Below are 239,980 nucleotides of genomic sequence, written 5' to 3' on the forward strand. Positions count from 1 at the left end.
AATTATGGCTACACAGAGATACCATCAATCAGTAACCCCAGTTTACAGACAGGCTGCATTTCTGCTTGACACCATGGTGCAACAGGCTGGAGGAGGCAGACCTGATACAGGGAAGAGCAGTTTTTGTAAAGCATACAGTGAAGCTGCTAAAGGATCCTGTTTCACCCAATCTGAAACAGTTGGGTTGCACTCATTGAGTACTCTTACATGCACAAATAGTTTCAGGGCATTTGGCAACTTTCACAGATTGAGAGGCACAGCTGATGTCTCTTCTGTTGCAGCATCTCAGGCATTAATCTCAGTTCAAATCCCATCCCAGTTGAATTCAAGGTCTTTCTCCTCCAAAAATAGCCTAACCATCCAGCTATAGGGCATATCCGGGGCGAGCACAGCGGGGTATCCCCACATACTATGATCTGTGCTTCCCTTCTGAGCTTGGCCTCACTAGACTGAGAAGAGAGACACTGCCTCTTCTCCCCTTTGCGAGTTCATGTTCCACATAAACAGCAGAAGAACTGGAAAGCAGCCCATATCCAATGCACCCTCCTGGAAGGTCAATGATTGAGAACCTGAGCCCTTATCCAAGGAAATGTTCTTATAACAGACAGTAGAGGGTCATGGCAGGTATTTGTATCTGTTCTGTAGGTCCAACCTTTCTCTTTTATTTATAGGACTCATTTTGGTCAAATAAAGGACTCATTTAACCCTTAATCGTCTTTTGACTTTCGCTTTACAAATCAAAACCGGCCAACTCTAGGCCAGTCTAAGTAATTGCAACAATTGCTTTAAGGTGGAGCTATTCGTTTAACCTAGCGAATGTATTCATTCAGCCTATCCCTATCGCCCCAGAGTCTGTGTTTTATACCACCCAGCCTAGAGTGCCTCCACAGTGTCCCACCATCCCAGAGGATGGTTCCCCCTGACAGGAACACTGCAGCCTTGCTCTGTGTCAGGTGCTTTCAAAGTATCCGAAGAAAAATTCAAAACCAGCATCCTCAGATCCTGCTTTATTCTGTCTGCAGCAGAGATGTGCTAGTTACCTAAGGGCATCAAATTAACAAATGAACAGGTCTGGCAGACCAATTAACAGAGTGCAAGCAATTTTCAAACAGGCTGCAGTTGTCAGCAAATGAACTTGGAAGGAGGTTTTTTGGGGTTCTCCCTCAGAAAATTCCATAATAAAATTGTTGATAGCAGCTGGGTGTCACTGAGTGTCACTTACTGGACTTTCATGTGATGGAAGTGCACTGGGGGGGGGGGGGGGGGGGCGGAGGGTGTGGAGGAAAAGAAAAGAAGGCAAAACTGGGAAGCCAAGTTGGTGTAATTCAAGCAGCACCTCACTGCTTTACCAGTCGTTTAAGAGCACAGCCGCTTTGCTCAGCAGACATATCAGCTTCTCTCCGGACCCACCAGCTTCTTAACACCAAGCAGTGCACTACACACATGCTGTAGCAACCACAGGATGTCCTGCAAGTTTTCACACATGTCATCATGGGCCCAGGCCATCTCAGCTGCAACCGTGCTCTTTCCAAGCTTAACTAGGGCTTTCGTTAGTGCAAGACAGCAGGTGCCTTACGCTGCTCCAGGAACAGCCCAGGACTGTGAGTCTGCCCAAGAGACTTTTTTTGCTGCTCCTCCCATTTTTAAAACAAAACCAAACCACTCTGTGATCCACAAGCAATTGTCTATCCCCATCCAGGAGTGAATAACCTTCATGTGCCAAGGGTTAGCTGTACTTCAGTGTCTCACAGGAAAGAATGTTGCTGAAAGTAAGGTGGGACAAGAGATATTTGCAAACCAGAGCATCTCATTTGGGACCTTGACTCCTTGTAGAGGTGTGTGTGTCAGGTTTGCTCACTTCACCAGCTGGCCCCTTCACAGGAGATGCAATCAGTCCTGGACAAGCAAATGAATTAACAGCCAGTATCCCGGCAGAAGATGGAAGGCCTCCTCACCCAGAGCAAGCTAGCACGGCTCTATTGAAGCCAGCAAAGTCCAAGTGATTTGCATCATGGAAGAGACATGACATCACTGAGAAAGAAAATTGTGAGTGCCTAGAGCATTCAGTTTTTTATCCTCATCCACATCCCTCCAAGATAGCAAAGCCTCAGTAAGAGAGAAAGAAGCGTCAAGTAGACTTCGGAGGGTTTTTTTCACATTCCCAAACCCCTTCCTCAGACAATTGGATTAAATGATTCCTAATGAGGTTTTCAGGAGAGTTTAGAGAGGGAACAAAGTAGTGCAAGAGAGCAGAACTACTGGTGGCTAGTTTTCTCATGCACCCTGGATTTTGGTATGGAATAGAATCATAGAATAGTTAGGGTTGGAAAGGACCTTAAGATCACCTAGTTCCACGCCCCCTGCCATGGGCAGAGGCACCTCACACTAAACCATGTCACTCAAGGGTTTGTCCAGCCTGGCCTTGACCACTGCCAGGGATGGAGCATTCACAACTTCCCTGGGCAACCCATTCTAGTGCCTCACCACCCTTACACTAAAGAACTTCTTCCTTATATCCAATCTAAACTTCCCCTGTTTAAGTTTGAACCCGTTACCTCTTGTCCTACCACTACAGTACCTAATGAAGAGTCCCTCCCCAGCATTCTTATAGGCCCCCTTCAGATACTGGAAGGCTGCTATGACGTCTCCACGCAGCCTTCTCTTCTCAGGCTGAACAGCCCCAACTTCCTCAGCCTGTCTTCATATGGGAGGTGCTCCAGTCCCCTGATCATCCTCGTGGCCCTCCTCTGCACTTGTTCCAAGTCCTTTTTATGTTGAGGACACCAGAACTGCACACAATACTCCAGGTGAGGTCTCACGAGAGCAGAGTAGAGGGGCAGGATCACCTCCTTTGACCTGCTGGTCATGCTCCTTTTGGTGCAGCCCAGGATACAGTTGGCTTTCTGGGCTGCAAGCCCACACTGAAGCCAGCTCATGTTCATTTTCTCATCAACCAGCACCCCCAAGTCCTTCTCTGCAGGGCTGCTCTGAATCTCTTCTCTGCCCAACCTGTAGCTGTGCCTGGCATTGCTCTGACCCAGGTGTAGGACCTTGCACTTGGCATGGTTAAACATCATGAGGTTGGCATCAGCCCACCTCACAAGCGTATCAAGGTCCCTCTGGATGGCATTCCTTCCCTCCAGGGTATCAACCGAACCACACAGCTTGGTGTCATCGGCAAACTTGCTGAGGGCGCACTCAATCCCACTGTCCATGTCAGTGACAAAGATGTTGAACAAGATCGGTCCCAACACCGATCCCTGAGGGACACCACTCCTTACTGGTCTCCAGCTGGACATTGAGCCATTGACCACAACTCTTTGCGTGCAGCCATCCAGCCAGTTCTTTATCCACCGAGTGGTCCATCCATCAAATTGATGTCTCTCCAATTTAGAGACAAGGATGTCGTGTGGGACAGTGTTGAACGCTTTACACAAGTCCAGGTAGATAGTCAACTGCTCTACCCCTGTCCATCAGTTCTGTAGCCCCATCATAGAAGGCCACCAAACTGGTCAGGCAGGATTTCCCCTTAGTGAAGCCATGCTGGCTGTCACCAAGCACCTTGTTGATTTTCATGTGCCTTAGCATGCCTTCCAGGAGAATCTGCTCCAACATTTTGCCAGGCACAGAGGTGAGACTGACTGGTCTGTAATTCCCCGGGTCATCCATTTTCCCCTTCTTGAAAATGGGGGTTATATTTCCCTTTTTCCAGTCATCAGGAACTTCACCTGACTGCCATGATTTCTCAAATATGATGGCCAGTGGCTTAGCAACTTCATTCACCAGCTACTTCGGGACCCACAAATGGATTTCATCAGGTCCCGACTGTATGCAGTCGGCCTTGGGTCTTCATTTTCACAGTCCCTGCATCTGCCTTCCAAGACTTGGGTGGTGTGGTCAGAGCCTTTCCCAGTGAAGACTGAGGCAAAGAAGTCATTCAGAACCTCAGCCTTCTCCAAATCCTGGGTAGCCAGTTCTCCTGATAGCTTCCTGAGGGGGCCCATGTTGTCCCTGGTCTGTCTTTTATTTGCAATTTAGCTATAGAATCCCTTCCTGCTATCTTTCACATTCCTGGCCAAGTTTAATTCTAACTGGGCCTTAGCTTTCCTAACCTGGCCCCTAGCTTCCCGGACAACATCCCTGTATTCTTCCCAGGCTGCCTGTCCCTGCTTCCACCTTTTACAAGCCTCTTTTTTTACCTTCAAATTTTCCCCAGCAGCTCCTTATCCATCCAAGGAGGTCTCCTGGCCCTCCTGATGCACTTCCTTCTAGCTGGGATGCGACACTCCTGAGCTTGTAGCAGGTGATGCTTGAATATCAGCCAAGAGCCTTGGGCCCCCCCCTGCCCTCTAGGGCTATATCCCATGGAACCTTACTAAGCAGGTTCCTGAAGAGGCCAAAGTCTGCTCTCTTGAAGCCCAGGGCAGTGAGCTTGCTGCACGCTCTTCTCACTGTCCTGAGGATCTCGAACTCGACCATCTCGTGATCGCTGCATCCAAGGCTGCCCTGGAGTGTCACATTTCCAACGAGCCCGTCCCTGTTGGCGAGCATGAGGTCAAGCATGGCACCTCTCCTTGTCAGCTCCTCTATCACTTGCAGAAGGAAGTTGTCTTCCACACAATCGAGGAACCTCCTGGATTGCTTGTGCCGGGCCGTACCGTCCCTCCAAAAGATAGCAGGGTGGTTGAAGTCCCTCATGAGAACAAGGGCCTGTGAGCGTGAGGCTTTTCCTATCTGTCTATAGAGTGCTTCATCCGCAGGTTCTCCTTGATCAGGCGGTCTGTAACAGATCCCCACAGTAATGTCTCCCATCGCTGTTTTCCCTTTAACCCTGACCCACAAACTCTCTGTTAACTGATCACCTGTCCCCAGACAGAGTTCCATACTCTCCAGCCTATCCCTAACATGAAGAGCAACTCCCCCTAGCTGTTTGCTGGACCTGTCTTTCCTAAAGAACCTGTAACTTTCCATTCCAACACTCCAGTCATAGGAGCCATCCCATCGTATACCTCTTTACCCCCTATACCCCACCCACATACACATCCACAGTACTTCAGGTGCTTTCCTATCTACCATCCAACTCTTCCCACACCCAGGAAGGTCATGCTGCAGTTTCTGATGAAGGTCCCTCAAGGCTTCCTCCTGCTTCCAGTTTTGCAACACTCACAAGAACAGAGTACCTTTGAGATCTCTATCGCTCTGACAACTGCACTTGTAATCAAGTGGGGGGCTCACCCTTATTAAAGGTCAAGGGTGGATAGCTCCTGCAACTGTATATGCCTTATTCCATTAGGAAAGCAGGTTAAAGATGGGGGGAAGGGATTAAATTACTTGAAAATGCTTTAGAACAGCTTTTTTAGGTGATATACTGAACATCCACAACTCCTCATAGGAAAAAACAAGATGAAAAGATTTTAATGGTGATTTGTTTAGGAGGAACAAATTATTGATTATGTCTGGCTTGGATACTCCCAAGTACGGGTTCAGACCAAAATGAACCTGAGAAAGCCTTTGCAATTAATAGCTCTTTACTATGAGGTAGTGATAGCATCATCTGTCCTAAAGCACCAGGGTTACAGGTAATCATGTAGACCAAAGAATCGGAATAAGCTATTCTGTACGCTGTTTATTTGGTACCACACTGACTCAGAAAACTTAATTCTAATCCTGTTATTGGACCTGACCCAAAACCTCAGCAAGCTCTCGTGCCTCAGTTTCCCCACTACAAAATAGGGATATTAGCATCAACTTCAGAAAGGGCTTCAAAACAGAAACTGATACTAAAAGGTTACTGTGAGATACATAAATTCTGCTCTCCCACGGTCTTCAGTGTTTGCACTTTCTTGACTCGCTATTGCAACATAAAAAAGTAACACTTCAGTACATCTCCATGTACAGGTGTAGACAAGCTGCCCTTCAGGCACCCTGGGCACTACCAGAAGCAAGGAGAGACCAAAATAAAGAGCAAAAATAAAAACGGATTGCTATCCACTCTTTAACCCTGCTGTCTTGCAGTTGCAGGTACAGATGTGCTTGCTGCCCTGGGCTTGCTGTTGTCCTGCTCCCACCTCGGGCTGGTGGGATGCATCCTCGCTAGCTCTGCTCTTCTCCTCTTGTGGAAATTCCATTACTACCCTGACAACTGCTCCATAAGTACAACACAGATGTTGCCAGTCCTTGTTTATAGCCAGGGAATCAACAACATAACTTTACTAAGATACTCCCAGACTTGCTTTTTGTGATCTGTCTTATGCCGAGCATTTTTGTACAAGCTCTATCCCCACATCACATCTGGGAAGCTAAAGGCGCAGAATCGCTCGTCTAAATAAGAAGCATGAGCCAAGAAGGTTCTGTAAGAGAGAAGACATTTTCTGCTGAGATAGGAAGTGAGATAATGAGCTGATAAGGAGAGATTTTATGTGGTTATGAATACATTGTTATTATATGGCCTTATACCATAAGTATGAGTTAATAAACAAGATGTACTTATATGGTTATCTATCACATCCAGCTGGTGATAAATACATTGAATGACATAACTATACAGCCCATATAGCCAGATATAAATGCAGTGCTTCTTTTGGCAATACACTATACTGCTTCTGGACATAAACATGTTTACTTGGTATGTATTGGGCATACACTTTGTGTGTGTGTGTGTGTGTGACAATGGTTGATCTCAGCCCCTTTGCTCTGGTTTTATGCCTGTATTTGTACCCCTGTACCCCTGTACCCCTTAGGCTCCTGCTGCCTAAAATCTCACCTGCATGCTTCTCAAACTGAGTTGAGTTCAGAGCACTGCCAGACTGGATTCATGCACAGCATGAGAGCTCACCACACCATAGAAATGAATACCCAGCTTTTAGGCCATCACTTTGAAATCACACTTAACACAAGCTAGGTTTAACTAAGACCTAACACAATAAAAACCCAAATCATTCCAAAGTGGACCATAACATTTCAAAGGCTTATAAGGACATCCATCACAGAAAGGAAATAAAAGGGCATTTCATATGGTTGTTGCAAGGTCAAAACCAATAGGAAACTTCCTCCACCGTGGCAAATCAACAGTCTGAGATACTTACCTCACCAGGGGATTACTCAGAGAATGCCCTTTCTGCATTCTCAGTTTGCATTCACAAGGGGGTGGGAAGGAACTGGGATTTGTATAGCCTGTTGCTTCTCCTCCTTAAATTCAAGGCTCCCTTTACTTTTGAGTCAAGGGTACATTGATGGCCCTCCAACAGGAGGCAATTTCACCCTTTTTCCCTCTGGGCTAAGGAGAGCTCTCCTCTCCTTGGAAATGCAAATACACAGGTGCAATTAGCTCCTGTGCTTGCAAGCCGTTAGCAAATCATTCACCTACTAAACGATAAGCTGACCTTTCCTACCTGGGCAGGTGCTATACAGCTCTCAGCATGAAGTGTTTCTGCATACTTAGTCATTTCAGCGTGCTAACTACCTGCTCAACTCTGTCTCAAATCTTGCACATATGCTAATGCCCACAAATGCCTCTCGACTGAGACCAGACCCAGCTGAAACCAGTCACTTTAGAATGCAAATGACCTTTGTGGGGAGTGACCTACCCCCATCCGAAAGAAGTACTGTGTCATTCTTCTGCTCTGCTGGAGATTAATCACTTGAACACCAGTGAGAAACCTGCTGCAGGTGTGAACACCTGCAAAGGGCCTCCACCTATAATTTCTTTAGCTATCTACCATAAACAGCATTTGTTGTTCATTTACAGTGAAACAATGGGTTTAAACTTTTAAAACCTGAAACACCACTTGGAGTGCTCAGAAATACACAGATTATAATGTTTCCGTTCCTCCCATCAGATGAAGGGGGTCAGTTTGAAAAATGTGTTCATTTACAACTTTAATTCCTGGAAATCTCAACATCTCACGCACATGCTCACATGCTCCTTAGCTCTGATTCTGAAATTAGAGTTTGGGTTTAGATTTCAATAATTTAAGTTCTATTTTGCTTTGCTTTAAGAGCATTATCCATGGGTTAAAATTACTGCCTTCAATTAAGCAAGAGCCCTCAAATTTCTTTTTTGCAAAGAAGTATACCTAAATCACCCCGTATCTGATGATGGAATGTTCTAAGTGACGGAGGGAAACTGTGTAAACTTGGGTATGTACATGAAAACAGTGGGTCGCCCCAAGGGCACCACTGCCAAAGCCCTTCTTTTATACTGCCTTTGGCAGGAGGAGAATATGTTTAAACACATTAATCGATTTAAATAGGCAAAAGGAAATTATTTCCTTTAGAATAAGTAATGACTGCAAATCAAAGAAACTTTCTGGAAAATGCAGTAGATGTGATAAAAGACAAAGAGAAACTAATTGCTATAGAAAACAAACAGAAAAAAATGTTCAAACTGTGGTGTGTTAGATCCCTGTTCCCTGGGTGCAGGATTTTCCTTCAAAAAGAGAAAATAAAGAAGCAGTTGGAGCTGGTTTCTGTATGCCTCAGTTCATCCAATGTGTGCCTGAAAGATAACCAAGAGAGTCTGGTCTATGCTGTCATCTGCCTTTAATATCTCAACTCGATAAAGTGATGCTGAAGATATTAGGCAAAAGAGCAGCCCTATTAGCCAACCTTTGATCTTTCATACATGAGCTATGAAAATAAAACACTGCACATTAAAATTAGCTTGGTCTTTGATAAAGGGGCAGTATTGAAGCATAGAGATGACTGAAGAGGAGAGTGGGTGCTGGGTCAGAACTTGACTGTTGACCTTCCAAAACCATTTTATGAACCAGACCCCACCTGAGGATCACAGACCAATTTCATTGTAGTGGTGGAGGTATGCGTAACTACTTGTGCTGTCCATTCAGCCACAGTTAGCAGGACTCCTGCATGGGCTCATCTGCCAGTTTACATTCCATGATAGCCTTGAAAACTGCTTGTTGTCTTTGTTAATGCTTTTAAGTATCAAAATAATCCCTGGGAAGTGTGGCTGCTCAGGGACTACCACCACGCTGTTCCGCCAGCCCTACACCAGGCAGAGAAGCGCTGTGGATGTCTGCTATGGGCAGAACCTGGTTTATCTTCCTCAGCCCACCCTGCTAGATAGCATGTGTCACAGCTTAGTTTTGCCTGTCTTCACCTGGTTTTATCTACACCATAAGACAAGAATCTGTTATTTAAATGTCTGAAACCATCACATCAAATCACATATTCCTGTTGAGAGCCTGAGACAGATGCCAAGGATGCCATTTGACAGTCAGCAGCATCAAGGCTGACTCAGATTGTAAGAGAAACCCATCCTCTGCTGAAATCAATGATATTCCTCAAAGTACACTCTTCTTTGGTTTGTGAAGCATGATACCCTGGAAAGTCACTTGGTATATATATATTTTTGTTGGCATGTTTCATTACGTAGCCACTTGACATTTCTTCCACAACAGGAACCATAATGAATGTGCATGAGGTGTGAGTCAATGCCAGGCAGCAAAGGAGAGCATTTACTGCCTTATCTGTCTGCAAGATTAGAAAGGTGCATAAAGGCTGGGAAGAGAAGAGGAATCCATTTGTTTTGTCTGTGAATCACAGTGTGATCCACCCACTTTCCTCTCCCACCACTTACAACAGGCTCAGCATGGCTCAGTTCTCCGAGGTCTGTTGGTGATGAGGGCTGAACCCTCCTTGGTGCCACAGGACCTGTCCAGTGCTGTAAGAGGTGAGGCACTCTGACAAATCAGATACACTGCAGGCAGGTACTCAGCCTTCTTGCAAACCTTTGTTCTTAATATCACTTCAGCCCTGCAGTCACTTACCTGTCATCAATGGGCACAAAGAAAACCCGAGAGAACTTAAAGAGAACACAATAGCTCATGCCTGGGGCTGTGCGTTGAACAATAAGAAGCAAAGTGTCTCCAATAGCTGTTCAGTAAGTGAGGACCATCACTTCACCGCATTAGCTGAGACAGGCTTTAGTGGAAAAAATAGACTGTGACAGGGTAAGTGAAGGTAAGATCATGGTGAATTAGGGTTGTACGAGCAACCCTGAACAATGTTCTGTGAGCAGCAGTGGTATTTCTGGGGAAGCAGCATGTAACAGCCCACACTGAACAGGACAGTAATCAAAGTGACGTGGATAAGGCAACTAAAAATACTCCAGGGTTTCTGAGGTTTTTTGGTTTGTTTTTGGTTGGGTTTTGTTTGGTTTTTTTTTAATCTTGTTTTCCTGAAGAACAGACAAAAATGATATAGGACCTTCATAGCACCATGTTCCCACAGATGCTACACAATCCCTCCACACTAATATTGCATTACAGCAGTTCACACAGTCCTACGTCATGGAAGACAACAGCTAAGCCATGGGGCAAGCTGGGCATCTCTGCTTCTTGGAACAAAAATTACGCATTCACTGTGACCTCATGGCTTTCTCATCTGCTTCATTTTCCTATTTGTGTTGCTGACCATGGTTTTCCAAAAAAGTAAAGTTTTCTGCTTATAAGACAGTTGGAAGTGTCATGTCCTGGTCTTCATGCCCCCTGGGGGAAATAATTAAGAGAGTGGATGAAGGCTATCAAATGATGGGTTTAGACCTAACAGTATGAAACTCTAATGACAGCGGCCACTAATGAGAGCCCTTGGAGAGATGGTCCTGATTTCTCAGGATAGAGAGATACATCTGCCAGGAACGAGTTAGGCTGAAGTGACACTGCCAAGGGCCAAGAGAGTTGACAGATGAGCTCCTGCAGTTCCTTCTAGTCTGCTCCTATGATTTGTGGCCAGCATTAAGGCCTTGGGGTCAGGGAGGAATCACAGAAGTGGGGACATGGGTAGCTTTAACCTAGCTGAAAACATAACAACAAGATTATAATAATAACCTTCTGGGTTATACTATGAGTCTATTACACCTGATGGCCTGTCTCCAAAGTCAGCCAACCAACAGCAGAATATAGGGAAGAGCAGGAGGATAGGACAAGTGTATAGTAAAACCTCATCAGAAAGCTTTCCCAGCTCCCAAGTTTTTCAATTTGAAAACTTTCTGAGCCAAAACTGGAGGTTTTGATGTTAAGAAACTGCAGTAGATTCTATTCCAAGTTTTTATTCATCCTTTTTGGAAATGCCTAGTGATGAGTTACAGTGAAGTTATGAGCCCATATGACAAACTACTTCCCGTGTTTTACTTTGAACCTGCACTCATCTAGTAAAGTCCCATAGTGTTTTCTACAGAATTAGAGAGAAAAGAGTGGCCGAATGATTAATTATTCTTTATTCATCTGCTCTTGATGTTTTAAGTACTCTATGCTTGGAAAACAGCTGATGCCTCTGTCGCTCAAACCCTCACTCAGGCTGAAGACCCCTTTCTAGTCAGAGGCATGTCACAAGGAAGCCACTCCAAACCTCCCCTTATCTCTGCAGCATTTCTAGGTCTGTGTATCTTTTCTGAGGTGCGTCCTATCATAGCTGCATGTGTTGATACCACTGCAGAATGGTGCTGGTGGTCTCTATTCTCATCTCTATTGGCAACAACATGGCAGGCTAGGCCACGAAACAGAGCAGGTCCACCAAAACATGCAGCCAGATTGTCAGCTTGATTTAAAACTTCTGCCACTGCATCTTTACTGTTGGCATTTCCAGTTGTAACTAGATTGAATGGTCATAGCAAGAGCACGGAAATGCTCTCTGTTTGTTTACAGCTGGGGTCTAAGGCAATGGGGGTCTAACCCTGGGATGACCACACTGTAATGTAGTTCACAGCCCTTCCCAAGCACATACAGCTCATTCAGTCAGTGGGATTAAGACACACAGATGCCTGCTGGCAACAGGACTTGTGACTCCAAGTTTCAGCTCTGGACAATTACCCAGGACTAGCAGGGTCAGTTGGCCCTCAACTTTAGCTTGCCTCAAGGATTCAAGTCAACTCAAATTTACTCTCTGAACCCCCCCCCCAGAGGGTCTTCCTCTAGCACGATGCACCTGAAAAAAAGAAATCAGTGAAATGGCTGAGACAAACCTAAATACAATGTTATTCTCCATATAAATATAAATATATTTTTGATAGCAGTCAAATAGTCTAGTTTTGCAAGTCCAAATTGTTGACTACTACTCCCTGCTCTCCAGACTGCTAGGGCAATGCCTGTGCTAAGTTGGGTTTTACTTTGTTAACAGTATTTCTTTCTTTTTTTCCAGACCACTGCTCCTCTTCTTCTCAGGGACATTTGCCATCTGTTTTATAATTTCACCATTATCTGATGGTAGGACTCAATGACCTTTCTAGATTTTAATTAAAGTTTCTTTCTTTTTAAATCATCTTCATCAAATTCATGTTTCCAAGCCACCTCTCTTTGAATATTTTATCGTTCTGACTGCAAGGAGATACATGATGGAAACGTATTAGTTACTTTTTATTTTATCAAGCTGATGAATTAATCTATGATTGGGTATGAAAAGGGTAGAAAATGTCTTCTGAAGTCTATATAGATGTCATGTTAGTCATTTTATGAGTCACTTTACAGTTTTTACACTATTTGAATTTTCAATCGTGAATGCAGGCCTTAGCAGTTCAAACTCAACATGTAACCACCCAGTTAAGCCTAGTTAAGCATTTATAGAATCTGTACTTCAGCATGTCATGCACAGAGCAGTGGGATCACTTTCCTCTGCAGCATGTGCTTAAGATGATAGAAATGAGGTAATGAGGTCATTATCTATCCCAGATGGAGGAACCAGGATGGGAGCAATGGGGATATGAACTCCAGGTTTGGGCCGGGGGAAACCTCCCTGCCTCAGGAGCATGGGGCTGCCCAGGCATGGAGATGCTCTCCCCAGACCCAGCCGGAGCCTCCCTGGTGCCCAGGTGGCCCCATTGGCCAATGTCACCCAGCTCCTCTTCATGGAAGGGAAATATCTGGTGACATTTTCTTTCCTGTACTGGCTTTTTTTGATGGCTGTGGTAAGACAGTCAGGTTGAGCTTTAGCATCTCTACTCCACTCCTCAGGTGTAAAACAGAGGGAGAAGAGGGGAACACACTGCTTTGTATTCCAGGGAGCTGAGGATAAATACATCAAGCTCTGCCATGCTGTCAGGTGCTGTGTTTGTGCAGGGACATGCAAAAAACACAAGCTTAGAAAGTCAGCCTCTGCTTTTGAGTAAACAGCAGGACAAGAGTGATTATGTTTCCCCCTTTGCTAGCTTTAGAAATGGACTCCTCCAGGCTGGGAAGGAAGGGAGGAAACACCATAGCTCCCTTTTCTCTGCTGAAAGCAACAGAGCCCCAGCGATGAACTGCAAGTGCAGACTGAGCTGGATCTGTTCACCTGCAATTGCTGTTAGGACTGCTGCAATGGTGCATCCCAGAGCACAAGCCTGTAAGTGCAAATTTCTACAAGGGCTGAAAGATGTTATTAAAAGTAGGAACCACATTTCTCATTTAACCATCTGTGGTGCAATGATCTCTTTCTTGAGTTTCCAGTATTGTATTACACATAAATATCACAAAAGTATTACACATAAATATCATTTTTTGGTAATACGATGTACAAGGTTTTACAAGAGTATGTCCAGAATGGAATTAGAGAAACAAGCAGCCTAATTTTCAGACTGACACAGAAATATTACTGAAAACAACTCTGGAGAAAGCACAAGTGGGTAAATGCACAACATGGCATGAAAATTATCATAACAGTGTTCAGAAAGAAAGAAGTGTCTTTCATTGTCCAGCCTGATCAGGAAAACTGTCTGGCATGGAGTACAGCAGGGAGGTGCATACCTGAACCCCAAGGAGCCCCAGGGAGTTTGTGAAGGCCACTACTCCTAACAACCAAAAAAATACACTACTATTATACCCATAGTAGACCAAAGTTTAGGTTGTCCTAAGCCCCACCACTGTACTCCTCTGTCTCTATATTTGGAGAAATCTGTCTTCTGTTCAGATGCCTGGTACAACTGTGCAAAGGATACCTCAATTATGCATGAAATATGCATAAATTGACACTTGAATTGGGCGTTTCAGCACAGAAGCAGGACCCTAGCTTTACGAGAGGGTAAGAAAGGAAAGGGCACAGACCATAGGCTGCCTCTTTTCAAAGGCAGTGGGCCTATCAAGGTGTTTGAGAGCACCAGCAGTGCAGTGAGTACCTGAGTTATGGATGGTGGGAGCATGTGTGAAGGCTTTCTGTGTCATCTGGAAGCCAGACTGACACTAACTTCCAGTACAACAACCCTCAGAGACACTTCATGCCTTGAAAAATGTAGAAATTATATGTACTTTTAAATTGAGGAAGCAATGAGAAACTCTTTTTTAAAGCAGGACAGGGAGCAAGAATACCTCTGCTCTGTCCTTTGGTTTACTGCAAACTATTTGTGCTAATTGCTGAAGTGTTTTGTGCCTCAGTTTCCCAATCTTAGTGATGGCGATGATGCTGCTCTGCCCTGAGAAGCGTTCTAGGAGTACACAGACCCCTCTTTAGGGATGCAGAGTATTTTTTTACTACTTGGTCATTCTGACTGGACCATGCTGTGCCTATCCATCTTTCCATCCATCCCTCCATCTTCAGGAAGCATTACACTCAGCCTGCTAGGAGAGCCTACCTGCTCTTGCACACTATAGCTGTTCATAAACCCTGCAGCACAGCTGTGCCTCTGTTTTCCCATTGCTCTGCCTGTACTGCAGAGCAAAGTGATGCACAGGGCCTCAGGACCCTTTGGGACTTTTAGCTGCTCTGAAAACAAACCTTTCCCCTCCCACACTGGAGGGGCACCTCAGGGAAATAACTCAGCTCCATTGCCTGCCTTTCAGCTCCCCAACCAATGATCCCACTGATGATTTCCTCCCACCAAGCAGCTCTCTGCTGGTTTTATGACACAATCCAAACAAGCATGTTGCACTTGTTTTTTTTGCCCCCTCCAGTTGGAGAAGGAAGAGTAATTGCATTTGTCACCTCTGATCGTACACCCACAACCCACTGAAAGTGAGCCATTATTCTCATTTACAAACAGGTAGGCAATCTCTTCTCACATGCCCTTAAAAATCATTGTGCTGTCGGAGCAGACGGTGCAGATTAACCGATACTGGGAGATTGTCTTCAGCAAAGCAGTAAAAGCTTTAAGTGCACTAGATTGGCTTTTGATTGACTTTTGGAGGAATAGTATATCAGAAGAATCCCAATAAGCTCTCCCTGTGGTATTTTAAGTGGATATAATGGTCAGAACTGACAGACAGTAATGAGCCTTTTAGACAGGGGCAACTGTATGTTATTTAATTTCCACGAAAGAAGGTATCTCAGCAAGGAAGTTCAGGTTTAAGACAACACACAAATACTCAAAAGCCAGATATTGTTTCTGTCAATGCTGAAGCACAGGGTGGTCCAGTCCTTCTACAGCTTAAAATTTGGAAGCAAACATCTTAAATGTCACCAGTCAAGGAATGCAAATACAAAATGACTTTCTCTTTGGAAAGACTGAGAACATCTCTCATGCACCCTGCTTCCTAGCAACTTATGGCTTCCACACAAATCACTTCAAGCTGAAAATGTGAAACTGCTGATTAGTACCTGGGGAATTTCAGCTTGGTTGTGGGAGAATCACAGAATCATAGAATAGTTAGGGTTGGAAAGGACGTTAAGATCATCTAGTTCCAGGCCCCCTGCCATGGGGAGTGATGACTCACCCTAGACCATGCTGCCCAAGACTCTGTCCAACCTGGTCCTCAACACTGCCAGGGATGGAAATGAATTAATCCGCTTTGTATCAAATGTCAGACAGCAAGACATGGACACCCTGCAGCCAGAGGTACCGTGGGTTATTTTCTTTGAAGTGTTGCGATTGAGACTTGAAGGAGAGTTTCTTAGAGAGCTTGGAATAATTACCCCGTCAGACACTCCACACCAGGTCTTGGGAAGGTCTCCCTGACTTTGCACTCTCCCCTGATGCAGAGGGACAAGAACAAAAATTAAAAATAACCCTTTCATGGAAATTCCTCACAATCCATAAAATGTTTGCTAAAATAAACAGAGTCAGTTGGATGCTTTCATCCACTCTACCGAAGATGTAAACAGGCTCTTCTCTGACTAGCAATGTTGCTGTTTTCTCATGGTTTCTGTCCATGAGATGGACATCCAGAGAACAGATTTTGGCTCTCCCAGCTGGGTCAAACAAGGCTGTAGGCAGAGCAGGCAGGTGCCAGCCCTGCAGGGAGGAACCACCACCCCATCCATACCTTGCTGAAATCTCTGCCAGGAAAGGAGTCAGTGCCAGCTCACACTGCTTTTGCTGCCCCACTGCCCAGCCCATCACAGGCAGCCGGGTGTGCTGCTGCTCCCACTGACAATGGAGTGATCAGCAATCATGTTTTAATCAGGAGCCAGGCCAGCAAACCTACCTCTCCTGGACGCCCTCCCAGCATCTCATCCTATTGTGTGGCAGAAGCTGTTCACCATCCAGATCCTTTCCTCTTACAGGGGTCTGAGGTGGTGCTAAAAACATTGAAGTGCCTTTTTGCCTCTGTTTTTATACAGTTGGAAATAGTTTTAATGGATTAAGACCTTCCCTGCAGGAGTATCATGTCCTTCAGTTTCTAAGAGCTTGCAGAGGAACCTGTGGATCCTAAAATTGGAGCTATTTTTAGTACTGTTTCTTATTTTCATCTTGATTGTCTCAGCAGTCACCCTGTTGATCTCTGCTGCTGCCTATCTGTTTATTTGCTTGTCCTCTCCTGTGGCTTTTTAATTACATGCAGCCCGAGACCTTAAGTCCCTAGAAGATCTGGATAAAATGAGCCTAAGACCTGAAGCCTTTATGGTGAGAAAATGGTTGCTACGACTCAGTCCCTCACTTACTGTTGAAGGCAGCAGTTGGTGGCAAGCGGTTCGCGTGCACCAGCCCAAGCAGCCGGCATTGTGCCGAGTAATCTGCTTTAAGTCTGCTGCTATTTGCCACCCGGATGGGGAGCAGACAGGGTGGGAGGCACAGCAGATAAGAGGCAAAAGCAAAATCTATAGGAAAGTAGAAGGCAGTAATTCTGCTTGTTTAATGAGAGATTGAGGCACTGTGGCTTTTAAGAAAAAAGGAATTAGTCACCGCTCAATCTGTATACTGCTGAAGCAGAAAGACCAATACAGGGAATCGTTGCTTGCGTGCTGCAAGATGTGTATTCAGAGGGTCCTGAGTAAAATTCATGGAGCCCCATGCATGTGAGTACCCTGACAGCCTGTGCCTGGAGCCACACACATGTACACTCTCTCTCACAGCGATCCTTAGCCCCTGCAGTAGCAGGAGTGGATGGATGCTTTTATGGGTCCCCAAGGGAAGGGAAAACGTCATGTCGAGGAATTCCAATGGAGTTCAGAGCATGTCTCAACACAGCTCTGCAAAACTTCTTTTTAGTGAGTTGTGTTTTCAGTGCACGGGCAAGAAGAAACCAAGCTGTGGCCAGGGCTGGCCACCACTGCAGGGAATGGCTGAAAACTGTGCTCAGCTACAGCTGCTCTGAGGGGCTGATGGTGACATTCCTGTGTTTCAGTTCAGTCCTATGGGCAGGAAGGGACCAGAAGGCACCCCTTTGTGCTCTGTGTCTCAAAGCCCTGTTATCGGCTCACACTCAAGTCTGATGTCTGAGAGCGCTGGCAGTGAATTAAGGGCTAAAGGCTGCCTAAAAAGTGTTTCTAATCCCACAAAACCATCACAAACTATTATTTTTCCTTCTTTAAGTGTCTTGCTTAATTTCTTTGATTTTTTTCAGCTTTTGCAGCATTCTGTGCCCTTCAGAGATGGTCTAAGACACATTGCCTGAGTGTGCAGGTGCTGCACTGGACACCCATGACACCCACCTCCCCCATTTTGCCCCTGTCCTCCAATCTACAGGAAACCCCAAATCACATTCTCTGAACTCAGTCCCAGAGGTGGTAGAGGGGGCTTTTCCAATTCTCTTTTAGCAGGGGGCTGTGACAGCTGGGAGACTCAACTCAGTCTCCATGATTTAAATGGGTTTCACCAGGGTTAGACATGAGCTGGGCAGCCAGCATAGCTCAGGAACTTGCTTTGACTATATATAGAAGATTTAAATAACAAAAGATACTTACATAAAGCCCCTGGTTGTCCTGCCTCCTAATTACAGTCCAAATACACTAATACCTGCCACAGCATTCAGAAACAAAAATTCACACAGGAGCAGGAATTCAACGCACTGAGCTAGAGACAAAAGTCTCCATTCTAAGCCGATCTCCTGATGCCTCTCCTTCTCTTTCCAGCATGATAAGAGCTTTCCCCTTCCCAGAGGCACTGCAGAAAAATTCACAGTTTTTAACTTCATTTTACCAAGATCTCCATCCCTTGGCATTGGCTCAATGGGCCTTGTCCTTGGAGGAATGTTCAGGAAAATTAACCCATACAAGAAACAGCTAAACAGGCTTTGCCCTGCTTCTCACATTGGGAGAGAAATGACAGGGGAGATGTGATAAAGGTCTGTAAACTGTAATATGGAGAGGGTGAGCAGGGGATGATGTCTTACTGCCTTCCACAGCACAAAACCAAGGTGGCATGAAACTAGTGGATGGCATGTTAAAAACAAACAAAAAAAAAGAGGGTTTTCCAGAAACAAAAAAACAAACCCTCTGAAAGCTTCTTGCAGCATAACCCAGGGATACTGAGGGTTTATCCAGCTTCAAAGGAGGCATGAACAGGTCTACAGGAAATAAATCCTTTGGGGATGGTTAAACACACAGAAACCACATCAGGCTTGTAAGGTCCCTGAGATGGACATTGGTATGGAGTGGGGGTTGTTGCAGGGAAACATTAGCTCATGGTTACTCTGCTCTTACCCTCTTCCCTTTGTGGCCAGGATCCAGGTGCACCAGCAGCCTGTGGGGTCTTTGGGCTGTTCCCATACTCAGCCAAACCAAGTGACCCCATGGGCTTATCATGGAGAAGACACTCCATCACCATGCTCATCTGGGGATGCCTGCAACACAGCCAGAGGCTCAAGGCATGAACTGAATTCACTAAAAGTATTCACATCTAAGCAGTCTAAGTAAGCTATTTCACAAATTCAATCAGATAAACTGTACAGAGCACACCCATGCGGACACCTTCTGCTGCCTGTCTCAGCCCAGACCATGAGCAGTGCAAAGATATCCCACAACACCATCTCTGACTGGCTTCATTTTCAGCTGCGGATTCAAAGGAAAACCAGTATTGAGTGATTAGATGGTGGTTTTCATTTCCCACTGCTTTCTAATCAGCAACTAATTAATTCTCAATGCCCCAGTGAGGTAAATGTATCTGTTTCTTGCATTAATACATATATATATGTATTATGTTTGATCTTTCCTTAACAAGTCCCCATAGTCCTGGAAATCTACACTGAAAACAGAGCAGGGGGAGAGGAGGGAGAAACAGCACCAGCTTTGAAATCCAGAAGATCTTCATTTGTATGTCAGATTGAAAGTAAAAAGAAAATAGTTATTTGGCAGGTCTGTTCCCACTGAGGGATTAGTTTGCCTCAATTTGTATTTAATAAGTGTACCACTGAAAAGTATTTAATGCATAATGTATAATATAACTAGCACTACACTAAATAATAACCTGTGACTTTAAACATTAATGACTGTTTGTGACTATTTCTTTTGAATTTCAAACAACACAGAAAATATTTGTCAGCAGTAAAAATAAGCTTGCGATAAATAAATAAAATATTGGTGCAATAAACCCAAGTCATGATGTGCCTATTTAAATGCATATATGCCTCTGTTTAATGAAGAACAGTGAACACTGTTTTTGTATAATATTCTACTAATGCGTACACTACAATATAGTAATATTCAACATCTTTTCACTTCAGCTGCAGAAGAATTGGCAATTCAGTACAACACTCGCAGCTGAAGGATATGTTTATACCTTCTCACTTTTTTAGTTTCTTGGGTTTTATGCAAAGATGAAAGAAATCCTTTCACCCACATACAGACGGGAGATTTCACACCAAAGAATATTTAGATGAGATAAATCCAATTACTGCAATTGCATTTAATGATAGTTTTTATATTTCTGGAAACTGTACTAGGCTCATTCTCTCTACCCAAGGAGGCAACAGGTTCCAGGGACCTTTTGGATAACAATGAATTGAGCTCTGGACAGCATATAAGCATTTTCAAGGGCATGCTTATGTCCACTTCAAGTGAGTTTCAGTACACGCTTAAGGCTGGGAACACATTTAAGTGCTGTCCTAGCTAAGGCTGAGTTGAATCAACTTCATAACTGTTTTCTGAGCCAGGGTTTAAGTTCTTTTAGTTATTTATTTTAAATTGGACTTGAATCAACACTTGGCTGGCACAATGAAATGCCCTGCTACAGCTTGGATGGCATGCAACACACAGGCTTTCCACTGGGATGGCTATGCAGATCAGAGCCTAAAAGTTTGTCCCTCACAACAGTCTTTAGTCCTTCTATTGCTCAGAAAACTGCTGGTCTCTGGGAAGCTGCCCTGAGTTGTCTCTGGAGACCATCCTGAAGGACGGGCTGCTCTTCAAGCCAAAGTCACGCTTGACAACACATATGTCAGTTCACCCAGAGCTTTCACATGGGGCACAGTGCCAGAGACAAGATTGGGGTCATCAGGTTGGGTGCTCCCTGTAGGAAAACCAGCCAGAAGTATTAAGGTGAAACATTTTACTAAAAATGAAATTTTCAAGATGGCCAGATTTTATTAGCTTGGAATGGACTTCTTGAGTATGTTCCAAATTAAAAAAAAAAAAAAAAAATGAAAAAAGAGGGAAGTGGAATTCTTGGAAATTCAGGCATGAAATACATGGCTTTGTTTCAAACGTCATGATGAAAAAATAACAAAGTTAAGTATCCAAGCAGTTAGACCTTATGTTCTCAGTAAAACAAAACATTTTGCTTAATATTTCACCTTGCAAAAATATTTAAAAAAGAAAAAAAAAATCTAGTTTGAATTGACCTAACCTGAGCTCTCTTTCCACTTTGGTCAATTAACAAAAAAAGGAATCCAGCATTTGCATGGTTCCCTTGTGTTCAAATGGACATCCTATTTTATTATGACCCAAAAAAGATCTTTCACTCCTCTGATATCTGGTGAAAAGGAACACTGGTACTTCCTGGCTTGCTCAGCTCCTCTCAGGATCACAGAACGGTTTGGGTTGGAAGTGACCTTAAAAACTCATCCAGTTCCAACCTCTTGCCATGGGCAGGGATCTTCCACTAGACCAGGTTGCTCCAAGACCCATCCAACCTGGCTTTGAAACCTGCCAGGGATGGGACAGTCACAGCTTCTCTGGGCAACCAGTGCCAGCACTTCATCAGTCCTAAAGAATTTCTTCATGCCTGATCTAAACCTACTGAGATGCAGAAGCTGGGCACAGGGGAGTGCCTCAAATGTTTTAAAAAGAGTTAGAAATTTTGTTTCCAAATTAAAGCTACGAAGTGTGGAACAAATGCAGCTGATGCAGAGATATTTTCCTGAGTTTCCTGAGAGCCTGGAGCAAAGAGCTCTAAGGTGACTCACTTAGCTGATCAAGAGATGGCTCACAGGGCAGACGGACTGTTTTAAAGGACTTCAATGCAACACAGGAAAAAATAATTAAATATATAAGCTGGTAACCTACCTAAATAGCAATAGGTCAAGGACATACTCATTTTGGTACACAGAGGCCTTTACAAACCACTCAAATTACAAACGCTACGAAAGTGCTGAGTTAACATCTATGTTGGTAAATGCAATTTTAATCCATGGCACAGGCATTCTTGAAGCATGCAGTTGTCAGGGTGGGGTCATAGTCAGGAAAAGATGGTTTCTGAGGCATTCAGATCTGCGCCACTGCTTTATTACTCAAGAACCACTGATAGCTCTGAAGTATGGGCCACATGCTGCTCTCTGTTATACTGGATTAAATCTGTAACCCATAGGGTGCTAAATCTGGATTTACACTTGCTTTGAAAATGCAGAGTCTGGCTTTTGTCCCTGCAAAGTGTCAAAAGGCCCAAACACTTGAGAGAGTCTTTGCAGCATCTCTGGATCTCACTGAATGCAGCATCCTGCATGACCCAGCACTCATTTGCAAGCACTCGACCAGTTTTCCAGCCAGTCTATCAGAAAAAAAAACCAACATGACAGAAGAGCGGAAGTATTCCCAAAACATTCCCTAAACCACACAGTGTTTTAGTATGCTGCTCTATTGATTTTAATGAGATCACTTCAAAGAGGTACAGAGGACACTCTGTGCTTTTACAAAGAGCTGTACAACCTCCATCACCTGAACTTCAATTATCCAATTTCCCCGGCACCTGGAAAGGCAGTGCATGTTAATTACAATGAAAGTTATTTTAGTAACTCAATCATTCAAATTTTGCCAAGCTTCTCATAAATTCAGAGAAGCCAAGGTTATGCTACAGACATGGATGTGTTCACATCAGCTTTATGTATCTAAAAAATTACAGACTTAACTGCAATTTATAAACTGAGCTGCTGGGTTTTTTTTATACACCAAACAGATCAAAGGGTTGATGCAATTTGGGGATATGCTGTACTTAACTACTTTAGAAGGGATCTCCTAGACAGGCATTCAGTTTGAGCAATTGTTTGCAAAGGTATAGGATCACTCTGTATCTTCCAGCCTCAGAACTAGCACGGAAATATGCATGTGATTTACTGCAGCAGGGGAAAAAAACCCTCCTCATTTGGAGCTGGGCTAATCTCAGAGCAAGACAGCTGAGGCAGGAAAAGCCATTTAAGTAATGTAGTGTTTAAAAGGCCTGGGCTGACCTTCATTTCTGTCTATCTGCTTTCTTGCAGTGCTGCCTCTCAAGTGCTGTACAACATAAATAGCATCTGTCCTGGGATTTTTTAGCCTGAGCTTAGCAGAAATGGCTCTGGTGACTGTGATGCACCTTTTTGCAGTGATTAGTCACCAAAGTTTTTCAGTTCTCCTACAATTTGGGTCCTATGTTACGTTTCTATTTAGCCAGACACGATTGGGGAGGCAGCTGATTAGGAGTGACTGAGGGCACTCTTGCTCAGCAAACCTGTGTACAAGGTAAAAATAGAAAGCAGAAAGCACACGAAATAGGAGGGCAAGAGCCAGCCCAGCAGAGAAGGCAGCTTTAGGACATAAAGATTTCCTTTAGCCTCCAAGTATGTTGGACTTAAACCTGTCACCAGAGTCAAGTGATCAGACTGGCAGGGACTGCATGGGCTTTCTTGCCCTCTCTGCAGTGTGGGAGCACAGACAGATTTCCAGGGTAAGTTATGCAAGAAGCTGTTATTGCAGTGGCTTGGTATTGCTGATCTTCTCAGCCTCCTCTGTACCTTTCCTCCTGCATTTTGGTCTTCAGTGCTATAGAAAGCCAAGAAGCATCTGTAACCTATGGAAGGATAACCTATGGATTTCATGATTCCTCCTCAACATAAAACCTCTCATTTGTGACTGCAGCAGCTCATCTCCAGAGCTGCGGTGGTCCCTGGCATCCCATATGCCTTGGTATGGTTTGGTGGTGTCCAAGAGCCAGTCCCAGTCCTGTGAAGTGTCATCCTTCAAGCACAAATAGCACACAGCTGGCTCACATGCCCTGCTCCGAGGTTGGCAGCCATCCTCATCACACAGGTGACCGCTGCTCTGCACTCACCTGGGAACATGCATCCCCATGCAGCCCAGCACAGGGGCCTCTCCCCCATCTGACAGCACTGTATAAGGTGCTGTGGAAGTACCAGGAGCTCTTGAGGTCTGCAGATTTTGGCTTACACAGAGATCCTGATGAGAGACCGCAATGCACAAGCATGACAAGCATAATCCAAGGCAGAGACAGTGCAGGCCACACTCTGCTCTTTCTCCCAGGAAGAAAGGAAGAGACATGGTGGAGCTGTGTCTCAGTAGGTCTTTGCAGCACCACAGAAGTGGTGGAAGCCTTTTAGGCGGAAGAGCTGCCATCATGATTTCACACCCCTCCCAGCACAGCCATGGGGCAGAAAAGGTCCGTCTGAATTCACTGCTGAGCACCAAGAAGGGGACTGCAGTGATGGGTACTGGGTACCGTCTGCTGTGCATTTGCATGCAAAACACAGGGCTGTTGCCAGTTTCAGGAGGCTAGAAGCAGGACGGCAGCAAGCTCCTATGCACAGCTCAATTCGCAGCTGCTGCAGCTTTCATAACCCTTCTCTTCAGTTCATCCCCTCCCGCCTGATTCCATCTGCACTATCATCCATTTTCCGGCCTCTGAATTATGTGGCCTCTGACTGGAGCTGGGGAACAACAGGGGTAATGCTCACCCTTCCCAAGTGCTGCACAAAACACTCCTGCAGCAATGCCAGTGTAGGGGATCATGATGATACCAGGGAGTGACACAGGGAGGGATGTCCAGCTGGCCAGAGGGATGTCCACACAGAGGATGGGGTCTTGGAGCAGCCACAGGAACAGAGACAACTTTGCAAGCACAAAGCGAGCCTGATAAAACATCAGAACCCAACTGAAAGCAGAGCATAAAACAAACCAAATGCCAAGCGAGTGATTGTACTTACTGCCTGTGACAATGTTATTCGCTCACTTGAAAACAAGCACACATCTATGCACTTTGCAGCTGAGGACCTCAGAGGAGCTGCCGGGCTGGTGCATTGCTTCCTTGCACAGGACAGTGAAACCAGAAGGGCAGCCCTTACTCCAGCAACATTTTGGGACAAATATTTTGGAATATTTGGAAATTTTTGGAATATTTGGAAATAATTGGAAATTTTCTCAGAGCACTGCCAAGGGCAGACAATGTATTAAAGGCCTTTTAAAGGAAGCCCAGCAATTCTGAACACATCCACCAAGCTGCCAGCGCCTGAAGGAGCAGAATCAACAGTCCTGACCGGGCGGTGAAATCATTCAGAAACGTTCAGCCTTAGGTGCTAACTTGTACCAGCAACCTGGGCACAAAGCAATTTGAGCATCTCCTCTCACCACACCTCAGATGTTACACAGATAAAAGAAACAAACCACCAAACCATGAGACACCTTCCTAGTGAAAATCTACCTTGGTGGGCTCTTAATCCAGAGCTCTGGAAAACAGGAGACATAATTTCTCCATAGGGCTACCTCACACACCAGGGGGTGGAATCCTCCCACAGCTCTGCTCCTGGAAAGCTTGGGATCCCTGTTAGTTATCTGCCAGTCTGCACTTGAGGTTTCTCTTGTAGTTCCTGCCTGGACATAACAGAGTTCCTAGATGCTTAACGCAAGTCCATAAGCACATTGTGGGATACCACACACTCGAAACATGGATAGATGAAGGATGGGCAAGGAGAATAGCAGCATCCTCAGGTTGCAGACCAAAGTGTGTCCCCAAGACAAGGTGTGTTTTGGGCCCCCTGTGCCTCCTTTGCTGAGGAGGCAGCTCTGCTACAGCTCTGGGTGTAAGGAGTCAGGAGCCCCTAGTTTTGGTGGCAAATCTAGTTTCCAAAGTTCCTCTTTCCCAGCTGACCCCACAGCCCTGGTTGCAAACAGGACCACTGAAATAATCCCAGGATTGGTTTGGTTTTAACCTGTGGTTAAAAGGGCATATAACAAAGAAGGGTATTTTTAACGTGGATCACTTCAGGGACTCAAAAAACCCTCAGCTGTTGCCAGGGCAGAGAAGGACATGGTGATCTGACCCTGATACATCCATGTTTCTGTCACATCTAGATGTGACCCAGCAGAGCTGTTGAGCCCCAGAGACCCCAGTTAGACCACTGGTCCCATGAGGTAAACAGGAAGGGGATGCAGCATAGTAGAGGCACCGAAGAGTGCACAAACATTTTGAATTTCCCTAAAATGTGAAAGGGTGGCTCTCTGGTGGGAGTGGAGGCCTGGCTCTTCCTCCTGCCAAGATGGAAGTTCCCATCCCCCTCTGAAAAGACTTGGAGCAATATGTGCCTCATCCAAAATCAACTGTCATGAATGGGAGCCTGGTATTGACTTCCAAGGCTGAAACTTCCAGTCCTTATACAAATAGAATATGACAGTAATACAAACAGAAAGTGCTCACCATTTCCAGCACATTTCCAAGGAGTGGTGTTTGCACCCCAAGATTGAGGAGAAGTCCCAAGAAGGCAGGAGGAAGAAGTTAATAAAGTTTTTCCATGTGGTGTCAAGCTTCAGCCAGTTTGCCCATCTGGGATATCAATAATGCAAATAGTGCTAAAGGTTGCTTTGCTCCGAATAAGCCACGGGAACTTACAGAGCTCATTAGACTCACATATTTTCTCTCCTCCCACTTAAATAAAGAGAGAGAATGCCGTGCCATTTCCTTTCACACAAAACTGTTGGGCTTTGGCAAGGTTTTTACATTGTTTAATTAGCCCACTCGAATTTCACTGAATCAGGAATATTCTAGTGACAATAATGTCCCTCTCCTGCTGAGTATCAGAAGGTGGAAAATAAAAAGCTCTGTCATGCAAATGCAGCCTCAGCAAAACCCCTAAGGTGGTTGGAAAGATCATTTAGTCAAATTATTCTTCCTGCATTTGGTTGCGAATTTTAGAGAATGAGAACGAGACAGAGTTTTCCCCTCTCTAAAACCTGTTTCTACCTCACCCTATGGAAAAAAACCACCACTCCACAGCTCAGCCTTACTCGCTGTTGGTGCAGTATCCCATAAACCCCTGCAAAAACATCTTGCAATCACCAGAAAGAAAAACAACCAACACAACACAACCCAAAATATGATAAGCAGCCAAAAGCCTGATTCAGAACCTAATGTAAAATACCCTTCTACCATTCACTGAAGTTAGCAAGCAGACATATTACTCACTGATTGATATATTATCCTCCCCTGCCAAAGCATCTGGGCACATCGCAAAGTGGAAAACAGTACATTAATCTCTGTCAGAGGGAAATCAATGGGAATCAGGCACCTAATTCCCTTAGCTGCTTTGGGAAGTCCCACCCTTTCTCCACTTATCATAAATCAAATTTAAAAGAAAATCTTTCTGTGTGTTCTGGGAACACACTGTATCTGCCCAGCTGTGATCTCTTCTCTCTCAGATTCATCCTTTAGCAGCTGGTCCTGGGTCCAAGGACCATGTGCCATTGTGGTGCTTCCTGAGGTCCACAGATGATGCTACAAGAGGCTGTTATGGTTTTGTGTGCTGAATGAGAGTCAGGTCCTCTGTACCCAAGCATCCCTTAGAAGGTGAAAGCAAAATGAAGGTGATGCCTCAAAATAAATATGGAATCAAGAATCAAACATTAATTTTGCAGTTGGATACCTGCTGGCTGAGTTATTCTGCTCCTCAAAGCATTGTGGCTTCTGCCTGCGGTAGGAACATTTGTCAAATTCACATTTGTTATTTGGTTGGTACCAGTTCAGCAATTTAGATACATATCTATGAGCAATCACTTTCTCATTCCTGGCTTGAAATGTTCTGGGTAGGTTTTTCATAGGAAAAGCTGATAAATCACAGGCTTCTGAAGGTAACATCAGAAGGGCTGAGCAAGATGGACACCTGGTGGATTTGCCCATTGAACATTATGGAACTGGGTCCATAATGACCCAATTGTGTTGCAAAACGTTGCTCCTGCCTCTAAACTTCACTCCCAGATCCATGCCTAATGGTGAGATGCACCTCTGTACATTTTTCTGAGGTGCCACAGAGAAAAGATTTACACATGGGACAAGCACCAAGAAGCTGATTCTTCCTCTTTCATTTCAGACAAAGAGGAAACAGATGACCACCTACCCCCAGTCCCCCCTTACCACATTTCTGTGGCAGCTAGTGCTCTAGAAAGCATCTCAAACCAAATGACACAAGTACAGGGCAGGTTCTCTGGGTCCAAGTGGGCCTTACACCTACCTCAGCCATGTCTGCCGAAGTCCTGTTAATCTTGTTCCTGCTCAGATACCTCCACCAACAAGGGTGTGAGTTATTTACAGCCCTGCCATCCTTGCTGGGCTGGAAATAATGTCTGGGCAAAGATGACGACCATCTCTAGCATCCACTACCAAGCAGCACAATCACCACAGTGCTAAAAGCAAACACATTTTCTTTTTGCTCCTCACGAGGTGTTGTGTTGTTTTGGGTTTTTTAAAATCTTCAAGAGAAATTGATTCATGTTAAATTGTATAGAAATAATTTTCCTTTCACAGCACCATGAAAGTCCCTTTCTGTCATGAAGTCCCACCTCTATAAAGCTGTTGGCTTCATGCCTATTAATTTTCTCCTTTAGAAATCAGCAGCAGGAAAGGCAGAAACTATCCCTGCAGAGATAGGAACACAACCAGGAACAGGGAGCTCCGTAAGGCCCCGGCCCTAAAACACCAAGTGTATCAATACAGAATGGTGCTTTCTTATTCTACTCTCTGAAATTGCCACTGGACAATGAGGAGTGATGCAGACACTTCTCAGCCAAGAAAAGGAGCAGGAGAGGAGCAGGGGCAGGTGATTGTGTTGGGGGCAGAGCAAGCAGAGCAGCTTTCTCAAATGCAGTGAGGAGATCTCTTTGTTCAGCGCTAATGCAATTGAAAATGCAGATTTAGATGGACCCAAAGAGTTTACAAATCCATGTCAGGCTGGTCAAAGCAAAAAGAGCCCAAAGGATTGTCTAACAGGGGGAAGCTTGATTACAACATTATTTTCTTTTATTATACATTAACTTTTCCTGTCGAAGCAGTATTTTAAAAGTTTATATACAGCCCCTAACTATAAATGTTAGAGCAAATGTACATTAAATGTGAGTTACATTTAAGTGTATGTGAAGAATAAATATTACAAAATACAGTTTATCTGAAGTGAAATTAGATATCTGGATTTAAATCAAGCAAAATGTTTAGAGATGCATTTTTTTTTCCCTTCAGTGTTTTAGCTCAGCTGGCAAATCTAAACATCCATCATTGCCCTGCTTATTCTTCCATCCTGTCTGAGCTCAGACAATGCATCTCCACGTGAGGATCAGAGGCAGTGGCTTTCCATAAAGCCCACCTTCCAAACAGCGCAAGTAAATCAGCCTCAACAAGTCCTACAAGAGCTGCCAAGGAAAAGAAAAAAACACATGAAAATGAACTAGATCAAATCAGGGTCTGTGCATGCATTTGACAGGTTCTGTCCTATGTAGTTAAAATAAACCTACTGTACCAGAGATGTTTTCATTGTAGTGCACAAACATCAAGTGATAAGAGCATTTCAGTTTATTGCAAAGAATCTGTTTCCCAGCAGATGCTCTGAATCCAATCTCATTTTTCTCTGATCTTGCTGGTTTTACATCTATCAGAGACTTTAGTCTCCTGCTACTTGTATAGCATTTCAAACCCCAACTCTGACAGGCTTTGGGAAGCAGGGCGGCCCCGAGAAACCCCTGGCAGAGCAGGGCCTCCTCTCAGGAGCTGCCTTCCAGCAAAGCAGCTTATCATGGTATTGCTAAGGGAGGGTTTGTTCACATACCCACACCAGCACAGTTCAGCAAAGACCAGGAGAGTAAGACGGAGACCAAGGTTTCCAGCTTTGCCTGTTCTTCTCCTCCCCACAGCACAGAGTTAGCACTCCTCCATGCACCCCCTATGCTCAAAAGCTGATGTGGTATCAACGGTACCCCTACTGTACTGCTGTCTAGGGCTTGAGCATTGAGGAACAAGATGCTTTCACCTGCTTCTGTTCAAAACTGCACAAAAAAAACCCAAACAACTCCTTGAGCTTTGTGGGAACCTTGACCTACAGCCCCAGGGAGCCCCACAGCCCTGTAGCATTTTGCTCCTCCCACAAGGTGTTTATTTTGCATTACATACACAGAAGCATTGCCCAGCAGCTCTGTCAGCACTTTGCCTCACTGTACTCTCAGGTGTGCTGCAAACCACCCCACAGCATAGTATCCTGCAGTGACCCCAGCTCATTCACAGCCCTGGAGCTGCAGCTCATCTATACAGTGGAGCTGATCACACTCCCAGCCTGTTGGCCTGTCCTCTGTATGCAGTTAGCCAATACAGAAGGGAAATATCAAACCTGCCACTGTTTTGCTTCCTTTAGCTTCTGTGCTGGCCCACCCTGAGGTCAGTACGTCCCACTTGCTGGCAGAACAGCATCATAGCAAAAGAAGGATAAAAGGCATCCCCTGGCTATCTGAGCTTCTGCTGGCTGCTTTCCTGGGGAGCGAAGGGATGAGCTGCATCAGGATATCAGTGCTGCCTGCATAATCCTACAGCAACAGTTAACGTTCACACTTAACAGTTCTGTGAGCACAGACTGAACCAGCACAGTGGGAAGATGCTACCCCAGCGCCTCAAGGCTGGGGATGGGAGGGCTTATCCCCAAGAACCTGCAGATGTGAGTTCCTGGGGAAGGCAGACAACCCCACTAAGGGTGGAGGCCCTTAGTGCAAGTTGGAAAACTCCTGCTTTCTTCAGGGTAAGCAAACTGCCTTTGCCCTAGTCCCTCACAGAGCCTGCAGCAGCATGGGGTGGGAGAGCACTGGCTGGGACATAGCTGCTGGCAGGGTTTGAGCTGAAGCTGGGGACATGTCTACAAAACCAGATGGTGGCTTGGCAAACAGAATTAACTAAATGTTATCACCTTCCCCAGCCACCAAGTGGCTTTCGCAGCACATCAGCACTCTTGACTGTCTGGCCACAACATCTCTTACCTTTGCTTGCCAGCTCTGCTGCCACCGCATCCAGCATGAACCATGCTGGGAATGCAGTGATAGGTAGGTAAGCAAGGGAGATTTTTTTTACTTCAAAACCAAACAAATCCAAAACCGGCAAAGTTCTTTTTAAGGAGACTTTTGCCCAGACCCCATCATTGGGTCTATTCACCAGGTGATTGGTGTGACACTGCAATATGATGTGTGCTCAGAAGTGGTAGCTGGGAACAGAGCTGTCAGGGGAAAAGCCAAGAGCTATAAAGGTGCAGGGGAAAAAACCTGAGGTGAGATTTCAGCTGTTAACACATAGCTTCATGTGTGCAAGAGGCAGTTGGCACCTATGGAACCAGGGGAGGGAGACATGCTTATTGCATTCACAGATCACCTCGCCAGCCCTGGCCCCTCCATCAGGCTGGCATCCAAAGTAAAGCTAACGTATAACCTATGGGGTAGTTGCAGTAAGAGATCTGTGTGCCAGAAACCTTCCACTCCCAGAGGGCTGGAGGCATCTCAGGTCCACTCGCCTGGTGAGGCAGGTCCCATGGTGGCCAGATGCTGCTGCACATGAGGGAAGCTGGCTGAGAAACCTGCACCCGCCAGAGATTGAAAACCATTTTATTCAATTAAATGCCAAGAGTGATCATGCAAATCAGCACAACCCCATCCCTGTTCCCATGACATTTTCCTGTTCAGTTTAATTGACTTTTATATTGGCCTAATGCCTCTTGGTTTCTTACCAGGAGAGATTTTTCATCACCAGTCCTTGAATCTACTCAAGGCACTGCCAGGAGCCAGCCACAGACAGTCCTGGAGGTGGGATGGGAAGGAGGATGCTGCCCATCATGGGGACAGGGCAGGGCTCAGGAACATTCATAAGCACATTCATTTTACATTGCTGCCAGAAGCAATTGCCAGCAGGACAGTCAGCAATGTTGGTGGGGACCTAGTTGGTCATTACATTTCACACTCAATCTCTGGGATGAAAGGATCAGCCTTTATCTCCCTTTCCCAAATAAACAGAACAGAAACCCAGGAGAAACTCCCCAGAATACCAACAAATCTCAGAGTTTTTAGCCTAGATTACTTCATGGTTAATTTATTCTTGTACAACCTTGTTCCCTTTGCTTTTTCCTTTTCCTGGTGCTTGCCCCTTTGAGGTATTTATAGATTCAACTCAGATCCCCTCTTTGCTTTTCCTGGGTGAGACAAGCCACACACTTCCAAGTCTCTCCAAAGATAAATTCTCTATTTTCCTATCCATCTGCTCATATTTCCATCCACATTATAGGATTGACCAGGACATGAGATCTGGTAGCCACATGCACCAAGCCAGGGACAGCTTCACACAACCAGCTCCTTCCCCTTTAGGGCCGTACCTCATGGTGACCTCTCTCTTGGGGCCAGACATCCCTTCTGTAAATGTGAGGACAAGGATGTGATTTCCGTGGTGCAAGGTGGCACTGTCCCCACAGCCCAGTGCATGACTGGAAGCATCCAAACCTACATCAAGGAAAGGAAAACGCACAGATACAGTGGTGCACATAGGAGCACACTCAGCCCTTTCTGCCAGCTGCAACGTCTCTTTCTGCTGCGTGGAAATTGGTGCTGGATACCGCAAAATGTCCTGCTGCTGCTGCGCAGGGTTCCCACCTCTTGGGAAGCCCTGTGGGTTTGCACAAAGCTCCCAGACTCACTGCCTGTCCGTGGCTGCTCTGCTCACACTCCACCAGCACGCAGCCCTGTGGTTCTCCCCCACACATTTCTTCTTCTCCTCTCCGTCAGCAGCACTTAGGGGAATTTCACAGTGATGAAGCTACACAGTGATCAGTGGTGTTCGCCTGGGAAACAGAGAGCAGCAGAAATGGTCTAAATACTTTCAGACTTCTGGCAGTTCACAGAGCAATACCCCAGGCAAAGAAAAAGATATCTTGATTAGAATAATTATAATTGTCTTTTCCTTTGCTCTTTCTACAGAAATTCCAGGCTAAATTATCATCTAATTTCAGAGAGCTCCATGACCAAGATTATCTATGAGTCATTTGTAATTACGTGCCAGATTGTATTAAAGCATGAAAATACAAAGGTCTCTCATCAAATACTAAGTGGGGGAAGAGAGAGAATCAAATTACATCAGAGGAAGGTAACTGTTCCAGCCACTTTCTGATTCATGACATCCAGCAAATGGAAAGGGAGGGGAAGAAAAAATAAAAAAAAGAGAAATTTCTCATTTTAATAATTGTAGAATTGTGAAAACTGACAAATTACAGGAAATTCCAGTTTAAGGCTGACATACCAACCTTTTCCAGTGCTCTGGAAAACAGTGAAAGGAGCTTTAAGACACTCCCATTCTGATGCTGCACTAATTCTCATGGGAATTTCTACCACAGCTTCGCCACAGTCCTGAGTTTAGTATTAAGAAGCATATAAAACCTGCCCATTCAGAAATGCAGCCTATATCAACCCAAGTTTAGCTGGGAGCAGCAGACATGCCAGCTGCCATGCTGCACACCCTCATACCCAGCAGCAGGCAGTGTTCCTGGACTCCTGCATCCCTGCCTGGCCACCTCCCGAGCCCGGCTTTCCTGGCAGATTGGGGCTCTTCTCCCATAGCAGGATATCCACAGCCCCAGATTTGTAGCACCAGTGGTGAGCCCCAGGATCAATCCTGGCATGCTGCATATTGTATTTAAAATAGCCAGAGGGAAGCAAAGGCAAAAATGTTCCCCACATGAAGATGTGGAGAGAAAAGGAGTGAGGACACGGGGTGCTGGAAGTAGTCATTGGTTGTATGCACAAAGTGCAGGGCTGCATGTCAAGGGAGACCCGCATGACAGTCTTGACAAGGCTGTAACATGTGTTCATGAACAAATGCACATATGAACTTTAAATTAAATATTAACACACTGTACAACTTGGATGGGGCCATTTGTCTGTCCTCAGAAAACAGAGTCCTGTTTTTTCCCTACAAAAATGAGCAGTATTGAGCAGTCATAGACAACAGGGAAATATCTGAAACCTCAGCAGCCATGTGCAAGCAAAGCACAAGATGATGATAGCTCCTGTATGAATCAAAGGTCTGGGATACATCCCTGCAGACTTCCATGCCTCTGGTTAACTTGGATGCTATCCCTGCAGCCACAGCCAGGGCTCCTCCAGGTGCACCCACCTACCTCATCCCAGGACATCACTCCTACCTCTGCTTTCCACAGACACAGCAGCTCAAACTACTCACCATCAGATATACAGCTCTTCCAGAGAGCTGTTTTGTGAGAAATTGAACTCCTTTCATTCGGTTTCCTTACTAAAGGAAAACATTTGTTTTGCTTACTAAAACAAGGAGAGTTTCAGATGCCAGTGTCTCCTACAGCTTCATGCATCTGCCTAGCTCCTTAATGACTCCCTGCCACAGGGAAGGGCACAAATTCACCCTTCCCTTCTCCATCTCACTGGAGTGTCTGGAAACAATGAGATCCTTTAGGTGAAACTTTATTTACACGACCTTCCCCATGCAGCATTTCTCCAACACATGTGGTTGGCACAAACATCTAGATGGATGCCCATGTGCATCTATTGAGTGGGGTTTGAGGGCAGCCAGCCCTGGGCCCTAATGAGCTCCTGCCTTCCCATTTCTACCCTTCAAGTCCTGATCTTCAGTGAAACATCAGGGACCAGTGCTGGTGATCCCTATAGTGGATGCCAGTGCTGCAGAGCACAGACAGATTTCAGTAGTGGGCAGGAATTTCATCTCCAGGTCCATATGACACTGTAACCCAGGTGCTTTCCTGGGAAGAGACTTGTACTTTAGCTTTAGGGGGTAGAGAAAGTTCACAGTCACCATGACTCTGGATCAAAAGAGATCCAGAAGCAGATAGAGCACTCACTTCTGGAGGGATCAGAGCACTCTGGGGTTGTTCTGATGAATCCATGCCACAACACAGACACAGGCACCACAGCAGTGGGTCAGGGACAGGAGAATGTCCATAGCATTTAAGATGTGGCCTACACGAACTTCAGATTTCATTGATGGAGTCCAAATTAAACATGCTCATGCACCAGGACATGACACAACTTAAGTAATAGAAGTGCAGTGTGGGAAATGAGAGAAGGAAGCTAGCAGCAGCAGCAATTAATGTGCAGGGCAAACAGGCCAGCTGCAGTTAATCCTACACGTGCTTCAGACATTCTGAATTCTCTTCATTCCGTGAAGTTTTTGTGATGCCTGTCGCATAAGCATGTTTTAAATGCCAAATTTAGCTGCAATAAGCACTGCTTAGCAGCCTCATAAATGCTCCTCCTGCCTCTTGCAAAGTGGCAAATAAACAAATTATTAATCTAAGATATTTATGGTGCAACTTAAAAAGAGCTCTTTTGTTTTGTGGCAAGCGGTAGCTGGTTAATAGCAGATGGGAGGTACTCAAGCATCTTGCTCTTTAGAAGGATCAGGACTTTAAACTAAGGCTGGAAGAGGTGAGAATGGGATTTCCGCACCTCACTCCTGGTGACTACAAGGCAGACACTCTGTCCCAACAACTCACCAGGAGCTCCTTTATGTTCAGCGGAGAGAAACAGGCAGCCCAGTGTGTCACCAAGTGAAGATCATAGAATCATAGACAAAATTACAACAGATGCCCCCTATTTGCTAATTAATATTAGTATTGCAAAGCAGAGGAGAAAATGAAGAGCTGGTACTTCCCTTGATACAGAGGTACCTTTGTTGTGGGGATCCTGAAGGGCAGTTGATCACAATCTCCTTCCTAAGCTCCCCCTGAGCAGTGGGGCAGGGAAATGCACTGCTGTTAGAAGAAGGAAACTTCATGTCAACTCTTGGGAGCTCACAGAGCTTTTCCAAGCAACTGTTAGGGTTCTCAGGGCTCACAAGTAGAGAAATTCTCCTCTGCTGAGTGCGAATGTCCTAGCAAAATTCCTTATTTTCCCTCCTATACATTGGTGAGGTCATTGTTAACAAGTCCATCACTATAGGTCCCAGGTATCTTACAGCATGTTACTTCTCACTGGTGTTTAGGTGATCCTACGTGTTCAATCCGGAAAGAAAGGGGAAGGCTTTTCTTAATGACCTGTATAGCACACATAGCTGCAAGGCTTTTCCAAATCTGAAAGAATAGCTTCTGAGATTAGATCAGCTAGGTCTAGAAAAACTAGAAGGACAAAGGTCTCCAATAGTGCAAAAAGCTGACTCTGAAGCTTGGCCAGGTGTGACAGGGTCAGCAGTCCAGCCACGGGAGGAACAAAGGGCTGGACAGACAAAGAAGGTAGCCAGGCAATTACTCATTTAGTAAGCATCTTTTATTGCTTTTGTGAAGCATGATTCATCTCTTAATATGTGCAGGGACAGTCAATCCTCTGGCTGTGCAGATGAATCACTACACACTCCCCACTCCCTGCTCCCACGAGGCCAAGACCCTGCACAGCCAAAACAAACCCTCAGAGGAAGCAGGTCTGAAAGTCAGCAAACCACTCACATAAAAAAAAAACCCACAAACAAAAGCTCACATTTTTAAAGGGACAGAAACCCCCTGTCATGGATTGGGTGTTCCAGATATGAGTATACTCCTTATGAGACAGCTCACACCTCCAAACAACATGGCAGTGGTTGCTCAAGAGAGAAATAAAGGCATGGAAGAACCACTGAGACCTGAAAAGGTTTTTTTGACAATCATGTTCGTACCTGCTTTCAACACAAGCATTTTGTACCTCAGGAGATTTAGCAAAGGTGGAAGAAGGAAGCCAAGATTCATAAGGCTGTCCTGCACTAACAGGGTCTCTCCCATCTCCTTTTTCTTATCCTCACATGCTGCTGATGCGGATATCCATAAAGGATGTCCACAAGGAGTTGGCACACTGCTGTCCTGCCTGCAAGGACTGCCTGTAAGCTTCCCAAAAAATTTTACTGCAGCAATGGAATGAGGCACGTACACAACAAATGCAGTATTTCTCCTGAACTGCAGCAAGTTAATGACATTTCCCTCTCCCTTTGCACCTCTGTAAATCACGGCGTGACTGTGGAACTTGACAATGTTACACTGATGTAAAACCACCCTTGAGAGGAACCAGTCGGCATAAATCACCCTCTTCTATTTCCTAGTACGTAATCTGGTGCCAAGCTCCACCAAAAACAAGGAGAAAACATTCCCAAGATTTTTTCAAAGGCAATAGTCTGTCTAAGCACAAGTTTAAATGTCTGCCATTAAAGTTTTCTTTATCTCATTAAAATGACTTGCAAAACCATCTGCTAGCTAATAAAGACTTTTTAAAGCTTTAATATTGTATTTTATAATGAAATACACTAAGGGGAAAACAGGACATGTATTTAAAAAGACAGAACAGCAACAATCTGCTGCTCTTGAATGGAAAGCCAATAATGTTCACCTCCTTGACTAACTAAAGAGACTGAAGACCTCAGCCCTTTGAATATTTCTCGTACAAATACCGTAATTCCTAAATGCCTCTACATTTTTCGTCAGACTGCTCCCAGACACTGCGTCCTTGCTCATATCACTGTCAGGTTTAAAAAGGCAGATTTCACTTTCATGTCTGACTCCATTCCATTTTGTTAGCTTTTCACACCTTAAATATTCATTACAGACTGCAGAGATTCCAGCAGGTAACTTTGCTTCCTCTAGAGACATTTTCTGGTTTTGCTGGCAGATGGGGTGACCACGAGTTTGACTTCCACCCACCCATAAGGGTGACTCTGGCATGGGACTGAGTCTCACAAAGCACTGATGGCTGCACCATCCAAGGATGCAACCCAAGGTTTTGATGAGCTGCCATCCAGAAGCAAAACCCACTCCTGTCCCTAAAGCTCTCCTCCAGCATCGGTTGGGAAGTAGTTGTTACTCCTGCTTTCCAATTAGACCAGACTGTGCCATGCTCCCAGCTCCGTCCTTTCTCACATGTTGCACCCTCAGATACAAGGACTCTCTTCATTACTTCCTTCTTGCTGGTCCTGGATGCTGCTGTGGCTGCGACATTGGTGCTTTCTGCACTGATCTCACAATATCTGCAACAGTGCCTGACATAAGTGAGAGCAGCGCTTCCAGAAACTATTTCACAACACCCATCTCTTCCAAAAATACCAATGATTGCAGGTTACAGAGAAGGGCAGACAACATACGCAGTAAGGGTCTACGTGTAAGGGGGACTTAGCAGCCCCATGCCAGTTTGCCAAAAGTCCTTGGTGGTTCTAGATTCCCTCAGCTTCCATATTCATTTCCTTCAGCTACCCATAAGAAATTGTACAAGACATGAGATCATCAGAGACAGCAAAGCAGACTCAGAGCAAAGGCATGGGTGAAACCTCCAAGTACCAGAACTGCTTGCTCTCTTTCCAGGAACAGGAGCTACTGTGTCCCAGTCCTTTTGCCTGCTGAGTCATCGCTGGGCAGGATCTGGCAGTGAGTGAGCTATAGTCACTAGCTGGAGAGCAAGTCAGGCACCATGCCCATGTGAGCAGTTAAGAGTGAAGAGTAAGGGATGTCATGGGGAGCCATGTGATACAGTTTCACACACACACAAACACATACCTTCCTTTGCAGTATTAGGAAACACAGAGACTTGTCTCACAGTGAAATGAGGAGGAATTTCAGATCACAGCTTACCAGCCCAGGTCTCCTCCACTGTGCTCGCTACTTGCTTCTCCACCTCTGGTGAGGGACATCCCTGTCTCTGACATCTGGAGCAACCGATGCTTGCACGCTCCAAGTTTCACCACAATTCCCTGCCTGTGCTGCTTTCCTCCTCTTTTTGTCTCACTTAACATCTCTGCTCTTCAGTAGTGATTGCTTACTCCTGCTGAGCACTGAGCACTCTGCACTCTGAGCTCAGCGCTCGCTTCCTTGCAGAAGGAAAGCTGCAATCACCAGCAAGGTCCTTGCAATTTATTGCAGTAGAGGGAGTAACTTAAAAGTAGACGCACACATCCCAAGCCTCTCAAAACATTTCCTTGGATGGCAAGGTAGCCTATGCTCCAAGCAATCTAAGATCTACCCAAGAATTTAATGATAGCTAAGCTTGGCTGGGAAAGTAGGCTTGCAATGACACTGGAAGAGCCATAGCCTTCCTTCCAAACCTGATCTAAGTCCTGTAATAGCTGTGTCTTTATCCTGCCTATTTCTGACCTTGACTTGAGGTGTCACAGATGGCCTCAATTGCTTATCTCCTTCTGAGCATCATACATGCTGTAGTAGTCAAGGTGGATTAATGGATGGGACTGATCCATGGGCTGAACACAGCCCTTGGGACCCCCAAACTACCTCTCTGCATAGCGGTATCAATACAGCTGCTTGTCCCCACTGATGTGGGCAGCAGACTGGGACAGATGTAATCTCCTAATTGATGGACTATCATCTGTCATCTAAGATGTAGCCCCTTTCAAACTGGTATTATATCCACAAGCAGTGACAACACTTAGGGTCTAAGCTGGGCAGCTCTACAAGGGTTGATAGAGACCTTTTGCTTGCCAAGTGGCTAGGGGAGCCTACACTTGCATGAGTGCCAAGAACATTGGCCGAAAGTGTTTTAGATGGCATTTTATTAATGTAGTGCAGCCAGCTCCTCTGAAAAAGGATAAAATGTACAGGGAAGATGAACAACTGGAAAGATCCTTCATCTTACTGCAGGCAGCAAAATCTTTTCAGTCTTTCTTGTAGTGCCTGGTGGTCCAAAAAGAAAACACAATGATTCACATCGCACTGATTTGCTGTTGGAAACCTCAGAGCTTACGGTAGACCTTACTGATTTAATGCAGCACACAGCAGTATCAAGCAGTATTTCCCAGTGGCCTGGTGTTAGTTTGCTTGAAAATCATGGCTAAAGTTCTGAAGCCATCTGCTTTAGCTATATTCTACCCTGTGTCAACCCATGAATCCTACTTCGATTGTACTGGTATGTGTGTGGACTCTCCCCTGGTGAGCTCCCAGTGCATGTGCAGGAATCAAAGCAGGTACAAAGAGCAAACACTCATGTGCACAAATGGCAGATGTGGATTTTGGCCTCCAAACTGTGTCGACCAGATGCTGATAAAGTAACATGATTTTTAACTCGGCACACACCTTATTTATCAAGATATCACAACTTTCAGAAACAAGCACTGGAAGAGTTCCACTAAACACACACACTATATATTGTTCCCACAGTTAGTTAATTATATAGCTCAGTGGAAAAGACTTGTTAATGTTATGCAGTTTACAGAAAGTATCTACATTTATCAGTGGAACAATATCTTGTAAAAAACACTTGCCTGATTAGACATGTCTTCCATTTTACAGATGAAAGAAACCTCCAAATTATAAATTCTGGCCACTATAAGCCAACCATGCAGCAATCAAAAACAAATGTTCATAACAATGAAGATAGAAAAATCAGAACTTAGAAGGAGAGCATCATAAAAGATGGATTCTGCAGGGGTTTATTTGTTTACTTACAGCAAATATATTACAGTAAAAAAGCTTAACATGGCTCATATTGTGGTTGTGTAAGGACAATACAGATGTTTACATCAAACAGGTTTAATTTCCTTGGCACTACCTGAACCAAATGCAAGAATGCAACGTAAAATTAAGAAACAGAATATTTATTAGGCAAATTCTACATTAACTGTACACATCTGCGGCTGGAGTTTCAATGCAATCCAAAGAATACAAATAAGCCATCAGGATGGCAAGAACTTTTTCAACAAACATGTTTAATCCTCAAGACAAGGCTGTCTGGCAACATTTAAAAGTTGCTGTACCGAACACAGTGATTTTAAGGAAATGTCATAGATGATTAAGACACTGAAAATGCACTCACCACACTGAAGAATCCCATTATTTTCCTTATTTTTGTCATTTTTTTTGACTCCCACCATGCAAGAATGTGAAAAGATTGCATGGCAGACAAGCTGAATGCAACTGCTGGAAGGCTTTGCCTGTCAAAAACAAAGTGACTTGCAGCAACAGACATGCTTTATGCAACAAACCCAATGATATATAGCTTGTGTGAGTTCAAATACAAAGATCTAGGAACAACAGATGTTGAAGCCTTATAAGCTCTCTTCATTATAATCAGAATCCTGAGAAAAGCAGGGTTCAAATTACTCCAAGTGAATTTAGGCTTACTTATATGCAACAAAATTGTCCAGATACCTCAACAGTAGTAAACAGAGTTAATGCAGTGTTAATCTTTTTACATTTTAATGACTAGTTATAAAAACAGAAACTAGTGTGTTCTAATCTGTTTACATTTCCTGAGCTTAGTTAAATCAAGAAGGAATGAACATTATAAAAATCCTGGTAAGTCACCAATAAATTAAAAATGTACATAACCACTGTCGCTTAAGAAGCTTTACAATACTCGGAGTGAAGTCTGCCTGTGTGATTACCATAGCTTTTCCTTTAGAACTCCTGTACAGAAACCATGCCAGCAATATTGAGATGCTATGGAATTGTAGGTCTTTTTTTTTCTGCTCTCCAAGTGGCTTCTAGCAGACCATATGATAGCCATTCTTAATCAAATCAGATGAGACCATTCAAAACCTGCAATCCTCTACTTCCAGTGCAAGAAACAATGTTCTTAGAAACACAGCGTGCTACTGCAATTATAATCTCCTAGCAGCAGCTATTTGGGTGGACTCTGGGCTCCCGCACATAACATCACCACACTGGCAGCAGGGTTAGCATCCTTTAGAGGGAACAAACCGATGAAAATCTACACGGAAGACTGGAGGAAAGACCCTCAGCAATAAAGAATTTATCGTGGTGGTTTCTTTAAGAGCCAACATCTTGCATTTGAGAATAGCACTGGACCTCCATGAGTCATACACGTGTTTATTTATGCATGTTTATTTCCTGCATAGAGAATAATGTGTACCTTGGAATAAAACCCAGCTTTGAGAATATACTGAGACTATGGGTATTTGTTGTAATGCTATTGGCAGAATAATCCAAACCCAAATGCTCAAAGTCAACTGTTCCGAAGACTTGCAGAGCACAAACTTTGACAAAACAAACTACTTTTAAAAATCTGCTTATAGCATGATTTTTAATTTGTGGTGTAGATAAAAGAGAGGTAGAAAGGTTTATACCCTCAATATTACTTTTTGTGCAGTATTTATAAAGTATCAGAAAAAAATCTATAGGCTTTTGGGAAAATACCAGCTTTTCCTCTAAGAGTTATATGGAATATCTTCTTTCCACTGAAGTGCTGCAAACTAAGCAACTGGAATCTGGTTCAGAAAAGCTCTTCTTCCCATTAGCTTCATTATATCATTTGTGTTACTGAATTCTGCTTTTAAGAAGTTATTCTGGAAATACTCCTGTACAGGGCTCAAAAATACCTAGCAGATACAACCTACCCAAAAAACTACATTTACCAGGCAAATAATATCAAGTCCGCTCCTAAAAAGAGCACTCGCTCTACTTACATGATCCCTCTTATGCATGCTACTGAGATGGAGAAGTATGGAAGGCCTTTTGGCCCTTGCCCCCTCTTTGCTGATGACCACAGGTATGAGCAGCATCATCACTCTGGCTGATAATAGCTACAGAGCTTCTTCCTAAGGCAGCTTCTCTTCCTCCCATGATTCACCCTCTGCAGCATGAGAATGGATGGTGCTTTAGTGATGAACACTCCTCAAAAAGGGTAGGAAAGACGACTTGACCAGGAGAGACAGCTTAAGAGAAACCACATTGGTAAGACAAATATCCATCTTTACCTGGTGTAAGACCAGCCTGCAGTGCTAAAGTTTTTTATGACTGTCACTAGACAAGGGAAAGAGATGAAAACATTTTGGGTACCGCAGCTGCAGTCATCAATACTGTGATCCAGAGTGCAGTGCAACCCCCACTGAGCCAAGAGCCTCGGACCGAGCAGTGCCAGGAAAGGGCAAGTCAGAGACAACAGGGTGGGATCTGGCAATAAGGGCTCCGTCCCTGATCCCCAGTCTAACTGCACTGGGAGAGCTGATGGATCTGAAAGAGAAGGACCTGCCTGTTGCCATTTTGGGGAGCACAGGGCTGGAGCATTACTGCTCCATTACTGCATTACTCAAGTAGCAGCGACTGTTCCAGGGTGGGATTTGAGCCATGAAAGTCAGATTGCTGCATGGTGACCTTTAATTTACCCAGAGAAAGTTAAATAAATTAATTAAATTAAATTTGGCCAAAGCAGATGCTAGCTTATTTATTAAAAAGATCAGCTTTCTCTTTTCTTCAGCCAATTTTAGAGACAGACAGCTCCGGGGAGCAGACCGCCATTCCAACTCAGTTGGACAAGAATAGCTACATAGAGATGGTCAGAGTGACTGTCCTGCAGCAATACCAGCCACAAGAAGACCTGGCTGTTGCTAGGAATGCCCAGCAAAGGCATGTGAGCATAGCATTGTTGCCTGCTTGCCCTCTACACTTCCTGCCTCACGCAGGTCTTCTCCCTCCTCCCACACGGGACAGTGGAAAATGATTCTTCACTACCAACATTGTCTCCTATTGTCGTCCTTTTAAGAAATCTATTACTTGATTAGTACAAAGAAGTATTTACTTAATTTCAAAGAAACCAATACTGCATCGCAAACATATAACTTGTCATTACTTTCTGATAGACTTGGGTAAGGAAGCTTGTATACAATAACAGGGTCATGTTCACAATACACGCTGGAAATGTTTTCTTTCTTTCAGTTGTAGCATTATGAAACAACTAATGCTACTGTACTGAAATAATCAACAGGCACACTTCTCCTTTTTACCCGTCCTATCTGTCCTTCAATCTGCTCCCCTTCAACAGCATGCCTAAAAGCACAGTCACATAAATAAGAGATGTGTTGCTTTCAGCCACACATGCTTTATACACAGTCTATTTTGGCTTTTTTCTTTTGTTCTCTGGAAACATTATTCCCTTCATTCTGAAACGATGATCCACCACATAAAGAAAAATTCAAGTACAAACCCAAACACTGTTGCTGGGTTACAGGTCAATGTAAACTGACCAGAGTCAATGGCAACCTAAAATTCACTTACAAAAGTAAGGATTGTTCGATTACATTTGCTGACCATAGAAAGCTTCTTTCATATAAAGAAACCTAATTAAACTCATACAGTTTGAAGACTGAAGATTTGCTGGGAACAAGACATAGTCCATGTCCTTTGGAAGTAAATGGAACTAATAGCCATCATCATCATCCACATCACAGCCATAATCTGAAATATACAAAGACAAAGGCATATAAAAGATACAATATTCCAGCTAGATACAACAGAAGTATTGCTACTTTCAGGTTGTTTTTCCACTGTTTAACTAGATGGTAAGTTTTGTCTTAAGCAAGCATTTTAAAAAAATTATGTTATTTTCTTAGGGCTAAATAAAGTTTGTGCATGTACTTCCCTCAATGAAATAAAGTTATTTGTAAGCATGTATGTACAAATATCTCTTCTGACTTGTCACTGGGGCCTCATTTAGGAATACTTGACACATGGACAAATGAAATATTTGGTTTAATTTGGAGGTTAAGCTGATCAAGCCTGATTGTCACAAGTAATTTGGAACACGGTGGCTGATAAGCAGCAGCATACATTTACAAGTAGGCACGGTCCTCACTAGACATAGCCACCAAGAAAAAAGCTGACTTGTTTACATTATTCATGAATTCATAAGCTGAAACTGCAAGGGTTCAGAGATAGCTCAGAGTTCCCATCAACACCAAAGGAGGCGTGCCACAAATCCTGACCAACACATCTGACTCAGATCTCCAGTATCTACTTACTCCTAGAGGAGCAGCTTAAAATTTTGCCTAGATGTTTTTTATCCAGTTTTGTTTTCTTAAACAATGCTGAGTGCAGAGACTGTGTGATGTGTGTGTCAGAAGGTAAGACTGTGTGTTTCTAACGCACCAATTTGCCTTCTGTGTGCTATGATTCTGAAGGCAGTGAATCAGGTATTTTCTGTTGCACAGTCTAACCTGTGGATAGCCATTACATACAAGTATTCATTAAAGTTAACCTTTATATTCCAAAATCAATACAGTGCAACCAACATCTCATCCAAAGAGGGAAGCAAATGCTCAGAAGCAGAGTTAAATGTAATTTGTAATAATTTGAGTAGAATGGGTGAAGTTCACCGTCTGTAAATCCTGCAGTTATTCCAGGCAGACAGGTCTAAAATCTATGATGAAAGCAGTTAGAAAGGAGCTATTTGTTTTGCTGATAGCTCTGCACACCTGTGTCTCAATGTTGGGAATATTCCTTTCTTTTTCTTTTCATTTTTATTGGTTTTTAACTCTGACTTTTCAGCTGTTGTCCAGACCAGACAGGGAGCAGTGGAATGTTCTCAGAATGGTTTAAAGATAGTAACATTTACAAAGAAAAAAAAGCTCAGTGACCTTTATTCTATTTTTGTGGGGGGGTTATTAATAAACATGGACCCACCCTCCCCCACATGGGTGCCTTTTCTTGGGAACATTATTCTAATAATAAATGCAGGCAACAAACTGTTTTTCCTACAGTTCAGCAACTATTTTCCAGTAGAGAAATCAATCTAAAAGCAACAGACACTCTTGTGAAATGTATACATATTGTCCATGAACACTAAATTTATAGCACTGGAAAGATTTTTGCAATAAATAACATTTCAGTAGGAAACTTACTCTCATCTTGTTTTTCACAACCCGTAATTGGCAGCTCTCACTTAAAAAAATATTTTTGTGTATTTTCAAAGCTTAAGTTCCTATAGGGAAGTTTTTAATAAAGTATAAATGTGGATGTGTCCGGTTAGGAAAAAACCCTGCTTTTTCCTGCCACCAAAGAAACCTAAATTAAATGAGTGGCTTTTCTGGGTAACCCAAAGAAATTAGCACACATCTGTGTACCATACAGCATGTCATATGCTATCAATGTGACTTCTGTACTTGGTGAAGAACTACTTCCTCCTAACCTTTCCCCAGAAGTGGAGTGGGACCATTCATTCTGTTTTGAGCTGGACAGCCATGTACCCAGGGCTCAGGGACGACTGGATGTTGCTGCAGCCTTAGCTGAGGAAGGAGGCAGGAGCATGACAGCATCGCTTGGGAGGCAACAAGCCCCAAGCACTGCTAATGGAAGGGTCACTGATCCCATAATTCCTCAGATCCATGTTAATAAACCTACTTCAGAAAAATGTGTATAACATCAGTTTGTTTCTGAGAAATCCTCTTAGCTTAAAGCTCAAGAAGCAAAGTTTTCTCAGGAACAGTCTCTAAGAAGGTCAGGTTTTGGACAAAGGTGACTCCAGGCTTTCCCACAGGAATGGGCAATGCTGGAAATGTGTCCATAGCTCTGCACAGGATGAGATGCCAGAGAACAGGGACAAGCAGGGAAAACCTGTCTGTCCTCAGCTCTGAAACAACAAACCCCACAACATCAGTAGATGATAATTTAGGCAGCAGTTTACCATTTCCTCCCATTAACTGCAAGGCACTCATGCAGTGATCATCATCATCTTCTATTTCTTCCTCTTCCACCTCTTCATCAGGGTTGTAAGCTACTGGGCCACTCTCCACTAGCACAGCTGCTGCTTTTTCTAATCCAGGGGCTTCTGCTTGTGCACTTGGAAAAGTCACCTGCAAAAAAGGGAAAGGGACAGTAGAGCAGCCCTTCCTTTTGTTCAGTATTTGTATAAAACTTTAGCAGCTTCCAAACGATAGGACAGGAGACCTGGAAGCCCATGTACAGTGCTAGAGGCTTAGCTGTTCTAGCAGACATGGAACTTGCTCAAAGAAACGTTGCCTAAATGAAAGTCAGGCACAAAAATCCAGTTTTCACAGAATTCATAGCCAGGTAACCGAAATATTCAGAGACAGTAACAGCAGAACTAGGATCCTCTTGCAAGCACAAGGTAAGGAGAAATCTGGGAGTGAAGGCTCCTCAGTAGAGCTCTAGGTAAAAACTTACAACCTTTTCCTCATTGTGCTTGACTCACATCAGGCCTATTACACAATAACAATATTATTGATACTTTAATGATAGCAAAAATGTACCCTTCAAATCAGAAAAAAAACAACGGTATGTATTGGTTTTGACAGCTCTTGGGTTGGTTTTATTTCGAGTCACAATGAGATATGGAACAAACAGCACTTAACATCATGGCAGAGCACTAGGTTGATAATACACACCAGCACCAGTAACATTACCTATGAAATTCATCAGAATAATGATCTCCAAAGACTAACTTGGGAATCGATTATTAACGGGACCCATTTGATATGTGTACCTGCCCAGTCAGCTGTTCCAAGGTTAGGCAGGACACAGCAGGGAGGGTGAAAAGAGGCAAGACTGCAAGGAATCAGAGGTGAACTAGAAGAAAGTAATATTGGCTCTGGTTCATTAATGACAGATCTGGGAATGGGCACGAAGCAGCAACACAGTATGCCCCAGGCTCTGGTCTCTGAAGTTCTCACTTCTACAGTGTGCTCACTCTAGGGCTGTACCTCCCTCTCTCATTCAGGGAAGAATTACCCCAGGAGCTTTGGTCCCTGCTATACAAAAAAAATTGTAGACAGAGAAGGACCACAAAGATGATCAAAGGACTGGGAAGCCATGTCAGGAAAGGATAAAGGAGCTAAGCTTGTTCAGCCTTGAGAAAAGGCTCAAGGGTGACCTTATCACCATGTTCCAGTATTTAAAGGGTGGCTACAAAGGAGATGGAGACTCCCTTTTTACAAGGAGTCACATAGAAAAGACGAGGGGTAATGGGCACAAGACTCCCAGGAAGATTCCTGTTGAACACGAGGAAAATTTTTCACGATGAGAACAATCAGCCACTGCAATAATCTCCCCTGGGAAGTGCTGGATTCCTCAGTGTTGGACACTTTCAAGACCCAACTGGACAGGGTGCTGGGAGATTTAGCCTAGGGCATGCTTTTTCAAGAAAAGTTGAACCAGATCATCCTTGAGGTCCCTTCCAAGCTGGTATTCTATGATTCTGTGATTCTTCATCTCCATCAGCTTTGTAACACTGTACTTTTCACAACTGTTCTGTACTTGGACACTACACTACAGCCTGTGACCCAAAAGAACACCCCATTAATGGCAACTTGAAGAACACTGAAGATTAACCATTAACACTGTTTCATCATGTACGTAATTTTGAGAAGAGAATACTGAACAGTACCTGTCACTACTCAGCAGTTACCAGCACTGAGAGTCATCTCCTCTACTAGGAAGGAAGGAGATGACCAGGACTGCTTCCTTGGGAAGAACAGTGGTGAGGTGCTCCTCAGGATCAGTGGTCCAAAGGAGATCAGGAAACCCCAACTCCTCTGGTCCCCACCACAAGAATAGTCCTACAGTACTTTAGGCTTTAAATTACAGTATGGAACTGTGTACTGCTGCATCTTCTGCAGTTCCATTAGCAGTAAGCTCTGATTTGGTGTTGTTAATGTATTTTTATTTATTTATTTATAAATGTATTTACTTAGGATGCAGTAACTCCCAGAATCTCTATAACTCCAGGCACTTCAGAGGCACACCACAAGAGAAAATCCCTGTACCAGAAATTTGATAGTCTAATTATTCAAACATCAAAGCAGTACCTGAATGTGTCGTATACCATGACAGTCAACCTAAAGAATCTGCCTGAGTTTTTCAAAGTCACCTAAGGGCTTGTTCCAATAACTCATTAATAAAGACACCCATTAATTTTAATAGAAAATCAAGTATTTAGACATTCAGACCACTCAAAGACAGGTTTTCATGATTTTTTAATGCTCAAATTAATATTATTTAGAGGCACTTCCCTCCAGTTTATTTTATATTTCCTACCACTGCTTTTGTCTCTAGAGTGATCAAATTGAGTCTATCTAGGTTTTCAGTATAAACAAAAATAGACACAACAGTTTGAGACGAATCAGCATCATAATATGTATCAATTTATATGCTTAAAAGTATCCATCTGCTCTGAAAAAGTGGGTGAATATAAAGGAGCTACAATTGAGTCATTATTTTTTAAAATTACACCATGCTAATTAAAATGTGACCTTCTTCTAATTATCATGTCCACTTCCAGACAGCTATACTTCTGAAAATGTGCAGAGTTTTCTAATGAGCATAGCATAAGAAGTGAAAATGTATTTCCCCAGGCAGGATATGAAACTGCTTCTGAAAATCAATGGGTTTTAGTAATTTCAAAAATAAGGCAGTCAAATAATGCCTTTAAATAGAACTTCCTGAATTCACTTCCAGACATCCTGGACTTGAGGTTTGCACATATATTTACGGATGGATGGACCACTGGCAAAGCACGTTAAACTCCCCAGGGTAACTGGTTCACTTTCAAAAGGGTGTCAGTGTCACATGTTCATGGGGAAAAAGTAGGAGAAATATCTTTGTTTTATTAGGAGCAGAATTTTAGATACAGAGTAGACAGTTATTTTATCATACACAAAATGCTTATGTCTACTCTGTACACTGTCAAAATAATAGTGAAAGAAAGCAGTTACCACTATGACTGATAATAATCAAGATCTCTTCAGGAGAAAATGCAAGTGCACAAAGCCATCCATAGAGGGTTTCTGGTGGTGGCCAGTTACTAGCTCTAACTTTTCTATGGCACTATTATATTTTCAAACTAAACAAACAAACCAGCCAAGGAGTAAGCCATGCTATAAGCTGTCACTTTGTGTTTCCTCACTGGCCTCCTACAGAAGCCCAGCCCTTCCCTTGGGCCGTCGCTGGCTGAACAGAAGCGATGTTTTGCATCATCCCCCTTCTCTGCGGGGACCATCTAAGTGCTGAGAAACGGGCATGAGCTCTGCCTGTTCCTACTCGCCAGTTTGATATATACGTTTTTAGATGCTTGCAGTGAGGTTTTTTCACTGTCTAACCAGGTATTATGAGGCTGTGCTAATGTTACTGACGGGTAAGAAAGGGCATATCTTGGTTAGAAAACAGGCAACCTTAGCTTGCAGTGTTTGCAGTAACCAGCTCCCAGTCTGATCAGAGAAGCAAGACTCACTTCTTTTGCCCTTATGTAGCACATAACCAGAGCTAGGTTGTGAGAATTTCCAGACTCAAACTGCTATACCAGAAGTGCTGGACTCTACTTACCTCTTCAGTGGCAGCCTTTTTAGCGAGCTGTGTTGAAATCAAGGGTCTTAATCTGCAAACAAGGAAATACAAAATGGTGAACATCAGAAAAGTTATAACATGCACAAGAGTTTGACAGAGTATTCACTCTCCAGACAGTGAAAGCACTTTGCCAGTTTTATGTTGTGCAATTACTTTTTTAAAGATATAAAGAGTGGATAGCCACAGATTCCACAATAATTAATACACACATTCCCTTGTAAGCATCTGCCCCAGTTCCAGATAATAAGAAAAGATGCCAGTCAACAAGCACAGTAGCAAAATCTCATCTCAAACTGTAGCCTGAGCCCATCCTGAAGGTCTTTGAAATAGATGTCATGTTACAAAAGTCAAAAGACAACTGATTTTTTTGGAAGAACACAGCCATGGTAAAAGCAAGCTACATTCTGAAATGCCTGGCACCACTCTGCAACTGTTTCCCTGTGATTGATGATATATACAGGATACCCAATAAGATTATACATGCAGGGTATCAAAATAATCACAGGCAAAATTATACTTCCGGCTACAGAAATCACCATCAAAATAAAGGGCAACCTGCATACTTTGTATGAGAAATGAGAAAACCTCAACATAAACATTTTGAAAAATGTTGCATATGAAAAAAACCTGCATATACGGGGAGGAAAGACAGATCAGTATTACTTTACAGCTAAGTGTTAAATATTGTTCTTTCTGAAAAACATTTCATAACCTGTTGTCTCCTTACTGCCATGAAGGCTGCTCTCAATCCATCATTTAGTGCTGCTTTCTGGTCTTTTCATCTATATGTATCTAGTCACGAAGAGAATGACTTGCTTTCTACTGAAACACTGTTCAGACAGCTTTTCAAGTATGTCTTTTAACTAAGTCTAGGCAAACAACTTAATGAATATCAATTTATGTCTCCAGAGGTAGAGTCTTTTATGATAAACAGTATCTTTCCTCTCATTTTTCTATTAGTCATTCCTCCCTGTTCACACACAGTTACTGGTTGTCTTCCTTCTTATCTACTTCAAATAATCAGCAGGAGGAAACAAAACCCCAAAGAATAAGCAGGGGAGACTCACATCATTATCTCTGATGGAGAAGACAGTATTAAAACACAAAATATTGTCTAAGCTCCCAAAAAGTTCAGAAATTGGTCATCTCTGAAATGCTTTGCAAGACCCAAAAGGCATTTCAGCAAACAAAGTAGTCCAAGATAACTCCTTACAGTAGATCTAAACAAAAAGAATCCACAGGAATGCTTCAGGAGCTGTACGTCTGAATGACACAGAGCACATTTTTCTGCTACAGATACTTCTTGTCATATTTCATAATTATAAAAAATTTAAAGAAAGAAATACTCTTGACCCACATAAACTATCTCTTACTTACAAATCCTGGTGGAATTCTGAGCTTAAGAGAGAATGCATCTGAGGGCATGGACACAGTGCTCCCTATGTGCCTGGCCTCTTTCCTTTATTTAACCCGCATTGTAGTGTTTTCACAGAATCACAAAACAACTTGGGTGGAAGGAACCTTTAAAGGTCATCTAGTTCCAACCCTGCTGCAATAAGCAGGGACATATTCAACTCGATCAGGTTGCTCACAGCCCTGTTCAACCTGATCTTGAATGTTCCCAGGATAAAGGACATCTGCCACCTCTCTGGGCAACCTGTTCCAGTGTTTCACCACCCTCACAATGCAAAATACTTCCTTATAAAAATTTCCTAAAATTCGAGCCATCCTATCTATAGTCAATCACTGTTTTCCAAAAGTCACCCTGTTCGGATGCTTACAAGCACTCAGATGCAGCAATGTCAAAAGGTTATGTAGCTGAGGGATGCTAATTACCAAACAGGTTGGATTTTATTGACCTGACTGAAAAAAATCCACCCTACCAGGGGTAAGTAATGAAGGACTTTTATTTTAAACCAGTAGTAGTGATTATTGCAATTAACACTGTACCAAAGATAGCACCTATTTCCTCCTACTACCAAAAGACATCAGACCTCCCTGGAGCACCCTGAAATCCTTCCTCCCCCCAATTAAAATCAAGCTGTTGAGTAAGACTCACAAGGTAATCAGAAACTGCTGACATTTTTTTTAGAGCAAATTATACACGTGCTCACAGAGTGAAGAAAACAATCACAGCTATAGGAAGCAAAGAGTAAACATTCCAGTTTTGTTTTAATTAAAACCGTGCCCTAATGAAAATAAAAAGATTCATGCTTATGAAAAGCCTATTTGCACACTTTAGTGCTAAATCCAAGAGTGCTTTTCTATACCATTTTTCAGCAGCAACTGACTCTCACAGCCAAACTGAAACTAAACCTGTATTTCTGTTCCATGATAATTACAAAACACACATCTCTACCACTAGAAATATAGTGCTGCCATTTCATTTGGGCAATACAATTTCCCTCTCAGCATAGTATCGAACGCATCCTGAAGCAGTGGGTTGGATTCTCCTCTTTCTCTGGCTGTTCAACATCTGCTGCATGGTAGATCCAAAGGAGTCACTCGCAACGTCTCAGCTCGCTGTGCTCATGGTACTATGTCCTACCTACAAATGGCAGCGATGAAAACTGGAAAAAAAGGTAAAACCATCTTAAGGAGACACAAAAACTTCCCTCCCTCTGAAATAATGTCTTTGATTAAAATGTCCTAAAAGTTATAAATGTACAAAAAGACAAGTTAATTTCTCATCTTTGGCTCTCCTCACACCTACGGAGAATCCCATTATTATGTACAAAACAGTGGGGTTTTGTTTTGCTTCTTAAATGCCCAGATGCCCTGACCTCCTTAAACCAAAGCAGCTGCTACCACACCAGCCATATGGAGCAATAAATTACTGGCTGCCATGGCTACAGATATGGGCTCCTTCTGCTGTCTGGCTGCACCACAGAGGGTGGAAATAAGTGTCTTCCTGGAAGAACATGACTGCTTTTGAGGCTGGGGTAGGCCTGAGTATTAATGATCAAGAAAGCACCTTGAAAAAAACAAGTAACTGAAGTATCTTGTCCAACTTTCAATGTGCATGAAAACCTCATCTGTAAAAGGCTACGAAGGTACAAATGAACACACACACACTGTAAGTGAAAAATCCTGCCCATCACAGTCCAGTTTTAACTCGGGGTTGCCAAGTTCCATAAATAACAATAACATCCTGCATTAAGATATGATCCCATATATGCTAAAGCACCAACAGTCTCTATTGGAAATGCAATGTTGCAAATGGTCTTCCCAAGTGTTTCAGCAGTTGTTCACTATGATGATTTCTAGTTCAGGGCACTTTCATTTGCAAATTAACTTTGCAGGTTAATACAATACCTCATGCGAGGCAGTAACAGAACAAGAAACATTCTGAAGAGCAATATGATCCATAAAAGGGGAAAGAAAAGATTTCACACAGCTCCAAGTGTTATATCCACATTTCAAACTACTTCAAAAATTATGCAGCTCTACAAATGCTCATGTCAGCCAACACACGTACCACTGGAAGCAGATAATCTTGACATGTTCACGACAAAAACTAATGGCATTGTACACGGCATCAGAGGCTGCTCCCTGCTGAATTCGCTCCGCTCTCAGCTGAGGTGTGCATGATAACGTCTAGGTTTGTCCTCCAGCTTAACAATTTAAAAGAAGATTTAATATAATAGCACCTGACAGGGCAGATCACACAGACTAAACTTTCAAGGCAAGCAAATTCTCTGAAGAACATGCTTGCTGTGACAAACAAGTGTTTTTATTTTGCTTATTATTTAATAACAGAAGATTACACAGCATAGTACATAAAATAGAAAGAGCAGTGTGAGGTAACAAAACCATCTCACTTGCATTAGGCTGTTCACCCACCAAAAAGGTTTATGATACCATAACAATCTCTTCAGTGCAATCCTGCAAGTAATTTGGAAACTCGCTCAAAGCTCTGTTTCTTACTGAATTTTAATTTAATCCATCCAAGTAGGGAACATCTTACTGCTGCTTACTGCCCATACTAATTTTATACATGGATGATCCCAGAATACATGATGGAAAGCAGAGATACAACGGAGCCTACAGTCACAAGCCAGCAGTGTAATTATGCAGGTCGTCTAAGACAACCGCCCATAAAACCTGAACATTCATACCACAGGCCTTTCATACGTATGTCACTTCTGTGACAGAAAAAGCTATTGAGAAATGAGTGAACAGAGCCCAGTCAGGTTCTCCAGGCTGGCTGAGATCCTCCTCCCACCTGAGGCCAGATGGTTTTGCCTCAGGAGGTCAGTTTACCAGACATCTGCGTAAGAAGGAAATGAATATAAATGTTTATCCAGGCTAAAAGTACCCTTTAATTAGGTACCGTCAATGTTATCCTTACCGGAAAGCTGGGAATTACCTCCCTGCAAGGATTTAATGCTCTTGTTGGAAACGCAACATCAGGAGATACCAACCCACCTTTCTGCCATAAAGTCAGGACAAAGGGGTGACCCTCCTGGCCTCGGACCACTGCTCTTTTCCACAGAGCAAAACAGAGACTGCAGTCATGACCGCGACCCCAGAGCTCTTTGGGGATCCCACTGCCTTCTACACCTGCTTCTGGCTGAGAGCCGGGTGCTCACAAGAGACATTCCCTCCCCAGGAAACTGAGGCTCTCATGGCCAAGACCATGGCTGGTTGTGACACCCACGAATGGCTGCACAATGTCTTGAGGACAGGGGCTAGGGTGTAAGAGTGCACTGTGGCACACCAGAAGAAGTCCAGATACAACCACAGACAACTTCAAGCTGCAAAGCAAAACAAAGCATCTCTGATGCTCACATCTTGAAACCCCAAATCACACCTTTTTTCCCTGAATCACATTCCCCAATGACAAGGCCACAGAGACCCCAACCAATGGCAAAAGACCAGATGAAGGGCCTGTCCACATTGCAATGGGCTCAGCTCACACAGAGAGGTCTCCTGGAGCTGGCTAACCCCAGTGCTGCCAACTGCACAGATGTGACTGACGGAGCAGCAGGCAGGGTCCGAACCCTGCGAGATGCTACCAGACTCCTGGCCAGCAAGACTCGGATGCATTGAGCAGTGCTTGAGCCACCTACTTCTAACTCTGCTCCAACACAGCAGTGTAAACTCCACCAACACAGCCAGCGTTTTCTGCCCGTTTCTGAGCAAGCAATGCCACAAAAAGAGCTATTTGAAGCAGAAGAAAAGCAAAGCTGAAATGACAACAAAACCTACAATGAAATGAGAAATTGTTCCCACTTCTGATTCCCACTCAGTCCTCTTTCATGATAGATCAGAGGAGTTTCACTTTCATCAGTGCAGCATCAGACAACACAGCGCCGAGTATATCTTCAGTGCTAATGAGATTGGCCTCTTCTAGCAAATGCCCAGGCTTAAGAACCTAGGGACCAAAACTACAGGAATAAACTGGCAAAAAGTAAGAATCTCCATCATTCACTAAAGGAGATATTTATCAGTGAGGAACTAAGCATCTACGTCAGTCATTGATATGCTTTTGAAAAGCAGGAACTTTGTTATCATAACGTGAACTAAACAGCTATTTCAGAGAGGGACAGAGGCCATGATACCAGTCTTCAATATCCAGACTGAAAGCAGGCAGTATTTTTCTGCATAGCTGCAGCACTCATTCTTCAGTCAAATTCTATCAAATAGCAACTTGCTGTTCTTTCCATGGCCTAAACCAAAACATTTTCAACAGCAAAAATTAATAGAATGACATCTGAGGCCACCTTATTGGGACCAAATGAAATTATGCTACTGCAGCAGCTCCAAAACAATCTCTGCACATATCTGCTTCTAAAGGAAATTGCTGCAGACCATGGGAAATTACAATTGCTCCAGGACAAGAAAGGCTGACTGATCTAATATTTCTGGTTGACACACCTTCTTCCTGGGTTTGTCAATAAAGATACTGATGAGATCATCTCTCCACAGGTCAGGAAAATATTAGCTGAAAATATGCTATTCCTTTCACTATGAAAATTTTTCCAGATGAAATAATGGCAGCAAGGTAAATCTGCACCTTGCTGGGAAAAGCTACTTAAAATAAGGAAGCTATGAATCATTTCAATGAAGGTAAATGAGTAATCATGATGGTCTCAGTTAAGCAAGTCTAATAGAAGCGTCACTTTTAAAACACAGGTGTGAGACAACTCATGTGGCGACAATCCAAGTACGTCTATCTTGTAGGCAGTCTTTCAAATGGTAACAGCGCAGAATGCATCTGTTATGGCAGAAAGCACCATTATTAGCAGATAAGGCAAATTAAATAATTTCTAAATCATGCTTGGAACTACAGTAACAGAAATGAAATTTAAAACGTTAAATGAACACACTATCATCTCAACAGAAGGATTCTGCTATTGAAAAGTTCTCAGCAGTAGCACCGCCATCTGTTTCTGGTGCAAATATATTTTTCTAGACTCAAGCAAGGCAGATTAAAGATATTTGCTTTTGGACAGGTGTTTTGATCAATCTCAACCTCATAAAAACAGCTAATGAGGAAAAAGATGAAAAGAGAAACATCTCAGTAACCTGCAGTCTCTGAAAACAATCCACTGAGATTGTTATACCCAAAGGTGATGCCAGATTTATCGTTAGATCTTCCCCGTTGACATTACAAGGACAAAAATCATGCTAGGCAAAACAGTAACTCACCTCTTCCACCACCTCGGATAGCACACATCACTGTACAAATTAAGCTTCCCTCATCTGATTATGCAGGCAAACTAATATTCCAAAATTCAGGAAACTATAGATTCTTACAAGTAATCCATCAAGGAATAAACATGGATAACACTTTTTTTTCCTTGTGTCTGGTCTATGATACATTAAAGAGCAATTTCACTGCCAGCCATCTGGAAATCAATGTATTCCAAGCTTTATTTTATGATTACCAACATTCCCCTTCATAACTCATTTCTAATTATAAGCAATAAATCATTCCTTCTTGCTTGTAATTTGTAACAGCCAATTAAGGCAAACCTCTTATTTAAATAGCAAATCTAGCTTTAAAACATCACATATTTCGAGGTATGCACAGAACGTCTAATCAAGCAGCTGAATGGTAGAATAATGATTTAATGTGGCTTTTGCAGCCAGCAAGGAGACAATTGTGTTAGAACTGGCTCTCTCCTGTGCACCATGTACACCAGAACTTTAAAACCGAAAGCACAGGTCTCATCTGATTTCCTGCAGAAGAGATTGATACATAGCAATACGTAAACCAGGACAGGGAAGTCCAGTGTCAAGGCTCCCCTTTACCCTATCAGGAAATGAATAGAGGCTGTAACAGGAGAAGGTCTAGTAAGAAGTTCGGGGCTTTTTCTAATTACGAACTAACACTGTAAGAGCACAGCTCTAAATCTAAAACTAAAAAACACCAACTCAAGCAGCTTTTCCTGTGCCTGGATTTGTGTTCAAGAACAGACTGGCCTCCTCCTCCCAAGCCAAAGGACACCACAATGCACTGCCCAGGCGCTTGCTACCTCAGCATCTCTCTGCCACAGAATCACAGAACTGTTAGGGTTGGAAGGGACCTCTGGAGATCATCTAGTCTCCAGAGAGGGAGACTCCATGACCCTCCTGGGCAGCCTGTTCCAGTGCTCTGCAACCCTCAACGTAAAGCACTTCTTCCTCGTGCTGAGGTGGAATTTCTTATGGTGTCAGCATATAGCATGGCACTTAGCATGAGGATGTCACTCAGATCACTCCTCCCCATCCCTCCTGGACAGGAGAGGATCAAGCAGAACAAAGCAGTGAAACAGTCTGCAAAGAAAAGCATATAACCAAATAAATCCAGATTATTCCTTTGTGGAGAAGTCTTTAATGGTGGTTAACATTACAGCAACTCTTCCCAAGAAAAAATACTAAAGAAATGCAGTGGAGGACGTCAGATGAGACCAAACAGGGTGGGGTTGGTCAAAAAGCACTGGTGAGGACACTGGGAAGTTTTTACTTCTATTTGTTCTTCAGTGTAGGTCTGAGTAACAGGCATGTGAGTGCAAATACAAGAGAGAGGCTTCTTAAAAATAGCTCTGCTGGGATTTGTCCGTTAGGAAAAAACCCTCACTCTTGTCAGAAAAGTATTTGATACAATTTTGGACACAGAATTTACGACATGAGAAACTGATCTGAGGAACATGGAAGTGGTTCCCACTGAGATTTTATTCAGTCATCACACAGCTCTAGTCTTTTCCAGCTTCACATTGTGTCATCTGGTAAGCGTTTACAGTAGGAATCAAGGGAACTGGATTTGGAAAAAATCCATCACAACTGACCTAAATCTGATCTGACCTGAATAATCCAGATAAATACCAAACTCAAAAATGGCTAGACAGAAGCAAGGAGAAGGAATTCATCAGCTGCAGGAGTCATCTAATGATTTCTCTTTCCTTAACCATACATGAGGGTTATACACCCCACTTTTTTATTCCCAAACAGCAGTAGTGATGGAGGCTATGTGAGTATCAACTTGTACCAAAGGTGTCAAAAGCCAAATGCACAAGCACTGCAGGCTCCACTGTGTTCCCTTTCCTTTTAAGATACCATTCATTCCTGAGAGAGCAGCACTTGGAAGCAGGGAATGGAAGATAACAAGTAAATAAGAAAATCCAAAGAGAACACCTTCAAAAGGCAGTGGCAACCATGTCAGTACTATCTGGTCTTGTCTTTGTCATAGTTACCCAAAGCCATCCCAGAGAGTGGCCTTGGCTGGCACGGTGCATGGAATATGGTGCTACAACAGCCACGTGGTTGTGGGTAATGCCATGTTTGACCCACAGTCACACTTGCCCAACTTGCAAAAGTGTGTCACATTCACAAGCTGTCTCATCACCAAGGCTTGCCCGTACTGCTGCTTCAGGGTGTGAGGTTATGCTGCTAGTATCACTTTATTCCAAGTTGAAAATGTACAGGTGCAGCACCATCTAAGCAAATACACAGCAAGTCTCCAAACATGGATCACTATTTTTGTAGAACTTGTAGCGAAGTGTTCAACAAAAAGCTTCACTGCTTTCAAGACTTATCCTCTTTTTGTGAGAGATCTAAGTATTATTTATCAGTGTTCTCAAAACACAAGGCAAAGACATCTTAACATCTGGTTTAGTCTCTCAGAAATGAGAACAAAACACTCAGAAGGAAACTCAAAAATCATTAGCTTGATGTTGGCGAAAACTGGGCAATATTTCTGGCAAAAGCTCTGGATGAGGATGCAACAAAAAGGCCTGTGCAAAACTGCAAAGGGAGGAAGAAACAGACACCAAAGCCTATAAATTTAATTTTGAAAATAAGGCGTCATTCTTATTATGCCTGTGGATGTATATTTTCCCCATATAAAGTTTTAAAACCTTTACATAAACTATACTTCTAAGCAAGGTTGTAATTAGCTAGGGGCAGGCTTGGTTATAATTATAACTTGTAGAGACACACATTATGGAAATGCTTAGCTAACAATCATAGTGATGCTCTGCTGATGGCTGAAGTCAGGCTGGCATATGATTGCTGTGTAACCATCCCAGTACTTTCTGTCTTGTGTAAACTGGGCTCCTTAATGAAGCCTGTAGGACTGGCCTGTCAGGTCTTCCTCCGCAGCTGTGCCATACCTTGCTCGTATGCCGAGCTTTGCTGCCACTGATACTGTGATGCCCTGTGTCCCTGCATCTAGCTTCCCTCCTGCTTACAAGTACGCTGTCGATACCTGTCCTCATCTCACCAGGAGATGCCATACCAAAGGGAACAGAGAACATGGTAGAGGGATGAAACTGCACCATTTCAGAAACATGCAAGATCAAACTGGATCCGTACATTAATCAGCCAGATGTCATCACACTGTGAACATTCATCTGGTACAGCCTTTCTCAAAGTTAAAATGAAGTTGATCCCACATCCCATCCCCAAAATCCAACAGGATCCTCTACTGGAAGAATATCTCTCCAAGTCAAAGTTCCTGTAAAACTGCAAGTTCATAAAGCTCTCTCACACCTTTGGATTTAAACTCTACTGACATAAGAAAGTAAACTGTACCCTTTTATTCCAACCTTGGAAGCTGCTTGCATGGCAGTCTCTACTTGTTTGTCAGTAAACATGGATAATACAGTGCAAAACCAGTACAAATCACTTGGAAAATGGCTATTTACCATCAAATATGACACAAGTTTAAAAGATGCATTGCTACACACTATAGGTGCTTGCTTGCACGTACTGTTACGTGCCAATGAATCACTGAACTGGGTGGCAGAAGCACTTCATGTTATAAAAAGCCTATCTCCTTCACAATGCATCTGGTACATGTAAATAGATGAGTGTAAAAATTCAGCCACATTTTTGACAGAAAGAAAATTCCAAGTGGAAATGTTAGGACGAAAACCAAAATTAATTGCCGGTTTAAAATCTGTGTACAATATATTCAACTCCTTCCAAAAAAGCAGGATTCTACTTTTGATGGGGGGAGCAGACAGCACCATCTTCTCCAATGTCTTGTGTAAGCTCCACATTACACATCTGTAACTAAGTTAGGCTAGCTATTGGAGGGGATCCTACATGTAAAGCAGACTTATTTAATAGTGGTTTGTTTTAGTACAGTTTAATACTAGTGTTAACAGACACAAGTTAGCCAATAGAAACCTCATTCAAACTGCAGAGGAGGTGCCTCTCAAGCTGGTTTAACTGGATCTATTTGAAAACCTCTCCAGGTGAAGCCCATGCTGCTTGCAGTCAGCTGCACAGGGCTGGTGAACGGGACAGCTCTGCTTGGGCCACCAGCCCCTAATTTGGCTCAGTCAAAATAAGGAGCAAAACAAGTTAGCAAAGAAACCTTTGCTGACTATTACCTTCTGAAATTGCTGGAGTTTCTGAAGTTTGTTAAAGGGCACTTGCGAAAGCAGGTTTAGCCAGCAGATCTGAGGGACAGCAAGAAGCAGCTGAGTTCAGCTGGGAAGACAGCTCCTGATGCCTCCTCTTCACCAAGTCTTCACCTGGATGGATGGAAGGTGGACCCCAATCTTACACATTCAGATGGACTAAACTTCTATATATGGGCATTTGTCCTCTCTTGTCAAAGCAAATCACAGCAAAAATGATGAGACAAAATCTGCTTAAAAATCCTTTACTACACCTCATTTTTTTTACCTGTCCCTTTCAAGAAATTGTGGCCCCCAGTGCTTAGGTCTTTGGCCATCAAAAATGCAGCATCTGAGAAAGGTCAGTGTAAAAGCCGAAAAGTGATTCCTACAGCTGAACAATGTCCTTTCCTCCTCTTCACTGCAGCTACAGAAGATGCATTAAAAAGAAAATTACTGTAGCTACAAGGCTCCATCTGAAAACTGCTCATCCACAACCTCAACTTTGTGTACACAGCAATAATAAAATGCTCTAACAGTTGCAGTTGCCTTTCAGCACTGTGCTGCTCCCTTGGACATGTATGGCTACAGATGAAATAGGCCATCTGAGAAGGAGTAATATACATGCTGTGCAAGCTACATTCCTAGCACAATTATTAAGATATGGGCTGTGAATAGTAAAAAGAGTTCAACTGACCGTGAAACATGCAAATACTACAATAAACAGATACTTATACACTGCCTTATTTATATAAAGTTCCTCCTTTCCACCGTATTATTCATATTTTGTCACTGTATTCTGTGAAGTTCTGGAGGCAATTTTTGACATACAATAGATTTTAGTACAATTCTAGTAAGAAGGAGTAAAACATAAAACAAACACTACCCATCTCAAGTAAATCCCTACTTCTTCCTCTGTATCTAGGAGACCTTGCACTTGAACCCTGCCATGAAATAATAATTGTATCAAACAGAGAGAGTACATTCCCACTGTAGTTTAAATCCTTCTAAATATTAACCTATGTTTGAAGATCAATAAAAAACCTGTAATTTTAGTTTAACATGCTTTTTTTAAAATTTTGAACTTTAACTCCTTGTATTAAAAAGTCACAGAAAATAAACCAATATTCCTGCAAGACCTGAGCTACTTAAAGCTAAGTGCTAAGAATTATTGTGAGATGTGGTATGTACGGACCCTTTCTAGGCTTTGTGCTGCATGCATCCCTCTCCAAAGGGGCTCCCTGCTGTACACAAAGAGAAGGCTGTTTGGGCTGAAGTCACAACTTCAAAGACCAGTAGCACAAAATTTGCCAACTTACTTGGCCATTCAAGCAAATGTCAACTGAAACAAAAGCGCACCAAGGAAAGTTGTTACCAAATGCCACGCTAGGAAAATAATGCAGATTTGTATCGATGATCAACTTAGCTTTCACTAAGCCTAACAAGCAAGTTTGCTTATGTTCTTTTTCATCACCATGCTCATTTTGCTCTGTAAAGGCATTTTCGAAGCATCAGTTAAAGGAAAAAACTCTAATTGAAAAAAAAAACAGTGACACCCCCTTTTTTAAAGAAACATTAGTCTTGAATGCATTAAGTTTAGATTTCCTACATTCTGTACTTGGTGAAAATACGCAGCAAATGCCTAAGAAGTGCTTGGCCCCATGAGACAACAGTCGGCACAGACTCACTTGTAATACATGTCTGCCTTTCAGCTGTTTAAATCTCCATACACAGCCTTTCCTTTATCAGCACCACAGCATCATTCCAGTTTGCCTTAGTTTTTTTTTGTCTACAAAGTGTTGTGAGAACATCAATACTTGGCAACCTAACACTTGGGGTTTTAGCATGACACTACAGATCCCTGTGTTACTTTGCTCAGTTAGTTAGTAAATGTTACAGCAAATAAATAGATGTAGAAAGTATTTTTTTAATACAATGTGCCATATTGTAATGTAAACACTTTTCACTGTGCATGTTTTTATATAAAAAGCTTTTCAGAGTAAACTGTCTTAAAGGAACTGAATCAAATTTAAACAAATGCATGACAGACTTACATTTGGAAATTAATTTGGTAGTGATTTATGACCCTTTGATATGAATTTTCAGTCTTTCTTTTAGAACAAGAATATATTCGTTCAGAAGTCTTATGACTGGCTTCAATGGGAAGATTACAGCTGAAGCTCTTCTAAGGTTCTTGTTACCTCTGGGCTTCTGAGTGTTAATACTTATTTGAAAATCTTAAAAGATGAACAAGAAAAACACAGAAACCTCATATACAAAACACATGCTTCTACCACAAACACACAGTGTTAAAAACAGTTGCCAACACTGCCAAAAGTTGATCCATCCAATGCTGAACTTGTTTACTGCCTCTGCATCTTCCCACTGAATTCTGATGTCCATGCAAGCTGTCTGAACATTTGAATTCCCCATCCATCTCACAAGACAAAAGTGAAAAATACACTCCAGAAACAGCATACGAGTGATGTGGCATTTTTACCAAATGGCAGCACCATGCAGAGAGCCCTGAAGCAGATTTCTCTCATCTCTCGACAAAAGAGATACAGGGAAGTCATTGAGAGAGTGCTGTCCGTCTGGTTGCACCCTGGACTCCTGGCCCATCAGTCCTCCTGGCGGCACAACAAGCGTGTTTAGCAAAATCGTGTTGGAACAGCCTTTCCTCATCTGCCATACACTGATCCCTGCGATACCTCCATGGGCCCTATGAACAGCTGACAGCATTTAATGCAGAAACAAAATCACGCCTACGGTGTGCTACATCTCCCAGGAAGCAAGACAGACCAAGCCAAAGGCAATTGCTCCCAAATGCTGGTATCTACCTTGGCCACTAAGCAAGTGCAGGTGTGTACCCTCTCACACGACCAGCATTTTTGCAGACCAGCTTTTGTTTTCCTTTCATGTACACATTTCAACATCACAGTTTAGATAAGATGATGTGCAAGACCCCCACCTTTTTTAATGGATAATAACATCCTAAGTTCCGTAGGTGTCTTTAGGAGCAAAAGCTAAAAAGTTAGACTCTACATGTCAAACTGCAACACAAAGTTGGCTTCAGTTCTGACATAAATAGCATGCAAGCCTCACGTTTATTAAAAACAGATGAAAAAAGTCCCAATTCTTTCTGAATAGCAGAACTACTGAAGAGACCTGGTAGAGTTTAGCACAGCAGGAGTTTTAGTTGCCTATCACCACACGTTTAAACACTTGAGGACTTTGCAATAACTGCTGAATTAAATTCATCATCAAAAGACAAAATCCATGTTCTATCTGCCAAAACCTTTAGCAGCCTAAACAGAAAATGTCACAATTGATTTTCAGCAGCAGTACAGAAATAAAAACCTACATTTTCAGGTCTTTAGGGGATAGACAGATAGACAGATAAACAGCATGACAGACAGATGGATTTGTTGCTATAGGTAATTTTTTACTCCTCCTAAGCAAAAATCAGGCTTCAAACTGATTGAGAGATCTGAACAGATTAAGAAAAAAACACAACTAATGAGTAATTTTATTTTTAAATCCTGTGGTCTGTCAGAACCAGCAGCCTAGAGGTACACAGTGAACTTTTTTTTTTTTCTAAAGCGCTACTGTTTTATTTGCATTAAGGTTAAAGAGCCTCCTCTCTCCTTGACTGGTGTCAGATATAATAAAACAAAAGCATTTGAAAGGAGAAAAAAACGCCAAACAAAACACAACACCCTGAGCTATTAAAAGTGCTGGTTTGGAGGTTATTTTACTCCCTATTTCTCTAACAAAGTCATAAATTAAATTTGGGCTCACTCTGCACCCACAGAACCAGTATTAGAGGTATGTGTGCAGAGCCTCCCAAAATACAGACTCCCTCACACCTCAGCTGGCTCCAGCTCTTGCCAGCTGGGAGATGCATATTTTGTGGGAGGAAGCAGGGCTTGCACATTCACAGGTTCTCTCTTCTCTCTAAATCTAGCAGGGTTTTTAATACTCTTCATTTAAACAGTGCAGTGAAACACAGAGAGGAAGAAACACAAGCCAAGGACCGTAAACTCTCAAGGCTGACTTGCAAGCATTTACTAAACATACGATGTTGGCAAGCTGCAGTGGCTGCTGAGCTGATAAGCTGTCTGCTGTGCTTACAGACAGGCTCCCACATTTAAAAGGACTGAGAAATAAGCAACTTTGTAATACTGCTATAAGGGAATTAATGCTAATATTAGAAAAAAAGTGTGTGAATAATCAGGCTCTGCCAAATGCAGTCCTACTAAGCAGCAAGCTGGACCATTTCCAAAAATACCAAGTAACCTGTTTTCATATAACCTTTTTGACATGGACATCTGACCTGCATCCAGGATCACAGAAAATTAAGACTGTAGTTTCCCCTTCTTCTTGCTACACTAAAAAAAAAGAGAAAAAAATAAAACAAAACACCCTCCCCCCCCAACACCCCCCTACCCACCCCCAAACCTCAACGTGATTGTTCTGATTTAAAATGGTAAAATGTCTATGAGAAAGGCAACCTGAGTGGGGAAATAATTAACTGAAGATTTTTTTTCTTTAGGACTAAACCCACTTCAGCAGGGTCAACAGAAGCAATGGCAGAGAGGTCAAGACAACTCCCCTTCATACCAGCAGTTCCCCTCAGTCACAGGCAGAAGCTTTTAGCTGCCCCTATCCCAAGGACCATGCAACAGCTACACTCCTGTAGGAGAAACAAACCAGCCCCAGTGATTTCCAAACTTCTTTTGAGATGTTTCCAAACCCTTCCGCACTTCTACTTGTACTATTAGCTGGGGGGGAAGTCAGAGAATCCTACGTAGGGAGATGAAACCGGGCCAGCCTGACATCCTCCTCTGTCACCCATTAGTGACCAGGACATGCATTACCCTCTGCTTTGACACAGTTTACGCTCACCTTCATCTACAGAGGGCCCCCAGAAGTAAGTAAATGCTCCACCATCACCATTTATTGCTTTCTACTTCTGTGAGTGCCTTAAGGAAGAAATTCAGACTTAATCTATCAGACACAGCTCCAAAACCAGACAAAGATCTTCTTATGTCACTTCAGTATTTGGCCCTCAACCTGTATTTTGACTGCTGTCTCCAAACATGGCACTCACCCTTACCGCCACTGAGACTTCCCTCCTGCTGTTCTGCTGAAATTAGCCTTTTCCTCAGTTCTGCCATGCCATATGCTGCTGTTTCCCTCGTCTATGCTCCAAATGCTTCAACTCTACTATGCTATGGATAACATTTCAGTGTTTCCTCCAGATCATCACTATTTTGTTTCTTGCTGAAACCACCCTAATGACTACAATTCTCTCCTCCACAGAAGCAAATGGTTCTCCAAGACAGGCCTAATGCCTCTCTAATCTGTCATGTGCTGCTTCTCCACCGCGTGGCCCAAATTGGTTCTTTTGTAGAGCCTCATATCTAATTTGCAGTCCACTATCTCTCTATCTCTTTCAGCCTTATGGCTTTTACAGCTTCTGCTCCCATGTATGTCTGCATTTCAGATTATATTTCTTTGGATGCATTAGCCTGGATTTTTTCCAAGATGCTCTTTTTTATTTCCTGCTCTCAGTTACATTTTTTTTCTTAGTGGCAGTGCTTTGCACGGCCCTTTTCGGTCGTCTTTGCTGTATGACTCACTTTATTGTCTCCTGCAGATTTCATTAGCACTGCTCTCCATCTCATTATGAAGTAGGACTGAATTTTACACATTGTTCAAGCTTTCCACAAAACATCTTCTTGCAAGTTAGCACCCTCCTTGCTGTCTGCCTGGGCAGACATGGTACTCAAAAGGAAAACTCTTGGGGTAAGAGAATCTTCCTGGACAGACAGTTTCCTGAAGTGCTATGAGGAAAATGCTAGCGGTGTTAGAGGAGTGGTGTATGTTAACACCATTAGCTCCTGGAAGAGTTTGGTTTTTCCCATGACCTGTTTTGTTAGGTATTTGAAGGTAACTCCTGCCAGAAACAGATGGTGTTCAAGCAGACAACTGGGCAGGGATCTATAAGAGTGCACTGAGATGGTGCTGTGTGTAAGTCTGGCCAGTTACCCAAAACCCGGTACAGGAGCTGCTAAAAGGCATTGTTTCTGAAAGAAAACGTAGTAAGTAGGACAAAAAAAAAAAATATAGGTGAGGAAATTGAAGAAACTTTCCGATACAAGGATGGTGCCCTGTCTATTAGCTCTGTTTTTTGAATCATTTGTATCAAATAGTCTACAGATGGTTGGATGTGAGTAACGCTTTGACACGTGCCTGTATAAAAGAATATGATAATGATCTCTCACAGATGTGATGGCACAGTTAAATCAGCGGACAAGAGAAGCACTTTTTGAGAAACACTTAAACCCAAACAAATCTTAATCCTCCACAAAATGCCTTCAAGTGGCTGAATAAATTTCCTCCCCATTTTTACTCCAATATTATCTTACTTCAGATCAGAAAAAGGATAACATAGGCGACCTTCAAATTAATTACACTATACATTATGTACGTGTTCCAGATAATCCCTGCTAACTGTCCAAAAACATTTCATTTTCAGAAATTGCATACTCCCCCAGCATAAACATTACTAAGGATGCAAAATAAAACCAGAAGGGATTCATCTCCTTTCTAAATACTGCACAAGTAACTACCATCTATGTAATCTTAATGCTGCCTCAACACAATTTCCAAAATTGAATATAAAATTGAGAATAAATTGTTAGGAGATTACTCTTCAAGAGAACTACTGCCAGTAATCTGCTAGTAAAACCTGTTACTTTGACCTTTGTGCATATTTTTTAACATCTCCACTTGCTGCAACGTTTGTGTGAGTCTGAGTGCAATGAGGAGCCCATTTAGGAAGAAGTCCCTTGTGCATTACACCTCAACAAGCCACAAGCTTGAAATATCAATGGAACAGTTTAAAATATTTACAGACACCAAGGTCAAGCGCTGGAGATCCTGGGCAGAAATCTACCACACTCTGAAATATTTATTTCAAACTTTCCCCCCTCAAAAATGTATGTTAAACAAAGACTTAAAAGCATTGTTTTAAGCAAACTCTGCAGAGGTAGGGAAACGCATACAGACTATGTTTCCTCTGTCCATAATTCACCTTTTCTGCAATACATAGGTAACATTAATCTTTACAATGCCCCCTATAAAATCTGATGCAAGGGGTCCTAACCACAAGATTTCATGCCTTTATTTTGAAATACAGCATTTCTGGGGAGCAGGGGATGCTGCAGGTGGGAAGCCAGAGACAGCACTACAATTTCAAGTGCCAAACACTGCAGCAGAAAAGCCCCATAAAGCTGTTTACCAAAGACAGCCCTGATACACTATTACTCATCAGGGGACAGAAGGGCCAGAGCAGCTGCTGCACTTCAGATTGTGATGCAATGCATTGTACAGTTGCAGAAGCTCCACTAAATGCCCTGAGGATTCATCACCCATTGTATGCTAGCTCCACATTTGTCTCATAGCAGTGCATATATTTACCACGTAATGGACATATAAACAGCTCCACACTTTGGAATATCACAGTCCTTTTAAAATTCATTTTTTGCCCCTTAAGCATCTCTCCCTGGTACATTATCTTTAAATTATTTTGATTAGGGCATCTTAAGCATAGTCAAATAATTTTGATTACAATAAGACATTTTAATAAGCAAGTAATTGAGGGAAACTTCTAGTTTTCTGTAGGTGCCATTTTGAAAAGAGACATTTTGAAAAGAGCCATTTGCTCTGTTCCTCCCACTTCAACAGCAACAGGCTCCTTCTCATTCTTATCATCAGCTGAATGGTATGGAAGAACTACAAAGTCCACAAAATGATACTTGCATAGCCATTAACTGCTTGCTGCAATCAAGGCAATAATTAAAACCCATTAAAAGTAAGTCACGTGCTGATCGAGCATCAGACTCAACCCTTTCATGCAACAAGAACTGTTACCGAAAGTGACAACTTCCTGGCTCATCAGGATACCTGCAAAAAAAAGGCCCCAAGAAAACTTGTGATTTTTTTTAACAAGGTCCTCATCTATCTCGTGAGGTTTTCACTGCCAGATGGTCAATAGGAATGCTAATGGAAAGAGTTGAAGCCAAAACAAATCTGCCATTTTTAATCAATCACAGGCAACTGTGTCATCAATAAGCAACACGTGTTACGAGAAACTCCCTTTGGTTTGCTACATGCAAAGTTGGTAACACCCATGTATTGGTTGCTGATACTGGGCAACTCTGTAGTAGGCATTTTTGAGGGTTAAAGATTTTTCTTTACCTAGCAATACTGTGATTTTGGATTCACCCTGAAAATTGCTCAAAAGAGCAACAGTCACTAAATATTAGAAGACATTTAAATAGTGGCTCAGTTGAGAGAAAAACCCCAAAACCAAACAAACAGCAAACCAAAACCAAAAACCCCATCACCAAAAGTTCCAAAATTCTTATTAAATCAGCCACTACGTAATAGAAAACCACTCCTTATTTTTGAGTCTTTGCCTACACACCCAAGGTGCACTCTTGAGTGCATGGAAAAGTAATTATAAAAGGATAACTATGCGACATGCTGACAGTCCACCTATCTCTCACTCCACTCCAACCCCTCCAAACATGTGGGGACCACAAAATCCAAATGAGGTGAAAGTCACAAAATTACCAAATTCCTATTCCCTTTGTGAAAATTAGAAGTAGGAAGAGGAGACCCAAAAGAGCTGACCATGTCCCACACAGGTTATGAACTGGCTGACAGCTATGTGCTCACACCAGAAAACCCACCTCTGCTTGCAGCAGTCTCACAGAGGAGAGCTGGGGCTCTTGCTCCAGGGGAGGAAAAGCATAAACCAAGGGAAAAACAATGGCAACTGGTAGAAAACTAGACTTCACTACTTCCACTGCACATGGTAAAGGTTGCTTTACAACCACGTTTTTAAGAGGGGCTTCCAAATTTGGCCTCAGCAAGAATTGTGTCTTTTTGCTTTCACTGTTGTCCACCATTGTTTCACAATACAATTGCAAAACCAAGACTCTACAATTAGGCTAAGGAAATCTAATACTTTCCCAATTTAGTGGCAATATGTCCTTCAGCTGCTTGGAAGAAAAAAAAGAATAAATGACAAAAGTTATTACAGCACAACTGCCAACAAGTCATTTTGAATCCACTTATGGAGATGCAGGAAATTATAATTAATCCAAACTCAGTAACTTGTCTTTCAGTACAGCAATAAATACATAACCGAAGATGCTTCTCCTTCCTCACCAAATTACAACCTCCCAGTACGTAAAGATCACAAGTCAATGCAAAAAACTTTTAAGCTGCTTTTGCAACTCTCACTGAGCAAAATCATGCTGAAACAGACACTCCTTTGCCCTCCCTTTATCACCAACTAAGAGAGACGACACCTTGACACCTTTGTAATGCTGAGCATCTGATATGAAGCTTGGTTTTTTGCTCTGTTCTTGTTTTCTCTGGGTTTTTTTTTGGCATCCATCTAGCATAACCATGGACAGGGTCACTGGAACAGCATGATAACCCTTCAATACCATTTTGAAAGAGTATCGAACTGTGTGTGCACACAGAGAATGCTGTTGATCCATTTTATGAAATAATGAATGCCAGGATGAGTATCCCAAGATCTTCAAAATTTAAAACCAGCAATTTTTATTCTAGCAATAACACTCTGAAAGATAATACGTTAGAATTATTACAGACTGCTGCAGCATCATAGATTAGGCTCATAGTATTGGTCTTCAGGAGACCAAATGGCAGATATGCGAATGTTCCCTACAGTTGAATCAGTGAGCACCTTTCAATGTTTTTGATTTTTTTTTCTCCATTTTCCTATTCCCCCCCCCCCCCCCGGAAAAGAACAATACAGCTATTTTTCCTTTTCATCCAAAATGAAAGGTTCTTTTTCTAGATTTTGAGAAGTCAAAACAGTACCTAAAAGCCTAAGTGAGACAGAAAGATAATAAATAACACTGAGATACACTTGATAACAGCTGAAGAAAAGCAAGATCATTAAACACAAGGGTGATGTTCATCCTAAAAAATGTCTCACAAAAGAAGAGAAAGGAAAATACCTGCAGTGATAGACAGCATGTTTAGTAACTTATCAGGCTGTAGTGCAAGGTGGCAAAAATTCAGATGTTCTTAAGTAAATTGTTTTACCATTTCTTTCCAAAAGCCTGCACAAAGCGTGAGAACATCCATTCAGTCAATCACCTGCCTCGTTAGGGACAGAGTCTCACAATTCCTTGTGATGCCTGCATACATACCAAAATACACATTGCCCCACCATCTGACAGCTGAACCCAAGTCCACCCATGTCAAAATCCAGCCCTAGGTACGCTACAGTACAGAAAATCCCAAGGTGATCCGTTAACAAAAGACATGGGTGATTGAAATCACTTACCTATAGCATTTCCTATTTCATCTTAATGATGTTTTTAAAGCAGCTGCATTTAAATTCCTCTTTAAAAACTCTCTTGAATATTAGTGCTTCTACAGCTCCTGGCTTTGACCTTTTGGTTATTGAGTTTGGTCACTGAATTTGGTAAATTGGGAGAGTTTAAATCATTTCAGATTTGCCCTATTAAGTGAATTTAAACTGGAAGCTGGCCAGGTATCTCTGGAGCTGTGATGTGGAGCACAGTTCATAGGCAAGAGGAGCTCCACTGTTCAGAGCGCTTTAGTAAAAAAGCCTCAAAATCTTGATCAACCTTTAACATTACATGTAAGCAGGGTCTAATACAGGTACCTTTAGGTCCACTGTGTCTCCTGTAAAGTATGCCCAGCAACCTGACCAGCACAGGCAACAGTATCACAAACATCAGCTCTTAAAACTGTGGTCTGTAGGGAGGTAGGGTATTAAAGGTCTCAATTACTATGCTAGAAAAATCTTAGCTATTTCATTTGCTTTAAAATGGGTTTTAAAATGAAATCAGCAGATACTGAAATTGAAAAGAGATGGTAAGTAATTCAGACAAAAATCCATCTATCACTGTGGTCTGCCTCTCACAAGCACTCTGCAAAAAACATCTTAAATGTGGACTTCCCTGAGTTGCAAATCCTATCAGCAAATGCTGAACTATTAACTTGAATTTTTTAGTGTCATCTTCACCAAAAAGTTGATGTAATGCAGTGCTTAATACCTGTGGGCTACTGAAGTAGCAACAAAATAAGGAATATATACTATTCCCACTCAGTGCCTTGGATCTCAGGATTTCCTACTGTTTCATAATTCAAGACCTCCTTATGTTTTAAAGAGTAGTTTTAAATTGCAACCCAAAACTAACAGAAAACTACAGCCTAGTAATCATCAAATCTTAGAAATGGTCTCTTTCAATTCTCCTGTTGAGACAGAAATCAATGCATAAAACACACACTTCCCTCCAACAGCTATTTAAAGAACTTTTTCTGCAAAACTTGCGTTTATATATATACACACACATATATAAAATATATATATTAAAAAAAAATCCAGAACCTGAAAATTACAATGTGCTGAAAGACAAACTTTTGATGTGATTTAATTACATTCATGTTTTTTGTCATTGAGCAAAATAAGTTACTTATCTGCTCCTGTATAAAATACAGGAAGCACTTGAAAAACATTGATTCAGAAAAAACAGCAAATTTTCCAAACAAGTTTGGGCAAATGAACCCCAGAGTCAGGTTTCCCATCCATCAGGTTGGGAGCTGTACATTGTTTTTCCAAGGCAGAGTTTGAGGCTGCCAGCCTGACCCACAGCCATGGCTGCATTGTTGGTGCCAGCGGGTGAAGGCTCCGGAGCAGGAGCAGGCTGCTGCTTCCTGATAAATCACTCCTAAACACAATGGGACTCTTGGAGACAATGGCGTCTACAGTTCCTTTTGATGATAAGGGTTTTTCCGATAACTTCAGGTTAGATTAAGAGAGAGACAGCTAGGGTCGGCAAAGGTCAGTGGGATGAGGTTTATTTTTATGGAAACTTTTCCCTTCCAACCAAGACATCTATAGCAAGTCATTCACTTGCTAGTAACTTACTTTGCATTATATAGGATTTATGATTTCTTATGGCTTACACACACCACACTTTACATTGGACTCAGCTCACTGGTTGCAAAAAAAATCCCGAAACCAAACCTCAGTGGCTTTAAATCCTTAATCAGCCCTTTCTTTGTCTTTTTTCTTTTCCTGGTTCCCCTCCCTCTTTTGTTTTCATTTGGTTTGGGATTTTTTAATACAACAGAATTATGTATCGTCATTTTAGAGTTGATGAAGCAGTATTTAGGTTTATTTTTTATGAAATGCATGATACACTCTACCTGAGCCACGTAAGATCAATGCATGCAATCTAGTTAAACCAAATTCCTTTATTACACCAATGTTTTGTGGATGAAAAGGAACAAGGGTATTTTAAGAAATAGCAGGAAAATGAAAATATGGATGCATGGATAAAAAGTAGTTCTAGTTCTACAAGGATTTAAGAAAATGTAAGGTACGTGTACTTGGAACTTTTCCCATGATGAGACTGAAGCTTTTTCAGCAAGCTTCTCGCTTACGTTTTTTAAGTATATGTTAAAACTAAAATAAGTTATATAAAATCTGACAGTAATTTTCTATATTCCAGACTGCCCAAAGGTCAAAATCACATTTGGACTGGACCAGGCTGTAGGCAAAGAAAACTCTTATTTCACCAATGAGTTTAGAGGATATGAAGAGGTGTGACAGAGGCAGTATCAAGAATGAACACGTCAGCAAAAGGTAGTTTTTTTTCCACTGAAAGTCACTGATGATCCTTATCTCCTGGACACTGTCCAGGAGAGGAAGAGGGGGAGGAGTAAAGACTGCAGAAGGTACAGCCTGACGTAGGAATATCTAGAGAAAGCCTGCAGTAGGCATCCATCAGCGATATGAGCAATCCAAGCTCCTCTCCTACCCACTTTGTTCCACGAACAACCTACAAAAATGAGTTCACCTTCCCTCTACTCTGTTCACAGATTTTTTTGTCCTCAGTAATATTTCAGAAGGAATGAAAAAGTGCAAACATGTTTAAAATGTGCTATATTTGCATATTAATTTTTCAAGCCAATATTGCACAGGTCATCTGGCAGAAAAAAAAAGACTTAAGTGTCTTAAACCACCATCAATTAAGTAGCACCTTTAGGCACAGAATTAACCCTTAAATTGACTTACTAAAGCCCCAACTAGAAGAGCCTGTCTCTGCCTCCAGGAGCTGGCCAGCAGGCGATGCTGCCTTGTAATAATCAGTTGTATGTTTCAAACCACCCTGACTTCTGTCTTGCTCCTCTTCATCTAATAATTTGATTCACTGTTGACTCTCTGTTATTAATTCATCAGATGACTGATTGATTCAAAAACACCTTTAATCTGATGATCGTCTTACTCAACTTCAGCAACAACAGTTTCAGTTAGGATTACAAATTATTTTCTTTATTGCTGCATGATAAAATCTGTACAGAAGTGTGCAAAGCCATTTTTCCATTAAAATTACCATGTCACCACTTTAGACAGGCAAAGATAACTTTACAAAATAAATATGCCAGCCATTCCATTCCACTTCCAAATCTGTATGCATGCCCTTCATACTTCAGATCTCAAAACATTCAGATTAAAAGAACACTATGCTGTAAAGTATTATATATTTCTTTCACATAAATACCATATCTAAAATAGTTTCTGAATAAAGAGACAACCAACTATTAAATACATGCCCAATACTTCTATTCAGTATGGGGCCTGAGAGTGATCTCCATGTCCAAGCATCTTCCAGCACTTCAGTTCAGCAAGGTTACACACAACCCTGAGTATCAATACTGTTTTCAAATCTACCATACAAAGTAATGCTGTGGGCTGTAACAGCCTCACTCTATCCTTTCCCTGCCAGCTACCACAGTCCTGCTTGCACAGAAAGATTTCAAATTATTTAGTTTTGGACAGCTGCTGAGCCAAGTGATGCCTTGAAGACCCCGATGCACTCAGGGTGAGAGTTGCCATCACTTGGGTGATGGATTGCAGGTACTGAGGTCTAGACTCTACTCTGTATCTTTCGGTATGACCTCTATAGCAGCACATGTTTCTATTCAAGTGTAAAATGTGGGGAGAAAGCAAAACGTATGCAAAAGTTGGCGGTTTCCTCCATTCCTTCCGGGTCACAACAAATGGGAATGTATGAGAGAAGAGAAGGAGATGGGCTGCTTTAGAGCAGGTGGCTAAGTTTCCCATACCCTAAACAGAGCAATGGGTTTGTTCAGTCTGTCATTGTGTTGCACTGGAGGAAAGGGAAAATCCTGGGCAAAAATTTCTGACTCACTATAAATTGGAAACTAACATAAGAGAAAGTTCAATTTGCTGCATGCATCTTCCAAAACCACCTTTAGATGTTATATCAGTTTGTTTCATCCTATATTTTGTAACAATTGCAGTAAGGTAAAAATGAACTCAGTCAACACACCAGAAGCATCACTGGGTAATGGAACAGCACTTACATAAATGACTAAGTTACAGCACACTGGCCAATTTCAAACTAATTATGTAGATGCTGTTAAATATTACATGAACAAATAACACCTCAATTTTTGCAACAAACTGCTGTAACTCTCTGATGCTTTACCCAGCTACAGCGAAAGAACTGCAGTCATAACCACATAATGACTACCAGCTATCTGGTCTGGCAATGCGTGCAAACATTTAGAAACAAGAAGCTTCACGTGACTGCTCTCCTAGTTTGGGTATTAGTCTCGGTAAAATAATGTACGCCATATTGCAGTGAGAAAAACGTTTTGTTTGTTTTGTTCCTCTTCCTTCAACATTTAACAAACATTGGCTACAGACTCAACTTCATCTGCAACTCTAAAACACATCAGACATACGCTTCCCTTGGTTTATACTAAAAAAATGAGCAGATATATACTGTAAAGACCAACAAGCAGACAGACCCTGCTAGGACTAGGGCCAAAGGAAAATGAATTCAGAAACAAACCATTTTCCACCCATAACAAAAAAAAAACAAAAACAAAAAACAAAGGAAATAAATCAGAAAAATATACAAACTGAGGACGAGTATTTCACAGCACTGAAGCACTCTCAGCTGTGACAGCAGGACATGCACCTCTAGGGTTCGATAATAAGAGCCATAACACTTCCACAATCTCTTTGTTTCTTCCCACTCCCCTCACCCTCCACATCACATATAACTATTTTTGCTATCACGCTATTAAAGTTGAAGAGACCGTGCATACATATTTATATGAAATCTCCCATTAGACCCACTGAGTGTAATTTGGAAGAAAAAAGCTTGCAGAGTGTTTCCTTGTAACCAACCTGAAAATGAGAACATAGATAAACAAGGCGCTCACAATCCAACTGTCACACAAAATTATCTTCTGGGCTAAAATTGTTCCTATTTGGTCTTAAAACGCAAGACAGAATTATTTCAGACAGTCACAAAAATACCCTCTGCATTTTTGCACTGCCCAGCTGACCTCCCCTGGAATCCGACAAGGAGATTATTTTCTTGAGTGGGAGGCAGAAAAGCAATATCCAATTTATATTAAACAAACAAGAAGGCTGCTGTAAAAATAAGGAGACTTGACCTGGGTCTGGGCCATGAGGTTGAGCCAGATCAATGCCTTTTTAGTTTTAAATTGAAGGCATTCTAATCATTTGGGGTAAATGGAACCAAGTACTGGATTTGGCAGAGGCTTGTTATTGCTGAAACAGTCACACAAGCCTGAATGTGTCCTCAACCAATCTTGAAGGGGTTTTTTATATATATTTTGCAAAGGTTCTCGTAAGTCCGAATAAATGACAGTTCAGGAATGCTCCTCTGCAGTCCCAGCAGACCATGTTCTCTTACCCTTACTATAAACCAAAATTTGACAACATTAAATGCCTGCACTGTAAAATCTGAATGTCCTTAATGAATGATGCACACCTAGAGGTGATTTGCAGCATCACTGAACTTACATGAATTGGTACAGTTCACATAGGGAAGGCTTCTTTACAGTATTTCTCCTATCATTAAGATATTCCAGAGACATTTTTCTCCAATTATACTTTACAGAGTGAAAATACAGATGGGTTAACTGACATACTGAAATTTTAGCATTTTATTCCAGTATTCAAAACCCAGTTCTAGTACTCAAAACCTAACAAATTTAAATCTGGGATTCTTAGGAAAAACCTAAAAAATCCAAAACTGGGATTCTTATGAAAAATACTCCATTTTAATAATATATAAAGCTAGAAAACCTTTAGCTTCATTTCTCTTAACTCATTTGCAGCACAGTCATAAAAGGGGAAAATGATTCCTTAACTCACCTCCTGCGGAAGGAAGGAAAGGACTGAGGGATGAAGGATGAAAAAATGTCCTTTTTTGTAACCTTGCCCTAACAAACCAAAGCTGCACAACAGAAAAGCACAGAGCTGCTGGAGTAACCGCTGAAATGACTTTGGTGTCAGTGGCAGAAGCAGTTCCTGCAGTAGCAGCAGCACAACTGCATGCGTACCCTGCAGGCTGGGGATTCAAGCTATGCCGAATGGAGCTCCTTTCTCGACAGTGCAGAGCAGAGCCACACAAAACAATATTCATACATGTTTCAGAGTTTAATATTGTCAGATGTGAAAGAAATATGCTATCGTTGGAATCAGGGGGAACTGATCTTCAAAACCAAAAAGAGTAACCAGAATAAACATCAAATCTTGACAAACACCTGCCAGCTTCCAGCAGGATGGGTTGGGAACTGCTTTTTCTTTTCTTCATTTTTTCTTTTCTTCCCCCCGCCCCCCCATTCTGTCTTATCTCTGTGTCACGAGAAGTGAATTTGAGGCTAAAGGGATAACCCTGCTCACCATTCCTGGACAGTGTGCTGGTTCCTGCCTCCCCAGTTTCTCGCCCCAGGTAGCATTTGCTTAACTCTCTCTTCTCAGGAGCATGGTGCTACACACACAAGCAATGCAGTTTTCCTCACTTAATGAAAAAGAAAAGGCTGCTGGTCATCACATTTTAGTATTCAGAAGTTAAAAACACACATTCATTTTAAAACATGTTGGCTCAGATATGTTTCTTTCCAGTTCTTGCTTCTGATTTATCTCCTTAATACAAAAGGCTTCTTAGCTCATATGAACAGCAGTAACCCGCAGCATTAGCCAGGTTACAACATTACTACAGGCTTTACTAGATCAACTCCTCAAATCAACTGTGAACAAGTAAATGCATGTGTCAGCTCCTTTCAAGGTCATTCGTAAAGCTCTCCCCCATGCAGCTAACTTTAATAAGGAGATGCATGACTTGAAAAGCAGAACCTTGGAAGTCTTGAATTCATTTTTTCTTGGCTTTGCTTTTTGTAAATAAAATACTAAACATAATTTGTATAAGCTTGTCCCTCTGAAAGTTACAAGACTGGAAAATACTGGTAAGATTTATTTTAAGTGGAGGTACTTACCAAATGTCACCGTTTTCCTGTTCAAAATGACTAATCATTTTGATTAACCTTTGATTTAAATGATTATATAACACAGCAAAGCACAAACATACATAAAATTACACTCAAAAAACCTCTCAAAGAACACATCACATAAGAGAACAGTTATTCAAAGTGGTTAGAGAGTTTACTTACCACATACATAACATTCAAACCAAAAGCTGACTCTACACACACCCAACAGGAAGGCTTCCACCACATATACATAAATTCATACTCAGGAAATACATTCTAGTTAATCCCATAGCCAAAATGGGACTTCTTCCAGAGGAAACACCAAAAATATCAACTACATAGTAATTAAGCATAGAAGGAACTCCTAACTACCACCTCAAAAATACTCCCAGTATCTTCTGTAAGGAATTTTATTCCAGTTGGGAAATTGGTATTAGCACTTTAGTCACATATAAATGAAGGCCTGAAGCAGCACAAGACAAGAAATAAAATTTAGTATTTCACTTTGAATAAATACACATAAACTCCAAACCATGTAACAGACTTCAAAGCAAAGAAAGAAAAACAGGATATCAAAGGTAAATGAGACAAAGAGCTGAAGGCAATTCTGAAAAATAATAATATATGGTGGAAAATTTAAGGATATTAAAATACTCTTCAGATCCCATCTCAAAGGGCCAATTTGTACAGACAATGCATAACACCAAAGTTAGCACAGAAAAGACTCTCTCTCAAAAGCTCTGCATCTGCCAAACATGGGGATCTGTCCCTCTTTAGAAGCTCTGCTTCATTTTGAATTGCTAGCACATAGGACTTGCTGTAGACACCGACCAGCTGGCACTGCATCAGTTACAGTCAATGAACTTTTAAGATACCAATTTCCAAATTTCTAAACCATTACCAGAATGTCATTTTTCCTAGTGAAAAAAGGTTCTGAAACAACAATGCCCTTCCTAACACGGTGAATTGAGCGTGTTTTAACCTTTATAATCACCTGGGTCTAACTGAATAAAAGTTTTTTGTATACCCAGGAATTCCTTGGGTTATTTGAGCTGAACTTTGTTTCACACTGTTCTGGATTGATCTAAGTAATCTAGAACACATGAGCTCACACTCCTCCTGTCCACAAGCAGCAGTCTCACAATGTAAAACAAACTAAAAATATTGTATGTGAAAAAAACCCTGTTTGCTTTGGATTTATAAAACTTAATTATAAGCCATGGCCAATGCAGAGTAAGCACTCAGGACATATGGACTTGCAGCTGAGTCAGGAACACCCAGCTGGGACGTGGCACGGCACTCAGCAAACACTTCCACCTGCCTAAACCCTAAAACTACAAATAAAGGGCTTATCACAATCATTGATCCTGCATGTGAGGGTAAAGCTAGTTTGGGGCTTCTTCCCTCCTCCTTCCCTAGGAGAAAGAAATAGAGATTCTGCTGGACATCTGCAGTATCAACAAGTGAAGAGAAAGTTTTCAGGCTGGGTGTGAGAAACAGAACCCTATGCCCCCTTCTTCCCACAGTGTTACCAAAAATAATCTGGCAAAGACAATGAGCTCAAAACAAACTTCCACCATACAGTGCAGTATTTCCATCCTGGACACCAGAAAGGGCCAGCTGTAGATGAGGGTCAGAGCTGGGGAGCACTGGGGTAGTGCTCCCACAGCCTTGCGGGGGGGGAGCCAACTCCATCTCCCCAGGCTCCCTCTGCAGCATGGGATCATCAGGCTCATCCAAAGTACCTAAATTATACTTCTACCCATATTTTACTCCCTGGGGGAACATGATTCCCATTAGAACCAAGAAAGTACCAAGTAATTTATCATGTTAAATGATACACTGAATACTGTAGAAAAGTATTACATACGTTCTCTGTCATAATAAAGGGGATTTTTCTGGGGTCATGACACCCACTAAAAAGCCAACAAAAATGCAGCCAGAGATGCTAATTGAAAGTGTGCATCTTAGGGCAGGAACTTGAGCAGCAGAACAAGTCCCTGGTACTGCAAACACATTGTTTGCGGATCCCATGGCTCCAAAGCAAAGGTGGAGCCGTGTGCCAATGTGTACTAGCAAAATGGGTAGTCAGTAAAAACAACTGAGACTGTGGATAAAATTTGGAGGTGAATTTCCAAATCTAATAAAATCTGAGATGCCTACCAAGGGCTTTTCTCATTTTCATAGCAGGCATGATTTGGTTTTCTATAATATTCATATGCTTCCATTCAGAACAACCCTGTTTCATTACAATGGATTCAGCCGTGCTTCGCAGTCCTGCTGCATTTCTTACAAGGCAAATTCTTCATGAGATTAACCTGACACATTTACTCCCCTGATAATATATCCTGTCTTTTCTGATATCATTACCAATTTCAAGCACATAGCAATAAATAGGCTTCAAATTTTTAAAAAGTAGTGTCTTGAAAGCTTTCTTGTTCCCACATTTTCTTGGTTCAACACATTTCACGTCACAAGTAATGCTGTAAGCTTCAGCTCAAGTAAATATATAAAATAAATTATTAAGCTTCTAACCAAAAGCTTCCAGTCCTAAAAAAAACCCTCTGTACTGGACTTGAAGAGCTGCAACACATGCAGAGCTCTAACTGGAGTTCAGGTTTTAAGTAGCTTGAAGTGGTAATCGTTCTTTTGTAGAAGTTCAACATATTATTCTTATGCTTCAGATGCATAGAAGACATTAGTGAAGATAAACTCAGCAACTGGTAATTGAAATTAAAGTTGCAACATCTATTATGGTAACATCCGCTATGCAACATCTTGAACGCACAGAGAATGAAACAGCTTTTGCATATGAAGCACCAATCATGATACCCACTGGAACAAAAATGCATTAAGAAATGTAATAAAACACATTTGCACAATATAAAAGTTCCTAAAATGACTTACATTGTCATTACTAGTCTTCTACCATCTTGACAGATACGATAAGTAAAACCCAAGTATAATTCTGGGAGATGGGTCTGAGAAAAGCATCTTTTGCTAAAACTCAAAAAGTTGCACAGCATTCGTGGTAAAGAAACCTGTTCAAAAATAAAAATCCAGTTTGCTTCTGAACATACTGATGCATATAATGTCTAAGAAGGAGAAATCCACATGATCTTTGGAATAATTCTTTGAAAGTACCTTCCTTACAAAATTCCAGAAAACACCAAACATTTCCAAGATTACAAAATTAGGATTTTACATGAAGTAACATGATAAACTATATTATCTTGGAATCCAAGTAACCATTAAGAGATTATGGTAGCAATAAAGCGACATTAAAAGGACCACCAACTGAAAGAATATCCAGTTTAAGCACACTCCTGGGACCATACCTAGCATTCCAACTCTTTGCAAATCGACAACTTTTTACAAGACTGTAAAATTTGCTTATTATTATCACATCAGTAAACAAAAGCTTTTCCAATATTTAGCAGTTACAGTGTTAATCAGTTATTTTATCCCATGTTAAAAAAAGAAAAAACAGACTGTACCATGTCTGACTGAGGATTGCAATTTTTTTTAGAGATAATCTGAAACTCTCTATAAATAAATAGCATCCTAGTGTATTTTATAACAAGGGGCAATTAGAAAAATGGAGATGAAGATCAACTTCCTATGTCCCGGGTGCTACATCTAAACAAATAACAAATTTGTCTGCATTGTCAGTCCAAACCTGGTGAAGTATATAAAATTTTGGCTTGCAAAAGGAAGGTAATAAAAGATATTAATTTATTAAAAAATAAATTTCCTAGTTTTATACCTTTACAGGAGTGCTGCTTTAATCACCAAGAATGAGTATTCCATTCCTAGCCTGTGAAGTTCCCTGTTACTTGGTACTGGTACCAAGTAACTATTAAGTTTAGGGCTAACTCAGTAGCTCTTTAAAATCTATTACTCAGATGAACTAAAGGACCAGATCAAAGCATGGTTATTCAAGGAGCTACTGCTGTCAAATGCAGCTTACTAAATGTTTAAGAAATAAAAAGATAAACACACAGGACTATACATCACTACAAACCAAATGTTTGTACGATCTCTGCAAATGCCTCCTGGATAAAGATAACATTATGTGCTTCACTCATTTTCTAATGAGCAATGTTCAGGGGTTTTATTATTATTAATTGCATATAAATTACCATGATTTTTATATCACTGGAAAAGTATTTAGCCATTCACCTCTCAGAGGAACAATGCTGAACAAAGGCAATGAATGTGTGGCATATAAGAATAATGCAGAACACAGAAATTTATGCATGCCATTTAAAAGGCATGGCATTTAGACCACTAGCAAAAAAAAAATCAAAAGCATGTCATAAATCTCTAATTGTAAGGAAAAAAAAAACAAACCCCAAATAATGGTTTGCCAAGTCCTTGGTATTATTTAAGCAAGCACACTGCCTACTTGGGGAATGCAAAATCTTAACTCACATATCTGCATGTACCCCCAATCCTCTCTCTGAAGTGTTCTGATGCAAAACTCTTTGTATCTGAGATCTGCTAATCATCATCAGGAAACTCTGTTACGCATCTTAAGGATGTACTTTAGGCTCTCAAGAGGAAAAATAACCATGTTTTATTAGCTGCTTTTGGAAAATACAGATTTCTGTTTATTTAGAAACCTTTTCAAGTTGTACCACTGTTAAATTTAATATTTACGGCATGATTTTCCAAAGAGTTTAACACCTGTTAAGAGTTTAACATGCTGACTTCAACAGGAGTTGCGAGTTCCCAACATTTCTGCAAACCTCAGGAGTGACAGGGTTCAGAAGTAGCGAAGCAGCTTGAGCGTGGCTCTTACCAGTGAGCTCTGAAACGCAACCAGGATCCTAACCAGACCCTATCGCCCATTGCAGCACTGCATTTCAGACAACTGAAATGTCCATGCTTTCAGTCCATGTCCATGTCCATGGACTGAAATCATCCATGTTTTACTAGAAATACCAAAATATGACTGCTTAAAGCACAGGCTAAAAGCTTTTAGTTAATCCTCAATGCATCTTCACTTTCCTTCACCAGTGGAAAATTTACATGCTTGAGTTGTTAGACATCACCTTAAGTAGCAATTTACACAGCTCCAAAGAAGAACTGGAAGGCAAAGCTGTGAGAAGTTGAACAAGGATGACGCCATCTTGGTAAAATACAGAATAAAGAAGGCACAGAAAAGAAAGAAAATATGTTTGGTACTCTGCAAAAAACTGTATCCCAGCAACACTGGGACCAGTGATGTGGTCTTCAATTTTGGCTGACCATGCTCTGGCCTCGCTGCCACACGAAGTCAAAATAAGGGGTTAGGCTTAGTCATCCTTATTATGCTTAGCTTCTCAGAGGGAGGCACATACTATCCCTCCCAGCTTCATGTTTTCAAGTATTCTAAGACTCCTGTCCTTGCAGTAGTAGATGATTTCTTGCACCTTGTGGCTGGCTGCCTGCCCTCCCTGTTTAGCCAGTTGCAACACATGCCTACATCTGAACTACAGTGCAAAGACATTGTCTTATATTTCAGAATTAAATTCCTAAGTTTCCTTGTGCTGTTTGGCCTATACTTCTGGAAGCAAAAAACTATGTCTTTTATGCAGCATGTAAATAAATAAGTAACATCTAAGTAAGAAATTACTACACATAGACACAATTTAAATGATCATCCAACATAATTTCATAAACGGAAGACAAATAAAATAGATAAATATTGCAGATAGGACACATCAATCTCCTTATACACTTCATAGCATGCTACAAATCTGCCCAGCAAGTCAAGAATTTTACTCATTTAAATAGGAGCTTTCACCACACTATAAAACATTTGCAAATGCAGACCAGAAAACCGACAAGAGTATTTACTGTAAAGCTTTATATTTGTGTCATCAATTAACAACAAAAGTTTGGAATAAAACTAAAATAAAAGCTAATCAAAGCAGCTAGCTGTCAAAACAGATGGAAACTATATTTTTCAAATCAAGCAAAAAGCCAAAGCTTTCGAACATTTAGTATTGTGTCAGCTGATACAGACAATTCAGAAAGGAAGGACAGCAAATGTCAGGACCGTACGAAGAAAATGTGCCCCTAGCTGAAAGGTTCACGTTTATGAATTTCCATTGATTCTTTTTTGTTGGCTTCAGGATGATTAACTCACACCAAAGCAGACCTTTGATACATGAACTATAAATAAAGTGCTGCCACGACACTGCAGGTAAAATAAATAAAAACAGAGCCCTGACATTATTTTAGCCTCAAACAAATGTTTCAGTCCCTACATTGTCTGTCTCAGAAAGATACACAGACAGTCTCACAAACAGAGATATAAATGAACAATTGCAGTACCTTTTTCCCACACTGTTTACAGGGTTGGCTATATTCCTACTGGCAATAGATTTTCTTCTTGACAGCTTCTTGGTGTTGGTGCTGTCATCAGTGCTGTCATCCTCCTTCTTTGGTGCGTTACTTCCTTTGCTGTTCAGGTCCCTTAGCACATTATAATTAATTTTACTTGAGATTTTCTTCTGTTCTAACATCTTTTCAATTGCCTCTCCTGCTGTGCTGGCTTGAATTGGCTCCCGCTTCTTTGCAGATTTCTTTGGCTTAATTAAAATATAAAATTAGTGATGTAAATACAAACAAAGTTTCCATGAAGCAGAAGGGGAAGCTGCAGTTCAGCAGCCCTGGCTCAGCTGCTGCTGATTCGGGAGTGCAGGCAATGCAGCCAGGCTAAGCCAGTGCTCCCTCTCCAGCCACTCAATGGCACCAAGAGGTCTTTTTATTCCAAGAGATAAGTGTTTGCTTTTTGCCAAATGCCCACAGTTTATTACAAATTCTTTACTTAGTATGTGTCACACTGCCAGAGAAGAAACATGGGCCATTTCTCAGGCACACACAAAAAAGGAACAGGGACCCTGTAGCATCACCCAGTGTGAAAATAAAGAAATTGCCCTGCTAAAATTGCCATTACAGTCCAGCTGGGTCATGATTCCCCCTAAACACTGACAACTCTGTATCAAAACTGCAAAACTTAGTATTTTTATATCAAGTCTGAATATGGCCTGGAAGAGCATCTACTCAACTCCCCCTCCACATTGAAAAAGGACAAGAATATTACCAGCAGCTTTCTATGTGTGGACTGGCATTAACACCGATGGACAGAAAGCAGGAGGCTGCAGACACACACACAGCAGCAACATAACCTGCAACTGCCCTTCCCAGGCAAATGCTACAAGCCCAAGCCCAGCTTTGTGCTGTGAAGGTTGATGATGTGCAGAGCCAGACAACAGAGAAATGACACAAGAGAACATTTCTACCCACGTCCCATAACTACTACCCCTGGGTAGTTACGAAAAAAAGCCCAGAACCTCTGTTTCCATTTGGCATTTCCTTTTCAAAGGCAGGTTTTAACACCAAGTTCTGCAGGAGATTTATTCTTTAATGGATAATAGCCCCTCTGTTTACCTACGTGGGTCAAGTGCTACCTTGCAATTGGAAAGCACTATATTAATCAAGCTCTACTCAAGCTGTCAGAAACAATACAGAGTTTAGGAAAAACTCCTGTGTTGTCCGAACAAAAAAGTGGGTGTTTGGGTTACTTGGTGGTGTCAACAAGTTATACAACTTTGAAAACTGCTGGTAGACTGCCATGTTTGCATAAGCACAGGATGAATGAGAAACTCTGAAGCATAAAACAGTGTTTCATTGTCTGGTTTTGTTTTTATTGTCGAAATACCTAGGGGAAGTAGGAAACTCTGTCTTTTGCATTAGTCAGGAAAAAGAGAGGAGGATATATGCACTAAAAAATAACAAGGATTTTAGTTGCATGTGGAAGATTTGACTTGTCACTTGCTCAGTTACACAAAAAACTAATGCTGTAAATTGTGAATATACAGCCAATTAGGCTGCTTTAAACTGCTAAACATGGAGACAGGACATGCCATTTGTTAACATAACTGTCACATTCTTTATGAAAGGTAGAAGAAAACACTTCTTCAAGTGACTGGAACAAGGATCTGTTCAGTTTTTCATAAAGAAATCATTATTGTAAGAGCAAAGAAAACTACTGAAGTTATGGCAAGTACAAACAAATTCCCCATGCACATGTTAAAAAAAATTAGGCATGTCTTAAAACCTGTATTTAAATAAGCAAGCAATTAGGACAGCAATCACAAATGCAAAGAGCTAGCTCTGACTTTGCCATGCACAGAATTTTCTCATAATAGTAATTTAAGATACGAGTTTGGGCATTAGTTTTACTCACCACCTGAAAAATTATAGCCTCATAATTCAATTACAGGTAGATACACAATAGCTTTTGCTCATTTAGTGGTGACCTGTACCAATATGCCCATATATCCTACATGGAGTTGATCAGCAATTGTAATGAATTTCCAGGACATTACCAAACAGACACAATCAGCACACAGTTTAATACCTTGTGTTCCTTATAAATCCCAAGTTCTTTTTCTTTTGCTATTCTTGCTTCCTTTTCTGAAAGATGACAAAAGGGTAACCAGTATGAAGATTATGTAGACTGCGTATTTCAGTAACACTAGCCAAAAGGAGAATTTCAGTCCTAATACTTACCTTTTTGTTCCTTCAAATAATCTGCATTTTCTTTCATCCATAGCTCTGCTTTTATCTGAGCTTCTGTTTCGTTAAGTATATACTAAAAGACAAAACAAGTTTATCTACTTTCAGAAATAAACTTGAAAACCGTAAAGCAAAACTCAACTGAAAAACCACTGGCAAGGTCAATTCACATTCTGTTTTTAAAAATACATTAATAAAACACGGCTGAGATGTGACAATCACAGAGCATTTCTAGTAAATTCTAAAACTGGCGAAAACAACATGTGTTCAAAAACCAGTTCTTGGTTTCCAAAGTATGATGGGGTGACTGAAAACCATCCAGGAGTCATTGTACATGATCTGTAATAACCCAAAATGATCCCAAGTTTATGATCTTTTTCAGATGACTTTAGAGGGCACCATGACAATGTGGTCATCTGCAAGTAATTCTGTGTGTTGATGGTGGTCTGTAATTCAAAACAGTATGGGAACCATTGCCCTGTGCCACCAAAACAGAAACATGTGTCTTCTGGATAGGTTTTTGTGAAGGTTTAGGCACAGTTATTGAGGTTATTAGTGCAATGGGCACATCTGTGTGAATGAAACCTGCTTAGATTGCTGTAGATTTAGTCCCCTAGATTTCAGAGCGTTGGGTTCAGTAACTGCACCTAGGCTTTTTACAGTTAACTTCACTTAGTCTTGGTAACCTCATTACTATGTACAGAGCTGTAAAACTCATCTAGACTTACTCAGATGAACTACAGGATTAAATAAACAGGTAAGTAGCAGGCAGGCTGGCAGACAGATCTCCTCCCAATTGCTTAACTGCAAAATTAAACCTAGCATTTAGCACAACTGTGTGAAACAAGTTCTCTACAGCCAATGCTGTCTGGCAGTGAAGAACTTCTGCAGAACGGAGAAGACAAATTGGGTCATTCTTCATGAACCTGACTTTATTTTTAAGCAGCAGACCCGAGACCTGCAAAACAATTTGAGATTTCTCAATCTTATGGGTTTGAACATGAGATATTCTCCAAAGTAAAATGTACATATAGGATTTTATGAGAAAAATATCTCCAGTCAAATGAAGCTAATATAGGGAGGAATCTTTCCTCTGAGGACAAGTGAGGCAAGTAAACAGCTATGCAAAGTCCTGGTTTATAAGACCGATATTTTCACTCTTTCATCTGCTTCTATTAGAAGCCACAATAGTAAAACTCACTTTCTCTTAGCACAGTTATTCATCCTTCTTAAGCTTTTAGAGTCTATAATCTCACGTTCACAATATTACAGTCTATTGCCACAGAAATGAACATGAGGTCTTAAAATCAGTTACGGCTCATCACAGACCCTGGGAGGAGGAAAACAGGTGCTTGCTCTTCCCCTATGATTGTTTAAATTAGGGACCAGCTATACTGAAAACCTTCAGCCTCCCCACTTCCTCCATACCATATCTGCTCAATTTACAAGACTCTTCCTATGCCCAGCCTAGCAAAACCTGCTTCACAACTGAAGTCAAGCTGAGCATTCACCCACTGCCAACAATGTTCTGCAGACCAATAACCCCTATGCAGCATCATCGCTGTCAATGCCTTTGTACCCCAAAATGAGTTTTTTCGCATTATCTGTCCAAATTACACTTTAAAAACAGGGTGGCAGCTGGAGAGGGCAATAGGCTGAGTCAGGAGAGCTGGACTTTGTCGCATGTTCAAGCAGTGACCTGTTCTGCGGCCTTCAACAAGCCATTTCCCACACATCTGTCTGTTATATTCAGGCTATGAGGTAAAGGGTATCTTTTGCTGCCACACACATAATAATAAAACCAGAAAATGTTACAGAAATCTTTAAAAGAACACAGAAGCTGTACACCCTGGTCTTACAGTTTGGTTTCCATAGCAGCCTTCTGTACTGAATAGATATCTTAATTAAATAATTAATTTAGAGCTCCACCAAAGACTTCTAAAAGTCCTTCTTCAGAATAAAGGATATTCTAAAACATAACTTTGGCAAGGAACACAAACATCACAGGCTTGTGTGAACATTAGTTTTGATCTCAGACCACTGAAATCACTGGAACCTCCCTATAGATCAGAGTGAAGAGACAGTGAGGGTAGAAGATAAACCAGGTAAGAATCATTTTGTCTTTCTGGAATATCCAGCTCCAGAGACACCTACAGTAAGAGCGCACCTTACCCGATCTATTTCATTGTCGTCGATCCCGCTCAGATCTAATTCACCATCTCCTGTATTCTCACCTATAGGAAAGAACACATTTTAATCAGGCAGATGTTTGTTCAAAATCTATCACAATTCAAGTTCTGTGGTGAAGTAACACTTAACGGTTGCCCTTCAGATATTTGCATCCTTCTGCATTAATTCAGGAGTTTTAATTTGCTGATGAGTATTTTCAGTCTGGGGTGCAGGCACACACAAATCCATTTAAAATTCAGGAATCGGCATATTCTTCTTCAGTACTAAAGATCCGTCAGACACTTCAACTTGCCTTTTACCCCATTTTAATTTACAGGCACAAATGTTCAGCAGGTAGCTGGGGAAACCATCTTAAAAAGATGACTGTTTTTCTTTCATCTGTCTGAGCCTGTAAGTCAACAATTTATCTGTAAATTCTGACTTAGAAAATATTTTCTGTTTTCAAGGAAGCAGCATGAACCAGCAAATAACATATCATGCCAACAGTCATACCACGGTTTTTGTCTTAATTCTGATCTATCACCATTTGAACCACTTAGCTCACACCAGTTCTGTAAAAAGATGTGTATTAGTTTTTCTATCTGTAAAATGGAAATTATTAAAACATTTCCAAATTTTAAAATAACTTTTAAAAGCTACGGAAAGGTCTAGATAAATGTGAAACAATAATTACTTTCTGTAATTACATTTTCACTGTCTTTTTTCTAGTTCTGCATTTATTAAGACATCTTAAAACAATTTTTTAAATATTCTGTGCATTAAAAAGCATTAACAATGCAGAACTTAGGCCTAATTTGGGACTGGCACAGTATACAGCAGCAAAACCTGATTTTCCACATCACCTTAACATACAACAGTAATACAGTATTAAAGTAGTCCAGGTAGAGAAGAAAACAAATTATTCACTCAGATTTATGCTTGGGAATGAAGCAATTTTCTTGGTCTTCTCCATTACGTCTAATCATGACTAGACAAGAGATGACCTAACCAGTTTACTTGCAGAAAAAATAAACAAATCCCGTTTCAACAATCTGCAATAACAAATTCAAACCAAAATGGTGCAGAACAGCATGGCATCTTCACAGTTCCTGCTCTCCAGTCCTGAGGATGTGGCTCCCCACCAACCAAGAATGGTTTGATTGCCCAGTCTGGTACTTTCCCAAGGAGCAGAGGCTCTGAGCAGTACAGCTCTGGATCAGTGGCAGAGGAAGGCAGCTGCAGCTCTTTGATCCAGCATCAGGTTATGGCAACCAAACGGCGGAAGACAAGCAAAGGTAGGAATTATGAGTATTCCCAGAAGACACAAATGATGCTTTTCTTTGCAAAACTCGGGCATTTAAACCAGTTGCCTAAAGTACATGGAATCACAGGGTCAGGAATCCAACCAAAACACCTGGTTAGGAATATAGGCTGTGCTTCTTGAGATGGTTCTGCTCAACTCAGACTTTTATCAGTATCAGATGTCTTTTCAAAAACCACTTTAAACAACCAACAGAAAGTTTTGAACTTTCCATGCCAAGTCATATGTGAAATGGGTTTTACCCATTCATGTCACAAGGAAGAGTGTAACACCATGATTTGATTTTTTTCTGATATTGTTTCATAGTATCAATTCCACCAGTTCAGATAATATGATGTTAATATGACTTAATATGCCTTAAGGAACATTTCTTATTGCTGTCACATTTAAAAATTAACTGTGTTTTAGTCCCAGGCACCAGATCTATTTGACAACCTTTCTGCCCCCAAAATACTTTAAAAGTATGAAAGATTTTATAACTACTATATATATTCAGTACATTTGCTTTAATTCTGGTCTGATCTCTGTACAGTGATGTAAAGGCAGAACTTTCTGCACCAGGACCACCAGCTCCTCCTGCAGGCACCCTGCCAGTGAGGCAGGGATGCGACCCAAGGACGTGGCAAAGCACACCCTAGCTCAAGACTGGAGAGGGAAAGCAAGGTGACACAATACGTCCCAGCGATTTGCTACCTCTTTAATACAACTCACTGGAACTTTTTAGCAAAGCATAGAGAGGAATCACTGTATGCTGTATCACCCCTGGAAGACCAGCGTATTCTGCACTACAATGTAACTTCTGCTGGAACAGAAATAGAAACTTCCAGTAAGCAAAATGCTTAAATATTCACCAAGAAAAGAAGTAAATGCTGTCGTCTAATGTCCAAGACACCTTCCCAGGAGACTGCCTACCTGGGTCCAAGAAATGCTTCATTACACAAACTAAAATAGCTCAACAGCAGAGTGCAAGAGTGTGCCCAGGCCAGAATAACCTGTCTCCTAGGTCTTCAGCTATTTGTGCAGAAATGGGTCTTGCACAGCGTCTCCCACATTCTCGGTAAAGTGCTTTAACCACCAAATTGTAGGACAGAAGGGAGGACGACCTCCCCCTTCTTTGTGTTATCTACCTTTTGTTTCCTCAAAGTTTTTGGGTAAAAAAAACACCCCCAACTTTCAATTTAGTTTATCTGAGCAAACAAAGGGTTCTTTTCTTTTTCCATATTCACTGCACCAGACAAATTTAAATATTGAGTATCTACACAGACTTGGAATTGTGGACACAGAAAAAGGGAGCCATCCTCAAAAATCACCAGTAACTACTGAAAATTCTAGGCTAGAAAATCAAAAATTGGAAGTGGCAACAGAAATACACGTCACCGCTCAACTTTACACAAAATTGCATCCCAAAATTATTTGTGGTAAAAACTGCCACAGCATCTTAAGAACAATTAAAAAAACCCACTGAAATCAAGCTGCAACTGCTTTTATTCATCATTAAACACCTCACTCCTTCTGCACCCTGCTATATTTTTGGATCAGAGATTTAAAATTTAGTATGTCATAGTACAGTAGGTGCCTGTTCACTTACACAGCCCTAATATGCCAGAGTGAAAATGATGCAATTTCAGGCACCATGGACAATTTCACATGTCATTTTAAATATAAGTTGTTACTTAATTAGGTGCCAGTTTTTCTCATTGGATCAATTAGCAATGGGGATGGAAAGCTCATTCTCCAACTGTTAAATTGCAGTGAAGAATCCAGAAGCAAGTTATATGGAATAAGGATTTCTTAGACCCCATAACAGCAGTAGAGGGAGTAATTGCAGGATATCCCTCTGCCCGCAAGTTGTCCTTTTTCCTGCCAAGGCAATAGGTATTCATTAAATGCAAGGGGCTTTTCAGAATCCCTACTTTAATGCTTTCACTGAGAAAAAAAAAGTGTGTTTTGTTGCAGAATGCCAATTCAAAACGGAATACATCCATTTTGATGTGAAAATTTCCATGGCAATAATTTCCAACATGAGTAGACCTCCCAGCTGTAAATACCTGTCTGCTTGATGTTACACGGCTCACTCCAGCACACAGAAAGTAAACCCCTTGCTTTTTCTGTATACCAGAAAGATCTTCCCAGCTGCTAAACTTTTCAAAATAATTTCTAAATGATCATTTTGTCTTTTAATAAAAGAGCCGGAATAAAATGTTTGATGAAATAAAAACACAGATGTGGCCAACATCTGGTCCAACCTCTTAAAAGCTTATTTATAAAAGCAGCAGCGTCACGTGGAATGGCTCTTAGACATGGATTTCTTCTGCTAAGAAAAACAACCGCTTTACTGCAGGGCACAGGAAGAAGTAAGCTGGGTGTTAAAACACCCCCCCAAGCCAACTCTTAAAGGGAAGTATTATTGGGAAGAGTGCAGTGCGAGACAGCGAACAGCTGCCTACTACATCCTCACCTAACATCTACATGGCAAAGCGGACCAGGACAGGCACTTCCACAGCTTTCCATCGAGGTCTCAAATCAACTACATTCATGCCACTTGAAACTACCATTCACCCAGTGAGCTCCCCCAATATTTACAAATAAACCCCCCCAAAAGCCCTTTCTTTACAGCCTTTTAACGTCTTTCCAACCGACTCTGGTAGACACAGGGGCTACAATCAGACACTAGGGATTAGGTTTGTAAACCTGTAGGATTATTTACTGTTGTCATTACTAAATGCATGCTAAACCCTCTTTCAATACACCATCTCCCCCTCTCTTTACCTCTGTTCAGCTACTTAAATGTATACATCGCACGCTATTATGTGAATTTATTACAGAAGAATCATTCCAGCCATAATATTTTAAACCCCACATTTTTAAAAACAGCAACATGAAGAATGTGTTTTTCTGTTTCTATTACAGGAGGCAGCACTATTTATTGCTCTGCCCAGATAAGAGGATTTCCTTACAGACAGAAATGGAGGCTGAACACTTCCCAGGAAATTCTCTGGAGCAGATATAATAGAAGGCACTTGATGCTCTGGTCCCACGGAGCAAATACACTCTCCTTCACACTGTTGTGTAGCAGTCAAAGAGCCGAAGAGTTTAAACAAAGAGCCCTTCCACCTATTCAGCACACCAGCAGATGCTAAGCACTTACAGCATTTAAGAAATACTTTGGGTTGAGATCACAACAAAACATGAAAATAATTGGGAGGGGTTTTTTCACTAACAAAAATCCTTAACCAACAAACAAAACGACCTAAGCCTGGGGCATCAGAAATACTGGGATTGATTATTGCTCTCCAGGGAGGGATTAAAACTGACAGGAGCCACAGAAAGTTCCCACAGATCATCGAGGAACCTGACAGGGAAGAAACACTTTTGCAGCTAAATCTGTTGAGTGGTGCCAGTGCCACTTTGGGAGCTGCAAGGAACACGAAGGGAAGGCTGTAGCTTAGCGTCAAAAAGGCACTGCACAACCGTGCCACGATATAATTGATTAGCTGATCAGAGGGGACAAGAACCCATCTGGAGGGGAAGATAACCGATTTACTGAGGGGCGTGAAGAGAACAGTCATTACATGTGGGTAACCAGGAGGGGAGCGGCAGCAGCACAGGGCAGACAAAGTGCAGTAGCAATCAGGTACAGAAGAGAAATGGATGTGAAAATGCTGCAGTAGCAGTAGCAGCAGCAGCAGCAGCAGCAGTGTGGCATGAAGTGCAGCATACAAGGATCGATGGGCGTGCAAATGAACCAGCCATGCACCAAGGTGTATGCAAGAGTCCATGGCGATGACGAGCAGAGTATGCTGCCAGTATTAGTCATAAGGGGCTAGGAGGTTATCTTGGCAGTTTTAAACTGTTTCCAATCTCCTGCTCCAGATAAAGCACCTCTGAGTGTAATCCCAGCCTTCCCCACCATGCTCCCATACCACAAGTATGCACCCTGTGGCTGCCAAGGGCTCCAGTTCCTCACAATCACCTTCGGCAATGTCATCATGTGCCATCATAACAGAAGCATGCCACAAAACCAAAACATTAGGACAAGGCAAACTTAATTGCACTTACTGACAAGGTAAAGTCACAGAATGCATGGTATGTACACTCGTATTTAAGTGAAAACAGTTTTCATTTTATTGTACCTGAAGCCACCTTGAAAATTACAATCTATTTCTTCATAGTGCCAGTTCAACACCAGGATTCAGGTCTGACAGCACACGGAGCACACGAGGCCATGCATACAGCATAAAGATAAATTAAGATTCTCACTTTATTATTTCCTTCTGCCAAGGTAAGGTTAAGGGGTCCTCTCCAGCCAGAGCCAAGTTTCCAGGCTGCTAGCTCTTTCAGAGAAAGTAAACACACTGCGCCACACAGGCTGAGGCCCCTTCTTCCCAGAAACATTTGTTCCTGACATGGAGGGATGGCAGGAGGCATCGCCACCAGCACTGGGCTGCCTGGCAGCCCCAGGACACACACTCCAGGCAGTGCGAATTGCCCACCAGCCAGCTCCTCACACTGGGCTATAAGGAGCGTAGAGGCAAAACCCAAAGGGTGCAAACGATGAGCGAAGAGGGAAAAGACATAATCTAATAAAAACAAAGGAATTTCACATATCTGCTACATAACCTACTATTGCAAGCCTGAGAGAGCAGCAGTGCAAGGTAAGCCTGTACAAAAGCAGGTACAAGAGCTCATTAGCTCTTTTTTTGCTCCTATGTGCCGAAAAGAGGATCTTCTCACACAGCAAAGAGGCACAAAAGCTAGGACCATCCCCAGCTGGTTTGCACTTACTGACTGGACTCATCTACATCCCTCTAGGCAGAAAGAGCTTTTCCTTCAAGTCCTGGCCTTAGCCTGGCGCAGAACTACAAACCTATCTTTATTAAGTGCTTACATTTCTATTTGCTCAAACTGAGATTCAAGCTCCAGGTGCAACATCTGTCCTGCAGCAGCTGACTGACATCACACATAAGCCGCCTTCGTACAGCGGTCACAGAACAATTGTCCCATCACAGGAACAGAATTTCAAATTTGTGTGCTTAATGATATATGGGAATGAATGATGAAAAAAGCTTTTCCTGCAGTCACTGCTCACAGAACTTTTATTAGATACTAAACACATTTCTTAGAAATTAAATTTCAATTTAGGAGGCGGGGGGGGGGGAACAAAACCCAACAACCCTGCTGCTTTTGTGGCAGCACATCCACACTGAAAGAAATGCTATTGTTTCACCTCACAGTCCACGGATGATCTAACCAAACCACATCCACATAGTTTATATCCAGTTAAAGGTTAAGCCACTAGTCTAACAGACATGGAAACTTGTTAACTTGGATGCTAGTTCGTCAGAAAAACAATCACTCCATTCTTTCCAGAAATCCTCCACACAATATATGCTTTTTTAAAGCAGGTAGTGCAAAAATAATGCAGCAATAAACAATGCCTTTCTGATTCTGAAGATTTTTCTTTGAAAAGGGAAGTTCATGCTTATGGAACTATATAGCAATATAAAAAGTCCTTAAGAAAAAAATCCTTTCAACCTCCTGAAATAAATACAGCTGGAAGTTAAGGGTTTGGACTAAAGAACATCATGACACTGTCCTCAAAACCAGCAGCAGATGTTCCTTTTTTGGAATAACGCTCATGTCCCCAGCAGCACTTTCGAAAAGAGTGAAAAAGAGCGAAAAAGAGTATCCTTTATATAACCTACTTCACGCAACTCATCATTCTTTTGTAAGCTCACTACCCTGTTGCTGTGACCAAGTGCTCACAGGACGGCTGCCCAAACAATATGAAATAAAATGTTTTTTGTGATGAAACCAATAACCATCAATGATCAACTTGACAAATGCTCACCCAGAAACACAACTAATTAGCAACCAGAAGTGACATTTTCTGGCTCCAAAGCCCAGAGATGGCAAGAGCTCCCATGCACAGACACAAGTCTTCTCCACCTTGCTATTTCTGCATCAATAAGGCCAAAACCAATCACAGCACCCCCGCCAAATGTGCAACACACATCTCAGTGCTCATCCACATATTCACCCTTCACTGCTTGTGAAGTTATGGACACACAAGTTTTTAAAATGGACACTGTAAGGACAGATTTCCCCTACTTACTGCTCTTTTCCTTATGATCACCAATTCCCTGATACATTTTCCTCCTTTGCTTTTTATGTTGTGCTTGGCATCTTTTCTCTCAATTCCCTTCCGCCACCTTTCCTTCTTTTTGGTGCCTTCTGGCCTGTATTTTCTGCATTTTTTTTGATTCTGCAGAGGGATCCAACAGTAACAGTTTATATAAAGGGAGAGGCCAGGGAGAAGAACTGACCAGCATCTTAATCAGTTCCGCTCTCCAAACCCCACAAAGCACCACCGTATCTCTTGCAAAGGGTGAGGGCTGTACAAAGCCCTGGAGAGCCGACAGCAAAGGTAGCTGGGCTCAGATCCATCTCCAGCTCGCCTCTCCCATGCTGCCAGACCACTATGTAAAACAGCAAGAGCACTTTACACCCGAGCCAGCCATAAAGGGAACAGCTGGTTTCATGTTTAAGTGCTGAAGCATCATTTCTGCAACTGCAGCTCACTGGTTAAGTAGCCAGGTCTTGCTGTGAGCGCTAAATGCTCTGCTGTCTGTCCCTGTTAGCCCAGGATCCTTGCCTGGCCAGGGCTCAGCAACCCCAGAAGAAGGACATACGTTTTAATGAGAAGTACATCTACATTGTAACATGCTGCCCTCCTTGCACCAGATTAAGACTAGATGGCGAGTTCTGCGCTACAGCCAATTTAAGAGTTAACCATAGAATTTTGCCTGGATTATTTTTATCTATGTATTTTCAAATCAAAAATCCACTTCTGTCCTACCAGGAAAAAAATCTTTAAGTGTATACAGCCATATATACACACACAGTTCTTAAGCTACAAAGTCAGAGGAAAGATTAAAGGAGACTCACAATACAGCACTTAAAGGCTAATTTGAGCGACTGGAACTCGAAAGCAAAGCTAACTTATTTTCCTAGGACATCACTGAAAAGTCACGGTTGGTTCAAATTGCCCAAAAATTAGAGCAATTTTCCTTTAGCAGAAGTACAAGTGGTTGAACCGCCATAATGAAGTACAAACTACAGCCCAGCCTAACTCAACCTATCTCTCGCCACATCGGTCACCACACTTCCCCTGCACTCCCACCCCTGGGACAGGCACACAGGCCAGCACTGAAGGCCACAGATTCAATTCCACCCTCACCTGGCCTATGTCAGCTCTCCCATTAAAGAAACGGTCTTCCTCTTGCTCCAGTACTGTGGTCCGGACCCAAGACCTGCTCCAGTTAAAAATGGCCCAGCAGAGTAACTCACCCAGATGAGTGAGAAAGAGGAATGCATTGAACTTTTCAGTTACAGTTTTCTTCTGATCGCCCTTACTGTCTCTCAGCAAAGGTGGGCTAACTTCTGCCTCCTACTTGAGCTTCAGAGCTGGTCTACAGTAGATCTGGCAACAAGCTCAGCACCACCCACCAGAAGCCACCTGGGCTATGGAAAAGCTTCAGCAAGGAATTATTAGCATTAAGACAACACCATAATATAGGGTATGAAACTACACAACCCGAGTCTTTATTTGGAGGAAAAAAGATTAATCAATTTGCATCCTGGCCATTTACCACACTGTCCAGGTGGGCTGAATGGTGAGAAGCTGTTAACTGACAGAAAATTATCAGGTAAGAAATTTCTCATTTGGTTACCCAGCTTCTTTCTTCCTTCACTGCTAATGAGAAATAGCAAGCAGGGAATTACAGAGATGGAGAGAAAAAAAGGAGCTTTATTATCATTATTATTTATTATTACTCTAGTAGAGTAACAGGCAAGAGCAAAAGCTACCCTGCAGAAAGCAAAAGCTTTGTAAACGAAGCAGTTAGGTAGGAACCTAGCCCAAAGGAGAAAGGCTCTGTAGTGGATGGGGGCTGGATTCAGAGCGCCTAACAAGCAGTGTTTTATGCCAACAGGACTATCAGAGGCATGGAGCAGAGAGAGATCACACACATAAGATCCTGCCTCTAGTTCAGTGATCTGGACCAGAGGTTTACAAACCTGGAAGTAGGGGACATGGGTTTGAATTCTTAAAAGGCAGCAGCTACAGAAACACAGATCTGTGTTAAGAGCCCATTACAAAACAGATGGCCACAGCCAGCACAGACCATGCTTTTAAACAGAAATCACAGAGGTTGTGCTGTTTCTTGTTGGATGAAGTGCTACCTTTTTGTCTCTGAACATACATAATGGCTGAGAAACAGGTAAGCGGCAAAGTACTTGCTCTAGACACCAACAGAGCTCTCATAGGAGCCCTGCCCCAGGGACCAAGGCAGTTTTGTGTCCATTTAGGCAACTGCATGAAGCATCTAAAGATCTCTGCAGTCAAAATACAGGCTTGAGGTTTCAGTGGAGTATGGCAAGCTCACTTGGCCATCTGGCCCAAACTGCAGCACAACCTTGCTGCAGACAGCACAATAAACTCCTCTAGGGAACGTACATGTGTTCCCTCCTCCTCTCCCCAGATGTTTTAGGGACTGCAGTGAACCTCTTCCCAGATGCACAGTAGACAGTGGTGAAGGATCTTAACATTTTGCCTGCAGCAGCTCTGAGGCCCCAGTGCCTTGGCATTTGGATAAACTGAACTGTAAGCATAGTGTAATTAGCATGTGTACTCCATATGCTTGAGATCCATCATTACAGTGTTGGAATGCCCTCCAACACCACAACTTTCCAAAAGAAGAAAGTTGTGGAGAAGTTCCTGGAGAATAATTTGTCTTATTCTCCAGGAATGGTGGAAAAAGGCACTTCTGTGCACAGGAGGTTTCAGTGGAGCTGGAGAAATAACCTTTTCCTGACAAAACCCAGCAGCATGATTCACCTATAAATAATGGAGCCGGTTTCAAAGCCGGCCTTTCAAGCTAATGGCTATCAGAAAGGCCAGCCATATGCTTGTACAACCTGTCATTCTGATTAATCTCAACATCTGACTTGTATATAAAGTTTATACAGTAACAGAACTATATTTAATATGTCATTTTAGATAGGTTACATATTGCTGACTTTACAGTTTCTCACTAACCTGCCAGTCTTCTCCAGGTTACAGGCACACAAAGGACCCTGTTTAAATGCTGAGTAGATGCAGAGCAAAGAAAGACTTTGGAAAGATTTTAGTAAGTCTCAAGAACCAGGCAGATAGGTAACACGTTTCAAAGAGAGCACTGGAAGAGATAAAGTCCCACATCCAAATGTAATTAATTCTTTATTTAAATATATTAGGCCTCTATTTAACACAGTAACACAGAGGCAAGAAGAAAGTCATAAATCATGGCTAAGCCTCCACACAGACAAAAAGGATTCAGGGCTCTTTCTGCAATGTACTCATTTTATTTTACAGCATATGGCATAGTATCAAAATTGTTCTTCTTTAATTAACTGAATCATGATGCTTTCCCATGAGGCTTAATCTAAGTTCATCATAACATACTGTGTTATGACACCAGTCCTCAAAAACACGACTACATGTCCGCAGCCCATTTGGAGAGAGGGATGTGCATTTTATGTACCAATTCATTTAAATATACTCAGCATTACATGCAATGTTGATTTCTCCAAAATCAGTGAAGTTTATTTTGAAGTAACTAAACCAAAGTTAGCTTCTGAAACTAAGCTCTGGATAACTTTTTCCTATTTCATTACAAAATGAAACCCAACCCACCAGATCATCATTTCAAATTCAGTCCTACTGTCCTTTCCTATGGAATAGATATTTATTTATATTTTATTTCTTTATTCCTTTTACTTCTTTTGATAAGACTAGGATAGTTTGTTGTTTATGTTAGCTTTAACTAGGTAAACCCTTTCCACAGCAGACTTAAGCATCATTAACTGTGCAGTGAAATAAGCCTGGGATAATGGGCTGACAGAAGGGACTGATGAGGGAAGAGCCAGCAAGGTTCACAGACAAAAACCTTGTCTCCTGAATAAGATTTTGAATCTTACTAGCAAGATAAAGCAGACAATACTAAAGTCCAGACAAAACACTCCCACACAATTCCCTTCAAGCCATCAAAACCAACATAAAAATCTTGAAATGCTAAAATAAAGCCAAGCAAAGGAACATTACTGTCGATGACTGCCAACTGAAATGAATGATCTGAGCTGAAAGTGCTTGCTGACGTAGCTATAAGTTGCCACAAAGAACTGAAGGCTGTGGCAGCAAATCGGTCTGCAGAAGAGCTTCTCACCTCCTGCTGAGAGAAGCCACGCACATGGATCTCAACTTTACCATTGCTCCAGGGACGAAGGGGGTGAAGATGGAGCTATGCCACATGAGAGTCTCCTGGGAGCAGGACTAACCGCACCCCTCACTCTGAACTGGGCACAACAGACCCAAGATAAGGCCAAGTCACTCTGTCAGCAACAGCAGAGAATCCATGACTTTTGGCCTTTGCCAAGAGAAGCTTTGCACATCAATTAAAGCATCTTACAGATAGGACGCTGCTGACAGGCAGCCAGTGTGGCTGTGCCAAGTTACCCGTACCCACAAACATCACCCTGGGGAAACCCAACAAGGAGTACCAGGAGGCCATGCTGAAGGCATCCACAAAAGTTTAATCTTCAAGGTGATTTTCAGGTGCTACAATATCATCACTGTGGTGACCCTGCAATCAACCAGTTTGACTGACCAAAATGATTGTGCATCTATTGGCCATAAAAACTTACTGATTAAGTTATGCCACATTTTGCCCAAAAGAAGAGAACAGACTTGAACAATACAAAGTCATCTCAATCACAGCCTTAACTGTACTGGCACTTAAAGAAAAAAAAAGGAAGGAAACAAAAATAACAACTTCAGGCTTTTGTGTTATTTTTAGACACTGTATTTTCCTCCATATTGTAGTAAAATTAAAAGTAGAAATCTTTGGATGCAGCAAGGAGAATGAGGAAGCTTGCCAAATCTTGGGGAATCAACAACTAATATAACAGCAATTAATTCAGAAGAGTAACTACATGACACTGTAGGGTTCCCTGTGTGTTTTGCCCCAGCGATTGCTTAAAAAATGTGTTAAGCAAAGAAATAAAATAAAAAAAATGCTCTTTTTTTTTTTTTCTTTCCTAAACCACCAGCACTGCAAACTCATGCTGGTATTTGAAAGTCATCTGGGCTCTCCCGAGTTATACATCCTTATTATCATAAACATTCCACAATTGGAAATTACTCTGCATGGTGCTTACGCCAAAAATAAAATGAGCTGTATTGCATCTGTAGAACCAAAAGTAGTAAAATGTAATACACACACATCTTTGTCAGTGCCTCTGCAAACCAATCGGTTTGGCATGTAGGTGCCATTTTTACACAGTTGCTTTATTACTACATAATTATTGATGGATCAGCCAAGTGCTCTCTCAAGGAAGACCGTTCTTAAAAACAAGTTCGTTAGAAGTTTAAGCATAAACCTTAGGATAAGAAACAGCAGTTAAATTTCATCTGATCTAAACTTCTAAGAAGAAAAATAAATTGGAGGGACAATTTAAAAAAATGCTACGTTTGAGGCAGGCATGAAATTGAAGCAAACAAGAAACTTTAATGTCATAGAAAGAAAAGAATTGGGGACATCTGTACTGAGAATAAGTTGTAAGGAGCAGGAGGAATTATCAATCTAGTGATGTGCCAGCTCTCCGCATTTCAATTGCTTCACAGGCCTTACCATAAAAATTGTTTGCAATGAAAGCACAATGAAGAATCTCTCAATTTTATTGCTCCCAGTGATATTCTACCCACTTTGTGTGTACACCAACTGTATTCTTTCAAGTACAATACTGTTTCATATTAGTACCTGTTTAAATTAGTTGCCCACAAACATCGTTCCATGTTCAAAATGCCTCACTATTAAATTTTCTGTTTCAGTCAAAGTACTTCAAGAGTTTCTATCAAGCTCTCAGGCAAGAAAGTTTCATGCAAGCTTTCTGAAAATCAAGATAAAGCAGTAAACTTTAAATTTAAAAGAAGGGGTTTTGAGCAGAGAATTCAGAATGCCTTTTTGAATTCCCTCTCCACCTTGTTAAATCAAACTCCTTCATTGCTCCCAGATTTCTAAGTGTTGCATTTCTGGAGCTGAACTCAAGCATCAACCTTACTCCCTCTACAAAGACCCTGCATATAAAATGATTCTGGGCAACAGCATCTCTGAAATTGTCCACTCCAATTCACTGATGGATCATTAAACCTGTCCAGCACTGATACCTCAGTGCAAGTGCAAATGCTGTTATCCGCATCCAAATACATGTTGTTTGCTGCCACAAAGACATGGTGCAAAGTGCTCCTCCAACCCCAGCTGAACTGGGGGAGCTGGTTTCTGCCCCCCAAGACTCAGCCCCATGCCCCTTCCCTCCACAGCATGTACTGCCCCGCTCCTGCCTGCTGCTGTACCAGCCAAGGCATCATTGCTTAGCATGCATCTGCCAAAATGACTCCTATTAAAAATGGCTGCATGAGCCTGTGACATTTTTGACAGACCCAGATGAGGGAGGCAACTACATGTGTACTAATGCCAGCAGATAGGAGGGGAATGAGACAGTGAGGCAAGCACTTAACCTCAACCAGTAGCATCCACAGTATCACACCCCAACACACCCGCATATTCACATTCACACAGTGCAGTATAAACCTGGGCTTTTACCTTTGCTCTTGAGGAAGAACAGGAGCTTCATGCTAGTTCTACAGCAGCTACAAAGCCATGAGACACAGTATCAGCACGGAAAGCAATGCTCCTACTGAGCATTCCAAAAACTATGGCTTTGACATGCAAAAGAGAGACTTTATGGAAAAGCAACTTCCCACTGAAGTATGTTTTATTAAATGAAAAACACTGTCAGCATACAATACCACCACCAGTGACACAATTTCATGTTGATAGGATGTTGCTGCATCTCAACACATGACTTCAATGTAGATTTGCAGGAATTAACCTTTAGCAGGAAATTAGTAAGGACCATTAAGCATAACTTCCAAAAATCAGTCATTTGCCTTATTCCTATATAAGTCTTAACGATTTGGACACAGAGAACTGTTTCACTTCCTTCCCATTTGTGAGCACATGGTGGTCTCCCCACTGTAACTAAATCAAATGTGGGATTTAACTAACAAATTTGCTGAAAAACGGTATCCTTTCACCCACTGTACAGCTGTTTACTTCTGGTTTCTGCATTTATACCTATCTCAAGATTGTTTCTTGCTCCAGATTTCTTTGCATGTACTACTTTACAGCATTATTTACTCTCTCCCATTTCATACTCATTCCCTTATTTCTACCACACAGTTGTAAATGTCCAGGTCTTTTGTCACAGAAAACAACTTCTACAGTCTTAGGTGTACACATACATTTCTATATGAAAGCTGAGCCTGACCTTAAACTGCTGACTTTAAAAAGAAAGTATTTTCTGCTTCCTTTCAGTAAAATTTGCCTGCAAAAATCCCTAGGGTCAACTCACTGCAATTTCCCACTAATCTGCAGGTACCCCCACACACAGCTTGCCTGCATCTCCTCCTCTGACTGCTTGAGACACTGACCCAACACAGTCCATGCAATCCTAGATAAAAAAATCACTATTTTTGTTATTAATAACCAACCCAAAGTTGTTCTTATCTGCCAGTTTCTACAGCTTTGCACCACTGCAATTAATGACACTGAAAACTCTAAACACAGTTTTTTCAGCCCTACTGAATGCATTCTAGTGAGTACATATGAAAAAAAATTAAATTATAAAGCTGAAGACTACAGTAGCCTCATGTTGACAGGTCACTCTGATTCCAAGTCAAAGCAGACTATATTTGGCTGCTTTGATTGTAATTGCTTACAGGATAAAAGATGAACAGCAATTATCCCATTGTCGCACCAGAAAAGAGAGTTAATAAATTAACCAATCCTAAAGTAACATTGAAAAACAAATTATTTCAAAAGCAATCAGAAATAGTAAAATTCAGTTTCCAAAATTGTTTTTAATTGCCAACAGTGTCAACATTATTCCTCTATTGGATAATACATTCATTTTAGTTAGGAAAGCATTCAGCAAACTAAAAATGCCACACTACAATTATACAAGGCTAAACTCATGATTGTTTTCATCAACAGTCTGTAGTGCCTTATCTCAAATCCTTAATTACAAGGGCCATCTATCAAGGCACAGTGCAGCCCATGCATCTTGACTACTATGACAGTCCTGCAGATTTCAGACCCACAAACAAAACAGATGAAGTGTGTAGGGGTGTGAGGATGTTAATCCTTAAGAGGATACAGGAATTAATTTTTCAAACTAAATTCAAACTACTGAATAAAAACAAAACAACAAACTGCTACACAAACATATTAAGACTTTACAGAATTGGCACTCCACTCAAAGGGTGTATTTTCAGTTTGCAGCACTGCCTTTAGACCTGAACCTGTGCCATAAAAAGAATAAAGTACTAAAGGGAGGATTATTTTAGATTTTTCAGAAGATGCAAGACAAATATGAAGTGGTCAGAATCCACTACAGCACTGCACATGGATTTATTATCCATCATATTAAACCCAAAGTAGCTAAGCCTTGCAAAATCTCTCTGCACTGTATTTCCTCTTTCCAAGGGCATGCTTTGTGGCTCCTTGACCTAGGTTAATAAGTCTTTATTCTCAGTAACTACTGAGACCATGAAGACTCCTTGAACTGAACCGAGGCCTCCGCTCCTGACATTTCAGATACTGTGATGAATTGCTCAAATAATATCCTCCTGAGCAGTTAGCTTTCCATGCAAATTGCAAATTTAACATCCTCTCTGCAGCCTCCACGTATTTCATTTTCCACAACTCTCTAATGAACAATTTCAGCTTTCAGTTGAGTCTTTTGGTGAAAGACTTCCTTCCTTTTTGGCAGAAGAGTAGGGCAGGAATGTCCATTTCTTCTGCAAACTGGCCACCTAACCAAATAACAGTGAGGATTAATGGGCTCAAATTCTGGCAGGTGCAGAAAAGGAAGTATCATATACTTCTTATACTACAAGACAGTCATTCAGGTTTTTTAACCAGGTTTCCTGTGTATCTCCCACACAGAAGACCACCATTTTTTTAGATGCTAGAGAGTGCACACAGAAGAAAACCTTGAAAAGAATCCCAAACAGAAAGAAAACCTTAGACTGGCGCCTACAAATGCTGAGGTGTCTAAGTCAACCATGAAATACAACCCTCCCTTCGTATCTGAGGAACAACTGTTTTCGTAATTCTGCTGTTTAGCTACAGGAAAAGGACCACTTCTAAAGCTCAATCTGAACTTCTCCTCTTCTCCCTGCTTGCCCACACCATGCTCCCAGACATTTCCACCTCCTTAAGCCTAAGCCTAAGTACAGCAGGCAGCAGACCTGGATTTCCCCTCAATACAAGGGAAAATAATGCATAAAAACATGCTGGAGCTGATTGCTTCTCCTTGCTCCATCAAAAAGCAGTATCAGTGCTGCAGCACACATTTCAATTATCAATATGCAGAATGACACACCAGAGCCCCTGTTCCGCATGTTCAACCTCTTCTCTCAGCCACCTCTCTGAACCAGAGACCCAGCCCTACTGCCACCTCCTTCTCCAAAGAGCCAGCAGCCAGCTGAAGCATCAAAAGAGGAGAAAGCAGCTTTTTTGCCTTTCCTCCTCAAGCAAAGGAGGATGAGGCCTTAAGTGGTTGATTAGCCTCAAAGAGCAATGTGAGACTTTTACTCAAATTGAAAATAAAGCTGAGTTTCCATACACTTTTATTGGAGGAATTCAAGACAGAAAAGATACATTGCACACTGCCTACTCAGCTGTTGGAATGAGGCATGAGTCAGGCAAAAAAGGAAAATCGAAGCCTGGAAAAGCTTTCAAGATTGCAAAACATATCCCAGTCCAGACCAGAATTTTATGAAACTGAAAGTAAGAAAAGAGAAGGAGAAGGACAAAAAGGAGAAGAAGGAGAACAAAAAGGAGAAGGAGAAGAAGGACAAGGAGGGGAAGAAGGGCAGAAAGACTTCCTTCTCTGAAACAGTCAGGGTAACAGGACAGCCACACTGGTCAGCCAGGGGCTAAGGGCATTCATTCACAGGGGACACAGCCAAGAAAGATCTGCTCCATTTGGCTGAGGAACCCGAACCCCACTCTCCAGTACCTTCTCCTGACTACCGCACGCATTACTCTGGGGCAGTTCTTTTTGGCCAAGACTTCTGAGAGAAACAACACATATTTTCCTATAAGGAGTGTCTGTATTGATAAACCAATCCTTTGGAAAGTTCTGAAAAACAAATGTTCTAAAAATGTATTCATGTGATTCAGCTTATGCTTTCACTCAAGTTTATCTCCCTGATGGCTCTAATAAGCTGCAGGTTTCTTGCCAAAACTCCTCTCTAGATCTGTTTGGAAATCTTTCAGCCAACTGTATGATTAGTTTTCATCCCTTAACCTTCCTAGTTACTCATGGCATGAATATGGAATGAATTTATATCATTCCTATCCTTTAATGAAATGCAAAGATCCTGCATAAAAAAACGTGTACACAGATTTTGGAGTAGCACATGCACATACCATACTCATGAGTAACATACATAGTCAAGGAAGAAAATCATGTCATTTGTAATTCATACCCAAGACTTCAGGTATCAAAAAACTGCATTCAAAGCAGCTGGTGGTCCTCTATTACCATGCTGGCTGCAGCAAGCTCTTCACATCTCATTAACAGCATAATGAAGGCTCAATCAGGGGTACAGTCTATCAAGACTGCCAAACATAGAGGCAAGGTTGGAAAGATTAGTTTGTACCAAGATTTTTATTGCTTAGATCTCAAAATTGGGAAACAGCTAGTCCTGCCACGGAAAATATTTCTCAATGAGCAAACAGCACACAGAAAAAGGTGAAACCCTCACACTGATTGGAAGGCATCAAAGAAGGTGGCAACAAGCATGTCATTTCCACAGGTGGGGCTTAAAACTACCAAAGCAACAGCAGCAATGAAGTCAGAGCCAAAAGAAGAGCAAGCAGAATGGGGACACACATGCTTGCACTGATGACCAAGTGTACTTTGCATATGTAACACAATTAACACTAAACTTAGCAGCTTTATTTCTCATGTATGCAGTAATTATGATGTAATAGGGCTTCATAATGTTCTAATTATGGATTGTATCTTTTTGTATACTTTTACATGCACATATATACTTTTATATTTCCAAGCAGTTGGCACTGAGGTACTACGATAAAATCTGAGGAAGAGAGACGGATGCCAGAAGAAGCAGCCAGTACACAGAGGGGGTCAATACCCATCCGTTGATGGCAACAGCAGTAAGCCTGCCCTCCGCCATGCAGCAATCCGAGCTGGGATACCAAATGGAGTGGTCAACTCTCCCTGGCATTTTCCAACCATTTTAAGCCTGTGGACCCTTAAACATCCTTCTACAGCAGCTCAAACCTTGCTGGCAATGTCACATTTCTGCAAACTTCCATACCCCTAGTCTTGCCAGCACTGGTCACTTGCTGCTGCCAAGAAAAAGGAGGTATCATTTACACATAAGATTTTCCCCCATGGGTGAGGGAGCTGAGATGAGTCACAGAGGGATCAGGCAAGCCTCAAAGCCAGGATGAAGTACAAAGTGGAAGCTGGCAGCTGTGGGGGATGAAATTCAGAGGAAGAGTAAGACCCTGGAGGATGATCCCATCCCTGTCTCATGTAACTTCATCTTCAGACACTTTTCACATTCTCGCTCAGTAATGAGTTGAAAAGCACTGCTACAAGGGGACGACAACTATTCAATCAATGAACACTGCCTGCCTGGGGTCTTTAACATCCACAAAAATCAATGGCAGCATCTCTCAACCTCAGCCAATGTCAGATTATACTTGCAGCAGTAATGGAGGCATAAATACAAGGAGCAAGAAATGAGCAAACTATTAATTGTGAACAAGCACAAAACCTTTCTTACGTATTCTTTATGAAATTAGCAGTGAATGCAGTTAGCTGGGTGCCTAACCAAGCACAAGATGGTACATGCACAGCGATTTCTCACTGCAAAGAGCTGTTTACTTTCATGAGGACGTGCAGGAGCAAGTTACCAGCCACTTCACATACATTATTTGAAACTACTGCCCTAAACGACTGTATGTGAATTTTGATTCAAAACAAAAACTAAAAAAAAAATCCAAGCAAACCAAACCCCAAAATCAGGTCTCAAATACTACAGAGATTACAAAGGGGAAGTTATATAAGTCGGTAACTCTCACCCTATATTCTACCTTTACAGAATCATAGAATCAGCTAGGTTGGAAAACACCTTTAAGCTCATCAAGTCCAACCATTACCCCAGGACTGCCAAGACCACCACTAAACCATGTCACTGAAGGCCTCATCTACACGGTTTTTGAACACTCCAAGGATGGTGATTCCACCACTTTCCTGGGCAGCCAGTTCCAATGCCTGAGCACCCCTTTGGTGAAGATATTGTTCCCAATATCCAAGCTAAACCTATTTGGTGCAGCTTGAGGCCATTACCTTTTGTCCTATCGCTTGTTACCTGAGAAAAGAGACTGACCCCCACCTCTCTACAACCTCCTTTTCAGGAAATTGTAGAAAGCTATAAGGTTCCCCCCAAGCCTTCTCTTCTCCAAACTAAAAAACCCCAGTTCCCTCAGCCGTTCTTCATCAGACTTGGGTTTAGGCCCTTCACCAGCTCTGTTGCCCTTTCCTGCACCCACTCCAGCACCTCAATGTCTCTTGTAGTGAGTGGCCCAGAACTGAACACAGTATTCGAGGTGCAGCCTCACAAGATTATCTCTGTTATTATCAGACCTTTTTGACTTTTAGCTCTGTTTAAAATATACTTCTAAAGTTTAAGTTAATGACTTTTGCTTTATGTTTCAAGAAGAGATGAACTGGCAGTGTACAGCTTAGCAGCATGACATGGGAAGGATAGGGTGAAAGCCAGCAACCATCAGAAGCACAGAAACACCAAGAAAGATGATAAATTAATTGGAGTGGCATAAAAGGAACATTAAAGAAAACCCTGCAAATGGGAAATTTTACACCAAAGAATGTTATTTCTTGAGGACAAAGTCATGATATTTGACTATGCAGATTCCTAAAGGAAACAGTGGCCTGTTTCAAGGAACTGCAGAATCAGAAAGAGCACATAGATCATGAAGATGTTGGGATACATCATGGCCAAGAAAATGGACAGACTAATGTACCTGATCTCCATCTCTAAAACTGAGATCTCACTATAAAGCACTTTTATCATTAAGAAAGAAGCAGTTTGCAAAGACTGAAACAGATTGCAGCTTAAATATCTCTGCAAATTAAGACACTTTGTAGGAAAAACACCAGTCAAATGTAGTGTTTATTCTAAGCACTTTACTGCCTCAGACTCATTAATCTGGTACCTTACAGGCTCTCTTTGTAATGTAAATTTGCTAAAATACTATGTTTTACATAAAACATTCATATAGACAAGCTCACACTGCTCAAACACCAATTGTAAGTGGACCAAAAATACACTAAATTTTCTTAATACTTGGGCTCTGAATCTCAGTCTTATCTGCATAAGCAGTTTGTGAGAAACATTCTGCTGCTGCTGCAGCCACTGCAGCACAAAGGTTGAAGATTTCCCAAAGTAGCTGATGTAAGCTATTATAAACTGAATTACCACATGCAAAAGCCAAAAGAAAAGACTTTACATAAGGTACCTAGAGCAGAGGTTTTTCTGAGGAAGAGAAATCATTAGAGAGGAGAGGAGATACCTTGCATTTAAGGAGGCCAAACATTGCACATACTGCACCTGCTTGCAGAGGTCCTATTTAACAGCCACCTGCTCAACACACAGCGTATCGCCATGAGGGTTTACTGGGAATCCTCACCACGTAGCACCAGGCATGCTACTTCCAACCGCTGCACTGACTGGACATAATGCATCCACCCAACACTGCTTGAAGCCCAACAGGAGATACAAAATCTTCCTGCCCAAAGTCTCCAGCCGAACCTGACGTAGATGGTCCACACAGTGGAGGATGACTCAGGGCTGGAGAGGGCTGAGGGAAGAGAAAGGTTCCTGGTTTATGACTTAAACAGCTGTGGAGAAGGACCAAAATATCCCCTTAAGCGTACAGTGTTATGATGATTCTCTCCCATCTCCAATGGACTTAGGTGTTGGAATAAGAAATACCCTAGCAAACCTATAGCCAGATGAGATTCACAATATAAATTGCATTAAACCAAATTCAAATACACAGGATAAATGCAGAAAATTTTATGATCTTTCCCTCCTCCTTCTACAGGTACCAACTACTTATGTTTCAAAATGATCTAAAATGGTGCCATCTCAAACTCTGAGCAACCTCCCTCATCCTGTATGTAGTTTTAAAAACTGCCATTTCTTTTTTAGACTTGAAGAAGATTTGGAAGAAACCTGGAAACTAATTTTTACAACTACACAAGTTGACCTGATAGAAGAAGATACTATCTCCAGGTACAAGCTTTTCCCAGATTTCCCAGAGCTATGAGGCAGAACTCAAGACATTGTTGCCTGAAGGGACCGAAAGATCTACACTGGTTTTCATCGTGGTTCAGAGCTAAACTCCAAAGGTGACAGAGGCATCTTAACAAGAGGTTTTCTTTACTCTGTGTAATAATATGCCAGCTGCAAGCCTGGTGTACCCCCAGCCTGTCTGCTAGACCTGGTTCCCAACCATTCAAAACACACTGAGGTTCCATTACTGCTCCCGAACCCAGATGCCTTCTCAAAGGAAACCAAGTCCTCAGTGGAGACATACTGTGATGCACCCACACCACACAGGCAAGGGCTCAGAGACTGGAAACTGCACCCCAGCATGACTACCCCACAGTAGAGACATAACCAAAGTGAATCTGACTTAACATGAAACTCCTATATAATTAGAAGAAATCAGCAGAGTCAATGGTGGGGGAAAAAAAAAGAGGGAGGGGAAAAGTTTGGGGCGGGATCTACCATCAAAACAAAACCAAAACATTAACTCAGCATATCAGCTTCACAACATGTTAACAAAATAAGTACTTGTTCAAACACCTGCACTGATTAAAAGAGAAGGAACATACTGAAACTGATTTGGTTTTGAAATTCAGTTCATTTGGCACACCCTCCACTTCTGAAAGAAAACAAACAGCAAACAGAGACAAGCCATAGCGTGAGCAGCCATGCACTCTCCTGCCCACCTTCTTCAGCCCAACTCAGAGGAACATACCTGGCTATACCAGCTTAGTTTCATCTTTAAACATGGTCCTCAGCCTGTCCATTAAAATGGTCAATAGCAATGCCAGCTGAGAAACATCCATCACTGGAAACTCACTTTCACAGGTTATTGGTTAGCCAGACAACAAGAGCTTCTAGCCATTACTGACCTCACTTTGACATGAACTGCTGATTTCCAGGAAAAAGATGAGCCATGAGCTACCCACTTTCCTAATCATAATTAATCCAAAACCAAAACCATTCATCTGTTTCTGTAAGATTTCGTTCATACAAAATATAAACATGCAATCATAGAATCACAGAATCATAGAATCAGAGAACCATAGAATCATAGAATAGTTAGGGTTGGAAAGGACCTTAAGATCACACACACACAGTATCATACAGTATGCTAGAGATTGGAAGGGACCTCGAACGATCATCTAGTCCAATCCCCCTGCCAGAGCAGGAAAACCTAGATAACGTTACACAGGAATGTGTCCAGGTGGGTTTTGAATGTCTCCAGGGAAGGAGACTCCACAACCTCCCTGGGCAGCCTGTTCCAGTGTTCTGTCACCCTCACTGAGAAGAAGTTTCTTCTCAAGTTTAAGTGGAACCTCTTGTGTTCCAGTTTGTACCCATTACCCCTTGTCCTATCATTGTTTGCCACTGAGTAGAGCCTGGCTCCATCCTCGTGACACTCCCCCTTTATATATTTATAGACACTAATAAGGTCACCCCTCAGTCTCCTCTTCTCCAAACTATAGAGACCCAGCTCCCTCAGTCTTTCCTCATAAGGGAGATGCTCCACTCCCTTAATCATCTTCGTTGCCCTGCGCTGGACTCTCTCCAGCAGCTCCCTGTCCTTCTTGAACTGAGGGGCCCAGAACTGGACACAATATTCCAGATGCGGTCTCACCAGGGCAGAGTAGAGGGGAAGGAGGACCTCTCTCGACCTACTAACTACCACCCTTCTAATACACCCCAGGATGCCATTGGCCTTCTTAGCCACAAGGGCACAGTGTTGGCTCATGGTCATCCTGTCGTCCACTAGGACCCCCAGGTCCCTCTCCCCTACACTGCTCTCTAACAGGTCGTTCCCCAACCTATACTGGAACCTGGGGTTGTTCCTGCCCAGATGCAGGACTCTACACTTTCCCTTGTTATATTTCATCAAGTTATTCCCTGCCCAACTCTCCAGCCTGTCCAGGTCTCGCTGGATGGCAGCACAGCCTTCTGGCGTGTCAGCCACTCCTCCCAGCTTAGTGTCATCAGCAAACTTGCTGATAGTACACTCAATTCCCTCGTCTAAATCGTTGATGAATATATTAAATAATACCGGTCCCAGTACTGACCCTTGAGGCACTCCATTAGTTACAGGCCTCCAACTAGACTCAGCCCCATAGACCACAACTCTCTGGCTTCTCTCCTTCAGCCAGTTCGCAGTCCACCTCACTACCTGATCATCCAGTCCACACTTCCTCAATTTAGCTGTGAGGATGCTGTGGGAGACTGTGTCAAATGCATTGCTGAAGTCAAGGTAGACCACATCCACCGCTCTGCCATCATCCATCCACCGTGTTATTTCCTCATAAAAGGCTAAGAGATTGGTCAAACATGATTTCCCCTTGGTGAAGCCATGTTGACTGCCCCTCATAACCCTCTTATCCTTGATATGCCTTAAGATGGCACCAAGGATAAGGTGTTCCATCACTTTCCCAGGGATGGAGGTGAGGCTGAAGGGTCTATAGTTACCCGGGTCCTCCTTCTTGCCCTTTTTGAAGACTGGAGTGACATTTGCTTTCCTCCAGTCCTCAGGCACCTCTCCCGTTTCCCAAGACTTGGTAAAGATGATGGAGAGTGGTCTAGCAATGACTTCTAGATGATCTGGGCTGCGAGTGCACACTGAAGCCGGCTCATGTTCATTTTCTCATCCACCAACACCCCCAAGTCCTTCTCTGCAGGGCTGCTCTGAATCTCTTCTCTGCCCAACCTGTAGCTGTGCCTGGGATTCCTCCCACCCAGGTGTAGGACCTTGCACTTGGCATGGTTAAACTTCATGAGGCTGGCATCAGCCCACCTCACAAGTGTGTCAAGGTCCCTCTGGATGGCATTCCTTCCCTCCAGGGTATCAACTGAACCACACAGCTTGGTGTCATCGGCAAACTTGCTGAGGGCGCACTCAATCCCACTGTCCATGTCAGTGACAAAGATGTTGAACAAGACCGGTCCCAACATCGATCCCTGAGGGACACCACTTGTTACTGGTCTCCAGCTGGAAAACATTGAGCCATTGACCACAACTCTTTGTGTGCGGCCATCCAGCCAGTTCTTTATCCAACAGGTGGTCCATCCATCAAATTGATGTCTCTCCAATTTAGAGACAAGGATGTCGTGTGGGACAGTGTCAAACGCTTTGCACAAGTCCAGGTAGATGACATCAGCTGCTCTACCCCTGTCCATCAGCTCCGTAGCCCCATCATGGAAGGCCACCAAACTGGTCAGGCAGGATTTCCCCTTAGTGAAGCCATGCTGGCTGTCACCAAGCACCTTGTTGTTTTCATGTGCCTTAGCATGCCTTCCAGGAGAATCTGCTCCAAGATTTTGCCAGGCACAGAGGTGAGACTGACTGCTCTGTAATTCCCCGGGTCATCCATTTTCCCCTTCTTGAAAATGGGGGTTATATTTCCCTTTTTCCAGTCATCGGGAACTTCACCTGACTGCCATGATTTCTCAAATATGATGGCCAGCAGTTTAGCAACTTCATTTGCCAGCTCCTTCAGGACCCGCAGATGGATCTCATCAGGACCCATGGACTTGTGCACATTCAGATTTTTAAGATGGTCTCGAACCAGATCCGCTCCTACAGTGGGCGCAAGGTCTTCATTCTCACAGTCCCTGCATCTGCCTTCCAAGACTTGGGTTGTTTGGTCAGAGCCTTTCCCAGTGAAGACCGAGGCAAAGAAGTCATTCAGAACCTCAGCCTTCTCCAAATCCTGTGTAGCCAGTTCTCCCGAGAGCTTCCTGAGGGGGCCTACATTCTCCCTAGTCTGTTTTTTTATTTTCTATGTACCTGTAGAATCCCTTCCCATTATGTTTAATACCTCTAGCTAAGTTTAATTCTAACTGGGCCTTAGCTTTCCTAACCTGGCCCCTAGCTTCCTGGACAACATCCCTGTACTCTTCCCATGCCACCTGTCCTTGCCTCCACTTATTATAATCCTCTTTTTTCATGTGAATTTTCCTCAGGAGCTCCTTATCCATCCAAGGAGGTCTCCTGCAAAGATCATCCTGCAAAGTTTCTGGAATGTGAACACTAACTTCATAAGAATCTGAATGCATTCAGTTCATTTACTGAGGCAGGGAGTACCTTATTAGAAGTAGGTGCTGTTGAACAGAAATTCACATCAGAACAGTCTGTTTAACAAAACATTCTGCTGCATTGATCCCCAAGTAAGCTGACAAAACAGACACACACAGGTGTGCCTTATGATGGAAAAATTAACTGTGATAAAGAAAAGAATAAAATGTCTTTTAGGTATGTTCCATTCTCAAAGTCATTAAGATGCAAAAGTAATTATAAAAAATGCCATCCCCATACAGCTCAAGCACACAAGAGAAAAAGAACACAAACCTGCCTGGCTGTTTGCAGTAGTGTCTGCTTTAATGGCTCTGGCAAAATTGTCTTCCTTAGCTGATCAGTCCTGCTCCCACTGTAACACTCAGAGCAATGATACAGATCGATCTGGGTTTTTTAAGAAAAATGGAGCAAACCCAGCATAACACACACCAAAAAAAGCATACAAACAGTTCTCTTCTCTTACAAGTGTTTTAAATACTTGCCATTTGCAAAGTTTCTCAATCAGCGAGACAGACTGCATCATGTTTGACTGCAGTAAAATGTCTCCTGAGAATGTCTGCCTTGATCTAAAATTCTTATACTTGGGTTTTAATTTCCATTCATATTTACAGGAATCTGCTTCCTTCAATTTCTTAATTGAGACTGCGCGGCTTGAAATATGCCCACCAGCTATTATATAACTGCAAATCTACTTGTATAAGAGATACACATTCTCAGGCTTCAGAAAATAATTAAGCATTCCAGATGTTCATGCAGTTTCCTGAGGAGCAGATGTCAATGACCAACATCAACAATCCAGACCACTGGTCACACCCATCCTCACAGCTCCCGTTCCTCGACGTTACAGTGATTCACAGAATTGCTCCCACAGTAACCATCAAGATACATGGAAATTACACAACAAACCCACAACTGGCTGTGTGTGTCCGGTTTCCACTCTGAGCTAATCTTCTACTCACCAGGTTCTCGGTCCTTAGTGGATATGCACTCTTTTATAGACTCTGTTATGCCAAGACTAGCTGCAGTGGGGAGTGGGCCAAGCAAGGATTCCAGTGCAGGTGGTCTTACAAGAATTTCATTTCCATTTGTGCATTTCTCATCTTCATTTTTTCTTACTCTATCATTCTCATGAAGTTCATTATAGAAGTCCTTGTTTAAGTGATTAGCAGCTGCTTCTAGTTCCTCATCTTCAGCCTCCTCCTCTGCAAGAGTACTAGAGGTATTATCTTCTATAGAATCTGTAAGAAAAAAAAAACAAATCAACAGATCATACCATCTGTTACAGAAAATAAAGGGAGGTGCTCACATAAAGAATAAAAACTTTTAGAGAAAATCTATAAAAGAAATACACAATATTTTTGTACAATGTATGAATACATGGAATTTTCAGATGCTCTTCAGATTCATTACCTTGGCTATTATTTTTGTGAATATAGTCATCATTTAAAATAGAAGTACTGTGTTATCAAATTATGTCAGGTAAAAGGGCTTTGGGAGAGAAGCCGGCCAGTTACTGGTATAATTACAAATGAGCAATAGCCAGTTCAACCTGCACAAAGCCCTTCCGTATCACTTAGTCAACTGGGGGGTTCAGTGACAGAAGGGTCCCAATACTGGTCCACTGCACTCTCAGTGATGAAAAGGAACATTTTCAGATGCCAGGCCCAAGCTTATACTGCACTAAGAAAAAAAACGACTGAAATCACTAATGAATTGTCATTGCAATGAACAATGAAGCTGCTTTGAAAACCAATAAATGAACCAGCTGACTGGCAGAGAGAACCCCAATGCAGTAGAGAACTTGTACTACGCAAGCATATATATGATCACGTTTATCATAATAAAGTTCACACATTTAAGACTGCCTGCAGGATCTGAACCCATTACTACTTAGCAGTCACAAGACTTTATGGACTTACCATCTCTAGTGTAATTTGCAAATACACCTTTTGCTTTTGGTCTACTGCTTTCTAATTCAATCTCTATTTCATCTTGATAGCTTGATATTTCACCTGTGGTGTTGAAATAAAAATAAAATTCAGCAATCACTGATGTAATTTTGAACAAATGAGTGATATGTTACACTAATACAACTTATACCTTCAAAATCCTCCAGCTTTTTTGATAGTGCCTTCTCAAGCTGAAATGAAAATAAACAAACATGAAATTACTATAAGCCCCCACACGTTTGTACTGTTTGTAAACTCTATATAGACACAGAGAATGGTAGGGTATTTTAAAAGCAATATGCAGGTTTTGAACCTCAACTCAAATTACTTTGTGGTATTGGAGAGGTAAGACAGACAAATTTCAAAATACTGACCGATTTCAAATGTTATCTCACCCATCTTTATACTTCAAAAGGAACCTTCACTCTGGCAAACTGAAATAAAAGGCCCCATTCTTCAGCAGCCAGATCTATGACTGCGCCTATAGATGTAAGCAAGTGCAAGGACAGCACTGAAATTGCAGTGCCCAGGCTAGACACAGCACACAGGCAATGGCACAGTGAAGACCTACAGCAACTAGCAGACTCTTCAGAACATCATAAACAGACCTACAGACCTTTAAATGATGGCATATATGGAACAGTAAAAACAAAAACCCTAAAAAAAAAATAAAAATGTAAGAACAGGGTATGACTGTAGTAAAATCTTCTCCTCTGGTGCCAGCGTTAGTTCATGCTTTGTAAAGAAATTAAGCCATATGAGAACTTATCTGTGGAAGCAGGTGTTGTACCACAAAAAAACCCAGCAGCCTCATTAAAGTAATTGGGTTATTGTCTTCATATGTGTTTTAAAAAAAGAAGTTATATGTAATGGCACTTCTCCCACAGTTTCTGATCCAATTACAAATCTTATTCTTTTGCAACCCCAATCCTTGCTAACCAGGGTAGAAGGGTGCATTTAGCATATAAAAGCGAAATGGACATTAGGGTATTAGGTGGATATTATAATGGGTATTAGGACAGCTACTCAAGACCTCCACACCACTAGTTCACCTGAACTTGTCACATGAGAGCCTCCTGTTTTGTGAGGATGAAAAGATTTGGTGGTTTGGTAGAAGGTCAAAGCACAAGAAGGGAAACAGCAGCAGGAACGCAAGCACAAGGAGGCAACGGTGCTTAGTGTAACTGCATCAGCTTGCAAATGGGGGAGCATCTGGGCAGTGTGCTGAGCCCTCACCTACAGTAAGTATAGTAGTCATGGACTAAGCACCAAACACTGGTAGCTGCACAACACAGAAGCTCAGCTGGCGCTCATTTACTCGGCCACCCAGATATCCTGATCTGACTAACAAGAGCAGTGACTCTGTACTTCCCACAGCAGCTGGCTAAGACAGCAGGCATATTTTGATCCCTCATCAGGGGATATTTAAAGGTACATCTGAAGCTACAAATCTGAAAGAGCGTGCCTCCCTGGAGGAGTAATCAAAAATTATATAGGAGAAAAACTTTCATATATATATGTGTATATATATATATATATATATACATAAACTGGAAGCTGTCCCTTTGTCAGTAAAACAAAAAAAAAATCTTTTAGTTAATAGGTCTCATATGCACTAACGCTAACCTTTCTCTCAAGAACCTCAAAATATATGTAACTAAGCCATATCAAAAGCTGGTCGGTTAGGAATTAGAATATACTGATTCAAAAAGGAATATACATATGTAGAAGAGAGGAGAGAAGAGAGGTAGAAGAGGAGAGAGCATCTGGTTCAGAATTCACCTGCTGTATCTTCAGTTTTTTTTGACCAGCTGTAAATGAAGGAGGATCACATTCTCCTTCCAAGTCAATCTTCATAAACTCATCTATGGTTAACTGACTTGTTGGTGTATCTTCAAACTCTGTCAACCTACCAAAGCATACAACACATTACTATGACAACTTTATGAACACTTTTAAAAGCAATAAAATTTGTTAAACTGCTAAGTTACAGAATAAACATGTCATCCTGAGAAACTCTGGCTCAAATACAGACTACATTAAAACTGAAGTGATACTACTTGTTTCATCTGCTGCAACAAAAGTCTCTTTTCATATCACAAATTAGCTTTTGATTTATTAACAGTATGTTACACACTTTTTGACTAAGACTGATCAGAAATACTGCAACCCCTATGGTCAATTAAGCATAGACTGACAAAACCAAGACAAGAAATGCAGCTCATTTCTCCTATTTTGCTGCTTTTGTTATCAACAGCAACAATGAAACAGATTCACAAACTAAAATATCTGCCATCATAGTTTAGGAGTATGCTAAAAATTACTGCTTGTATGTTAGCATGATTAATTTATGCTAAGCAAATGTTAAGGTAACGTATCTTCAGCAGACTAGAAGAGGGACAAGAATTAACCTTCTCAGGACACACAGAAGCAGTAGTAAAATAAAGGGATCATTCGCACATAGCACAAATAGAACAGATGAATGTGTATAGTTATGTGTATAATACACTTTGTATTTATTTAATGCTCACATGTTAAAAGTTCCTACCTATGGGAGAGAGAGGACTAGCTCCACAGGGAATTGCCATGAAAGCAGTTGAGTCTTTCAAAGGAACAGAATCTTAAATGAGATCACATTGTCATAACTTCATCCACAAATTCCAGCATTTTATACAGGTGGTTAACAATGAACACATCCATTTTACAGATGGAGAAAGTGAAACAAAAGGTTAAGCACAAAGCCAGATCAGGAAATATCTGGCAGAATGCTGTTCTGATAGAAAGTGCCCTTTTAATAATATCAACATTTTCCATGGGAAAACAGCAATGATTGGTCTGCAGCTGCTTCACTGAAATATTCCCATCTTCCAGAGGAAGCAAAGCTGACAACAGCTTCCATCTGCAAAGCTAGGAAACTGAAAAGGGCGATTCAGTACTTCCAGCATTTCTCCCCCTGCGAAATGCGGTCACGGTTTTCTCCTCTACCTCTAATTGCAAACAAAGCTCCTTCCAAAGAAGAAACTTTCTCTAGGACAGAAATCTAGCCTCCAAACAACTCTAGGGACAAACTCAAGAGCCCAGGGCCACACTCTCTCCTTGTATCCTCATCAGTAACTTTATTCCCTTTTTTGTAAACTGAGGAGCAAGGCAAGACATCTCCCTGCAAAGGGATGCAGGCATGCTGTAACTTCAGGACACTTTTCCTGGAACCACCCTGTTCCCAGAGCACAGGCTACAGGCCCACAAAACACGCAAGGAGAGATGGGCACCTCTATGTAAAACCAACAACAAACAGCACACTACGCCCACTCATGGCTATGCCAACCAGAATTAGCACTGTTGAGAAGAAAGCCTCTGAAACCTAGTCTCACTTTTGGAGTTCAAGCATCTCCACAAAGCCCCAATTAGCCATGCATTTGAGAGTGACTGACAGCCCAAATCCTTCTCTCAGAGTAACAGGGACCAGCTCCCTCCTCCTCTTTCAGATCAAACTGGAAAGGAGAAGAGGATGCTGTTCGTGGCAGCAGCACCCAGCTTTTAACTAACAGACTAGAAATCCTTCCCAGTGTTAACGGGCTTCCAGCGTGCATTACCCACCTTCCAGGAGGGAGCCTCATCTATCAGGCTAGAAGGAAAACCTGGCTAGGGCACTGTTATTTTAATTCAGGATTTACTTAATGCCAAACCTATGTATTACTTTAGGAGCATGCATCTTCTCAGTCACCATCATTAAACTACAGGTCAACCATCTCTCCCTGGTATGAATCATGCACTCACAGGTAGCTCAGCAAGACTTTTCCTCCCACCCAGCCTCGCCTCGTTACAGTATTATTCTCCTCCCACTGTAAAAAGCCAACATGCACTTTGGCAAAGTCACCCAGTTTGTTTATCCCACGCTTATCGAGTCTGAGATGAGCAGCCAGACTCCGAATCCAGCCAAAATGGCACAACCCGGACATGTGGAACTAGCAGCAAAACCAGTTGCTCATGAAGCAAGGCTGGGGACAAGATGACCATGCTTGGGGTTCAGCACCTAACCCCATGCACGTCTCCTCAAAGACGTGACAGACCCGAGGCTCTGCCTGCCCTATCCTTGCCCACTGTGTCGTGTGGCTCATGTCACATACTCTGCACCCGTCAGACGTTCGTTATCCCACATGTGAGCCAATGTGCAGGCAGTTGGTATGATCTGCAACTCAAGGACCAGCTTCAGCCCTGAGCTAAACCAGCAGCACAAGGCTCTCCCAAGGCTTTCAGAGCATCCTCACCAGGACAGGCACAGCTATGTCATGTTTGCTAGTGGTGCTTCCAGGGAGCTCAAACCAACAGCACAGCACAGTTCAACCTTCCACCCTGGCCACAAGCACTCAGTCCTGTGCCCATGCCCATGCCCATGCCCATGCCCGCTTCTTCCTCAGTCCTCAGCCAAGCCAAACGGGGTGAGGGCTGCATGCCCACGGTGAGGGCTGCCAGTGTAATGCTGTACGCACAGGCCAGTGGCAAGCTCACATTTAGAGCAGCACATTATTTATTCACTTCTCACTGGTCTTACCCACAAAGCTCAAACCATGCTCCAGAAATGAAAGACCATCCCTGAGTCAGGATCACAGCTCTGTGAGAAAACGAGCTGTTCACTCCTTTTTCTCCTTTAACTTGATATAAATAAATACCTGTGTTTGCCAACCACTTGCCTGCCTCAACATTTTACATTGGCTGATATTCTGTCTATGCATTTTAAAACATTTCTTAACTTTATGCAGTGTTTGGACACATGCCACCAAGACAACAAACTGATGCACGCAGCAGTCTACACCGCACAAAACAAGGTAGTATTAGTTCAGCAGCTAAGAAAAAAAACCGACGCAACCTCAATTATAAACACAATAATTTCACGGGCGAGGGAGTGCCCTCATGAAAAAAATAGCTACGGGCTATTTTTCAAGTTGTCCCCCAACCCCCCCCCCCCCCCAAAAATGATACTTGCTTTGCACTTTTGTTGATCTAAAAAAATCTAGTAAGAGTTGCCATTTTAAGTTTTGCACAGAAGGGGGAAAATAAACAGATACCCAAATTAAGATTTTACATCCTTGGCACAAATTCAAAAGGGCTCTAAAAGTTGAAATTTGGCAGACAAGTATTTTCTATTTATAGTCAAAGCAGAACAACTGCTACAGCTCAGGCTAAAATTCAACTTCCAGTATAAACCCTCCTCTTACAGTTTCTCACAGCAAACTCTTTCAAGCAAATTCCTTTGGGAGAAAAGTTTTTCCAGAGCTTGATGTCATCTGCCCCTAACCCCGACCCTTTATTTTTTTTATAAAGAAAAATTTCCACGGCTTTTATTTCATCCGTTTATGGACAAAACCACACCTCACCATCTGATAAAGCACTTTTGTGTACAAAACAGTAAAGGGATTCTGTTCACACTTAATTTAGCTCCCAGTAAGGGAAAATGGGTCAGTCATTTTGAAGTTCCGAGCAATGGGTTTTTTTACTTGGTTTTGTTTCAGGGATACCATCCAGTGAAGACTTATGAATCCAGTCTATAGCCAAGGGAATAAAAAAGACTCCTGTGTGCAGCTAGCTGCTCGGGTTTAATGTTTTAATTGAAATTCTGCAGCAGCGGGGTGTGACAAAGCACGTAGAAGAACAAGGTCTTCTGGAGCCCAACTCACAAACGCTTCTGGAATCCAAGTTCAAAGTCCAAGAGGGACTTCTAAGAGGGCCATTTAGGAAAAGCCACAGCATCCTCCTATGTATACACAATCAGCATCTAGCTCTAGAAAGCAGGCAGCATAAAGCAGAGGTATCTTGTGCTGGACCTCTGTAGAGAAGGGCAAACAAATTATAACTTCAGAGACAACAGTTTTTTTAAAGAGTGAACGTGAAATTTAGACTGAGCAGTCAGCCTTTAAGTTACCTGCTGTGAGAGGTCTTTTTAAAAGTATTAAAAATATTTTATTAACGGATTAAAAAAAGTACTAAGCTGAATATTGGCACATTGATAGCAGGAATACATGAAAAAACTTAACTGCAAGATAAGCTCGTGATGGTAATTAAGTTCCCCTGATTTTTCCCATATTAAGAATATAATCTAAACCCTAAGTAATAAGTTACATGTTATGTACATGATCTTAACTGCCATATCAATTACAAATATTCTAGTAATAGATCAGCTGATTTGACAACTCCAACACTTGGAAACTCTGGAAAAGTGCAGGATTTATGTCTTAATGAAGTACCAAAATATTGCAGTACATTCCCACTGTGTCTAATGCTGCCCATCACTCTAAACATTTGCACTCACTCACAGGAGTGAAGTTCAGAACTTGCACTGATGTGGCAGACCATTGCCATTTCTTAACTACAGATTTACCAGTCTATCGCATCACCCTCCTCTCCCACCTTCTTCCAAGCCATACAATGTTTACTCATGAACTACTTATGGAAGCATGTAAGCACATACCCTGAAAGTGATACTTAGAACATGTATCAAAAACTGTTATTAAATGCTTCCTACATGACATAAAAAATGTTTTCTAATATGTAAATAAACAGAAGTGTAACCTCCTTACATGTAATAATTGTACATATATACTTTTAGACATACTTCCAGCAATATAAAGGGTATTTTTAAAGCCTGTATGAATGAGAATCTCACTGCTAAAGCTAAGGAAAAAATCAGAGGTGAGCCAGTTAGTATGGTTTTACAATTTACAACTTATCACCTGGGCTGTGCTAAATTAGTCTGCCTGTGCTCCTGGCCCGATGCAACTGTAAAGAGAAGTATTTTCACTTAAATAGCTTCCATGGTGTACTACATTAATGTGTTTCATCTCTTTTTGCAATGGACTAAGAGCATACACAGTCATTTGCTGCAAATTAACTTGGTGACTAATAATCTATGGTGCTCATTTGCTGGCAAATCTCAGTCACTCTTCTAAGTACTAAAAAATGGGCACACTGGAAGATTTATTGTACTAAGCAAAAGCACCCTTTAGAATTAGTTGGTTTTACTTGCTTACACCAAAACAGAGATTTCAAATTGTCACAAATTAATTAGCATAAATTTTAAGCCCTTATTCTGCAAGCGATTACACATGGTTAACTCAGGTTATCGCTTGTGCTCATGCTCAGCCCACCAATGATCCCACCAACAGATCTCCCTGCCATCCCCGAAGTCCGCCAGTCTAAGTCCCCTGGAATTTTTTGTTCTTGACTTTCTTTGGTGGTTCCCCCCTGCCCCAATTCAAGTGCTCACACCATGCTAATGCAACAAAATGCTTTAGCATTCCTTAAAATTTTGTTTCATTAGCAGGGTTCCTCCACCGTGGTCTGTCAAAAACACTTTATGATCTCCCAGAAAACAGAAATAGCGTACTGCTTAATTTCTTAACAGCTGCTCAGATGAAGGAAGTCAAACACAGAGAAAGTTGCTTACAAAATCTTAAGCCCAAGTTAGTGCTGATTATTGTTTCAAAAGTAAGACACTAATTCTAAAATGACATTTTAAGCATGAAGTATGAAAATATTTTAGGTATCTAATTAATGTCTTAGCTTTCTAGTTGTATAGAAGCCAGATTTACAAGAACAAACATTGCCTATGAAATTGGATTCCTCAAAAATAAAACCTTTTTCACTAAACCAGACAATCCAACTTACAAAGGTATGCAATGCCAACCTGCGTGGATCAAGCTGTATTTTAATCACCATACTAGAAAGATTTCTAGAAGTCACCTAAGCCACTTGAAATTATTTAACTGATAAAATATTCCTCTATTTACGTTCTTAGTTTATCACAACAGCAGCCAGCAAGGGACCTCCACGGCTGCCAAGCTGAGATCAGAGCAGACACACCACCAACTCCTTCACATGAAGTAACCTTCCCAGTTCTCTGAAAGCTTCATATGACACTTCAGCCAAGAGTAGTTACAGCTCTGACATACTGAGCATCCTCCACCCTTCTCCATGCTCACATACCTCAGGTAAATAACTCTCATTTATTCATCATATACCTTTCACAGGATTTTAGCACGGCTTTACTTGGATCACAGCTGAACACAAGAGTTCTTCACACCCTTCCCTTCCAGTTGATATGGCTTCCGTATTTTGGAAAACATAACCTCACAGCCACCTGGCAGTTACACATGCCCCTGTCACCTCTTCCCATCCTGACTCATAGAATACTACGTTGGAAGGGACCTCAAGGATCATCTGGTCCAACTTTTCTTGACAAAGCGTGACCTAAATTTCCAAGCACCCTGTCGAGTCTTGAAAGTGTCCAACACTGGGGAATCTACCGCTCCCTGGGAAGATGATTCCAATGGCTGATTGTTCTCATTGTGAAAAATTTTCCTCTTGTATCCAATGGGAACCTTCCTGGGAGTACTTTGTGCCCATTACCCCTGGGGTCCTTTCCATGCGACCCCTTGTAAAAAAATAGTCTCAATCTTCTTTATAGCCACCCTTTAAATACTGGAACATGGTGATAAGGTTTCCCAAGCCTTCTTTTCTCAAGGCTGAATAAGCTCAGCTCCTTCAGCCTTTCATCACATGGATTCCCAGTCCTTTGGTCATCTCTGTGGCCCTTCTCTGGACACTCTCCAGCCTGTCCACATCTTTTTTGTACAGCAGGGACCAAAACAGTATTCCAGGTGTGGCCTCACAACTGCTGAATAGAGCAGGATAATGACTTCTTTACCTTTGATGGTGATGCCTTGTTGATGCAACCCAGCATTCTGTTGACTTTCTCTGCAACAGCAAAACACTGTTCACTCACACTGTGATCCACCATGATCCCGAGGTCCCTTTCCACAGAGCTGCTCCCCAGCCTGTGCTGCACTCTTGGATTGCGCTTACCCAGGCGCAAGACCTTACGCCTGTCCTTGTTGAACTTCATCAGGTTCTTGTAAGCCCACTCTTCCATCAAAAGAAGGTCTTCCTGCAGGGTGGCTCCCCCTTCCAAAGCATCTACTTCCCCACTCAGTTTGGTATCATGACAAACTTCATCGGGGTACATTTGATCCCGTCATTCAGTGTTGATGTGCTGCTTGCTTTGCCTGCACTCACACCCAGCTCGAGACTTCACTGGGAGCTTGGACATGAAGTTTATGTGAGCTATATATTGCAGAAAATAAGAAAAGCTGCAGGTAATACATTCGTCTTTGCATGATTCTTTAATTTTTCCAGAAAAAATACCTAAGCAGTCTTTGAAAGAGTCCCCACGATATGAGCAAAGGACTCCGTTTATGAAGGTCCCCACAGCATATCCAAGGGGTAAATGGCATTGCTATGCAACAAGTCTTGTCTTCCTTCTCCAAAAATGCTATTTAGCTGTGAGAAAAAATATTCACCTCAAAAATGAACCCTTTAAACCCATTCTGGCCTTTAATTCCAATTCCTACTAATTGAAGCTTCACTTCGTCTGAAGTTTACCACAAATAGGTTTTTTAACAGAGAGTACTTTATGGAACTGAAAAGAAGTATTTTTTTTTTAATGTAAAAAGCAGCTCAATTTAAAGATAAAGAGAGTAAGCAAAAGAACTAAAATGCAAGTGTTAACAAAGATAAGCCGATTTTCTTTTATTTCTATTGAAGAAGCGCCTAAGATATCAAACAGTCTTAGATAATGCACAATGGACAAATACCACAAAAATTGTTTTTACTGCAGGTAAGACAGAATTTGTATGCAGAGAAAGTGTGCAATAGGTGAATAAACAGATGAAGGGGTAAAGAATGTAAAGGTTAAAAAGGCAGCAGTGAACACAGGTGCATTGAACACAGGCACAAATGTGAAGATTAAACTAAATAATAGGGTTGGGATTATTAAAAGTTAATTTCTGCTATAGCCACAGATGATGACACATAAAATAACAATTTGACTAATTAGTTAATATTTATACAGTACTTTGAATGTATACAGTGATATATAAGTTAATCTCATTTCAATTAGACTGAAAAATGAGATAGAACTATCAGTGCATTTATTAATATTTAATACATTCACTTTCAACAACAGCAACAATCTTTACATTTTAATTGTGTGCTTCAAAACATACAGCAAGAAGGCCCTGTGAAGCAAGTACAAAGTTTTCTTACCAAGATCCTACTAAAACCCACAACATGTTTTTCATAAACAAACACGCACTTTTAAAAAATCAAACAGATGGTTAAATTAAGAACTCATGATTCAAAGATGAGTGACAGGATGGGTCCATAGGTCATGCTTTGTTTCTTTTTACTTCCAAAACAGATTCTTTTTATGATCAGGTCACTCATTTTTATGACCTGAAGATATGTCACATTTTTTTGAACCTCCTCCTAAGAGCTACTCCTCTGGTACTCAGTAGCAGAAGAGGCAACAGACTACAGCCACGCAGGCCTTGGCACTCTCCGGCTGATGGGCAACAGGGTGAAATAATCCCTTTTTACACAGTCAAACAATGGCACTGCACAGGATCAGAAACAGTGCCCTTCCTTGGGATGGGCTGCCACCCCTTGCTGAGGATCTTCCCAAAACGGGAAGCCAGCCAGAGCTTTCTTAAAAAGCATCGCTCCTGCATCCTCAGGCAAGCCATGGATAAACACAGCCCTGTCCCCCAGTCTGCTGGGCTGCCTCTAAAGGGCAGAAGGAGCACATCACAGCAGTGCTGTCCCTTGCCTTGTAGGTTCCTTCTATGGAAGTCCATTAGCACCAGAACCGAATCCAGTTTCCAAAGGTCTGTGCTTCCCCAGGAGCCATGTAGCCAGCTGGGAGCTAAATCAAACCATACTGCAGAACCTGTGGGCTGAAGTTGCAGCATTATCTGGACTCCAATTTGGTTTCACTTCAAGAGCTGTCAGGACAAAGCCATCAGCAGTGAACTCGGCATCCAACGTCATCCATTAATAAGCATTCACCCAATTACACTCAACACTTTCACAACACACAAAGCACAAGTAGCTCTTTCCAAACAGGAGTAACTGCAGTAATAATTAAAAGGAAATAAAACTGTACATCAAAATGAGAAGCAAATAAATCTTTAAAAATGTGAAAAAAGCTCTTATTAATTTAAACCACTTCTACTCAATGGCATTTTGAGAGGAATTCTTGAAAGAAGAGGAAAAAACCTGGAGTGCAGGAAGAGTTATTCAAAGGTATTTTTTTTTTATTTGCCTTCGTTAAATACTATATAACGTGCTCTTATTTGAAAAACATCAATCAAATTTATAGATTCATGATAAATAGTTGCAATTATAGCTGCCTGGAAATAATTCAGCTGTCACGTTTACCCTGTCAAAGTAAATAACACTGTCATTTTGGTTGACATGTGTGACTTGAGTAAATATTTCAAAGCATGAATTTTGAAGTAAGATTTCTTCGCTTGAAACAATTGCTCAAATTAATTTTCCTTCCAACTCTAATTTATTATGCTTATGGTTTTAGTAAGAACAAACTCCAGCTATTTAACCAAATCATCTTGAAGTAGATTGTGGGTGCATAAATCATTAATCATACAAATTGTACACTGAAACACATGACCTGCAGGCCAGAGAAAAAAACTGGCATTTGTACTGCTCCATCCTTATACTTGTCGTACCCTGAAGCAGTTCTAACACTTAAAATTTTTCCCTGTAACACCCATGCATGGTAGGGAAATACCACCATTCCCAATCCACAAATGAAGATATGGGGCAAAAATGTTTTTCACAATTAAGAAGTGAATATTATTAACAGGTATCTGACTCAGCTGGATATGCTTAAGCTAGTCTCCATGACATGGAAAGAAAGAGAGACACAAAAGGAGCTTTCTAAAAACTGGCCTTGGAGGAACAAACTTCAGAATATTTCAGTTAGGTTGGTTTCTACTCACACTATGGGGAAAGAAAATGTTGCAACTTTTCAGAGCTAAAATGAGGGAATCTGGGTGACTGTTTACTTCATCAGAATATGGAAAATACTACTACATCTCTGAAAACAAACAACCAACCCAGCCAAAGATACCCGGGAAATTCCCATTTTCAGGCTCACATTCTGCTGATAATTCCATTTCAGACCCCTTCAGTGAACTTAAACTCACTGCAATGTCTTCTGTTTATTACCAGTGCAAAACTATCAAAAATTAATACTTCAGCAAAATATTTTGAAAAGCTCTGTTCAGTAACAGCTAAAGGACAAGACTTCCCAGCACTGGACTCTGGATTTATGAAGTAAAATCTTCTTTATGAAGTAAAAAAGAGAAAAAATTCCCACAGTACTCCCTCAGCTTTGAGAATCAATCAATTATTTCTTCCAAGGACATGACAATGCTGTTAACATTTCTGACCCAACTTTTTTTGCCTTCAACTCTTCACCTCTTAAATGGACACAGTGCTCCTTGCCATCTCTGCTAAGTATCTGAGGCCCTACATAAGAGACAGATATAAGTACTTAAAAATGACCAGCAAAATCATGTTGTACTTATTATATTCTTGGTGCTTCTGAAAAGATAAAGAACCTGGTTTTCTCTGATATATGTTCATTTTAGACTACACACTTTTCAGTACTATAAATGAAAGATAAAAGCAATAAAACTGCACTGACCTTTTTCTTAATGTAGACTCACAAACCTTGACCACCCTGATGACCTCTTTAACAGTACGTCGGAAATCATGCATCCTTGCTGCCACTAGCAGAGCTAGAGAATAAGCAGGGAAAGTCAGTATCATAAAGCAGAAAATTTCCTGAGGAGAAGCAGAAAACAGGCAGGTAGCTATAACTTCACCTTGACTGTAAATGCTTATGCTCAGCTGTGTCCCTGAATACAGGTGATTGACTTGACTTTACAAACTTTGCTTCCTACTCAGTAATATTAAGCTGATTGCAAATTGCTCCCTGAAAAATTCTGTGCTTTAACATTTGGGAAACAATGGTCAACTACTTAAATTACAGCTCAAGAAAATTTCATTGATCCCATATTTTGAAGGTTCCCATCTTTTTAGCAGAATTTACTATTCCTGAATAACAAGATCTCCAGCAAAACACTGAGTCTACTTAAGCTGTTATCCTCATCACTGTCACCACTGCCACTACCTTGCTAGTGCCCAACTGCCCTCCTGCAAGACCCTCCATAGAGCTAGGTAACTAGTGCTGGCTGCACTGATGTTAGTGTGTTTAGAGCACTAGCTCTGTTTTGAATCACCACCCTCACTCATCATGCAGTGGCTCAGTGGGCAGAACACTTTCAAGCATGCAAAAGTGCTTCCTTTCAGAAGAAACTAAACCGGAGCTCCACAACAGGTAGGTGTTTCAAGTGCTGCAGTTCTTAATGGGAACATCAGGGGCTGAAGGACTGGCCCTCCAAACAATGTGTGGCACAGATATTTAGGACAGAGGACCAAACTAAACCCAGCCATCCAGTCCACAGTACACCATGTGAACTGAGTATATGCAGTAGGGGACTTGGCACCACCTGCTTCAATCTATTGACCTGTATCTACTGAATCAAATTACTTGCTTGTGTAGATACAGTCTCTGCAGTGAATCAAAGACCAGGCCTGTCTCCCATGGTCTATACTAAAATTTTTAGCAATGTGCAATAAGCAAGTGCTATTAACAAAAAGAGGCTAGAAATCAAGAAGATTGCCATAGTCCTGGGTTCCCTAAGGTTTGAGTGCTATTTCTCATTCCAGCATGCACACGTAAGATCTTTCAAATAAAATAAAGCCTATATGTGAACTCTGTGACTGTCTACACCCATCATTATTTCGACCTCGCTGGCTGGTACTAACTTTTAACCTAGCCCTCCCAAACTGGTAGGTTTTAAGTAAGCATCATGACAGCAATGGATCCTGGAAAAAAATGAAGAAGGAGAGGAAAATAATTTCACAGAACAGGTCAAAGAGGGCGTTTCTTGCATAAGACTCTGTGTAAAGACACAAATCAAAGGGCTCGCACTAAGGGTGTCATTTTAGCTGACAAAAACGGCCCACTTTTAGCAGCTAGAGCTTCTAGAGAGTAGAGAAGAGCACCAGAAAAGAGGCTAAAATTCCAAAATGTAAGATACAAAGGATCTGAGCAAGTAATGTAAGAGCAAGGGCAAAAATAAAGTCTGAGTTTCAGAAACTGTTTTATATATAATCTGTAGATGCCTGACAGCACAAACTCCAGAGAACACAGCATCACCAAGGAAGTGAGAAAGTCCTCATCTGTTTCCAATCCCCAGGCTCTCCCATTCAACCCACGAGAGGGAAGCAACACACTGTGTCTGACATACCTGCTCCGCAGAGCCCGGAGGGCCGGCGGCCGGTGTGCATCCAGTCCCTCTTCATTCTCTGCAACAGCCTGAGAGCCGTCATGGACACCTCATGGTTCTTATCTCCAAACTCAAGCATGTGTGCAAAACGAGGAATATATAAACATGGATCTGCAACAGAAAGTAATATAATTCTTCACTGTGAAGGTGACGGGGCACTGGAACAGGGTGCCCAGAGAAGCTGTGGCTGCCCCATTCCTGGCAATGTTAAAGGCCAGGTTGGATGAGGCTAGGAGCAACCTGCTCCAGTGGAAGGTGTCCCTGCCTATAGCAGGGGGATTGGAACTGGATGATCTTCAAGATTCCTTCCAACCCAAACCATTCTATGATTCTATTTCTAATCCTAACCTTTGCTTTAGGAAACACAGTATTCAAGCAAGGCTGTTGTAGTTGTCTTGCTTCACGTCTCAGCAACAACACAGACTGTGCTGCTGGGCTAGATCCTCCGATCACTAAGCTTTAGACGCACCGTTATAGTTAAGCTAAACCAAAATCCTTTCTTGCTTTATAGACAAGACACCTTTAAAGCACTGCACGAGGTTTTTCTTACACCCTTTTCAGGGTTCAATGACCAGTTACTGGTGTCAGTGAAATTACACACAAAGATAAGCATTTAGAAAAGCTTTTGCACAATAAGGGCATGACTTAGACCCCAGACTTTTAACATCTCCTGCAAAGTAACAAATCAGGTAACTTGCACATCCCATCTCATGCCTAACTACAAACTAAGCTTTGAAAAAAATGTTTGCTTAAAATCCCACATCCCTAATAGAAGTCTACTTACATCTTCAAACTTAATTCCAGCTCCTTCTCAAGATTCATATTGCAACAATACAAAACACTGTTTATTACAGATACTACTCTCCACCAGCATAAACTGCTGTAACCCAATTAACCACAACAGCGCTATAACAATTTACATAGGTCATGAATCTGCCTCCAGATGTACAAACTTATTTCAAGTGTTGGTGTTATCGGCTTCAAACTAACTGAAATATGTCAGTAGTGATTGTGCTTTGCCTAAACCAATTTAGAATTTATCAAACAATCTTGTAAAATCTACACTTAACACATTTACTCTTATTTAAGGTATCAATTTCTCATTTCCTGACAGCCTCTTATCACTTGACCAAGAATCCATGATGTATGGTAAATTGTTAACTATTAGTCTCAACTCAATTTCCTTTGCTGATTCCCAATGTGAGCACTTAAACTGATAAAGATGAAAATTCATCTTGAAACACTGGAACAATCTTACAATTTACAATTAATCAAAGCAGTTTCATTTAGCACCAAGTTATAACAATGATGCCCTGTTGCTATCCATAATTACAATGATCACACAGTAGGTGATTACGCCTGTCAGCCCCACAGAAACATTTAAATGAAAGCACTTATCACGCAAGAACTTCCAAACACATCTCCTTCAAAACTGAAGAAACGCCAGAGAGCAGTCAGCTCCTAAATGTGACCCTAAAAATCAGAGGTTTACACAAGATTAACTGATCCCCGTGACATTACGGGCAGTTGCTCTGTATTTCCAAGAACGATTTCATAAAACTGTACTCAACAGAAATGATCAACTCCAAAATACAACAACAAAAAACATTTCAGAAATTATAGCCTGAGATTCAACAAACATTTAAACTTTGCTCTTCGCAAAAACACAACAGAAACACATGTGATGCTACAGAGTGGTGCTTACTTTGCTTTTCCATTTCCTTTTATCCCAAGAGACCCAACTTCAGCTCATCCAGCACAAGGCAATTCACAGCTTTCTCTTCCGAGCTGAGTTTCGGGAGCATTTACACATTCACTTTGTAGCTGCTCAGATGTTTCTACTGGCATTCATGCCCACAGGTCATCTGACAAAACACTGCACATCATTAATTTAAATTCTGAAGCTACCAAAGTCAGAAAATAAATACGTGGGTGGGTTTTAAGTGAAAAGCCTTAAAGAGGCCACAGATAACTAAAAACTAATATTAATATACTAAATTCAGGGCCAAGATTAACATAAGCATGTCCCATATGGATGCAAACATTAAAAACCCCAATTATTTAGAAGTTGTAAAACTCTTTTAACACCTTGATTCCTCCCACAGGTACTAAAGCAGCACAATGATCCCAGGGGCAGGGGAATCTCCTTTGAATCACAGAATACCAGGTTGGAAGGAACTTCAAGGATCAACCTTTCTAGGCAAAATGTGACCTAAACTACATGTCCCAGCACCCTGCCCAGCTGAATCTTTAAAGTGTCCAACATTGGGGAATCCACCACTTCCCTGGGGAGATTATTCCAATGGCTGATTGTTCTCACTGTGAAAAACGTTCCTCTTGTCCAGTGGGAACGCTCCCAGCAGACCCCTGGGACTGAAACCCTTGTGCAGGAGCCAGCAAGTTCTCCAAATGGGGCAGAACCATCTTGCTTTCCTGAACGGGGGCTATGGGGGCCATGAAGCAGACAGCAAGAAAAATAGGATATTTTTTACGACAGGAGCATCTACTTTTCTGAAGACTTCCCTATCTCTCCCTATCCCACTCATGACCAGGAACAGGCTTTTGGAAGCTCCTAGATATAACACAGTCGTTAAAAGGAACATAGAAAAAAAACACGGAAATTAAAAGAATTACTTCCTCCCCCAAACAGGTAGCCAGGACAGCACTGCCGGGGACAGGAGCCGGAGCCGGGCCTGGATGCAGGTCAACCCACGGTACCAGGCACACAGATAGCCGGTCCCCACTGAAGACCCCAGGCAGGCGAGCGAGAACCCGGCTCGGGAGACCCCGCGCAATCGGGGCACGGCGGCTCCTGGGCTACGAGAGAAGGGGAGGAAAAACCCGCTGCAACTTCCTCGACTCCGAAAGTCCGCCTCGGCCGTGCCCCCTGAGCCCGCACCCGCCAGCCCCGGCGGCCAGCACTGCGGAGCGGAGCGGTGCCGGGCGGTGAGCGGCGCGGCGGCGCCCCCGCCCGGGCCGGCCAGGAAGGGCTGTGCGCGCCCGTCTCCACCAGCCCCGCTGCGGGGGCCCCTGGGCCGGTCCCCGGCGCCCCTGCCCAGTGCTCGCTCCCCCTGCGGTAACGGGACCGGGATCGGGGGCAGCCGGCGGCGGAGCGTCCACCGTGACCAGCGGGAGAGCCTCCGCGCGCCCCAGCGCACGTACAGTGAGGAAGGCGGAGAAGAGCGCAGCAGACTGACACAAGACCGGGCGGGGGGGCGGATCCCCCGCCGCGCCCCTGCGCTCCCCATTGGCCCCGGCCGCCGTGACGCGCACCGCGGAGGATGCCTATTAGGGCGGGAGGCGGAGGCAGGGCCCGGCAGAGCCAAGCCAAGCCCCGCCGCATCCCGCTGCTGCCTCTGCGAGGGGGACGCCGAGGGCAGCGCCGCCCGCCTGTCGCGGAGCAGCCCGGGCGCCCTGCGGGCAGCAGCGCCCCCGACGAAGGCGGGGGTAGCGCGGAGGAGCAGCGCCGTGTGGCGGCGGCTGCCGCCCGCAGAGCAGGAGAAGGAAAGTTGGTGCGAGCGGCTCTGGGGCCGCCCGGCAGCGGGACTGCAGAGAGCTGCCGCCTCGGCCCGGCCCGGCCCAGCCGCCGCGGATGTGCCCCCGCGGGGAAGGACGGAGCGGAGCGCGGTCGCTGGCAGCGGGGATCGGGCGGCTGGTTGCGCTTCACCCTCGCCGGGCTGCTGCACTAGGAGAATTTGTGGATTGACTCTCGCTACTGACCCGCTGCCTCGGCTTTCTCGGCTGGATCTGTGGAGCTGGGCTGCTGCTGGATTTAGGATTTTCTGTTGTTGTGTTTAATCTCCGCTTTCCCCGGTGGAAGGAAGTGCCTGCCAGCACCCCCCCCCCCCCCCCCCAGCCAGCACAGCGGAGCCGCGGAGGTTGGGACTCCTCTGGAAGCTAAGGTGAGCGCTGGCACCGATCCGACACAGCGGCATCCCTTTCCCCTCGGAAAAGCGCGTCGGGCTTGTAATCGCAGAGCGCGCATACAAAACACCAAAACCACCAAAAGCCACCGCGCATCTAGAAGCATACAAAATATCCAGATAGTGGGACTCGTATTTGGGATTTGTTAGTTCTCTTGCTCATGCCACTGCCCCATGGTTGCCTCAATGGCAGGATCATGAAGTGTTTGACTTTTTTTCTTCTGCTTCCAGAGACCTTAAAGAAGTCCAAAAAGAGTGTGAGGTCAAACGGCAAGGTGCCAGGATGCTATGAGATAGTGCCCCTGTCCCTGAAGAAGAAGATGGCTGCAGAACTTTACCCTGCCAGCACCAACACCAATATCGCAAACAGTAACGCCGCCGCCGCCACCACCGCTGCCAACAGCAAGAAGAACGCCCTGCAGCTCCAGCAGAGCGCCCAGCCGCCCCCGCCGCCCCAGCTCCAAAACCTCAACAACAACAACTTGGAGAGCGCCAACTGGCAGTCCTTCCACCCCACACTGCGGGAGAGGTAAGGGCCAGGCCCGCCGGAGCTCGACGGCCGGGCGGGAGTGCGGCCCGGCCCCGTGCACCTGCGCCGAGGCCAGGAGCGAGGGCTGGGCTGGGCCCGCGGGAGGCTGGGCTGCTGCGCGCCAGCGGGGCTGGGACAACCAGGTCAGGGGCTGCCCGCCGCTAACGGGGCTTCTCCCCCTTCCCCTCGCTTGCAGGAACGCGCTTATGTTTAATAACGAACTCATGGCTGACGTTCACTTCATCGTGGGCCCACCAGGGGCATCCAAGAAAGTTCCTGCCCATAAGGTTTGTGCAGATAATTTTTGGCTTTTTAATACTGCTGTGCATATTGCCTTCTCTCCCGCCTTACAACTAGTTCCACTTTTTTTTTTTTCCTAATTGCAGTTCTTGTCTAATACTAGAAGTAATTCACTGCAATTAAAAGGCACAGTCTAAGGCAGTTTTCTGCCTCCACTGTAGCTTTCAACTTTCCCTCACTGTACCTCTTAACTGCAAGCCAGCATGCTCAGCTATTGCCGATACATACTACTGAGGCTTCTCTCTGTTTTCCAGTACGTTTTGGCAGTTGGTAGCTCTGTCTTCTACGCTATGTTTTATGGTGATCTTGCAGAGGTCAAATCCGAAATCCATATACCAGATGTGGAACCTGCAGCCTTTCTAATCCTATTAAAGTAAGTGGCCACTACAAGTCTACTAATTACACGGACAGAATCAAAGTAGCTTATAAAATATGCATCTCCTAATTGGCATTGTGCAATATGCACTTATTACTGTTTACTTAATGTGCTGACAAATACTGTATATCAGATTCACTGCCAGCAAAGATGACAAGAGATCAATCTTTAATGGCCTATATAAATATTTATTTTTTCCCTAAGAAAGTACTTTTTTTTTTTTTTTTCTCCCATCTAGATACATGTATAGTGATGAAATAGACCTGGAAGCTGACACAGTTCTGGCTACGTTGTATGCTGCCAAGAAGTACATTGTGCCAGCCCTAGCAAAGGCTTGCGTCAATTTTCTGGAGACCAGTTTAGAAGCAAAGAACGCTTGTGTCCTGCTGTCTCAGAGCAGGCTCTTTGAGGAGCCGGAGCTGACCCAGCGCTGCTGGGAAGTGATTGATGCTCAAGCAGAAATGGCACTGAAGTCAGAGGGCTTCTGTGAGATAGATCAACAAACACTAGAGATCATTGTAACCCGGGAGGCACTCAACACCAAGGAAGTAGTAGTTTTCGAGGCTGTTCTCAACTGGGCAGAGGCTGAATGCAAAAGGCAAGGGCTGCCAGTTACACCACGTAACAAGAGGAATGTATTAGGAAAAGCTTTGTACCTGGTGCGGATCCCAACCATGACTTTGGAAGAGTTTGCTAATGGAGCTGCCCAGTCTGACATCCTCACCCTTGAGGAAACTCACAACATATTCCTGTGGTACACAGCTGCAAATAAACCCAAACTAGAGTTTCCGCTGACAAAAAGAAAAGGACTGGTACCTCAGCGATGCCATCGGTTTCAGTCCTCTGCATACCGCAGCAATCAGTGGAGGTACCGAGGGCGATGTGACAGTATTCAGTTTGCCGTAGACAAACGGATATTTATAGCAGGACTGGGATTGTATGGATCGAGCTGTGGCAAAGCTGAATACAGTGTCAAAATTGAACTGAAGCGCTTAGGAGTTGTCCTTGCTCAAAATCTGACAAAGTTTACCTCTGATGGCTCCAGTAACACTTTCTCTGTGTGGTTTGAACACCCTGTGCAGGTTGAGCAAGATACCTTTTATAACGTAAGTGCTATTCTGGATGGTAATGAACTCAGTTACTTTGGGCAAGAGGGAATGACTGAAGTGCAGTGCGGGAAAGTGACGTTCCAGTTCCAGTGCTCCTCGGACAGTACTAATGGTACTGGAGTACAAGGAGGACAAATACCTGAGCTCATTTTCTATGCATGATGCATTTCACCTTGATTGTATTCCAGTACTGCAATGATGCACATTAAGGGATTTCTCTGTTTTACTACAAACTCTGCAGCAGTATGGAATGTTATGCTACTTACCTATCTGCTACATCAGCCTATACAAATAAGTGAAGGAATGCTCTTGAATTTAATCTTATTTTATTTATTCATAAGCTATTTGACTTAATTATTAAGACTGCAACAAGCAGAGAAATGTTAAATTTTGCACGTACTGTGCATTTATTTTGTATATAGATAACTAATGTGCAGACTGCAGCTGTAATTAAATAGAATGTTCTAAACTAGAGCAGTTTATGAATCTGTGAAATATAAAACATTTTTACTTGCCCTAAATCCTGTGTATTTGATCACTGCTCATCTTCTAGCTTGTGTCTGTTAATTCCTCTACAGTACAGCTAACGGGTGGTGATACTGTAGTGTATCCCCTCTGTGCAGCTATACAGGGCATTAGCTATCACTGCAGATACAAGGGTTTCCTTGCCTGGTAACTGAGACTATCCACCAGTAGCCTTTAATTTCCTTCACGTAAAAGGGAGCTGACATCTGTGGAAGCTCAGGAGTTCCTTCATGTTGCCTAAGCTGAAGCCAGACAAACCCTGAATATAATCAATCAAAATCATCCTGTGGTTATATTTAAGATCTCTAATACCCATCCACATGCACCATCTGCATTAACCTCCAGCCTGTCCAGCAAACAGTAACACTGACACTTGCACCTGTCCAACTGCACCCCAATTGAATGGCCAGAGTCAAGAGAAGGCTTAACTCAGTTACAGGCATTATCACTGATTCAGCCCAAAGCTGCAATACTGGCACCCCTTATCTAAATATATATCCCATCCTCACATTTAGGAGCAGACATTAGAGAAACACTTGAAATACAGCCTTTAAGTTCACTCAAAATTACTAATAAGAACAAAAGCTGCTGGATCTTTGCCTCCCTCCCCTGTTGCTTTTTTTTCTTAAAGCAGTCTTATCCACTATTGGTCATTTTATAGCTAATACCCTTAATTTTTTTTAAGGAGTGATAAAAGTAGGTGTTTTTTTTCAAGTATCTGACAATCATTACTAATGAGCCAGTTAAAAGTACAGGTTTTTTACAAATTTTTTGCATCATGAGGACCTTGGAAAGAATATTAAAGCAGCAGTCTAAACCAGCATTTTTCCATGTGTGACGAGTACCTCTACATTTAACTGAGAAGGGTTTTCTGTTTGCCTTTTCCTAAGCTGCATTAATTTAGACCTTGAAACTAAGCCACAACACAAATTCTGCCCATTCTGTCTTAAAAAAACAGTAATAACAAATAAGGCAAGTGAATTATTGAAAATAACTTTTCACCAAATAATCAAGCTGTGCAAATGAAGTCAGCACACCACTACAGCTGATAGCTGTGCACTGCCACATTCTATCTGGATGCTGTTATGACAGTGCTCAGTATGTGAGCTGCGGGTTCTCTTGCTGCAAAGGCAGGCAGTTAGGTGCCTAGCTGAGTACATCTGAAGGGGGGAGTATGTGTATTGTATACAGAGGCATCTGATGCTCTCAGTATAGATTAAGGAGTGTGGGAGTAGGAGTGGGTAAAGATACAGAAATGAAATTTCTGCACAGAGGTGGTAGCAGTCACAAGACCTCTCTATAAACAGTCTTTTAACTGGAATTGACATTAACTCCCTAGACAATAGCTTTTTTGCCCTTTTGACATGTTAGAACCCACCTTCCTATCACTGTTACAATTTCAGTGATGAGTTGCTAATTATTCACATGCTTGGAAAAAGTTGCTTCTTTTCCATTGACCCAACTGTATTTCAAGCTCTGAACAACTCAGCTACAGGTGATGGACAAATAGTGAGTTTGGCAAATATTCATCAAACACTGCATCTCTGTAGAACCAAAGTGTGACAGGCCTGTGTGAGCTTGCAAACATACACAAGTTTGTTATACATGAGCCCCGTCTTAGCATAGCTTGGAAAAAGCAACAAAATTGTTTTTAAAAGAAAACAGCATCTAGCTCCCAAAACTCTTACATAAAGGAGAACAGGCTCCCATAGTCAGCAAAGCTCTTCTGCATCGATTGATTCCAGCTTCACTTTTAAAGGTACCACTTTTGCATTTGGCACACAGTACTATGTCTATCTATACACACACATACGCACTCTTGTCACATAACCATGCAAAACCCACACCCAAATACTCAAAAGTCAACTAAAAAAAAATACCTATAGCTGGAGCGTTTATGCAGAGTTCTCTGGCCAACAGAAGGAAAGTTTTGCCCAGCACATAGACATTCACCTATTTAAAAGACAAAAAAAAAACCATTATTTAAATATTAAACCACATTCTCAAACAAACCTTCTTTTAAGAAGTTCAATTGAAGTAATACAAATGATATTCATAGATATAAAATAACACTTGGTACTTGTCAAAAGCTGCACAAATTAGCATTGTAAATCAAAGCAGAAGTTTATATTGAAAAAATGAAAAGAAGCTGTTCTTCATGCTCTTCAGTGAGTTCTGTTGCTCTGTAGTACTTGGACAATTTTTCAGTTGTTACCTAATATTGTGACATTGAGCAGACTTTAACATAACATCAGTGTATATAAAGTGTCATTTGTCTTATAACAAAACCTGAGCAAATACTCACAAGTTAGTACAAATTTCAGCTCTGCATGGTCATGTGAAATGGGATAATTAAGTATTGCACAAGCACACACCAAACTTTTCCAGCAAAGCAAGGAGTGGTGCTAGATGCCCCAGGGGTTATTTGTCATTTCTCACTCTCTGGACATTGCCCCATATTACCCTACATTAAAAAAAGATAAATTCAGAAAAACCCTAAGCCACAGCAAACCTGCTGAGGAGCCAGGGACAGAGCCCTGAATCCCTCCTTCACTGTGGCACTCAGGAGGACATAAATAGAGGGGAGGAGTTGCTCTTTATACTCTGATGTGCAATTAATAACATAGGCAAATACATTTGTATTTTAAAAGTCTGAGGAAGTTTTCTTTCACTAGTTTTGTGGTCAGCAGGAAAGGCAGGATATACTTCAGTTTCTAATAAGCCCCAAAATGTTCCCACGAAGCTCCGGGATCACCTTGCTCCCCCCCCAGGGCATATGTAAAGGTCAAGGTTAGCATAAAACATTCCATTCTTCTACACTCCAAATACATATATTTTTATATTTTAAGGCTACTATATACTCTGTTGCTTTTATGTGACACAACTGTCCCTCTCTTTCCTATGCCAGGATAGTGAAGGTGTTTACTAAGCAGTCAATTACATAGCTAAGTTGCTGATTATGGTAGAAACCTATGTAAATAAAAATATCCTGTTACTGTGTATATTCTCTTTCAGTTTCACAAGAGCTTTACCAACAACTCTTTAAAACCAAACTTTCCTTCCAGGTTTATAGATGCTTCTACTAAGACAGCAAAAATCATAGGTGTCCTGTCTCTGCTTCCTCCCGGCTTCCCCTCCTCCCTGGCAGAGCATGAGGCTCACAAAGTCCTTATATATATATAAACAAAACAAAAAATACTGAACCCAGGACACACATTTTCACCTAGCACGTCAAAATCTGAAATGTTCTTAATGTAAATTTTTCCTCGAATTTAAAAAAAAAATTAAAAATGAGAACTTCAAAGACATCCTCAGAATAATCATGTATCCTGAAAGTGACTGTGCATTCAAGTGTACACAATGCAATGGTAATTCATTTCATATTAAGTGGAAGGTGTTGGATATCTATCTTTCATGCTGTGTCTGACCAATGATTGGACTGGCCTAGAAGATACAAAAGTATATTCTCAAATTTTACTGTCCTCTTTTTCCCTGAAATACCGGACAACACAGGAATACTATTCTATGAGAAAGAAGTGAACAAAATATACCCTCTGCATAAGAATAATATTTCTTTGGAAATAAGTCACGGAATTTTTATACTGAAAAAAAAGCACCTACTGAATCGGCAATTCACATAGCAGTTTGAGAGTATGTGACTTTCCATAAGCCACAGAGACAGAACAGACATTACTACAAGAAAGCATCTGCAGTGTTCCAGTTGGCTGTAGATGCTCTAGATTCATTGCAAGATTGGAATGGCTTTTTTTGACCTTTCGTCTAAAAATTATTAACATAAAGAATGGGGGCTTGGCTGTAGCTTCAGCCTTCTAAGTTTGCCAACCAAGTAACTGTAAATCTTAAACCTCATCACTTAGATCTTGTTCTGCAAGGATGATTTCTCTGCACAAATCAATAAAGTTACTTCAGTGGAGACAACTACGTATGATGTTTCCATCAGAGGCTTCAAACTCATCAAGTTCTTTCACTTTAGTCTAGGAAAAAAACCACCCTGAAATTCAGACAAGTATTTATCTTTATGGCTTTTTGTCACAACTTCTAAATATTTGATGTGTGTCCCCATCAAACCATCCCACTCTCTAAGAAACTCCTTCCAAGCAAACTTTCCATAAATGCGATCTTCAAAGAACAAATAAATATGAAGAGGCATAAAGTAGCAGGGCTTTAAAATTAAGTTCTAGCAATCAAAGTGGGTGCCAAATTAAATGTAAAGCAAAGACAAATGCATAATAAAATTGCTCAATCACAGTTTATCTTCCTCTCCTTGGCCTAACTAAAAGTCTCCGGATCCATGGTCTATTTGAGATGTACTTAAATCTAACCTGCTTTTCCACTTCACCCCCATCATCAGTGTTTTATGACCAACTTCAAGGTGTAGGCAGCACATTTACACAAAGTAATAAATTCAAATAGAAATGGTACATCAGGGAATTTTTTTTTCTTTTAATCATAAGTGAATTTCTTTGCAGTTTCTGATTACTACCAGTTTAGAAAGAAAGCATAATCTACAGTAGATTATATACTCTGTATTGTTTTCCTCATGAAACATGTGGTTTTGATGCCAAGGTAAAGTCACGAAAAGAACCAGGAATATTTAATTGCTTCCAGTTTTCCTGATAAATCAGTAGGAAAAGAAACTTAAGGCCCTCTTGAACAATACACTTCTCATCTTAAAAAGTTACCAGGTAGTCACAGGTTCTGGGGCATTTCTCATAAATGGAAAATTAAAGATGGCATAAAGCTCATCCAGAAATCTGTAATGCCACTGAACTGCTGAAACATGATATTTAAGATCTTCTGGGTTTAGTGGAAGAAGGCCCTTTCACTAAAATTTTATGCTACTGTCACTAATTTCAACTATTACTTCTGCACACACACATCCTGTGAACATCCTGTGACAGATGAGATATCATATATAATAGGCTCATAGACAGAGTCTTTCTTTACTCTCATCATTTGTATGGGTTTTTTTGCACTTCATTAAGCTTAGAAAATTGAGAGAATTAATTTAGAGGCCTACTTTAATTTCTAGTTCTTTCTTCATTAAGAACTTCTTATAAAAATTCATATATTACAATCCATCAAAAGCTTAACACTCCAAATTTAGAACCATATGACATTTTGCATTCATAAGCCTTAATTTTATATAAGTCCTTAGAATGATGAATAAACAAAAATGCCCTTCTAAAAAGATGTGTCTGGCTTAGGCTTGAATTGGTGCAGCTTTAAAGCTTACCACATCGACTTCGGCCTGTTTGCCCTCTTAATTTAAAAGAATCATACTGAAAAACAGTGTATCCCAACTCTGCCCAGTCAAAACTGTCAGTGTTACAATTCTTTTTATAGGCATTCATAAGACTTGCACTTTTTGACTGCAATATTTTAATCAGATATTAAAATTTCCTAAACTTGATGCAACCACTAGGTTCAAGCATCAACAGCTAATACAAGAGAGGCGGCAACCTCTGTCAGAGGGGATATTTTGAAGTATCTGCATACCCTGATAGTTTTTACTGCATTATTTTACATTCTGTTCACATTTAACAAAGTGTATAAACATATGGACCTGACACTGAATTGCTGATTTTCTTTTTTTTTTTTTAAGAGAAACAAAACTCAGAACAAAACAAAAAATCCCAACAAAAACTGAGATGCTTCAGCAGGAAGACATCTTTCTGACAAAACTTTGCTCACCAAGGCACTGCAAAAAGAAAACAACTGTTTTTACTCTGAAGTTTTTACAGGAGAACTTAAGATTCTCAAAGATGCTATCCTTTACCAATAGTTAGTTTCTGCTCTTATTATAGAAGACTGTATATTAGTTAAAACATGCATTTGGAGAAGGAATGGCATCCAATTATTCAGTTACATCTTTACACAAAGATTCTTCCACTTGTTATACCCTTTGCCCTTCACAGTATTTTTTGGAGACAGTGTCTTTTCATTTCACATCTGTCAGTCATCAGATGCTGATTTCAAAGGGACAATTCCATAAGGACTTTTACCCTTCCATAATTTCTTCTTGCTTTCACATCATGCCTGATGTGTTCACAAATTCCAATATACTTCCACTTTTAGAAGCAACAACAAATTCTTTGTTTCCACCAACACAGGATTTCAGCTGTTCATCAGGCTAACACCTTCCATAATTTTAAACTCTCTTTGGGAAACAGGGAATCTCCTATTCATACAGTTCCTAGGTCACTTTATCTTGTGGACAGTAGCAGAAAATAAAGTTGTCATCATTGAAGGAAAGTTTTTGCTTCACCCTAAGTTCCATAAATTTATAAATCAAGACTCTTTTCACTACAACCAATTTCCAAAAAGGCCTTTCAAGACCATGGTGTGGCATTCTGGGAACATGTTACAAATGGTGATGATGGTTAAGGTATTCTTTCTTTTAGAAAGACAAAGACTGGGCAGTTGGAACACGATGAGAATTCACACTGTGAAACATCCATGGCTGCTTGCCTAAATAATTAAGCAAGCATGAAAAGCAAATGAGTTTTTAAGGAGAGTGTCTGTTGCTGGGGAAAGAGGCACCTGTGGTTATTTGATTCATTATTAACATTTCTAGTACAGTAATGCCTGAAGGTCCCAACCAGGTTGTTTAAATTAACTCAATCAACACAGTAATTTGCATAGGGGCAATAAAGGCAAATGAAGTCAACATGATAATAACTTTAACAAAGGGTATTAAAAACTAAAGCAAATGAATGTAGTCTTAAAAAATACTCTATTTTACCCTTCTGCACACAAACTGAAACTTTTTTTTTTAATCCATATTGCAACCAGAACATTCTTCTAACCTCAAAAGACAATACACAAGACTACAAACACGTACCAAACTCGGCTTGTGAGAGTGCAGTTCAAAGAGACACAAATCAAAATTAAGCAGCTTCCTCTCATGCTATGCTTTAAAGTGTTGCCTTCAGCCTGAGGACTCTGCAGGGACAATCTACTTTTGCTAATCACATACGGGGTAGTCCTAGAATTCTTCCTCCACCACCACAGCAGTACAATAGACCATTATCATAACACATATGCAAGGAAGTTGGAGTAATTTACAACAAGGATAGAAGAATCAGGTAAGCCAATGCTGCCTTCGGAAAAAACAAATAAAGCATCCAAAATCTCACAATAAAAATCCTTCTGGACAAGAAACCATTGTTACTTGACTAAACAAATTGAAGGTAAAGAAATAGGGAATGAGAACTGTGTGTTGAAATGGAAGAGAGACCAGCGGAGGACTAGACCAAGCAAGTATTGGTTACTGATTTTTTCTTCCTGTGTAGTCTCTTCCTTTATCTAGAACTGTAGCACAGTTCAAGCTGGAATGGATCTCAGCAGGTCTCCAACCCCAACCTCCTGCTCAGAGTAGGGTCAGCTACAAGAACAGACGAGGTTCCTCAGAATCTTGAAAACTTTTGATTGACAGCAACTTCAGAACTGCTCTGAGCAACCTGTTTCAAAACTTGGCTGTCCTCATGGTGAAAAACCTTTTCATGATATCAAGTCAAAACATCTCATTTTAATTTATTATTATTGTTGCTGCTAATCCTCCTGCTGCAGACTCCTGTAAAAAACCTGGCTCTGCTTAACATCTTCTAAGTATTAGCCTTATTTAACAGTAGGACACATCAAAGGCACACTAAAAATTATATTCTACTAGGCTAACTGGAGATCAGAGCACTGCAAACACTTCTTCCCAAAGTCTTTTATGACCACATTGCAAAGACCATGACCCTGGAGATGACAAGAGTCTAAAAAAAACGTGCCATTTCTGAGGATGAGAAGGGCAGCATTTCACCACAGCAAGATCAAAACCTTAGCCAAATACTTCTCCAGGTGCAAGGAATGAGGTGCTCAAACAGATGACCAGCCCTAAACTGTTCAAAAGTTGGGACAAGACTAGACAAGCTTCTCAGGTCTCCTAAATAGGCAAGGCCTGTTGCTTAGATTGGACTAACAAAAAAGCAAACCAAAGGCCTGATTACAGACCTCTCTAAAGACTATATTTGCAAGTAAAATGCAGTATCTGAAAATATTAATCAAATACTTTCCCTGTCAGAGACTGATGACTGATCACCCTTCCAACTCAATCAACATGCAGCATGGCTGATCTGCACAAGGAAGGAGCCTGATTTGGAGCAGTGATCTGGACATTTTCAGATAATACTTTAAAGTCTAAATGTACCAGAAGCATACTGAATCTGACAACACTTCCAACAGGTTTCCAAGACATAGGATATATTTCACCTGAGGATAAAATGGGAGAAAAAGTACCAAGGAAACTGCCTTTACAATTAAAAAAAGGCAACAACATTTGGCTTTTTCCAAGATGACATCAATTTTGAAGCTACAAAAACTATTATGAAATGTAGCAGTTCTTCAGTGGAACAAGACAAACTCCCACATCTCCGTCATCAGCATAAGAGAAAAACTGACATGACTTCTTAAACAGACTGCCATTAAACAGTGAAAATTAGTCTCCTCTGTTCTGAGTTTTAGCAGTATAATACTATTCTAAAAGTATTAAACTACAGGGGGCAACTTTTTTTTATTCTTTTATGGGGAATGGGGGACCAAATCCCAAAGCAACTCAGTGAAGACAGAAAGAGAGGTTGGGCAAGTAGTAGAGACCAGAGCTTGAGAGGCCAGTCTTACGGTTTTGTTTTGGGATTTTTTGTTTGTTTTTAAAAAGCTAAACAGATCAACAAGAGATAAAGAACACAAATATATTAGGTCATTAAACAAACCTGAGTTACAGGTAACAGCAGATTCAAGTCTTCTTCATATCACTCTTACTTTTAGCTACCACCTTTCTTATGTTGTGATCCACAAAGGGCGTTAACTCTCCTAGGGCTTGCAAGACACTGCTTGAAGGTCACTGATGTGGAGGGTGTCATCAAGTGGGATGCAGAATGGCATTGCTAATACTGCTTCCAGCTGCAAGATGGCAGAAGGAAGCAATGAACGGTCTTTTCCATGGGCTTTCATTTATCTTTTTTGCTGGTAGCTAGAGTTACAAAACTTACTTCTTGTTTTGCTTTTAGATGAAGCAATGCACAAAAGGTTGTTCCACTTGTTTTTCCACCCTCAAATGAACTGAAACCTATTTCAAGGTGTTCTGTAACTCACTCAGTAGCCTCCATAATGACACTTGGTAAGGATGTTTCATTTGGTAACTCTCTTCCAAAAATCCCTGCAGTCAGATGATTAGCAGCCCTGCAGGTCCCATCACCTGTCACACAACCGAGCTGCATCAAGCAGAAAATGCTAAAGAAAGAATCTCAAAATCTGCTATTAGCATCTAAGCAAGAGTTAGTGAGTGAAGCTCAGCCGTAGCTCATTGCTTAGACTTTCAGATGTGACTTTTTCCAAAATTGACACCTCTCTCACTTCACCAAGAACAACAGCTCCCTGGACCACTCTGCCCCATTTTGTACAGATGAGTGAGCAAGTTAAATGTTTTGGAAAGATAATACCACTGCCATTACTACTACTACTGCTAACAACCCTTGTTTTCCTCTAATGCCATTCACATCCCAACTTCAGGATAGGAAAGCTGCCCTTGAAAAAAAAGAGGCACTTCAAGGTAGTACAGTACAATCTAATGAGGTAATTGCTTTTCTTTATTTAGGCACAAAATCTGTGGGCAAAGGCTGATCTAAAGCAGAATCTACTGATGCTTTTTGCCTGGGCCATAAACATCTTGCCACCAAGTTTTTGTTGAGTTGTTTGGTGTTTTTTCGGGGAGAGAGAAGGAGGGCAGAACATTTTGGTTTGGCTTGTGGGGGGTGGTTGCTTGGGGGGTTTTTGGGAGCTGTGGGGCTTCTTGGGTTTTTGGTGTGTTTTGATTTGGGGAATTTTTATTTGAGGGGGTGGGTTCGTTGGTTTTTTTTTCCAGTTGTTTTTGTTGTTTGTTTTTTTGTTGGGATTTCTTTTTTTTTTTTGGGGGGGGGGAGAAGGGAGGGGATAAGGAGTGGGGAAGGAGTAAACAAACTCCAGGTGGAGGAGAAATTTAAGCTAGAACCTGAAAACTCATTTCTAAGTTCTTCAAAGTGAATTTCTGGCTAGCTAAAGTTAACAATGACATTTAACATTCCTGTTTTCTCAGATTCACCTTAAAGAAGCTATAAAGCAGAGCACATCTTAAGTCTTCACACAGTTAAATACATAAATACAGATAATGATACTGAAATTTTGCATTTTTCCTCTTTCCCTACTATTGATCTATTCCTGTCTCTCCCATCTCTTCAGTTACCCCTCTTTAACGTTCTGGTCCTCACAATCCCCAACTCCCCAACTTTTCCAGCTGGCATATACAGAGGGGGAAAGACAAATTGTTCAATCTTTCTTGTCTGTGCTTGCTGACAATACTTTTTCTTTTACAGATACAATACTGACTCTTCTTCACATTGTGTGACTATTCTTTATATTACTGTCATCACTCTATTTCATAACAATCACCATGAAAAATCACCAGTGTTTAGAAGGAAATAAACCTCCCGTTCTACACATGCATTATTTGGTTATAAGTAATCAAAATAATTCAGTAACAGTTTAGAAGAGAGAAAAAGTTACTCTTTTTTTAGGAATTAAAGATTCATTTGATTATTGCAATTCCAGCAGATTGCTTCAAGCAATAAATAGTCTTTACAGGGATGCCATTTACCAAGACAGCTGGGAAGACAAAAATAGATGCAACTAACCTACTCACATTGTATGTAAAACAGTTGTAACATGGAGAATGAGCATAAGAGCATATGTCATTAGAGCTTTCTAATTCCACATACAGAGCAAGTACGCCTTTCTCTCAAAATAAATTTTATAAACCACGTCTCTGTAGTGCACTAATCCATTTAGACAGTATTACCTACCAAAAAAAGCTCTTTCTGTTTTCAACAACTGTTGTTTTAAAATTGTGTAGCATCTGACTCTGCCATTGCAGTGGCTCTGAATCCTGATGAAAGGATCATACTAACTCTCAATGCATTATATGTAGCATTCAAGGGAAAAAAAAATAAACTAACATTTAATTTTACTGAACAATTACTCAGATTTATAAACCCAGTGATTTTCCAAGTCAGAATTTTTAGAGAGAAATTAAAACATCCCAAACAGCCCACACTGACAGCTCTTGGCTTGCAATCGATCTTTAACAAGTCAAAAGTTTCAAATAGTAATTAAAAAAAAAACAACTTACCTGAAGAAGGTCACTGAGGTCAAGTAACATGTCTGTGAGGACGTCAAGGAATATACATGCTTGTTGAATGTGACACTGTTTCTTAATTTCATTAGCAACCCCAAAAAGGAAGCAATAAACCCAGGCTTAACTGTCAAATCAAATACGGACTAGGTACTTTGATGCACCACTTCTGCTAAGACAGCACCCAGTTAACAGTTCAGCCCCCCAAAAAATTCTGCCAGCACCTGCTGCATTTACTACACAAGCTGTCCATGTGAAGTGATGGTCTCAAAGAACAAGCCAACACCTTGTGCGACTTAAAATGCTCACCGCACAAGGCAGCTTAAGAAAGACCCAATGATAACAATAAACCAGATACCTGCATCAAGATAGAATACTCTTACTGCACTTCATTTAAGAACATAAAGTATTATAAGTCTCCTATGCCACGTTAGGAGCACAGAATCCCAGAAAAACAGATAGAACAGCAACATAAGAAACCTGCAGTAAGTTTCTGTTGTCCTCATAGAAGAGGACCTGTCAAAGAACTGGGAAAAGAAAGCAGCTTTGGCCACTCACTTCTCTGACCAAGCAAATCAGCTGTTACCTATGAGTTTTCACTCCATCCATCATATCCTACACTACTGAAAAAATATTAGGTCACCATCTACTACTCGTTATAGGCACCCTTGGAACTCATAATAGCTAAAACCAAGCCAAAACCACTACAGGTTTCCATTAGATTGCTGAAAGCAAGCACACTGATAAAAACATTATCTTGACAATATCTAGAAAGAAAAAAAGCAAGAACCATTAAGCTTAAGGTGCAAAGGTAGTCTTCTCACTGCAGTCAAGGTAAGGAACACATGCTGGATCTCCTATCAGCTACTCAGGTGTGGTTTACATATTGTAAATGGTTCCGGTTTTACCAATAAAAGGAGTGTCAAGATAAAGTGTGAGAGAAGGAGAGTGAGGCAGGCAAATAAAATATGTATGTGGGTGTGTGTGTGCATTTGTGTATGTAACACTGTGTTGCGAAATGCAGTATTAAAAAAATACAGGGACGTCAGTATAGTTTGGTACATCACGGTAATGCAAGTATTAGCGTATGATGCTCTTGAAGTATGCCAGAGTAATAAAGCACACTTTCTTCTAAGTATTATTAGCCATGGAAGAATAATTCAGATAATGTAATCAGTTTATACATAAACATTTGCCTTGTTAAGAATTTTTATCCTTGAGCATTTCTATCCTTACTTTGCATTTGAAATTGTATGAATTTAGAACTCAAAATTTGTTATAATATCCAATACCTTATGTTGTTATTTGGTGAAAGCCAATTTTAGCATTAAAAAGACAAAGCATAGCTAGGTATTTATTTAGCTGAAAACTCAAGATGTCTCTGAAAAAATCCAAAATCTATTATAGATAGTATTATGCAAGACATTAATCTTAAATTTTAAGGCAGTAAGGAAATTGTTAACAAAATCAATCTGTAAAATATATAGCTTAAATTTACACACAGCAATATTGAATTTTATGCAACTTTTTTGTCAAAGTAGCAAGAAAAGAGAAAAATGGAAAAACTTTAACAACCCAGTTGCCAAGAAACCATAATAATTGTCAGCTCATCAAACCAAGCTAACAGTTCAGCTCCCCAAAAACTCCTGCCATCACCTACTGCATTTACTACACAAGTTGTCCATGTGAAACCATGGTCTCAAAGAACAAGCCAACACCTTGTGTGACTTACAATGCTCATGATACAAACCAGCCTAAGAAAGACCCAATGATAACAAAAAAAAAAAAAACCAAACAATTAACTGCATCAAGATAGAATACTCTTATTCTTATTAAACTCCATTTAAGAACATAAAGTATTATGAGTCTCCTATGCCAGGAAAAAAATGCTAGGGAAAAAAAAAATGCTAGGAAAATGCTAGGGAAAAAAACCACCTACCATACCAATTTTATGCTTGAGACATCACAGAATGACTTGGGTTTGGAGGGACCTTAAAGATCATCTTGTTCCATCCCCCTGCCATGGGCAGGGACACCTTCCACCACACCAGGCTGATCAAAGACCCATCCAACCTGTCCTTGAACACTGCCAGGGATGGAGCATCCACAGCTTCTCTGGGCAACCTGTTCCAATGTCTCACCACCCTCACAGTAAAGAACTTCCTAGTTTCTGATCTAAATCTCCCCTCTTTCAGCTTAAAGCCCTTCTACCTTGTCCTATCACTACATTTGTAAAAAGTCTCCCACCAGCTTTCTTGTCAGTCCCTTTAGGCACTGGAAGCTGCCCTAAGGTCTCCCAAGAGCCTTCTCTACTCCAGGCTGAACAAGCCCAACTCTCTCAGCCTGTCTCTGTAACAGGAATGCTCCAGCTCTGACCATCTTTGCAGTCAACTCTGGACTTGCTCCATGAGGTCCACGTCCCTTTTGCTGAACTGTGGATGCGGTCTCACAAGAGTGGACAACAGAAATACTCTAGGTCTGAAAATGTTCCTAGATTCTACTGACCTGAATTGTCAGGTTAATCTATGCCTACCCTGGGATACCTTCACCACTGAGATAAACTAAAATGATCACGTACATCTGATAGATTTCATCACATTGGGGGGGGGGGGGGAGAAAAAAGAAACACCACCACACACACCAGAAGGAGCTCAGAGGTTGTTGGGGCACCAGACTGAGCAGCTGAGTCATCCTAAGGTCTGTCTGCTATCACTGGAGACAGAGAATGAGTTAGAAAGAACATCACTGCCAAATGCTAACTCAGATCTATAGGTGAGCCAGAGAACTACTTTTCTAACCTAGGCATTTCAGTTACAGCCACAAAATCTGCATACCAAAGAATTCTCCATCCTCCTCAAACCATTAAAAATACTTTAGTGGAAGACCTAAACTTAACACATTACAAATGCTCAGGCTTTATTACTGTAAGAAAAAGCACCTCTTTGTCCAAGCCACAAGAAACAGAGAGTATTGTATGCATTTACAATGACATGAGATTAGAGCTAAGAAGCTGGGAAATTCACTTGCAGGGTTCAGGCAACTCTGAGGCAATTTAGTGCTACACTATACGTGTTTTAACATACATTTGCTTTGCTTCTTAGAGAAATTAGTTCAAGTGTCCACTGAAATTGTAAGCAAAGGTCACATTAAAAATGTGGCATTTCTGGACTTTATTTAAGATAGCCTCCAGCAATCTCTCCCCCTGATTAGGCATGTAGCTGCTACAGCAAAGCAAAAGCAAAGGGGAAATTTGAGTCATGCAGTAGCAATGGGTTGGCCTTTACTGTGAATATTGTGAGCACAATTATCAGCAGGAAGTAGTTTTAAAAACAGGCAGTTGTTTTCAAACTCTTTTTCAGAGTTGGAACAGTTCAGGAGAACATACAACAGCTGAAACCAGCAGATAATACCTAATATGTATTCAAAAATTATACAATCATAAGATAAATGTTTTCTTTGAGGCTGAAAGAAAACAGTGATAACTTCACGTAGAGAGATTGCTAGCACATGGAAAAGTTCTCTCAAAGGGATAGAAACCTACTGATATTATAGATATACACATACAAAATAACAGGACATAAACACAAGGAGACATAAATGTGCCCAATTAAAAAAAAAAAAAAAGGCATGAGCAGTTTCAACTGCTTTTCCTTTGCTGTTCATTCTTTAAGCTGATTTCACCAAGGTAAGCAACGACTGTCCATCAAGCAATGACTGTCCATCACTACAAACTTTTAAATCAAAATGAGAGGAGTCTAAAGGTTTTACTTCAAAAGATTTAATTCAAGGGAATCCTTTGACCAACGTGATGCAAAAGGTCAGACTGAGTGGCCAGAACACTCCCTTTCTGCCTTTATAATCTGGTAATCTGTGGATAATGTGAGAGCACCATGAATCACCACAATGGTCTCATTCTCAGTAACAGAAGAAACAAATGTTCATGATGAAATGAATAGTATCAGAAACTTAAATCCCAAAATACCAAAACAAGTGTGCATTTGTATTTCACACAGACCTACATTTTACATATTCCAGCAGCCCTAAAGTACTTATATGAAGCAAAATCCCCTTGGTTTTCAGTACTAACATTTAGCAGGAGGCAAAACTGCCATTTGCAAATATATTTGCCAGTGTATTTGCAAATATAGAGATGCAGGAATAAATTGTGAAAGATGCTTTTAAAATAACAACTGTCATTTACAACAGAGTCATTCCCCCTCCTAATAAATAAATATATAAATCCTGATTTAAATGTCTGATAATTTACAACTCTCAGGAAGCCTTCAAATATTACTTCATGCTACTGTGTCAGAATTCTTCCACCACATAGCATGCCCTATCTGGGAGATACAGGCACATGTAAGCAGCACCGAGAAGACAGTCTAGTATTTATATCAGTTAGTTTTCCTCAGTTAGCCTCAAAATGTTTTTGGTATGATTTGTTTTGGGTTTGTTTTTTTTCTTTTTACTTATTTTTACAAACTTACTACAAAATCAGCCATACATCAGAAAGAGGAGTAATGCCAAGGAATCTTGACTGCACACTCTTAAGAGCCATGCTGTCCACTACTGAAGCGTCACCTTTTTACAGTTGAAGCAAAAATGCTTTCTGATTTTAACACAAAAAGCAGAGCAATTAAATATATAAAATATTTAAGCATAAAGTCACACTCTGTACTCAACAACAGCAAACCAGCTGGCTGCAAACAAAAAAGCAAAGCTTAAGAGGAAAGCTGACTGAAAAGTAAAACTAATTTCTGTGTATTAAAACAATTGTTTTTCAAGTCCTAAATGAAACAAAATAATTGCAATTTCAACATTAGGGTTCTGTATAAGCTACGTAAGAGATGGAAATTTCCCAGAAGCACTTACAGTAACAAACGCACAAAGATAAGACAAAAGGGAGGGTGGACATAGAAGTGGAGTGATATCAGGGTGAAAAACTAGTGACAGCATTTGACTGTCCCTGAACCCAGTTTTTCCCCTTGCAGATCAACACCCAATTCACAAATGTCCCTTTCCATATTTTCATACACCAAGTGACTTCTGATTATGACTTACTACGATTATCTCTCTGCTGCTTTACAAACTTACAAACCGTTTTAATTAGCAATTAACTAAAACTGACAGCACTAATTGTTTAAAGTAAATACTTCTCTTCCCAGCAACACTGAACTAAAATGATTAGAAAATAAAAACCAAAACCAACTCTTTTGTAGAAAACTCATTTCTGATACCTCTAACAAAAGCTTTGCCTTGAGGCTGAAATCCTACAGAGCCAAAGTCTCTTAAGTCTGCAATTTTGTCTGTACACAGTCCACATAGCACAAGCCACACTCGCGTATATAAACAAAACCCAGCATTTAACAAACCGAACTGGTAAGCACAAATGCCAATTTTATAAAAAGCTGTCTTCATTTATGTGTACATTAATGCATGATTAAGTAAAAAAAAAAACAAGCGCATTTTGGTCCATCCTCTTTTGCACACAGCTGCATGCCTAAAGCTTTTCCTTAAACTGCGTTTTTCTATATTCTGTATTCTAAAATCCAGAGCTAGGGACAAAAGGCAGTGCCACACTCCTTCCCCAGGTAAATCAGGATGTTTCTCTAGTAGTTCCCTTTCAGCACGTGCACTGTCACCATCTTCATACTTAAGACAGAGTTTTCAGCAGTAATGCATAGAGTCATAGAATGGTTTGGGTTGGAAGGGACCTTAAAGATCATCTAGTTCCAACCCCCCTGCCACGGGTAGGGACACCTCCCGCGAGACCAGGATGCTCCAAACCTCATCCAGCCTGGCCTTGAACACTGCCAGGGATGGGGCATTCAGCATCATACAACCACTTAGGCAGATTGTTAAAAATGAGACAGGCATTCTGGGCTGCATTCAGCCTGCCTGATTTCATGGCATTAACTGAAAGGGTTAGAAATGCAGTGTTTTGGTTCACCTAAGGTCTGAATTAGCCTTTGATCCGAGTTCTCTTCTCCTCTATCTCCAGTGACTGTACACTGTAGTCTAGGGCATCTGGGCTGTTGACTGGCGCCATAGCCAGTTAGACAGGATGGATCCAACCCTGAAAGCTACATTAGCCTTCAGACTCCCCAGTGCACATACAGTTCAGCCTTTACTAAATTAATGCTGTAGCTTTTCTTCATAATTGCGTTCAGAGGCATTCCCATTTAGAGGTACACTTTCAAAAGCATGCCAGCTGAATATAGCTGAATACGCAGCAAGTGCTCAGCACTTCTGAAAATGCTGCCCTTAGAGAGTACAATCTTCAAAGGACTGGGGCTAGTCTGTACTCCTAGTGTTACTGACTTCAAGTAAATAATCTCCTGTATGGGATATTGCAGTTTTTACATACTCGCATGTAAATTTAACACAGCAGAACACAAGAAAAGTAAAAAAACCACAACATTTTTTTCTTCCCAAAATGCTTGTACACTTAACTCGAATTATTCAGTATATCAAGATGGATCAAATACACAAAGAATCTTTGTACTAAGCTACTGAAAGAATAATCTAGTTAGCATATTTGCTTTGGGAAAAGAAAAATTTAAGCATAGAATGAAAATGTAAATATTAATTTAAAAGTTTTGAGACATAAGGTTAATCTTCAACCAGGATGATGTGACCATGTCTAAATAACAGTTGGCTATGTTCAAACAACAAAAGTCTCCAAACAAGAATGAGAGACCCCCTCCCCTCCCCTGAACAAGCACTGGTGAGGGAACACAAGAGGTTGCTAGGAGAAGCAAGGTTTAAGGAAGAACTTAAAAGAAGAGCAGGGCTGGCAGACAAGAATGGGGAGAGAGGCACCAGGAAAGGAGCAAAGCTCAAGCTGCAAAGGAAAAAGAAACCAGAGTAAATAGTAAAATCACTGCAGAAAACATCCCGTGTCTAAAGAGTTCAAACACAAACAGGTATGAAATTGCACAGTCCAAAAATTTGCCCAGAATGACCATTTCATATCAAACTGGGAATGAAAAAAAGTGCAGGTGTAAAGGAGGACACCAACAGTAAAGATTTAAGTAAATGTAAAGTAGTTCAGTTCTCTCTTTTCCCTACATATAAAGTCTGCAAGTGTTCTGACTTGTACCAACAGTGAAAGTTTCACAAAACTCAGAGGTACAAATCTGCAAAAACTATTCTGAGATGACAACTAGGTATTCAGCATGGCAGCACCACACGCATTTGGAAATGTGAAGCAGCTGATTAGAGAGAGAAACCAGAAGCAGAGAAAAATCACTGCCGTCTTACAGGTGGCAAAGGAAAACCAGCACTGTCATGAGCCTGGCACTCTGCTTTTCAGAAAAATCCAAAGGGAATACAAAACACACCACCAACCAAAACAACAACAAAACAACAACAAAAAACCCATACAAAACAAATAAACCAGAATAACCTCAGCCCTGAATTGGCTTGATTCCTGCCCATTACTAGCCCCACTCTTGGGCTGCTATTTGTGCAGCAATGTAGCAAACCAGCCTAGGGAACTGTCTAAATTCTAAAATATTTTTTTTTCCTTTTCTTTTTTTATGCCCCATTTTCAACTGGATAACTCCCCACTTCACATGCAACTGCACAAACACCTGGGTTGATAGAAGGCAAGGATGGGCTGAGGGAGGACTGAGCAGGCAAGGACAAAGCAAGACAACTTCTTTCTGAAGCTATGCCAGCTCATACTGTCTTAAAGCATTCATCAAAACTAGAGCCTGAGACAATCTGTCACTCATCCCACCTTCTCAAATTCCTCTTTAAAGTAACACTGTTTGCAGAGTTCTCCCTAGTTTATTTCCAAACACAAAGACCTACCTTATCTGAAAGAGAAACCTTAAAATAAATAAATAAGGACCAAAGCCTGCAGAATAACTGCTTTATAGTAAGCCAAAATCTTATAAAACTGGTAACACCTTCCTTGTTTTAAGTACATACATGGTTCCTGTGTGAAACTTCATTACAGTACAGCTCTGGTTTATCCACAGTAAACACCCAGCTATCCTTCCAAAAAGTAGCATTATAGCGCTCAACTAAACCAGAACAAAACCAAATTCTGTAGATACAGAATGTTTTACATTTTTCCATGATAGAAGGTAAGCTCTACATCTCTGCTTTGATGCTAATGCATTGGTATTAAGTGCTCCTTGGAGAATTCTCTCAACAGACCTTTGCTGGGATGGGAGCACAGCAGCTGCTGTACCCAGCACTGGGACATGGCAAGAATTCACAGAGAAACTCAGATGCTGCTTTCCTGCCAGTATCAATGAACTTGATTTATCCATGCACAGGCATTATCTAGTATCTTACATGTAAAACAGTGCCACTCATTAGAAAGTTCGACACCAGAGCCTTTGTTTTGAGAAAAACAAAGAAAATGAATTTCATCCCTGCTATTCTGAGGCCTTTAGCAGGAAGTACAATAATCAGATGTGTTAAATTTCGCCTTCTCAAAGGCCTTTAAGAGATTCATATCAGCATATGTCACATTACACAATGACAGAATAAATCCCTCTGTATCAGATGCCTAAGGCACATAACTGTAGAAACCTCTTTTTACCTTGACCTGGATAGTTACTGCCATGCACAGGAGAGCCCCTGCCTTCAGACAGCAGGCACTACATGAGTATCTGTTCCCTAATTCCTGTCGATGAGAAAACCTCACCTCTGCAGGCGGGAAAGTTCCCTACATTCCCAACCACCCTCACACCTACAGCACTCTGTAGGAAAATACTGGGTGTAATGGATTTATGGCTGTAGCTGGCTCTCTCCTGGGGAGAGGGGTGAGCAACGCTTCCACAAATGCTACCAAACTGTTAATTGCTAAGTCTTGTAGTAATCAAAGCAAGTTTGATTAAAGGCACTACAGTAACTGGCAAGCTTAAGCACAACATGGATCTGAAAACTGGGTGCTTTGAACTAGTTCATCAGCAGTGCTTGGAAGTCAGGACAGCACACCACTTTTACACTGGTTGAACTCCTCAAAGCAGCCAAGTTTAGTCATTCCCAATAAATTAATAGGAAAACATGGAGCTAAACTGCTGTACTGCATTCACTGCATAGAAAAATCCTGCATAGGAAAAAACCTATGCTTTTACTTTAAGAAATGCCTACTCTAAACATAAAAAAAAGGATGTCTACATGTTCACTGCAGAAGAAACCTACATACATCATACCAGCAAAAAGGTATACAGAATTTTATTTTTATTAAAGAGTTGCATTTTCTAACCTGGGCCTGTTTTATGATACATAAATAGGAACTTATCCCAAATGAGTTATTATTGTATTGTTATGAGTTAATAAAGCATTTTACGAAATGTAGACCAATGCATCTTGCACAGGCTATGCGTTAGAGTACCACTGCAAGACTGTTCAAGGGAGGTTTATTTAGCAGTATGGACTAGATAACTAGAGACTAGTTATTTAGTAGTATGGGAGGTCCATTACCTCCTTGGACAGCTTTCCAGGTATCTTGGGATATGGTAAGAGAAGCAACTGAGTTAGCATGTTTGAATTTACCAACCTGTGGACATGACACAATATGCAGTCATGTCTTCACTTCCACTTCACAGCCATGCTCAAAAGAGGTATTACCCTTCGCTGTCACTGGCAGGGCGAGAAAATACCTTTAATCCCTGAGAGCCCAACTGAACAAGACTCAAGAAGAATTAAAAAAAAAAAAAAAAAGACAATAAAAAGAAAAAAGAACTGCAATAGCTTTTAAACTTTAAAAATATCAAACACCAATTTTAAAAACCTTTCAGGGCTAGAGACAAGTGATGCATCATACTTTGAAATGGATACAATTCTCAACATGACACATTCCCGTTCAAGGGCATAACATACTGTACTTTCAATTTAAAACAAATTTATGTTTTGGAAAGAACTGCCCTTAGAAAAAGATTAAATTTGGTCCTTGAACAAGTATAATACAGCAGGTGGAGGGAGGAGTCTACTGTTATGGAAGAGAGATGACATATCTCAGATTTCAAGGTAGCTAACTTTTCAGAGTTCCATTACAAGAATAAATCTTTGAGATGATCTATTGAGCAGGGAAAACACAAAGTGTATCAAATGCCTGTGGCTGTATTTTATCTATATGAAAGGCTGGGAAATACATGCTTCCCTTTGGGAATCAGTTTTTCCCAAGAAATTGAAAAGCACAGCCCAGAGGGACTCCAGGCTGTGCCTTAGGACACTAGGCTTCTGTTTCCATTTTTGCCAGTGCCACACAAAAAACATTTAATCATTCTTCACCATGTTTTAAAGTTTCCCCATTCTTGGTAAAATGCTGTGAAATCTTCCGATTACCTTATCATCATAATACACATCTAACTCTGGGGTTCTCAAGTCTCTCCACAGGGTCAGAGAAACAAGCTTTCAAATTATTTCAGCTGTAATGTCCCAGTAGGTAACTAACGTTACAGTCAACAACTGTTTTTCAGACCATTTCCTTGCCTTTGAAAGACCCAAGCTATACCCCATCCTAATGCAACATCCTGCTGTAACTAGTGAGTTTATTATATGCAAACCAACATAGAAATTTGTCCCCTCATGCAAAATATGCAAAAGGGCTTAAGAGCTAAGTTACATCCTGAGCTCCTTATAATAAAAAGAAATGCAATGCATATCACAGACTGAGTCCACCCTTTCAAGTATGCCAGTCCTAATTTTCATGCTTCTATTATCCAAAACACGTAGCTAAGAAGCTGTTAAAACAACTTTAAAATCCTTTATTCAGTTTAATATTTAATTCAATTTTGCATCAATTTGCTCTAAAAGCATGCTGTAAATACACTTACCACTTTTCATTGTGAAAATTATAAAGCAAGCATCAACTTGTTTACTGGTTACTCCTCTTTATCAGGGAATTCTTAAGAAGCAAAAGGAAAACCCTTTAATGGGGTGAGGCATGAGAGGGAAAAGGAGGGTAGGAAGGGGTCAGAATTCTGACACTGATCTCTTACTGAAAACTCAGGTATTCGGTAAGCAATCTGCTGCAATTCTTCACTTGCCAGGGATTCTGCAATTCTGTTGGCATTACTGTCAGTATTTCCTTTACTTAAGTAGGAACTCCCAAAGCATCTGAAGACAATGTTGCACGGCATCAGTTGGTGAACACACTGAAGTTAATTTACTTGCAAATTGCAATTCTCACATTCTTAAAAGTTAACAACCTTCATTAAACGGATTTAATCAAGATGGAGAATGAGGAATATTTTCCTGAAGTGTCATTTTAAACTTTTATCCCTGTATTATCTTCTTTTGAATGCTGTAGCAATGGCAAGCACTTAATCTCACATCTCTCTTACAGCACAAAGACTGCTTCATTATCAGTTTTTAAGAAGCTGTAAACTTATCTCAGCTGCTGGAATTCTTCATGAGAGAAAGAAGAAAAAAAAATAAATCAGTAACGACATACATATCATCTGCCTCTGGGAAAATAAAAGCTGCCCGTGATATGCTGGGAAAGATCTCTTTAGACTTATATCACACAGGCTTGCAGTAGTTCTATTGTAACCTAGCGGCGTAATTTCAAGTAACGTTCTGCAATGCACTGACGGCAAGCTCCTAAAATACAGCTCTGCTCTGAACAGCCACTGAGAACGCTATTGTGGGTCTTGTGTTTACAGCTGCTCACTGATGGTGTCGTATTTGCAAAGCTGTCAAGAAAGATGATAACTCTGTTCCCACCACTGAGATTTATAAATTCAGCCTAGGATTCCGATAGCAAGCTCAGTACGCTACCAGAGCTAGTGAGCCTGCAGAACATGCTCCTCTTCACAATTGTAACTGAGAACTCAAAGGGGTTTAGCCAATATACTTGGAAAAGTACATTCCAGGGTCTTGACAAAATCAAATAGGAGACTAGGATGTAGAACAAGACTCCTGCACTCTGGGAGGCAGCATTAGATGCACATGGGACACAAACATATCTACATCATACTACTGCCTTCATGAGCGAGTCATTTTCCTTCCCTCCAGTGCCTCAGTTTCTATGACAAGAAGATGGGCATTGTAATACTGATCTTCCTTATAAAAAGGTGTAAATTCTACACTTCCATCACCAGGACTTTCAGCTAGGAGGAAAGAAACTGGAGTTACAGTTCTGCTGCCAGAACTGTACATACTAGAACAATATAACCATATATGATACATATAAAATATATTAAGAAAAAAAAAAAAGAAACAGAAATAACCTGAGAGAAAAAAGCTGAACTAGGTATACATCCCCCTCAAAGCCTGGCAAGTCACCTACAAAAGCTTCCATTTGTTTGCTCTTCTCCCGGCCCTACAATACTTGCATTTCAGACTGCACAGCAACAAGAGCTTCAAAAAGAGAACAGGCAGGGTTCAGTCCTGATTACCCTCTCTGCTTTTAACTCCCCTTATAGAAGTGAATCTGGGTTTTTCACAACTCAGGAAGAGGCTTTAGTCACCAGCCACAGGGGAAAAATAGAGAAAAAAAAAACCACAGAACAAAATAAAAAAAAAAAACCAACCCAAAACAACCCACACAAAACCACCCACCACCCTATATATAGAAAAAAGATAATCAATGAACACCTGTCACTGTATCACCCATCAGAAGACTCACTGCTCTGGACTCTGAGCAAAGAGAAATTTTTACAGGGCACTGGCTAAACAGTTAAACTGCCAAATGGGCAGTTCAGCTGCACCTCCGAGTAACGTGTTACCTATCAGAGCTTTACATGGCACCTGAACTAACACAGGATCAGGGGAAACTGGTGCTGTGGTGACTGCTGCTTATCTTGACTTTAGCAAAGCTGAAGCTATGGTGTGCCATGGTGTTCTTAAAGCCAAATTGTTGAGACATAATGGTCTGGCCTGCTGGCTAGGAGGCAAGCATAAAATTGGCTAGACTGCCAAGTTTAAAGGGCTGTGATTAACAGTACAAAGTTCAACAAGGAGACAGTTACTGCAGGAATCCCTCAGGGACGATGCTGTCTCAATCAGAAATGAGACAGCAAGGCAGAAGGCACCCTAGGCAAGTGTGTAGATGACACTTAGCTAGGGGAGCAGTCAATAAATCAGAAGGTGAGGCTGCCACTCAGAGGCATCTCAGGAAGTTGGAGAACCGGGCTAACAGGAGCTGCATCTGTCTTTGAACTTCCTCAAGTCTCACACCTGAGAGAGTAACCCCTTGCTACAAGTACAGGTGGGAATGATCAGTTAAGGAACAGTTGTACAAAAGTAGCTGGAAGTCCCACGGACAGGTCAAGCAGGGGTCAGCAGCATGCTCTTGCAAACATGTACTGAGCTGTGTTAGCAGAAATGCAGCCAGCAGCAGAAGTGGTTATTCCCCTCTATTCACTACCTGCGAGGCTGCATCTGGAAAGCCGTGTGCAAGTCTAGGTTTTTAAGTACACTTAAGTGTACACTCTGAATGGCTGCAGTGGAGGGCCACTGAGGTAGTTGAGGGGCTGGAGCATGTGATATATAAGGAAAAGCTGAGAGAGTTGGGCTTGTTCTGCCTGGAGAAGAGATGCTTTAGGGGAGATCTAATGCTGTCTTTACCTAATGAGCAGGTATAGAGAATATGGAGCCAAATCCTTCTCAGACACACAACACAAACAGAACAAAAGGCAACATATGCAAGCTGCAGCAAGAGAAAACCTGGTATTAGGGGAAAAAAAAATAAAATCTTTGCTTTGCAGGTAGTAAAACCCAGAGAGAGTATGATGTGTCCGTTGCCAAAGACAACCAACACTCAACCAGAGCAGGGCTTCAGCAACCTACTGAGCGGGTCAGCAGGGAACTGGACAAAGTACTTCCAACCTAATTTATTCTACAATCCTACATAGGGCACAGGCTTTCTGGATTGTTTCCCGAGTATTTCACCACCTTCAGATACACTGCCTATATAAACATTTCCCTGTAAGTACGACATCTTGTTTGACTGCTAGAGAGCTGCTAGAAAATGCTCTGTATTCTCTTCTCTTCGATCCTAGAACCTGTCAGTAGGGATGACTGCTGGGATGAAACACTTCTGTCAAGATACTTCTCCCCTTCCCATCCCCCAGCTTTTTTTTTTTTTTTGATGCTGTCCTCATATTTTGGATGCTACCTCTCAGCCAGCATTCCTGGCTCCCAATTGTGCTCCCAACTTTTCCAGTTGCAACAGGAGGAAAGTGACCAGTTCACAGCTCTGCTGGGAGGGCTGCCAACATTATCAGCAAAAAACAAGGACTGAAGCATTCTCTTGTTTCATCATTGAATGACTATGAGAAACAGCTGAGACACTTGAAGCCACCAGTTCAAAGACTGAGGAATGAGTACAAGAGCAACCAATGCTTGAGTTGCTTTCCTCTGCGACAGTAAGAGCTTAGTGTCTAAGTGGAAGATAATAAATATTAAATTGAACATTGACAAAAATATTTTCCAACTTAAAAACTAGAATCTGAATATGCTGGAAATAATTATTGGCAATGAACTGGGTCCTCCAGATGTGACAAGAATGCAGTGATTTGGGAGTCCCTCAGAGACAGGAGCACAGATGCAGTCCATCTGTTGCATTCTCTAGAAGACTGATCCTTTAAGGACCAGAATTTTTTATACAAAAAAGAAAATTCAACTTAGATTCTGCAGAAATTAGCAGCACTCATGTGGGAAAACCAAACTTTCAATTCCAGATAAACACAGAATACAGCATTCTCTGATTTCAGGTACTGAGACACAACAGCTGAAACCTCCAGATGTCTCTTTAAACGAAGACTTCTTCAGTTATGACTTACATTATTTTACATTTGTTTCCTTCTTTCTCTGGAGACTGAGGATGGCCCAAAAGTGATTTCAGTGGCAAATTTCAAAATAAGTATTCTTAATTCAGACAACCCAGCTATTTCACCCAACAGGAAAAGTGGCAGGAAAGCATCTATAATCCCACAACCTTTGGAGCTGAATAGGCAGAACTTCATTACCCTGAAGCCATGGCTTCATTAGGGAGGGGAAACAAACAAACAAACAAGTGTAGTTCTAAATCAAGTTAGCTCAAAGAGGACAAAATCCCTGCAAAGCAAGGATGCAGTGGTGCTTTCACAGTTACTAGCAAGGTCAGGTAAACTGTGACATTTTCTCCAGTCTAACTTGAAACACCAGCTTTTTGTTTGCTCTAGAATCATGCCAAACATTACAGTACCTGAAATGATAACAACTTTATCTCCCCTTGGAAAGTGCAAGGCCGGAAGTCTCTCTTACAAGCATAGTAAAAACTTGAAAGGATCAATTATAGAAGAAAAAAACTTGTAAAACAGATAAGTTGAGAAATTCTTCTGACAGTAAGACAAAGGCAGTATTTGGAGTTCTGATTTTTATGTAATAAAGACTTTCACAATCATGTTGCTGAATATGCATTTTTACTGCACAATTTTCTCTTAATATTAAAAGGATTAGAGCATAAATTAGACAAATTTTTCTGTTCATACTAAAAGGCTTTTTTTTTCTTCCAGTCCATATAGTACCCCTTTCAAAATTTGCTTTCCATCATGCGTAGTTCATATATAACATAAAATACATTGTTTGCCATTCCTTCCGACTTACCAATACAAAAGGAATCTGAAGAGGACACCAATTTCTATTCCCTGTTAAGACTTTTTTTTTTTTGCAGACAAGCTGCTCCTTCATTGAAGAAACATTTATGTATCTCCATTTAAAAATAATAATTAGCAAATCTCATAGCACTTTACCAACACATGTAGTCAAAACATCAGAGACTACTGTTTTTCCTGAACTTGAAGGATGTTGAAAACTTAAATGTTTCACTTACAGCTGATCTAAAGATGAGAGCTCCACAATTTATGTTTTATTGTCAAATGTTTAAAGGATTAAATCTAAATAAAATACATAATACACAAGCTTCAAAGCACACGTTATCTTCAACATCTTATTTCCAATTAGCAAGTCAAAATAAAGAAGGCATGGGGAACATTTGTCTTCAAAAGCAAAGCTCTGGAAGAAATCAAAATTTTGGTTGGTTTGGGTCTTATTTAGGGCTGCTATTTTCCCAGACTTCTGAAACTGAGTAAGATGGAAAGATTATTTTCTCTCTCTCAAAGGGGAAAAATAGCAGACATACCACCATGTGACTATTATATCATTTGTACTTGCAACAACACTGAGCCAGTCTGGGAGTTAAAAGACATTTTCTTTTGCCTTCAAGGAAGGACATGGACTTGCCATGAAGACAGGCTTACAGTGAAAAGGTTAGAAGAGGCTCAGCTCACAATTTTACTTGGCACAAGATTACAAAATACTGAAGACCTTCCACTGAGAAGCATTTCCAGTATGAAGATTCCCTATGAAGACTGTATCATGAAGCCAAAATCCTAGAAACAAACATCTGAAGAAACAAGACAGCTCTTGAGAAGTACTTTCACCAATTTTTAAAGGCCTTATACTTTATTAGGAAATAAGAAACCATTATCAAGACCAGTTCCAAGATATGAGGACATGCCAGGTATGAGAATGAATCCTGTTTTTCCAAAACAAATTTGAGAGGTAATATTGTTCCTCTGATATACCTTCACTTTGTTCTTATGACATCAAAAACTACAAGACAAAAAAAGCTGCATAAGAGACTTCAGAATATGATGAAAGCAAACACAGCTTTAGAAGACCTGAAGCTAAAATAACATTTGCAGATAGCAAGCACAGGAAGTGCTTATAGGTCTCAATGCAATGGCTTTTATTCACCCTATTTTGCATTACTGATCTTAATTAAACTAATAATGTGAATTTGTCTTCTAAGGCAGCATTCTTACTGCATTAAAAAGCAAATACACAATCTTCAAAATTATTTTAATGAAGGAGAGCATTTAATTTTCTAATTGACTTCTAAAATATTAAAATGCAGACAACATTAGCGACTGCTACAAGCAGGAATATTTTTTAGTGACTGGATCAAAAACATCAGTGATAATTGATCATATTTGCTATCAGGATTTATTTAAACAAACCATCAGGTAATGCTTTTTCCTTTTTTCTTCTTTTTTTTTTCTCTTTTCTTAAGGGAGGGGTGGGCATGCAGGGAAGGAAGGGGAAGCGTCTCCTCCACATCCCACACCACATCCAGCATATCCTCTGACAAAAGCAAGACTGTGCTACACAATGACCAGCTGTACCACACTGTTTTTCATTTAGCTGGTGTTTGCAACATCTTGGCTCCCATCAGGTCAAAACACCACTCAGTTATAATGCTGGTTTTGCTGACATAAGCACCAAAATTTAGATGCAAAGATAAACTTCTGAATTAAGCAGAGAGCCAACCTAATTATTTCCTCTTTTAAACAAGCTTTAAGAAGATTGTTAAATATTTATTTTCACAAGCATGCAAGGATCACTGAAGGTCAAAGACATAAGAGGTGTGATCCCCATCCCCTTCCTTATCGTCCCTCCTTTGTATTTATATTTCACTGGAAACAGGCCTCTCTGCCATCACATTTCCCTCCCCTCATCCATCACCCAGAACTTATTGTGCCTTTGTTCCCCTTATTAGTTCTCATGTCTCTGCCACCATGCTTCAGAGCATCGCCTCCTGTCAGTGCTGCTGGTAAGCAAGGGCTGCCCTTCGTATTTCTAAACCCAGTATCACTGATGCCATTGTAGCTCTCCTGTTTCTTTCCTTTTTTTCACCTTTACCATGAGAATGTCCCATCAGTTCAGAAACCACAAACTGGAAACTAAGAGGACAGACTGTGCAATTAATTTTATTCATTATTTTACTTAATGCATGCAATAACAGACACTATTACATGCATTAAAAAGCTGTCTCAGATGCTCTAAGTATTTCTGCATTAAAGAAGGCCCAACAGGGTGATGGAGAACAGAACTGACAAACAGTAAACACTTCTACCTGCCCATAATGTAATTTAAGCCTGCAGCAACAAAGGCTCCAGTGGACCTAATCCAGAAGCCTATAAAGCCTATCCCTTCCTCTCAAAGCCAGACCGTGATGTCCAGTTTTGTTCCAACACAAAGGTATGATGGGCAAGGACAAAGGATCTCCAAAATTAAAAACGATCTAGGTGCAACAGCTCTACTGAATGCAAACCCCATGGTTTTCAGCAGTTGTAAACATCTATGTGCTTTAAGAACTGCCTGAAGAGAGACTTGAAACACTGTTCTGTAAAGCAATAAAGTATTTCTGAAATCGCATTTCAGAAGAGGATTATCTTGACCTTTTCTGGTCAAAATTTCCCTTAAACGAGGAAACAAGCAGAGCTATCAAAACCAGCCAAAATCTGTAATCTTGATAGGCCACCCTGTGACCCTGTCCCCCTCTGTCTCTGCAAATACTTTGTTTAACGCTACATTATCAAAGAGTTGACAATTTGAGGCACCTGCTGGGTAGCATCTTCCCGAGAGGAAAAAGCTGGTCACTCCTCTACTCAAAAGCTGGTGAGAATTTCATCAGCAAATTCAAGGGAGCAGGATCACATCTCTCCTTGCCAGCACCAGAGGTCAAATGCTATTTTATCCTGAGTTAGTAACAAGTTAACAGAAAAGCAGATTTTCAGAGTGAACAATTCTTAAACAAAATACTAGCCTGAACACACACACACACACACACACACACACAAAATTACAGTCCTCCTGCTTCTTATGGATGATATATTTAGAAATCCTATTAGCTGGAGAGATCAACATTCTTATCTGAATTTCCAGGATGCTGTAACACGCAAAATTAGAGCGGCTCTCTTAAGTGGGTCAATTATCACTACTGCACTTGCAGCAGCTTTCCGCCTCCCTCCCTGCAGCATCTATAAGGGCATTTAGCACAAGCATTTAAACAGTAAGATGCTGAGTTGACACACACCATAATGTAAAGTTCCTTTCCCTTTTATATTTTCAGAATCTTAAAGGAACAAAGAAAATCACCCAACTACAGAATATCCACATAAAAATTATGGTCTCCCTGGGGAAAGCTTCAACAACTTGCAGCAAGAGGGCACCCTGTGGGATAATGCTAGTCAGCAGCCACACAGTATTTTCCTGCCACATCTGAGTCATGAACAAGTAAGGTTTATGTCTTTCATCCCCAAGGAACAAGAGGAGAACCTGAGGGCCATTAACCATCTCCCTAGCCCTGTGCCCCAGGTGCTGGGCCATCATACACCAGTTTGAAAGGCTTCAAGTTATTTTGTTCTCAAGAACAAATTCTCTCTAAAGACCCTGCAAACCACCAGACACAAGTGGAAAAATCCAGGTATCCAGCACTATACTGTAGATACTTCAAAGGCATCCATAGTGATCTGACAGATATGACACAGGACCTAGAGAAACACAGGGCTCTTCCGCAATACAGCTGGAGTGGAAACACCTCATTTCCTCAGCAACCTACTTGCTTTATACATATTTCTTTCTATGGAAAAAAAAAGCATGAGATAGTACTGCAAAGGAAAAAATCATGTGATTCGTCTTCACCCTGTGGAAAAGAGGACTGGATATGCAGGCTTCAGGTCATGAGCCCTGCTGCTGAAATTCAACAGTCTCAACCCTGACTGGAGGAGAGGGTGACAGGGAGAAATTAAGGTGAGAAATTAAATTTCTATTGCTGTGTCTGGCTGCCCTCCTCCCTCCATTTGCAACATTATTCCTATTTGGTACTACAGGAGAAGAATCACACAAGCCAAGTATTATTACCAAACACGTGAGCTATTTGGAAAGAGGGCAACAACAGCCACACCCTATTTAAGACAGCAAGTTTTCATTAACAGGTTGAAACTCTTCCAGCTAAAATACATCCATGCAAAAGCACACCAATTTTAAAACTTCATTTTGCAATGAAGCAGACAGGCTTTTGCAAGACTTCGAGTCCAAGCAAATGCTTTCTTAGGAAGCATTTCTACTGAGAGGGTGGTTAAACACTGAACAGGCTTCGTAGAGAGGTGGTTGATGCCCCAAGCCTGTCAGTGTTTGGACAATGCCCTTAATAGCATGCTTTCTTTGACTTTTGGCCAGCCCCAAAGTGTTCAGGCAGTTGGACTAGATGATCGCTATAGGTCCTTTCCAATTAAAGATATTTGATTGGATTAAACTTTTTATGAAGTAACATGTAAGAGCTTGGTAAAATTTACTACACACACAAATCCAAAACAAAACAAAGAAGTGAAATGAAGTTATTTTCTTTTGTAGATATACATACTTTAACTGTGCAATTTAAAATCCTTTTTTAATGTCTTATGTTCTGGTCACACTCAACACTTGAACAAACCACAATTTGAATGCATATATTTAAGCAAAAGGTCAGTTACTATAAAGAAAGTCCTTAACCAAAGAGAAATAGAAACTGGTATTCTTAACTTCCCTAACTAGAGCTCTAAAATTTTGTTGATTTAAGCCTAATTTCAAAAGTTAACTTTTTAGTTGGGAACACTAGGGCCTGCTGGCTCCAGGAAGTTCTAGTAGAGGTCAGAAGATTGCTGGAGACCTAATTTTTCATTTATAATAAAAAAGGAAGCCTTGCCTTTTTCCTTGCAAAGATAGACTTTGAAGTGTTAGTAGGGAAACAAAGAAGGTATCCATCAAAGGCTCTCATGGCGTAGTTATACAAAGCTTCCCAGGACAGTATGGAAGCCGACAGAGCCTGTTAATGTGCAAGAGGAAATTAGCTGAACTTTTCTTGCAAAGCCCAGCAAGGCAGAAAGGCTGGGTCACTGCTGCCTAATCTAGCATTAAAGAGACCAGTTCCTTACTCCATCACAGATTTTCCAGGTAACTTTGAATGTGTCAAACTTAGCTTCAGTTCTGCACCTGGAAATGAAGATAAATACTCTCAACTTCCCTTACTGTGACATGAAAATAAACACACTAAACCAGAAGGCATTCAAATAGCTTGGCAATAAAGTACAAGTACTGCAGACAAATAGGAAATAACAAAGTACTGCCCCATTCAGTGAGGAGATGCCCTTTTTTTTTTTTCAAATCCTTCTTGCCTGCTGGGATCCTGTAATGCCTCCATGATCTTCCCTCAAACAAAAGGGAGGTTCACAGGGCAGGGGAACCAGGGGAGGAAAAGCGCCTTATGCTTACGCATAAAAGACACTAAAGCATCACTGCTCCCAACACTCAAATTTAAGAGGTTATTTTGCTTAGACATTTAGCAGAAAGGCTCTTCTGCAAACAACTGAGAAGAGAGACCTCACTCAGCTGCCTTGGATTGACCCAAGGAGGCCTCATCTGTTTCCTCTCACTACACACAAAACCACTGAAGACCACCTGAATAACTTGGGCATCCACGAACTCGGGAGGCTGCCCCATCCCTGGGCAGTGGGAAGGACTCTGTGAGCTCCCTGGCACTGAGACTGATCAGCAGTACTTGAAGGGGAAAAACCTGCCCTGAATTTACCTCCAGAGGCAAACAGTGGGATATTTACACTGAGAGAACTTTGTGAGGACTCTTCTCATGTGGAAAAGGTTTTATTTACTATGCTTTAACAAGACAGGATTTGATTTACAACTAAGGGTGCATTTTCCAGAGAGCTTCAAAGGAAAAGAATAAATAAATAAAATAAAAAAGGTGCATGTGTGTGGGATAAGAGACATCTACCATGGAAGATGTTGCCATTAAAAAAACCCTCCAGGTGATAGCATTGGAAAATATTACAAACAAAATAGTGGAGAGCTGTACAGGTTTTTTTAACAGTTGTATACAATAAAAAGATAAACAGACTGAAATGTGCTTTAATTAAAACAAACTGATAGCCCACCTGCAAAATAACAGCCAGGCTCAAATTGTTCCTGAGTGACCCCAGGGCAGCCATGGGCTACAGCCAAGCCTGTAAGTCACTCAAACACCCTGCCCAGCTCTTCCCAAGTTCTCACTCCCGGGAACGGCAGGACCAGCTAAAGAGCCCTTTGTTTCCATTCAAACATATGTAGGGGTGGAAAAGCTGTTCAAAACATTAAAGAGAAACAACTGAGGACTGTTACTGTTCCAAGAAACAAATTAAGAGCCAGAGTCTAAAATGCCCAGAGCGCTGGCAGTGGCAGCTGAAGGCAGATGTCACTGGCAACACAGCATCGCTCAGCCCCTGGGAGGGGGACAACTGGTTCCATCAAACCTGAGGATTTAAAAATCACCATCTCCTTCAGATGTATTTTTGGCATTATACCTTTACTTCTGACACTGATAATATAGACACATTTTATAAAGAGAATAATAAATTAAAGTTTTCATAGCTAGCTCATTAAAAGGATGAAACACCTCCCAAATTCAGCTAATAGCTAGCGAGCCATCTTCCCTCTAAAACATTAACACTGACAAGTAATATAAGCAGGTCAAATTAAAAGTTATGTCAGAGTTAGTGCATTGTAGGGTTTTGTGTCAAATAAGCTAATAAAAACCATAATCTGGTGTAAAATCAATTCAGATCTCAAACAACATATTAAACTTTCTAAAGAACTATAAATAAAAGCTCGTATTTTAGTCAAGTAAACTTTTACATTCTCTTTCAGTTCTAGAACTTTTTTCTTCAGATTAAAAAATGTGTGTTACTGGAATACTTTGCATTTTTGCATTAATTAAACAATGCATAAGGAGAACTCAATGCTTTCCTATTTCAGGCTAAGGTTTATTCAGGCATAATTCAGACTGCACCAGTAGACTTGGCTACAGTTTTCCTCAACATTTGCACAAAGGCTGGCTGGTGACACATACATTATGAAAAGAAAAGAAGAATAAGCAGATATCCATGTCAGATAAATACATTCTACTCCCTCAGACTGAACTTGCAGACAACTAAATCCTGTCTTCTCTCTCCAAACGCTTCCCACTCCTTTGGTTCTGCCACTGGAGAGAACACAACACTTCTTGCGACTTCAGCCCCTGATTGCATCCTACTATACCTCCACAAGCCACATGCATACTTTGCTCCCTCTAACATATTCTAACATATTCTTTAAGAAACAACTTCAGAGACTCACCTGTTCCTAGATAATGTTTGTGACCTCTATGGCTCCCAAAACACTCCACTGTTCATTTGGGCCGCCCAAAACCAAGATTCTGTCTGCCTCCAAGGAGGATGCTGTCCTTCACTACTTCCAATATATCTAAAATATATTCACCAGTCTTCAGTCTTTAACTTCAGGTTCTAAATTTCTCACAAATTCAGGAAAGAGTTCTATAAGCAACACAATGGCAATGAACGCTTTGAACTGAGTAAATCTACTTAAGCACTGTATATAAATCTTGACGTGTTACAAATACTGTATGTCCTTTGTACAGTACATTATATAGTGTATTTCTCTTCACTGCATGCCATACTCTGCTGGCTTCTCCAGAAGATCAAAACCAACTGCAAGCTCATTACCCTGAATGTGCATCTTCATTCTTGCTAAAGCATCTTGTCACATGGGTGTCTTCTACGCATGCTCTGGACCAAAGGCCCTGGGAACATCCCTGCTTCCTGTAGCACAATTCCATATTGCCAGCTCTAGGCTGGACACAAACATAACACACCAATAATGGTGATCATAATCTATGGAGGCTTGAACATATTTCAATTTCAAAGGTCATCAATATGCACCTCAGGTTCCCAAGTTTTTAATGAAAAGATAAGATTCCAGAAAAGGAACTTGTATTTCAATGTTCATAATCCATAATTAATTTGGGGTTTGTTCTTTAAACTACACTAGACTTTAAATACTAAGAAAACCCAAACCAGAAAAAACAAGGAAAAAAAAACCAAAGCCACGCTACCAAAGCAAAAAACACACCAACCAGCAGAACACAACAAGCAGCTGAACTCACTCTCCAAAAGGTAACAATTAAATTCTTATCTAATGGATTAAAAAATAAAAGTCAACACTAAGAAAACTGAGACACAGTCATTCACTTCGGTACTACTTCTTGATTCCCAGGCAGCACAGTAACAATGTAAATGAAGCAGGAGTATTTTGTGATACTGATATAGAAAGACAACAGTAGTATGACTCATACTCCACATGAAACAATAGCAGTAAAGTATCACATGCAATATTATCTCCACTTAACAAAAGAAGTTGGGAAATTAATTTAGGTATTTATGAAGTGTCAACCAGACCAGTACATCTCGCACATAAGTGAGATATATGCTGAAGTACTTTAAAGAAGGTTGGAAAACAAGCAAACGACTTTCCATTTGTTGGCTAGAAAAGTTTAGCCCCCTTTGGTTACTGATGGCTGCTATACTGCAATGCACCTGATTGTCTCTTGCAGCTGATACTGCTTCGAATGTTTTATCATCACTACCAGGGGGGAAAAATGGATCTGCATATTATGACTGAGCTATCATTCAGTAGTATCAAATAATGACTGTAAATATATTACTTTTAAACTTTTACATGGGTATAAAAAAATACTGGTAATGCTTTTAAATCAACACTGTATTTATGGCAATGAGAGTTCTACTGTTGACACAGAAACTTTACATTAGAAAAGACCAGTGTAATAGTCAGGCCTTCCTTTTAATTCCATTATTCCTGCAAAACTATTTTTCTAGTCAGGCAAATGCAATGACCACAACACTACCAGAAAGCACTAGTTTTAGAATACTGAGTGTAGTTTCTGGAAATAAAAAAAAAATAAATTTCAATCTTAAAAGGGAAGCTAAGCTCAAACTGCTAAAAAAGTAAGAAGAGCAATCAAGAGAAAGCAACAAATCAAACAGAATACTGACGATACGCACATATTGCTTTAAAGTAGAAAAGAACTAAACACATAAGTAATTATTTGATAACAAACTCTAAATTCCAGCAACTGAAACACAACATAAAAGAACTATAAATATGTAAAACAAATAAATTTGCATGGTCATTACAACCCATGTAAGCTTTAAATATTTAAAAATACTTTAAATACTTTAAAATAAGTTCTACAAAACAAAATTAGGGATGACGTAGAGCAAGAAGTACTCACTTGCAACTCTGGCTTGTGTGCAATCCCACCTCCAGCCACGTGATTTCCTGAATGATCTCTGAGCAAACTTCAGAATTTATCAAATGCCTTTCCCCCAAAACTAAAATGGGGAGTGATACTGACCTTCCCATAAACATTAAAAGAAGGAAATCCAAGTATCTTGATGGAAAAAACTACTGGAATTTCAACCTGTTCTTTAATGCTGATACTGCAAGAGGCTTGGGGTTAATATTCATTTGTTTTTAAATGAGAAAAACAAAATAAATTTACACCACAAACAAGTAATCCCAAGCAAAGCACAGGAAAAGTACAACTTTATACGAGATAAAAACGTTGAGAAAAAAAAGAACTTCAGAGTTACTGATGGGAAGTACAGTGATATTTATAGCTCCTTGTAAATATCAATATTGTATATTTAGAGAGGAACAAATTTTACTTGAACTCCTACTTAACTCATCATATAAAGCCAACAGTGAAAAAGTTCCCTCCTAATCACTTACCTTTTCAAATTCTGAAACCAGGTTTAACTGGGAGAGTCGACTTGCTGAAAGTATGTCTTTATTAAATTTATTTTTATTTTTTAAATGTGAAAGGATACGAGGAGTTCCTTCTGTCCTACACACCAGGTAGAGACATGCAGCAATTACATGGGTCATCTTCCTCCCCCGGGTTAGGTGTTTGCTCACAGCCATCTTGAAAAAATTAAAAGCTGTATCCAGACAATGTTGATTGAGTTGAAGCTGATTTCCCAAGTGGTGAATTTGACGTTTCCCTAGAAAAATTAATAAGGAAACAAAACAAACAAACAAGAGGCTTAACAACTTTATAGTTAATGTGCTTTGGGGTTGTTTTGTTTGTTTGGGGTTTTTTTGTGAGGTGGATTTTTTTGAGTTTTTTTTAAAGACAAAATTGAAGGGGCATATTTTGGATTTCATCTCTGTGTGAAATACAATAAGCTGTCAAGTTTCAGATACTACATATCCTCAACTACTGAGGACAAATAAATGCCTCGTTTTAGACTGCTAGAATTGAAATACGTGCAATCAATGAGCCCTGGAAAACAAAGTTACAAACACCAGCCCCAGAAAGGATCTAGACAAAAGATGATGCCCCCTTCCCTTAACATCAATTGACAATTCGCACTGGTTAGCAGTACATCAGTATAGCTGAAAACAAGACTGAACTGAAAGCAGGAGCTCATGGCGTGCTTGACACTGACATGCAGAGGAAACATTTTGCTGCAGCTCTCCAAGAAGATATGAAGTCTGCAGTTCTTTTAGGCACAACCAAAGCCCACAAGGAAAGGAGATCTGCCTGCAGTTTGCCCATTATCACCGCTGATGGAAGGTACTTCCTCTGAAGCCTATCGCACCCAGGCCTTCATTTCAGGCTTGGCTGCCAGACTGCCAAGATTAGACTGTGGCTTCAAAAAAACAAATGTGCCTTCACCCTTAAATGAAACAATAAAAAGAGTGTGTTTTGGATGATTCATGGCAGGAAGTGGTACAGCTGCTGGGACAGATGCGGGAAACGAGGTCCAGTGCATCCTCACAGCTTCAGCAGAGTGCATCGAAAAGACAGCTTAAGAAAAAGCTGGGGGAAGTCATGAGGAAAACAGAGTACTGGAGCTCGTCAGCATACGGGGTCAGATGGCACATCAAGAAAAATCCTTTAATTCAATGTGCTGGGCAGATGTTTCCAGTACGTGTATTTACAGGAAGCGTTCATCTGTTCCCTTCAGAGATGTCTTGAGTAGCTTTACTGAAGGACGCACAATACCTGCCCTGCACCTCAGCCACCACCACTCACAGAAAGTGATGGTGACCACACAATGCTTACCAGATCAACATTGGCACCTGCACAGACAGCTTAATTTACGCAAATCCCTACATCATCATCACTAACACCACAGTAAAAATGCTTCACCTCTGAGCAGCTTTCTGCCAAAGATGCTGTTTCAATTCAGCTTTAATAAAAAGTGACTTCAGACATTCAGCCAGGGTCAGCAAGACTCCAGCCAAACAGAAGCTGCCACAAAGCAACAGCTTCCTCTTCCTGCCTATGTGGCAATTACTGTCCTCATCAATGAGATCTCCTTTAAGGCACAGTGGTCAACCAGGTATAACACATTTGGATGAAGAAGTAACCACAGAGGAAGGATACATCACCTTCCACAGGAGGTGTGCATACAATAAGCTACTTAAGAGGAATCCAAAGCCTGTTATGTGAATGGTTTTTCCACTGCTATCAACAGGTCCTGGGCTGGTACACACCAGCCTCAAATACAAATAGCACACCTTCCCAAAACTAAGCTACTAACTAGCGCTTGCCCTCCCCTGATTTTTATTTCACACTTGTCCTGGGTTCAGCAGTAGCAGTCATTTTTCTCCTTTGTGGTAGCTGGTGCAGTGCAGTGTTTTGACTTCCGACTCAGGAACAGAGCTAATAACAAGGATGTTTTGGTTTGGCCAAGGACTTTGTGAGCCTCATGCTCTGCCAGGGAGGAGGGGAAGCCAGGAGGAAGCAGAGACAGGACACCTGACCCAAACTGACCAAAGGGTATTCCATACCACAGCACGTCATGCCCAGGAGGTAACTGGGAGTTAGCCGGAAGGGCTGGGAGACTGTAGGGTTGGAGGAGGTATGGGTCGGTGCTTGGTCGGGCTTGGGGGGCGTTATCGGTTGGCTGGTGGTGAGATGATGTATTCTCTTCCCTTGTTATTTCCTTTATCATTGTTATTACTGGTGGTAGCAGTAGTGATTTGTGTTATACCTTAGTTACTGGACTGTTCTTATCTCAACCCGTGGGAGTTGCATTCTTTTCGATTCTCCTCTCTGTCCCTCCGGGAGTAGGGGGAGGGAAAGAAGGGGGGGAGTGAGTGAACGAGTTACCTGACTGGGTTTAAACCACGACAACACTCTACAACCTGTGCGCTGAAGGGGGAATCACAATTTTATGTCCCTGAGAAAGAATGGATTTGTACTCATCTGTGGGAAAAAAAAACATAAATGTACTTGGCATTGAGTATTACAACTCATTTCTGCAGTGGCAGCAAAGCAGCTTCCCTGATCAACCCCTCCCAAAACAAGTCCACTCTAGAGGCCAGCATGGATCAGCAAGGCTATGGAAATCTGCCTCTTCTTATCACCTGAGCTTTCTTTTTTATCTGGTTGCATTTGCCATGTGTGGCTGCTGAGATGAAGACACAACCATCATCTGTAGAGATTTTGGGCACTACATGCAGACATAAAACCATTTAAAAATAATAAAAAAAAAAAGAGAGAGATAGACATGCCCATGGCTGTGAACCTCCCTCAGCTGCAGGGAGATCCAGACTGGAATCACTGCAGCAGCAACGGCACAGCATTCCCTTCAGGTAAGTTGTTGCAGTTCAGTGTCCTCAAAGTCACAAAGGCAGCTGGTAACAATTTCAGTGTCTTTAAGTGTCAGCTGTATTTTGCTTTTAAGTAAAACTTTTGTAAAATCATGAAGGCGACAGGGGCTGCAATGCCAAGGAAGAGCCACATTCACTCCTGAATGCTTCTTGTGCTAATGGTGGAATGGTGGTATGCAGGGCCCACCTGGCTCTGCAGGACCAGCATTGTGCAGGACACCAAGAAAGAAGAGGCAATGAGGAAGCCTCCCATACCATGACAGCAGCTGATGTGGTCCAGGGCACACACCAGAGAACAGCCCATATGAATGGAGATGCAGAGCAAGAACAGGACAAGCAACCATGAGACTTCTCTCCCAGCACTCCCCTGGCCCATTCCTGTTACGAGGTAATCCTTCCCCCAAGAACACCACTCTCATTCAGGACTCCAAACCTCAGAAGGCACTTGAGAAACAAAGAACATACTAGAAGAAGGAGGGGTGAGCTCTCCATCCAGCATCAATATTCCTAAAATGTAATTACTTTAGGCATAGCCAGTCATTGGGTACTCGTCCACTTAGTAAATGTATTTCTTTGATGGTCTTACTCTACCTCCAGCAGACCAGAGAAGGCTTTAATTCTGTGTGCTAGTACTCCCTCAAGCTGCTTTGTAGCATTATGTCAGTCATGCAGCTTGTGGAAAAATTAGACCACTGTTACACTACCATTGATCCCCAAAATGAACAGCTTTACACAGGACAAGAAGTGCCTTAGAAATTATGTGCATCTTGATGACTAACTTGGGTTTGTCCTTATCTGTTACATGTGAAAAAGAAATGCACTGCTTATAGCATCATCTGAGATAAATATTTATATTCTGTAACCAGTCTCCCATTTACCAAAGATAGATCAAAAGCTTTGTTGCTCCCCAACACCCCTTGAATTTAACACAAATGCAAAATTCTATTTTTCTGGTATCTTAGGCAACACAAAAAAAACCTGGAAAAGTTAGTACCAGCAATCGTGCTTCTAGATTTTTCTGCAAGAATACAAAATACCATGTAGTCCCTTCACAGATTCAAGAAGCATCTCCATTCAAAAAAGTAACTCCAAGAAAAGACAGGTATCAGCTAAATGGCTCTTGCCCCAGTTCTGCAGTACAGTACCAAACTGCTGTACGGTGCCTTCATCCCAGTCAGATAAGAGCCAAACTTAATTTTGTGACTTCCAATCTTTTCTGCCAATCTCACCAATGACATTTACAGAGATGAAAACTACATCTTCGTAATATTTTAACTATAAATACAGCAATTTAATCTGTTGATATCTTAAGAGCAGATGCTCATACCTAGAGAAACTGGGCATAAGAAAATAACTGATCAAAATAAAAATTCTCTATCCAACGTTCCAGACACTGTTGACAAAGATAAACATGAGTAGAGACCAAATACCTATTCATATTGCCAGTCCTCAACATGAAAAGCCCTCATGACTGTGCAGTCGCAGCCGCAAAACTTGCTAAGCATTCAGACACCTTCTTACATGAGTTACTGCTCCTCCAGTGATGTGGTCAGCGCAGGGACGAGCTGTGGAGGAGCTGCAAGCACAGGGCTAGGAAGATGAGCAATTCGCTCCAGCAAATCTACAGTACTGCATTATGCCTATCAGCCCTTGAACATACTCCCACTGCTCCTCGCTAACTGGGTGGCATTTTATAACCTTCCATTTGCTGTTTATCTCCTGACAGCTTCTATCATTTGCTCAAGACTACCAGTGTGGCTTCAATTAGCCCTAATGGCTGGCTAATGCCCTTTATGCCAGTCTTACCATACGGTCCCAGTGGGCAGTGAGCTGGTCCAGCTATCTGCAAGGATGCAACAAACCTTCTGATCTCAGCCAAAACAGTGGGAATATCCAACATTACAATGCAATTTATTAGCAATCTGCTCAGCTCTGTATTCACCAGGTTACATTGCAGTGCTACAAACTCGAGCTAATTGAACTGCTCCAGTGGATAGAAAAGAACTGCCACACCTTTAAACCCTGCTGCACTCTGCATTATAAAACAAAACTCAAGACAACAGCTTCCTGACTTTCTTACCCATTTTATCCAGTAAAATGTTTAGTTTTTTAAAAAAAGTTTGAGTGGAACACTATTCTAAAAACTTGCAGCTATTATCTCAGTAAAGAAATACCATCCTACGGAACAGTCAGAAATAAGTATGTATTGTTTTCTAAACTGCTAGGCAAGAGTACAAGATATAAGACAAAATACACAGGGGTAAAAACAAGTCTCTTAGTAGGCACATCCTTTATTAGTAACTTGCAATAGGAGTTGCCTCTTTTGGGCCCTACAGGTTTTTTGACAGATCCTAGGATTCTTCTTTTAAACCAAAGGCAATACAGCCTTTAAGGTCAATGCTTACACTTCATGCTGCCCTTGAAATTTAGTGATGGCATTAAAGCAGTGTCTAGGTATCTTAGGGAAATGGACAAGGAACAGCGTCTTTCTAAAAAAAGCAGCACGAACTCATAAACAAGGTTACAAAAAACTTTCCCTCACCAGCAAAAGAATAGAACAATTCTTCTTTAAAGAGCAAAATAAGTCCAGAAACTACAGAAATTTTATGACATAGAGGACACATACCAGACAGTTCCCATTTATTTCCCAAAGGCTTATAATGCCAGCAGGGTGGAGGGCAAGGCAGGGGGATACAGGGGAAGAGAGGTAAAAAAAAAAAAAAAAAGGTTGCACTTTAAGAAAGACAAAAATCAAGTTCCCAGGCTACCAAGTAGTAAAGTTTATCACGCTCCTGAATCTGCATGTAAAAACAAAAGGCCCTTTTCACATTTTAGTTCCAAGCCTACTAAAAAGTGGTTTTACTCATTTACTTCCAGCACGCTGAAAGAAATAACATCATCTTCTCAACCAACGCCAACCTCAGTGCTTTGAGCTGGCATATTAGACCTGAACTGACAAGTTCAGATAGGACCACTGAATTCTACTACAGAAAATCTCTATTCTTTTGGTGGAGGAAACAGTGGTTATTACAAAACAAAATGCGTTTTGTACGGTAAAAAATCACCACCATAAAAATAGATTTGCAAGAAATCTTGGAAATATTAAATGCTTACACAAGAGCCAGTTGATAGCAAAACTGCAGCTAAAGTTATAATAGCAGCAAAATACAGATAAGGGGAAAAAATCAGACCCATTCTTTACAAGCAATTTTCTTTCTTTTGTGATCTCAGTACTACAGAAACATCTTGTTCTCTTCCTCTATTCAAGAGGAATCACACCTTTTTTTGGATCCCTTAAAAGTCAGTAATGTCAAGCAGCTACAGCTATATATTACTCTTCTCTGGCTGTTGCTTGCTCATCTGCATCCTTCCCCTCAGACTGACAGAGACTGTAACACTGCTATTTCAAAGTAGTACTTTTCCATATGAAGCATCAGTTTCCCGGGAAATAACAGGCAATATACAGCCAGAACTTAAATTAATTGTTACTATGATATCAAACCACATCAACAAAATTCAGGCATATAGATTCCCCCTCCCCTTTTCTGCAATTTCCTCTAGGGGCCCTGGAAACTAGTACGACTTGGACCTGGCAGTGGAGTCATGTTAACAGCACTAAGCCTCTTTTTTTTTTTTTTTTTTCAAAAAAAGACTTATGGTAAACAAATACCAGCTTCTATTAAAGGAAACATTTTGAATGGGTTTTGCTTGGGTACTCATTTCCAGAATTTGAATTACTTTACCAACTGAATTTTATGTGCAGATTTTATTCTGCATTTGGGTTTTCACGCCTATTCCTTCTTTGAAAAGGTTCCCCAAAAGAGCTCCTGAAAAAGGGAAAAAAAGAGCAGTTTTTATGTGTGGGCATCCCCTGCATGTTTTGTCATATCTTTCAATTTCAGCAAGTCCATCTCAAAGCCTGAATGAACTTCCTGCTCTTTGCTTCATGCCAGGCTTCCATGCTATTTGTATTACAAATAAGTAAAACAAACAAACAAAGCCACAACAGTGAAAGTTCAAGAATATCAGTAGGGTACTCTTAGGAAGGCTGGTCCCAGAAACCTAATCAAGGGTAGAGTCCCATGATCAAAAACAAGAAAACATTTAAGCCCAAACAATGGCAGAGGCAGCGAGGAAACGGAGGCAATGGCTGCAGCGATCACACTGAGCATTTCCAGTAACATGCACAATACCATGAGTGAGAAGCAGCTTTATCTCTCTGAGCCTGTAATGAAAAAGGCCAATGAACAGTAAATGTAGCAGCACAGTAGGACATCACAGCAGCGCTGACCCAGCACAACAACAACTTCAGTTTTATTAAGGATAGCTAAGAGTTATTCCCAGGAACACCTAATTGCCGATGAGCCAAGTGATGAACATGCTGGCCTCACCCCCATGCTCTGCCTGACTTCAGCCTAGGCCCAGATGCGCACTTTGTCACCATGTTACTGTGGTTGCACCCCATGTCCCCAGACCCACACTTATGCCCAGGAGAACCCACCAGTGTCGGTCCCAGGGCTGCGGAATCTCAAGTCCGTATGAGCTCAGCCACCCTCTGAAGTGATGCATCCCCATGCCTCTGTCACCTGGACTGCCTAAGGGTACGCTCTGATCCTGTTATCTCAGCAGAGTAGAACAGTTGGCGCTTTCCCTGTGATATTCCACCAGCTGTGCCAGGACAACTGTTGGTAGGGATGCACAGAAAACCAAACCAATATACTGAACCTTGTTAAAAATAACTCATGAAATTAAAAAAAAAGACTTAATCTGAACCTGTTTACTGAAGGATTGATGTCCCCACTTTATCTTCTTAGGGCCAGAACCAGCCTGTCTCAGTGAAGAGACCTGTATTCTATTGCTCTGCCTGCTGACAAGCAGCCAAGCCATCCATTTTGCCTCTCCTGAGAGGACACCAACTACCAGGTGCAGCTCCCCATCCCTCCCAGTAAAGCCCTTCTGTTGCATGTCAAATGTTCATTCAGTCAGCTAAAGAGACCTAGCACACATCTTTAGGAGTAATAGCTTAAAAATTCAGATAGTGGACACTACTCCAACCACTTTTGATACTAAGCTATTTTCACCTAGAAAACCTACTTCTAACTTCTCTTCCCAGCACTTAACTGTACTTCTTTAAGTATTAATTCCCTCAAAATTGGCCCTTGTATTCCATTAATGCCAAAGCTGGCCTGCAGAGCAACCATGTAACTTCCCCAACCGCCCTCCTCAAGCACTTTTCCCATTCCTCGATTATAGAATACCATTCCCACATGGAGAGCCTCTCTGAATATACAGCAGCTGGCCATTTGAATTAATTTGCCTTACCCATGCTGAAAAATCTGTCATCATAAGCAGTTCCTCTGACTTTCTGTGCCTTCAGTACCTGGAATTCTGTTTCTCTCACAGGTGGCACTTCTACGGCTGCCATTTCATTCCCATTATCAATCTAACTGCTACCTCAACTTCAGCAACATTAGCCTAGAAGCGTGAGGCAGGGCTGCACCTAACCTGCTGCTAATCTTATCTTGCCCCACTATCCTTAAGACAGTTGCTTGTTTGTTTCTTACGCCCACTTAATGTTTTTGTTTTTTTTAACACAGATAAAGAACTTCTTGCTCATAAAGACCTCACTGAACTTCACTTCTGATGTCAAGCTGGAAAATCATAGCCAAAGCTAACATTAAAAAAAAAAAAAAAACAAAACTGAAAACTACCCCCAAAAAACACTCATACCAAAACACCAGTCTATTGATTCACCAGCACCTGAAGGTACTGGATCATGACTAGTTTAAGTCAAGTTAAAGCCCAGCCGTTGCTGCAGACAGCCTTCCCACCTCCAGCACAATATTTATGTGGCCACATGCTGAAACAGGTGAGGGAACTTGCTCTGCAGAATATCAGCCCAAACAACAAAAAGTTAAGTTTTCATTAGAACCAGTCCACTCATATAACTCAACAAGCATCCTCCCAAGCCCTAACAGCAGCTGAATGTGAGGAGAAATGCTGTCAGCAGCAACTTACACGTGGATTGACTTAAAGCAAATGTGAGAGTGCAGCCTAAATGGGTCAAAGAGAAAAGTACACACTACCCCTATGCTTCCCCCTGCCTCTCTGGTACTGCTTTCAGCCCTCGCCACTCTTTCTCATGTAAGTGAGCTTGCACCACAGTCTGACTCAGCATTTGTTTATATTTTATTTGCGATAACGTGTTCATTAGTTGTTTGTATATTAGAATGCTTCACATCATTTAAGATTAATTTTGGAAGCAACAGATACGGAGTTTATTATATCCAAAAGTTTCGTCAATTGAATTTTATACTCACAGAAGATTTGCAGCTGTTTCAAAGTCAAAACAGCTGGAAGACTGCACTACTGGCAAGAACTGTGAGCACATGTATGATAAACGTAACATAACCCTTACCTATATGACATTAGGGGAATTAGAAAGAAAAACTTAAGAGAAGAACTTTTAGGTAGTGGTAGCTTTTGAGCATGCAAGACTTCCTTCTGAAAGCACCGTCAGTTAGGCTTTCCTTTAATCTTCCCCTGATTTGTTTGGACAATGATTATTTTTTTTTAAATTACATTTTAAGTGACAGTTATTCTGTGAGGTTTTCTATATCTATATACATGTAAAGCTTCTTCCTCACACTTATCAATTACCAATTGTTACTCCTGTCACACAGCATTACTGCTGATCCAAGCACTACCTTCAAACATCCAAAACCATTTCTACATCACTGCAATATATAAAAACCAAAAATTTGCTCATGACATACATAATCTGACAGTTTTGAAAAAAATCATTTCGTTTTAAAACCCCATAATTCTATCATTATGAGAGAGATCAGAAGTTGTTTCGTATCTACAAAGCAAAAAGCATTTAACTAATAAGCAACTGTCATCAATCTACACAGCTAGAAAAATTCAAGAATACAGCAAAATATAAGAAAAAATAAATTGCTGCCTATTGGTAAAAGTTATCAAAATCTTTAACATAATACAAAAATGAAGACTAAACACAAAAGGATCCATTGCTGCAATGGAAAACTTTACAGATGTGAACAGCATATAAATCAGTGCAGTGTTATCTGCTCGCTGACAGCAAGTTCTAGTGCCTTCCCTGCAGATCTGGGCAAGGCAAAGAAGAGTGAAAACTGACAGGAACCATTTTTCAGAGTCCTGCAGACACTACGGAAGCAGAGAGGAGCCCTGGGAATCAAGGTGCTTTGCACCGACAAGAAATACTCAGGAGCTGAAGGTATCCGGCCGCTAGAACTGCCACTGAGGCAAATGGGACAGGAACAAGAACAGGAGTAACTGAGTCACCACAGCTGAACAATTACCACTTCCCAGCTGCACTGCCGCAACTGTTAGCTAAGGTCACACATACACAGATTGTTTAAATACTACTACTACTAATAATAGTAATAGTAGTAATAATAATAATAAACAATAAATCTTCATGTTTAATCCACCTTCCCTGCTATAAAAGCCAGTCTAGCCTCTCTTCCTGCCAAAAGGCTCCTGCATATTTCAATGAACCTTCCCTCCTTTCCTTGTCCACCTTTATACTCTTAATACCTACCTTTTAGAACATGTCTGAGAATTTACTCTTCCTCACACACATGCAGAACAATTTTCCTCCCCTAGAGTTCAGCCCTGCTCCTCTGCACGCCAGTTGTTCTGTCAAAATACAACTGTTAATACAAGTTATTTCCACTCTCCATTATCCAGCTGTGTAGGCAGGAAAGACCTTACTGACAGAGACTACCACACACTCTGTTCCCAACCCCTTCTTAGGTTGCTGCTGCTTCCTCAGGATTAAAAAAGCCTGTGAGCCCCAAGCTGCTTTAGGGCTCTGGCTGTTTTTTTTTTTCTGTTGTGTGGTTTGGTTTTGGGTGGGGTTTTGGGGGCCTTCTGGGGGGCTTTGGGGTTTTATGATTTTTTTCTTCTTCTTTTCTTTTTATTGTGTGGGGTTTCAGGAGGTTTAGTTTTTGGTTTTGGTGGCTGGTTGGTTTGGGGGCATTCTGGGGGGTGGTGGGTGTGGCAGTTCTTTTCTTCTCCCCCAATTCTATGTGCAAACCTAACAAAGGGCTCTCTCTGACCATCCAGACCTTCCCCGACTGGCAGTAAAAGATGATGTATGGCACAGTCATTCCTGAAGTAAAAATTTCATGAATATCAACTAATTGGCAAACTTCTTAAATCTCAAAAAACAGAAATATGGGGAGAAGGCATCAAGGGAAAAAGGATGTAGAAAGAAGTAGTTGAGGGTGGGTGAAGAAGAAGTAGTTATTATAGATATCAAAGGGATAAGAGATAAAACATGATCTAAAAGTGGAAGCAGAACGAGAGAAGTGAAATCAAGCTGGGAAAGGCACAGAGCCTTTACAAAAGCAAGAAAGATTGTATTAGGTTAATACTTATTTAAGGTATTTTTATATGAAGCTCACAAGAGCAGCCAAATACTTCTTCCTTTATACAGAAGAGTTAAGATTCCTGGCAGTTAGGTAAGAAAGCATCAATCTTTATCCAGGCTGCAGCTAAAGAATGAAATTTTGTCCTTAGTTTGTCCCTGACAGCCGAGTCCGTCACCTACAAATAACAAGTAGGGAATATGAATCTGAGGGGCCTGCTCTTCTTTACCACTACAAAAGACCTATTTAGATCAGATCAGATTACAACTGCCCCTGATAATTTTATCTGTGCACTGCCCATAGATGACGGAAGAAGTTACGGACAGCACTTCAGCCTCACCTTTACATTCCCTTCTTTTTTTAAACTAAACATAAGTGAAGGTTGCCACAAATCTCAGCTAAACAACATAGTGAATCAGTGATGCTATTTATCAAGCCAGTCTCTTGTGCTATCTACTTTGGCTTGGAGTTGAAAGGAGATTTATGTTTAAAGAGAGACTGCACATATTTCAGGAAGAGCCTTATATTTCTTTTAAACAATAACATTTATATAAGTCAGACGTACAGACTGTTCCAGTAAAGAATTAAAATTACAATGCCATTTATGCATTTCTACAGAGTCAGTGTGGCTCTCAGATACTATTCAAATATGTCAAATATTTTCTATTTGTATGTTTGTGATCCATTTATATAAAACTACCCTTTATGTATGGGACATCATCAGCCGCTGTTCTGGGAAGAGGAAATTCCCACTAGACTTTGAACAGAACCTCAGGAACCATGATCACCATAGAATTAAGGATGGAAGTACTGTGGAGAGATAGGTGGTGGGTGTTTAAAGACCCTGAGATTTAATTTATAGCCCTCACCAAATTACAAAGCATGATCTGTTAGAAGAGCAGAAGATCACAAGATTTCTGGAAGATAATAGAAGTTTAAGCCATAAATAGATATGTGTGAATCCATGCCTGAGGACTAATAACATGACATTAAAGGAAAATGTAAGCATGATGTTAATGGGAATTTACAACAAAAGTCAGTGGAGCTAGAAATACTTTCCCAGGGGAACTGGTGGAAACTCCCACTGCTTGGAACATACGAGTCCAGGGAGGTCAAAACACAAGAAAAATGCATGACATGGAGTGATCCCATATGAGTAAAATGGGCTAAAATGATTTACTAGTTTAAAGTAAGTTCTTGTCCTTTTGCAAAACTGTAAGCTTAAGAGAGAGGCCACTTTTGCATGACAGAATCGTTCTGTATTCTGAGTTTACAGAACAGGGGAAAAAATCCCCCACCTTTTCCTCCCTAAATAGCCACCCCTGCTGACTCAGTACAACAGCCTTCAGCCTGCTCACAGTTTGGCAACAGAACAATACAGACCCAATGTCAATCAGACAGACCAGCCTGACCAGTACAGCCAAGATCTACCTACACAAGCTCCTGCCTCTCAGTAGAGTCACCACTCTCATTTTTCCAAATTACACACTGTATTAACAACACACACCACAAAAACCCCTCAATACTTTTTCATGTAACAAAGTCTGAGATTTTTTTTCATAATCAAATCTTTAGATACCAACTTCCTTTGCTCTTCTAGATCATCCACTACTTGCCTCCGGTATGCCACTGCTTAGCTAAAGAAAACTTTGGGTAAGCACAATTACATTTTTCTGTTCTTCATGCGCTAAACCTAAAAGATCAATTACAACAGTTTTTTTTCTGTGCAGTTTGGTTCCAAGATAGGATGTGAGATCATCCATTAAACATACATATCCAAGACTAGATGCAAGACTTAATTCATTTTCCCCTAGGTAATACGGCATGGTGAGAAATAGCTAGCAGAGAAGATACTGACTAAAGACTTAAACAGATTTATGTGATGATAGCTGTGCAGCAACCTAACAGATCTCATTCAAGGAGACATACATTCTTCTCCTCTGATGCTGTCACTGCTCCTACATAGTTTTGTGCAAGATAACCTTACATCTACATATCCATGACCCTGGCAGCTACACCAGCAACAGGACACATTGTAATTATGATTTCTGTATAGTCAAACATCATTCTATTACATTATCAAGAACCATAGGTGCCACTTCATTTAATCCAGTTTTAATTACCATAAGAATTTTACTCCTATTGAAAGCCATGCTTCTACAGATGAGAAACTGAACTCGGCAAAACCAAACATTTCTGAGGGCCCCAAATAAAGTGTGGTTTTAGCTTCTGGAAACTGCACCTCTAATCGTTTTGAAATCATAGCACTCCAACAACATTTTCCTCCAAGTGGCTGTTATTGTCTCCCTCTTATGCTTTCTACAGGCTAAATCAGGAATGGATATCTAACATAAGGATCCTTCTTCTTAACAGTGAGTGAGTGTGTCTGGAGGAGACTGAAAACCACACACAATTCTCCCTACTGAACCACAGAGACAGGTGGCAGTCTTTTACTTCTGCTGCGAGATGCAGAGGAGACAAAGCACTCCGAACATACTCTTTGAAGAACTTGATTTTTTGTTTCCATGTCATCATTTACACTCCTTTATGCTCATCTTTATCTAAATTTTCTTAGGATTATATTTGGTATTTAACATTCAGTGTCACTGTAATACCACAACTTGACTTTCCTGGCATGACAAATCAATGTTTCTCAGGGATCCAAAGCAACCTCAAAGCTTTTTTTCTCTGTCCCAAAGACCTTGATCAACACCTTTTCTTCTTAAAGCTGGTATCAAACACAGCAATCATCTCAGAATGAAATTTTTTGTACATGTCAGATCAAAATGTAAAGAACAGAGTTAAAGGGAAACAAAACTATCCACACTTACAGTAAGAATATTGTCTAGTTAATGGAAAAAAGAGCATGTGAGTGCCAATGTAATCCTTCAAAAAGGACATTCTTTCTATTCCCAGTTCTCCAGGATGTGAAATAAGGTGCAAACGACCTCTGAGGAGACCATCTGCCATCAAAGCATGGTAGACTCATGATGGACCAAGAATGGAAAGAGACAAATACATTTATGATCCACAGGATGTTTAACAACTTTATTTTTACCAAAGCTACAGATACCCATTTGCTCACAAGAAAGAAGCTGGCAGCAAGCAAGAGTTAATCTTTACTATAGGGCCAGCTGGAATAACAGAGACCACTCAGACAACAAACATCACCTCACAAGTACCCTGGACTTGTTCCAAAAATCACTTGAGAAGTGGTATTCTTTCTTGACATGCTCAAGGACCAATTCAGCTTGCACCAGAAGCAGTATTTTTTCCCCCCTTCCACTGCATGTTAGGAACCATAGTTTCTAAATCTACTTTGAGATGATTTTGAATAATCTCAAGATACACATTTTTCCATAGCATCACTAAGCGTTCTTGTAAATTATTCTCCTTGTGTTTAAGCTTAAAGCCACAAATGTCATGCAGCTAAAAAATGTTGGATTAATTCCCCATCTCCTACCTTCCAAAAGAAAAAACCCTTTAGATACAGAAATATATTTTTATTAGGTAGAAAGCCACTGTGTTTGCAAAGCTATTCACCCACATTAGTACTACTATGAAATCACAAGATTCCAGCTGACATTCAATAATTTTATTTCTAGCTATTTCCCTGAACTCATAGAGCTTTCACAGCCAGGGAAGTAAGCAAACATAACACCTGCTTGGATTTGGCAAGCTGCATGGGGCTCAATAAAAAGCCAACCACGATAGTCTAGCTTATTTACAGATGCTGATTTGCTAACAAGAAGATAGCTATGCTCACCTTCAGAAATGAGGATGAATTTGGATTAGCAAATACTGAAGATTCATCTTACATCTAAAACGGAGGCTGGTAGTTTATCATTCACTCCTCTGTAACTAAGAACTATTACTGATTTGGGGCTTTTTCAGATAAAGTCTGCTTTCCTCTCTTCACTCCACAGCAAACCTAGGGTAAGAAGCAGGAGAGAAGACACAAAGCCCTCACCCTGAAGACTAGATACAACTGGAACAGCTGTACAGCAGCAACTGTACCTATTTTTATTTTGTGAGAGTATTTTTAATAATCTTTTAGTGATTAGAACAAATTTACTTCTTCGTAACAAATCAGGTAAAATATCAGCGGATGGAGTTACCAGAGTTGGAAGGGGAAATCCAACCTATCCTACCCATCCCTGTACTATCCCTTGCACCAGCCCCCAGTGCTCTTCAGATTTTGTGCTGAGACACAATCCCAGGAAAAGAAAAAAAAAAAGCAGACTCTTTTCTACAGGCATCAGCCAGAGCAAGGAGAAGTGACACACATACTGGCAAGAAGTACAGCAGCAAGCCTTAAAAGCAGTTCATCAGTAACATGCAACTCCTCTATTTGTCCAAGATGCTACAAAGAGTTTGGAACCAGAAGTTTACCACTGTCCATGCAGTCCCTCAAAGCATGCAGTATACATATCCCAAGAGCAAAGACATTAATAACCTAACCTGAATTAAGACAGTTATCTTTTTTCATGTGAAAGAATTTCTATGCATCTAAGTTTCCATGTATACACACAGGCCCAAAGGAACCAGAAATGTCCTTCTGCATCAAATGGCTTTGCAATACCCTGAAAATAAGTACCAGGATGACTACTAAGGATAACCACCCATGCTTTAGCACCCATGCCACCCCATTATAGTGTGGGCTGGAAACTGCAATGTTTGTATCTTCCTTTCAGGCAAGGTAATGTGATACTTTCTCAAAAGGAAGAACATTAAAGATGGCTGTGTCTTATAGCAAGGGCAGGAAACAAGCAACCTTCAGATTCAGTATGTCCTATACTGCTAGAAAAAAAACCCACACGATACCCTCAGACCAAACCTAACAATCAGTGTCTGGAGAGCAATCCATTCTTACAAATCCATCCTAAACAGACTACAAAGCAAAGTGCAAATCACTGAGCATTATACAGCTCAATTTGTAGCAATAGTAAGTTTATGATTCCTGCCATAAAAATGCATGGAATGCTTTCCCCAAATACTGATTTATAAAAGAAATAGCATCTTCTAAGGTACAATGTAAGTACTATTCATATATATTCTCTCTAATGAATGACAGTAATACAGGAGAACATGCATGTCTAATTCTTATACATGAACCCAGCTCTGAGTATAACCCCCCAGAAACTGGAACTATGATCCTAAACTGCTTTCTTGATATTAGACATTTCATAATACACTACTCAAAAGCACTACTTATCAACTGTGTCATTTCAGAGCACAAAAAGGAAGAATATACAGCTTTCTTCTAAAAATCCCATTCCTAATTCATTTTATTAAACAATCATTTATATGCTCATTAGCATAATGTAACTTCTTAGGAAGTCACACATTTGAATATAATTAGCCACTTGCTTTTTGCATTCAGTGCTAATGACCTTTCTTTGAAGCAAGATGTATGTTGCTTGATTTTTCTATGGTTAAAACTTAAGCCTCTGTTGGTTAAAAATGCAGGAATCCTCTGAACTGACTTTAAACACCTAAGCAATAAATTACCTTTTCACTTGATTTATACTGTGTTTGTTTGGAACAGCTTTGTTGTAACAGCATGAAGGCTTTAAATCTACGTGAGTAAAGCCAGACTTCTAGGTACATACTTGGGATCACAAACAATAATGCCAAGCAAACACAGCTCCTGCTGACATCCAAAGTAGGTCTAAACAGCATAGCTCAAAAAAGGGCTTAAGCATGCTGAAAGCAACTCTTTGCCACATTGCTAGTAGTCCTCACCCACACTGCAGCCTGGGTTTGAGGAGACCGCACTGTACTTCTGTCTCTACTTAGAATAATTTACTTTTAATTTCTATTAGAAAACAAAGTAGGAAACAATTCAATCAATTTTTCAAGCATTACATTTTCAATGTAGGAAGTAACAATAATGCCTTCAGGAGAGGTATGCATTTGACAAGTCTTCCCTCCTCCAGCTATTACTTAAACTTCCTTCTTTTCTATCTACATGGTTGATGGTACTTAGGTTTGGTCTAAGCAGACTGGTACTTAGATGTCTTCGTTATCCAACATGATTCAATTATTTTGAGTACACAAGGGAGGATAAGGGGAGGAATATCTTCATCTAAATAATTCACAACTTTAAACTCTTGATTTCCGATTCCACAATTTATCCATAAATAGCCAGTTCTGCAAAGCCTTATTAAAAAAGTAGCTTTTCTTTACAACTCCAATTACTGTACAAATGTTGAGGAAAAAGATTACTTTGTATGCAAGACCTGAAGTTTGTTCTAAATAAGAGGAAGAGCACTACGTTTACTGAAGACATTTAAAGAAAACTGTGTATTAGGAACCCAGATTGTTTTTGTAAAGAGCCTTCTTCCAGAGCAGGCTGGAGTCCTTGCCCTTCAAAACTCACAAGGTTAAATTAAATATTCATGAAGTAGGTTATGTTCAGCTTATGAAGAGAGATCGCTCTTCAACCTTCCACATTTGATAAAACATGCCATACCTGAATGTTATCTTCTTTCATTACTTAATGCAAACCTTTGTAACCTCATCACCCAAGAAAGAATCACACAGGCTATGGCCCAGACATGGTCCCACAAACCCATTATCCAACCTCTTAAATTATCCTGTACACCATTTTTACAGAGGCGGTCATAAACTATGTGTGGCAAATTTCACTCTGAGCAGCTAGCAGAACAGCAACCCAAAATCTTCAGAAAAATCTCTACTTTAAAGACAAGATTAGAGAAAGAAATTCTCTTCCTCACTGCTCCTCCCATGAAATTACAGTTGAGTAACTATGACAATGGCAGAATTTAAACTTATTTTCAAAGTGTTTTAAGCAGTGTGTAACAGCACCACCTGGTGATCTTAGCTTTAAAATATTGTTAAGACACCCACCAAGTTAAGGCACAGTAATCAGCATAGAAGAACAAGAACAGATTTTAATTCTGGTTGTGTATAATTTGGCAATTTTTCCCCGTTAAAAATACATGTGATTCTTACCAACAAATAGCAACATGTGATTCTGTTAAAAAACAAATCAAACTCCTCAGAGCTAGCATCAGCCAACGTCCATCAGTAAGTGGTGAAAGCTCAAGATAGCAACAGCTAGTTTAGTAAAATTCAGTAACTGGTTCAAATGTTTTAACATCCTAGGTTGATGAACTGTATGCTTAAAGGTTTGGTTTAAAGCTCATACAGATAGAAAGACCACCTCAGAAACAGCCAAGCCTAGGTAATTAAAATCACTGGAAAATTCAAACTGGATGTCATGTATGCTGTATATTCTGAATGGAGTTATATATAAACAGAATAAGCATTTTAGTCCTAATGCATCAAGAATTTTACTGCTGTTCCAGCAAAGAATCACAGAACATCTAACACACATCACTGGAAAAATCCTAAGGGATCCTGAAATGAAAAAGTACTCCCTAAAGACATCAGGAGCAACATGAATTCTATTAGAGTTGAGCATTTCTTTTTCATCACTCCTTTTTAAGTTGTGACTAAATTAGCACAGCCTGCGCACCCCAGGCTGTGTGCTGGGAGGAGGAAGGGGGAGAAAACGGAAGATATAACGGCCTGAAGCACTTCAAGTAGAGAGCATCCATCTGCTAGCAGCAGTCAATGAACAGAACATTTCTAAAAAGCTTCCCACTCATATTAAGTCAAGCCAAAAGAACAGAAAACACCTTCCTTCTCTCTAACTGTGCAGGACTGAACATAACAGGACAGTGGGCTATAAATATACATTTAAAAAAAAAAAACTAAAAAGTGAGAGAGAAGCTCACAAGGCAGTCCTGTGTTCAGTCTCTCCTGCTGCAAAGCCAGTTTGAGAGGCTCCTGCTCATCTTTGCGTCATCCATTCCCTCCTCCACTCGGTGGTGGCATGTGGAGGAGTGAAATGATCAAAAGGAAATAGGAAAATTTTAAAAAGGGTTGGTTCATTTTTTTTTTTTAATAATGCTTGTGAAACCCAGATGTTTTCACTGTCCCAGTAAACAAACACATAGCCCAAGCCAAGGAAAAGCCGTATTTGAATGAAGGGAATGGGAAAGGGCAGATGAGAGATGGGCAAGCCAGGATAAAACTGACTTTGCTGTCAGAGATGCTTATCATGAACTGCACTCCAGAGCTGCGGCTCTACAAGATGAAGGCCTCTGATGGCAATATCACTGGAAGGAGCTCCTAACTTTTTACACAACAGCTCATTCCTCCTGGCACACCACAGCACATCAGCTCTCTGGGCAAACACAACTACCTACTGCACTTGCAGCAAGCCCCAGTACAGCAATCATCCAGGTTAAAAATAACTTACATGTGTGCAAAGAGTTGTTCTGGTTCAGGCTAGGACTAAGGTTTGCGTTTAAGTTTTTTGTTAGTTTCTTTCTTTGAGCAGAGAGTTTACATACGTTAGTCTGCTGATAAAATTGCTGGTGTTCCTGAACTGGACAAAGGACCCTCCCACTGAACACACATTTCATACTTGGTACAGAACCCTGTAGTTTCTATTAAGTTGTATTTAATACCTACATTTACATTTGAGTCTTACACCAGTGTACTGTATTTGCTTGAGAAAGGCTGGTGTTGCAATGGCATTGAGCAGAAGCCAAAGTCTTTGCCCAACTGACTTTTGAATACCATATACAACAGCAGTGGTTGTCCACCTGGGAGGACACATGACACAACTGGGAAGGCAATAAGGAAAATCAAAGCTACACATACACTTCACTTCTGCATGACGAATGAGAGGTAATGTGGTAGAGAAGCATCACTGCTTGTGCTGTTCTGATATTGCTCCCTCAGCCATCACTAGATGCCTATGACAGATACTGTGCCAGATGTGACCGAGCAGGTGCTGTTACAGCCCTGCAACAGGAATATAACACGCTTGCACATCCTTCCACAGACACACTTAAGCTGATGCCACCTGTATCCCACACCAACACATACATGTCGGCTCCTCCAAGACCATCAGCCACAACTAGATGAAAGTAGCTTGGGATCATAGCTAACTCGTATCCAGCTGCAAAGTGCAGGTAAAATGAGTACATGTGTGTCTGCAAAAACACAAGCAACTGAATCAGTCTTCCTTACAAAAACCAGCATAGACAGGCACGGATTTCTTTGTCATTTGTCAGTCCTACGGAAGGTCCAGAAGTTTAATGCTGTGGCCATTACTTAAGAAAAGCTGTCTTAAAAAAAAACTGCGATAGCTCCACCAGCAAATCACACTTGCAAAACCTCAGGCTTAGGGAATGCTTCCCTGCACTGTCACATCATCAGCTCTCCAATTTATTTCATAGAGCAAGACAAGAAGGCACTTTCAACACATGAAAAAGGAACTAGGCACTATCAGAGAACAGAGCATTAAAAAGCAACAACATTCTCCCTCTCAGGTTTTGAACCACAGTGCCTATGAAATGACACAAACACTTCAAAACTCATGTCTGGATGTTTAAAAAAATCAGTCTTATGCCATAGAAGTGGCATGATCAAAAAGACAGCAGCAGCTACATGGAACTTAACCCAGAGCTACGTTACCTGGAGTGTATTTTAAGCTTGTCTAACAACGTTCCAAAGCTAAAATGGTTTAATTCAGCAGCTTGTTAGAAGAGTCAGATTACCAGAACAGATTTTATAGACATTACTAGAAAGGGGGGGGGGGGGGAAGGAGGAGAAACGCAGTTACCTATTTTCTGCCACACTGTACAAGAAGGAAAATAGATCTATTAATATCCAACTTCATCTCCTTGTGAATGGTACTATAAAAAGTGAATGTTTTAAAAAACGTTAGCCCACTAGGTAAACTGTTGTTAAGTAAAGGATTGCTCTCAAGAGAAATGACAGGTTCCAATTACCTACACAAGGCTGTAGGGAGATAAATCTCCATCAGTGATTTCCGCAAACGTGAGACAGATATATATATATATATATATATATATATATATATATATATAATCGTACTCCATCACACAGAAATTGTCAAAGTTAACAGGGAGAAATTTCAAGATACCAGAGGGCAAAACTTCAGTATCCAAGCAACAGATTTCACAAGCATGCAGAACTTTAGAAGGCATTTCTTCTGGTTTGTCAAAATGAAGCAGAGTTTTATGCTTTCCTGACACAACAGGTTTCTTGCCTACATTCAACTAATAAACTAAGAGACAGAGCAAAGGCATCATGAAAGACACCCTCAGCTCCAGAGTCACAAACAGGCCTGACTGTCAACAAAGCAGCTGAACACACAAATATTTTCTGTTATTAGTTAAGACAACAGAAGTTCTCTTAACTCATTTGATAAAGACTTTAATTTTTTTCTTTTTTTATTCAATCAACTTCAAGGACAATCTTCAAAATTAAAAGTAACAACTGAGAGTCCACATACAGACTGAACCAACAGCTCTAAGAAAATTTAGAAATGTCTTTTCTAGTTTTTCCCTTTTCTGGCTAAGCAAAAGCAGGAATAGAATAAGGAAGACCAGCAAAGCTTAAGTACTCCAACCAGGAGAGATGCTGTGCTGTAAGACAAGAGGAAGGAAGGTAAGCTGTGAGTGACCACAACTGGAGGAAGCTTGAACTTGTTAACATGAAAAAGGACAGAGCAGTAAGTACTAATTCAGTAGTTCAGTTCTGGGCAAGCTAATTCAGTAATTTGTCACTTACCTTCAGAGACAAGCATCTGAGTTTAGTCAATCTAGACTTCCCTTCAGTGAGTGAAGAGAAACATAGACTTTAGAGAATGAGTCATTTAACTTCCTTTCGGATTAAATGAATCACACCCTAAATCTGTCTGCCTCTATGCAGAGACCCTGAAAGGACTTCAGGATGATGAGCCACCCAAGCTCAAGCCATGTCATGGGACTAGATGGAAGAGGCATGTTGATGAAGAAAAAGATACACCTGAAACAACAAACAACCTCCAACAAAACACACCCTCAGGTAAAAACCATGTAAAATTATCCTAAATATAAAGTGGAAGATGCTCTTTATCCTCCTTCAAAGAGAGATAAAGTTAACACAAGAAATGGAAAGATCAAGGAAACGAATGAGACAGAAGTTGTTAATGATAACAAAGGACTCAAAGGAGAAGACAGTAGGCAGATCAAAGAGAATAAAACTGAAGCAGTGGTCTAGCTAGAAGAGGAAGTCTTTCAAAGCCTCAGTGGGTAAAGAAATTTAGGAGAATACAAGACAAAACCAGAAAAAGAGAACTTCAAGCAATGGTTCAAAGACAAGAGAAAATCCCATGGGTTTTGCACTCCACTGAAGGTGGAGATAAGGACTAGCTTCTACCCCAACAGAAATGAAAGCAAAAATGATGAGACTAGAAATTTCATTATTGAAACTGAAGCCGGAGATAGGAGCTGATCCAGAATAAAGAATCAAAGAAAAGACTACATCCATCAAAGGAAACAATGTGGAATAATTCAAAGTCTATGCACAGCTGCAAAACTACAAATTCAGGGTGGGATGACAGATACGATGAAACAGCTCACATGGCTGGAGTCATCAGATGGATGCTTTACAGGTCCACAAAAAAGACAGGGAAGGTGACAGAGGACTCATTTTACACATAGGAACAGTCTGAATGTGTGAAGCTCTGCTGAAAAACAAATGATGGGCCAATAAAGAGTTAATGAGTCTGGATGAGATGTGAAGCCAAAGGAAACACTGTCTAGAGCATCTGCTACAGACCACCTGATCTTGAAGATAAAGCCTTCTTTAAACAAATGGAAGATGTCCTGGTACTCATGGTGAGCTGTAAGCACACTGGCATCTGCTGGAAGGGAATCATAGTGGGGCACAAGCAATGGACTTCTAGAGCACATTCAGAACAGTTCAAGTAGGAGCAGCACTGTGATACATCCACCATTCTCTAGACAGGAAGAAGTGGTGAATAATTTACAGTTTGATGGCAGGCTTAGTTACAAAAAACCCTGAGATAATAAAGCTTCAGATCTTGAGGAGTGCAAGGAAAATGGGTAGCATAATTACAAGCCTGGATTTCAGAGGGCAGGCTTCAGTTTGCTCAGAGAAGAGGTAAACAGGACCCCTTGAGGTACTGCCATGAAGGCCAAAGGGGCCACGAAGACCAGTCAGTCTTCAAGTACAGTCTCCCCAGAGCAAAAGCGCACTCCATACTGTGCAGGATGTGCAGGAAGTTGAACAGGCAGGAAGTGTGGCAGCTTGGCTTTACAGCAGCTCATGAATCCTCTTGGTCTTCCATTGCAATGTCTGTTTTCAGGTCTCACAGCTCGCTCTATGTGAGTTTTGAAGAAATGAAGCATTACCTATGGTAGAGAAAGACCAAACACTTCAGAATCTACATCCACAAGTCAATTGGACTGGCTGGGGTACACCTGAGCATGCTAAGAGTGATGGGAGTAAGGTAAGAGGCATCTTCGCCATCTTTAAAAAGTTGTAGGAAGGACAGATCACAGAATCATTACGGTTGGAACGGAACTCTGGAGATAGTGTAAGTCCAACATCCCCTGCCAAGGCAGGGCCATCTTGAGCAGGTTACACAGGAACGTATCCAGGCAGGTTGTGAATGTTCTCTTCGACTAGAAGACAGGAAGCATCAGGCTTGTCTTTCAGGGGGAAAGTAGGACACTGGAGGTGAGTTGGCTTACCCTGTTGGAAAGCTACAGAACAAATCTACCCGGAAATCATTTTCCAGACACAAAAAAGAAAGAAGGTTACTGGGAACTACCAGCCCAGATTTAATAAGGGCAGATCATGCCTGACTGCAATAAAAGCCACACTGCAGTCAAGGTAAACAGTAACTTGTGCTCTTCCCCTCATTCCATTTGATCATTCTCCCTGGCAGCCAAATTGAGGAGATATAGACTAGATAAGTGAACTGCTAGTTCAGTTAAAAACTGGCCAGATTCCAAGGGTAGTGGTCAGCACTTCAATCAGATTTACAAGTGGGACTGAAACCGAAGTTAATAATGTCCAATGCTTCTATTAACAACGTGGACAATGGGACAGGAGGTTCCCTTTCCCACCCTGCAGACAACACTACATCAGGATATTGGTCAGTACATTAATGGGCAAAGCCACTATTCAGAGGTATTTTAAGATATTGTAGAAATGAGCTGGCAGAGGCCTCATGAAGTTCAACAAGGCAAATGCAATTTATTTTTTTTTGCACCTGAGATGGAAGAACTGCAGCAGGGGACTGTTTGGCTAGGGAGTAGCTTTGCAGAAAAGGATCTAGATATCTCATGGAAAGAAGATGGACATGACACAGCAGCACCCAACTGCAGTGATGAAGGCTAACCACATCCTGGAGTTGCATTATTAAGAATGTAGCCAGCATTATTAAGAATGTAGCCAGCAGGTTGAGGGAAGCGCTTATTACCCCCTTTTCAGCATTTGTGAGGCTATACTTTGTCCAGTTCAGGTCTCCCCTGCACAAGACAAGACACTGACATACTGGAGCAAGTCCAGCAGAGAGATGCTAAAATGATTAGGAGACTGGAGACTGAAGCACATGGCGTGAGGCTGAGAGCTGAATTTGCTCAGTCTTAAGATGAGAAAGCAACAGGAGAGATCTCACTGGTGTCTTCAGCTACTCAGTGGAAGGTTAGAAGGAAGATCAAGCCAAAATCGTCAGAGATGCACAGCAAATGGACAAGAAGCAAGAGTCACATTTCGTAAGTTCTGACTAGATATAAGGAAAAAATTCTTCACAATGAGGGTGGTCAAGCATTACAGAACAGGCTGTCCAGGGAGATTGTGTCATATTCTTCCTTAGGGACACCCAAAGCTCAGGTGCACTAGGCCCTGAGCAGCTTAATGCAACTTCAAAGCCACCATTTTGTGGACGTCCAGAGCTCCCTTCCAATCTACATTATTCTAGGATTTTACTATACTCTCCTCCCTTGTTTTAGTTTTGTAAAGTAGTTCCTCATTGTTTTGTAAAACAGTTCCTCTGTTCCTCTTCTTTGTATATTCCTGTTCTTCACATGTATAATACGCTTTCCTAGTCTAACTCATAATGTATAGTTCTGGCACTATGATCACCTGTAATAAACCAGCTATGAAATCAGTGATGACCATGAAGGTTAAAGATTTAAGCAAGCAGTTTAAATGTAAGCAGTCAAAAATGCTTTAGAGAACATCTTCAGAAATGTCTTCCCATTTAGCATTAAAATACTGTAAGCTATGTTTTGGTATTTAGAAGGACTAAGGGAAAACACATTCATTTAAAGAAATTATTGAAAACACAGCACAAGAGTTCAGAAATAGGATTAAGCCAGATGCAGCTGCAATCTTCAAACTTAGTTTAAACCAAATCTGAGTATCTGCAACTGCAGCTTTCAAGTTATAATCATGCCATTGACCTTCCTTCCCCGCTCCCTTTTGTTTTTGGCCACTGAAGACTCTGACGCTTTCAATAGCTCCAAGTCAAGAACAACTCCCTTGTAACGATGACTCTGACATGGATATAGTGAGAGCAGATTGCCTGCAAGGAAACAAGAATAAACCAGCTATTTAGAGAGATTATGTAATGCATCCCAGAGCTGTAAAATGAGATTTAAAGAGACAGAACTCTGCATTTCAGCCCTGTAAGTAACCGTAGAAGTTGAGCAATACTGTAACAATTTGAAGAGACAAATAGAGGAAGAAGTCTTGCCAAAGCGTCCTCTCTCTGAGGCAGTATCTTATTCATAATTCTCACAAAACCAGTACCATTTGGCTATTTTGTCAAACCCTTTAAAACAAAGTTGAAACACCTCTTCATCTCAGAGATGTTTCAACCTCCAGTGGTTGCACATCAAGATGGTGCACAGATTTCTGCTACAAAAATCAGCTCTATGTGAACAAATACAATGCATCTTGTGGACCTGAGCTTGTTGAACTCCTGAAGCTTAGCACTCTCAATTAGCACAGTACTGCATCCTGAAAATCAAACCGATTATGAACAAATACAACAGAATTAGTCTTTCCTGCATGAATATTTTAGCAAGTGTAAACAAGATTCAAGCTTTTATAAGCAGCCAGTTCCCAAGTGAACACCCATGAACATCAGCTGGTTAAGCAAAGGAAGACCAAGACTATGAACTGCCATGCAACACCATATTACAAACAGCAAGGAAAAACACAGCAAAGGCATGTGCGCTAAGGGAGACTAGTTCTGTGTATTGGACATTCTTACACAAAGCTGGAAACTATAAAACCTTGAGGGTTTGTCCATGGCTTTGTTTAGAGCATACACGCACACATAGAAAATACACGCACACTGATGCACAAAATAATGATTTTGTAGAAGAGTCCAGAACTGTTGAGCAGTTGTTGAGAGATTTAATTTCTGCATTTCTTCACTTTAGAATGGAAGGAAAAAAAAAAAAGGTACAATTACCTTAGGAATTCTAATGAAAAACTGGTTTTCATCTAACTCTGAACATCCTTTCATTAAAAGCCCCCAAAAATAGCACCATCATGCATTCAGCCAACCCCAGCTGCTTTGCTAGTGATTAAATAAGACAGTGAGCCCAGATCACCTCCTTTTCACCTCCCCTGAAAAAGGCATTACAGCAAGGAAGAATTTGGCCCAAACTACACAGGGGAGGGAAGGGAAAGCAGGGGGAGAGGATTTTTTTTTTCTTTAAAATAAACCCAGGAAGTCCCTGCTCCGTTGCTGGACTTTTCCTCACATCATGTCAAGCCTGCAGGTTGCTGGCAAGCAGATCAGGCACAGTGCAAGACCTGCCAGCATTCCCAGACCACACACACGCTCTCAGCTGCTTTTGAATACACTGGGGATGAAGTGTATCTATCACCCATTCCTGCTTTCCAGAGCCTGGCTCTTCCCTGCAGCAACAGCCCATACAGAGCACTACATGGGGGAAAATCATGCCCTTACAGTAGTGAAGGTAGAACGCAGCCTTGATGCAAGAGCCACCAGCAAGCTGCAGGAACAGGTCTCCTGAACGGTTCTAGCAAGCTGTGCTGCACTGGCATCTCAACGGGATGCTAATTTCAGCAGTTCATTTGCAACTCAGTTAACCTCAGAAATGCAAACGTAGTAGTATCAGCAAATAAATAAATAAGCAGCTCAGCATTTTTTCTGATCAGATAGCATGGTGCTCCAAGGATAACTTCATTTTTAAAACAATCAACTACCAATGCACCTCAGTTTCACTCAATGAACAACCCGTACTTTCTCTTTAAAATATATACTGTAAGTTCATTTACTTTGCCACACTTTCATGTCTAAACACAACGGATATTAACATAATTTCACAAAAAAAACCAGGCCATGATCACTGGCCCACAGTGACAGGTGAGATTTTCTAAGTTCACTGCCATAGCTCAATTTACAATTAAAACAATGTAAAACCAAAACTGTGATTAAATGCACCAGACAACTATCTCATTATATAGCAGCAGAAAGAAAAGACATTCAAACACTAATTGCTCTACCTGAAATACCATCTGATGCTTTCAATGTCTGGGACTGAGCAAGAATATCACTTAGCTTATTGGAAATAATTTTCCCAGAGACAGACCGGCAGCATGACAAATTGGCTACAAAGTTGGCTGCAAAATCAAAGACCAAATTTTTTTTTCATATATAAAGGACAGCCACAAAAAAACAGGTGGAGAGCCTCAGACAGGTATACGTGAAAACCAAATTGTTTTCCTGTTTCAAAACTATTTGGGAGCTAATTTCATTTAAATTTGATTTTAAGCAACCATCATTTCTTGTATTTGATGCTGACAGACTTTAGCCAAGTCAGAATCACTGTGTATGACTGGGGGTCCCACTCAGAAAAGCGGTGGGGAAGGAAGATGCTCAGACACATTTGCCAGCAAACTCACCCAAGAAAGAAGTCATGTTCAGATTCCGGAAAAACACCTGCAATATCTTTGTGATTACCTTTCAGCATAAATGAAAGGGCTTTAGAAGGATTCAAGCATTCCAAGAAGCAATGGGATAGCATTTTCTCCCCTCAACATTTTACTTTTCTACAATTAAAGACAAGGAACTGAGCAGTCCATACATACCACAGGCCAATTTACTTCTTAAATGCCCACATAAAATTATTGATTAAAAAAATTTTGATTAAAATGCCTTCATCCAAAGACAAACTTAAGAAGTGGAATAAACCAACTAGAATACCTTATACAGGTTACACTTTATATAGGCATTTTTAAAACTTGGAAGTTAGCAACTTTGGACCTGACACTGAAACTAGCTCACAGAAAGTGCAAGCTTTACTCTGCCAAGCAAGCAGAGCTCATCACTGTTCAGTACAAACAGCTGAATAACATTCTGCATATAAATCCAGTGAATAATGCTGAGTAAAGCAGTCTGGATACATTTCAATAACATGGATCAATCTTAACCTTTCTATACCTATGGAGATACGGGATCAGATCAATCTTATCCTTTGCATACCTACGCAGGCGGTGTCTGAGTTCCAAGTATAAGATTTTAATTTAGGAAAATACCTTTACCTAAAATATCCCACCCCTAAAAAGAGTATCATATTAATAAAATCCATCTATGTCCCTTGGTTAACTATGTCAGCTTCCACGTGTTTGATATGATAGTCCATCAGCTGTCATACCCAAGAGTCATGAGACAAGAGTATTAATTAGCAAAAAAATGACAACTCTTGTCCATTAATATGAGTAACAGCAACTCAAAGAACATTCTCTTTCTGGAGTAAAAGCTGGTTTTATTCACTCACTTTAAGAGTGTAGATTCTGTAGATAGCAATTAAAATGTAATGAGAATGTTTAAATATCTTATGGACACTACAGTCTTTTTTCCATTTTTTCCCCTGCTCTGTTCAACAGTCACATACTAAGCACAATTACCACCAACTGTGCACATATACATAATATATGCATTATCTCATACCGCATATAAACAAAAGCATTTGAACAAGTATACTTAAAAATAAACATGCATAAAGCTTTACAAGAACTCTGATAAAATACAAAGCTACAATCACTTAACATAAAATAAAAAGTTGCAATGGGCATGCCAACCTTGAAAAAGCCCTTTTAAACTACAATAGTATTAGCAGGTGCCATTACCCTTTGTCAGCCAGCTACCTGACCTCATAAATCAGGCACAACAACCAAATGAGAGCACACTGTAAAATCAGCACAAGGCACACTTGTCTAATGAGTAACAAGTGACCTGCCAAGGTTTTGAGGTCACATTCAAACCGAAAAAATTATTGTAATGAACCATATTAATAAAAACAGAAATCATACCAACACGACTAAGCTTGCACATACCATTCTGTAGAGTTTGTGCTCGTGACTCCTTCCCCAGATTGGCATGGAATCCTCCTCCTAAAGTTGGTGTTTTGCCTGCACCTATTAGGAAAAAAAAGACACCAAAACAACCCAGATATGTCAAATGCGATAACTGAATTAAAATATTAAAAGAAAACTTACTGTGCCACTACAGTCAGTACCTGTGTAATTTACAACATGCCAAATTACATTAATAAGGGCAACAGAAGTGCTTGAAGGGCTTACAACAATGAATACAATAATCCTGTGCAATTTATTTCTTCCTTGGGATACCTTAAGATTTACATGGCTCTACAAACCCTCCCAATCTCAGCTCCAAAATAAAGTACAAAAATGTCACAATCTCTGTTGTAGCCTGAACTTGAAAATCAATACTGTAAAATACTTCTCGAAATAAATGATGAAACAATTGCTTAGTTCATATTTTTTTGTCTGAAGAATGTTCAATACATAATTTTAATATTAAAATTAACATTACTGGTACTATGGCACATAAACATTTAGCATTCAATGACGACTGTGCTGGATACTACAGACATAACACTTCAGACCAACATTAGGCACACCCCACAGCAATACTTAGGCTACATAAAACGCAAGTATAGAACTGCTACTTTTACATCTTGAGAGGTCAGAAATTAAGTAAGTCCAGGTTGCAAATCAGCATCAACTAGATGCTGGCTCTTGCATCCCTGCCAATGCTGAGGAGCCTGAATGCAGAGTTTGCTAAGAGTCAATGGAACTACTCATACAAACCAATCCCATAGAACAGGGAATTAAACTACCAAGGACAGAAACAGTCTCACACTAAAGCAGAAACGGTTTTTTAAAAAACAATCAGGCTACCTCAAGCAGGATATCTGAATGTATCGGCTTAACAGCAAGTGAGACTAAAATGCTAAATTGCAAAGGATTGAAAAAAAGCAATTTGTTCGTAGTTGGACTTCTACTTAATTCAAGTAGTCTGCTCTTCAGGATCAGGAGAAAAGTCATCTTGTTGCCTATGATGCCTATCTACAGTTTTTCTCAGTTTCTTGTAGCTATGTTTTCTTACCTTTCACCAGTTCTCTAGAACACACTAGAATGTCGTTGGGATAGAATCACGCAGGAAAGTGTCCCTTTGACTAATTTGGGTCAGGTTTCCTGTCTCTGCTCCCTTACGGCTACTTGTGCCTCTCTCCTCACTGCAGAGCATGAGAGGATTGAGAAGTCCTTGACCAGGGTAAGCATTACTTAGCAACAACTAAAACATCGGCGTGTTATCAGCACTGTTCTCAGATTAAAGCTGAAAACACAGCACTGCACCAGCTACTAGGAAGAAAATTAAGCCCATCCCAGTGAAGACCAGGACACAGGTACAAGTGATGAGAAACTGTGACCTAAATTGTTCACTCCTACTGGACTCTCTTAGTCTCCTCTCAGCTGCATTTAATGCACACCCATGTTGAGGGGGAAAAAAAACAAATTAACAGAAAAAAACACAAACAGAAAAGCTAGTATTCCTGCAGTATTAGTGTCTATCAGCCTTCAAAGCTTAATTTTCCATACAACTTTTAAATTGGGTTTCTAGCGCTATCCACAACAGAAACCAACTTCATTTCATTAACATATCCTTTCAATAAACAATCATGAAAACTCTCCCATAAATGCCCCACAGCTTAAGTACTTCAGCTCAACATTCCAGTTAGAAATGAAGAACATTCAATAGCAACCTACTCACTGGTTACTTAGATACAGCATTTACAGACAGCAATGTCTCCTTGCCATTCTTATAGGTACATCTCTTATTTCCACAAATGCTCCAAAACAAACCAACCAATGATGCAAAACAGGGAGAGGTTACCAAACTACCCTAGCATACATTACATTTTTGGTATACATTTAATAAGAATGGTTTACCTGGGAGAGGCGAGGAGGGAGGGAATATATATATATATATATCAATAGTGGCAATAGTTTTATGCTGCTTTTCTTCAGTAGCAAATCTAACTTCCTGAAACTCTGCCTCCTACCTTCATTTTTTCATTAAGATCTCCTTTATCACAGGCTACTTCACTTGTCTGAGTTGCAGCTGGAGAGCACACACTCAAGCATCAGTACAGTAGAGGAGGCCATAAACTGCAGGACAAGAGCAGAAACACGCAGCAGGGCAGGCTGGAGGTAGCAGGCTCATCCAGCACTGGAGTCAAAAGCACCGTTGCCTCCTCCTGTGCACAAAGGCTCCACTTTTCAGCCCCATCTATCTTTGAATACACAAAAATATGGAACTCTGTTGGACTATCGTTGCCAAAAGCCCTATGATACTCTTTCCCAAGTTTCCCTGTTATTACTAAAAAGCTTGCAAAAACAATCCTACAGTGGCGGAAAACAATACTATTAACAAAATAATTTAACTTACTCAGAAGCAAAAATCCAGACTGAATACAAACAACATAAAATTAAGCTGACATTTCAGTGTTTTTATTAAGATTCTTTTCATTAGACATCAAGATACAACCTTGTACATAAAAGTTACATAAAAGTGATTTCTCTCCAAGCTACGGAGTCTGCAGCAGATACAGTGGAGCTATCCAAAAGGCAAATTTTGCTATCAGAATTGACATACCCATTTCTCAGTGAGTTAACTGGAAAAACTCTCTCTTTAATTAGCATTTGGCTTCGAAAACTGACAGAAAACTGGTATGTTGAGCTCTTACGCTCAGAACTGCAAACTACTGCTGCCACTGACTATGAAGTCCTACCACCAGCATTAATCTTCAGAGGCAGAACGCAAACCAAACTCATTAATGTAACTGTTCAGCTGGGTAGTAAAAAAAAAAACAAACTATTCCAAAACCCTGTGAAGTCATCAATTTCATATAAAAACAAAAATCCCTACAAAGCCCATAATTTAAAAGTACAAAGGAAAGGAACAGCAATCGCTAGGCATAACCAAATTAACACCCCAGCTTAAGTGAAATTTTTACATTTCTTGACCTTTTCCGTTTTTCCCTCTACAACTTCAAATGTGAAATAAACAGGCTTTGGGTTTTTCACATTCAGCTTTCAAGATCTACAAAAATATATCCGAGAAGTGTTTGGTGTCTTCAAGTGCTGCCTGCCAAATCTTCAACACTTACACTAACATTTCCCTAAGCCAACCCAAATATCCTCCTTCATGAGGTGGTGCCTCCCAAGGTACACTGTCATGGGCTGACTATTTTTAGAAACTAACTCAAGACTCTCAGCTTTACAAAACTGAAGTCTCATCTTCCAAGTTAGCTTTGGATAATTACATGAAATTTTGGACAACAGAACGTGTGGAGAGATGTGTTAACGGCACAAACACACAGCTACTGAATATTCTGTGGTCCTCCCAGTGTGCCCCAACACACCAAAATAAGAGATCAGATCATGTATGTGGAAACTTGGTGATACTCAGTCAAAGCTTACACGGGTCCAGAGCCAGCCCACAACCACACATTACTCAAGTGCTAAACTACTGTAACTGTCCCTTCAAGCATCCCCACATCTGCTCCTTGCAGCACAGTCTGGGTCAGACCCAGGCACCTCAGCTGTACCTGTTGCTCCACTGACTCACTAATGAAGTAAGAAGTCACATCACCTGCTTCTCTACAAAAATGTTCCTCAAGCAGTAAAAGGAGCAAGCAAAACTTGAAGTCTGTGACAACCTTCAACAGCAACAAGAAGGCAACAGATAGCAGGAACAACACTTATCCCTCCATAATGAGGGGGCAAAGAGCAGCCACTCGGGCATCTGCAGCTTAAAGGGCACTTTCCTGAGAGCTAGTGACATGCTGAGTTTCAGATTCAACACCTGGAAAAGAAACAGATTCAGTCCCAGCATTATGGATTTTGTTTCCTCTAGATAAATGAACAAGTGAAGACAGGGAATGAAGCAGCTTGTAACCTGAAATGAAGCATATCTGCTATTTGATAGGACCAGTTCTAACACAATCCTTCCCTATGAAATTAAAACCAAAAAACACCAGCTCTTTCTTCAGGAGAAGGCAGGAGAAAACCCTTCAATTTAAAACCCACATATTTACAGTTCCAGCATAAAATCTGGATCTGATACTGCACACTTGCATCACACCAACGGTTTCATAATCAGGGTAGACTAAATAATCTAATATAAAACACAAATGAGCTTCCTACTTAAGTTAGATCATAAAAGTCAAAAGGAGAATAAGTTAATGTGCCATTTCAACTCATGCCTACAATAGCAAAATGATGTAATTAAAGTTTTTTTTAACACACAAAACTACCAAAGTCTGCAACTGAAATAATTCTCAGCCATTTTTACAGGGACACTAACATATCTGCACACACTACAGCCTGCTGAAATTGTACTGCTGAATAAATTTACATAGGCAAACTTTTAATCTACTCCATCATAGCTAGCTACCTATGGGCTTATTTTCATAACTACCAATCAAAGAGAGAAATATACTGTTGCATCCACCATGCCTGAGTTTAGGACTGCACAAGTCTATGAAAGTTACATCCAACCGTTCACGTCCAAGTTACGCACACAATTCTGCATTTTCACAACTGACAGCAGCATACTGCAGCACTTCAAGCAGGAATTTGTTGACACCACAAGGACAGCATGTAAGACTCAAGGCCAGAAAAAAACGCTATGCACTTAACTCTGATGCAAGATTGCCACCTGGAGGATCACAGAAAAGAAGCAAAAATCGATTCCGTTTATTTCACTAAAACATTTTTTTTTTTTTGCATGAAATAGACACAAATTTCCCCTCTTCCTTCCCAACACAACACGATTATAAATTAGTTTTGTAAAGAGAAAAACTAGCACAAAGTAAAACAGGTAAACAGTCCAGGATTTCCCACAAAAGGTCTGTAAATCCAGCATATCCATACTTCCTTCACTGTTACAAATTACATCATGACCACTCTACATAACTAAAAATTAACATGAATTAGTGTCATTCTAGAAATCTGAACCACAAGTAAGAAGAAATTTGCCAATATTACCATTATTTTCATTTTTCACTACCCAGCATTTTAATTTCAAGTTTAGTGTATGTATTACTGGTGGAACACACTTCAGGATTGTTCAAAGCTGCACTATAAAAAAATATTTGATATCAGGATTTGGTCTACTAACATACCATAGATGGAAACCAATTCATAGAGCATAATGTAGTTAGGATTGGAACTGACCTTAAAAGATGATCTAGCTCCAACCCCTCTGCCATGGGAAAGGACACCTTCCACTAGACCAGGTTGCTCAAAGCCCCATCTAACCTGGCCTTGTAAAAAGTCCCTCACAAGATTTCTTGTAGCCCCCTTTGAAGGTAATGGAAGGCAATGACCAACTACCAATTAAAAACAAAAACCCTACTCCTTCCACTTTAATATTCAAAAATACAGGAGAATCCTTTATTGTACATAACAACTGGCTACACAAGAACCACAGAAAGAGATACAGAGTTCATCTTCACCAACTGTTTCGCTAGCACTGACTGTGAAAGGTACATTGTACAAAGCTCTAGAGGGAAACAGACATTGGAGATGAAAAGCTAGTAATCTTAGCTTAAATTTTACTAAGCTTTTTCCTCCCTGTATCTAGTCCTCCTCTTTCCAGTTTGCAGACCATAACTCCCCATTTCCACAAACCCCAGTAAGACTGAAATACTTAGATCAAGGCAAACTCAGTCAAGTTCCACACTTGAGGTCATGTAACTCACACTCAGTGTAAAAACAAGCAAAAAAAAGCTTTCAAGATTTACACAGCATATACAAAATATTCTGGTAAGCTTCCATAAACATACCTGGAAAACTGAGCATACCACAGCTTCACTAATAAGATACATTAAATTTACCAAGGGACACTTCAGAGCAGGAGTACACATTCATTGTTTATAGCAGTGCAAATAGGTCACTGCAGTAAGCTGCTTATAATTCACTTGCAACAAAAAAATCATATCAGCAGGAAGAAACTTCCTTAATATTCTAATATCTGAAACAGCCTACTGACAAATGTTGTGCAGCCTTCTCACTAGAAGTTCTAACACTCATTGGTGTGTTAAGGGCTACTAGTTCATGACTTTCCATTCTCCCTATGAACAAAAGTAAGCAGATCTCTTTTCACAGGCAACATTCTTCCTACCAATCTCAAATCAGTATCCTGCAAACTCATGTACATTTGGAGATGGAGAGTCTTAATGTACTTATGCTGTTCAAGAGCTATACATGATCCTGACTTGGTGCTGAAATTGCACTAATACTGTCAAAGTCCACTGCAGCCTCCCACTTCTATTTGTCACCATCCTGGCTTAGACACTAAGTAAGCATAAGTTAAAAGACTAATTCACACCTGTTCTTGTAAATGCCAGCTTAGAATTTAACGAAAAGATTATACATTTTTAACTTAGTTTGTTACATTATCTTTTTTTTAATCAAAAAGCCCCCAAAAGAAATAGAAATTCCAAGCAATCAACCACAAAACATTAAACCTGTCTCACACAGAGGTATCAATGATGTTCACTGACCTCAGACCCCAAAGGCAGGGTATGTCCTGCAGTGCAAGAATCCTACTTCAGTGACCAGGCTATAAGCACTCCATAACACTCCTACTGAAGCTGTGATGTGTATTTGAGGATGAAGTGTCCTGTAAGTCTTATTTGGAGCTGATAATGCCCCTAGCTCCAAGAACTCATCTTTTCCATCCCACAGTCCTGTTGCCTCAGACGATGGAGGCTGCATTTCACTATGCTAACCTCCTTTTTATGCTGTTTTCCCTGGGACAATGCACACACTGCAGCAGTGCCTGCCCCTCTCCTCACTCTGCCCACTTTGAGAAAAACTCGAGGGAGACAGAGGTCTCAAAACTACAAGGTTTCTTTCTATTTTGTGGAAGCAGGCAGCTTGTTGGGGAAGACATCCACTAAGTAAGAGCTAGCTAAAAACTTCTGAAAAACAATTCTGATCTAAATTCTCACTAGAGATGTGCCTCTGAACTCTGTAGGAGGGCAGGGGCAGCCACAGCCCGGGGCAGCCACAGCCCAGGGCAGCCACAGCCCAGGGCAGCCACAGCCCAGGGCACCAGGCACCTCTGAGTCCAGAGATGGCCTGAGGCCAAGCAGCATCAGCTTACATGTGGGGATCAGGATCAGGCCCAGCAATGGGAAACAAGACACAGCACTGGGATGGCCAGGCAAGGTCACAGGCATGGGCTGAAGCCAGGCAGGACAAGGACCTGGCTAAGCAGGGCTGTGGGAAGCTGGAGACCAGCCCTGCTGTGGAGTCACTGGGGCAAGGGTGGATGTCCACAGGGGCTTCCTGGGCAGGGTAGGGAGAGCCCTAGGGGGGAAGCAGGTTGTGGACAGCAAGGGCCAGCAATGGCTGGCAAAGCAGGCAGTCCTCCTGCCACCCAACTGCAGACAAAGATCACAAACACTTCTAAAGGACAGGTTTTGGGGCTGATTCATGGTTTGTGCCCAAGAAACTCATTGGATGCTGGTTTTCTCTACTTACTACCAAGCATTTAAAGGCAATTTCTGGAACAAAAGAGGCCAAGTTTCCCCAGATACTGAGTGTTTCAGGATCACAAGCTCAGTCTGCTTTGCAGTGCCCTTTCTCATTCTGCAGTTTCTCAGTTTTGTCTTCCAGCTTGCTGCTGCACTACCTGCACATCAGCTTTCTCAGGCAGGACTGTTCTCTTCTCCTTTGATTAGTGACAGAAGCCCTAGACTCCACTTTCAAAGCTTCTTTAACCCCAAAGAGAGATCTGGACTATCAATGTTCAGCTTTCTTCCTTTCAGTCTCTGTTTGTACTTGTTTTTTTACTCCTGTCAGCCTTAGGGAAAAAAACTCTGAAAACATTTTCTCCCACTAACTACCACAAGACAGGGGACTCCCTCCTAGACACACTGGAAGAGTGATCAGAGAACTCGCCACCTTCAAACATGCCACACAACTTGCCATTCTACAAAAGCACCAGCCATCAAACCAGTGCAGGCCGGTGAGCGGCTCTGCGGAGCTCTGTCTTCCAGGATGCAATTACAGTATAATGGAGAGGGAGAAACCTAGCTCACTCTTAAACTCTGTACTGCTGTATTTCATGCTGGTATGCATTTAAATCTTATGACCAATAGAGGAGTCTGTTAAGAACTTTGGTATGAAGAAAAAAAGAAAGATGCATTCATTCCAATTGCAGAAAGAGGAATTTTAATTCAAACTCTCTCCAAATTTGACAACAAATCACAGAGAACAACCTGTTTTGGCCAGTTTGAGACACTCTGAACAGGCTATCAATTACAAGGTGGACAGTTATTCTTTAAAACAAGACTCAACTAGGAAAAGCACATACCTCGAACACTTTCTGTGCAATTAACAGAGGTCCTTGGAGCTCAAATGTGCACAGCAACCCTTTTCCACTAGGACCCGACTTACCCGGCATCAGCCAAGCTCAGAAAGAAACTCAATTTCAACATCTGGCCTTCACAAGCTTCAAGAAAACACAGCTACAGTTAAGTCTTGAGACTGGATTCTTACCGGACTGCAACCACTTGCAACAGAATTAACAATTACAACTAACTGTAATAAGGCCTATCAAAGCATCTGCTAACTTGTGCTTTGTGAGAACTTCCCTCTCAGAAAATCAACAGAAAGATAAACAGTAGCCCCCTTCTAGAGCATGAAGAGTGTATTCCCTGGCTAGTGAATTTACCATCTTATGACCCAGCAAAGTGACAGGTACCTCACAAGAGATTACTTGCCACTCCCGGAGACAGACAGCATTAAAGGGAATTGTGGGATTAGGGTATCTTGCAAATGTATCCCTCCATTTCCATCAAGACCATGACAATGAAAAGCACTGGTGTTACTATGCTGAGACAAACAGATTATGCCCATGTCTAAAGAGGGTCTCACGAGGCCTGGGATGGCTTAGCTCTCATTTTGTATACTTATATAAAGTACACCATCTCCTTTTTTATGCCCCAAGTACCACCAAGAAAGATTTCATGGTCCTTATTACGAAGTACTGCATATGCAACTTCATAAACCTTACTCTAAATAAATCTTTGCCTTGCAGTCTGGATTTATGGATGAATTATCACAGACTCTCAAAATTGTAAATATCTCTACCATCTACTTCTCACAAGAACAGAAGAATTAACCAAGCATTTTCAAGAGAGAATGTATCTACATAACTGTCAAAGTCAGAGGACTGTTCTGGTCACAACTTTCCAAAACACAAACAAAATTAAAAAAAAAAAAGAAAAAGAAGGCAAACAAAAAACCACAAAACAACAAACCCTCAAACAAACAAACCACCAAAAAAGCAGTATTAATACCTAAGGACACCTACAGTTTATGCTGTAAAACCATAGCTCCCTGAGTCTTGGACCAGTTTTAAAAGAAGGGTCAAAACCCTCAAAAGCATCTTTGCAGAGCTCAATTAACATGATCACCCCCAAAGACTCAAGAACAGCTGTGCCAGGTCAGATCAGAAAGCTGTCTAAGTCCAGTGTGCTACCTCTGAACAGTAAAGTCCATTAACATATATGGCTACAAGTGAACACTACACACAGGAGGAAAGCTTGTTACAACAGTTCTCTCATTATCTCCTAGAGCCTAGAGATCTGTGGCTCAAGAATTTCCTGACCCAGAAATACCAGCTTTTTTTTTTTATTTTTAGGGGCCATGACACATTTTTATTCTGCTTGTCCAACCACCTTCTGACTGGTACAAACTTTTAACACCTACAGCTTAAGATTGCGGTGACATTTCATAAAATGTCTTTTATGAAAAAAAAACAAACAAACGAACAAACACAGAAGAACCTAACACTTCTGAACCTCCTACTTGCGACTTTCAAAATAAGCTACCTGCTAGATTTCTCAGCACTCCCTAGTTTTTTCATTATGTGATACTGAACAATAGCTCATCCTTACCATGTTATTCTGCGGTATTTACAGACCTCTACTATGTTCCCATTCAATCATCTGAATCTATTCATTCATTCTAACACAAGCTATTCACAAAGCCCTCCTCTTAATCACCCCATCTTCCTTGGTGTGTCTTTTCCAGTTGTGTTAGAGGTTTTCTTGAGGAGACACGAGACAAAAACACATCAGAACTGCACACAGTATTAAAGTTGCAGATAGTGCTGTGGATATGTAATAGTGTATGCATATGCTGTCATATTCTTTTTCTGATAACTTCTAATATTCTCTTTCCTGCTCTGCATTTTTGTACTGTGAATGAACATTGAGCTAAACATTTTTACAGAGCTAGCCATTAAGACCTAGTGACCTCCTTCCCTAACTGTACTAGCCAGACCAGATGCTGCCATCCCACATGTGGAAGAAAGGAACAATCCTAACTCTCACTGCCACACTTAATCTCATCTGCTACCCTACTACCCAGATACTAAAAGCAACAGGTCCTTCTACACCTACAGATGATCTTAAGGTCCTTTCCAACCCTACCTATTCTATGATTCACTACCCCAAATCATACTACCAGCAAACCTCATTAACTCACCATTCACCTGTTTTGCAGATCATCAGCCCTGACTCTATGGAGCTTTCACTGGCTACTCCTGAAGAAGGCTTATTATTTATTCCTATTCTATTTTCTTATAATTTGAGTTACTCTGCTCTGTAACGACTTTCCCTTATCCACAACAGCCCAGATTCTTCACAAGCTTCTTGTGAAGGATCTTGCTGACCTCCCTTCACAAATCCAACAGTCTGCTTTGTCCACTTACTGACTTCTTTAGAAGGCTCCAACAGATCTGCAAGGCATGCCGCTTTGCCAAAAAAATACTTCACCCAAATTTACCTCTACAGCCTCCTGTTCTGTCCTTCACAGCTTCTACCCTCTGCCCAACAGACTGAACTAGCCTGCATTTCCTCAGACTTTCATGCATCAGCAAACCTAAGCCTCTCACTCAGTTTCAAGCACAAGCCATGCTTTCTCAGCACACCAATGCTCAGCTGTTAGACCTGTCAAAACAATGGAAAGAAACAGACTCACACACCTGCTTTGGAAAACACTGGCTATACCAAACTTCTGAATGAAAGGCATCAGTGGTGAGACTGTGGCTTCCTACACTAGACACATTGACAACTAAATGTAAATACTGCCTGGGAACACTTAACTGTGACCTTACACCTTCCTCCAGCCCTGAAGGAACAAAAGAAGGGATTTCCCATGGTTTATAGTGGGGTTGCTGGGCTTACTAGCAAGGACCTGGCATGCCCTAGACAGGCAACTTTGTATTAAAACAGAAAAGTGCAGGACTTTCTTCCTCCTTCAGCAAACAAATGCAAGATTCTGCATCCTTAACAGGCTGCTTGGGAAAATAAAATATTTCGCTAGATGTACCAAAGAGAAGTCAGTAACAGTTGACTTCAGTGCTTTCCATTCTCTTTTGCTTCTTTATGAAGATTAAATTATGAAGAAAGGGATCTATAACTATTTGACATATATAAACACACAAACAGAAGCCCTCGTGTATCTTGGGGGGTTTGGGAATCTTGTTGCACATCCAGGGGCTCTGAACTCCACAAACACCAAGACTCCTATTCAACTCCCACCTGTGCAACAGAGAACCTGACAGCCCTCATACTTTGCAAAACCTAGACAAAAGTCTCCAAGTCACACAGCCCTACTGACCAACAGCCATGGTCTCAGAAACAGTAGCCTGAGCACCTCTGACACTGCAAACGCTCCACACATTAGGGCTGCCTGTGATCACCAGACTGCAGTCTGAGGAACCTGAGCCCAAGGTATTTCATACACAGGGGATCCCTCAGAGCCATAGACCTGAAGAGCTAACAGAGGACAGGAAAAGATGTTAAAAAGAGTTAACTTTGATGGGAACCTGCTTACACAATCAGAAGTCACTGAAAACTATGGCTTACCAGAAAATGCTTTCAGCGAGTACATGTTTTTTGACAATATAAATTCTGTCAGAAATTCTCTACCCAGCACAACATTCAGAGATACAAACTCTGCCTTGCTTACACAAGAAAAGACTTTTCTCCCCATTCCCAAGGACTTAAATCAGTGTCATACAAGCATAATGGACAAGCACAGATCATGAAGACACTGTTATCACAGCACAAATACATCTTTTCAAATTGGCTTGCATCACTCAGATCAAGTCAAGCAAAAAAAAATATTCACAACAGAAGCATCTGTTTTCAAACATAAAGAATTATACCACCACAAACAACCCGTATCCAAACTTCCTTAAAATGTTTACTGTGAAACAGTACCTGCACTAGCCCTTGCAGTAACTTAGTAAATTTACAAAGTGTTGTTTCGAAAGTCCTGCTCTATTGTTTCCACAAACAACACTTCACCAAAATACATACATTAATGCAAATGGGGACTTGCTAGAAAATCAGAGTAGGAAGATTTCCACACACGGTGAAGCCCCTGCAACCACACCTTGTGCAGCCAGATAAAGCCAGTATAAGCATGCTAGAGTGTGCTCCCATTTCCACTTTTACACACCCACCTATCCCCACTGAGCTTATCTGTCTCCGTGGGTGCTAGAATTGTTTTTTTGTATAGTAAGGCAACTATCTAGCTATACAAAATCCAAGAATTACTGCACTATCCATAAAAAGAATATTAGCCAACAGCAGCATCTCAGGACTTGCACAGAAGGGAAAGGGTTCCTTAAAGGAACTTAGGAAAGTACCATGCAATTCATCTAGAAGAAGAAAAAGCCAGAGTATGGTGCAGCTCTCTCTTTTCCTTTTCCTTTTATTTTTTTTTTTTTGTAGGGTAAAGGCATCCCAAAATGTAGTCTAGCTTGCACGCCATCTGTCCTGCGTAGTTTTGGGTGGGAGGTAAAAAGTAGTACAAGCCCTTAAAAATGTACCCTTCACTTTTCCTGTGGTGATGTGGAGGCTACAAGAGCTGCTCATAAGCTATAAAAATAAAATAAAATAACACCAGCACCTTGAGTTGGAAGACCCAGACAAAGCCTAGTCTACAATAAACTCCTGAACTCCAAAATCTAGTGCTGCCCTCCCCATCACAACTCTTCTGTCTTCACCACAGCCATACAATCCATCAGTCCCCCTTGTTTCACTGCTAAGTTCCTTCCCGTTTCTTCTTTATGCTTCTTTCTCCTTATATACAGTGCCCACATCAGTTTTCCTTCTCTCCCCTTCCAAACCCAATGCCCACTTCACATGGCCTTCTTCCAGGCACACAGGCCTTATCCTCCAGGGCATTCACACAAACACCCCTACCTACCTATTTACAGAAGACGCCTCTTGACCCTTCCAGCCTCCTTCTCCACCACCCCACCCCTGTGCTTCCACATACTCCCTCTACCCAACTCTCCTGGCCTCTACTCCAAATAATTTTATATATTTCCCCAGTCTCTCCATACAGAGCCCAAAGCCTTCTCTCATATACCACCCCCCCCCCCCAAAGCAGGCAGAGCTCCAGTCCCTCATGCACCTCCTCCCATCACCTAAAGCATCTCTCCCATCTTTTTCCTCAGTCATCCCAGACTCCTCCCAACCCAGTTCCTGCCTCACCTTGCACAGCACACTGTCCTCCCCTACCATGCACTGACTGTCCTATTTCCACTTCGTGCAGCACTATCCCACATGCACAAAAGGGGAAGGGTCCCTTAAAGGAACTTAGTTCCACCATCCTTGACACTCCTTTGCACAACACTCTTGTCCCCCACACACTTTTGCACAACACTCTATCACCCATGCACCAATCCCTTTACACAGCACCTTTTTCTCTATGCACTATCCTTACCCCTCAGCACCTTACCCCATGCACCATCCCCATAGCCTCACCCTCCGGCTCAGCACCCTCGTGCCTTGTCCCTGTCCCCAATAGCCGACAGCACCCTCACCCCGCTGCACTGTCCCTGTCCTTCATACCCCTTACAGAATCCGTCTCCCTCATGCACTGTCCCTGTCCTTCATACCCCTTACAGCATCCGTCTCCCTCATGCACTGTCCCTGTCCTTCATACCCCTTACAGCATCCGTCTCCCTCATGCACTGTCCCGTCCCCCACCACTCTCGCCCCTATCCCCAACATCCTCCCTACATACATTGCCCTCTACCCTCTCCCAGCAGCCTCTCCCCACCCCCCTGCCCGGTGCGCCCCACCCCGCCCCCCCCCGGCTCTCACCGTCCAGCGACACGAACTGTCCCACGGCGGAGGAGCCGCCGCCGCTGTTCTCCACGAACTGCACCTCGGAGACGATGATGTTGTCCTCCAGCACCGAGCCGCAGCCCGTGCACACAGCATCCCCGCGCGCCGCGTCCACCTCGATCTCTGAGCAGCCGCAGGCGGCGCACACCCGGCCGCCCGGCATCTTGCCCAGCGCCTCTAGGCCGAGGCCGGACCCCGGCCGCGCCGCTACCAACGGCGCCTCCCCGCCGCTACCAGCGCCCGGCCGGCACGACGCGCGGTAACCCGGCCTCGGCGAAGGCCTCACACTCCGGGACCGGCAGGGGGAGGAGCGCGGCTGTGGCAGCCGTCGTCCGCTCTCGCGAGACTTCGTCTGCCGCTCCCCACCCGTCTGAGCAGCCGCGCCTTCACCTCCGGTGGGGGAGAGGCGGGCGGGTGGGTTGGCTGGCTGGCTGTGTGGGACAATGCTTCTAGCGTGTGGAGGGCGGCTGCGGTTCCTCTGTGGGCTTTGGAGTTCCCTTCTCCATCTCCCGTTGAACGACTGCAGACTGTGTCTGCATTCCCGCAGTCCGAACGTAACTGATGGGAGCAGTCCGGTGAACGAGGCGAGACTCCGCACCGCACCGGGGGTCAGAAGGCTCGGAGCGATTAGAGGACTCACGGGGAGGCCTGGCCCGTTAGGCCCTTCCTTTCCCCTTGGGGCAGGCATGGCTGTTACCGAACCGCCTCCTGCGGCCCGGGCGCTGGGGCCTGTAAGGGCATCGCTGAGCTCTTGCGGACTGGCTGAGGGGGAGGGAAGGCGCTCTGCGAGTCAGATCTTGGGGAAAGAAACCATGGATGGCTCTGGAGGTTCTTCCTGAGGAGCCGCTGCGGCTCCGCTCTCAGGAGGATCGTTGTATTTGTATTCTTCGTTCTAAACGGCTGTGCTGCCAGTGGTGAGTATCTGCTGGCACCAGGGCACACACTTCGGTCTTCACAGCTCGGCAAAATGGAAAATGGGGCCCACGGTGTTTCAGGCTAAGTGATGTGTCTTGTGCTTATGACAGAACATGATACTCCAAATTTTTACCAGAATTCGTTCATTAAACTATCAGCTTCTTGCCTAACGTTATGTACTTTATTAAATTCATGCCATGGTTTCTATATGCTAAACCAAGGGTGATAACACTTCCTTTTCTACCAATCTTTGTCATTCCTCCCAGTATAGGTGGTTTGATCTGTGGGGGAAAAGAGTATTGCTAACAAATGAAACTTGCACTGTGGCTGTGTAGTACATTATTTTTGACACCCTGTAAAGCCTATAGTCATTAAAAGTTGTGCAAAAATGCATGGCATACAGTGAAAAATGTGGGCCTCGTGTTCTCATCTTCCGTATGCCAATTCCTTTGTTCCCTGAAAGTAAAATTGGGGCTATAGCGCTCTGAACTTGCATTTCAAAAGTATAACATTTGTTATGCTTCAAAAAATGATTAATTCATCAACTTTCATCAATCATTCTATAATACATGGGTGAGAGGTTTTGTGAGGCATAATGAATCTCTTTCAGTAAAGCACTTCTAGATCTGCATGCCAATGTTGTAGTATTAGTTTGGTGCTTTGTAACCTTTTGAGTTATTTGTTCCTGAATCAAAAAACTGAAATTTTCATCCAAGAAGGTTACTGCTCACTTTAGCACTTAACCCATATGTAATAAATTAGCAGGCCATGCCGCAGATAGGAAGGAAACTGAGCAGAAAAAGTGTTGTAGCTGGATGTTTGCATAGACTTTCATCTGTTGGTGTTCGAAATACACAAGTTAATTAATGCAGAAACAAAAACTTTCATACAAACCATTTTGTGAGTCTCTGAAACTCACCACTGTCAGCATCAATCTCCCACCAAATAACTCAGATGCAGCCAAGCAGCACATACAGACCTCTACAACTGACCAGATACATGGTACAAAATCATAGAATCATACAATAGTTAGGGTTGGAAAGGACCTTAAGATCATCCATTTCCAACCCCCCTGCCGTGGGCAGGGACACCTCACACTAAACCGTGTCACCCAAGGGTCTGTCCAACCAGGCCTTCAACTCCACTAGGGATGGAGCACTCACAACTTCCTTGGGCAACCCATTCCAGTGCCTCACCACCCTTACAGTAAAGAACTCCCTCCTTATATCCAATCTAAACTTCCCCTGTTTAAGTTTTAACCCATTATACCTTGTCCTATCACTACTGTCCCTAATGAATAGTCCATCCCCAGCACCCCTATAGCCCCCTTCAGATACTGGAAGGCTGCTATGAGGTCTCCACGCAGCCCTCTCTTCTCCAGGCTGAAGAGCCGCAACTTTCTAAGCCTGTCTTCATACGGGAGGTGCTCCAGTCCCCTGATCATCCTCGTGGCCCTCCTCTGGACTTGTTCCAACAGTTCCATGTCCTTTTTATGTTGAGAACACCAGAACTGCACACAATACTCCAGGTGAGGTCTCATGAGAGCAGAGTAGAGGGGCAGGATCACCTCCTTCGACCTACTGGTCACGCTCCTTTTGATGCAGCCCAGGATACAGTTGGCTTTCTGGGCTGCGAGCGCACACTGAAGCTGGCTCATGTTCATTTTTTCATCAACCAACACCCCCAAGTCCTTCTCTGCAGGGCTGCTCTGAATTTCTTCTCTGCCCAACCTGTAGCTGTTCCTGGGATTGCTCCGACCCAGGTGTAGGACTTGCACTTGGCATGGTTAAACTTCATGAGGTTGGCATCAGCCCACCTCACAAGCATGTCAGGGTCCCTCTGGATGGCATTCCTTTCTTCCAGCATTATCAACCGAACCACACAGCTTGGTGTCATCAGCAAACTTGCTGAGGGCGCACTCAATCCCACTGTCCATGTCAGCGACAAAGATGTTGAACAAGACCCGTCCCAACACTCATCCCTGAGGGACACCACTCCTTACTGGTCTCCAGCCAGACATTGAGCCATTGACCACAACTCTTTGTGTGTGGCCATCCAGCCAGTTCTTTATCCACCGAGTGGTCCATCCATCAAATTGATGTCTCTCCAATTTAGAGACAAGGATATCGTGTGGGACAGTGTCGAACACTTTACACAAGTCCAGGTAGATAGTCAACTGCTCTACCCCTGTCCATCAGTTCTGTAGCCCCATCATAGAAGGCCACCAAACTGGTCAGGCAGGATTTCCCCTTAGTGAAGCCATGCTGGCTGTCACCAAGCACCTTGTTGCTTCTCATGTGCCATAGCATGCCTTCCAGGAGAATCTGCTCCAAGATTTTGCCAGGCACAGGGGTGAGACTGACTGGTCTGTAATTCCCCGGGTCATCCATTTTCCTCTTCTTGAAAACGGGGGTTATATTTCCCTTTTTCCAGTCATCGGGAACTTCACCTGACTGCCATGATTTTTCAAATATGATGGCCAGCAGCTTAGCAACTTCACTCACCAGCTCCTTCAGGACCCACAAATGGACTTCATCAGGTCCCATGGATTTCATCAAGTCCCATGGACTTGTGCATGTTCAGGTTCTTGAGACGGTCTCGAACCAGATCCTCTCCTACAGTGGGCCCAAGGTCTTCATTTTCACAGTCCCTGCATCTGCCTTCCAAGTCTTGGATGGTGTGGTCAGAGCCTTTCCCAGTGAAGACTGAGGCAAAGAAGTCATTCAGAACCTCAGCCTTCTCCAAATACAGGGTAGCCAGTTCTCCTGATAGCTTCCTGAGGGGGCTCATGTTGTCCCTAGTCTGTCTTTTATTTGCAATTTAGATATAGAATCCCTTCCTGCTATCTTTCACATTCCTGGACAAGTTTAATTCTAACTGGGCCTTAGCTTTCCTAACCTGGCCCCTAGCTTCCCGGACAACATCTCTGTATTCTTCCCAGGCTGCCTGTCCCTGCTTCCACTTTTTATAAGCCTCTTTTTCCTTCAAATTTTCCTCAGCAGCTCCTTATCCATCCAAGGAGGTCTCCTGGCCCTCCTGATGCACTTCCTTCTGGTTGGGATGCGACACTCCTGAGCTTGTAGCAGGTGATGCTTGAATATCAGCCAAGAGTCTTGGCCCCCCCCTGCCCTCTAGGGCTATATCCCATGGAACCTTCCTAAGCAGGTTCCTGAAGAGGCCAGAGTCTGCTCTCTTGAAGCCCAGGGCAGTGAGCTTGCTGCACGCTCTTCTCACTGTCCTGAGGATCTCGAACTCGACCATCTCGTGATCGCTGCATCCAAGGCTGCCCTGGAGTGTCACATTTCTAACGAGCCCTTCCGTGTTGGCGAGCATGAGGTCAAGCATGGCACCTCTCCTTGTCGGCTCCTCTATCACTTGCAGAAGGAAGTTGTCTTCCACACAATCGAGGAACCTCCTGGATTGCTTGTGCCGGGCTGTACCGTCCTTCCAACAGATGTCAGGGTGGTTGAAGTCCCTCATGAGAACAAGGGCCTGTGAGCGTGAGGCTTTTCCTATCTGTCTATAGAGTGCTTCATCCGCAGGTTCTCCTTGATCAGGCGGTCTGTAACAGATCCCCACAGTAATGTCTCTCATTGCTGTTCTCCCTTTAACCCTGACCCACGAACTCTCTGTGGACTGCTCACCTGTCCCCAGACAGAGTTCCATACTCTCCAGCCTATCCCTAACATAAATAGCAACTCCCCCTCCCCACCTGCCAGGCCTGTCTTTTCTAAAGAGCCTGTAACCTTCCATTCCAACACTCCAGCCATAGGAGCCATCCCACCATGTTTCTGTGATGCCTATCATATCATAAAATTCATTTGCTGTAGCACATTTAGAGGCATGTTGGGGTACATACTAAAGCTGTATTGGTCCGTCCAGAAAGCTGAGCATCTCCTAGCCATGAAATTATGTCACATGCCTAAAAATGTTCAGGTTCTGGGATTCTGCAAAGGGAAAATAACATCATAATGGAGATCGTGTCACTATATACCCTGTTGGGCTGCTTTCTTAACTGTCCTTTCTCTTCTGTTCTCAGAGATGTATTTGTGAAAAATAGGAACTTTTGGTTTCTCAGATTCATTCTGCTTCTGGAGTTTGTTTCCTTCCTAAAGTTCCGCTTGCTGCTGGTAAGGTACTGAGTGCCACAGCAGCCAAGTGATCTCACAAAATTAGACGCTGTGTGGATAATACCAGAGGAAAATTATATCCCTGATAAAAATATTTTTAGCAATAAGAGGAGAAAACTCATGAAATAAATACATTTTCTTTCTCAGCAAAGTCCCTTGAATATCAGAAGTTTTTAATTAACAACTGTCAACGCAGATAAGCTGCAGCCTTGCATACCGTGCCCCTGCCAGCAGCCAGCATGAATGCAAGATATCCTGCAGCAATCAGTTTGAAAATACCTGCTCATTAAAAAGCCTCTTCTTAGCCCACATCGGTAAAGACTAATGTAGTCCTGATCCTTGAGGACTTAAGTTTTACATCCCTTGCAAGATTATTGGTGTTTTGCTTGTTTTAAGCATTCTAAGCCTTTTCTGGGAGTCCCAAACAAGTTTGGAGTTTTTCACTCTGTGAGCAGCAGAGGGCCCTAGTGAGAGTTTCACACAGCTGTTGTGCCAAAAAGCTCATTTAATGCCATACTGAAGAAGGGAGTGTGTTTTAATTTTTATCTTCGTATAAAGTGAGATTAGTGCTGATGACAAAAAATGGGTTTCCAGTACTGAAGACTGAAGTCTTTTGCCTCCCACTCATGCAAGCTTTCTTCTACAATACCCTTTAAATATTTCAAACATTCTGTAGGATCATTTTCTACCAGCCAAAACGTTAAGTCATTTTCTGCCTCTGTGAGATCTTTGTTCTTTCTGTTTGCAAGAGGGTTTAAACTTTTTTTCACCAATAATATTCAGTGTTCTGAATGAATAAGCTGCAACTCAGTTCACTAAGGTTAACAAAATAATAATCGTTCATAAATTGTCTGAAGCCTGAGAGTAAGAGCTGATCAATTAAAAAATTGTATTGACTAAACCCCATTCCCTGCAGTAATTTGCCTTTTTTTATTAAAGGGAGGAAAGGATCTGTTTGCCATTTCACCTGTTCTCATATTTCATACCTTCTATTCTCATTACTAAGTGTGACAAAAAGTGATGAATCAGGATGTCTGTTAGCCCACACCAACCAATTTCCTTCCTGCTGTGTCTGCAGAAACCCCAAATATAAGCCACCCGTGTGTGTGCATGTTTGACATCCAGTTGTTGAGGTTTCAAAGAGAGGAACTCTTCTCATTTGCTTCAAAACTAGATTTTTATTTTTTTTTCTTTTTTCCACTGCTTATACAACATTCAGAAGAATGCAGATGGCTTGTACAAATCCCATTCTGGCATGTGAGGGAATCCCACTCTGCTCCCACAAATGCTGAACATCACAGCAGGGAATGTACTAGAGCAAGCTGATGACACATTACCTTACTTTCACAAGAGATGATCCTCTTCTATAAATATAATGTTTTGAAGCAGATGCTTAAGTGTCATGTGACAGAAAAGCCAGAGACTCTCTGGCTTTTTGGTCATATCAAAAGCATCTGGTTACAGAGCCTCCCAATGCTCCAGCCCATGTGGGAAATATTTTCAGCTAGAGGCCTAAAGTTTAATCCCTTGGTTTGATCAACTGCTGAGAGCATCCTCAGCTCTCTAGCATTTCAGCTGGAATTGCTCCTCTTAAAATCAAGTCTTAAGAGCATTGATAAAATCTCTCAAGAAGTTTGAAAATGCACATAGCTTGGGACAAAACACAAGCAGAGGAAGCCGCCTTTGGTTTTGCACTGTCCAAGAAAAGGCATAAACTATGCATTCAACCTGAAAATTTGCACACGGATCCTTTGGAGATGAAGTCGTAGGGATACTAGATAGAGGGAGAAACGAAGGATTTCGAAATGGATTAGCCCTATAAGGTAATAGCAAGTGGATACTGCTTTTTCTTCTGCGCCAGTCCAAATGAATTTGGCTACACTAGTGATGAACACGAGGGGGCACCCAAGGAAAAGGAAATCGTACAGGAGCTGCAATGTTCCCGCAGATTAGGCTAATTATTTCCTGACATTACTTTCATGACGTTCATCAATAAATGGTCACTTAAAAAGCTTTGGGAGGAACATTCTTAGAAGAAAAGGTCTTGGCATCTATTAAACCATGTAGTAAACCTGCTTAGCAAACGACCTTATCCTTGCTGTTCAGAGACAGCACTTGGCAGCTGAGCCTCGATTCCTGACTAAGGGTCAGAGACCCCATGGCCTTCCCACATACCTTGCCAGGATCTGTGCCTGGTACGATTCTTAATGTGAGGACAGCAGCAAGCACACACACTGTAGGTTAGAAAATCCACCAAGAAAGTCCAAGGATATCGAATACAAAGATGCAGAAACATCCCCGCCAGTCGGGGAAGTCTCTCATCAGCAAATCCCTGGGACCTCTGAGCAGCTATTCTGTTCTAAGCACCTCCCCCAGCCAGCACACCACTTGAAGATGCATGGCTGATCAGCGAGTGCTTTTAGGAAGGACGTAAGCAAGGTAAAAATAGATATGCCTTCCTAGTTTCTAGAAATCTGCAACTTAAGGATTTCATAAGCTGAAGGCTCATACACACTAGCAGACTTTTTGTCTAGTTTTTGATCTGTGTATGCTTTCAAGATCCACAACACCCAGTGGTTTGGGGTATATCACAATTCAGTTGGGTAGCAAGTGAAAAAGATTTAAAATGGCCTGAACATTTCAGTTGGCAATTCTGAGTTCTTGGGCTATAAGGAGTGGTGAATAGTTGTTCCCTTCACACTTCTTTCATGTCAGTTAGGATTTTTTACGCCTGCTTTACAGCTTCTCTCAATCGCAATCACTTCACAAGAGCAATTCTTCCTCCAGATAAGTAATGCAATGGACACAAAAATAATCTGTTCAGGAAAGTCATTTACGAGGAAACCTTTTTTAATTAAGCATTGGTTATATTCTGCACCAAATAACTAAAGCCTTCCATCACTTGGGGATGTAAGCAGGGGACAATATTCCTGTGAAAACACAACTCCTTTTGTCTGCACCTCTCTGGTTGGTTCAAACATTAACGAACTAGTCACCATCAGAAAAACAGTCAGCTAGCTGCCTATTTAGGCAACAGTCTGTGTACCTAGAATTGAACTGAAATGAGAAAATGCCTCATTACAAGTGCCATTTTTATGTGCATGCTTGATGTGTGGATACTTAGGAACAAACACATTTTCTATATAGACTGAAGATGAGGCTTTCACTAAATGTTAATGTTCACATGCAAAGGAAGAAAACAGGGACATTACACTGTATGGATCTGCACACTTAAATGCAGAACACACATCTTGCTGACAGTTCCCACTTTTTTTTTTCAAAATTTGGAACTGTAAGCCAGAAATTCAGACCAGTGAGTGGGAAGCTGTAGAAGCCATTCAAAAAAGTAAGTATGAGTCTCCTTTACTTTGGAATAATAAGTTTTGAAAAGCAGTTGCACAATGGTGGATTATCCACTTAGCATCAAGCTAAATTCATTGCAGTTAAAAAATAATGCTGTAAAGTATGTAAAGTACTTAAGATAGTGTTGGCCATTTACAAATTATACCTAACATGTCATAAAGAGGATTAGGAGAAAAGATAGTCTCTTAAACAAGAGTTCCCTAGCTACATTAGAACAAGATATTTAAAATCCTGCTGTCACCAGGTGGTATTAATGGTCCCATACTCTTTAATGGCATTTCATAGGCAGAAGTCTGCCATAATCAGAATGACTGCGCTAGCATCAAAGAAGAATATGCCACTCAAGTGTTATTTAAGACCACGAAACGTCTGTGTGTCAACACAGACTCAGAAGTGGGTATTCATGTATGATAATGTCACAACTCCTTTGGCCATCAGGGACCCCTTTCAAACTGAAAGCCGTGGAGATAAAAGGGAACATTGCTGCAGCCAGACATAACCCTCTGCCTTTGCCAGGACAGAAGAAAGGCTGGAAGCAGACAAAGGAACACAGTGTCCTCCTTATACAACCCGTTAACACCAGGAAAAGGTATGGTAGAGCAAAGCAGCTTGAGTAAGTAAGGGCTGGCCTGTGGGTGAGGCTAGTTCCCTCCTGTTCGGCTCGTAAAAGACATCAAAGAATTGTCCTTTCAATGAGCTGTGTGTCATTGCCAGCTTTTCTTCTGAGGGAGTCCCAGTACAAGTATGCCCAAGTTAACCCAGCGCTAAAGAAACCATCAGTTAGTACTGCAAATTTTTGTTCACTTCTCAAAGCTAAATAGAAACAGGTTAAATAGAAACAACACTAGCAAAGTCACAGTATAATCCTTTCCTGTCCCTGGAGAATTTTCAAGAATTTGGCAGATTTCCTAGTTTGAATTAGTTGGAATAAATTAGATGACTAACATTTTTTTGAGGGCAGCCATAAAAAATGCTTGGAGTAAATCAAGCTGTTTCATGCCAGTAATTTGAGTTAGCCTAAATTACAAAAGAAAAGAAAATCACTCAAACAATTTAAATATTTTGTTTAAATGTGAAGTTTTCAAAAGGGTGAATCTGCCACAGTTTTCAACATGAGACATTTATAATCAGTTTAGGTATCAGTGAGTGCATCATTTATTTATTTTTATTTTATTTAAAAAAAAGTTCAGGAGAAAAATTCTAGTGCTGTGCATGCCACACCTTTCCTTCCTTACTCTCACCTCAAGATAGAAAGTCTCTTTCACACCTCCTGAAGCAAATTAGCATCCGTCCCTAAAGGACTAAAGCTTGCCAACATCTCTTCATAAAAAAAGGCCACATCATTAGTGCAAAGGGGGAATGCTGTCACCTTGGCCATGTCAATCTCTGCTTTTTCTCTCTTCTGTATTTTACAGTGCACCCTCTTAAATGGAAACCAGGAGCTGCACCACTGATGGTCTGAGTGAAGGACAGGTCTGGAAATCAGCACCACCCTGAGAGGGTAAGTTGGTTCACATCTCTTAGCCCTCTGTTTCAAGGCACTGCAGATTCAGACTGCCACCTGTCCCCTGTCACCTGTCACCATTAAAATCACAATTTTTAGCTGTTCTTCCCTATCTCATGAGATAAACATGTATTTTTTTCAGTAAATTAAAATTAGAAGTCTGATATAACAATATGCCAGTAAGATCTGGAGCCTTTGGCTTGCCCTTCCATTGTCTGTGCTTCAATCAGTCAGCTCACACCAAGATTATAAAAAACCTGACCCAGGAGTTTACAGTCTGAAGCCCAAATTGAACAGAACAGTCAGCAGGTTATGTATTCCACCGAACAATGAGGTCTTCAGTCCCTTTTTGAACCAGTTTTCATTACATGAGTTAGTTATGCTTGTAGCATATTGCTGAGAATGACACAAAACCATTGTTTTTGAAATGAGTACAGTAAACAACAATGTTGTCAACAGTGCAGGTTGTTAGTAGAAGTATTTCAGAGGCCTCTAAGCATGTTCAATTCCACACCCACATGCATTCAGCATTTCAGAAAATGTTAAGCTTAACTACCATATGATTTCCTTTGGAAGAAAAAGCTAGAAGAGGGTGTTCATGGTTTGCCTATGATATTTTACATATATAGAGCCCCTACTGAAAGGTGAAATTCCATTGAATAGAAATTATGTCCAAAAGATAATAAAATCATAGTGTTGGCATTTCTAACAAATATCCTGTCTTTCCTTCACAGTCTATCCCATGCTAAGCAGTAACAGTAGAACTTTTTTCCTAATAAAGCTTTAGAGCTACTACTGTGACTTCTCATCCATGCTACAGAAATACTATCCAGATGACCAAACATTTTGTAATGAAACAAGCTGCAACAAATATCCAGCTGAAACAGCAGTTTAGTGGGCTCAGAGCAAAACCAAACTATTTTTATGGCATATAAAATTATGAAGAGCCTTTCCCAATATATACTATGACTAAGAATCATCAGCCTGTACAGCAATGACAATTTAGACACTCCCTCTGTGGTCACCTTTCATTTGCAACCATCATGTCTGCTGAAAACAGGATGAGAAATTGCAGATTAAAAGTGAGATTTTTATCAGCTTTCCCAGGCAGAACAAGGTTAGGAAAGATGAGAAAGAGAAAACTTCCTGTCATAGTTTAAGGAATGAATGAGCAACTAATAAACATTCTAATGTAATAAGCGCATATATCCTGCTAACAAATTTTCCTCTGAATAACAGAGCTGAAAGGTTTTTGTTTGGGTTTGGTTTTGTGAGTTTTTTTTCAAAGAGTAAATCCCACAGCTATATTATAGGAATAATGAAGAAAAATTGAGCGATGTCCGCACAAAGTTTGAGCTGGGAAATCACAAGGCAAATGTTCTTTTTCCAGTCCAGAAATAAAATTCTAACTTGCTGATTTAGGTTCCCTCTAAGCCATTTTTCACTCAGTGGTAACACAAACAGCATTGGCCTGGGTTCCAATTCTCTTAAAATCCAGATGAACCTTGAACAGCATTGCTGAAATCCTGCGAGTCCCAGAGAGAAAGCCAGGCTAGGGAGGTACCATTCACTCATCCAATTCCACTAAGTATCTCATACATTGTTTTCAACCTGCTATTTACCACAGGACCATGATCCATCAGACTCTCCCACTGTCCACAACACTGTCACTTTGGCCCTTCGCTGTCACATAATCCTACTTGTGCTAGAAAAGGTGCCTGAGAGACCCAAATGACAAGAACTCGCCAACCCTGAAGGAGGTCTGGAAGAGCAGCACAGCATTCATCAGGCTGTTAGCAGATATAGCACCCTCCAACTGTGGAGTCTTCTGGGGTAAGCTTCATCAGAATGGGAATCTTAATGTAAAAGAATGATTACTGCTGGGTTCTTCCAGCCCAGCAGGCCAGAACAGGTAAATACCTACTATCTCAGCATTCCAGCAACTATTAGAAATACCCACAGAGATTTCAATCATGCTTAATAATTAAAAGTAAGGAAGGGAGTTTCAGGTATTGTGTTAATCAACAGATGCTGAAGGAATATGACCTTCCTCAGAGGCAAAGTCTGGCATGACAGCCAATTTTTTCCATGACACATACTAGAAAGCACAGAAACACAATCAGCAAGATGGTTTCCTTGCTTCAAGATACAGTATTTCACCAAATGAGTCACCAATAGATGCTTCAGATATTCCTATGCTAAAACTAGGATATGTCATATGTATAAAATCTACTCTTGCCCCATAAACTGCCTGTGATAGCTTTATCCAAATACTAACCTAGAGAATGTCTGGTATGTTCAGACTGATGTAAAAAGCCTGGATTTTATATTCATGATCCCAGTTTATCAGCAGATAAATGTCATGGGAATGGACTTGTTTCAATGCTGATTTCAATAATTAAGGATCTGTTAGCTGAAGAAGCCAAGATGTCATCAGAAGTACATGCTTCCATTGCTTCAGTAGAGGGAAAACATGTTTTTGTCAGACTGCATATGAGTACACAAAAAAGAGTTCATGTCAGAAGTTGTTAAATACAGAAGGAAAAACATTGATTAGTACATGCAAGGAGAAGTATAGAAAAGAGCTGTTGTGAGTGCTCTAATGACTAAGATAAGGGTCTGGGATTCAGGAAAACTGGATTGAATTGCAGGCTCTAACACAAACTTTCTTTATGACCTTGGGCTACCCATGAGATATTGCTGGCCCCAAGTTATCTAGCTATATAATGGAGATACAGTAACCCTTTTATGGCCACCTCTCACATGTTGTTACACACAGACATAGACTGAGAGAAACATTTCTTTGACCATGAAGGAAGGGAAGGATGAGGTGGAAGAATCCACTCAAAGATGAATGTGACTGGATTCAAGAAACAAGCAAAGCACAGGTTTGGCAAGCTTGGGGCAGAAGGAGAGGCTTCTTCCATGCAGATGGCATGGTGGTGATCTGGTGGGACAGGCATGGCTGTTGAGCTGTCAAAGACATCAGCACTGTAGGGAGGAAAGACCTGCCTGGGAGGAAGGCAGATCGAGAGAAGGGGAAGTTTTCAAGAGACCTCACATCAGGGAGTTACTGATGAACAGAGAAGCCCACAGATCTTTCAGCAAGCAGACTGAAAATGACAGTAGGGGGCATTTAAATATACAGCCAGGTCTTCATGCCTGGCACACACTCAATGGATTTGTCCGACTAGCTTTTTCCATTGTGATTGCGAAAGAATCATGTTCATAGCAATGACAGCTAAAGCCTCATACCATCAGCCAAGCAGCTTCTGCCACACAGCATCCCTTTGTGCAGGGACCTGGAATCAGACCTACTGCTCAAAGCACTCTCTTTTGGATATAAGCTGTGTTTCTGTTAGGAGGGTTTGCCAAAACAGATACGCTGGCAAAGCAGCTGGGGTTGTCAAAGCCGAAGTCATCTCCTTTTACTTCAAGTCAGAGCTACACCGATTTGCACCAGAGAAACAGCTGGCTCTGAAACCAAAATAGCTCATTAGTCAAGAGCATATTCCAAGACTTGAATCATCTTTAGCAAAGGGAAGGGGCTCAGTGTCAGTGAGTTTGACAGGCGACACGGGAAAGGCTAACTGACCTTTAGAAAGAATGTCAGCACAGGGAACCAAGGCCTAATCCTCACAAAGTCCTGAAGTATCACTCTTGTTGGTGCCAGAGAATTTCTTTCTCTCTGAATAGGCAGGCACAATTACTAACAGAGAATGCAAGTCCAGATGCTATGTGTGCCTTGTTTATTGCATAATATTATCAAGTAGGATTTTTAAAAACCGTTAAAATGCCCTGCTCGAACAAATTGAACTTCCTTTTTCAGAGATCAGCCAAAAGCCCAGCTCATTTCTTTGATGTAGATATTAACTGAGTATGTTGCATCTGCTCTCTCCCTGTATCACCTCTTTCCTGAAAAGAGTAAGATGGCATATTGTTGGACACAATTTCCCTTTTGCCAAACTAGAATACCATCTGAAGAATTTGCTAAGCACAGGATACCTCAGGAAGCAACTCTAAGAAGTACAGTACTAACAGCTTTGCCTCATAAGGATGAGAAGCTCTTGACATTCATAGATCTCCATATTTCCTATAAACCTACTGCATTACTTGTAAAATATTTTTAATTGCCTTGACAAAACCACTAAGCCTTTATGGGGATGCCTTTTCAAATTGCCTTTTTGAGCTCCATTTTACTCTTTCTGCTCCTTTTCCAGGTGAGAGCAATGAAGAATCACTGAGTTTTCTGTGATACACTGCCATCATCACTGAACAGTCTACCACTGATGGGGGCCAGCTCCTGCTCACCACTACAAATGCAATTGCATTGAGTATTATTGATGTTGCTACAGTGGGTGCTATAGTTGTGTGAGTATAAAAAAAAACACAGCGCTAGTAAAAGACACTCAAGGATAAATAGCAAAGGTACTGCATTTCATGAGACCAAAATAACTTCATGCTGTGCACTGAAAGTACCTTCCACTGGCTGCCATCTACCTGCTGTTCCCAGCCAGGGTCCTTGTCTTCCCTTGAAGACTTCAAAGGCTTCCCCATATGTCTTCAAAAGCAATGGGGCTCCTCTTTGTCCCTCCAAGATGGTGACACTGAGAAACTGGGACCTACTTGTAAGCACACTGTGTCTCCAAAATCTGCTGGTGTTCTCAGAGCTATGAAGATCTCAGGCAAAATACCAGCACCTATATGGACTCTTCTCTCTCTCCCCCTCCCTTGCAGCCACAGGGCCTCTGCAACAGCTCCCTAATGCAGGGCCCAATCTGGGGGTTTCAGCCATACTCTGTGCCCCCAGATGAGGTTTATGGATGATGTAAACGAACAAAAACATACAGATGGCTGGTCTCACTGAAAAGCAGAAGCATGATGGAAAGATTTAGGTTGAGCCAAATGGCATATTTTACCTGAATGTATCTCACTGATTTGGGTGAGAAGGCCTGTGGGTGCTTGGGAAGGCGAGGGGAGAGAAGGATGTGACAGCTCTGAAATGCCCATATTTTGTTGCATTGGGTTGCTTGTGTGAGAGCCAGGGGTCAGTTCTGTAAATTGGACCAATTAAATACTAATTTGATCCTAGATTAATGGATGCTGAAGGAGACACACTTCTGGCATGTGACTCCATTGATATTAATTCATCAGGGATGAGCTTGGCTTGGGCAATACCTCAAATGAGAATATGAAACCACAGAAAAATATCCGTCAAAATACAATATGGGGACAAGTTTCTGATCTTCAGTGTAACTGACAGACTCGCATCCAGGACTCATTGGAAAGGTAGAGCAATGTTTGGGCATTGATAACGGTGTTTGTAAATGTCCTCTTACCACTTTTGAATTCTGTTCTTTTACACTACAGAGTTACTGTTCCACTGCTTCCTTTTTTCTTTGCTTATTCTGTTTTAAATTATGGAGAAATCCAAAACTCAGAGCCAATTTGTTTTGCTCTGCTGGGTACAGTGATGTGTATTTTGAAAGGAATCTTTCAGTGATTGCTAAAAAAAAAATAAATAAAAAGTCCAGACACCATTCTTGTCTTGCAGTGCTAGCTGCATTACATATAAGCCCATTTAAGCAGTAGATAACTCTTATTATTAAGGGTATATTCCTGCATTTTTACCTGACTTCTCTGCTTTGCTACCATCCTTCTCCTCAGTGTTCTATATCAGTTTTCCTTTCTTTGAAGAGAACGTCCCCTCCTGAGTGGTATTCTAGTCACAATAGTCAGGCAGGAAAACTGCGTTGAAAAGGTCTAAAACTAAAAAAGAATATAGTTCTACCTATGCCAAGTGGACAGTAACACAGCAATCAAGCCCTGTTTGGAAATGAACACTCAGAACTGCACAGAAACCTATTATTTTAATGTGAATATGCTCCTAGCAAGGTTTGTCACATTTCCATAGTCACACAACTTCTGCTGATATATCATACATGGGACTGATGTTTGGACTTTCATCATCCGGTAGTTCATATTCAACGTCAAGAAGGACTACTGTTCAAAGAGATTATATAAATTGTCTAGTTAATTGATAAGAGGCACATGCAACTTTGTCCTGCTTAAAGTGACATCCTTTATGCAAAGTTAGGTTTAGTTCTTGTAGGGTTTTGCACCCACAGAGGCTTTGGAAACATTCGAGTCTTGCTCCAGGACATTCGTGGCTCCGTGTAGTCAGTCAGCAAGGAAAAGTGTGGCTTGCTTGTCTGCTGCTACAAGCCTGGAATATCTGTGCGTGCTTCCAACCGGAAGTCTCCAGAGGATTAAGCAGTCTCCAAGACAGGCCTTCTGAAGCAGTGGTGAATTTAAGAATGTCCAAAACACTGATTAAACCTAAATTAAACCTGAAGTACTTATGGTAGCCTTTCTGTGGGTGTGAACCTGCTGAATGAGCAGCTGTGCAACATCTGAAGCAGCAGCCATTCAGACACAAAGTAACAGCATAATAAGAACACCAAGATCTTCTTGGGATACGTTTGCACTGTGCACTGAGGGTATGTATGGTACAAGCTCCTAGGTTAGGTACCAAGAGCTGTGAAGATGCAGTATCATAGGTGCTGGCCCATCCTAGCAATCTGAATATGTGCGCAGAGATCTCACAGACCTTGTCTGCTGGTCACTAATCTGTGAAGGTAAGACCTTCACTGCACTCTACTGCTATTGTAACCTCTGCCACCTGGGTGAAACAAGAACAGATCCACTGCTATCAGCTGCCACAGTTGCTCACATTGATGTTAACACAGTCTCAGAGAGGTCTCAGCCTACCCAGGACTCTTGGAGAGCTATCTGATAGGGACACATGAAGTCTTTGGAGAGTGTGACACCAACACCTTGAGCACTAGGAGGTTCAGGACAGGAAGCCCTGGAGCACCTACAACATACCTAAAGGGTGACAGATTAGAATAAAGTAGCAGAAAGCATTGTTTTAACCCAGCTAATCCTCACAATCACAGGTTAGAGACCTTTCGGGCAGCTGCAATCCCTGTACCACCATTATTACCCTCTTTAGATTTCTATGTCTCACAGGCCAGTTGGGGTCTGTGTGGCATTTAGGCCATGCTACATTCCATGTTGCACAATATAAGGCACACATTTCCAGGGGATCTTCAGTTTGTATTCAGATGCTTACTGAGAATCGTAGAAAAATAATTAAGTTGGAAAGGACTTCTGCAGGACTCTCATCCAGTCTTATGCTTAATGGAACAGAAGGTGTATCAAGGCCTCACCTAACTGGGGTTTGAATGCCTTCAAGAATAGAAATTGCACACACTTTGGGGGAGACTTGTTCTAATGCCTGACAGCCCTCACTATGAAGACTTTTCTTCTTTTGCCTAGCTGGACTACATCCCATCTGATCCCATGGGTTGTATATGTCCAGTTTACTTAAGTGATCCCAGCATCACCCTCTTCAGCTGTGGGTAGTACATCTCTCTTCCAAACTCTGCTATTACACATGGATGCCTGGGAACAGATTCTACCAGGAAAGACTGAGGCGAATAAGATGCTGAGAACCTCAGACTTTTGTGTGTCCTTCATCATTAGATCATCTGCCCTATTCAGCAGTGCACCTGTATTTTCGTGGTCTTCCTTTTGCTACTAATGTACCTGTAGAAACCCTTCCTGTAGCTCTTGACATTATCACCAATTATCAGATTAAGCCCAGCTTTAGCTTTCTTAATCACATTCCTGCATGCCTGTGTAGTTCTACAGTGCTCCTTGACTGGCTGTCCCTGCTTCCCCCTATTACATGTTTTCTGCTTAGGTTTTGAGTTCAGTCAGAAGTTCTCTGTACACCAAAGCTGGCCTCATGCACTGCCTGCTTAGCCTCCTGCAAAACAGTATGGACCATTCTTGGGCTTTGGGGAGATGGTCCTTGAAAATCATCTAACTCCATGTCCTTTTACTCTTCACAGCAATATCCCAAGGGAAGCTGCTTCCCAGTTCCCTGAACAAGCCAAAGTCTGCTCTCCTGAATCCAGGGTCACTGTTCTCCTACTCACCTCTTTCTGCTTTCTCATGATCTTAAATTCTACCACCTCTTGATCTCTCCAAGACTGCCACTGACCATCACAATCCAAACCTTTGTTTGCAAGTAGCAAATCAACCAGAGCATCTCCCTACTCAGTCTGTACAGCACCTGTGTCAAGGAATTGTCCCTGATGCGCTCCAGAAGCCTGGGTTGCTTGTGCCCTACTGTGTTTCCTGCCCAGCAGATTTCAGGTCAGTTGGTATATCCTGTAAATGTGAGGGCTTGAGACACTGACACTTCTTCCACTTGTCTAGAGAAGGTTTCATCTATTTTGTCCTCTTGACCAGATGACCTGTAGCAGACGCCTACCACAACTGTGTTGGCCTTCCCTCTGACCAGCTCCTGCCCAGCCAGAGCAGGAGCACATACCATCGACATCTGAAGCCTTGCTTAAGGAAATCCAGACTGACAGCCTCTTCCTGCTGCAAATCACTGCCTGGTCCCATTTCCAGTTTGACTGCGGCTTTCTTTCTCCCAGCACACCTGCAGGTAAAAAAGCATCACAAGCAACACACCCGTGGCCAGGTGTGGAGCAAGTGAGGAGATGGTGGCAGCTGTCTGTGCAAAGGAGCTGCTGTTGGTCCTTCCTGGCTGGAGGGATGGTTGGTCATTAGTTGCAGATTTGGCTTTGACAAAGCAAAGGAGACAAGCCACAGAAACAGGAGCAATAAGGAGCATCTTCAGAACTCTGTCAAGGTTTTGTCTGAGAGGGGAAAGAAAACAGACTAAAAACTATATCCCCCCCAGGCAGAGAGGGGACATTAGCAGGATCAGGATACATAGTGACATCTTTTTCACCACAGCAGCACCCAGTGAGTCCCCATTTGGCTACTAGTACAAAGAGCCACATTCATAGAATCACAGAATCCTACAACAGTTAAGGTTGGAAAGGACCTTAAGATCATCTAGTTTCAACCCCCCTGCCATGGGCAGGGACACCTCACACTAAACCATATCACCCAAGGTCTTGTCCAACCTGGTCTTGAACACTGACAGGGATGGAGCATTCACAACCTCCCTGGGCAACCTATTCCAGTGCCTCACCACCCTAACGGGAAAGAATTTTCTCCTTATATCTAATCTAAATTTCCCCTGTTTAAGTTTTAACCTGTTACCCCTTGTCCTATCACTACATTCCTGAATACATATAGGAGTGTTAGTCCCCTGGAGCTTAACACTACTAAGATGACTGTGTGAGTCCAAGCAGAAATGGACAAAACCTAGTTTTTGCTGGTCAAATGCTGCTTTTAGCCTGTCTTGACCAGAAAAATGGGCAGGCTCAGACTGCCTTGGTTTTCCATGTATATCAGGCACTGGCCCCTAACGGGACAAGAAGAACAGGTCTTGAACTGGAGGCATCAGAGACAAAGAACCTGCAAGACCTCCAGGTCCTGCCATGCTGGCTCACAGAGAACTTGCTGAGCCCTGTAGTCCTGCTACTACATGGGTGCTGCCTTTATAGGTCACTGCTCCAAAGCCGTCTGCAACATGAGTAGAATGGGCTTGAGCTTACTTTGCTTCTTTCCATACCTCAAGACACCCAACTACACATTATGGCCACCCCACATCTAGATGGCTCCTCTTGTTGCACTGCCATCTCTCTCCCAACTACAAAGCCTGAAATTTCCAAGGGCAGATTTTCCTTAATCATCAGGCAGATCATTGTTTTCTCAGTTTCTTTTTCCATTTCTGAGTTGCGATGGTTCCTGCCAGCTTTCTGCCTGGCATGGATTTCTACAAGAGCAACATAACTTCTGAAAATAGACACTTACAGTGGAAAGCCTGACACACCCTATGTGGAGCTTATGAGTGGCAGAAACACAATCAAAAGCCAGCCAAGACACTAGGCCATGCTAGCAGTGTTCAATTAAGGCTCTGAGCAAAGCAACCCTAGAAGAAACCAAATGGGAACTCCATAAAAGCTGCTGCACAGAACACTCCAGGTTCTTTCCATCACTGAGAGGCATTATGGTAATCCTAGCTCAGGCGAGCTATTCCAATATAGCTGGCATGTTCAGAATCCCTTTAAAAAGAAAAATTCATGGAAATGGCCAGCCTGCCGTAATTTCCTGATACAAAATGGTACGCAAAGCCTATGGGAAAAAAGCCAGCAGTGGTATGACACAAGTCTGAGCTCTGCCTGTCATTATCAAGGGTGGGTTTTTCAGGGTAAAATTCTCCTGGGCCAAATAACAGGAGACTGATAAATAAAGCTTGTTAACTGCCCTTTCTGACTCACTCTCTCCTGCTGGAAGGGTGACTCACTGTCATGTGTGAGAGGCTGCCAGGTCTTTCTTACATGCTTAAACAAGCATGGGTTCTCTGTGTTAGACGTACATTGCCTCAGAAGTAGACACTCAATGCTGAGAAGGCAGCCCGGCAAAGGACTCTGCTGACTAAAAGATCTGAACTTCCAGATATTTCTCAATCCTTTCTGGAAAGTTCAAGGTTGTTGTTAGATTACCACAGAAAACTTAGACCCGAAGCCATGGCTGAGGGCTTGGCTGACAATCACAGTATTTTAAACTATGGCTTGCTAGGGCCATCAGATTTTACTAGGTAACTGCTGCAGAGTGAGACAGACAGAGTGTTCTGGGTGCAGACAGAAGTAACTGAGACCATGCCTGGACCAGAGCTGCCTTTTGTCCAAGGAAAACAGCATGCCAAAAGCACTTATTGCTCACTGTTTCATGATGAGAAAGTAGCTCCATTGGCCTGCTTCCCTTGAGGAACCTGAGGAACCTGCCCTGAATCTGGAGAGGGGAAAACATCATCTCTCGGTCTGAGTAGCTCATTGACTGCTTCTGAGCAATGCCAGTGGCTGCTCAACGCTTCCTCCTCTCTGCAGTGACACAGACCTTGTAGGCAACTGACAGTGAACAGAAAGCTTCTTTGCACCCAAGAGCTTCGCTGCCTACGTGAGTGCATGCACTACCCTTTGGTCTTTCCTGTTATCCTGGGCCCACCACAGGCCAAGTGTGCAACTCTGTGAAAACTCTGCCCCAGGCTTCAGGGGCTGTTCACAAATCCCAGTTATTAGCACATACCACAGCCTCCATTTCCCTGCAGGACTGGTGTGGCAAAGGACACATTCCCGCATACTCTTTCTAAAGCCCCATACAATGCCTGCTTGCTTGCCATGAGAAAGCAAGGTGCTTTTGCAAGGACTGATGTACTGGGATGTCAATACACAGATCAGAGAGGGCCCAGTGTAACAGCTAGAGAGACAAAGCTGTAGCCATCCTTTAGCATATAGAAGTCTCCTCATGTAGGAACTAAAATGTTTCTCCCGAGACCAAGAGAAGGAAGCTGTGCTGCACCCTCCCTCAGCTCCAGGTATTAACCAACATCTTGCTGCATCATTCAGTAGGGAAACTATGCTGTTGCAGGGCAATGATACCACAACTGCCTCTTGCATGTTTGGCCTAGTATGCACTATCCATACGTGGCCAAACACGCAAGTTTGGCTAAGCTGGTAAAAACAGTTGTGCAGGTTTTGGCGCAGCTCTCAGAAAACCTGCAATGAAAGCGCCATGTCTCCCCTTTGGAAGAGAATATGTGTTTTCCATCCCCAAAAATGTCCAAGAGGTTATTTTAAATATTTTTCTCTTTACCAGAACATTTCTAGTGAAAAGCTTGAGCGAGAAACTGTAGGCCACAACAGCCTCATCAAATGGTAAAAGGACTCACCCAACACATGGAAAATAAGCCTAGGCCACAGTGCTACTGAGCATTAATATAACGTGCCAGTCTAAGTGAAGAGACTAAATAACAGCTGTGAATCTGCAGTTCAAGTGTCTATCTCAACAAGGCAGTGCAGGGCCCTGCTATATAAGTGATCTAGTCCCTGGACCACTGGTTACTCCAGAAGTAAATTTCTCATCACAATTGTGCTGCAAAATTCCATCCTTTTAAAAACTGAACCATACATTGCAGGGGAAAACTGTATTATTTTTATCCAGCATAGATATATTTGGCTGAAAAACTTCCAAACCATCACTGACGTGTCAAATTTCTTTCCTTAACAATGCTGG

At 41.6% G+C, this 239,980-nt stretch overlaps 2 protein-coding genes and 1 long non-coding RNA gene across 8 annotated transcripts; 2 read left to right on the forward strand and 1 right to left on the reverse strand.

Moving 5' to 3' along the window:
• Window positions 1-39,962: 39,962 nt before the first annotated feature.
• BRF1 (BRF1 RNA polymerase III transcription initiation factor subunit) lies at window positions 39,963-218,377 on the reverse strand. 4 transcript variants are annotated; one of them, XM_062630700.1, is made up of 18 exons: window positions 217,976-218,272; window positions 203,793-203,873; window positions 174,333-174,506; window positions 148,816-148,847; window positions 139,466-139,538; window positions 130,785-130,934; window positions 129,113-129,206; window positions 118,333-118,459; window positions 116,702-116,741; window positions 116,521-116,613; window positions 115,561-115,839; window positions 88,661-88,722; window positions 86,483-86,564; window positions 86,331-86,386; window positions 84,239-84,495; window positions 49,626-49,677; window positions 45,973-46,141; window positions 39,963-43,748 (listed from the first exon to the last, which is right to left on the reverse strand). In XM_062630700.1, exons 1-18 carry the CDS (start codon window positions 218,160-218,162, stop codon window positions 43,711-43,713), a joined length of 2,046 nt encoding a protein of 681 aa, XP_062486684.1. In that variant the 5' UTR covers window positions 218,163-218,272; the 3' UTR covers window positions 39,963-43,710. The 4 variants fall into 4 exon arrangements, with proteins under 4 accessions (XP_062486684.1, XP_062486685.1, XP_062486683.1 ...); XM_062630701.1 differs by lacking the exon at window positions 203,793-203,873 and having other exon boundaries at window positions 217,976-218,377; XM_062630699.1 differs by lacking the exon at window positions 148,816-148,847 and having other exon boundaries at window positions 174,235-174,506; window positions 217,976-218,377.
• Window positions 134,617-137,581, forward strand: BTBD6 (BTB domain containing 6). 3 transcript variants are annotated; one of them, XM_062630705.1, is made up of 5 exons: window positions 134,617-134,725; window positions 134,978-135,275; window positions 135,472-135,562; window positions 135,830-135,948; window positions 136,190-137,581. In XM_062630705.1, the coding sequence occupies exons 2-5, from the start codon at window positions 135,067-135,069 to the stop codon at window positions 137,220-137,222; spliced, it is 1,452 nt and encodes a 483-aa protein (XP_062486689.1). In that variant the 5' UTR covers window positions 134,617-134,725; window positions 134,978-135,066; the 3' UTR covers window positions 137,223-137,581. The 3 variants fall into 3 exon arrangements, with proteins under 3 accessions (XP_062486689.1, XP_062486688.1, XP_062486690.1); XM_062630704.1 differs by lacking the exon at window positions 134,617-134,725 and having other exon boundaries at window positions 134,732-135,275; XM_062630706.1 differs by lacking the exons at window positions 134,617-134,725; window positions 135,472-135,562 and having other exon boundaries at window positions 135,131-135,275.
• Window positions 218,378-226,313: 7,936 nt separating the features above from the next.
• LOC134169833 (uncharacterized) lies at window positions 226,314-229,731 on the forward strand. The gene is made up of 3 exons (XR_009967020.1): window positions 226,314-226,390; window positions 226,846-226,996; window positions 229,539-229,731. It is a non-coding gene; the product is annotated as an uncharacterized LOC134169833 (long non-coding RNA).
• The last annotated feature ends 10,249 nt before the right edge of the window (window positions 229,732-239,980 follow it).

This window comes from Pezoporus occidentalis, unplaced genomic scaffold, assembly GCF_034315485.1.
Source record: "Pezoporus occidentalis ecotype Australia unplaced genomic scaffold, CSIRO_AGI_Poc_V1 ctg36, whole genome shotgun sequence".
NCBI lineage: Eukaryota > Metazoa > Chordata > Aves > Psittaciformes > Psittacidae > Pezoporus > Pezoporus occidentalis.

What these genes read in the sequence shown, in the direction of transcription:
- BTBD6 (XM_062630704.1), top strand. Translation starts at nt 134,908, where the DNA reads ATGCCACTGCCCCATGGTTGCCTCAATGGCAGGATCATGAAGTGTTTG. An exon ending in CACCCCACACTGCGGGAGAG is followed by an intron (nt 135,276 to 135,471) that starts GTAAGGGCCAGG and finishes CCTCGCTTGCAG; the next exon opens with GAACGCGCTTATGTTTAATA. An exon ending in GCCTTTCTAATCCTATTAAA is followed by an intron (nt 135,949 to 136,189) that starts GTAAGTGGCCAC and finishes TCTCCCATCTAG; the next exon opens with ATACATGTATAGTGATGAAA.
- BRF1 (XM_062630699.1), bottom strand. Translation starts at nt 218,162, where the DNA reads ATGCCGGGCGGCCGGGTGTGCGCCGCCTGCGGCTGCTCAGAGATCGAG. An exon ending in ACAGTTCGTGTCGCTGGACG is followed by an intron (nt 203,874 to 217,975) that starts GTGAGAGCCGGG and finishes TTTTCCTAATAG; the next exon opens with GTGCAGGCAAAACACCAACT. An exon ending in AGCACAAACTCTACAGAATG is followed by an intron (nt 174,507 to 203,792) that starts GTATGTGCAAGC and finishes TAATTTTTCTAG; the next exon opens with GGAAACGTCAAATTCACCAC.